The sequence below is a fragment of the Mus caroli genome, unplaced genomic scaffold, assembly GCF_978045245.1.
Source record: "Mus caroli unplaced genomic scaffold, Mus_caroli_1 scaffold_6, whole genome shotgun sequence".
NCBI classification, from domain to species: Eukaryota; Metazoa; Chordata; class Mammalia; order Rodentia; family Muridae; genus Mus; species Mus caroli.
This window is the reverse complement of record NW_028227261.1, coordinates 95,449,949-95,691,210: the sequence shown is the minus strand read 5'-3', so window position 1 is coordinate 95,691,210 and position 241,262 is coordinate 95,449,949. Positions and strand designations below refer to the sequence as shown.

Here is a 241,262-nt window from a genome sequence, read left to right as displayed (position 1 = left end):
ATACATAAGGCCCTGGCTTCAAGCTCTAGCATCCCATACACCCAGCATGGTGGTACCTGCCTGCAGTCTTAGCACTCAGGAGGTAGAGGCCTGAGGGTCAGAAGTTTATGATTATCACCCTTGGCTATACATTAAAGGCCAGCATGGACCACAAAAGCAAGCAGAGGCTGGAGAGGTGGCTCAGTTGTTATGAGCACTAGCTACTCTTGCAAAGGACCTGGATTCTGTTCCTAGCTCCTACCTGTCAGCTCACAGCCACCTGCAACTCCAGTCCCAGGAGATCAGGAACCTTTTCCTGGCCTGCTTTCAAAGGCACCAAAAGTGCAGGCAAAATACCCATAAACATAAAATGAAAATAAGCACTTTTTTTTTTTTAAAGCAAGCCAACAAATAAAACTCACCTGTCCAATACTATCGACTAAGATCCAGTCTTGTCCTTTTTTTTCTAAGTATGGATGAGGATTCCTCTCCCCAAAGACTTTTTTCTGCACAGAGCTGATTGGCTGCCACTTTGTTGCTGTCTAAGTGACCCTGGGCATGCCTCTTTTCTGAACTGTCTTTGAGAGGCCAAACCCACTCTATCTTGGGACCAGCCTCCATCTAAAAGAAAAGAAAAAAAAAAAAATCCTGCGAACTTGACCTACAACAGAACCCAAGCTGACCCACGTACCAGGAAGGGCCTCATGGCTTGTCCTTGGCCAGAGTTACTCCCTAACTACTTCCTAGTAACAGTTAATCAAAGATTAGTCTGGTTGTTTCAGATGCACTTTAAGACCGTTTGTGAATGTATACAGTCTTGCTTCAGAGCACCCACCTGTCGGCTTATAGTCATTTTATTAGATGCTTGCCAGACTGGACACCCCTCCCTCACCCCCTTACTTGCTCCTATTTTCCTATAAAGCCTTGTCCTGCTGAGGGTTCGAGGCTGCTCCACCTTCCTTTCCCATCCTGCTATGTCAGGATTAGGTTGGAGGAGAGCCCAAGCCCAAGCTTGTAATAAAGAGACCCTAATACGATTACATCAGAAATGGCTCCTTGATGGTCTTTGGGGTTCACGAACGATTCCTGGAACAACATCTTTTTTTTTCCTGTAACATAGGTGGGAGGAGTAGGCAGGCCCTTGGCTTTTCAGTTTCAGGTTGATCTAGCTCAGTGGTCCTCAACCGTCCTAACACTGCCACCCTTTAGTACAGTTCCTCATGTTGTGCTGACCCACAACCATAAATTCATTTTCATTGCTACTTCATAACTGTAATTTTGTTACTGTTATGAATAATAATATAAATATCTGTGTTTTCTGGTGGTTTTAGGCAACCCCTATGAAATGGTTGTTCAACCCTAAAGGGTTCTTGACCCACAGGCTGGGAACCACTGTTCTAGAAGGGTTTTAGAAACCAGCCAGCCCTTTACAAAGACACACATAAGCACACATATGTACTTCCTTCCCTATCCATGTAGCAGAACAGGTGCTGAGTTATGAGCTGTATAAACAGGAAACTGATGTAAATAACTAACCACAGGGGAATGCCATGCAGCAATGAAATCAGCTAGTTCATAGCCATAAGCAACAATTTTTTTTTTTTGAAGTTTGTGGATTTTATTTTATTTTATTTTTTTATATATTTTTATTAGGTATTTTCCTCATTTACATTTCCAATGTTATCCCAAAAGTCCCCCATACTCTCACCCCCACTCCCCTACCCACCCACTCCCACTTTTTGGCCCTGGTGTTCCCCTGTACTGGGGCATATAAAGTTGGCAAGTCCAATGGTCCTCTCTTTCCAGTGATGGCCAACTAGACCATCTTTTGATACATATGCAGCTAGAGACAAGAGCTCCGGGGTACTGGTTAGTTCATAATGCTGTTCCACCTATAGGGTTGCAGATCCCTTTAGCTCCTTGGGTACTTTCTCTAGCTCCTCCATTGGGGGCCCTGAGATCCATCCAATAGCTGACTGTGAGCATCCACTTCTGTGTTTGCTAGGCCCCGGCATAGTCTCACAAGAGAGAGCTCTATCTAGGTCCTTTCAGCAAAATCTTGCTAGTGTGTGCAATGGTGTCAGCGTTTGGAAGCTGATTATGGGATGGATCCCCGGATATGGCAGTTTCTAGATGGTCCATCCTTTTGTCACAGCTCCAAACTTTATCTCTGTAACTCCTTCCATGGGTGTTTTGTTCCCAATTCTAAGAAGGGGCACAGTGTCCACATTTTGGTCTTCATTCTTCTTAAGTTTCATGTGTTTAGCAAATTGTATCTTTTTTTTTTAATATTTTTATTACATATTTTCCTCAATTACGTTTCCAATGCTATCCCAAAAGTCCCCCATAGCGCCCCCCACTTCCCTACCCACCCATTCCCATTCTTTTGGCCCTGGCATTCCCCTATATTGGGGCATATAAAGTTTGCAAGTCCAATGGGCCTCTCTTTCCATTGATGGCTGACTAGGCCATCTTTCCATACATATGCAGCTAGAGACAAGAGCTCCGGGGTTCTGGTTAGTACATCATGTTGTTCCAACAATAGGGTTGCAGATCCCTTTAGCTCCTTGGGTACTTTCTCTAGCTTCTCCATTGGGAGCCCTGTGATACATCCAATAGCTGACTGTGAACATTCACTCCTGTGTTTGCTAGGCCCCAGCATCGTCTCACAAGAGACAGCTATATTTGGGTCCTTTCAGCAAAATCTTGCTAGTGTATGCAATGGTGTCAGCGTTTAGAAGTTGATTACGGGATGGATCCCTGGATACGGCAGTCTCTAAATGGTCCATCCTTTCATCACCGCTACGAACTTTGTCTCTGTAACTCCTTCCCTGGGTGTTTTGTTCCCAATTCTAAGAAGGTGTACAGTGTCCACACTTTGGTCTTCATTCTTCTTGAGTTTCATGCGTTTAGCAAATTGTATCTTAAATCTTGGGTATCCTAAGTTTTGGGCTAATATCCACTTATCAGTGAATACATATTGTGTGAGTTCTTTTGTGATTGTGTTACTTCACTCAAGATGATGCCCTCCAGGTCCATCCATTTGGCTAGGAATTTCATAAATTCATTCTTTTTAATAGCTGAGTAGTACTCCATTGTGTAAATGTACCATAATTTCTGTATCCATTCCTCTGTTGAGGGACATCTGGGTTCTTTCCAGCTTCTGGCTATTATAAATAGGGCTGCTATGAACATAGTGGAACATGTGTCCTTTTTACCGGTTGGGACATCTTCTGGATATATGCCCAGGAGAGGTATTGCTGGATCCTCCGGTAGTACTATGTCCAATTTTCTGAGGAACCGCCAGACTGATTTCCAGAGTGGTTGTACAAGCTTGCAATCCCACCAACAATGGAGGAGTGTTCCTCTTTCTCCACATCCTCGCCAGCAACTGCTGTCACCTGAATTTTTGATCTTAGCCATTCTGACTGGTGTGAGGTGGAATCTCAGGGTTGTTTTGATTTGCATTTCCCTGATGATTAAGGATGTTGAACATTTTTTCAGGTGTTTCTCTGCCATTCGGTATTCCTCAGGTGAGAATTCTTTGTTCAGTTCTGAGCCCCATTTTTTAATGGGGTTATTTGACTTTCTGGAGTCCACCTTCTTGAGTTCTTTATATATATTGGATATTAGTCCCTTATCTGATTTAGGATAGGTGAAGATCCTTTCCCAATCTGTTGGTGGTTTTTTTGTCTTATTGATGGTGTCTTTAGCCTTGCAGAAGCTTTGTAGTTTCATGAGGTCCCACTTGTCAATTCTCGATCTTACAGCACAAGCCATTACTGTTCTATTCAGGAATTTTTCCCCTGTGCCCATATCTTCAAGGCTTTTCCCCACTTTCTCCTCTATAAGTTTCAGTGTCTCTGGTTTTATGTGAAGTTCCTTGATCCACTTAGACTTGACCTTAGTACAAGGAGATAGGAATGGATCGATTCGCATTCTTCTACATGTTAACAACCAGTTGTGCCAGCACCATTTGTTGAAAATGCTGTCTTTCTTCCAAAGGATGTTTTTAGCTCCCTTGTCGAAGATCAAGTGACCATAGGTGTGTGGGTTCATTTCTGGGTCTTCAATTCTATTCCATTGGTCTATTTGTCTGTCACTATACCAGTACCATGCAGTTTTTATCACAATTGCTCTGTAGTAGAGCTTTAGGTCCGGCATGGTGATTCCACCAGAGGTTCTTTTATCCTTGAGAAGAGTTTTTGCTATCCTAGGTTTTTTGTTATTCCAGATGAATTTGCAGATTGCACTTTCTAATTCGTTGAAGAATTCATTTGGAATTTTGATGGGGATTGCATTGAATCTGTAGATTGCTTTTGGCAAGATAGCCATTTTTACAATGTTGATCCTGCCAATCCATGAGCATGGGAGATCTTTCCATCTTCTGAGATCTTCTATAATTTCTTTCTTCAGAGACTTGAAGTTTTTATCATACAGATCTTTCACTTCCTTAGTTAGAGTCACGCCAAGATATTTTATATTATTTGTGACTATTGAGAAGGGTGTTGTTTCCCTAATTTCTTTCTCAGCCTGTTTATTCTTTGTGTAGAGAAAGGCCATTGATTTGTTTGAGTTAATTTTATATCCAGCTACTTCACCGAAGCTGTTTATCAGGCTTAGGAGTTCTCTGGTGGAATTTTTAGGGTCACTTATATATACTATCATATCATCTGCAAAAAGTGATATTTTGACTTCATCTTTTCCAATTTGTATCCCTTTGATCTCCTTTTGTTGTCGAATTGCTCTGGCTAGGACTTCAAGTACAATGTTGAATAGGTATGGAGAAAGTGGACAGCCTTGTCTAGTCCCTGATTTTAGAGGGATTGCTTCAAGCTTCTCACCATTTACTTTGATGTTGGCTACTGGTTTGCTGTAGATTGCTTTTATCATGTTTAGGTATGGGCCTTGAATTCCTGATCTTTCCAAGACTTTTATCATGAATGGGTGTTGGATCTTGTCAAATGCTTTTTCCGCATCTAACGAGATGACCATGTGGTTTTTGTCTTTGAGTTTGTTTATATACTGGATTACGTTGATGGATTTCCGTATATTGAACCATCCCTGCATCCCTGGGATGAAACATAAGCAACAATTTTGACAGCTGTCATAGGCATAATAGTGAATGAAAGAAGCCATCTTTATATAAAGAGTAAATACTATCTGTTCTAGTTAGGAGAATTTAAAATCCAGGGTATGGAGATAATAACAATTCCACTTTGTTATAAGTTAAAAACAAGGGCTGGAGAGATGGCTCAGTGGTTAAGAGCACTGACTGCTCTTCCAGAGGTCCTGAGTTCAATTCCCAGCAACCACATGGTGGTTCAAAACCATCTGCAATGGGATCCAATGCCCTCTTCTGGTGTGTCTGAAGACAGCTACAGTGTACTCACCATATATATATATATATATATATATATATATATATATATATGTAAGAAAATAAATAAATAAAATCTTTTAAAAATAATAAAAACAAACAAAACAAAACAAAAAAACTTGGGTTGTATGATGGATGGATCCTGCTTTTAAACATTCAAATGGACACCCCACCCTCCATCTGAAGCAAACGCAGGGCCGCACTTCATGCTCTTTGGCAGCTGCAGTACCATTAAACTGCACCCTCTGCCCATTTCTGGACTTTATGAGCTAAGAGCGGTCACCCTAATTTCAAAAATCTAGAAACCGCTTTCAATGGAGTTACATCAGCAGTATACTTGTAGGACGAACTTCTAGAGTAGATATAGATGCTGATGTGGTCATCTTTACTAAATGTGATCTGCCTCACTTGTGTTAACTTGTTCCTGCCCATCAATGGCTGCTGTATGTCTCCACATCGCAGTACTACTATCATCTCTGGGATACTGGGATGCCACGGCTCTATCTTCCATTATCAGTTAAACCACCTCTAGAATCACTTGGTAGACCTGCCTATGGGCATGCCTATGTGGGATTATCTTGATTGCCTGCTGTGGGTGGCACCATTTCCCGGGCAGGAAATCCTAGATTGTATAAATAGAGAAAGGGACATGAGCACCAGCATGCATCCACAGCTCATTGCTTCATGGTTGTGGATGCCACGTGACCAGCTACCTCAGGCTCCTGCTGCTTGACTTCCCTGCCATGAGGACCGTACCTTGAGCCGGGAGCTGAAATAAATCCCTTTCCCCCTTGGTTGCCTTTGTCAGGGTATTTTATCACAGTAAAAGAGCAAGTAACTAAGATACTAGAGTTTTGAGCAGTCCTTCCTTGGGAGGGACATAATCTGCCTAGACATGGTATAAGTGATGGACATGGGGGGGAAACCAAGAAGCTATTGCAACAGTGCAGGCAACGCTTTGTGTAGGGTGCTTGCCCTTGGACCATGGTGGCAGGTGTGGAAGCCAGAGGATGACATTTGTATAGTGTTTTTGCTGTGTTACTTATGGTTTACATTAAAGGCATCCCTAATGTTTCCTGAGTGGATTTTTTTGCAACTTTGCATTCTAGTGAACAGTGGTGATGGGAGAAACTGAGGAAGATTAAGGTTACTGTGGATGCCGGACTGCATAGACCTAAAAAAAACCTAAGTGTGTTCTAGGCCTCTAAGCCTCTGGCGCAGCAATAATTTAGCAGCCGAGCCCCCCAGCCGCTTTTCTGTGACCATGCGCAACAGGCCAGATAATAGCCTATGGAAAGCACTGGAGTTTCTGAAATCCAGGCCAGCGGACCCCGGGAATCGTAGTTCCTAGCCTTTGCGCAGGCGCAGTGGGTCCCGAAGTCTTGCGCGCGCAGCTGCTGCGGGACAAGGTTCTGAACGCTTATTGCGGTGCAGCTGGCTGCGGATGCTGGTGCAGGTATTGGTGCTTTCCGCCGGTCGGTTCGGGGCTGCGCGGGTTGTGGGCTCCAAGCGCACGCCTTGGGCGGATTGGGACCCAGAGCGTCCCTCGCACCAGGCGCGCTGCGCTGCTGCAGCTGCTTTTGCGGGGGCGTGCACTTCAGCAGCACCGCGCCTTCCCGTCCTTCCATAACTCCCTGTGCTCAGGTCTTGAAAACTTCACCACCATTGGTATTTTGAACCAGATAATTCCTTGGTGTGTCTGCTCGCGTGAATGTATGTGTATGTGTGTGATCCTTTTATTAGATGTTGAGCAGCGTCTCTGGCTGTATCTATCAGAAACCTGGATCGTCCTTCCTCCGCGTTCCTAATAAGCTGGAGGTCTCCAGGCTTTGCCAGCTGACACCTGTGGGGTAAATTGCCGCTGATTTTCTCCTACGCGTTGGGAACCTGTACCTGCGTCACATTTTCACAGAGCCTCTGTTGAAGCAGCTGCGCATGTCTCAGTCACTGCGGAGTCCCAGGTACCCAAAGGGGTGCCAGGTAACATGGTGGGCGCCTGATGGTTAGCAAAGAAATAAATGACATCTCGCGTGCTGGGTGTCGGGTCCTGAGGTGGATGGTTAATGCTATGCGAATTGCAATAAGAGGCTAGTATATCCTGGCGAATAGTGGTACATCTCGGGTCCTATTTCCGAGATGTAAGTGATCTCTACAGGCCTGTCCCCACGGTGCCCATTCCCATCGTTGTAGATCCCAGTCATTTATGGTATGAATGAATGCATGCAGCACAGGCTAGGTTGTGTGCAAAAGATCATTTAGAGATCAAAAGGAATTTCACACGATGGTGGTGGCCTGTCAACAGAGAAGAGTCGGAGCTTTTGTTTTTGATATGGTTCCTGTGAGGTTCCCCCAACCGCTGGTGGGGTGGGTGTGGGGGGTTAATGAGGGTTGAAACCACATGCTAGGCAAGTGTTCTATCACTGAGCAGTATCCAGCCCTGGTTTTATTTTGTGTTTATGAGTGTTTTGCCTGCATGTATATCTGCACTGTGCGATTGTCAGAGAAGAGAGTGTTTGATTCCCTGAAACTGGAGTTACAGATGGTTGTGGGCTGCTATGTAGGTGACAGGAATAGAATCAGTCAGAGGTTCCTCTGCTAAAGCCGCAATGCTCTTCACCCCTGAGACCCGGGAGCCCTGTTTGGAAGAATGAGCACAGGATTGTTAGGAGTAGGAAGGCATCATTCCAAGTGATGAGGGGGCGGGAATCTCTCTGGTGTAAAAGACAGGGAGAGTTTGTGTGTGGTATTTCTCTATGGCTGCAGTGTCAGTCTATGAGGTATCCAGGCAAATCTTAAGATTATTCTTTGTGCCCTCTGCTTTGAACTTGGTCTTGGTGAACCCTGTTAAGGGCTTCCAGGCAGGGAAATGACAGGATGGGCTTCTGAGAATTAGAAGAAATCCTTTGGCTACAGCTCAAGAGTGGATTGAAGACAACTAGACTTACAAGAGAAGCTCTAAGGTTCAGAGCACCTGTTGCTCTTCCAGAGGACTCAGATCCAGTTCCGATCTCAGACATGGCAGCTCACCGCCTTCTGTAACTTCAGCTCCAGGGATCCAATGCCACCTCCTGACCTCCATGGGCACCAGAAACACTTGTGGTACACATACATACAGGCAGGCAAAACACTCATACACATAAAATAAATTTTAAGGTAGAGAGAGTCTAGCATGTTATTTATTATATGAAAAGTAAGACTAGGGGGGAGAAATTTGGTAGTAGAATATATGAAATCAGGTTTCAGAGTTGAGTGACTGGTAGGAAATGTGTTTGTTGAAAGAGGACAGGACCTGTTACATAGGTTTGTGCCTGAATCACTTGGAACCAGGGAGATCTTCCATTCATTTTGTATGTGAGTAGTATTAATTCTGAAGTAACTGTCTGCTTGCAGAATATATTTATTTGTTTTGTTTTGTTTTGTTTTTCTGAGACAGGGTTTCTCTGTCTAGCCCTGGGTGTTCTGGAACTCACTCTGTAGACCAGGCTGGCCTGGAACTCAGAAATTCACCTGCCTCTGCCTCCCAAGTGCTGGGATTAAAGGTGTGTGCCACCACTACCCGGCCAGAGTATATTTAATTATCTTTATTTAACTCTTCAGCTTTTACTCCAAAAAGAGTCTTCTTTTAGTAGAATAGTTGGTTGGGCAGAGCTTTTCTGAACCTCTAAATATATGGGTATAGGTGGAAGGGGGGTTCGTGTGTAATAAAAAAAAAATCAATGTTTTCAGAATTAACGATCCCTTTACTCATTTAATGTCTTCTGTTTCTTCTTGACAGTTCCTTCACGACTGTAATTTGGATTCCTGGAGCCTTTGGTAGTTTGCCGTGCATAGATAGTACCTGTTGGCAGATCACACTGATACTCAGATAGTCTAAAGAGGACTGGATTCCTGCTGGTGATACAATGCAAGCTTTAGTGCCCTCAAACATGACGACAGGCCCCTCAGCTTTGGCTTTGAGTGAACAGAGCAGGGTCCCCAGAGTGGATACTCTGAGGGTCCAGGAGAGTATGTTAAGAGGATATGCTGATGACCTGGAGTCTTTCAGGCAGAAGTTCAGGTGGTTTTGTTACTCACAGGAAGAGGGACCCAGAAAAACCCTGAATCAACTCTGGGAACTCTGCAAGCAGTGGCTGAGACCAGACGTTCACACCAAAGAGCAGATCTTAGAGCTGTTAGTGTTTGAGCAGTTCCTGAGGGTTCTGCCTGGAGAGATGAGGATTTGGGTAAATTCTCAGCATCCTGGGAGTAGTGTGGAGGTGGTGACCCTGGTAGAAGACTTGAACCAAACACTTGAAGAAAAGGAAGGTGAGAGTTACAGGTGGAGTGTGGGGGTGGGGGTGGGGGTGAGAGGGGCCCCCTAAGATATGAAGTAAACCTCTCAAAGGAAGCAATACTGCTAAGATTGAAAGTAACGATTACAATTATATATTTAAAAATAAAGGATAATTTAAGGCAGCGGTTCTCAACCTGTCGGTCAAGACCTCTTAGGGGGTCATATATCAGATATCCTGCATATCAGATATTTACATTATGATTCATAACAGTAGCAAAACTACAGTTATGAAGTAGCAACAAAATAATTTTATGGTTGGGGTCACCACAACATGAGGAGCTCTATTAAAGAGTCATGGCACTAGGAACATTGGGGACCACTGATTTAAGGGAAACATTCTATTTTACAGCTTACTTCTGATCAGTTCTACATTGTGGGGTCTCTTGTTAGAGACCCTAATTTTAGAAGGTGATCATGTTGCAGTGATACACAAATCAGAGAGGAGTCAGGCAACCCACATGTTAGGTATGTAAGTTATCTGTGTGACCACAAATCAAATGGGTGGCAGCAAACAGTACTTCCTCCTAGCCATCTTAGAGCTTGTGGTAGAACCCAGTCTGCCCATCGCTGCCCCTGTGTGAAGATTCCTACAATGAAGAAGCCATTGCTAACAGCCATCTGTAAGGAAGAACAAGTTTCTTAAATTAATCCTCTTACATCTTTATATACCTCTTTCTTTATATAATTTCCCCCTAGCTATCTGGTCAATAAAAAATGCCAACAGTTCTTGTTATAAGATGGTAGAGAATGATTTGAAAAATTATTTCCCCTTACTTGAAAAAGAATTGTCATCTGAAGATGTTCAGTATGTTCAGTCACTGTGAGTTGGAGCTCCCAGACCTCACCCTCTGCTGTTCCCCCTCAAACTCACACTGGAGTTCTCTCTCTCTCTCTCTCTCTCTCTCTCTCTCTCTCTCTCTCTCTCTCTCTCTTTTTTAAGAAACATTTTATGTAAGTACACTGTATCTGTCCTCAGACACCCCGGAAGAGGACATCAGATCTCCTTATGGATGGTTGTGAGCCACCATGTGGTTGCTGGGAATTGAACTCAGGATCTCTGGAAGAGCAATCAGTGCTCTTAACCACTGAGCCATCTCTCCAGCCCCTGAAGTCCTCTTGCTTTTTAGCTATTATCTGTAGAAATCAGCTAGCAATCCCAGGGGCACATTTTTTTGGGGGGTGGGGGTGGTTAGCATAGTGTTCAGTCAGCAGCTATAAATAATATTTGAGCAGAGCTGGTTTACCTTGGTAGATCTTATAAATTAAAAATACTAGCCAGGCGTGGTGGTGCACGCCTTTAATCCCAGCACTCGGGAGGCAGAGGCAGGCGGATTTTGAGTTCAAGGCCAGCCTGGTCTACAAAGTGAGTTCCAGGACAGCCAGAGCTACACAGAGAAACCCTGTCTCGAAAAACCAAAAAAAAAAAAATTTTTCCTAAACTCTTTATTGTACAGAGTGCTATATAGCTAACGATATATCAAAGGAAGGAATTCAGTTTTGTAGACTCAACAGAAAAGGTCTTTTGAGAAAATAGTGGGGGAAAGCCTATATAAAATGATCTCTGTGGCAGTTCTGCATCCTAAAGAGAAGGAAAACTTGATTTCTTTACTCTGCTCCAGAGAACCATGAAACACTGTGGTATTATAAAATAAGTATTTAGGTTTTCACACATCCCCCAGGCCTGCAGCCCCTGTAACCCTTGTCATGTCCCAAGTGACTAGAGCAATAAATGCCTTTCCTCTTTGGTTCCTGAAACCTGTTCCAGAACCCTCAATAGATGGTAACGTGAAAGACAGTTGTCTTGTCATTTATCATAAGCCCCTTGTAGCCATGCCTGAATTTAATGAGGTCATATTTGAAATATCCATAAATAATCACCCATGAAGGCTGATTTCCAGTGCAGCTATAGAAGGATAGAACTCACAGCTCCCACTTCCAGAGAGGGGAGGGGCTGAAAGTAAAGAGGATCACCAATGATGTTGTTGATCGTGCCTACATGATGCAGTTGTCTTCAAGAAAGCTAGGCACATGAGGATTCCAGGAGGGTGGTTACCCATGGGGAGGGCATGGAAGGAGTTTCTGTCTGGATGTGTCCAGGCTGTAGCTACATTCAGAAGCAGGCTTTGTCCTATGTAGCCTTATCTGGCTGTTTGTAGCCTTTCTACTATCCTTTATATTAAACAAGCAAATAAGCGTTTCCTCTGAGCCATCCTAGGGAATGAATCCAGCTTGAGTGGGTTGTGGTGAGTGCTGACTTAGTACAAAGAGTGGAGCTGATTTTTCCTTTCCCCAGATCTTAGCACTCAGACTTCCGCAGTTTGCAAAGAGGAGGATTTGGGAGAAGATGCAGTGGAGGTGGTGGTGACGGCGGCTCCAGATCCTGAGCCACGTGTAAGTCTACTTTCACTGGTTTTCATTCTTCAATGGAAACTGAGATATTAGTGAGGAGCATAAAGATACAAAATCAACCAAGGCAACTTGTGCTTCACTGTTTACTTGCTGTTTATTTGGATTCACAGACTAATATAATTCTAATGCTATGGTGTATTTGGAAGACCTTGGGTTCAACTGAAAGCATTTAAGGCCAGTGAGGTGATGGGGTGGGTGAAGGCTCCAGCAGATGAGTCTGATTTCAGCCCCCCCTCCCACCGCACATCTATATAGTAGAAGGAGGGAGGCAACTCCAGTGGGTTGACCTCTGACCTCCATGTTGTAACATACTTAATGCACCACCCCCATCCCCAAAATGTTTGAGGCCAGAAGCATTTACTAAATCCCAAAAGTTCATCTTGACAGAAATGAGTCAGGTGGATATAGAATTATAGTTTCCTGATATGGTAAAGAACATCACCACATAGGTAGACTCAGGAGATTAAAAAAAGAAGAAAGAAAGCAGGGCTCACAATGAAAGAAAAATGTCAATATTTCCTGAACATATTAGTCAACCAAGTGAAGTAAGAGAGAAATGAGATGTGTTGAAGTGTGAGAAACAAAGGCATATTATTTACAGACAATGCTATGGTGTATTTGGAAGACCTTGGGTTCAACTGAGTAGGTCTAGAACTCATACAGTAGCTGGGAAAAGCAACTGGCTATGAAGCGGCAAGTTTCCAGTACTCATAATTACCAGTTGGGGGTGGGGGAAATCACAGTTACACGGAATACTTCTATACAAGAACAATAATGAGCTCTAGGAGTATGTCTACTTCCCAGTCCCTGGCACTTGTAAATATTATTTGCTTGAAGAAAAATTATTTGTTACAGGTGTAGTTAAGTTATGGGTTTTAAGATGAAGAACTGATGTTACTAAAATTGGAAAGATGGCTGGGCATTGGTGACAAACATCTTTAATCCCAACACTGGGAAGCAGAGGCAGGTGAATCCCTGAGTTTAAGGCCAGCCTGGTCTACAGAGTGAGCTCCAGAACAGCAAGGGCTACACAGAGAAACCCTGTTTTGAACAATGCTAATAAAATGAAATAGAATTGAAAAGATGAGGAGTTGGTTCTGGGTTATGGGAGTAGGCCTTGAGTGTCTTCATTCAAGAAGCATAGAGAGATTGAACACAGAGTGAAGGTGGTGGTGATGCAGAGAGCGAGGCAGCTGAAGGTACTGGACCACAATCCCGGAATGTCAAGGGATGCTGGCAGCTGCTGGGAGAGGCAAAGAGTGGATTCTCCCCCAGAAACAGGCTCAAGAGAGTACACACCTGCCAGCTCCTTGATCTCCTATCCTGGCCTCTGGAATTGTGAGAGAATATAGTTCTCTTGTTTGAAGTCTCAGGGTCCTGGTATATTTTAGATGGTATAACATTGACAGGATGCTATTCCAAGCTCTTGAAGACACCATTGTCCTGCCTCCCTGACACGGGGGATGCTTTAGATTCTATCGTAGAGAAAACGAAGTTTTAAGCCACACATGATAACATGCACCTGTATAACATCAGAACGCAGGAAACTGAGTCAAGATGGCTGGTTTGAAGCCAGTGTGGGTTCCAAGCAAGTTACAAAGGAGAAAGAAACTTGGAAATGTGATTTTAATGAGTTGGTATGTTTGTGATTGTGAGTATATTACCAAACTGGATTCTCTTTGGTTGCATATTTTAAAGCATTGCTGTAGCTAGGTGTGGTGGTACACACCTACAGTCCAGTATTAGAAGCACGAAAGGAGATCCTGTGAGTTTGAAGTTAGCCTGGACCAAAGAGAGAAACATTCTCTCTGTAATAACAAGCATCACTATGTTACTTCACATGATTAAAGTTCACAACAGCTGCTAGTGTGTATTTAACTTATCTGTAGTTAGCTTATAGTCTACAAATTTGAGGATGGAGAATGTCAGTCATATCCTCATGTATGGTTTTCCTCTTAATCTTAGAAATTAATGTGTTAAGCTTAACTTGAACAGAGAAGCCTTCTACGGCCAATATTTGATGTCAGATTCTTAAGTGGGACAGGTTGGAATTGTACAGTAGTTTGTTCTGTGTTTCATGTAATAGTTATATGTACTCCAAAACTTGCTTTGAATCTTTAAAATAAATCTACAAGTCTAGACTAGAGAGATGGTATAGTGGCTAAGAACACTTGCTGGCTGTTCTTGCAAGGGACCTCAATTCAGTTCCCAGCAACCACGTGACAGGTCCCAACTGTCCTCCACTCTAATTCCAGGAGATCCAATGCTCTCTCCTACCCTCTAGAATCACAAGTCACACATGCAGAATACATACATATATGGAACAGAACATTTATGTACATAAAAATAATAAATCCTTTTAAAAATAAAAAATTTTCCAGGCCTGGCTGGACATGGTCCTATAATCCCAGCTACTGGGAAGCTGAAGCAGGAGGAACTCAAGTTCAGAACCTGCTTAAGCAACTTAGTAAGAACTACCTAACGGCAAAAAGTAAGAAGGCTGAGGTACAGAGAACACTTAGTAGCATTTACCAGTCCCTGAGTTCAGTTTCCAACTAACACACACACACACACACACACACACACACACACACACACATACACACACACACAGCTCCTAATTGCTTCTCTGAATCCTTAAGGTCTATTGGAACCAGTACCACTCACAGATGCTATGCTTCATCTTCTAGGAATCTGTAACATTTGAGGATGTGTCTGTGGACTTCTCCAGAGGAGAGTGGAAGCTACTGGAACCATCTCAAAGAGAGCTATATAAGGAAGTGCTGCTGGAAAACTTAGGGACCCTAGAGTTTTTGGGTAAAGACATCTCTTCATGATCTAGCACCTAGGAAGGTAGCCTCTTTATCCTCTGTTGTCTTTATCTGAAAGATAAGTGCCATGTGACTATTTTAACTGTATCTTCTGGGCATCTGGAGCCTGACATGGCTGTTCCTAAAAATGGACCCTAAAATGTACTTTCTGTGTGATACTTCTTCCTCAGGAAGTTTTTGCTTCACTTCAGGGGACATTTGGGGCATCACTTCCTTGTCCCCAGTGTTATGCCTTCCTGTTTTTCCTCCTCCTCTATGTTTGACAGAATCTTTATCCTTCTTAGAGAAGCAGGCTAAATATGAATATTGAGTCACCTTTTTTTTCTATATGTAAACAACCATTTTCTATCTCTTCTCTGAGCAGGCTCTCCGGTTTCCAAACTTGACTTGATTTCCCATCTGAAGTGGGTTAAATTGCCAAGGGTACTGGAAAAAGAAATCTCAAAAGACCCCAGACCAGGAGAGTTGGTAAAAGGTAAGAAGGAAATGAAAACTGACTGGCTGGGTGAGCCTAATGCTAGACCATAAGGTTGATGGATTAGGAAAGAGCCTTGCCTTCCTAGGGTGTTCATGTTAATGGGGGCACCACTGGTTTGGGTCCTCCAAAAAGTGGATGCCAAGACGTGTATCTCCAAGATAGAGATTTGTTGGGAGAAATTTCAAGTGAAGACAAATGTAGTTGGGATTGCTGCTGCGAGAGCGTAGTGCAGGTGTAACCTCTGAGTGAGGGAGAAGGAGAGGAGGCTGAGGAGGAAGGCTCTTAAGCTGAAGATAGTTTGTAAAATTCAGGTAAGGTTTCATAGACCTGGGGCAACAAGTCACCTGAGAGGCCTCCACATCTCACAGAAATGGTCCTGGATCTGTGTACTTCACCGGCGACAATGGGAAGGTGTGTGACAGTGGCCGGATGTGGACACAGCCCCAGGGGCAGCAGGCAGTCTCCCCACAGATCTGAAAAACACATTATTATCGACATTTAAAAGACCAAATACCAAACAAGTATATCAGTAAGGTAATGACCACCGTTAAGAATGGCACGTGAATGGAGCTATGGACGTATGCGGGAGTATAGAGGAGACTCACAGTCGCTTGTCTTAGGATTATGTTTTTACATTGATGACATTTAGTAGAGACTGTACTTGACCAGCAGTGTGTGATCTGATATGCCTTGCAGGGCTGGCCACTGGCATCACTCAACACGCTCATGTGCATGGAACCTCATACTTAAACGCTCCAGGGTGTGCTGGGAATTCTGAATACCTTTTCATTTAGGGTGTTTTCAACTTACAGTGGGTTTACCAAGATGTAACTCCTTTGTAAATCAAGGAGTATCTGTATAAAGGAATATAATTTAATTAGTACTCGGACTTAATCTCCAAAGGTAGGTGGGAATTCCACCAGTAAATGCATATAATAATTCCATTTGTGTGTGTGAGTAAAATGTATGTCTAAATGTATAAGTTAAATACTTATGGATGTTTAACATCTGGAAAACATCTATGTTCGGTTTTAGTATGCTAACCTTCCAGGGATTATCTTGTTTTCCATTATGTTTCTCTATATCTTCCTAAAATTTAAAAATAACTATTTAATATGCATTTTAATAATGAAAATGCAATTACATATATTAGTACCTTTAAAAAACTTGAAACTGGCCTTTTCTGATCTACTTTCTAAAGCATTCATATTAGTCAACCTCTCAACTGTTTCTATTATAATTACATAAATAAAAACCAATTGTTTTATTATGCTTAAGCAACGGTTTAGAGATTTATCCCCAGAATGGGTTTTGCATTGTTTTGCAGTACTATACATCTTAAATATATTATTTATATTAAGGGAAAAGCAGACTTAGTAGTGATAATTATTTAACGTATACCAGTTAGTAATGAGCCAGCAGTACATAATTTAGAAATAAGAAGCAAACAATTTGAACAGATAACTGATAAAATTGAAAACACGAATGGCTCATGAACATGAAAAATGGCTCATAAACATACATTTAAAGTAGCAGTACTGTTATGAATTGAATCTGTAGCTACTTAAGGATCATTGATCTGAGGTAAGTATTGAAGCATTTTTATTCATTAGGTATTATGTAAAGTTACACACACACACACACACACACACAGTACAGAACCTGGGTCCAGTGTCTCATGCATGTTAAACATACATTCTTCCACTAAGCTATACTCCTAACTATAGGGACATAATTTGATAAACATTCAATAAGGAAATCAATAAATTAGAAAGGATGGATTATTATGTAACTGATTAAAAATACCATTTTCAAAAATTATCAATGATCCTGGAAATCTAAAAGAAAAATAACAGAACTTGGGCTGGCTTAGTGGTTAAGAACACTGGCTGTTCTAAAAAAAAAAACCTGGGTTCATTTCCAGCACCCACATGTCAGCTCATAACTGCCTGTAACTCTAGTGTCAGAGAATCTGATACCTTCACACAGACATGTATGCAGGCAAAACACCAATGCACACAAAATAAAAATAAATAAATAAAATTTTAAATAAGAAAAATAACAATACATCTTAATTTTTCTATTCTACAGGAAACAATTCACATAACTTGTGAATAATAGGATTTTGAGTTTTGGGGGGCTTTGGAGTGGTTGGTTGGTTGGTTGGTTGGTTTTGTTTGTTTGTTTTTTATTTTTCTTTATTTTTATTAGATATTTTCTTTATATACATTTAAAATGCTATCCCGAAAGTTCCTTATACCCTCCCTTCGCCCTGCTCTCCTACCCACCCACTCCACGCCCCCATGCCTGGCTTGTTTTTTATTTTTCAAGACAGGATTTCTCTGTGTAACCCTGGCTGTCCTGGAACTTGTTCTATAGATCAGGCTGGCCTTGAACTCATAGAGATCTGCCTGCCTCTGTCTTTCAGGCACCAGGGTTAAAGGCATGTGTGCTGCCATAATTATCTGTTAAAATAATAAGAAAAAAAAAAGAATAAGGAAGATGATGTACACTCTTATGATTAAAGACTGGGGTTGAAGCTGGGGAGATGTCTCAGTGCAATGCTTAGTGCTCTACAAGCATGAAGGCCCAGATGATTAGAATCTCCAGGACCCTACAAGCATGAAGGCCCAGATTAGAATCTCCAGGACCCTACAAGCATGAAGGCCCAGATTAGAATCTCCAGGACCCATAGAAAAACCAAGCATGGTCTTCTGTGCCTGTAATCCCAGCCTTGCAGCAGACATGGGTAGACTGAGCAATTGTTGGCCAGCTAGGCTAGCTGAGACATCCAGCCCCTGACTCAGCCAAAGACTGTATTTTTTTTAAAAAGTGGAGAGTGGCAAAAGATACCCAGCATCCTCCTCTGACCTCTGCATGCATGAACAATGGGCATGTGCATTCCCACATTCAGCCACACGCACACTCAAACACACACACACACACACACACACACACACACACACACACACACACACACTACAAGGGAGAAACCAGAGTGAATAATAATACAGTTAATTAAATGAATTCAGAGTTCTAAGACAAACACAAGGAATATATGGCTTTGGAGAAAGTTCCATTTTGATTATGGGACTTTGAGCCTTTGATCCTGTCAGATTTATTAAAATGTGCTGGGGCACTGCATGCTAGGTTATAGGTTTTCAGACCCAAAGAATAGGATTAAGAGTGTTGTGATCTGGGTGGAACAATAAATGGATACCTGGTTATAATGGATTCAGGATTGGCAGGGCCAGACAGTGGTAGCGGTGAAGGCTTATTATAGGTGGTACTGCATGTTGGTGAAGTGATTGGGATTTTATATAAAAATCCATGCATTTGTCTGTTTTGAGGAATGGCTATATAATATAGGGATCAAAAGGATAGACTGTGGCATCAAATTAAAATATGGCTTTAGGGTCCAAAGAGATGACCCAGAAGTTAAGATGGCTGGCTGTTCTTCCAGAGGACCTGGATTCCCAGCACACACGTGGCAGCTCCCGACCATCTATAACTCGTTTTCTGGTCCCCATGCACACTACACACACGTAGTCCACAGACAGACATATAGGTAAAACACTCATACAAAATTAAAATCAAAGAATCTTAAATCTAGCTTTCACCACTTCCAATACATATGACTTTGGACAAGCTTCCAGTTCTCTGTATGTCCAACTGTGACATCCATAAAACAAGTGACAAGATGTACTTCATTGGTTGTTGTGAGGATTAAGGAAAACAGTGCAAATACAGTGCTCATTTGGGACCAGCCATTTGGTAAGCATACAAAGATAAGGTCTGAGTATAGAGAGATTAAGCAGGTTTGAACCTGGTGTAGAAATTGGAAAGAAGAGTGAAGACTTGCACCTTTCCTCACATAAACCACAAGCTTTTCATTGTCCACACTGTTTTTCCTAGCCTCTGTGTTGATCTTGCTTTTCTATATCACTTTTTCTCTTGTCTGTTTTCTGCAGCGGTAACTGATAACTATCTAAACCATATTTCTTAAATCATTACTGTGTTCCTATGTCTGTCCCAACTACAGCGGTTTCCTTTGTTGCAAATGGGAAATACTTGCTCTGTTATCTCTTCTAGAGAGTGAGTCTAGAAGTGAATTGGATGCTTTTATGGAAGACTTGACTTTAGAGAAAACAGTGGAGTACTGCTTCAGTGATGGTGGTTATGGCTTAAAGACAGAATTCCAGAGGCGACATGGCAAACCCAAGAAAGATCATGGCAAGCGGAGTGGCCGTGAGAATCGAGAGTCTGAGACAAAAGGGACCTCCCCTGGGAAGAGTGTGAAGCAGACTTCTGACACACTCAAACATCGGAAAGCCTACTTATCAAAGATGTCTCAGAGGTCCAGGGAAGGCAAGAAGCCCTTCAGCTTTCATTCAGCTCTCGTAAACCGCAGAGAGCTCAGTGGGGAAAAGTTGAGAAAATGCAGTAAACCCGAGAAGGACCCACGTCGCCATTTATCTCCTGCTGAACGTAAGAGACATCCCAAAATTGGTTCCTTGAGTAAGACCGAGACCTGTAGTAAGTGTGGGGTAGCCTTTACTCAAATCTTAGAGAATTGCATTGAGAGCTCTCAGTGTGAAAAATGCCGGAAGAATTTGTTTCAAGATGAGGCCCCAAATCAAGACAAGGAGCCTGATCCTGAAGAACCCAGTAAGTGCAGGAAGTGTGGCAAGGCCTTTGAGCCTGGTACGAAACGCTCCGTGTGTCTCGAGTGTAGAAATGCCCCCAAAGCTAGCTCCTCACCCAAGCCACATAAAAAAGCTGACCGAAAAGAAAAGCGTTACAAGTGCAATGAATGTGGGAAGCATTTTGCCGAGTTATACTTTCTCAACCACCATCAAAGAACCCACACTGGAGAGAAGCCTTACGTGTGTAAACACTGCGGGAGACCTTTCAACGACTACTCGTCATTTTATCAACACCAGAGGATTCACACTGGAGAGAAACCATATACATGTAAGGAGTGTGGGAAATCCTTCACTCACAGCTCTTCTCTTTCAAAACATCAGAGGATACACACTGGAGAGAAGCCCTATAAGTGTAACGAGTGCGGAAAAGCCTTTAGACAAAATTCTTGCCTTACTCGACATCAGAAGATCCACACTGGCGAAAAACCATTTTTGTGTAAGGACTGTGGACTGTCTTTCCGCCTCTTTAGTAGTATCATGTATCATCAAAGACTCCATGCGGGAGAGAAGCCCTACAAATGTACCCACTGTGAGAAAGGTTTCCCCTCTCATTCCCGCCTCAGTCGGCATTTGAGGTGTCACACTGGTGCGAAACCATACAAGTGCAAAGAATGTGGGAAAACTTTCAGACAGAGTTCGTCGCTTAATTTACATATCCGAACTCATACAGGAGAGAAGCCCTACAAGTGCGATTACTGTGGAGCGGCCTTTACCCGGAGCACAATCCTCATTGAACACGTCAAAACTCACACTAACGTACAATACGAATGTAAGAAGTGTGGTAAGACATTTAAAAGCCGTACGACCAGTCTTAAACATCAATGTTCACAGTAATCCTGGGGATAGAGGATGGGGAGGGGTGGTTAATTCAGACCGGGCACTTATTTAAAAGCTCGAATGATAAACTACCCACTGCATTGATTAGAAGCTTCAGCCTTAATGGGTTCCCAACCAGGAATAGACTTCTTCCCCTTTGGCCCTCTCCTTGAGGGTGGTCAGTTTTGATTAAACCTGCTAAAGTCATATTGACGTGAGGAAAGCTGTGATGTGAAACGATTCTGAGAAGCCAAACTTTAAGTTTCCTTCAAGGAATTCTCCTTTGGGTCTCCCTTTCACTGCCATACTGGAAAAGACCATACCTGGACTCTCATAATCTGGGTTCTAACCCAGTTTGCCAGCCAACCACTGTGTCACCTTAAACAAGTCATTTGGACCCTCTGAATATTATTTTCTTTACCAGTGGAGTTGAAGAGATGAAGACTTCTAAGTTTCCTTTTTATTTGATACATTGATACTGCAGAAATAGTTTGAGCATTTTTAACTCTTTGGAATTGTTGCATCCAGTAGATAAGTCCCTTCTTACAGGTTAGTGAACTTCTAGATTAGTGAGAATGTGGAATGCTTGGTGTGGGATCCTAGAATGTGATGAACAGAACATACCAAGGAAGTTCCATGAAGTGTGCTTTCAGAGAATGTTCTAATTTGCACAAGTCACCTCAGCTCTCCATCTTTTGAGTTTTGCCTCGGTGGGTTGAAAATCCAGAGAGCTTGTACCTGAGCTAGCTCAGTCCTAATGGTAATGGACCTAGGAGAGAAACCAAAAACTTACTGTTTAGGGTGGATTACCTCCCCGCAGTGAGCCCAGCCTCCTGCACCTCTGTAAGAATTCTGTATGACGAAAGTCACAGGATGTCAGATTGAATCAGATTGGGGCCTTAGACTGTTTTTTAGTTGTGGAGTGGAATATGTTTATACACACAAAGCTTTCACTACTTAGAAATATGGAATCTCATGTGTTGAAGAAAGTAGAGTTTGTCTTTTCAAATGTACAGGAGCTGACTCCATTAGTCTGTTATTTCCATGAGTGCTCAGCTGGTCCTGGGTCGTGGTTGCCACTTTAGATGCCATGTTTCTCTTATAACTGGCTTTCTTATGGCAGGCATGTGATATTTTTTTTTCTTTTTGTTACCATGCCCTTTGGATGATATATACACTAAAATCTCAAGGGACTCTATTGATAAGAAGTGAAAGTCAGGAAAAGAACACTTAAATAAGTTGTGGTTGATAGATTCTTTTGTGATGTGAATCTTCAGTGGAATACGGGTATTGATGGGTATTCCTAAAATTTGTCGCCGATGGAATCTTAATTTCTAACTAGAAAAGGAATTAAAGACTCTGAATGAGGCTATTTTGGGTCTCACATCATTAGATTCCAGAAGGGCCTGATTGTGGTAAAGAAGTTCCTGAAGTTGAAATTGGAGGCAATTGCTCATGAAGAGAGCTAAAGCAAGACTCTGGCCTTATGGGCATGGCGGGTCTATAGCGTTGATCTGACGTTCAGGAATATCAGGAATATTTGCTAATGTAATGTGCTTAGGTCTGAAATGCTACTTCTGGATATAAGGGTGGGTCCTTCTGGGTGGTCCTTCCTAAAGCCCAAAAGAATCAGACATTGCTTCATGATAAATTGATCAGTATAGCTGTTGCCAAACAGACCAAGTAAACACATTCCTGACACCAAAGGACCATGGCTTATATGAATCTTTCACATGGGCTTAAGGATTTCCTGAAACAGTATATTTTATTGAAATAGTTAATGAAGTACATACAACCACTCTTGAGAGTTGTTCCAGAATGTTCTAGGGGATTTTACAAGAGAATGTTTTTATCCCAATCTAAGTTGGGGATTAGAATCAACACCTCATTTAAATTTTATTAAAATATAGAATACATATGCTCAAAACCAAGGTTTGCTATTTGTATGAGTTTTCATCAGTTTTACTGAAGTACACATTCACTACCATAATCCGTTTTTCAGAACATCACCCTAATAAGAGTAGCCACTGGATACACCCATTTATACATAATTCTTGGTCTCATCTCTGACCCCAGGTAACCACTAACCTTGTATTAACAGAATAGCCTTTTCTAGTCATTTTATATTGGCCTTTATTTCCTTATTACCATCATGGTTTTAGGTTTATGCATGTTCTAGCCTATGTGATTTCTTACTATTAAGATGTTGTATGTCAGTATTGATTGTTGTTAAATAATATTCTATTATATGATACTTCCGCCCATGTACCTATGAGAGGACATTCCCTTCCTTCTCCTTAGGTGGTTGGCTGTTAGGAACAACACTGTGAATGTAATGTGTAAGTCTGTGTAGACAATAATTTTAATTGTTTTGCTCAGTAGACATCTATGGGTAAAGTTTCTGAGTCATGTAAATTTTTGTTTAGCTATGTAGGAAACTGCCACATTGCTTTCCAGTGTGACTACATCCTTTTAAATTCTGGCCAGCAGCATGTGAAGGTTCCATTTTCTTTACACCTGGGCCAATCTTTAAAAAAATGTTAGTCACTCTGATGAGGGGCATTTTTATTTGCTTTTAATTTGCATCTCCCTGATGACTGACCTCATCATCTGCCTTTCATATATCTCCTTGGAGTTTTTTCAGATTCCTTATCCACTTAAAAGTCAGGCTAGTTGAGTTATAATAAGTTCTTTATGTACATACAATCCCTCATCCAATATGAACTTTCTATCACTGTGTACTAGAGGGAAACTTTAAACCCTACTGCAAAATATTTATCAATAGCAAATAAATTGCACAAAAGCTATTCAGTCTGACCCAGCACCCATGTACTTAAGTCAATTTTGAGATTGTCAGTGCATCTAAGGATTTTTAATTTATGGTTTGTGACTCCTCATAGAATTTCTCCTTAAAGCTTCATTTAGCATTTTTGTCTGTTTATAATGATAAGTATTTTAATCGTCTATAGTTTTAAACGAAGTCCTCGCTCTTTAGAATGTTTCGAAATGAGTTTCCATATAGAGATTTCTTTTCCATCATGGGACAACAAAGCATCTGCCAGTGAGTTAACTTTTATTCTTTTTACTTTAGACATAAAACATGTGTGCTATAAAATGAGCCGTCTCTGTTGCTTTTAGGTTGTTCTGTTCTGTGGTGTCCATGTGTGAAGTTATCGCTCATCTCCAGCCCTTGTCCGTCCTCCCACACTCACCTCATTGGAGATTGACTCTCTGGCCTCATCTCTCCCAGTCATCACAGTTCCACGTCCTCCCCTCACCTGGCTCTTGTCCATTCATTCGTCACACATATAGAAGACAATACGTGGCTTATCTCACTTGGGTAGAACATTGGAGGCATTCAAGGACATCTTCAGGTGGACTTCCTAGTGTAGAGTACATGTCCCCTGTGTCGTTGGTCCCACAAACTATTCACCTGCTCATTCACACTGAAGAACCTGAGACTCTGTACCTGACTCCTCTTAGGAGTCTGCTTTAGCAAACTGAGTGAGAGCGCTTTCAGCATGAATCACACACTGTAACCAAGTAATGAGAAAAAAACAAACAAAAAAAAAGCCCTACTATCACTTACTTTAAAAGGACAACCCATCTGGTCTTTAAACTCAGCTACAATTCTGTCTTCTTGAAAGAAACGAATCTTTCTGCCTAGCTGGAATTCCTTAACAGACAAAAAACTTTTCTAATAAATCAGATGTTTGAGACTTGAGGCAATGAATTGGTGTCTCGTTGTAAATTTAGGTGTTCTTTGAGACAATATCATCAAGAGTTTTCCTTGGGCCATGTCTTACACAGATCATCTAAAACTAAAAAAGGAATTGAAATTTTTCAAATTTGAGTCAACTGATGTTCAATAATAGAAATAAATGTATATATTCCGTGAGAAATATGTCGTTTGCTCGTGTTGACCCTGAGCAGAATTGTTCGGTGGTGTGGTGTTTCCTGCTCCCGGGGGTATCTTTCAGACTATCATTTCTCCAGTGTTTTGAGTAGAGTGTAATACTTGGGTTTACTTTCATCTGATCTGTGGTTCTCTTTGCGCGTGTGTGCATGTGCAAGGGTCAAGCTGCCGTATAACTGGCACACTTAGAATCCGAAACCTGTTAAAAAGTCGCTTAAGGTATTTTGGTTAGAAATTTAGATTTCATTTTGCTGGGTTTTTGTGGAATTTTCTTTTGACTAAGTTGCTGAAGAGAGATGTAGATCTGAAATACCGTCTTCAGTGTTGCCTACTGTGTTATCTTTAATACTTGAACTCTGTGTCTGCTGCTACTGCTGCTGCTGCTGCTGCTACTGTAAATTGCAACTGGCATTCATCAGTGAATGTGCATTGGACCCGCTTCCAGTCCCTTCTTTCCCTACGGGGACACCTACAGTATGAGCTTCTGTGTCTGCACTGAATCCTGCCTTAGAAATACGCCTTTGACGAAACTTTAAATATTTTTTCATGTATTTTTACCTATAGAATAATCATGACTCCAGTAAGAAGCACTTTGATTTATGGTTATGAACTGTACAGGTAACGCCTCACTGTGCTATCTGCCTAACGTGTTGATGTAATCCTTTATGATATCCCATCTGTGCAGAGATAAATGTCATTTGTCGGTTTGTCAATGCTGACTAGATTGGTGACGTATTTGTGCATCACTGAAGAGCGCACCTCTTCTGCAGTGTTAAGAGCACCCTGTATGGTGCGGTAGTTAAAATGAATCACAGCTAAACAATAAAGTTGTATTTAATGAAGAATACCTCTTGCTTTGGGTTTCCACCTCTTGCTTTGTTTTGTTTTGTTTTTTTTTAACTTTTTAAATTTTGTTTCTTTGTTTGTATGTATGCATGTGTGAACACGCCTGTCATGTCATGTGTGTGGAAGCCAGAAGACAGTTGTGAGAGTTGATTTTCTTCCTCTATATGTGCCTTCCAGGGATCAAATGTAGGTTGTCAGCCTTGGTGGCAGACCCCTTGCTTGCTAAGACATTAGCCATAGCTATTTTTTTAAAAGACGTGCCACTCATATCTTCAGTTCTCAATAGCCTCCACTGGTTACCAGATTAGACAGTAGGGTTGGGGAAAGAAATGTTAGCCAGAGAAGGCAGTGAGCTGCAGCAGCTCGGTTCAGTAAAGGATGGTTCCCCAGACTGATCTCCAGTACCTTGCTACTCTGCAAAATCTTGCAGCTATTTCATCTACATCATGTGACCTTCAAGTTCCAAGAGGCAAACAAAGGAGAGATGCAGTGTCCAAAGCCTTTAAACTGTGGCCTAGTGCTCTGCCCTGCACACATTAATCCTGGAAACCGGTCTGGGAAGGTGAGGGAATGACGGAGTAGATGCGGACAGAAGATCAGGTGGCCATGCTCACTCCGCTGGCGCACCACCAACTACCACAAGACCTCAGAACCTTTGCATGTTTATTATGTACAGCACAGAGTAGAGGGGAGCTAGACTCTGCAGGTCTCTCCAGGCCACCAGGCTCAGGTTGTCCTCACCCAGGAGGAGGAAGCAGTAGTTGCCAGTGTCTGCAATACACTGCTCAATAGTTCATAAGCACTCGTACTTCCATGGACTGTCAACATTCGCACTTGGACTAGAGAAAGACTTTGCCATACCTCTGAACCTCACCAGGAAAGCTTTGGCACTCTTGTGGGTCTGGGGCACTGGGGTTCCTTGGCTTGGCTGTGCCACATTCAAGACTTCGTCTGCACCTCTACATTCAATCAGCTCTCACCACCCCACAGCCCAGAAACAGCTTAGAGCCATTGGTCATATGTAGGTGACAAGGTGCTCCAGGGCACTACAGGGTGTCCCCAGGATAGTGTCCTAGGGTCCTTTTAACATTTGGGGGAACTTTTAAAGTCAAAAGTCTATTTTTGTTTCAATTTTTCATGCAATCTTTAAATCTTTCATGCATTTTAACTAAAACAGAATGTTATCACTTTTCCCCTGCCTTGGGGAGCAGCCAGCCCCTCCCAGTTGTCTTCCTTGATCTTTCTCTACCTTATGCCTTGAGACAGGGCTGTCACCGAATCTAGAGCTCACTGACATTGCTAGTCTGGCTAACCAGCTTGCTCTGGGGAGTCCATGCCTCCCCCTCCTCCATACTGGGATCACACTAGGGCCAACATATGCACCTGGCTTTTCAGTAGGTCCTGAGGATCCAAATTCAAGTCCTCATGATTACACTGCGAGCATCTTAACCACTGTGAGCATCACCCCAGCTTATTACACCCTTACTTGACAGTAAGAGACTCCAGGTTCTATTGTCCTTATTGGATCAAACCTTCATGGAACCATCTTGTGTCCTACCACTCTCTCATCAGGTGCTCCTTGCTCCTCTCCAGCTAAGACTTCCGGGACCTGTCCCTCCCTTTAGGTTGCTGTGTTCCTTGACAAATATCTCCAACACCCCCACCAGGCCCCACAGCCACACAGTAGCTCTACTCTTGCTCTGACCTCCACATGTGCATGATCCTGCCTGGGCTCCAGCTGCCTGTACCAGATCCTTCATTTCCCTGTGAAAACCTGCCCCATCCACCTTGGGACCACATAGCTCCCTCTGAGACGTCCTATGGGTGACACTGCATAGGCTACCTGAACTTCTTTACTAGGTTGTCCTTGTGTATGGTGTCCCCTTGTTCTGCTGTCTTTGAGTCCACCCTCCTGTTCAAACACCACCCTCACTCTTCTTGGATGCTGCCTCCTCCAATCAGGCCATGTTCCCCCACCCACACTGACTGCTTTCTCACTCTCTTGTAGGCTCTCAAAGGCCCACTGAGATGAGAAACCCTCTTTAGCTGGGCAGTGGTGGTGTACACCTTTAATCCCAGCACTCAGGAGATCCCAGCACAAGCAGATCTTTCAGTTTGAGGCCAACCTGGTCAACAGAGTGAGTTCCAGGATAGCCAGGGATACAGTAAAACCCTGACTCAGAAAACCAAAACCAACAACAAAAGCCCTCTGCACTGTGTTCAATCACATTGCTTTAGTGTTCCGGGCCTCTTCATCATTCACTCCCAACCTGACCCCACCCCACTCTTGGACTCTGTATGCCTGGCAGCCAGCCTCCATCAGTGAGCTCTGCTCTGAGCCATGGCAGCTTCCCCAGTCCAAATCTCAGCTGGCAAGCACCTGCCGTTCCAATTCATGTCTTTAGGACTAAATGGCTTGATAAGAGAAGACACAGCCAGCAGTGGTAATGCACACTTTTAATGCTAGCACGTGGAAGGCAGAGGCAGTCAGGTCTCTGTGAATTTGAGGCCAGCCTGGTCTACAGAGTGAGTTCCAGGACAGCCATGGCTACATAGTGACACCCTGTCTTGAAAAAGAACGGGCTTAGGGAATGGACCCAAAGCTTTAAAAGGTTTAATTTTCAGTGGCGGGGGGGGGGGGAGGGGGGAGGGGGAAAGGGGGAAGGGGGGAGGGCAAGACAGGGCTCCTCTATGTAACAGCTCTGACTGGCCTGTAGAGTATTAGTTTTTAATTGTATTTGTCAGCAAAATGTTTCCAGAATGTTCAGGACTCAGAAGGTACCAGTGTACAGAACAGTTTGTCTCTTCCCCTAACACTCCTCAGCCCCAGCTGTTGTAAGTGACAGATTCCTCCCTTGATCTGTTAGCGTCACTACACAGCACACCAGTGCGGGCTGGCCCTGAGAACTGCATAGATCAGCAATGTGGCTTTTTTTCCCCCCTCCTAGTATCTATAAACAGTTGGAAAAGAAATCTTTTGCCTTCAAATTATACCAAGTTCACTGTCTTAGTTAGATTTAACTCTGCCTTGGCATGTCTCACAAGTCACCTGAGTGGTGAGTCTTAACTGAAGACCCGCTTCAATTGGGCTAGCCTGTGGACAGGCCTGTGGAGGACTGTCTCATTACTAATCAGTGGAGGAGGTTAAGCCCCCTGTGGCAGGTGACTGCGCCCAGGAAATGCTACCTCCCACAGTGGGCTTAGCCAGCCTCATAGAGTGGGTACCATTTCCTCTATGTATATGAGAACGTTGGCGGAACACCAGCCTGCACGAGCCCGCTGGCAGACAGTGCTCCACCATGGTTTCTGCTGTATGTCCTTGGTTACTGAGTTCCCAGGTTAGAGGCAATGTTAACAGAATACAAAGCAGGCCTTCCTTCAAGTTCCTGCCCTCATTTCTCTTGGTGACACCCTGTGACCTGAAAGTGTAAGTCAAGAAAACCCTTTCCTCCTCTAAATTGCTTTCATTACAATAACAGAAGTGAAATTAGAACAGACACCAAAGGCAGTATTTGTCACGGTCACCCAGGAGGAGCTGAGGTAGGCAGAGACATGCCTGCTCATTGGTTGTCATGATTTCATACTCTATCACAGATGGGAAAAAAACACACATGTTTTATTAGCTAGATCAAACGCATTGCTGTTACATCTTACATAGGACAGTATACACTTGCACTGAATGGTAAAAAGCTAACCCTCCAGGGACAATCCGTGGGCCATTTTTATTTTCATGCTTTCACTATGGTCTTCCCCAGATTTTCTCCTTTCAACATTCCCATAAATGCTGCAGGCATTTTCTCAAATCCTTCAGTGATGTATTCATGATACTGGATTTTACCCTGCGTTGAAACAACAAATATTATGGGTTGACGTCATCTTCCAAATGGCATTTTCTTCCCATCCTAGCAACAAACTGATTAGATACACCGTAAGAACCCTGGAAGTCTGAGGTGTAGGCCCTCTCATCCGTGGATAACAAGATCTATGGACAGAGTGTGCACGACCCATCCCAGTGGAATAGTAGGCAAAGTGGTCCTCTGCACCAGTCCAACAGCTCGGGGATCTCAGAAGAGAGGCACACCCTCAGGAGAGGCTGTTTACGTCATAGCCAGATGATAGGAAACACTACACCTCGACTAAGACTGGAAGAGGTACAACCCGTTCAGGAAATAAAAATACCACAGAGCAGCACACCCTGCTCTCCCTTCTAACCAAGGTCCCCTCATGTTACTTCGGAGACTGGGAGACAAGGGTTCACATCAGAGGAGACTTCTTCAATGTACTTCACATGTTCAAGGATGTTCGGTTCTACTGAGACATGGTTTAGCTACTATAGTCCAGTTTGGCCTAGAATTCTTGTCCTCTCACCTCTGTGGATTACAGGCATGCACCACAGCACCCAACTCTAGGGTTTTTGTTTTCAAAGGGGTTTTATGTAGAAACCCAGGCTATCTGATAACTCTTACATAATATATTCCAGTGATGGCCGAATACTCCTTATAGACTTATGGCCATGCCACATGCTTGAGGGGCCTCAGAAAGTACAAAAGTAGAATCTGAACCCCCGACCTGAAAGCCCTAGTTCATTCCTGCCCTTGACAGGACAGAGACATGCATAAGATAGAAATCTAAAATGTAATGTAATAAATAAAATACGGAATGGCTATTGCTGCTGTGGGCTGAACTGTGCCCTACCTGCCCCCAGATTCCTCTGCTGAATTCTGAAGTTTCCTATTACCTCAGAATGCATTTTCTAAGTCAAGGCCTTTACAGACATAATTAAAATATAATGAGGTCACATGAGTAGGCCATAATCAAATATGACCGGGGTCCCTTTTAGGGAGTAAACCAGGCACACCCAGAGAAGACCATGAGAAAATGCAGGAGGAATACCCGCTGAAGAAGCAAGCAAGTTCAGAGTAGCCTCTAGCACTTCAAGAAAATCAATTCCTGTTGTTTAAGGCACCCATCTGGTGGTGCTTTGTGACAGTAGCCCTAGAAAACTAATGCAAATACTAGTAGAGATTTTAATAACAGAGAAAAGGAAGGTATAACATGAGGATATATGGAAACTTCCTGTACTGTCTTCTCAATTTTTTTCTTGTCAATCTGCGATTGTATTAAAATAAAAACTATTAAAGAAAAAAAAAAAAAGGTAGGGCTTTCAGTGAGGAAAATGTTTGCTGAGCCTCTGGACTCAGTGCCAGTACCAGGCTGGGGAGTAGGCGGTAGGGGCAGGGAACAAGGAAGTGGATTAGAATGAATGAAGACAGCTCAACTTCATTTAGCAAGAAGTCCAAGCAGTGAGGAAATGGGACTGAGGAGTCCACTCCCAGAGCCAAGTGGTTCCAAGAGCGAGAGACACATGGTACCCTTGACAAAGGTTGGTGGGATGGGGTTGGTGTAAAAGCCTGAGGTACACATCTGAAAAAGAATGGAAAGAAAGACACTATACATGGAAATATAGATAAGGCCACCTCCAGGCATCCTGTTATAAAATGGATGGATCTGAATAGCAATGGGATGTAGAGCAGCCATGGGCATGGTGGCGCATGTCTCTAACTCCAGCATTCAGGGTGCTGAGATAAGACTGTCATGATACACAGAGACACAATGACTTCATCCCTGTCTTTTCCCCTAAGTTTGTTTTGTTTTTGTAAGATGAGAAGAGACTGTTTGTATTTGAAAACACTGATCCAACTGGCTTAGAGAAACAGCAGAGCAAGGAAATGAAGGACTGAAGGACAGGGGGTCAGGTTGTGAGTTGCAGAAGCCTTTGGGGGCTAGCGAGGAGATGGAGTGCCTTGGTCCCCTTACCTCTGAGACCCAATTCATCAAGTCTGTCAGAGCCTTCTCTCGGACTTCTCCTTGCCACCGAGTCACGATGAACCCCTCCATGCGGAGTTGCTGATAGATAACCACCTCTGGGGGTGGGCCTGGAAAAGTAGGGTGCATTTGTGGGACAGAGTCCAGGGATGTGTCCACAGTGAAGCACAAGTAATACAGATCACTGCCACGGTTCTCTAAGCACTCCCCCTCGCCCCCACGTTTTCCTCCACTCCCTTCTGATCCATGGGACTGCTGACCACTGCCACTAACTGTGTAGCAGGGAGAATAATGGCACCAAAGACATTCACAGCCCAAACCCCACAGCCTATGAGTATATTACATTCTGTAGAGAAAAAGAGAACAGTGAGAGAAAAGGCCTCACTGTTGCCTGGCGGCCGGCATCTGAGAGTATGACGCTCTATTAGTCTCACACTCTCCATGGGTCAGCTGTAGACGCTACTGGAATGGAAGGGTTGGGAGAGCTGAACAATGTGTCCCTGGCATCTGGAGTAACTGCAGTCCAATCACTACCTTGTAGAAAGTACCATTTGTAGTCAGGAAAATGGAACCTTGTCTCGAACCGATGGAAACTGGCGCATGATGCGTGGCATATGTAAATGCAGAATGAATGCATCACCACTTCTGCAGCATGGCACTTCTTCAAAGGCTCATAGCAAGCTCATTTCATTAACCTTCTGTCACTGAGTTAAAGGTTCAGCTTTGGCTAGGGAGATGGCTCAGTCAGTCAAGTGCTTGCCATGCGGGCATGAGCACATGAGTTCAGATCACTAGCACCCATGTGCAAGCCAAGCGTGGTGATTCAAACCTGTACTCCAGACAGAAGGATCCCTTGAACTCATTAGCCAGGCATCAGGATGAATTGATGGGCCCCAGCTTCAGGGAGAGACAACAGTCTCAAAAACTAAGATGGAAAGCAAGAGGATTCCCCAGAGTTGACCTTTGACCCCCACACACACACACACTGACACACCTACATACATCACACCTCACACGTGCACAAAGGTTGAAACTCAAAATACTTTTGCTGAGCTATTCATCCTAACAAGAACATTGACTTCTTTTTTGAGTACCACAAAGCAAATATGGGTAGACATGGGTGGAAATCATGACTTGTCTCCAAGGTCTAATGAAACTGGACTGTGCTAGAACTTCTGGGCCTCAGAAGCAAGGCAGAACTCCATCTGATTAAAATAGACAAGGTCAGTTGCCATCTCTAAGATCTGTCTGAGTCACTAAAATTATAAAAACTAATTGCTAAAAATACTAGGTTAAATTACTATGTCTAGAAATCTTTGGTTATACTTATTTGAACTACACTTAAGAAAATGTACCCTGGAGCTCTCTTTGGGTGGCAAACAGATGATTTCCCATGATTCCGCCTTAGCATCAATTGCAAAAGAAGATGGATGAGGGGTTTGAGTGAGATTGCCAATTACTCTGGGATGTCTGCTGAGTTCTCTGTGCTGACAGGAGCGCTGATCTCTATTTTGAGTGCAACAAAGCAAATATGGGTATAAATTGGTGGAAATCATGACTTGTCTCCAAGGTCTAATGAAACTGGTTGATTCTCCACAACCCAAGAGGGATTCTGTGGCCAGTCAAGCACCCATCTCCAGGCAGTTCTGCTGTCAATCTGTGCTGTGAGATTTTATTCACACTAGTCAAGCCCAGAACAGTAGTAACCAGTTGTTCTGTGATCGCCCATAGACTGATGATAGACACAGATCCCTTTGTCTTCTTCTTTCTTGGTGATCTCAGATAAATCTGTCACCCTGATAACAGAGCAGGGACCCAAGGGGAGGAGCAACAGCACTGGGTGTGGTTTTGTGTCAGTCACTCATCTTGTAAGATGTTCCAACCAGTAAGAAAGACACATGCTCCACTATGTTCATAGCAGCCTTATTTATAATAGCCAGAAGCTGGAAAGAACCCAGATGCCCCTCAACAGAGGAATGAATACAGAAAATGTGGTACATTTATACAATGGAGTACTACTCAGCTATTAAAAAGAATGAATTTATGAAATTCCTAGGCAAATGGTTGGACCTGGAGGGCATCATCCTGAGTGAGGTAACACAATCACAAAAGAACTCAAATGATATGTACTCACTGATAAGTGAGTATTAGCCCAGAAACTTAAAATACCCAAGATATAAGATACAATTTGTGAAACACATGAAACTCAAGAAGAACAAAGACCAAAGTGTGGACACTGTGCCCCTTCTTAGAATTGGGAACAAAACACCCAGGGAAGGAGTTACAGAGACAAAGTTTGGAGCTGAGACAAAAGGATGGACCATCTAGAGACTGCCATATCCAGGGATCCATCCCATAATCAGCCTCCAAACGCTGACACCATTGCATACACTAGCAAGATTTTGCTGAAAGGACCCAGATATAGCTGTCTCTTGTGAGGCTATGCCAGGGCCTAGCAAACACAAAAGTGGATGCTCACAGTCAGCTATTGGATGGATCACAGGACCCCCAATGGAGGAGCTAGAGAAAGTACCCAAGGAGCTAAAGGGATCTGCAACCCTATAGGTGGAACAAGAATATGAACTAACCAGTACCCTGGAGCTCTTGTCTCTAGCTGCATATGAATCAGAAAATGGCCTAGTCAGCCATCAGTGGAAAGAGAGGCCCATTGGTTATGCAAACTTTATATGCCCCAGTACAGGGGAACGCCAGGGCCAAAAAGTGGGAGTGGGTGGGTAGGGGAGTGGTGGGGGAGGGTATGGGGGACTTTTGGGATAGCATTGGAAATGTAAATGAGGGAAATCCTAATAAAAATATTTTAAAAAGAAAAATAAATAAATAAATAAAATTACTGAAGAAGATTTTAATTACCCTCCCCCCCACCCAAAAAAAAAAAGAGGCTTGCATAGGATCCCTCATAGACCAGAAGCAAGGCAGGTAGGGCTCTTGATTGATTGATACTGCTTTTGGACCTCTGGGAGTGTAAAGGGGAGGTGGGGAATGACTTCAGTGTAGGAGAGAGAAGGAGAGAGAGCACAAGAGAAATAAAAGCCGCCAATCAAAGAGTGTGCGAAGCGGGAGGTGGGGTCAGCCACGCCTCTTTCTGTCAGGCCATATCAAACACAAATGGCTTGCTGCTTTAGAAAGTCAGCCCATGGCTGTGAAGATATGGCAGCCAGCCCATCCCTTCCCCATATCTGTGAATTTCCCCTTTGTCCAGCCCTCCGACATCGGCAGGAGCAAGGTACCTTGGGAACATGGGCCAGTACGGTTGTATTGAGAGATGGCACCACAGATAGCAATTCTTCCAAATGTCTTCATCTGGAGTATAACAGCGTTTGAAAACTCTCCACCTACCTAAGGAGAGAGCCAAAAAAAAAAAATGTAAGGACTTTCAAGAATCCATTTAGGAGAATCGACAAAATTGGTCCAATCAGGACAACAGTTGTAATTATTACAGCTAAAATATATCAGAAATGGATATTACCAGGAGGTGGAGACAGGAGGATCAGAACTTTAAGGTCATTCTCACTTACATAGTGAGTCTGAGGCCAGCCTGGGTTGCATAAAATAGATTGCAAAAAAGGAACATTTTCATTTAGCCTCAGGAACATACTTTGTATAGCATAAAGTTAGTGTGTTAAATATTAGAGACTTCTACATAGCCCTATGGTCTCATTATCCTATAATCTAAAAGGTATGTAAGACTACACAAAAGGTATTTGAGGAACAAAGCTACAGGACTCACTCTTTCAAATTTCAAAATACACTGTGAAGCTCAATTAAAGCGACATGGGCAGTGGAACCAGACAGAGACCAAAGGCAGCCATTACATTTGCTATCAATTGGTTTCCACATAAATGAATGTCAAGACAGTTCCTAAGGGTAGAAGCCTTAACAGCTGGTGCAGAACTGCAGAGTCACACATGCTGTTGGTGCATAGTCACATGGAAAAGCCAGTGGCTCTCCCAAATTGTAGCACAAATGTGTTTATAATACTGACAGGAGTGTCAGGGCTAACCCTTAAACTCTCAGTAGAAGCAAAGAGGGGCACATTAGTGACCCTGAGAAGGCAGCATCCTTAGACAGCACAGCAAATGCCCAACCAACTACAGAAGGAGTCGAGACATCTGTGTTTCTGAGGATTCTATCCAGAGAATGACGATAGCTCATGGAGCTGGAGAAAACCCCTGAAAACCATGTCCAGTCAACCTTCATTCTCACAAGATTCCATATCTGTGAGCTGTATTACTTTTGCTAAGATTCATCTGTGCCTTCAGAATGGGACCCAGGTCATTTGCAGACATAGGTGTTCCCAGCAGAGACTGAACAAGCAAGGCGATGCTCTCCCTTGCTGTAATACCGTGGAGACAAAGGATGGGGACAGTGGAGCCCGGGCTTTGGGCAGAGTGCAGTGGAGAATGGATGTCAAGTTTGTGAGTTTAAGGGCCAGTTACATAACACTTCATCTTAATGTAATTCGCCTGAGCCTAATTTCTCTTTTGTAAATAAACAAGTTGGGGGAGGGGGGGGACACACAACTACTGCAAATAAAGAAAGTTAACTGCAACGAAGAGGTATGTACTCAAATCTAAAGAACTCAGGTGACCTAGATGAACACTACACTGTGCACATTTCGCCAAACATGATACACGTATGTCCATGAGTGATCTTCAGTGTTATTTGTCCCAAGGAAATATAATTCAAAACCACCTTGAGATATCACTTCAAAAAGACTGAGACAGCCAGCAACTGCAGGTGGGGTTAAGGCTATGGAATGATTCTAACCCTTCAAGGCCGCTGGTAGGGATGTAAGACAGTGCAGTCACTTTGCAAAAATACTCTGGCAGTTCCTCAAAATGTAAACATGAAGTTTCCATGTGACCTAGCAATTCTACTCATGGGTGAATGCCCAAGAGAAATGAAAACAAATTCAAACAAAAATTTGTACATGAACATTTATAGTTGCCTTATACAGTGGTAAAAAAAAAAAAGTGTAAAGAACTTGATGCCTAAGACCTGATGAATAGATAGAAAATGTGGTATATCCATCCATATGATGAAAGCGCACTCACTCATTCAATAGATGAATGACTGATACCTATGACGACATAGATGGACATGGAATCACTCTGCTAAGTGAAAGAATCCAGGCACAAAGGAACACATTTTTGGGAGGAAGAAAACGGGAGGGGGTGACTGATGAGCAATGTTTCTTTGGGGAGTGATAAACATTCTAAAACCACAGTCACATAGACAGACTGATACTAAAAGTGGTTAAGATCTGAGCTGTAACTTCCTTTCTTTTACAGTGCTGGGACTGAATGCAGGCCTGTGTACCTGGCTCTATTACTGAGTTATATCTTCAGTCTAAACTTCTACAGTTGGTTGGTTATTTATTTATTTACTTATTCATTGCTTGATAATGGAAGACGTGGTCTCACTAAGAAGCCCAGGCTTGCCCTGAGCCTGCTATCCTCCTGCCTCAGCATTGTGAGCACTGGGATTAGAGGCTTAGCTACTATGTCTGGCTATGCAGTTTAAATGAATAAATCCCTTGGTCTGTGCAATTGTAGCTTAACAGATCTCCCCACCCCCGAAGAACGTGCTTCATTCGTATGTTCTAGCTGGAAACTTTAGAAACCTGTTCCTTTATGTAACACTTTATTGGTAAAATCAGATAAGCTGGGTTTGTACTTACATTATCAAAGTAGCAGTCATAACCATCCGGAGAGGCTGTCCTCAACGCTTCTTCCAGCGACTTTACTGTCTTGTAGTTAAAGGCCACGTCGAATCCAAGCTTCTTAAGATAGGCAACCTTTTCATCAGACCCTGCTGTACCAACAACTTTGCAGCCCTAAATGGGAGGGGGAAATGCCGCCCATTACAAGAAGCAGAGGCATGGTCCAAATCCACTTTCCCAGGCTTACACCATCAGGTTGCCCAAGAACACACCTTGTGCTAGTCAACTTTCCCATGCTATGGAAACCACCTGAGAAAACACGTTAAAGGAGGGTAGATTTAATTGGCTAACAGCCTCAGATGCTTTATCCCATAGTCACTTGGCCCCATGTGTCTGGAGTATATTATGTATTTCACAACAGAAGGGCATGGCATTAGAAAGCCACTCAACTATGGCAGAAGAACGAGAAGGGACAGAGACAGATAAGGAGAATCTAGAACAACCTTCAAAGACATGAGTCCAGTGACTTACTTCTTCCAGGTAAGCTCTTGCATTCTAGTTTGTCCTACCTACCGACAGTGCCACCAGACTATGAATCTATCGGTAGTTGATCCACGGGCGAAGTCAGACCCTGCCCCCTCCCCCATAACCCAATCACTACATCAAAGCCCCACTTGTGAATTAGGGCCGAGCCTTCATTGTATGGGAACAAATCTTCTACCCAAACCATTGTACACCGCACACATGAGGAACTCCATAGTAACTCAACAGAACCCAAGGGTGAAACTGGTCCCTAAGCCAGACTAGAAACCAGCTACAGCTGGCCTGACCGCTTAGCAGATATCATCTCTGTCTGCTATGTTTGCCCTTCAACCCGCTGCTTTAATAACCTAGTCACCAGGCTGTCTGGGTTTTTCACTCCGGGGCGCCTCTTCTTTTCTCCCAAAGACATATCCTATCCCAGTGCTGTGGTCTTTGTTGTTGCTGTGTTTGGGGGGTGTGTGTGTGTGTATGCAGGTGCCTAGGAAGGCCAGAAGAGGGCATCAGGTCTCCTAGAGCTGGACACACAGGTGATTGTGAGCCACTGAGTGGATGCTGAGAACTGAACTGGGGAAAGAAGTGTTAATTACTGAGCCATCTCTTCAGCATGGTGCAGTGGTCCTTAGAACACCATTTGACACCACCACCACCACCACCACCACCACCACCCCACCACCCCACCACCACCACCACCACCACCACCACCACCACCACCCCACCACCACCACCACCCCACCACCACCACCCCACCACCACCACCACCACCACCACCACCACCCCACCACCACCACCACCACCACCACCCCACCACCACCACCACCACCACCACCCCACCACCACCACCACCCCACCACCACCACCCCACCACCACCACCACCACCACCACCACCACCACCCCACCACCACCACCACCACCACCACCCCACCACCACCACCACCCCACCACCACCACCACCACCACCCCACCACCACCACCACCACCACCACCACCACCCCACCACCACCACCACCACCACCACCACCACCACCACCACCACCCCACCACCACCACCACCACCACCACCACCACCACCCCACCACCACCACCACCACCCCACCACCCCACCACCCCACCACCACCACCACCACCACCACCACCCCACCACCACCACCACCACCCCACCACCCCACCACCCCACCACCTCACCACCACCACCACCACCACCCCACCACCCCACCACCCCACCACCACCACCACACCACCACCACCACCACCACCACCACCACCACCACCACCACCCCGCAAGGATTTTTAAAACTTTATACTTATTATTGGGCATGTGTGTGTGTGCTCATGACACATGAGTATGGATGCATGCATGCATAGCAGCACACATATGGAGGTCAGGAGACAACTCAGTGGAGCCAGCTCTCTCCTTCCCCTTGCACCTTTATATCAGGTCCAGTGCCTGAACTCAGGTCGTCAGGCAGATACAGCTTGCTCCTTTACCATGTAGTCATCTCCCCAGCTCTCCATAGTTTTAATAAAGCATTTGCAATCTATATATCGGAAATACTTCTAATTCATTTTATAAATCTAGCCTATCCTGAATATAGTTAGACATTCGGAGTTCAGAAAAAGAAAAACAAAAACCTCCTAATCAAACTCAGGTATAAAAGACAGAGGCAAAATTCTCTCTAAATGTTATCAAATCAGGGACTGGGGTATAGCTCAGTGGTCGAGCCTGTGCCAAGCATGTACTAGACCCTGGGTTCAATTACCAGCCTTACCCCCAAAACTACTAAATCAGTCCCAAGGGTGTATGGAATGCTAAAATGGCTCCGGAAAACAAATGCCATTCATTGTCTGTAAAGTCAGCACAACAAAAGCTGGAGGAAGATTCAAGATCCAGCTGCTTTCTCACCTATGTATTTACGTACGTAAATCTTTCCTACAACCTCACTCAAGTTCAAGCTCCTCTTAGTAATAAAGACCAACCCTTGGCTATTGGATATAGCCCAAGATTCAACTCTATTCCCCTTCCTTTGTCCCTCTAAATTGAGCAAGAGAATACTTAGTAAAAATACCACTACTGCTACTATTACTGCTACTACTACTAGTAGTAATCATAATAGTAGCAGCAACAATAACAACAACAATAGAAAAATAGTGCTAGTACTCAGCAGTCTAGCTGGCCCACTCCCGACCTGTCCTGTAGTTATCAGTCAACACTGGTCAGCTCATCTTTACTATTCTCTTCTCCTCATTGTGCCCTCCCAGCCTCTAACTTCTAAGCTAGTCGCAGTAAGCTGACTGCACACCCCTTGAGTCCAGAGAACCCTCTGCAGGCGCTGCTGTTCTCAGCGCACACTGAGTCTTGCAGAGGCATGACTAGAGGGAGACACTTACCTTGAGCTTAGCTATCTGGCCCACAACAGAGCCCACTGCTCCTGCTGCTGCGCTGACCATCACGGTTTCTCCACCCTTCAAGCCACAGATGTCAAGCAGGCCAAAGTAGGCAGTGAGGCTAAGGAAAGAACATAAGGATGTGTGAGAGTGCTCTCCCTCTCTCTCCCTAGTCCCCTCCTTCTCCCCCTCCCTGTCCTTTCTTTTCCCACAACCCCTCCCCCCCTGCCCTCTCCCTCCCCCTTCCCATTTCCCCCCTCCCTCTCCTCCTCTTTTGCTATGTAGCCCAACCTTTTAAATTACAACCTTCCTTCCATTTCACAAGTGCTGGGAAAACATATATTACATACCAACACAATTTCACAGATACACACACACACACACACAACCTCTCTCTACAACCTAAGTGTCACATTTTCTGGCTCTGTTATACCAGTGTCAACCAGCATCTCCTTTCACAATCTACCTCCATGGGATCTTTAGAGTCAGCTTTCACAAGACACACTGACCTAAGGAACAAAACCTCGCTTCCTCTTAGAAACAAAACAGAGGTAAGATAGAAAGGTCCACAACAACAACAACAAAAGAAGTCCTAGGCAGAATTTATTAAGCTGCTTTAGCCTAAGGGGAACTTAAAGAACCAACAATTTAGAAAAGAAAATATTAATTTGGACTCCCTACCCCCTTCCTCTTTTTTTTCTGGTACAGATTTCACTGTGTAGCCCATGTTGGCTTGGCCTGGAACATGCTATGTAGACCAGGCTGGCCTCAAACTCAGAGATCTATTGGCAAAGTGATTAAATCATGAGGGCTCTGCTGTAATCAAAGCATTAATTGCATGGATTCATAATATGATGGCATTGGTAGGAGGCAGGGACCAGTTGGAGGAAGCGGATCACTGTCAGCAATGCCCTAGAAAGATGCATCTCATCTCTGGCTCCTTGCTGTGTTTCTCTTCTTCCTGAATGCCAAAGGATAGGCAAGTCTGCCCCATCACGACCCTGGCACCATGACCATCCCCCTTGCCGTCCATCAAAGCAACAGTATGAACTGAAGCCTCTGGAAACCACGACCAAGCAGAAATCTTCCCTCCATTAACATTTCTGCTCCTGGGCACTTCTCCCAGAAAGAAGCAGCTGACACAGGATGACAGTGAGATCATGTGGTGTCTATCTTTCTGTACCTGACTTACTACACTTATGTCTTCCAGGTTCATCTACAATATCATAAATGCCAAGACTTCCTTCCTTTTAAGGGTTATACAGTATTCTTTTATATATAACGTTTTCTGTATTTATCCACTAACTCAGTTTGAGCTCCTTCCTTTCTTCATTCTACCATTTCCCTCTCATCAGTCTTTGCCTCACATCTCTCCTTGTTGGACATTCTGACAAACAAAACCCACCCAGGACACTTACCCTGGCATGCCAACTGTCCCCAAAGCCAAAGACAGTGGTAACTTGTCCGGCCACTCTGCAGGCAGCTTTGTCAGTCCATTCCCATCAGAAATGGAATGTGATGTCCAACCTAATAAAGCCGTTACAATCGTTCCTTTTGGGAAGGCTGAGTTTTTACTTTCCACGACTCTGAAAGATAAAAGTACAATAAGACATGTGATACCTTTTCCCATTCCTGGGAGTCAGGAGTCTGTGTGGGGAATGCTCACAAGAGGGTGCTGAGGTTAAGAGTCCATGACTGAGATCCTGGGGTATCTCCCCTTAATTCTTAGCCATTGTGAGAGCCTTCAGAGGAGAACGTTAACAACGGGTCCAGCATCTATCCCCGTCCCTGCTCACATCCCTTCTTTTGAGCAAGGGTCCTTTATCCTTTGGATCCAGGTGCCTCTGTCCCCTATCCTCTGCCAACACAAGTATGTGTTCATTTCCTTGATTAGCATGAAACATAAAACTTTACAGAAGAAAGGCTGCTGATAGGTAAAGCAGGTAGGAAGGACACTTTGCAGTGGAAAAGAAAAATTAACATAAAAGTTAAGCCACTGAGAATTTTTAATTAAAAAAAAAACTATAAAGGTGACAGAAGCCATCTAGGAAAGGCTATGGCAAGCAAGTGAGTTTCCTGGATAGCCCACTATTTTGCATGGCTACCATGGGTACACTCTGGACAGACATAGCCTCAGAAACTTCATCCCAGGATTGCTTCTTGCTGCTGATAGGCCTTTCCTGCCACTATTACATAGCCTAATGATTCTTGGACATCAGCCCACCCTATTGTGTAAATTTCCTGAAGATCAACATGAAGATGAACTTTCACAAATTAATGCTGTTTAAATAAATTAATGGCTTTATCGCATTCCTAATTTGATTCAAATAATTTTAGAAAGAAAATTTTGGGAGACAGTTTTAGTTGTTTGAAAGATGTAATAAAATTAGAATCAAGAAAAGAATAGTAAGTAAGGCTGCGTAATAAGGAATACAATGAGCTTTATCAATTGCACTAAGAAGGAAAATAGGCTTGGGACAAATTTGTGATCAAGGAAAGACATTCATTCTAAGTCAGGTTCAAAAATGAGGCCACAGATGATCAAGGAAAAACATTAATTCTAAGTCAAGCCCGAGGATGGGACCACAGGTGTGCACTATGCTAAAGCAAGGCCATGTGAAACTGTTGCTTTGAACTTAAAATGAGCTTACAAAATGAAGCACTGCTTTGAACTTACTATCAACATCCTTCGGTAACTCCCTTTTGTGTAACATTTTATCTATGAGACAATTTTATAAAGAACTTTTGTCTAAGAAGGTAAAAAATGGGCTGAGAGAAAAAATAAAGTGTGGCTATTTGGGTTCTATGTGTCTGTCTGTCTCTATATATGTGCATACATACATATGTATGTATATGTGTATAAGTATGCATGTACACTTGTGAAATTGATGAAACAGGAGGTTGGTTCCGATCAGTGTGTGTGTGCGTGTGTGTGTGTGTGTGAGAGAGAGAGAGAGAGAGAGAGAGAGAGAGAGAGAGAGAGACTTTCTTCATTTCGTTTCTTTTCTCTCTGCCTCATGAAGAGTTAGTGAACACCAAGCCTCTCACTTGGCCAATGAGGGGCCCTTGAGCCACAGAGAAAAGCCCAAGTAACTAAGCCCCCCCCCCCTTTAATCCCCTGCTGCTATCAGCAGATGTTAAATCCCCAGAGCCAACAGCTTTTGGTCCCGATCCTGACTCTATACCCCTTTCACTGCCTTCCTCTGGAAACTGGATGCCGGGCTTGCTTTCAGCATAAAAGAAAATTCAATACCTCTTTTTCATCATTTTGGAAGATTTCTTAAGCAAATGAGAGGATACCTGAAAGCCACAATTACAAATGTCTTTAATTTTAAGCTGTGATTAGACACCAGAGAAAGGCAAAGAACCGAATATTTGTCACACTAACAGCCCTGGCACAGAAGCAGTCTCTGCAAACCAGTCAAGCAGAGGGAAAGTACTACAGACATTTCTGTGCAAAGGACACACGCGTAACTCATAAGATAAAGTGGACAAAGAACTCACAAGAAAACTAACATCGCAAGTAACAAAAGCAAGGCCAACTAAACTAAGCTGAAGGTTCCCCGCCCCCCATCCCTATCCCGTTCATCTCAGATCACCAAGTCCAATGGCCAAGGAGGGGCACAAGGATCAAGCAAACAGATTCCTTGATACTGCTCAAGGAAGCAAATACCCATGCCATTTTTTTTTGAAGAGTAATTTGTCAACATCTTTTCAGCATAAAAATATCTATCTCAGGCCAGTAAGACTGCACAGCGGATAAAAGGGCTTGCTCCACAAGCCAGGGAACCTGACTTGAATCCCAGATCCCAGTTAGAAAGAGAGAAAGAACTGACTCCTGGAAGCTGTCCTGATCTCAATTTGTGCACCATGGTCCTTGCATGCCTGCACCCCACCAGCACACAGTAATAAATAAGGTAGCTCACAATTAAAAACATACATACAATCTTTGTGTAGAATTTGTATGTTGGGGAATACAATATAAAGCATTCTTGTCTAAGGGGCCAAATAACACACACACACACACACACACACACACACACACACAGACAGAGAGAGACAGAGTCAGAGACAGAGACAGAGACAGAGAGAAAGAGACAGAGAGAGATGCAAGCTTCATTAGGAATTACTAGTAGTAGAAAACTTTGAATATAGCTGTTATCAGTAGTAGGTTTAGTTAAATGAAGAATGTAATGGAGTAATCTCTAGCTTTTAACAAATACAGATGGCATATTTATGCACTGACAACAAACAATGTATGACTTACTGAGAGGAAAAGCCAGTTTGCTGGCAAGCATATCAAAAATACATAAATGTCTGTACTTAACAGGGTTTGAAATAATGCATTAACAACTGACTCAGAGGGAAACCTTTCCATTCCCAAATTTCAATGTATTTGATTTTCACAATAATCATGAATAAATATATAGGACTTTATTTATATCACTAAAAGTAAGGATGGCAGAGAGGCTGAAAGGACAGTTCTACATCTACCATAGTTTGTGTTGTCAACTCGTCTGGTTGAGAGCCACCTAGGAGATGAGTAGGTGCGCACCTCGGGATATGTCCTATAAGGGGGGTTAACTAATATGGGAACTTCCTTGAATATAGGCAGCATAGGCTGCCACAGGCTGTGAGCTTAGAATAAAAAAGCAGAGAATGAAAGCAAGTTAGCATGGTGCTCTCACTCTGTCTTCTATATATACATATCCATATCTACCATCTATATATCATCTCTACCTAACATCCATATCTATCACCTGTGGTCTCCCTTCCCCCACCCTGGAACCTGCTTGCTCAAGGGTGGAGTTTCCTGCTCATTCATTCTGCCACGCCCACTGCTGGACCCTGTCGCTTTGCTGCTTGGAGGCACACACGTGTTCGTCCTGCTACTGGACCCCGAGTTACTTGGCGGGAAATTGGGTTCCCTCCCCCTTCCTTTATAACTGAATGTTGGAATTAGTAAAGGGGGGCCTTGAACATGAAATCGTCTTGGCCTCATTCTTTCTCCCGCCCCGTCTAGCTTCCTCTCTTTTCAGCTCGAACTGCCATCCTCAGTTGAACCGTTCGCGTTGAGGACTGCGGGTCGGGCCGCAACAATCACCTATATCTATATCCATCTACATCTTTCATCTATTTCCATATCCATATCTATCATATCCTTCTTTGTCTTCCTGTCTGCCTGGAGCCAGGAAGACTCTGCGACAGGCTCCTGCTGCCATGATCCTTCTCAGTTCAGGCTCAGAATCAACAAGGCAAGAGCCACATACTGAGTCCTAGGAAACTATGAGCCCAACAAGCTATTCCTCCCTTAGGTCATTTCGCTTGGAGTCCTTGGTCAGGGCCACATCACTCTTCGTTCTCGCCCAGTGAACCACACAGCCACAAAGGTTGGGGAGGGAGCAGCATCGAGCAGCAGGTAGACAGAGGCAGGCAGGCCCAGCAGGCAGGAACCAGAGGCGCTGCTTATCCACACAGCAGGACTTGTGTAAATACCAATTACACAATTGCACAAATTACCTGGCCACTTGCTCGCCCATCATCCTGTCGCCCTCCTTCAGTTTTTTGGCTGCAACTCTGAAAAAAACAAAAACAAAAACAAAAACAAAATCCATCCTTAGTGTTCGAGACCAGCTGGAAGAAAACAACTTGAGTATCAAGCCAGTGGCAAACGGTTGGGACACTGTGTACAGAAACAGCACCCAAGCTGCCTGGGTGGCACAACCGTGTGAGAGACGGTGGGAAGTGTTTCTGCCTCGGACCCAAAAGTACACATTCTACGAATGAATGTGAGAGTCCCACCACTGTGTTTGCTTGGAGGTGAGTGTCTGTCAATGGCATACAGCACAAACTAGTGCTACCCCAACATCAACCAACCCCAAAAGGATGGTAATTACCATTTGGTTTCATTCAGTGGAGTCTCCGGATGACTAGTCTTAACTCGTGGTCTTTCTGCCTCAGCTTCTCAAGGTTCTAGCCACCCCGCCCATTTGCTAGTTAACACGGTTAAATGGTATTTTTTCAACCAAGAGTTGAATCTTTGCCAACAAGCTATGAGGGAAAAAAAAAAAACTATATGATCGATTGATTGACTGATTGATTGATTGGCTGTATGACTCACTTAGGTTAAAAAAAATTGCTGAAGCACCATTGAAGGGCATTTATTCCCTTCCTGACCTTCAGTGTTTTCTGAATCATGAGTTTGAGTCAACTCTGGACCACATAATTAAAAAAAAAAAAAACCCAAAAAACAAAAACAAAAAAATACTGGTAAATAGAAGACGAGAAGAGCTGGTTTTAGTCTTAGTAACTTCTGCTCAATGATTGCAGTGGTAAATGGCAGGGGTGGGGGTTGGCTCCCCCCACTTCCCCCACATCAATTATGGAAGCAACTTCTCTGTGCAGAGCTGACCTTGCCTACAGAAGATAAGCAGCCATGAGTCTCATCAACTGATACAGTACGGGGGAAAAACAGGGAAGCCTGGTGTTTTACTCAAGGCCAGTCTTAAAAGATGAGCTGCGGTGCTTCAAAACATGGACTGACATACAACCTAAGAAGCTGGGGAGGGGACAGTACCTCATGTAAGGATCCACAGAGAGGAACAGGGCTTCCAGCAGGACCTCTACAAAACAAAGCATTCCAGACGTAGTTACAGACCTGGTGGCTACAATATTCTGGCATTCTGAATAACCGGGCCTACTCTTTCTGCTTAGGGGCAGAAGGTACCATTCGTAATTAAACCTACCATGCTGCCAATGGATTCCAGAGCCTTGTGCATGTGAGAGAAAGGCTCTTACCATGAGCTTCACGTCCAGCTCCCCACCCGTGCTTTCTACTGACGATAAGAAGGGCTTTCCCATTCGGCTCAGCCCAGATGATGATGGTGACAATGATAACGCTACTTGTATTATTTTAGATGGAGCCATTTGTTTGCTGTTTTCAACTATTGGCCCATCCTATTTAAGGTCAAGGTGAGTAACTTACCCAAGGCCACACTAGTAACCACCTTAGGACAGTGTTCATGTAGTATCTTAATTGGCTTTCTACTGCTATGATAAAGACCATGATCAAAACTAACTTGGGAAAGGAAGGGTTTGTGTCCCCTTACACACCACATTATAAAGGGACATCAGGCTAGGGACTCCAGGAAGGAACCTGCTTCAACAGGAGTTGAAGCAGAGGCCATAAAGGAACTCTTACTGGCTTACTTTCATGACTTACTCAGTCCTCTCCAGGGATGGCACTGCCTATAGTGAGCTGAGCCCTCCTCTATGATCCATTCTTCAAGAATGTTCTGGAGAAATGTCTAAGACTTGCCTACAGGCAATTTGACAAAGCTGTTTTCCTTGGCTGAGGTTCCCCTTCCCAGATAACTCTAGCTCATGTTAACGTGACAAAAAAATTAACCAGGACACATAGTATTTTATTACCTACCTCAAGGAATACCAAAGAAGATGGGCCTTTGTTAGAGTGACTTTCAACTGTGTATTTTCTGAAACTCTGGATCCAAGTTTTGGCCACTGCACCTTAAACTTGGACAGTGACTCTGGCATGAACAGCACCTGCATCCTGTTCTCAAAGGCTTGCTTACTGTGGCACCCCACAGACAGCCCTCATAGTCTGGGCTCTGGCCAGGCACAACTCGCTGTCACCATCAGACTCTCGGGGACACAGGAGACTTCCTCCTCTGTCAAAGCCATGAAGGATAAAGTACCTTCATCAAAGAAACTTCCTACCTGGGGACGGGGCACGATGACATTAAAGCTTCAAAGAAAGAAAAAAAAACCTAAAAAGGTTTATGTGGCAGATTGCAAAATGGACACGGATACCTCCCACCACTGTGTTCTGGCCTTCCAGTCAAGAAATCTTCTGTGGGTTGTGGATGTAGCCCAGTGGTTACCTCAGATCATGAAGAGGAGGAGGTAGCATAAATAAATAAATAAACAAGCAAACAAACAAATAAATAAATAAAAACAAAAAAGAAAGAAAAAGAAAAAAGGAATTTGCCAGCCTTTGAATCTGGACAACTTACTTAGACCTATGGGATTTTTAAGAAACGTACTATAAGTAGAAGCTTGAAAAGTTCTCAAACTTTTGAGTTTGCCAACCCCAGGCTGTTCTAGATCTACCATAGGACCACACTACAGGGAAAGAACCCAATTTGGCTGAGCCTCCCAGGAACTGCAGCCTGAGCCCAGCAGGAAGCCTGCTATCCTTAGAATGACAATGAGACTTTTATACTAGCCAAACTGCTAACACAGAGAACTGTAAACTAATTTAAAAAAACTGTTGTCTGAAGTCAAATGGCGGGACGCTCTTCTGCAGCAGATGCAAACTGTTGCAGCCCCTGCTAAGATCTCCCTTACCTCCATTATTTAAGGGTGGGAGCTCAGCCGTCTTCAACTCGAAGTTACCGTCCGTAGGGAAGCCTTCGAAGTGCTTCTTCAGGGTCCAGCTCTTGGCCTGCACCATCCTGGTATACCTAGAACATGGTAAACGTGGACTCAATGACCATCTTAGAGCCCCTGGGCATAGCACTGAAGCTGGGAAACACAGCCCTATTATCATTTAGCATATTATCATTCTACTACATTCATTTAGAACTTTCTGGCATTATGCTAAGCACTTCACGTGTCTGATCTCATTTTATTCCCATGATTTTCCTGTCAAGACTCAGGTGTATAGATGCGGAAACAGGCTAAAACAAACACTCAAAGCAAAGAAAAATGTAACCTGGAAAATTCTGTCCGGGCCATGCTGGAATTTCTCTAGAACATTAAACAACTAATGGACGTGCAAAGTCCTGCAGTTCCTCACCTCTCCTGCTGTGAATCTTCAGGAAAGCCTCAAATACAGAGAACCAAAGACAGGTTTGTTTTGTCCTTTTCCTACAGAAGCATGGACTTCATAGCCACTAGGGGGCGCAGCGGCTCCATCTAATTTTCTCTGGTTTTGGCTCCAAGGCAGAAATCAATTACTTGGTTTCATCTTGCCTCCAGGCAAAACCAACAGATAAACAAAGGTGCCGGTGCTTTCAAGGGTTAGAAACTCAGAGCAACCCATCATCACGTGGGACTCCAGTGAATCCTTCAGATAAGCAATCAAGGCTAACCAGTTAGTTCACCCTGGACATAGGGTGGGGAGCCAATCCAAAGCCCTGCCCTTCCTATTGGCTTGTAGCTGTTTGCAACGTGGGTTCTCGAAACCCAGCCTGGCCTTAGTGATCTTACAATCCGAGCTTCATGAGAACCATTATGTGGTCCTGATAATCGGAACCGAACCCTATACAAGTGATCTTAACGTCTGAGTCATCTCTCCAGCCTCCATGTCACCTGTCCTGCAAAGTAAGATTTTTTAAATTGACAAATTAAAACTTACCTTGATAGGACACAGTGTCTGCAATGTAGAGTGCCTAACACACCCATCGTCTTCTTTAGCTTCTATTTTTATGAGAAATAATCTGCTTGGTTTGAACTATCATTATTATTATTATTGTTATATATCATTATTGTTTAAAGAGCCACACTCATGTTTCTGTATCCTTTCACAAATACTTTAAGCCCTCTCAGCCTCTAATAACTATCACTTCACCCCATATTCATGAGTTCAACTTGTTTTTCTTTTTCTTAGATTTTTGTTTTGTTTTCTTTTTGGTTTGGTTTAGTTTTTCTGAGACAGGGTTTTTCTGTATAGCCCTGGCTGCCCTGGAACTCACTCTGTAGACCAGGCTGGCCGCGAACTCAGAAATCCGCCTGCCTCTGCCTCCCAAGTGCTGGGATTAAAGGATGTGCCACCACTGCCCGGCTCAACTTGTTTTTCTGATTACAGCTCCTGTCTGTGTAGCCAAGGCTAGCCTTGAACTCACTATAGCAGAAGCTGTCTTGGAACCTTCCATCCTCTTGCTTCTACATGCCAAGATAACAGGCATGCTCGCTCAGGTTTAATCTAGTTTACTGTTATTACTAGTTCGTGTGTACATGATGCAGGTGTGTGGGTGAGGGCGCTTGCGTGTCACTAAGAGCCTGAAGCGACTTCAGGAGTGGGTTCCCGCCTTCCACCCGTGGTTTCACGGATCGAACTCAAGTCATAGGACTTGTGTGATAAGCACTTTCACACGCGGAGACATCTATTTCACAGGCGGGTTTCCCTTTTGTTTTAACAATACATAATTTCGTCTCTTTTTCCAAAACGGCAGCGCCTGGTCCTTCTGAACTCGCCACAAGTCTAGTAGGCCCCCCTTGCAAAGGGTCTTCTCGGTACGTGGCCTGCTTTGCAAGTGTAGCTCTTACTGCGCATGCGCAAATCCCCACCCCTGTCTTCTCATTTGAATCAGTTTAGCAATCATGCAAACTCCGTGGTCCAGGCCTTCCTGGATGCAGGCAGTCGCGCTGCATGCACCCACAACGGGACAGGCAGGCCGACTTTGCCCTATTCCTAGTGTGGGTCTCAATCTCTCCAAGGACGGGCAGGACCGCGAGACGACCCCGGCCTCCCTAACTTCCTAAGTGCAGAACCCAGGGGTCGCCGAGTACCGGTGGGGTGAGGTGTGGCGGGGTCGGGGTGCCTGCCGCGCTCACTTGCTCAACCCGGCTCTAGATGCTCTGCGGGGAGAAAGAGGGGTTGGAGGAGGGAAGAGAGAAAAGGAGAGGACTCAAATATAGTAGTGTAGAGTCTACTTACACAAGCTCACAGAAACTCCTTCCCGGGAGACCGCTCTGAATGCTTCGCAAAGCGCCCAGGACTTGACTTATACTGGGCGGTCGGTGAGGGCGGGGCTTCTCCAGGGAGGGGCAACTTCTGGAAGCTTTGGAGCTTCTGCCCACACACAGCAGGGAAGGGACATTGGGAGGTGTGTGTGTGTGTGTGTGTGTGTGTGTGTGTGTGTGTGTGTTTAAATATTTTTTTTCTTTTTTGCTTAAGTACACAATTTATGTTCGCATCAGAAGCAAAGAAAACAAGAAACTACCACCCAGTTAATTCAGGAAAAATCCTACCACCTCTGGCCAGCATTAGTTAAGCCAACTGCTGCTGCTGGATACTTCCTGTCACCAGGCCGGTGCTAGGTTCTCTGAAACCTTAACAAAAAAGGTGTGCAGTCATGGCATCTAAAACTATATTTCGTAAAGAATAAGGTGAATTAAAATGTAGTTGTGGCAGTGGTGAGATGGAGTCTGCATTGCTTGCTTCCAGCAGCCTGGTGTCCCCAGATCAAGAATCCCCTTCAGGCTAAGTCCCAAAGACAGCTAGTTTATTAATGGTGAGGGATAACACTTGCTTTCCACGTAAGGATGTAAGGAGAACGTTTAGAAATCGATGCCCACAGGCAATGCCTAAGTCACAGCACTCAAAGAATATAATTTGCACCTAAACTTAACTATGGGAGGGGGTGGGGTGCAAGCTGGTTTACTCTGTCCTAAAGACCGCCCTTCAGTAAAGGAAACGTGGGGCGGCTTCCTGAGGCTCAAGGCAGAGAGAGCACTCAGACAGTTCATTAAAAAACAAAACAAAAACTCTTAAGTCACAAACATTCGTTGAACAATCTTGCTTGAGGTGATGGGCTCAGAAAACCCCCCAACCTTCTCCATAGGTGACTTTGACCTTTTATCTTGGAGTTTCTGATCCCCATAGGGAACCTACCCAGGTTTTTGAGCGATCAGCTTCTCTCCCTTCCTGTCCCTCTTATTTTCCATCTTTGTGTCTCACCTTAGGACCAGCCTGTGGGACAATGGGTGCTGGATCTCAGTGACTTGTTCATTGATGTGTCACCAAGATTTAGGCTAACTCCATAAGCCATGCCATAGTGCAAAAATGTTTTAACTCTTTAGTCCCCATCACCCCTTCTTTAGTCTATGTCTTCTTTTAGTCTTCTTTGAATCCACGGTTTTTACTGTCACTGATTGCTTTTCATTCCTTTTCTCTGATCATTCAGGAATACATATAAAGGACTTTTCTGGTTTTTAACCAAATTTGAGTCCTTCTATTTCTTTATTTACTTATGTGTTCATTTGTTTGAACCCCAGGCCTCACAGATGTCCAGTCTGTACTCTGCCACTGAGCTGTGTCCCCAGCCTCGAGCTTTTTTGAAAGGGGTGGGAGAAGTCTGATTTAATGTCACAGACATCTTCCAAATAGACAGATATAGTTTATTATTTGTTTATTCTATTGTATGGTATTATTCCCTAATTGAGGTATACAACCACTAATTCCTCAAGGCTGGAGTTGCTTCTTCTGGTGTTCTGCTCCATGACTACAATCTATAATGCACCCTTGTATGAAGAACTACATTATTCTAACACCTTTATCTCCATAGGCATCGAGTACAGAATGTCTTTTGATTGCTAGGTTATAACCCACAATCTAAAATCCACATTTTATGAAAATTCTCTGATAAGGACTGAATTCTACCCCCATCCATCCTATCCCATCCCATCCCATCCCATCCCAGCTCAGGCTATAAATATATTTGGAGAAAGGATCATTAAAAGAAAAAAATTAAATGACTTCATATAAGTGCGCTGTATCAGGGACTTAGGTAAGAGTCTCCTGCTGCCTCGGTTTGAGAAGGCTCTGGAGAGGGAGGGGCTTAAACACAGGTGTCAGATAGGACTCAAATTCATCGTGACTCTGTGACCGTGTCTTCACGGGGCCTCGGGCATGTACAGTTACCAAAGGAGCAACACCCAAGCCCTGCCTGCTCTTATGTAACATGAACTCTGTCCAAAAGAAAGAGAGAAACAGAGATAGAGACAGACAGAGAGAGACACAGAGACAGAGAAATGGGAGTAAACAAAGAAATAAATAACAAAGAAACAGAGAAAAAATGAAGATTGAAAAAAGGAACAAACAAAAGAGAAAAAAAGAAGATGAGAAAAAAGAAAAAGAACAAAAAAAACAACTACACACACACACATGTGCACACCATGCATGCACACATACACACACACAGGTGCACACACATGTACCACACATACACACACCTGGAACATGTCAGAATAGGTACCTGTGGTAAGAGTAAGAATTGATATTTTTTCAAACACATAAATTGAGAAAAAAGGAAGAGAGAGAAACGGGCAGCTGAGCTAGGGTAATGTGCTGTAAACGCCAATGGGTACGAAAAACTCCACCCTTTGGCCCCAAGGTCCACAGTCACACATGAGCAGTTTAGAAACCACAACACACCCTGTCTCATCTTCTTAACAGAAGACAAGGAAAGATTCCCACGGACACCATCAGACTGTTGCTTTGTTTCTCTGATAGTTGGTCCACGGGGTGACATCTGATTACAACATGTCTTTCTCATTTAGGACAAGGACGGTTATGGCTTCCTCTATTCTCTGGCAAAAACAATTGGAGCAGCAGACGGTATGAGCACAGAGTCTGACATGAGTGCTCTCCAGCCATTCCTTCTTGCTAAGTCCAGTGGCAGACTTGTGGGCTGCCAGCCCATCACGATCTCTTCTCTCTCTTTTCTGGACCGCATGCATACCCTAGTCTTGTTAGTGCAGCAAGGAGCCCAGGCAAATAACTGTCTCACTCTTGATGGCTGGGGTTGGGTTCCAGTTCTAAACAGTATGCAGAAGCCTAATGAGGATAGAGCTTTTAAGAAAATTGCTGTTTACTGGTAAAACAAAAAGAAACCTATTCAACAGGCATGTTTCTTTTTCTCTTTGTCCTTCCTGCCCGAAGTGTGGAGAAGCCACCAAGTATTCCAATATCCTCTTGTGACCACATGAAGGGAAGCCATTCACTGTATACATCCATAGAGGGGATGAAAGGCATGTGCATCACTGAGCATTGGGCCAGCTCTGAGATTCCTACTTTGGAGTCCTCTATGGGGGCTGAGGGATGGGCTTTTTAAGACTTTGTGGGCTTGGTTTCTTGAACTATAGAATGCAGACTTGACCTGGGGAAGCACAAGGCTAAGTCTGTTATCTTAGTTACCGATCTGTTCGTGTGAAAAGACACCATGACCAAGACAACTTTTAAAAGAAAGCATTTAATTGGGGGCTTGCTTACAGTTTCAGAGGGTTAGTCCATGATCATCATGGCGGGGGAGTGTGGCAGCAGGCAGGCAGGAATGGCACCAGAACAGTAGCTAAGAGCTCACATCCTGATCTTGAGAGAGCAAGCAGACAGAGCCTGGGCCTAGTGTGGGCTTTTGAAAGTTCAACAAGACTACTAACAAACACTTTTAATGACATAGTTTTAAAACACTATGGTTGGGGTATTGAAAGAGAATAAAGCAGCCAGTGAGAAAAATCTCAGAAACAAAGTGCCCATAACACATGGTAGCTCAGTACTCACTAGCTGGAAATAGCACATGGGGATTCGACATAGCCGGGGTGGAGCTCAGTGCTGGAAGGAATTAATTATTGTGCATGAGAGCCTGGTTTAATCTATAGCCACAGAATGAACCATGGACTGTGCCAAGTCAAAACCATAGCTTTGGCAATCACTTTGACTTAACCAGTCTGCATGACTGCAGATAAGTCATCGAGATTGTGCTAAGTCATGGTGAAGTACTAAGTCATGGTGAATACATAATTCTCGGAGTTAGGATATGGAACAAAGGCTAGAGGAGAAAGATTTCCTTTACTTTGCTCTGAAAAGATTCAGGCATCCGCCCTTAGGTTTTCAATAAGCCCTGGTCTAGTGACCTGAGAGAACAAGTAACTTAAACCATTAAAATAGCCCGAGTAATAATAGACAGCTTCCCATCGAGTAACCCAGGTAAGACAATATGTGGAGCCCACGTGATAAAGCCATTATCAACGTGGTAGGAATTCCTTGTGAATGTTCTATTTAGAAACTTTACAGGTGTGTCTCCCTTTCTTCATGACAACCTCTGTATTTCACTAGTCTGGTGAGATGTTGTGAAACCAGATAGAGTCGATTCGTAGGGCTGGAGATGTGACTCAGCAGTTAAGAGCATGCATTGCTTTTCCAGAGGACCAGCGTCGGCTTCAACTCACAGCCATCTGAAATCCAGCTCCAGGGGAAGCAAGCGATAGGAGACAACCTCTTCTGGCCCCTTGGGCATTTGACCTTGAGCACTCTCGAGCACTTACTCTCTCTCTGTCTCTCTGTCTCTGTCTCTGCCTCTGTCTCTCTCTCTCTCACATACACACACTTAAATCTTTAAAAACCAATGTGTGAAGTTATTTTTATAATTGCGGGGAAACCTTAGTGCACGAGGGATCCCACATCTGGAGAGCCTCTTGCAATGTCTGAGTGTATGAGAAGCTGGCGGTGTCACCTCAGCTGTGAATCTTGCACCAGAGTAGCCCTTGGTGTCCAGTATTTCTTGTCCTCAGAACTGTTATCCTCCCCAGAGCCCCAGGAAAGCAAAAGGCAAAGCAGCACAGACCAGAGACTGCGTAGCAAGTCGGTAGCAGGGCTGTGACTGGAGTGTCAACTTGACACAGCTGGAGTTATCACAGAGAAAGGAGCTTCAGTTGAGGAAATGCCTCCATGAGATCCAACTGTAAGGCATTTTCTCAATTAGTGATCAAGAGGGAAAGGCCCCTTGTGGGTGGGACCATCTCTGGGCTGGTAGTCTTGGTTCTATAAGAGAGCAGGCTAAGCAAGCCAGGGGAGGCAAGCCAGTAAAGAACATCCCTCCATGGCTTCTGCATCAGCTCCTGATTCCTGACCTGCTTGAGTTCCAGTCCTGACTTCTTTCAGTGATGAACAGCAGTGTGGAAGAGTAAGCTGAATAAACCCTTTCCTCCCCAACTTGCTTCTTGGTCATGATGTTTGTGCAGGAATAGAAACCCTGATTAAGACACCTGGTTAGTCTTTTCTGGGCTGACACTTTCCCCTGGGCATCCAACCTCCCTCCCAACCCCATGGTAAAGTAGACTCCTCTCATAGGAAAGAGCAAACTGAAGGAAGGTCGTACTTGCAGGATTTCTGGAAGTTTCTGTGAGCAACCTGCTGAGGGTTGGAGGAGTGTCTCTCTGGTTTTCCCTTCTGAGCTCTTCTCCCACCCTTCTATCCCTTGCCTAGAGTTTTTGTAACTCGGCAGCAGGCCCTCTTACAGCCCCACTTGGGCTGGGGCCCCTTTATCAGTAAGGAGGCGTATGGCCAGTTAAGTGTGTGAAAGAGAAGAAAAGGAGCGGTGTCTGTCAGGGGGACACAGCTGCTTTCTGGGAGCTTCCACTGACCAAATAAAAGATAGCTTGAACATCGGAGCAGGCAGTCAGTACCCATATAACCCAACAATAAAGACACGCTGATCCATAAATTACAATTTCACTAATCCCGATGTAAGGAAATGATCTCCCTAAAGCACAGTGTCCGCCACTGATGGCAGCCAGGAGGATAGAATGGAAATGGCACAATTCTGAGACTATTATAGTAATAATTGATTCAGGTGGTTTGACGGTAGTGGCTCACACCTTTAATCCCAGCATTTGGGAGGTATAGGCGGCAGATCTCTGTGAGTCCAAGGTCGACTGGTCTACAGAGCGAGTTCCAGGACAGCCAGGGCTGTTACACAGAGAAACTATGTCTTAGGAAAAAAATCAGAGAAAAATAAAAATAGACCTTGAGCTGGAGCATATAGGTGAAAGGCTGATGAGAGAGATGTATTTGTGCATTGCATATTGACACATACCTTCGCAGATTGTTTATTAAGGGGACAAAGGTAACTTTACAGTGGGAAAGTCTTGGCAGAGAAATGACCCAAGTCCACCTGGTAATATGAGTCAAACAGGTGTGTTATCTTGTGCTTTCTGATAGTCGGTCTTGAGAGAGTGCATGGGCCAACAATTCACGGTATCCTGACAGAAATGCATAGCTTGGGGTTGGAACTTGAGGAGAAAGCAGACAAACTCGTGTTCAAAACCCTGTAAAACAAAGAGTGTGTTTTAATCTTTCCAAGCGTAAAGGTCATGGGAGACAGAGAAAGACTTAGAGACTGTTCTAGAACAAGAGAACAAAAGAAACATGACAACAGATGACCCTGCGTTACTGTGGAGAGGAGTGTGGGGTTAGCTACAACAGACAAGGCTGAAAGAGCTGCTGGGGTCTGAACACAGACTGTGGATTCAGGGATCTGTCAAACTACAAATGGCCTCAGAGCCAACTACTGGATAGATTTTTGGGTGTTCTCAACAGAAAAGGATGAGTGTGTGAGGTGAAAGGAAACAGAAACCTACTTCGGTTCTCTGAGGGTCAAAAGTTAAACTAACAGGGTGGCTCACGATTAGGTTACTCCAGTTCCCGGGGATTTGATGTCTTCTGCAGGCAAATCACTCATACACACTGAAAACCAAAAAACAAGTAACACTGTGAGTTCCAGGCCAGCCTGATCTACATAGCAGTTCCAGGGACGCTGCCTGTGTGTCTTCACTTACCAGAGAGGGGAGAAAGTCTTTCAGGCTTCTTCTGTTAAGGGCACTAATCCCAGTCATGAGGGCTCCACCCTCAGGACCTATCACCTCAGAAATGTCTCCACAATTCAGTGTTAGGCCTTCAGTGTATTTGAGGATATGCAGACTCTTAGACCACAGAAGGGAGAGACAGGGAAATGAATTGGACACATAAGGGTTCTTTGGAAAGTCAGTTGTGTCAGATGGTGTCTTTGCTGGGGGAAAACATGTGAAGGACTGTTTTCCTGAAGCAGACACAGTGAAAGGATGTTCTGCTAAAGCAAGCACATGAAAGGATGTGTGATGAAGGATCCTTTGCTAATGACACACATGTATTGGTTCGCCTTACAATGTGTAGCCAAGCTCTGTTTTTCGTGTCTCCATAGAGAAAAACGCACCAAAAACCTTCTGGTGGTGCTCTGGAGGCTTCTTGCCGCTTCCAAGGACTCAGGCCGATTGGCAGAGTGATGTCAGATGATGCAGACTCAAGTGTCGTTTTGCTGACAGACTCACATGCTGAGGCAAGACCTGTGGACATGTAATGTTTGGAAGGAGAATAAATAGGACCCAATGGACAGTGATAGGGGACTTGCTTGCATAGCTAGCTTTGTAACACTTCTTGGTCTCCTGTCTTCACTGATCTTTGCTTCGTTCAGAGAGGCATGACAGAGAACTTCTGGTGTCCCTGATGGTCCTAATTACTCCTGATGACTCCTGCCAATTCAGCGGAGGCCTGGCTGTTTCTGCTGGGCTGTGCCACTGCTGCTGATTGGTGTTTGCTACCCGACACTACTGAACTGGACTGCTGGCATATTTGTGAAGTATTTGTGAGCCGACCAAGCTGCTGCTGCTGAATCCTGGGAATGAACTGCTGGCTTCTGGCAACGCAGAGGGATTTGCCCCAAAGAACAATTTCTAAACAGGTCCACTCCCCATCCCCCACCCCTGTATCCTAAGAACCTTTCTTTTCCACTACCTCTGGTGGGTGGTGGGCTAGAAGGGAGGGTAAAGCAATTGAGAACCCATATTAAAAGTAGGTTTTGAAAAAATTAAAGCTTACAGGTAAATGTTGATCCTGCTTTGTTACTAGTGAGTGACCTGGGTGTGAGGTATATGTGTATATAAGTTAAATGGCCCGTGTGCCCTTATCTTTCCTGTCACATGTCTTTGAATATGGATCTTTTAGGTACAAAGTATCTTCAGGGTCCACTCCCTGGGTGGCCTTCTGAACCCACATCAGGGGGCTGTGCTTGCCATTGAAAGAACCTAGTGGGGAAACCCCCACCCAACTCCCGATTCAGCGTGCACCCAAGAATCACGAATAGAACACAACACCTTGATGTAACAACACGAGGTATTTTAATGGCGGAGCTCTGGGTCGAAACGTATCTCACACAGGAGACAGTGGATTCGACCACGAGGCTTGGAAGCTAGGGGTTTTTATAGAAAAGGAGTGGGGCTGGGGGAGGAATTGGCGCGGTTTTACATGATTGGTCCATTTAAACATCAGCAGCCTGAGGTCAGAGGGGTGGGAGATAGGGAAGCGATGGGCCTGCCCGGGCATGTCCTGGTCTGTTCTGCTATGTTCTCAGCCCCAGGTTTCAAAGCTCACAAACAACTCTTTGGGCTATTTGACATACATTACATGAATCACAGGTCTCAAGTTTTATTTCCTTTCACCATCAGTGTCATCTTCTGGTCCATCTCTGATGGCAAACTTCACCACAAACTCCAGCCTTTGCATCCTCTCACCTTCTCTAGTCAAGGTCAGTTCTGTGCCTCATACACCCTACCCTGTTGGCCCCCGCCATGTTCTGTTTCTAAGAGTTAGAAGTGAGATTTTTTTTTTATTCTGATAATGAAACCTGCTAAAAGCTTTGCTTAGGATGGAGAATTGTCAAATGAATCTAATGTTCTTTGATCTGTCTGGAAGGCTTTAAAGGAGAAATGGTTCCTAGATGAGTCCTCCTGTCCGAGACTGGGTTTTGCTGGAGCTGGAACTTCAAGGTTGGTGACGCTAATTGCCTCCCTTCCCCTGCCAGGCAGTGGGGACAAGCAGCCGCTGTTGGGAGTTGGCCTCTCAGACTGTTACAACGTATGAGGTGTTTTCCTTTCTGTCTGCTGATTAGCACGGTAAGAGTGGGGGAGCTGTGCATTTGGTTTAGTTCAGATGTCAGTACTCCCAGGGAGGTGATTTTAGCTTCTATGCTTTTCTCCCCTCTCTGCTCCCCCACTTACCCCCAACCTCATCAGCCATCCTGACAGCCTAGCAGAAATGAAGCAGCCTCTACCTTTGCCACACCTTCCCTCCTCCACACCTTCCCTCCTCCACACCTCCCCTCCTCCACACCTCCCCTCCTCCACACCTCCCCTCCTCCACACCTCCCCTCCTCCACACCTCCCCTCCTCCACACCTCCCCTCCTCCACACCTCCCCTCCTCCACACCTCCCCTCCTCCACACCTCCCCTCCTCCACACCTCCCCTCCTCCACACCTCCCCTCCTCCACACCTCCCCTCCTCCACACCTCCCCTCCTCCACACCTCCCCTCCTCCACACCTCCCCTCCTCCACACCTCCCCTCCTCCACACCTCCCCTCCTCCACACCTCCCCTCCTCCACACTGTGCGCAGATGAATAGTTCTAGAGTAAACCACACAGCCTAGACTGACCGGTGTTCCTCTAATCATGAACAACATAGGGGCACGCAAGAATTCCACATGCTTTCTCCCACCTGGGTTCTGCTTCTGCTCTCAGCAGCTGATCTCTGGACCTTGTGCTTCATGAACACATCAAAATCATGGATCAAAAATCTCAGCTTTTAGTGATCGAGCTCACAAACTTCTTTGCACCTGTGTCCATCTTTCTGCTACTGATAACAGGAGGCTGCTCTCCTGAAAGGATTTCGTCTTAATCTTCTAATTTCACTGGGCTACTTCCAGTATTCCTTCTCTCTTGCAAAGCAAGAATTGGTTTTGATTCTGTATGAAGCTAAGAGGCTCTACACAAGAAAATGGAATATTTCCCACTTCTAAAACTATGGGCCACACTTCGTATTAAGAGGAGTCATCTTTGTCAAGGAAAAGTTTGCTAAAACCGACATATAGAGTCAAAGCTGAAGTTTCCTTAGAAATGAATATTGGCAGATCCAAGGCATCAAAGAAGGAAGTGAACTACTTTGAGAGAATATGGATGGAGTTCCCTAGTTCACCCAAAAGGAAAGAAGGGAACTGCTGGGGTGGCTCAGTGGGTAAAGGTGCTTGCTGCCAAGCCTGTCATCCTGGCTTGGACCCCGGTGACCCATGGGTGTAGGAAAAGAACTGACTCCTGCAGGTTGTCCTCTGACCTTAACACACAAAATAAATAAGGGTAACCATTCTTTTAAAGAGAAGAGACTATAATTCCTTGATAATTAGAAAAATCATTTAAAATTATTTCTAAATATTGGGATGATTCAGCTGTCCGTGGAAACTGGTGAAGGGTCTAAACTCATCACAGTGTTACCTCAGGACAAATCAGAACCCCACAGATAAAACAGCTAGAGGAATGGAGGAGTGTTATTACCTGGTTTAGGGATGCACACCTTTTATCCCAGCCCTCAGGAGACAGAGGCAGGAAGAACTCTGAGTTCAAGGCTAGCCTGGTCTACAGAGTGACTACATATAGAAACTCCATTGCATGATTTGAAAGAAACAGATGGGGTTATAGAACTATAACTGTGGGCCAGTGCAAAGTTTCAGGTCAGATATTTCAGGCAAAAAACTGAATGGTTCTAAATCTATGGAGTCCTTTCCCTAGGGAAATTGCAGGGGGAAAAAATCAATCAAAGATACATGAAGAAGGTATCCCATAACCTAATTCCTAACTCGAATTTTATTATTCCTCTTTTTAAGCTTGTTTCCAGAAAAAGCAGCCCCAGTGGATGGGAGGAAGAGGAGGATGTGGGGGATGCAGGGCTAATACACTGATGATGGCAGCCTGGGCTCTAAGCTGGGAATCTACAGTAGATCCTAGGATAGAAAGAACCTGATGTACCGGTACAGGGCCGGGTGATAACCAGAATGAGAATGAGTGAGGAATGCACAGGGCAGGGTTCATGGGCCGGGCTGTGGGGGATGGGAGCTCCAGCGTGCCCATACTTGTCATCATGCTTCCTCCAAGCCAAGTTTCAGCAGGGTGCTCAAGAACTGTGGAAGAAACTTCTGTTGAACTTAGCTCCCTCTTACCCTAAATGGGAGCCAGGGCTTTAGAAAGAATTGTTACCGACATGTTTCCTTTTCGGTTACACAATGCCTGGAAAACCTGACGTTCACTTTGTAAGTGTAACAGTATGTTTTAGAATTTTCTTTTCACACCACTTAAAGAAGACAAATTTAGCTGGGTGTGATGACACCTGCCTTTAATCCCAGCACTGGGGCGGTAGGTAGAGGCAGGAAGATTTTTGTGAGCTCAAGGCCAGCCTGGTCTATATAGCAAGTTCCAGTCTAACCAGGGCAACAAAGAAAAACCTTATCTCAAGACAGCAACAGCAAACCACAAGACTAATTTAATTTACTCTCTTATGTAGAAAACAAACAAGGACTTTTGTACTACCTCCAAATGCTTACTCCATGAACACAGTTTGATTTGTCTACCCTTCAAGCAGGAAGTCCCGCACAGGGGCTGGCTGTTACTGTAGAATTAGTGACTTTCAGGGAGTTAGGTCACCTTGATTTGCTTTTCATGTTATTTGTGGTTTTGCCTTGGGACTTGCACTCCAAGAGTTAGGTCATTTTTTTAAGTTTAACTTTTTTAAATGAATTGTTCATCAATTAAGATGATGGCACGGAAGTGCCTGCCACTTCAGCTTCATTGAGATTTGGTGCCCTCTTCTGAGCCTCCTCTCACACACAGGGCGCGCGCGCGCACACACACACACACACACACACACACACACACACACAAGGGGAGGGGGGAGGGGGAAGGGGAAGGGGGAGGGGGAAGGGGAAGGGGAGAGATGCATTTCTTTTTTTTTTAAAGATTTATTTATTTATATGTAAGTACACTGTAGCTGTCTTCAGACACTCCAGAAGAGGGAGTCAGATCTCATTACGGATGGTTGTGAGCCACCATGTGGTTGCTGGGATTTGAACTCTGGACCTTCGGAAAAGCAATCGGGTGCTCTTACCCACTGAGTCATTTCTCCATCCCCCGAGAGATGCATTTCTTTACTAAACTGGGTGCTGGGTGTCTGGGCACAAGGATCCATCCCGATCTTCCCACTTACCGGCTCGGCCTTTAACTGTTCCTAACCCTGGGTCTCTCCATTCAGTGTTTTTCAGGCATATGATCCTTTTAAATATCTTCACCTCAGATGGTGATGTTTTATTTTGTGCTGGTATTTAAATGGCCATTTCTGGTGGTTCCCACTTTACCCTTGCTTTTGTTTTGCTTTGATTAGTCACACAGTGCGCTAGGAGGTTCCCGTGGCACTTCTTTTTCAGCTTAAGCCATGTGGCACCGAGTCCTGATGGCACAGCCTCCTCCTCACATCCTCATCCTTGAAAATACCCTTTGTCTGTCTCACTGAAACTTTTATTTTGACAGTGGTGACAGTTTATACTTCATGTGGTCTAGGTTGCTTACATTCAATTAGACATGGGATCAGAGCCAAAGACTTTGAGGGCACAGGGTCTTTCAGGAGAAAAAAAAATCATATTGTGTGTGTGTGTATGTGCAAGCATGCACATGTGTATTCCACAGCATTCTTGTAGAAGTCTTTCCTTCCCTGACTGGGTCTCAGGGATCAAAGAAGTTGTCAGGCTTGGTAGCAAGCACCAGTACTCACTGAGCCTTCTCTCTCACCAGCCAATAAAATTTTCTTGATAAGCAAGGGATCTGGCAACGACACAGACATGGCTGAAAAGCAGAATCATTTGCTGTTCAGTGATGTGGATATCCTCTTGGTATATCTTTTTTTTTTTATCTCTTTTTAAGAATTCATATCTCTTTTCATGTTCCAGGCTTGTTTTGTTTCAGAAGGATACAGTGTTTAACAGCCAGGGCAGATTTCAGGAAACTGTCACCAAATCTGATTTAATTGAAATTAGGAGATCTTTCGAATATCTTTTCTCTATTAAACCTGCCAGAGTTTAAATAGTATAGTTAGCTAAAACTGTAAGACTCCCGAAGCTGGGCCTCTGCTCAAGTCCCGGGATGAGCTGGCCAGCACCCCAATGACTCGAGAGAAAACCATACCTGATACAAACTGCAAGAGGACGAACTCCTTCCGCTGTGCAGGGCAGGGGAGTTTGACCCTGAACGGTGACAGTAGGGGGCTTTTAACAGCTAGCTGAGGAATTGGGAGGAGTTGGGAGAAGTTGGGAGGAGCTGGGAAAAGCTGGGCAGAGTTCTTTCAGGTGTCCTTGGTGAAATTTATGAGGCAGGAGGAGAGGGGAGTGAGTTCTTTCTGAATTTTTATCTCCGTGTACTCGGCACAGGAAGCCAGGCAAGTGCCTGGCTGGGTCTTTTACAATTATCGCACCTCTGGTTGTAAAATATAGAAACAAAAAGGCTTTTTGCTAGCTATAAAGAACAAAGAGCTTCTTTCTGGCTGTATTTTTAGAGATCAGGGAAAACAAGCTTGGGGAGCGTCCAGAGGCTTTACCTTCCAGGGAGAAACACTCTAAGTCAGGGTCTCACAAAATAAACAAACAAACAAACAAAAATCAATGCTTTCAGCTTGATAGAAGATTTTCCAGGAGTAGGCATTGGGTTGATTTTAAATTTAAATTTCTCCTTTAATTCATTTGACTCTCTTGGAATTAGAAAAGTAGTTCATTCATAGATTCCGAGTAAGGTTAGGCAAACATTAAAACTATGGAGGATTTTTGGCAGAAGACATGTGCAAAATTGTGCAGGAATGATAGCACCCTCTGGTGGACAGTTTGGGAACCAGCATGCTGTCTGTTGGGTGCATGGGAACAAGCTGCGGGGAAATAGGACCAGGAACACTCCTCTTCAAAATCTCTGCCTAGCTCTATTTTTCTGTGGCTTTCTAGTGGCAACAAGCAAGAAGCCATAGTCCAGTGGATACAGTATATAGATGCACAATAGGGATGGGCTGTGTGGACTAGTATTGTTCTGCTCATTCCAAATATGAATGCCAGAAGAATGGGGGAGTCAGAAAGACCACTTGCTTCCTGTGGTGCTTAGTGAGTGAAGTGGTGCCAAATGCTGGATATGAGGAGAACTGCAGTGAATTTTCTCCTCCTTAGGGGGATGGATTTCAGAAACAATAGGGGAAAATACAAATTAACCTCTTCCTTTCTCTCTCTCTCTCTCTCTTTCTTTCTTTCTTTCTTTCAAAAAGATTGTACCAGGTAGCCCAGGCTAGACTCAATATCTCGATCCTCTATCTTTATATCTTGAGTGCTAGGATTACAGGGATGCACATCACTTACAACTCTTCCCTCTTCACAAAAAGTGGGCATGTGTTGAGAAGGCCAAAGAGAGATTATGTTCATACAAGTCTGGCTAAATTAAAAATAGTGCTAGCTATGAAATTGATATTGTTTCCACACTACTAACCATGTCTCTCACATCATTAGGACAGTTATTAGTCTACTTGCGGTGAGGTACACATGATAATTATCACCAGGAAGAAGTTCAAAGCAGTGTTCAAACCAGCTTTTTTATTTTTAATTTATTTTTTTACTAGGTATTTTCCTCGTTTACATTTTCAATGCTATCCCAAAAGTCCCCCATACCCACCCCCCCCCAATCCCCTACCCACCCACTCCCATTTTTTGGCCCTGGGGTTCCCCTGTACTGGGGCATATAAAGTTTGCAAGTCCAATGGGCCTCTCTTTGCAGTGATGGCCGACTAGGCCATCTTTTGATACATATGCAGCTAGAGACACGAGCTCCGGGGTACTGGTTAGTTCATATTGTTGTTCCACCTATAGGGTTGCAGTTCCCTTTAGCTCCTTGGGTACTTTCTCTAGCTCCTCCATTGGGGGCCGTGTGATCCATCCAATAGCTGACTGTGATCATCCACTTCTGTGCTTGCTAGGCCCGGCATAGTCTCACAAGAGACAGCTATATCTGGGTCCTTTCAGCAAAATCTTGCTAGTGTATGCAATGGTGTCAGCGTTTGGAAGCTGATTATGGGATGGATCCCTGCATATGGCAATCACTAGATGGTCCATCCTTTCGTCACAGCTCCAAATTTTGTCTCTGTAACTCCTTCCCTGGGTGTTTTGTTCCCATTTCTAAGAAGGGGCAAAGTGTCCACACTTTGGTCTTCGTTCTTCTTGAATTTCATGCGTTTAGCAAATTGTATCTTATATCTTGGGTATCCTAAGTTTCTGGGCTAATATCCACTTATCAGTGAGTACATATTGTGTGAGTTCCTTTGTGATTGGGTTACCTCACTCAGGATGATGCCCTCCAGGTCCATCCATTTGCCTAGGAATTTCATAAATTCATTCTTTTTAATAGCTGAGTAGTACTCCATTGTGTAAATGTACCACATTTTCTGTATCCATTCCTCTGTTGAGGGGCATCTGGGTTCTTTCCAGCTTCTGGCTATTATAAATAAGGCTATTATAAATAAGAACATAGTGGAGCATGTGTCCTTCTTACCAGTTGGGACATCTTCTGGATATATGCCCAGGAGAGGTATTGCGGGATCCTCCGGTAGTACCATGTCCAATTTTCTGAGGAACCGCCAGACTGATTTCCAGAGTGGTTGTACAAGCTTGCAATCCCACCAACAATGGAGTGTTCCTATTTCTCCACATCCTCGCCAGCATCTGCTGTCACCTGAATTTTTGATCTTAGCCATTCTGACTGGAGTGAAGTGGAATCTCAGGGTTGTTTTGATTTGCATTTCCCTGATGATTAAGGATGTTGAACATTTTTTCAGGTGCTTCTCAGCCATTCGGTATTCCTCAGGTGAGAATTCTTTGTTCAGCTCTGAGCCCCATTTTTTAATGGGGTTATTTGATTTTCTGGAGTCCACCTTCTTGAGTTCTTTATATATATTGGATATTAGTCCCCTATCCGATTAGGGATAGGTAAAGATCCTTTCCCAATTTGTTGGTGGCCTTTTTGTCTTATTGACGGTGTCTTTTACTTTGCAGAAGCTTTGCAGTTTTATAAGGTCCCATTTATCGATTCTCGATCTTACAGCACAAGCCATTGCTATTCTATTCAGGAATTTTCCCCCTGTACCCATATCTTCGAGGCTCAAACCAGCTTCTAAAAAATATTGTTAAAAATAATAACAATAAGGGCTGGAGAGATGGCTCAGCGGTTAAGAGCACCAACTGCTCCTCCAGAAGTCCTGAGTTCACTTCCCTGCAACCACATGGTGGCTCACAACCATCTGTAAGGGGATCTGATGCCTTCTTCTGGTGTATCTGAAGATAGCTACAGTGTACTCACAAGAAAAGACAGGCAGGGTAGCTCATGCTTTAACCTTAGCACTCAGGAGGCAGAGGTGGTAAGATTGCCAGAAATTTAAGGCTAGCTTGGTGTGCACACCCAAACAGTAAGTTATATATATATATATATATATATATACATATATATATATATATATATATATTGAAACTTTTTTATTTTACTTTTTTTTTTTTTTGAGACAGGGTTTCTCTGTGTAGCCCTGTCAGTCCTGAAAGTCACTCTGTAGATCACTCTATGGTCAAACTCATAGAGATCTGTCTACCTCTGCCTCCTTGAGTCCTGAAATTAAAGGTATGGTGCGTATCACTGTCTGGTTACACTTTGAAAAATTTTAATTCTGAGACATCCTGCAGTGGTCCGAATTAGCTGTATGTCTTAGTCACTGTTCTATTGCTGTGAACAGACACCATGACCAAGACAGCTCTTGTAAATGAAGGCATTAATTGAGTCTTGCTTAGAGTTTCACAGGTTCCTCTCTCTCTGTGTCTCTCTCTCTGTGTCTCTCTCTCTGTCTCTCTGTCTCTCTGTGTGTGTGTGTGTGTATGAGAGAGAGAGAGAGAGAGAGAGAGAGAGAGAGAGAGAGAGAGAGAGAGAGCGGGGTGAGGGGGGAGCAGGTGTGGGCTTTTGAAAAACCCAAAAGCCTACCTCCAACAAGATCATCTCTCTCACGTCTTAACAAGAATCCCCTCACTCCCTGGCAACTAAACATTCAAATATCCGAGCCTGTGGCAACCATTCTTCTTCAGACCACCACAGTGTGAGTACTCTTCAAACTTGCAAATGTGACTATTAATAGAAACTCCCCATCTTGAAAGAGGTATTGGTATTTTGGCTCACTTTGAATTTATTTGAAATGAAATAATTGAGGTTTATAGAGGGCTAAAGTCCATGTTGAGACTAGAAAAATTTAATTGTATTCTTTCTGAATATCTAACATTGTCTATCAAATCTTCACTTGGTGTACAGACCAATCCCAACTGATAGATCCCTAATACAGTTGTTAGCCAGTTGCCAATCATAGACCCGGGAAACTATAAAGTCAGTCATGTGGGATATACTGGCCATTCATTATCAACCCGACTGGATTTAGAATCACCATGGAAATACATCTCTGAATGTGTGTGAGGCTGTTTTCCAGAAGGGTGTAACTGAGGTAAGAAGAACATGGACACATCACCATCATACGTAGTGAGGCGTTGGATCAAATAAAAAGGAGAAAATAAATTGGGCACACTTTTCATTCCTTTATTCTAATTTCTGATAATGTATAACTAGCAACTTTGTTGCCAGGCCTTCTGGATGGTGAGGGCAGTATTTTCTAGAACCCTAAACCCAAATAAATCCTTCATCTTTGATGTTGCTGCTTGCAAGTATTTGGTCACAGCAACAAATAAATTACACATTTAGAAACTGTGGTTTATCTGAAATTCAAACTTTGTGGAGCATGTCCTCTCCCCACCCCACCTCCTCATTTCCCTGGAGGCATTTGCAAGATCTTAAGCTGTATTTTGATTGTCACAATTAGGGATAATGGTGTTACAGGCACTTTTGTGGACCGTACGGGGGTACTACTAAACGTTTTACATCCTCCGGGCAAATAATTGCTTGCTCTAAAATATAAATAAGCAGAGAAACAGAGAACTAAAAGGCCACGGTCTTTCAGGGTTCCTGGGAGAGAGACAGTGCAATTGTCTAAATTCATCTTCAGTTTGGGTTGGTTAGAGGGGGGACGATGTCCAGGCCTGGCGACAGGATGCCAGTGCCCAGACTTCCTACGGCAGCGGATGAAGTAGCGAGGTCGAGAAGGTGGCGTGTGGCTAGTCCTGCGTGTGGACTGTGCCGCACTGGGCGGCTAGGAGCGCTTCAGACAGACAGACACCTACCTCTGCCTCAGAATAGACTGCTGAGCTACTAAGACTACCCGGCTCCGCAACTCACAGGAAGCCGCCCGAGGCTAAGGCGTCCTTCTCTCCTAGCAACGCGCGGGGACGGAAGTGGCTGCGGCGCCACGCCCCCCCCTGCGCCTGCGCACAGGCGCGGCCTGCTGACGTGGACCGGGCTGCGGGGCCGAGCCCGGCGCCGAGGAGAGCCGCGGCCGCTGTGCTGGCAGAGCGGCGAGCGAGGCGGGGATGGCGGCGCGGCTAGCATTGCGCGGGGGACCCGGGGCTGCCGGCCAGCGCCCATGGCTGCTGCTGGCGCCGCTGCTGCTGGTTCCGCTGCTGGCGCGGCCCGCCGAGGCCCTGGTGGAAGGGCTGTACTGCGGCACGCGCGACTGCTACGAGGTGCTGGGCGTGAGCCGCTCGGCCAGCAAGGCGGAGATCGCGCGGGCCTACCGTCAGCTGGCCCGGCGCTACCACCCAGATCGCTACCGGCCCGAGCCCGGGGACGGCCCCGGGGGCGCGCCGCCGAGCGCCGAGGCTTTCCTGCTAGTGGCGACCGCCTACGAGACGCTCAAGGTGAGGCTCGCGGGCGCAGATGGGTGGCTGGGGATTTGGGTCTCCTAGCCGGGTGATCAGGTCCTCTACGACCCCAGCACACTGCTGCCGCCTGGACTTTTAGGAGGTCCACGTTTCCCACGTGGCCGTGGAATGAGCCACCTCGGCCCGTTAGCCAGCATGGCCACCTCCTCGAGGACAGTTTTGGAGGACAGACAGTTCTGTTTTTGGACAGTTGTTATGCAAAGCTTTGCACTTATTTTATTTTTGGTGTAAAAAGCATTCTGATAACTTGAGGTGCATGCTCGGAAAGCAGGGTGATTGTCAGTGCTAGAATCTGAGATAGGACAAAGAACAGAAAAGTCTGAAATACTGAGTATTAACAACTGATCATGCCAATTTGATAGGACAGAAGTTTGGCCTCTGGGATAGTGTCAATGATGGCATTTATCTAGAACTAGAAACACACACACAAACAGCGAACTATCTATCAGTCCGAAGACTGGACTATGACTTTTGGTTCTGACAACTCCCGAGTGACCTTGGATAGTTGTTTCTGACTTGGGGGGGGGGGGAGATTGAGAATTACTAGTAGGAAAAAAATTTTGGACGTGTGTAGTGATCTGACAAAGGTTTTATTGCCTGCTGTACATGTAGGAAGATTTAGCCTGACACCCTTTTCTTTGTTTACTGTAGTATATGTAAAAAAACCAAAAAACACCTGTTATGTCATGCTTGAGGGAGGTATTTCTGTTTCAAAGAGCCCCATCTGAAGACTGTAGCATCAGTCATAGCTGTGTTTCCATCATAGGTGTCTCTTTCCTAGGTTTTTGTTGTTGTTTTGTTTTCCAGCCTCCTTGTAATGGCTACTTTGGATAGCTGTATTATCATTAACGGTGGAATAGTCTTCCAGAATAGCTTTATAGAGTTGACAATTCGGAGTCAAATTCCCTTTCTTTCAGGCTTAGAGCAGTTTGCTGTTTGGAGCTATTAAGAGTGTGCTTCACTGACTAAATTCCCACCAGCTAGTGAGAATACAGTTTTTGTTGGCACTCGGTTGAGGTATGGGCGAGCAGTTAGAAAGAAATTTGAAGGCTTAGTCCCCGTTATTAGAGGGATGAGTGACTGAGAGAACAGGCTTAAAAAAAAAAAAAACAGAAAGAACTTGTTCCCCCTGGACCGCGCAGCACGTGAACCCCAAACTGTTTGCTGAGGAACGCGTGGTTCTATGCTGCCCGACCTTTCAAGGGCCTCGAGGTGCACTGGGGGCTCTGCTGAGAGAGCATCTGGGACAGATAGGAGCAGAAGCGCTGGCAACTGTCGCCTTCGCCTAGGTTTTGTGGGGCAAGAGATGGGTGGGTAGGTTTGGCGGGGGAATGGTAAGGGTTTGGCTGGTGGATGGTAAGGGTGTTCATAAGAACTTTGAGAACAAGTGCCAGGACTAAAGTGTAGTGACAGCAGATGACATTCTCAATGAAGTACTCCTAGGACTCAAAATAGTTATGCCATTTTCTTAGGGATACTGTTTCCCAAGCCCAATCTGGTTGTTTTGGATAGTTGCTTCTAAAGGTTTCTACTCTAAAGTTTAGAACTTATTTATCAGAAAATAAAAAAGCTAGGTAAAACAATGTGTCCACTCCAGACCAAGGGGCTTCTAGGCAGTTATAAAGTGTGTTGTCTGGCATGGTGGTGCACACCTTTAATCCCAGCATTTGGGACCCAGGGGCAGGTGGATCTCTGAGTTTGAGGCCAGCCTGTTCTACAAAGCAAGTTCCTGGATAACTGGGCTACACAGAGAAACCCTGTCTCCAAATACATACATACCACCACCAACCTTCCCCCTCTCCTCCCAAATGCCTAGAGTTTCTAGAGAAAGTAACATTTTACTTGACTCTGACAAGGTGTTTGTGGTAGCTCAGACTACTTCCCAGCAGGGAACTAGAAACTTGTGGAGAAGGCCCTGGGGAGCATTCTAGCCCCAGCTCCCAAGCCGAACCTACCGTCAAGACACAGCAGAACTCTGAAAATACCTGTTTGAAATTTAGATCTGAACATAGCTTCAGCTTCTCAATGGAGTACTGATAAGCTCGTCTCTGCTCATTATATTGCCTTCACCTGGAAAGGGACGTTAAAAGCTGTGGTGTCAAAGACAAATAGGTTGCCTGATGTGTGTTTCTGTCGTAATGGAGAACTGAGAAAGTTGCCTAAGAATGACACTTCTGAGTAATGCAAGGACTTAATAAAGATGCCATCCAGCTTGTAGGACGGGCTGATCTTCCAGTTATTCTACGGAGACCATGCAGATGTAATCACTGTTTGTTTGTAGCATATCTTTGGTGAGGAAGAAGGGTTTGTGGGGGAGAAGAAATGTAGATGAACTTTGCTAGGAACTGGTCAGGTAGACTGGTAGGGGAAATTGAGGTCCAGGGGCTCTGGACTCTAGGATAAAAAATGGCACCTGGAAGCCTGTCCCTAAATGTTGAGCATAAGTACATCTTCCACATGGGAACTGCATTTATGTTTGACGTCAGTGGACTTGTGGTTCTGGGGTTGTGTGCTCATATTGAGAGCAAGGGGAGCAAGGTGGGCTTTGTTTTTGTTTTGTTTTGTTTTTTGTTTTTGTATTAAAAATAAGTACAGCAACAGGACTTAAGTACAATTAATGAGACAAGAAGGTAAGACACGTGGTCATTACTAATTTAGGAACGAGTGATTCCGCCTGTGCACGAGGAGGGAAACCCAGAGAAGGGGTGGATGATGGAGGGCAAAGGCCGTCCACGTGCAGGTGCTATGCAAGGTTACACTTGGCTCCTGTTAGCAAGTCCGTTCTGGGTCACGACATGACTCCAGACAGTTGTGATCTCACACAGGGCTGTGTGAGTTAAGCCAGTGTGATGTGGTATGCTTTTATGGCTGTTGGGAATTGAGAGAAATCCTAGACTTTGGAAGAAAGTGGACTCACTGGCTCAGTCAGCGCCGAGTCTCCTGAGGTGGGACACTCTAGTCTGGCCATGGGAACTGCTGTGGCTATAGCACTTATCACACTGAGTGTAAATTTCAGGGACCCTTCTCTTGCACTAAACATGCCCCTTTGTCATGTGTATCCACGGGACCTAGCACAATGTCTGGCACATCAGATAGTGAATATTAGTTAAACTCTCATTTGGAGACAGTTGGGACAGGATGGAAATTAGATCTGTTCCCGCTGTTTGACACGGGTATGTGCAGCCTTCTTTGCTATTTGACTCAAACTGTGATTTTAGAGTAGTACAAATAATATGAACTGGACGGCTGGGAGTGAAGCAGCCTGCATGAGAGGAGACCTGTGCTTTCCACTTTCATTGTTTTTAGGGCTTTAAAATGAGAGCAAAAATAACTGTGAATGTAGGTAAAATTGGATTAAAAAACCAAAACCAGGAAATAGCACAGAGTAAGCAGATGCAGGAACAGCCAGAAAAGATTCAGTTAAAACAGTTATGGTCGGTAAGAGATGAAAACGTAGACGTGGACAACGTTTCACAACACGACAAGAACATAGGAAAGGTCACAGCAATATTCTGGTGTGAAGGTTATCTGATTAAAAGTTAGAGCGTGTAAAGAGATTAGATCTGTCTTGGAATGGAGGCTTCACCAGAACAATGCTTATTTTTCTTTTTATCAGTGGCTGAGGTGGCAGAACTCCTAGCACTTAGAGAGAATTTGGCAAAAGGAGGATCTTGCGCTCCCTGCCCTGTGCTCTGACTTACTGCAGGTTTCTTACTGAGATTTCTGACGGTCCTTTCCTGAGCTGACACACAAGGTGCTAGGGAGGAGGCAAGTGGAGGTACAGCTCTCTCTCCCTGTTTTTTGGTTTTGTTTTTAAACCAAGAATTGAATTTTGTATATGAGCTATATACCCATAACTTTTTCTTTTCTTTTCTTTCTTTCTTTTTCTTTTTCTTTTTTCTTTTTTTCCGAGATAAGGTCTTACTATGTAACTTTGGCTATCCTGGAACTCTATGCAGACCAGATTGGCCTTGAACTCACACAGATTCTACTACCTCTACCTCTTCATTAAAGGCTATGCCACTCTGCTGGTCTAGATTATTTATTTATTTTGGTTTGGCTTGGTTTAGGGTCAGGGCTTTCTATAGCTTAGGCTGGCTAACCTCAGACTCTCTTTGTAGCTGAGGATGACCTTGAACTCCTTATGCCTTGGCCTCCCAAGGGTTGGGTTTACAGGCTGTTCCATGACACATACCCATCTCTGTTTTTCAATTTTAATTTTTAAAAAATATTTAATTTTCAGCACTTGTGAGGCAGAGGTAGGTGGATCTCTGAGTTCCAGGACAGCCTGGTCTACAAAGTGAGTTCCAGGACAGCCAGGGCTACACAGAGAAACCCTGTCTCGAAAAACAAACAAACAAACAAAAACAAAAAACAAAAAAATTAATTTTGATGCAACATCCATCTAAGTTACTCAGGCCTTGAACTCACTGCATAGCCGAAAGATCTTTAACCTTATAATCAATCTTTCTTAGTCTTCCAAGTAGCTGAGATTACAGGTTTGAGGCCCCAGGGTCAGCTTGACTTTAAGCTTTTATTAAGAATAGACAGATACTTATTGTGTGGTCATGCTTTCCTACAGGTCGTATTTCAGTATGAGAAGGAAGCAGTAAATAAGCATGCCCTGTTAGCTAGGTCGGAAAGAAAGCCCCCACCGTTGACAGCAGAGGGCATTCCTGACAGAAGGAAAATGTAAGCAGCCCAAGTGCAGAATCACTTGAGTGTTCAAGGCTCCGGGACTGAAGTACCCCCCCTCCCCTCGCCCCCAGAGACTGTTTTAGGGAGGAAAAATTGGCTACACATTTTAACATTCCAAATCTTTACAGTCATGAAGATTTTAATCAGCAATTCATGGGAATTGGTAGAATTAGCTGGCTGTGCCTATGGGTTCTTCATTCAGGGATTCAGCCAAACTTAGATGCAAAATATCTGGAGGGGTGGAGAAATGTCTGGGGTTCTAGATGTAGCTCAGTCGGTAGACAGCCTGCATGCATGCATGAGGCCTTGGGTTTGATCTCTAGCACAGTAAGAACTTGGTGTAGTAGCACACACCTGGGAAGTTAAAAGACAGGAAGATCAGCAGTTCAAGGCCATCCTTCATTACACAAGAACTTTTAGGCTAGCCTGTGCTGCCTGAGACCCTGCCTCAAAATAAGTGTACTGCACATGCGCATGCTTAGCATTTCCATTGTATTAGGTATTGTTAAATGAGGACATAGGTTATATATAAACGTGTTGTTTTATATATGGGATTTTAGTATTTACTGAGACCATGGACTCAAAATGCCCCCTCCCCATTCACAACTGAAGCATGACTATCATGAAAATATGAAAATATCTACTGTAGTTATGATGGTAATAGACAGCCACATTAAGTAACCCTTACAGAGCAGTGTTTCCCAACCTTCCTACGCTTCGACCCTTTAATACAGTTCTTCATTTTGTGGTGACCCCAACCATAAAATTATTTCTTTACTACTTCATAACTGTAACTTTGCTACTGTTATGAATTGTAATGTAAATATCTGATACACAAGGTATCTGATATGTGACCAGCAGGGTCAAGACCCACAGGTTGAGAACTACTGCTATAGATCATAGCCTGAAGGTGGTTTTAATTTCCCATGTCTGCTTGGATGGAGCATGAGTACCCGCAACACTTGTAAGGACTGTGAGGCCCTGCCTGTGGTTAGTCGCAAGGTGTGATGTGGTTGGTGACTTCCCATGGGGTGGGAAAGGCGTGATAGCATTTGTACTACATTTACTTTCAGTTCTGAAACTAGAACAGAACTTCTCTTACTTCCCTTAACTCGGGTCATTGTTGCCCACTCTGTCTGAGGCTGATGTGTATACCAGATGCTTAATTCTGATGTGTCCGAGTGCGACCTTGTCAGCTGCTAATCAAAGCACTTGATCAACCCTAACATGATATAATTTTAGTCAAGAACTGACTACTTGACAAACTAACCCCAGTTGCTCAGGCTGAATCCCGGACCTCATGTATACTAGCAAGTATCCCTCCACTGATCTCTGTTCCTGGCCCCAGTAGTTGGCATTGAGGGAGTGCTGGGATAGAAAGAAGAGTGCAAAGGCCTTTACTGAGGTTTTTGTAACCTTCTTTTCATAGATCTATTTCTTGATTCTATATTCTAGACCTGTAGAAGATTCAGACTTAGTTTGGGGTTAGATGATGAACAGCCTGCTCCCCTCTTCCCCTTTTGAGATAGTCATTATGGAGCTGAAGAGGTGTCCTCGAGCTTCTTTCTGAGCCTTCTGCTTCCTCCTCAGAAGTACTAGCACTATAGTGCTGCACCACTGAGCCTGCTTCTTCTTAGATCCGTTATTGTTGTTGTTGTTGTATAGTGTTTGTGGTCTTCCCTTTACCCACTGAGAGCCAGCTCCCCAGGCCGGGTTTTGTGCAATGCTAGGAGTCAAATGCCATATTTTGAGCAGCACTGCCAACTGAACTGGGCCCTCAGCTCAACTCTTTAAGCTTTGTTCAAAAGTTTGAACTTGATAGTTTGAGTAGTTACAATAGGTTTTAAGATGGAAAAATAACACAGTCTTACATTCATTTCAGAGAGCAGCTCAAGGAAAGTGCTGAGATGTGTTAGGGGATATGGGCCTGCAGGCATAGGTAGGCGTTGCTTTGTGGCCAAGCCATTTCTTATGGAAGCAGCTCTCCTGAGCAGTGACTGACTTAGCAGCCTGGAGCCAGCAGCATAGCGCACTGTGGGGTCAAAGCACTGGGATTAACTGTCCAGCTTCACTGTAGCTACTGCACAGGGCTCCAATCTTCTGATCCTTGGTTTGTGACTTGGTTGTCAGGGAAAATGTTCTCCAGGAGTTGAGCATCATTGTGTATCTCTTTGTGTGTTAAGGAAATTAGAAAGTATATTTACAGCAGAGGCTGAGCAGAGTCCTCAGCCCCTAATTTCTTGCAATGCTCAATAAATCTATTCCACTTCAGTGTCCTTTTTAAAGAGTTTTGCAAAAAAAAAAAAAAAAAAAAAAACCAAAAAACAAAAAAAACCTGTGGCAGGCTTCGTATCTGTAATCCCCCTGTCTCAGTCTTCAGTCACCGGAATTTCAGATGCTGCTGCTCCTCTGCTCTTTCTAGCCATGGTTTCCAATGATTACTTAGTTTTTTCCAGTTGTTGTTTTTATTATTAATTATTTTTTGGTGCTGGTGATTAAACTGAAGGCTTTGAGTATGCTCAGCAAGGACTCTACTATGGAACTACACACTGAACCTTCTTAATAAAATTTTAAGTCTTTTCATCCCTATGCTCTGGGCTTTACTTTTTCTTAGGCTTCTGTCTTTGTGTATTCTTTTCTATTTTTAAGCCCTTTGGGTTTTGGGGTGTGTGTGTATGTGAACAGATGCATGAGTAACGTGTATGGATGCACACGTGTGGTACGTGTACACACATGTCTGAGTGATGTGGAAGCCGAGGGTTTTACGTTAATGTTAGGTTCCTTCCTTCCTTAATCACTTTGCAATTTTTTGTTGTCTTTTCTTCGAGACAGGGTTTCTCTGTGTGGCCCTGGCTGTCCTAGAACTCACTCTGTAGAATAAGCTGGTCTTGAACTCACAGAGATCTACTTCTTTTGCTTCCTGCTTGCTGAGTGGTGGGATTAAAGGAGTGTGCCACCACCATCTGGTATGCTCTTTACCTTATTTTCTGAGACAAGGCCTCTTCCTGAACCTGAAGCAAGTTGATTTAAATCCAGCCAGCTTGCTGGAGCTTCCCTGCTCTGGCTCCACATCCTGTGCATCAGGACTACAGAGCCCTGCGTGCTCACCCACTCCTCTTGTGGTTGTGGTCCTCATGTTTGTACAGCACAGGCCCTGCTCACTGAGCCGTCTCCCCGGGCCTTCTGAGCTCCTTCAACTACATCGCTCTTTTGACTTTTAAGTGTTGGCTCCCACTCCTGCCTGTTTTGCCAGCTTAGTGTTTCAACAGCCTCTTATCTGTAGCACAAGTAGTTTTACTATCTCTGTTAAAGACTAAACTTTAAAAGAGAATGCTGTTTTTCACACAGGTACCAAAGGAGTATATGTCAGAGATTGTGGTCTTATTAATTGATGAGAAAACCTATGAGATACTGACATCATTCAACAGAGAAAAACTGTGGCACATTTTAAGTCTGATAGGGATTGCTGATGTGCTGTTAAGGTAGTACTCAGTTGCCTCTCACTGGACACAGTTTTCCTTACTGAGAACACAGATTATTAGCATTATTACCAGGTTTTCACAAGTTACTACTGTCTTGGAATTTTAAAGAGGCTACTCGTAAACAAAGCACATCTCTCCAAAGTAGTAAATAAACGAGCCCTGGGGGCTCCAGAGAGTACAAGTATACCCAGTCATTTTCTCCTTCCCATTTCCCCTAATCTCCAGGCCTGCTCCCTAGTCCTTCATTCTTACGTGGGTCACATATTATATATAATTAGAAGCATCAACATCATGTTCAGTATCTCCTTAGATTTGTTTGTTTGCTTGTTTGTTTCGATTGGTTTTTATTTTTATTTTTATTTTAGACAGGTTCTCTCTACACAGCCTTGGCTGTCCTGGAACTCACTGTGTAGTCCAGGCTGGCCTCGAGCTCACAGACATCCACCTGCCTCTGCCTCTTGAGTGCTGGGATTACACTGGGCTCCTTTGATTGTTTTATATCCTTTTAACTACAAGCCCTCCATATTCTACGTAATCACTAAAAGCTATTCCTTATTGGGGTTTTTTTTTGCATTTTTTTCAGACTATTGCAGCAGAAATGTCTTGAAAATAACCAGCTATACTTCTTGCAGTTGTCCTCATACTGTGAAACATTTCACTTTTGAGCATCAGAGACAATAACTAACTCTAGTCTTGCTTTCTAGTTCTTTGCTACTGCTTCCTAAATATCCCCATTGCTCCCCTGTTCAGAGCTTCCGTACCTTAGCTCTTGGTTCTGATGCTTGCAACAGGTTCCAACACTTCTTACCCACTTTAAAGACCCAGTTCTTACCTCGCTTCATCTCTCTGTGAACCTCACTGCCTGTAGACCCGGGCAGAGTTCCTCAGTTCTTTGGTAGCATAAAATTGTGCTTTTTGTTTGCTAGATTCGTCTAAAAGGAGAACTCTTGAGGCTAAGGCTGTATCTTGCTTGTGTTTTCATCTCCCCTGTGTCTAACTCAGGGCTAATCCCTTGTGTTTTGATTTGCAGAAGAGGAAGATTAAAAGCTCAGGTGGAGTACACACCTATACCATTAGCTGAAACAGAAAGAACAGGCTTGGGTTTGAGCTTGTCGAGCTGTGGCTGTTTATGTCACATTTAGAATATGCTCAAGACTGTTGAGAGTAGGAGAAGCCAGGGAAAGTAGATGTGTCACTTACACATCGACTGTTGGATCATGGACTCTGTAGAGACATTAGAATGAGGTAAGACAGGTCAGATAGTTGCCCTTGTGACTGACTAGGGGACAGGGAACAAGAAAGAACATAAAACTGATAGCAGTTAAGTTTTTTAATCCTTAGCAGATGTAATGACCTGGAAAAAAATGTAAGGGAACAAGTTTAATTTTTGAAGCATCATCGTGTATGTGTGTGTGTGTGTGTGTGTGTTAGTGAGCTCACATGAGTGTGTGTTAATAAGATTACTATGTATTTTGAAGAATGAACAAAATCTAATTACATTTACATATATTCTCAATTCCTGTCCTTTACCATCAGAAAATGCTTTCCCCATTCTGTATAGTAGAACATTTTGATGTAAAACTGTCTGTAGTATCTTACATTGCAATTCATGTTGATTGAAAGAAAGCAGTGCATACCTCATTTTAAGCTGAGGATGTCACGGTTTGCTCGGGGCGGGGGCGGTCATTTTCGAGAGAGGAGGAAGGCTTGGTGCTGCTCGGCTTGTGGGTTGCCTTTGCTCGCTTTTGATCTAGATATTGGTGGTTGTATTCCAGTCCTCCTGCATATGCCCAAGAGGATTGGGGATGGATGGACACCAGCAGACGCACCACTTACCTCTGTAGACATTAGAAGCCAGGAATGTATTGCCCTGCTTGTCGAGGCTCAGGACAGGAAGAAACAAGTATAAGTTTTGATTTTGGAAAGAAGTTGGAATCTCCTGACCCTGGGACCTTAAGATCCACAATATTGCTGAAAGAAAAAGTACTACCTTATTGAAAGGTAAGATATTAAACTGTTCGACATGTTTTAGCCACATTAGTGTACTTTCATAAACTGTAAAGTCAAGCAGTCACTTCTGTCAAGCTGACATTTTTGTGATGTAACACTCATCCAGCCTTGCTGGTGAGCTGCAGACCTGTGTGGCTGGAGAAAGATGTAGAAGGAGGAGACCTTAAAACACCTCTCTCGGCTTTGAAATGACACACTGACTGCCAGGCACTGAGCTAGGCCCTGGCTCTATAGAGATTAATGAACACCCTACCACTTCCCTCCTAAGAAATTCCCACTCAAGGATAAGAAACCCTAATGACTACAATGTGATAAGTGCTATAATAAATAGGAACTCGGTGTAATGGAGTGTTCCCGGGGTGAGGCAGGGTAACTCAGCAGTGGAGCACCTGCCTAGCGTGCTCAACTGTCTAGCGTGCTCAACAGCCTGGCTTCCGTCCTCATCACCACAGAAAGCTGTTTGAGGTAGCAGCACTCATGACTTTCAGTAGCTCATAAGGCTAACAAAAGGAATAAGCTTTAATTTAGAGAGTGTTAAATGTTCAGACATGAGAAAACACATGGCATTGGAAGAGTGTACCAAAACCAGAAATTGCTGTCTGTCTGCTGTGGTAAGAGCTGGGTAGGTGAGTTGGGACTGGTGTGGAGCCTTGTTGCATGCCAGGGAAATTTAAATCTGATCGTGAGGAAACGTTCATATGAGAAACCTAGGAACCTCATTTCTAAGATGTTTTATCGGGAAAGCTATTGCATTAATAATGGACCTTAGTTCTCTAGTATGGTCCCCTAAAAGAAAGCTAAGCCTTCTTGTTCTGTCTTTGCCTATTTGTTCTTGTTAGCTGTGTGTCTTAAACGTTGTAGGTTACTGAAAAATAGGATTTTTACCCCTGTCTATTGAGAGAACTTTGTACCAACTTTCAATATTTTTTAAATTGCATGAATGCTTTTGCTCAAAGATTATTTTCATTTTGTAGAAGAACAAAAAGGCTTTGTAGCGAGAGTTAAGTAAGATGAATAAATGATACAGAGATGAATAAATGATACAGCTCAGAGGTGGCCAGCGCTTGGCTCTCTAAAACCAGACAGGCACATGCAGTTGTGGTGCCCCTTAGAGAAAGACACCATCCTAAGACAAGTTAGTTTTGGCCCTGTGACCTTTTCTAGTGTTGTGTAGTGTCAGGCCTTAGGAAGCTCAGAATAGACCTGGGGAGAGGTGGACACTAGGTGAGCATGGTCACTGCTGGAACTTTGGCCACTACGCTCTCAGGAGTCCAGTACCTGGAGTCATAAGAAGATGGTGACCCTGGGGAAGGTCTGGATGTAATGCCTTAGCAAGAGTGGCATATGTGTTCCATGGAATGTGAACGTCACTTAGAGAGGAGGAGAAAGAAGAGTGACTAGCCACACACATTGGTGTCCATATACCAGGTTTCAAAGACCTTGCTCTATGCTTCAACTAGGAGTGCAACAACCCAACAGCTGGACAGAGGGCTCTGGAGAATGTTGGCAGAGGGTGGCTGGAATCTGATTTCAGTGTAGTTGGAGCACAAAGATTCTTGCTTGGATGCAGTGCAGAAAGTATGTCAGGATTGAAAACTTGGGTTAAAATCAAGTTTCAGGCCTAATGGGGACATTTCTATAAAATTAGCCACCAGAACCAAAAACATGGTGGGAGAAGAGGGAAATTCTATAAAGATATCTTAAAGTATCAAGTGAGACACCTCAAGAGATGTGCTCAGAGCTGCCTGTGTGACTGCTGTAGAGATGGCCCCTTCCTAGGTTAGGAGTTGCTGACTCGGTAAGGAATAGTGCCTTGATGGCAGAGCCTGCAATGAGAAAACCCTTTGACATGAGAATGTACATGCGTGAATTTGAAGACTTCATCAGCCCGATCCCACTCTTGCTTATACGTAACAGACAGTTCTTATCCTGGCCCTCCACATGGTGTCAGACAGCACTTAAAGGTACCTGTGACTACTCAACACTAGCGTTCCTACACTAGCGAGACTTAAAATATTTTAAGTATGATAAATGTGGGATAACTTTTATTGAGCACTCTTACTAAAGTTCAGAGGTTAAAAAAAAAAGATTTATTTAATATATTTGAGTGCTCTATATGCATGCCAGAAGAGGGCACCAGACCCTATTATAGTTACAACCCATGATGGTTGTAAGCCACCATGTAGTTGCTGGGAATTGAACTCAGGACCCCTGGAAGAGCAGGCAGTGTTCTTAACCACTGAGCCATCTCTCCAGCCTTAAGTTCAGAGGGTTTTTTTGTTTGTTTGTTTTTATAGAAAATAACACATGATGATTTTAGTAAACACAGGGAAGATTTTATCATTAGCCAACTTGTTATTTTAATTATAAGAAGATAGATATTGCAGGACTCAAAAGGAGACAAGCCCTAAACAGACCCAGGGCATGTGCCCATAGTGACAAGGCACTCAGTACCGCTTGATGGATGAGCAGTTTAAACTAGAAGGGCACCTCTCAGGTTATTATCGTTATTTTGCAATGATTTCTATTACACACCATATAGAAAACTTTGAAAAGACTTTGACTTTGTCTTAGTCTTTACCATTTTTGTAAAATAGGACAAGTTGAAAATTAGGTTTCTTTTGAGATAAAACTGAATCTTACCCAAGGTAGCTCAATAAAATGTTTATCTGTTAGATACTGACTACATAAGAAAATTTTAAGAGGTGTTTACTGTGATGGGAGATGCTGAGGGAATTGGAAGTGCTTGCTCTGTGTAAGCATGAGGCCCTGAGGTAAGATGCCCAGAGCCCACGTAAGCAGGCTGTGGTGCTGTGTGCCTGTAAACCCAGGCTTCAGGCTTCTCCCACTGTAGAAGGAAGTGAGATGGAAGGGAGAGATGGAAGAATCCTGCAAGCATGCAGGTCATCGAGCTTGGTGAACACAGCAGTGAACAGGAAGAGTCTGTCTCAAACAAGGTGGCAAGTACGGACTGCCACTGGATGCTGTCCTCTGACGGCCACACCTGCTGTGGCACTCACATGCCTGTACTCACACACACAAACCTGTGTCCATGCAAACCCACACACATCATAAACAAAGAAAAAGAAGTACATGCATCCCTAAAACATCTCAGAATTCTTTATCTATATGAATAAGAGAGATAGGTTACCTTATCTGTGAGGTGGCTCTGTCACTGTTTTATGAGAGTAAGGACTGCACAGCTTCAAGGGGACTGTGCAGTGTCTTCTGATATCAGAGCAGCCATGGGGAAGATTAGGCAGGCGGTATCTTTTTTACAAAGAAAGAATGAAGCTCAGAGAAAGGCCACAAATCTAGACTTTGACCTTTGTGTTATCTCAGAGATGTCTCAGTGTTCTAGAGATGGTTAGGTACAGACTGGCTTTACCTGGTTTTTCTCTTTATCATTGCTTTCAGCAGAAAACTTTCTAGGCAAAGCTGGAACCTGATTGTGAATATAAATAGTAGATGAGCCATATTTTCTTTCTGTGGTTTATGAGCAAGTGTCAGAATGTCCTGAAGTTACAGGAACTTTGTATTGTATTATAGCATTAGCTGAAGGCTATTTGTTGTTAAAATGTTAGGGTTTCCAAGAATACTAATAATTCTAAAGAATTTGGGGAATGCTTTTATTCTGTCTTTATATCTAACATAAAGTTGGTATACATGCCTCTAAGAGTATTGGAAAGTTTTTTGACTTGATATTTTATTAAAGTTAACAGATTACAGACTGAGGCTCTTAATGCAATGCCATGTAACGTCGCATCTCCTTCACTTCCCAGGATGAAGAAACACGGAAGGATTATGACTACATGCTGGATCATCCAGAAGAATACTATAGCCATTACTACCACTACTACAGCAGGCGCCTGGCCCCAAAAGTGGACGTTAGGGTGGTGATTTTGGTCAGTGTGTGTGCCATTTCAATGTTTCAGGTGTGTATTCGTGAATATATATAGTTCTGTGTATAAATATATTTTTGTTGCCTAGTGCCATAAATCTGTATTATAAATATACTTTGTAAATTGGTTTCCAGTTGAGATTTGGGGTTTTTTTTGGATTTTTTCATTGTACATATTCATTATGCATTGTGCTGTACCACATGATGCATCTCTTCACACACGTGTGTTACGTATGCACACACGTGTGTTATGCATGCGCACACCCTCTTCCAGGCCCCTAGCAGGAGAGGCTTTGTCATCAGGGAGTCTAAGGAACTAGTGGTGACTAGTCTACCAGTTGTTTTTCTATTGCTGTGATAAAATACCAGGACAAAAATAACTTGGAGAAGGAAGAATTAACTGTGGCCTACAGTTCCAGAGGGAGTCCCTCACAGTGAGGAGGCATGGTAGCAGGTGGCCCGAGGAGGAAGCCGGCTGCTGACTTTCACCACAGTTCATCATGGCAAAGTGGAGCGAGGCTACACACTCTCAAAGCCCACCCCCAGGCTTGCACTTCTCTAGTACAGCTCCACACCTAGATGTGTCAGACGCTCCCAAACAGGGCCACCAGACACTTGAAGTTACAGGGACAGTTTCCATTCAGACCGCCTCAAATATTGCATACTGTAAAACAAACAAACAAGAAACATTTTTTCTCTTCTCCCTCCTAAGAGTATTTGGCTACCACTTAACAGCCAGATCATATCATCGCCTTTATAGGACTTTTCAGTGATTTCTCTTAAACTTGGGAAAAGTTAAGAACACCTTGACCTTGGCCTAATAAGGCTGGCTTCCCATTGGCTGATGCTAGCGCACTCCCAAACATCGCACACAGTCCTGCATCCCCGGAGGAGCCGCTACTCACATTCAAGGAGATAGAGGAACTCTCGGTGTGGTTCTAAACTACCACAGAGTCCGAGTCCAGCCTGGAGTGATGTCTTAAGCTAACCACGCCTATCGTGCGCTCGTCTGGAGGGAGAGGGTTCCTCAGGAAGAAAACAGTCAGCAACTTTGAGAACTACTTTGAGTTTTGAAAAGGCTTTATTCTTATGTGTATCTGTGTTTGCCTGCACGTATGCAGGCGTGTGAAACCACCAGTATGCCTAGTGTCTGTGGAGGCCAGGAGAGGGTGTCAGATTTCCTGCAATTGGAGTTACAGGCGGTTGTATGTATCCGTTTGGGCTTCTTATATGTCTGCCTCAGTTCCCGAATCATGACACGGAGACTTATGAATTATTAGTGCCCAGGCTTGCTCCCTAACAGGCTCCTAAGTGAGTTAACCCATTTATACAATCGCATGTCTGCAGCATGGCTGCTTCCCTCTCTCTCCTCAGGTTCATACGTCCAACTTTCTCTGAGTGTTGAATCTTCCGATTCTGACTATCTCCCAGAGTTCCAATCTCTCTCTCGGAACTCCCACTTTCTGCTTCCTGCCTTTTGCTAATAGGCTATCAGCTTTTTATTGACAGGTGTTACTTCCACTCAGTACACGAGACATTCTCCTTATAGTTGTGCGAGCTGGAAAACAAACGGAGGTGTTCTGCAAGGAGATAATGTGTTCTTAATCTTTGAGCTTTCTCTCTAGCCCTGGAGATTGCTTCTCTAGGTTAACTGCTAGAAACAATATTCGGTTTATATACAAAAAATTCTTATTAAACACCGAGGTGGTATATTTCAACTACTAGCATTTGTAGAAGTATTGCCCTCCTCTTCTTCCTGCTGTTTCTGGTAGATCCCAGGGTGTTACTCGTGTGGGAACTGAACCATGTGTGTGCTGTATGAGAGCCAAATGCGTAGAGTTCAAATATACTTGAGTCTTTGTTTTAGAATATGGTAAGCATTCCTGTCAGACGTGTAGATGGTTTAAGAAAGAGAAAAAGTAATAGTTTCCTGAGATCACACCCTGTCCAGTTTTAAACCAATGTCTTACTAGCTATTATGCAGTTTAATCTTCCTCTGGTAGGCCAAGGGAAGGGAGGTGTTTTACTAATGAAGATCTTCCAGGTCACTGTTGTTTCTGGTTTTCCGAGATAGGTTGTTTCTACTTTGCCCTGGTTGGTCTCCAGCTCCTGATCCACCTGCCCCCCTGCCAAGGGCTGGGGCTAGAGCAGGAGACAGCACACCTGACTGAGGTTCCCGCTTTCTGTCAGCTGGGTTTCTTGGGGCATTCACAGGGATTTCTGTTGTGGCTTTCTTTTGATGAGTTTTGCTAGTAAAGTGACTTATTTTTATATATTTTATGTTCTAGTATTTCAGCTGGTGGAATAGTTACAATAAAGCAATCAGCTACCTAGCCACAGTGCCCAAGTACCGCATCCAGGCAACAGAAATCGCCAAGGAGCAGGGACTGCTCAGAAAAGCCAAAGAAAAAGGGAAAAACAAGAAGTCCAAAGAAGAAATCCGTGATGAGGAGGAGAACATCATAAAGAACATTATAAAAAGTAAAATAGACATAAAGGGGGGCTACCAGAAACCCCAAGTTCGGGACCTCCTCTTGTTTCAGGTCATCCTCGCCCCTGTTCACCTGTGCTCTTATATAGCCTGGTATTGTAGGTGGATCTATAACTTTAACATCAAAGGCAAAGAGTATGGGGAGGAAGAGAGACTATACATTATCCGTAAGTCTATGAAGATGTCCCAGTCTCAGTTTGACAGCCTGGAGGACCATCAGAAAGAAATGTTTCTCAAGCGGGAGCTCTGGATAAAGGAGAATTACGAGGTGAGTGCCAGTGGCTGCCCCCAGCACGTGGTCTCTGTCACTTCAGAAGTCCCAGAGTTCAAAGATGACTGCAGCTCCTACTTTTATTGAAAAAGTGGCTGTGTTTTATAGTGGGACAATGGGTATTTAACGTAAATTTGGTTTTTTGCTTTTTCTTTTTTAAAGCAGTACTTAAAACATACTAATCAGGTAATCCTGGTGAAAAACTAAGAGTAATCTAGCTGTCAGATTGCAGTGCAGTGCCTGTGCACGGGATCTAGCTGTCAGATTGCAGTGCAGAGGTGTGTCCATGGGATCTAGCTGTCAGATTGCAGTGCAGTGCCTGTGCACAGGATCTAGCTGTCAGATTGCAGTGCAGAGGTGTGTCCATGGGATCTAGCTGTCAGATTGCAGTGCAGTGCCTGTGCACGGGATCTAGCTGTCAGATTGCAGTGCAGTGGTGTGTCCATGGGATCTAGCTGTCAGATTGCAGTGCAGTGACCTGTGAACGGGATCTAGCTGTCAGATCGCAGTGCAGTGCCTGTGCACAGGATCTAGCTGTCAGATTGCAGTGCAGTACCTGTGCACGGGATCTAACTGTCAGATTGCAGTGCAGTGGTGTGTCGATGGGATCTAGCTGTCAGATTGCAGTGCAGTGGTGTGTCGGTGGGATCTAGCTGTCAGATTGCAGTGCAGTGGCCTGTGCACAGGATCTAACTGTCAGATTGCAGTGCAATGGCTTGTGCACGGGATCTGTCAGATTGCAGTGCAGTGGCCTGTGCACGGGCGGTTTTGGTAATTTCTGTTCTTTGCACTAATTAAATTTTTCCTTTCCAAAAAGGAAAACAGAAAAAGAAGGAAAAAAAAAAAAGAAATTTTGTTAAAATAGATCTTCTGAATAGTACTGCCGCATTTTGGAATGTTATTTGCTTTCAATTCAAATCAAGTTATTGTAATGCCTTTAAACCTGGGCCATTTTATCATTAAAAATTATTTTTCACTATTATCAGCTACAGAAGTTATTCAGAGGAGCTCAGCTATCTAGCCACAGTGCTGAAGGCTCCAGCAATTGCAGTGGCCTGTATTATGGAGACAGTGGTTGGCTAATGTAAGAATATAAGCATTGAGCACACGAAAGATTCTCCAGCAATTTAAGAAACATTAGGTGTTGCATTCTTTGGTGGTCAGCTTCATTTTGTATGTAATGTTCAAGGTAGATTTTTATTGATAACAAAATTAGTAGAAGTTGTCAGATGTTTAGCAAGTAAATATATTCCTGTATATAAATTACCTAAAAATAGGAGGTAATGTACAACAATTTAGCTCTTAACACTATTTGAAGGGACGGGAAGCTCTTGGTCAGGTCCCTGCCTCACAGACATGACGGCTTCAGCTTGGGCTCTCAGAAACCGCATGAATTTGGTGAAGGCAAGTAGATCCTGGGTGCTCATTGGCCAGCCAGCCAGCCAAATCCGTGAGCTCTGGGCTCAGTGAGAGAGCCTGTTTTAAAGGCTGATGATGGCTGAAGGGCTGATGGAAAAACGTCCCATCAACTCTGCTTGCTCCACGTGCTCATAGCACACACACGCTCACCACCATCCACACGTGCACACACAACCACAGTACTTTGAGAGATTTTTGCTATAAACCCTGACTTTTCAGATCATTGTATTGGGCTGAATTATTATATTATGAGGTTTTATTGTTCATTGCTTACAATATTTGAAAACAATAATTTTTTAAAATGTGGCTATAAAACTGGCTGTAAGAAGTTTTTTGGTTGACTAAAGCTTTAATAAATAATTGATTCTTAACCTATGAGATTTATACAACCTTTTTTTGATAACTTTAGAGAAAAAAATACCTAATAATTATCTTTGAAAAGTAGATTTAAATTCAGTTTGGAGGCAAATGTATATATAAGGCCAATTTGTTCCTTGGTTAGGGAAAAAAAATGTTAATTCAGGCCAGGTCCAAGGATGGTATTTGCCTGTGTATAATCCTAGACATTAGAAGGGCTGAGACAGAGGATTATTAATTCAAAGCTAGTCTGAATTACTCAGCAAGCTCCAGGCCAGCCTGGGCTACATCGCAAGACCCCATCACAAAAAAAAAAACAAAAACAAACCGGAGAAATGGTAGCTCTGGTTTTTCTCACTGTGGATATTCAAGTACTTACTTTAGTGTTTGAGTCAGTCTCCAGGAAGCAGATCAACACGCTCACCTCCAGGTTTCCCTCTGTATCATAAAGTCATTTCGTGTTGTGTATGCTCACAGGTCTACAAGCAGGAACAAGAGGAAGAATTAAAGAAAAAATTGGCAAATGACCCTCGGTGGAAGCGCTACCGCAGGTGGATGAAGAATGAAGGGCCTGGACGGCTGACCTTTGTGGATGACTGAAGATGCTGAGGTGCTGCTGTGCCACACTCTAATTGTGACGTCACTTGCATAGCAGTTACTTGGGAAACACGCCTGCTGCTCTCAGCAGTAGCTAACGTTCAAAACATATGATTAAACAGAATAATGTAGAAATTTCTACTTTCCCTTAAAACTTTATACAGAAGACATTTATGATGGTTCAATTTTTATAATCTATTTGTGGATTTTGTTTAAAAAGATTTGACATGGGGACTTATTAGTTGCCATTTAAAATTTTTATATGTTTAGTTAAATTTGACATGAAATTTATTAGATACCATTTAAAACTTCTGTGTGAAGTGTTTCTTCTTCAAGAGTGTTTGCTTATGTTCTCATAATGCTAATTTTCCTCCTTTCCTGGTCTCTAGTTTTACAAAACAACAACAGAATAACGACAACAGCACTTGATCAGATTATTGTGTCTTTCTGGACACAGTTTCTCCAGGAGAACCATTCAGTAACATATTGTCCTTACTGTAGTCCTTACAGGTTTGAGCCTATTCAACGTATTCTCTAGGAGAGTATTCTAGAACCTCTGCACTTCCTGCCCAGTGATTCTACTCTTGATAAGATCAGAAACTCTCCAGGAGAGTGGGTTACATCATGTCCTTGTGGGATGTTTTCAATTACAGTCTCATTATAGGACTAACTGTTTTCTCAAACATTTCTGCAGAGGGGACCTTGTGAAAAGGTCTTTTATACCACCAACTTGCTGCTTCCCTCCTTCCCTCCCTCCCTCCCTCCCTCCCTCCCTTCCTCCCTCCAACCCTCCTTCCCTCCCTCCCTGCATTACTTCTGTGGTTAAACTGTAATGCACATGAGGGTCTTATGTGCATTTGCTCTAGAAAGAAGACAGGCAATGCTATGCTGCTGTCATCCTCTAGGGGATAAGTGTGTCTTTATACTTATGGAAGTGAACGTAAATGGCAGAATGGCTGAGTCAAACCTGATACTCTACCAAAGTACCATATATACTCATATACAGTGCTCTGTTCAAGATCTACCCTCCTGCTTCATATTAATAAAATGGTTGTGATGCATCATGCTGCCTGGTAGGCTATGTAAAGATTAACATATTGCTTTTGTGGCATATACTTTTAAAAGATTAGTGTAGCATAATAGCTATGAAGGATTTCTTTCTTTTTTTTCTTTTTCTTTTTTTCTTTTTTTTTGTTTTTTTTTTTTTGTTTGTTTGTTTGTTTGTTTTTAAAGCAGGGTTTCTCTGTGTAGCCCTGGCTGTCCTGGAACTCACTCTGTAGACCAGGCTGGCCTCGAAGTCAGAAATTCACCTGCCTCTGCCTCCCAAGTGCTGGGATTTATTTCTAAGTGAAGTACATTGATCCTTTTAAAAGCTCAGCCCAGGGACTGGGTAGCTTGGTTGATGAAGTGCTTCCTTGCAAACAGTGGGGACTGACTTTGCAGCCCTCCCCACACACATACCATCTCATGTAAAATATGCCAGGCAATGGTGGCCTGCTCATACTGAACCTGTCTTAGAAATCAAGGTGGAGAGCACCTGAAAATGACAATCAAGCCTGCCTTGTATGGTCCCCACATACACCCACACCCTTGTGTATCTGCACACACACACACACACAGGCACACAAAGCTCAGTCTAGATTACATGCATGAGTCTACCCTTGCCAATTAGCCAAAAGACTTAAGGTCAGTTATTCTAATGTGATTGAATAATTTCAATTGATAATTACAATAGAAGTTGACCAGGCTGTCAGTAGGACTCTTTGTAGCTCTGCACTTCTGAAATACTATAATTTTTAGAGTTCTGTAAACTGTAGTTGGAAATGTTTGTGTGTTCATTATTCTTTTTTTTTTTTTTTTTTTTCTTTTTTTGAGGCAGGGTTTCTCTTTGTAGCCCTGGCTGTTCTGGAACTCACTTTGTAGACCAGGCTGGCCTTGGTGTTCATTATTCTTTAGGGTTGTGGAGAATCAGTGTTAGCACCTGTCGCTCATTATTATCTAAGAACAAATTTATGTCATAAGGAACAGAAAGAGATGCCAGTACTAGTGTATCTCACCATTTTCCAAACATCTCTGATTGCCTGTATTTTTCTGGTACTCTGACAAACACCATGTCAGGAAGCAGTAGATAGAGGAAAGGACTTCTGTGGCTTACAGTGGCAGGTTACAGTCCATGACTCTGATGAAAGGCTAAAGCTCAAACACCTCGTAAAATCATAGCCACAAGAGTAAGGAAAGAATATATGGATCTTTGCCTCTCGTGTTGTTCAGCATTTCCTTGCTAGGGAATGGTGCTGCTGGCTGGGGCTTCCTACATCACTTATCAAGGTGATCCCCCAGACACACCCGCAGGCCAGCCTCAGTGAGGTTCTGTTCATGGTTAGTTTGAGGTCACCAGCTTGACAGTAAAGGCTGACTAGCACACCTCTTCATAAGGAGAAGAGAAATGTGTTCAGCCAGCGAAGACTCAGTCTATCTTTGGATAGTTTTTTGTCTGTCTGCTTTTATTTCTGTATTCTACTTCTAGAATTGTCCACTGAGGGCTGCTTATATGAGAGCTGGGGCACAGTCATTGCATGAGTCAAGGTGGACTCTACAGAAAGATGGAGGGTTTACCCCTTCCCTCTGTTCACTGTGCTTCAAATTCCCAGGATGAAGGAAAGAAAGGCCATTGCTTGCAATAATCACTGTACTTCACTGCACTCTTCCACCAAAATGAAATCTCTTCATTTTAGAGACACCCAAGAAGACTTGAGGCCCTTACAGCCCTGTTAGTGCAGGGAGGAGGGGGTGGGGCTGTCTGAGCATGGCTGTGGAGGGGTGGGGCTGTCAGAGCATGGCTGTTCATTGCTGCCTGTTTTTCATCGATTCATGTAATTGAAGTCTTTAAAATACCTTGTGGGTTTTATTCATATAAATGCCTTCCTTACAGTTTGCTATTAGTCCTTTCTTCATTGGTGTGTAATGAATTCTCCAGTTTCTATAAGTTGCATTCCTTCATGGATCAGTAAGATCAACATAGTAAAACTGGCTATCCCACCAAAAGCAATCCACGGATTCAAGGCAATCCTCATCAAAATTCTAACACAATTCTTTATAGACCTTGAAAGACAATACTCAGTTTCATATGGAAAACAAAGAACCCAGGATAGCTAAAACAATCCTAAGCAGTAACAGAACTTGTTGAGGTATCACCATGCCTGATTTCAGGCACCAGTACAGAGCTATAGTAATAAAAACCGCATGGTACTGGCATAAAATAGACATTGATTCACGGACACGTTAATCAATGGAATTGAACTGAAGACCTAGGCATAAATCCATACCTATGGACACCTCGTTTTTGGTAAAGAAGCCAGAAAGAGACAGTGGGGGTGGGGGGACGGCACCTTTAACAAATGGTGCTGGTTCAACTGGGTGTTTGCATGTAGAAAAATGCAAATAGGTCCCTATTTTCCCCCTGCACTGAAGTGCAAGTGGGTCAAAGATAACATAAAACCAGATACATTGAACTGATCGACGAGAAAGTGCGGATTACATATTCTTACAGGAGACAACTTCATTAACAGAACATTGATAGCACAAGCACCAAGGTCAACAATTAATAAATGGGACCTTATGGAACCGAAAAGCTTTTGTAAGGCAAAGGACACTGTCAATAGGACAAAACAGCAGCCTACAAAATGGGAAAAGATCTTCACCAACCCTATATCTTAAAGAGGAGTAATATCCAAACTATATTAAGAAGTCAAGAAACCAGACATTAACAAACCAAATAATCAAATTAAAAATGAGGTACAGATCTAAACAGAATCCTCAACAGGATTCTCAAATGGCTGAGAAACATTCAGCATCCTTAGGCATCAGGGAAATGCAAATCAAAACCACTCAGATTCCATCTTAAATCTGTCAGAAGGCTAAGATCAAAACCACAAAGTGGCAGCTCATGTTGGAAGGATGTGGAACAAGGGCAACACTTCCATCGAGGGTGGGAGTGCAAATTTACACAGCCGCTGTGTAAATCAATATGGCGGTTCTTCAGAATATTGGGAATTGTGCTACCTCAAGATCCAGTACCCACTTTTGGGCGTATACCCAAAGAACGTTCTATGTCACTACAAAGAGACTTGCTCAACTCTGTTCATGGCAGCTTTATTCGTAACAGCCAGAAGTAGAAACAACTTAGATGTCCCTCATCCAAAGAATGGGTAGAGAAAATGTGGCACATTAACACAATGGAGTATTACTCAGTTGTTTAAAATACAAAAACAAAAACAAAAAAACAGGACTGGGAAATTTGTAGGCAAATGGATGGAGCTAGAAAGAAAAAAAAAGTCATCTTGAGTGAGGTAACCCAGACCTCAAAAGACAGAACTCAAAAGACAAACATAGCATGTCCTTCAACATGGATGTTCGCTGTTAAGTAAACAATATGCTACAGTCCACGGACCCAGAAAGACTAGGTAACAAGTAGGGCTCAAGGGAGAATGTGTGAATCTCCCTGGGAAAGGGAACTAGGATAGAGTTTCCAGGTGGGAATGGTGACAGGAGGGGTCGTGATGGGAAGAGACAACTGGAGTCGGAGGGCATTTGGGCAGTGGTGGGGTGCGATATGGAAACAGTGCAGTGGAAATTCCCAGCATTCTACAAGGGTGGCCAACTTTTGTAACCAGGGAACTTCCCGTTGTGAGAATGGAACACCCAGCTACAAAGCCTGCAACCTACAATCCTATACTTGATTGCAAGATGTGTGGGGGCACAGAACTGTAGGAGTGGCCGACCAATGACTGGTCTAATTTCAGGCCCGTGCCTGACACTGCTGGATGGCCAGAAACTGAAGCTGGATAACCCAGAGACCTAGGATAGAAAACAAAATCAATAAAATGATTTTAATGATATTTTTCTATATTTATTGATCAGTGCCTCGCCCAGCTGTCACCAGAGAGGTTTCTTCCAGCAGCTGATGGGAACACATGAAGAACCCCCCCCCCAAAAAAAAAATTGGAGATGTCCATTAGGTTTCTCCCCTTGGAGCATAGGAAACCCTGCAGAAGATGTCAGGGAAAGAATTATAGGAGCTAGAGGGGACAAGGACACCTGGAGAACAGGGCCCACAGAATCAACTAAGCAGGGCTCATAGGGGCTCACAGAGACTGAAGTAGAGTCACAGAGCCTGCATGGGTCTGTGCTAGGTCCTCTGCATGTATGTTATGGTTGTTAGCTTGGTTTGTAGAACTCTTGACAGAATCACAGTGACTCTGACTATTTTGCCTACTTTGGTATTTTTTCTTCCTACTGGGTTGCTTCATCCAGCCTTGACATGAGGGTTTGTGCCTAGGCTCATGGTAACTTGTTAAGCTGTGTTTGGTCAATATCCCTGGGAGACTGAAGGGAAGCGGAGGAGCAGCTGATCTGGGGGAGAAGGGAGGTGGGGAGGTAAGTGGGGGAAGAGTGGATGGAGAGACAACTGTGGTTGGGATGTAATGTATAATAAAATAATGAAGTAATAATAATAAGTTGCAGCCTTATAACATCCATCAGACCTCCTGCCTGGAGTCTAAACACTCTGGTTGGCACAAAGGATTCTTTACAATTACATGGGGGAAAAAAAAAGCTTAGAGAGCTAACTAGTTGAGTCCTGTTGCATTTATGTTTCCTTTGGGTTTATTTTGGGGCGATGTGGGAGAGGCTATCGGTGAAACCTAGCTGCAGTGGAAGACCACAGTGTATTGGAGATGCCAGTACCATGGACTGATCATCAAGAACAGCAGCAGCAGTGGAGTGGATCAGCTAGAGCTTAGAGTGCTACAGAGGGCAGAGAAGTGAAGCAAGCCCTTTGGAGGAGCCCAGAAGATCATGTGTGGATCCCAGACACTGAAACAAGAGGCTGGAACATTGAAGACCTCAAGATGTTTGAGATGCCAGAGCCATGGGCTATCTCCTGAGGAAAACGGCTAACAGGGAGTGGAACCAGTCCTGGAAAAGAAGCTTGTTGTAGTTAACATGAAAGGGGAGTTGGAGATCTTAGACCTCTTTGACATCAGACACAGAGATGCAGAGTTTGGAGTTTGCCCAGCTGGTTTCCTGTCTTGCTTTGGGGAGTTACAGTTGGTTGATTGGATGAATCTCAGAAGAGACCTTGCACTTTGGACTTTTATCATTGTTAAGACTGTTATAGACTATGGGGGCTTTGGAAGTTGGTCTAAATGTATTTTGTATTATGCTATATTTAGGTATGGCCCCCATAGACTCATGTTTGAACAAACCTGTGGGGGCTAGGGAGTGGAATGTGACGGTTTGTATGTGATTGGCCCAGGGAATGGCACTATTAGAATGTGTGACCCTGTTGAAGTAGGTGTGCCCTTGTTGGAGTAGGAGTGTCACTGGGCTTTAAGACCCTCATCCTAGCTGCCTAGAAGCCAGTATTCTGCTAGCAGCTTTCAGATGGAGACGTAGAACTCTCATCTTTTCCTGCACTGTACCTGCCTGGATGCTGCCATGCTTTCACCTTGATGATAATGGACTGAACCTCTGAACCTGTAAGCCAGCCCCAATTAAATGTTGTCCTTTATAAGACTTGCCTTGGTCATGATGTCTGTTCACAGTAGTAAAACCCTAACTAAGACACACTCCAACCTTGGAAATAACTGTTTGAATGGAAGCCTACTTTGCTAAAAAGCAGCTGACATTGTGAATAGGACTGCTGGGGTGAGGTGTGGTGGCACGATAGGCAGAGGCAGGTAGATCTCTGAGTTTGAGGTCAGCCTAGTCCAAATATCAAGTTCCAGGGTAGCCAGAGCTACATAGACCCTTGTCAAAAACAAACCAACCCGGACTGTTGAAATAGGGTAAACTGCACACATGAAAGTTCTGTGGAAATCACATGTGAACCTCAGATCTAGTGACCGTAGAACATTGAATTAAACATGGTCTCCACGAGACTGAGGCACTGGGACAAGCCATGTCTGGATGAATTATAGTTAGTCTGATTGGCAAAATGTGACAGCTTTCTGTTATGTGTATGTGACAATGCCAAACTAGAACCTTGTTACTAATGCCCTTTTCTGGCTTCAAGCACTCATACACACAAGGAGGAGCACAGGAAAACATAGTTTTTAAAAAAAAACTATGACGAGAATATAGGAAATTTCAATATCAAGGTATTTAAAACATGCAAGATACCGTTTTTTGTCATTTAGATCAGAGGTTCTCAACCTATGGGTCATGACCCCTTTGGTGGTCAAGTGAACTTTTCCTAAGGGTCACCTAAGATCATCAGAAAACAGAAATATTTACACTGATTCATAACAGTAGCAAAATTACAGTTATGAAATAGCAATGAAAATAACTTTATGGTTGGTGGTCACCACAACTTGAAGAACTGTATTAAAAGACCGCAGCATTAGGAAGGCTGAGAACCATTGCCTTAGATAAAGAACAGCAATGCAGGTTGTAGAATAATTGTAGTATAAAAACAGACACCCATCATTCAGTGAGAAAATTGTTACTACACATCATGAAACACAATAGGAAAAGTTTAAAATGTTTACATTCTTTTGATCTTTTTTTAAATGAAAGATTATTGCTGGCCTTAATTCTAGCAAGGCAGACAGATCCCTGTGTTTGGGGTCAGCCTGGTCTACAGAGTGAGAAAGAGAGAGACAGAGACTTCTAAAATCCACATTATCTTTGTACTCAGTCACTCCTGCCTCAGCCTCTGAAGTCACTGAAGTCATGGGATCTCAGGCATGTGCTACCATGTTTGGCATAAATATTGGTACTCTTTGACCCATTCTTTCTATTTTTAGCATGCTGCCTAGGAAGTAGAGCAGAAAGCACAAGTTGTAGAGTTACTGTTGTATTAAGTAATAGGACAGTTGATTAATTATGATGCAGTTGTGCAATGCTATAGCTAAGAATAATTGCTTTAGAGCCTCTATGTTTTAATAGTTTATAGTCTCTTCTGTTGCTTTTTATAATATCTCAGATGTTTTTCCTTTATAAAAATCATTTTTCTCTCTGTTATTTGACTGGGTGTCTTAGTTTTGGGTTCTTCAGGAAAACAGACGCTGAGATGAAGGTTTTCATGCTGGAAGTTCATTGGGGCCAGCCCTCCTAATTAGTACTTGTTACAGAATGCTGTAAACAAGGATTGGGCAGAAGGAGAAGCTGACCTGTGATGTAGGGCCACGAAGAGGCCCTCAGATGACCCCAGAAGGAACTCTAGAGTTAGAATGATCAATCCAACTGCCTAAATTTGAGGGGGTTGAGGGTGGGGGAAAATCTCACTGAATGGAGACTGGCTGTGGGTGTGGTTTTTTGGTTTGGGTTTTTTTTTTTTTTTATGGTTTTTCGAGACAGGGTTTCTCTGTATAGCCCTGGCTGTCTTGGAACTCACTCTGTAGACCAGGCTGGCTTCGAACTCAGAAATTCGCCTGCCTCTGCCTCCCAAGTGCTGGGATTAAAGGCGTGCGCCACCATGCCCGGCTGTGGGTGTGTTTTGTGGGTGACTTTGCCCTGGATGGTTCTTAAGTCCAGAGAAAACTCAGCAGACAGGAAATTGGGTACTTCAGCAGCAAATTCTTTTTAAGTAGCAATTGGTTTAAGGGAAGGCTGGTATTCAATACAAGCCAGGGAGAACCATTTGAAATTCTACTCCCTCTCCCATATGTTTAGACAGGGCTAAAAGAAAGCATGGATTTGTTTTCCCCCACAGCACTACTGAGTCTATCCACCTTGAAGATGAGGCCAACCCTCAGAGTTGAATCAGGAGATGAGAATTTAGCCTTGAAACTATTCCTAATTTTTAAAAATTATTATTCTTTATTTTTTTTTACAGTCCAGTTGTTATCCCCTTCTTGGTCTGCCCTCTGACTGTTCCTCATTCCATTCCTCTCCCTACCCCCACCCCCACCCCCCACCCCCATTTCCAAGAGGATGTCCCCACCCTGCCACCACCACCCCACCAGATCTCCGCACTCCCTGAGGCCTCAAGGCTCTCAAGGGTTAGGCGCATCTTCTCCCACTGAGGTCAGACCAGGCAGTCCTCTGCTGTACCTGTGTATGCTGTGTAGCTGGCAGGTGGCCCAGTGTCTGAGAGAGATCTCGGGGCCCAGGTCAGTTGAGATTGCTGGTCTTCCCATGAGGTCAGCTTCCTCCAGTCCCTCCCCAATTCAACCGGGACCCCCGTGGTTGGATTGGGAGGGGCCTTGAAGCTTTTTTAAAGTAATTAAACCAATGCTTTAAAGTCTCTGGACTTTGAAGTTTAGCAAGCTCACCCATATTGCCTTTATGCACTACCCAGTTTAGTAAGTGCGGACAGATACGATGGTTTATAAGATGGCGATATAGTTATTACATAGTAAGTGTAAAAAAACAAAAGCAAACAAGAAAACTAAAAAACCTCAAGTTTTAACGTAATGGTCTCAGTTTTGTAAAACCAATGTGCACACTTAAAAAACTCGGGAGAAGACTAGAAACAATGGCCACAGATAGTGGGTGAGAGGGCTGGTGTAATTTCATTCTATATCAGACCAAGGAGCAGGATTTCCTTGAAGGTTCGATTAGCTCTTCGGTGAAGTCCTACAGTGTCCTTCCCTTTGCAGCACAGGCGCCACCTAGGTTTGTTCCGAGGCAGCGGCGACCCGGGCCGGGCAGCTCGCGACCCCAGCGCGGGGACAGCGGGGCGGGCGCGGCGGCTACCCCGCCCCGGGGCGGCACCCCGCTCGGCGGCCGTTCCTCCCAGCCGAGCCCGCCTCGCGCAGCCTTAGCCGCCATGTCTTCCGGGGCCAGCGTGAGCGCCCTGCAGCGCCTGGTGGAGCAGCTGAAGCTGGAGGCTGGCGTGGAGAGGATCAAGGTGAGCGTCCGTCCAGCCGGACCCCGGCGCCAGCCCCGCGGGCGACCGAGCGGCCCGCAGGAGACCGCGGCCCGGCGGGAGTGGGAGCTACGGGGCCGGAAGTGCGCCGGGGCCTCGGGTGCTCGCGAGCCGCGCGTGGGTACGGGGTGGTTTCAGGCCGAATCCCGGGTGCTTCCGGTGACACAGCCTGTCCCAGGGACCAGGTCCGATGGCTCCGTGGGCGGGTCCACAACAGGCTGGCGACACGCTGGCGACCTGGACTCTGCCCCCCCAGCTGCGGGAGGATGACGCTTAGAGATGGGGAGGGAGGCCACCGAATGAACAGATGCGAGCGAGATGGATGCTGGAGAAAGATGCTCGGCCTTCCTCATCTGCCCCATGGGGGATCCTTGAGAGTTGAGGAAGTGAGCTCCGTTTAGGATCTGTGGATTTTACAGAGATATCCAGGAGAGATTTCGTTGTGTGGACAGATGGCCACAGAAAAAGGCCGAAAGAGGCCTTTAATGAAAATATATGAGCGCGAAATAGACAAAGAGCAGAACTTGTAGCGTGCTGCCAGGGACAGTTCAAAGGAGGAAGGTGAGAGGATTGACAGAAGAGGGATGGGGAGGCTAGAGAGATGGCTCAGCTCACTGGCTGCTGTTCTGGACTCCCGGTTCAATTCCCAGCACACGCCCAAGGTTGCTCACAACACAACGTCTGTAACGTCAGTTTCAGGGGACCTGATGCCCTCCTCTGGCTTCCTCCTCTGGCTTCCTCAAGCACCAGGCATGCACATGGTGTGCACAGACATGCAGCCAAACGCCCGTGAGATAAAATTAAAATGAAGGCCCGCAAACACAGCCAGGATTTACTCTGTTGGCTGAATGTGTGATTGGCAGCTGGTGTGATTCCAAGTGTGTGGCTAGGCATGGACACACCATCATTCTAGTCAGTTCCCTCTGTCTTAGCCCTCGACCTGGTGCTATTCCAGGGAATAGGGGATTCAGGTGGATACGGTAAACTAATACACAAAATGATTTCAGATAACCAGATTTACAAGGTAAAGGGACAAGAGGCACGCAGTACAGAGACGTGCCAGTAAGTTGTAGGGGAGGCCTGACAGGTTAAAAAAAATAGTTTTAAAGAAATAACTTCCTTTTTTCTTCGAAAATAAAAAGGGTTTTGGGTTGATAGGAAAGATTTATTTTGTCAAGGAAAATGGAGGCAAGGTGACTGTAGAAGAAACAAAGATTTGGGGTGACATCTTCGGGGACAGGAAAAAAGGATATGTGTATAAAGTGCCTCTGATTATGGATTACAGCTCTTGGCGATGGCTGTCTTGTGAAACAGGAAGCTGTGTTTTCTTGTGGGACAGTGAACCAGGAGTTAGCAAAGGGCGAAGGAAGTGCTTACTGTCCACGGTGGAGCTCACCAGCCTGGGCAGTCACAGCCTTGACACCCAGATAGGAGGCCTGTACCGCTTGTGGTTCCTTTTTCCTCGCTAGTATCTGACCACCAAGGATTTTGAGGGCGGAAAACTAAAGAAGTTTGATCCAGACGGTGGATGAGCAGGAAGTATGCCAGAAAGTAGGGGTGGGGTCAGAGGCCAAGGTCTGGCTGGAAAAGGCTGAATTTTGAACCCAGACTAGAAAGAGAACGATCAAAGCCATACAGGGGGCAGCGACACCTAGTGGTCATTGTGAGCTCAGGGTAAGAGAGATTGAAGCTGTGGTCCCTTACTTTCCAAAGGGAGCAGTTACTGGTGACTGGCTGGAGCTCCCAGCAGAGAACAAGGCTGTGTGAGGAGAGAAAATGGGGAACTAAAAGTAGAGTTGTTGAAAGTGTACGGTATCACTGAGCATCAGACCTGGAAGGAAAACTGAATCAAATGACTGCTCACCCTGTGGACACGAGGAAAGAGATTCTTACCTGCACTTGACAGGGGATTGTGGAGGTAACACAGACACACACGCGCGCGCGCGCGCGCGCACACACACACACACACACACACACACACACACACACACACACACACACACACGAGAGAGAGAGAGAGAGAGAGAGAGAGAGAGAGAGAGAGAGGAGAGGGAGAGGGAGAGGGAGGAGAGGGAGAGGGAGGGGGAGGCGAGGGGGAGGGGAGGGGGAGGGGGAGAAAACAGTCAGGTGAATGTGGGCAGCCCTTCAAGGGAGTCGCATCCCAGAATCTAGTCAGCTTCATTTCAGGGCTCAGCCTTGGATGTTCTTGGCACACTGAGACACATACGCCAGGCACAGGTTTTCTAGCGTCCCTTCCCAGGGACTGCAAAGCTTGCTGTCCTGAGGAATCCTCTGGAGTTGAGTCAGATAACCCAGGAGGGACAGACAACCCCAACCTCATGGCAGGGGACAGCTTGCAGGGTTTGAGGTTTTCTCCCTCACAGAGTGTCTCCCTCGCCCCTGCTGAGGGTCCTGACCGACCTTAGTTTGTTTCTCTGAGCATCCCCACTCTACCTTTATCACCATGACCTTTATGCAGGGTCCGGCTGGCCTCCTTTCCCCAGGGGTCCTGAGAGAGGCTCGTACTCCCCACAAGTGGAGTTTACCCAGATCCCTGATACACAGTCTCTGCACAGGATTGGTTCTGCATTTCTTTGAAAATCAATAACTTACATAAGATCATTAGCTGTAATTATAATTAATGTGAAAACATTAAGTTTCAATTGATGGAAAATTTGGCTTAAATGTTAGTCTGGTTATATTGTATTTTATATACTACCAATTAAAAGTTCTAGCTCTAAAAGCAAATTCCTAAGGTTTTTCAGAAACTTGGTGGCAACTGGAAACATATGGTAAGCAGCTGTAACATACATGTAATATACACGTAACATGTATTAGTCAGTTTTCTGTTGCCAATAGCCAAGTGCCTCAGACAGAGTAACTTTTTTTTTTTTTTTTTTTTTTTTTGGTTTTTCAAGACAGGGTTTCTTTCTCTGTGTAGCCCTGGATGTCCTGGAGCTCACTTTGTAGATCAGGCTGGCCTCGAACTCAGAAATCCTCCTGCCTCTGCCTCCCAAGTGCTGGGATTAAAGGCGTGTGCCACCACTGCCCAGCTCAGAGTAACACTTTTAAAAAGTTTACTTTAGCTTATGGTTCGGGAGGGTCCAAGGTCTACCCTCTTGGAGCTGGAGAGATGGCTCAGGGATTAAGAGCACTGGCTATTCCTGCTGAGGTCCTGAGTTTAATTCCCAGCACCCACACAGTGGCTCACAACAGTCTATAATGTAGTCTCATAGAACCCAATGTCCTCTTCTGGGGTGCAGTTGTACATGCAGATAAAACACCCATATATAAAAAATACATAAGCAAGTTTCCACTCTTCATAGTGGAGATTAAATTCCAACATATAAGCCTTTGAAGGATGAACTCAAACCGTGGCTAAAACGCAATATCCCTGATTTATTGATGGTGATGATTAGTACTGTTGTGTTTGTGTTTTGTCCTAGGGACTGACTCCAGGGTCTCCCTTGTGCTAGGCAAGCATCCTGTCACTGAGCCCCACCTCAGCCCCAGAGACCACATTCTTAACCAGCAAACTGCACTTTCTGAATAGCATAGAAGAGTAATTCTGTCACTTGTTTGGCACAGACTGGACAAAGCCCCAGCCTTGTTCACATGGCAAATTTAGGTTATCAGTACGTTTTACATATTTGTACTGGGAACTTGAGAATGAGCCATTTCCTTACCAATTCGGTCTTAAAACTAGAATTCTAAATGGATTAAAGTTGCATTTCCTTTGTCAAAGAAGTCCAAAAGTATCCTACCCTCAGTCGTAGAGAGTTTCGTCTTCCGTGGTGGGACTGAGTGGCTGGAGTGAGCAGACAGCCTTGGATGATGGCAGTGGTGTCCCACCTCAGGCTGGCTCACACTGTGCTGTGTCTCAGGTCTCCCAGGCAGCTGCAGAGCTTCAGCAGTACTGCCTACAGAATGCATGCAAGGACGCCCTGCTGCTCGGTGTTCCGGCTGGAAGCAACCCCTTCAGGGAGCCCCGGTCCTGTGCTCTACTTTGAAGACTGGTGAGTTGGGGTTCGCTGTGTCATCTTGGGGCCATAGTGTCTTCAGGGCGCTGCCCAAGGGATATAGGTGACAGAGGTTAAGAAAGACTCAGAATGCTGCCCTGCCCGATGGGTACTTCTGGGCTGTAGCTACCCTGTCTGTGATACGTTGTCGCCTTATGCACACAAGCTCTTTAACTGAGCTGGCCAGCCATATTTCCTGGCCTTAATTCCCTCTGCCCCTACAGCATCCCAGAGTTGTGATCTACTCACTGGTGTTACCCACTGACTTGCATGTCTTGGGACTAAGGACTTGACAGAGGAACTAGCTGACTTGAGTCTACTTTGGGCTATAGTTCTCTAGCAGCTCCCTAAATAGCTCTGGTTTGGTTGGTTTGGTTTGGTTTGGTTTTTCTGAGACAGGGTTTCTCTGTGCAACCCTGGATGTCCTAGAACTTGCTCTGTAGTTCTCTTGAAACCACAGAGATCTCCTGTTGCTGCCTGTACTGGGATTAAAGACATGTGCCACCACTGCTTGGGACATATCTCTGTTTTAATGGAAGATAGAATGTAGCTACTGGTCTATTGGTGTGTGTGTGTGTGTGTGTGTGTGTGTGTGTGTGTGTGTGTGAGAGAGAGAGAGAGAGAGAGAGAGAGAGAGAGAGAAAGAGAAAAAATAAGGCTAAAGCAGTTTTAACAGTTGATAACTGAAGACGCATTTCTGGTGCTTTATTAATTAGAATGACATAAGTTTGAATGTTTTGCATTGAGGTTTTACATTTCTATGTTTAAAAAAGTTTTTAATGATTTATAGTAAATAAGAATGAAGTTTTAATCCACTAGGTAAAAATGAAAATTACAAGCATTTCTATAGAAAGAAGTACAACCTAGGAGTTAAAAAACTTAACAAGTCAGCATTTAGAGCATTAATAAATAGTAATAGTAGAGAAAAGGAAGAGAGTCAGAGAGAGGGCCCAAGGCAAGAAATGAAACGGGAACAGGAACCATCAAAGGCATTTTTAGAACCGAGAATTCACAGCAAGGAACAGACACAAAGCTGACCATGAATGAGACCCAGGATGTCCAGAAGCAACTCAGAGTCAGAATAAAGACACCAGAACAAACAGGCGTCAGACATGAGAACTACCACCCACATTCCAAGATTTTAAATGGCTTAATCCAGGTGGTACCCCAGCCCCAACGGATTCAGAGGGGAGCGGAGTTACACTGGCAGGCACTGATGCGGACTTTTAGAATTACTCACCCTGGAATGCCAGCGTCAGGAAAATATTTTGTTCACGTACCCATTGACAAAAAAAAGTAGTATGTCAAAGGAGGACTTACGGAAGGTGTATTTTCAAGTGATGAGCAGAACCTCAGGCTTTCTCGGCAAGTGGATCTTGAAATGATTAGCCTCATGGCCTCCTGGTGTTCTGAGTAAGGGTAATTCTACCCAATGGCTGTCAAGATGCCCTCATGACAACAATCAGCAGCTCCTTCGACTATAAACACTTCAATTTCTGGGAAGGTTTATCAAAGAATCCTCTTCATTAAAACTATTGTAAGAGATAGATCCTGTCCATTCCCAGTGAGACTGCAGGATAGGTGGGAAAGCAGCTAGTGCGTACGCCCGGGTTGTGGAATCTCTGCCTTGTCCCCCCTAGCTGCTCTGGTGTGGAGAGGAAGCAGCCCTTCTCACCCAGACCTCCTCACTTCCTGCTTGGCCCTGCCTGGTGTAGGATATGGTGAAAACAGTATGAATCCAGCAGTCTCCAACTTTTGCCTACCCACCAACCTAAAAACTGTAGGACATAGGTTATTAGAACTGGGACCAGCGTATTCCAATTTTGTTTACACAGTAAGTGATCATCTTTTTCACATGTTTGTAAAAGGAAACTGTTCACATTGAAATGGGGGCTGGTTCTGCTATCAGATATAAGTTGAACTGGGTTGCCAAGATAACTGCCTTCCGTGACACAGTTCTCCTTTACAAAGCACAGCTGTGAGTGCAGTCTGACCAGGACGGGCTTACATATTCTCTTACGTTCATTCATGTTTTCTACATTGTGCATTTTTGGTGTTCTGTGAAATGATAAGGTTTCTTTACAAGTAACTCTCACTAAAGCAACAATAACCAATGGAACTCTCTTCAACAGGGAAGCAGCTCACTGAGGAAGCCTTGTGTGCACATGGTGATGGATGACTGCCGTCAAGTCCCAAGAAAACAGCTTTCAAGAGCCAAGTCATTTTCTCTGTCCTAGAAAATGGCCTGGTCCTAGGTCAAAATCCTACAATGTTTTCCTTGTAACCTCACTACCAAACTTGCTGGATGCGCCTCTTTCACCATGGAGCCTGTGTAGCCCTGCGTGGGATAGAGGCATGTTTGATTTACTGGATGTTTGCATTTCAGGACAGAAAGGTTGTATTTCCAAAAACTGAGTATTTGTAATTTTCCTAACATTTTTGTACTCTAATAAAAATTTTTTCATAAAAATTTACAATAACTAAATGAAACAAAGTGTACGATTGGGGGAATGACTGATACCTTGACTTTGTAAAGGAAAGCTTTTTCATTTCCCAATGAGCAAATCGTCTGCCATGAACAGTAAGGTTGGGCACTGCTCCTTGGCAAATGGAAAGACTGATGTATTGTTAGGTTGCCCATCCTGTGTGAAGCCAGTTAGATCTTTCTTTAGTTCCTATACTTTACAACTTATAATTGTGATTGTAGCTTTTAAAAATGTGCCCATGCCTTTAAAAATGTTTAAATGTGGCCTACATTTAATTACATTTAATTACATTGCAATTGGTTAAAAACAAAGCATGAAGATATTATAACTTAAAAGAATTCATGTCACACGTATTTTATTGGGGTGATGTGCCTTTGATTTAATTGGGGACACTTTTAGAAGGAAAGTTTGTCTTTGTAATAATCTTTGAAGAGCTTGGAAATAAACTTTTTGCTTAATTCATCATTTTCCATGACAACAGTAGTTTGTGTTTGGTGTTGTCTTAGGGCCCCATGGATTTCTGTTTGCTGATGTGTGTGAGTGCAGAAGGTGGGATTGGGGCTGGAATCCCTGAATTCTGTTATTATCTTCAAATGTAGATGTAAGTATAACATGAAAACCAACCCTCAGTCCCCAGCCACAGCGCTCTCTGACCTAGCCCCGCATGGCATTCACTACTGAGACGTTCTCAGGAATACAAAAGTGGAGAAAATGAAGCTATCAGAGGGGCCTCCCTAATTCCAAGCATCATTCAGATGTCAGTAAATGGGATTCCGAAGTAATCATGATCTAGGTGTCCTTTTCGTGTTTCTGTTACCTGTTTAACCTAGCCATGTAGCCAAGGATCACCACGTTTGACTTTGGCAGGCCCAGGTTATGATCTGCTGGGAACCAAACCCAGACCTCTGTGTGGGCAGTCACCACCCCTGAGCTACTTCCTAGCTCCACTCCAACGAATGCCCATGCATCACAAAGTGTGGAACTCACGCTTGCTCAGAGATCCCCGTATGTACTAAACCATTTTGAACAAATTGGAACTGTCTATTTTCACTATGGTTATTTTTCATAAAGTTTCATGGTATACTCTAAATGTTTACTTTGTCCTGGTAGCAAGTGTCTATAAATTTTACCTATTACACACAAGCTGTACTTAAAATAGGTTTCATGTTACAGTTAATATTTACTTAAGATAAATTCTTAGTAATATAACCCCCGAGTCAGACTATCTAGTCATCTTACATTTTGTTAGCTGTCACCTGGACTGGGGTCTAAAAGGGTGTACAGACAATACAGGAAAATACTCTTCTCTGACATGCTGACCCTAGGAATCTGAATTTTCAACCTTTTGTCAATGTGATAGGTGAAAAACAGTGATTTATTTAGTAGACAGTACCTCTGTAACAAACAACGAAGTGGCTTATCCTAAATATTTACAAGTTTGTCTTGTTCTGAGACTATCTGTTTAGATACTTGACTTATTCTATTATGTTTCCTTTTTCCCTCCAGTTTGAAAGGGTGTTTTGTATATTAAGAATGGGAACTCTTGCTGGGTAGTGGTGGTGACGGCCCACACCTTTAGTCCCAGCACTCGGGAGGCAGAAGCAGGTGGATCTCTGTGAGTTTGAGGCCAGCCTGGTCTACAGAGTGAGACTCTGTTTCAAAACAGACAGACAGACAGACAAACAACAGAATGTGAACTCCTCCCGCAGTCTAGGGTGCAAGCATTTCTCGGCACTCTTTCTAATTGGTTTGGGGGAATGTGCAGAGCTCTTTTGGCTTCAGTTCTCCCCTTGTGGGGTGCTCCTCACTGCTTGACTCAAACTGTCAGACTGTGAGGGGTGGGGAGCTCAAGAGATGGCTCAGTGGTTAGGAGTGCTTGCTGCTCCAGCAGAGGACTGCACTGTGGTTCCTCGCACATAGCTCCCACGGCCCACAGACACCAGTAACCAAGGCTCCGGGGGCTCAGGTGCCCTCTTTTGGATTCCACAGGCACTGCACTCAATATGCACATTCCAACATGCAGATACACAATTTAATAATAAAAAATTAAACCTTAAAAAAAAAACAAGACTCTGATGGGGACTTGGGATCCTCTGGCCTCCCAGGGCATCTCTACTTAAGTGCACACACTCCACATGCATATACATAAGTGAAAGGACAGGTCTTTAAAAAGACAATAGTCCTGCGAAGCACACAGGAATCTGAATACTGTTGGGGGGTTTTATGCTTATTATGCTAATTGATAAGGCAGACAAGCAGACTTAGATATAAACACTGAGGACATGTAAAAACAATGGCATTTTCTTTGATGTAGAGTCAAGCCTAAATACTTTGGTTACTGGATTGGCATAATGAAGTAGAATCTAGCAGGTGACACTGTCCCTTCTGTTTTTTCATAAAAACTTCAGCCGGGTTTGCCCATCCACTCTTCCAGGGACTTTCTCATACATTAGACGTCGTTTCTTGGGTTGTGGTACTTGTGAGTACATTAAGTCTGTCAAAAGGAGAAAAGAAAACCATTTTATTGGGATAAGTAAATACGAAAAAATTGTTTAACATGAACAACGCACCTGTCCCCAATGGCTGTTTAAGATCAGTGCGCACATAGACTGTGTGAGCCATTCATTATCTCCTGACTCCATTTTCCTCTTCTGTAAGGTTCTATGATCTCTAAAGTCTCTCCTGGCTCTAATGTGTTTAAGTAAAACCATTGCAAATAAGCAACTCAGACAGGCTTCCTAATCCCTGAAGGTTTCCCACACATCTTCACAGACTGGAATAAGTTCAGTGCCCGGTCTGACTGACTTTTCACACATGCTTTGTTCCTTGGCTCTGCATACCACAGAGACTGTTCCTAGTGTGTTCAGTATGTTTACATTTATTAGCTCTTCAGCTTCCACTCCATCATCTTTACTTAAAAATTTTAATTAGTTTATGCATGTGAATTGTGTGTGAGCATGTGTGCACATATGTGTCTATGTGTATACATGTGTGTGCACGCACATGTGCACAGCTCCAGACAGCAGCTTCCACACACGTGCAGACACATGTGCACATGCATCAGTAAACGTGCACCCACACATGAACATTTATACACACATGCACACATGCCACACACATACACATGCAAAATAAAATTATTCAAAACTAAATGAATTTAAAAACATAGATATTTGAGTATTCCACCTATATGTCCAAAAGCTTAAGTGTCAGAATTAGAAACTTCCTGGAATTTTCTCATTGAGAAAATGGGAGAATTATATAGAGAAGCGGTCCATGTTCAAAAGTCTATAGAGTTCACATGGGTAATTATTCTAGAGTCCAAGGATGGGGTTTGATGTGGGTCATTTAGGAAACAGCTGTACAATAAAGCACAAGCAACACCATCATGACTCCTGTTATGAAAATCAGAACTAAACATCAGGAGCCAAACTAACAGCATCCTTGTATATATAAACAGTGGGAGTTTACTCAGCACAAAAACAAAAATGAAGTAACTTTTGCAGAACAGTGGATAGAACTGAAAGTACTTTAAGTGAACAGCCAGGCAATGAAAGACAGGCATGAAGAGTTTTCTTTCACTAGGTACTTGGATTGTCATTTGTATATGTGTGGGGGGTTACTATGGATTGTAATTTGTATATGTGTGTGGGGGGGTTACTATAGGTCATCAAATTATGAAAGGGACTGGGAGGCCTTCCTGGGGCAGATATAAAATGACACCTGTGACATGAAAGCAGAAGGAAATCTACTGGACAGAGACAGGAAAGCAGAAGGAAATCTACTGAACAGGGGACAACAGACAGAGCCGTTAGGAGGGGTGAGGGCAGGCAGGGACGAGGGGAGGGTGGAAACAGGATTAGGAGGCCCTATTTTAATAAAATATGGAATGTTAGGGTTTTTTTTTTTCTGGGCCCTTCTCTGATCTTAGGAAGAAGACTATGAGAAGAGAAGGTCTGAAACTTAAATTTCTCTTCTCCCACTGCCTTTCATGACAACACTACATTCATATGCCTTATGAGATCTTAACATTTTGTTCTAGGTGTTCAATGCAATAAAAAGTTATATAGAAATAAAGATATAATGAGTAGAAATGAGAAAACAGAATTGTCCTTTTTAAAAGGCGATATGATAAAACATTCAGTCAAGTCAAAAACACCCATCAAAGAGAAGATAATAGGGGTTTTTACCCAATAAAGGCAAGCAGCTCATAGAAAAGGTTTAAGTGTGTATGTGTGTGTGTGAGACACATGTGTGTTACCAAAGAAGCTGGGCTGGATAACATCGAGCCCCACAAATCCACCTGTTTCTGCCTCCCAAGTGCTGGGATTACGAGCCATGGCCACAATGCCAGGCTTTTGCACATGGTTTCTTGGTATCAAACTTAGGTCCTTACGCTTGCACAGTAAGTACCACAGTGACTGAGCCATCACCAGCCTTAATAGCTTAACAAATGTTAGCCAAATAAATATGTATACTTAGTCTGATTCTTCTGTTTAATCATATCATCATCTGCTTTACTTAAGTTTGCTATTTTTATTTTAAATTTCTTCTTTTTCTTATTTGTTTGTTTATTTTGCAACTGGTTTTCTCTGTGTAATCCTGGTTGTCTTGGAACTCACTATGTAGATCAGGCTGGCCTTGAACTCATAGAGATCCTCCTGCCTCTGCCTCCTGAGAGCTATTTTAAACTTAAGTTGACTGTATGGTTCATTTGATACTATAAGAATTTGAAATATTTTGTTATGCCCTAAGTTTGATTTTCCTTTCAAACCAAAGTTAATGGAGAACATTAAGAGTATCAATTAAAACAAACCATTCATTGAAGTTTGAGTATAGAGCTATCATTTTTAAATATTTTTATTATTTGTAGTTATGTATATGTGTTTGAATCTGCATGTGGATATGTCCAAGGAGGTCAGAGGTGTCGGATCCCCAGGAGCTGAAGTTACAGGTAGTGTGAGCTACCCAAAGTGGGTGCTGGGAACCAATGTGGGTCCTCTGCAAGAGCTATTAACCACTGTGCCATCTGTCCAGCTCCTAGCTTTAGCTCTTAAAAATCATAACTGGAAGTAGTTGTATTAACTACTAATGTTACCTGTTGGTGTTTTGTAATCTCCCCAATTAGATGAAGATACAGGGAGCCTTCTCTGTCCTAAGTAGTTTCCAGCTCTTTGGCAGAAATTAAGGCCCTTGAACCCTCTTTGATTTGCATTAGAATCAGAAGCACAGAGTGAATCCCAACTTGGAACAGCTGGCAGTTCTCTCCAAAAAGTCTCCTGGGTCCCAGCAGTTGCATTTCTGTATGTGACATCTTCCAACTCACCCCACAGACACTCTGGCTGATTACTGGAGAAGTCATCTTTTTGAGAGTACCATTTGTTGTAAGTAGTCTGTTCTGTTTCACAGCTTGGATTGAACGAGTAAATCTGTTTTCTACAACTGTTTTTCTTAAAGTCCCAGTAAAGGTGGGACTGGGAGTTCTCTGGTAAAAAGACAGGGGTGGACACTTGCATGTTACTGTGTCCTTTTGCTTCAGGACAATTTACAAAACCATGAGTGCGCCTCCTTTGAGAATCAGTTAGTGGCATTATGGGTTCACAGCATACTTGTGTTCGGCCCAGAGAAAAGACATCTGATTCTGAATCACTCCAGCTGGGAAAGGAGGGCCAGGTGATTCTCTTTGATTCTGCATTCATTAGGGAAGGGTTATTCTGCACTGGGTCAGGGCCACAGCCGGGGTCCTCCCAGCAGCCCCTCTGACTGTGCGGTGCTGCAGATGGCAGCATGCATGGAGTTGCTCTTAGCTCCACAGGAGAAGAGCTTGTGCCTTCCGAGTCTTCATAGGGATAATATTCTTCCTGTTCTTGAATGATAGGAGCTGAACTCTGAGAAATAAAGAGATCAGTTTGATTCATATCTTCCTGAAGTGATGAAATCTGAGAAGACGTTGTCATGGAGGGAGAACTAATCTTGAACAAGGAAGTGATGCTACAAAAATGCTGGAAAATTAAAAAAAAAATGTAATAGGGCTAGAAAACAAAGATGATACCTAGCTAAATCCATAGAGACTACACCGAGCTGAGTACTAATGTAAGAAATAATTAAATGCCATTAAAAGAGAACATTGTAATTTACATCTATTTTTTAGCAGCTTGATTAATTTTATTTAAGTTATTCAAATTATACATGAATACTATTCCTTGTTAAGACTTTTAAAATATCACCAATAACTCTAAAGCTCTCTTCCCTACTATGGTAGAAGTTCTTTTTTTTTTTTTTAGAGAAGTATTTATGTATGAGAGTGTACTTTCACTGTCTTTAAACACACCAGAAAAGGGCATCAGATCTCATTACAGATGGTTGTGAACCACCATGTGATTGCTGGGATTTGAACTCAGGACCTCTGGAAGAGCAGTCGGTGCTCTTAACCACTGAGCCATTTCTCCAGCTCCAGTAGAAGTTCTTGGAAGGGAAAATATAAATGTGTTAATTGAATATTTATGAACACAATGAATTTCAAATTGCCTTAAAACGTGCTAAACTGTGCTGAATTTTCTCTGTGGTTTTAAAACATATATTGTACTTGGCAGCTAATGACAATTCTGTATGAAAGTTTAAGTAAATTATTTCTTTCCTGTGTGAGATCCAAAACAAAGGCAGAGACCATCCTTCAGAAGTGCATGTGGTGCAATAGGAAGCTGGAATGGGAAGGGGAGCCACAGGAGTCTATGGCACTCACTCACCTTCAGTACTTTGCCTGGGACCTGGGGCAGGAGTTCCTGGAGCTCAGCAGGAGTTGCTATCAGGAGCCAGTGCAGTGAAGGCGCCCTGTGTAACATGAGCTGAGCCACCAGTGGATTAATACAGGGAAAATCAAGTAGGCTCATTTCCTCCTAGAAAACAGTGTGGTGTCTCCTCAGTCAGGGGTCTTCTGAGACTGACCTACTTTAGTCTACAGATTAAAACATTCGTCATTGGCTTTATAACTCAATTTGAGGAGTGTGGAAAAATAAGCTATCAGTAAGGGATTTAGGTATTCATATCTGTCTACTTCACAAATGTTTAAATTATACATTTAGAAAAAGTAACCTTAGAAGGTGAAACTTCCACCCAGGATTTATCCAACCATTCATGGGGATCTCTCGTCGACGTCATTAAATTGTGGTCTGCAATTTGTCGAATTATTAAAGCAGTCTCTTCTACTCCGGGGGCAATTATAAGCTAAAAAATAATTTCCATATGTTAGATTGCAGGGGACTATTAGGAAGCAAGATGTAGCTGCCCCTTACCCCCCCCTGCCCCCCCGCACCTGGCTGACTTCAGATCAAGATGTAGAACTCTTAGCTCCTCCAGCACCATGTCTGCCTGTACACTGCTATGCTTCCTGCTATGATAATGGTCTGAACCTCTGAAACTGTAACCTGGCCCCAGTTAAATGGTTGCCTTGATCATGGTGTCTCTTCAGAGCAATAAAACCCTAACTAAGACAGGAGCTACTGATAACTGATGCTCCTCAGGAAGGGGGAATCAGTTTTCTATAAGAATGTAGTCCCCACTAGGTCAACCATGCTCCCATAAATATAAGCAGCACAAATAAGACTTAGGGAGCTATAAAAATAAATTAAAACAACAAACAAACAAACAAACAAACAAACCAAAAGAGGACATGAAGTTGGGAGGGTGAGGAGGGGTTCTAAGAACTTAGTAGGAAGAACTGGGATGAATATGATCAAAATACATTCTTTGCTTGTATAAAATTCTCAAAAACCAGTGACTAAAATAAAATTTTAAATGTTTTGATTTTGAGTGTTCATTTTAGTTGGTAACTTTTCATTTAACCTTAGCTTACTTAGCTTAAGATACTCTTGTCAAAATTGTGTGTGTGTGTGTGTGTGTGTGTGTGTGTGTGTGTGTGTGTGTGTGTGAAAGAGAGAGAGAGAGCGCCAATGCGTGCTGGAGGGATGACTGACTCAGTTGCTTGGAGCACTTATTCTTGCAGAGGACCAGGCACGGTCCCAGCATGCACATATCAGCTCATAACCAACTGAAATGCAGTACCTGCATCTGTTATCCCTGTAGTAGCCTAGCAAAAGAGCCAGAGCCTAAGGGGGAAATAAAATAAAAATCTCGTGCTATAATGGTGATTCAAGAGGCAGCACAAGGACTGGAGATACAGCTTAGGTGAAGAGCCTTGTGCCTGGCACTTTAAGTTTGAGTCTTATACACAATAAAAGGGCGCAATTTTCACAAAATAAATATCAGCTAGTTTCTTTCAGAATACTAAACACAAAATTGTCAGTAGATACTAGTTTTTGGAGTGCATATATTGTAAAAGAGAACTTTCCTAAGTTTATAGAAAACATATATACAGTGTATAGACATATACTGTTTAAGCAGACATTTATTTCATTATTAGTTTTAGATGCTCTCAGGATGATATAATAGCTTCAATTAAATAGAACTTTATTTTAACAGGCAAACTTTTATGGTGGTGGCTATGAGTACTGCAGAATAGGAATATCAGAATAAGAATTCTGCAGTCCATGCCTAGACTAAGAGTTCAAGAACCTATTTCTGAAGTTGTAGATGAATATATTTATGTATCATCTACAAAGGGAGTTCAGAGAGCTTTTTTAAAATTAGAGAGTTAAGACTATAACTAAATGCTTTATGCTTGCTTTCCTACCACACACACAGGGTTTGAATTTGGTTATCAGTACCACACACACAAAGATTAACAAATGAAAACAAGAATAACATTTAGATAACACCAACAGCACCTTCTTTTATTTTAAGAGAATGTCCTTAGACTTTCTGGTACTTCTTTTATGGCTAAGATGCCTGGGAACAAAAAGGTACTAATAATTTATACTGATGTTCTCTAAGAGACAAAAGCCATGGTAACTAAATAAAGTGACAAGACATTCTAACACATACATACTTCCTATGGGCTTAGGAGTCCCTGATTGTTTTTGGTTGTGAGTCAGGGTCTCATGTAGTCCAAACTATCTTTGAACTCCATATGTAGCCAAAAGTAACCTTGAACTTCTGATCCTCCTGCCCCCACCTCCCAAGTGCAGCATTATCGGTATGCACCGCTCTGTTTCCTGTGGTACTGGAGGCTGAGCCCATGGCCTTGTGCATGCTGGGCAAGCACTCTACCCACCACGCTGCATTCCCAGCTCTCTCAAATTTATTTTAATAATGACATCAAGTCAGAACAGTGAGATGCCTAAGCATGTTAATGACATACTAACAAAGTAATAACAAATTGGCCATGATCACATCTTAAAGTTTATAAAAAACAAATGAACAAACAAAATGGATCACTCTTAGGATGAACCTGAAAAGCCTTTGGAGAAGTTTTTATCTGGGCAGAAGCTACCTACCCAGATGTTTGGAATGGATCACCTGCGTAGTACTTCTATTTTACCCTCAAGTGCTTTCTTTGGGTGACACCTTCCTTCTCTGTATTGTGTTCCTGTATCTGAACACAGTGCCATACATATAATTATTTACCACATGCTGGGAGAAGGCTAACCAAGCAGAGGATCCTTGTTTGAATATTTATTTAATTATATGTATTTATTTTATTTTATTTGAATCCTTATTTATTTATTTATTTATTTTTGCTAGGCCCTGGCATAGCCTCATCATTTATTTATTATAAAGATAACTTTTCTATGAATTGTACTTTTGTATGTAGTATCCATCATGAAATTGAAAATTTCAAAAAGATCTTTCTTTAATTCTCTTAACAGGTTATGATTTGACTTAACTCTGTTTAGTAGATGCTTGTTAAATATTTTTCTTTGTATCACTGCACAAGATGCCACAGGTTTACAAATAACTTAGTTTATACCTTTCAAAGTTGTGCATACTTTTAATCCCAGCACTTGAGAAGTAGGTTGTGGAGAGCTTTTGGGGCCACCTTCTAGGAATTTGGCAGGAATTTGACTTTGGGCTAGGACTTGGAAGTAGGCTCAAGAAGAATATAGCTGAGGAATGTGCTCTTTGTATCTTGATGGGTCTTGTTTTGTTTTGCTTTTTTAAAGACTGAATTTTCCTTTAGGATTTCTTGATTTATTTATGCATATGAGTACACTGTTGCTCTCTTCAGACATACCAGAAGAAGGCATCGGATCCCATTACAGATGATTGTGAGCCACCATGTGGGTTGCTGGGAACTGAACTCAGGACCCCTGGGAAAGCAGTCAATATTCTTAAGTGCTGAGCTATCTCTCCAGCCCTTGATGGGTCTTGTTAAGACCCTGAATATAGTAATCATGGGACCCTCCCTCTATGCTTTGTTTGTTCCTTGACTGCTTTGCTTGTTTGTTTGTTTGTTTGTTTGACGAGGAATGACCATATTCTTTGTATGTACCTAGAATGATATAAAAGCAGACTGGAAAAAAATAAGCCAGCTTCAGCCTCAGCACTCAGTCATGTCATACTGTTGTCTAATTGACTTTTTCTTTTCAATCCTCGCTCCCTCCCTTGAGACCCAGTTGACTGACTGAGCTGGCTTGGACAGTAGGTGAATCTTTGAGTGCAAGGCCAGCCAGGACTACACAATAACACTGTCTCAAAAACAAAAGCAGAACAAAAGAAAACACCAGCAACAAACACATCACACCCCAATAAAAGTCTAAGGGGTAATGGGGGAGGGCCTTGAGATTATGGAGGGTATGACTGGGGCAGGTTCCTCACCGAGGCAGTGTTTGAAACCTAGCTCTAAGAGATAGACAGCAGTATTCCTGGGGAAGAAAGGCCAGATGACACCTCTTCACTGGCTGAGTATGACTGAGTGGAGGTTTATGGAGCAAATGGATACCTGGGACTAAATTTTGAATCCACTTAAATTTGATTCTATTCTGAGTGAAGCAAGGAGACATGGAAGGTATGTGAGCAAGAGAACTTACCTGTGTGTACTTATCGATAGCCTTCTACCTGGCCTTTGCTGGGATGGAGAAGTGCCCAGGGTATAGGAGTAAACAGACAAGCTTCTCACACTCAGAACCTACTGTCTAGGGGATGCATTCCTACACCTGCATCTTAGCAATGGAATTGATGTCCACATATGATGGAGTAAGAAGGTAGAAAGGTGATCATTTAGGAAGGCATTTTAAAACTCTGCATGAGAGTGATGGATGCCTGAATGTAGAGAAGCAGAGATGGGTATGGAAGACTCAAGAGATATCACAGCCACACAAAGAGGGCTGTGCCACACAACGTGTGGAGATTTCCAACTGGTTGACAGAATACAGGTGCAGACCTTAATTGTCAGGATTTCAAGATCTGTACTCATAAACTACAGCAAGGCTGTGAGAACATCTGAGTGCTTAAATGAAGGAAATGGAAATGACAATAGAAAAGTAGTGAGCCCTAAACTCAGGCAAATGCCTACCTTTAGAGTGGGACACTAAGAAAAGGCCAGACAAGGAGCTCACCAGGGCACACGACCCTATCAGAATGTCTGGGGACTTGCATCTGTAGCCGATAAAAACTTGGTATAGCTTTCATAAGTAGCTTGTCTTGATCAAAAGACATTTATTTTTCTTTATATCCTGACTTTTTTTTTTAAGTTCTAACTATGGCTTGATTTTAAGTGAACTGAAACCATCACTATTGTTTTGGTTTTGAGACAGTCTCACTACAGAGCTCTCTGGTTGGCTCTGAGCTCACCATCTTTCTGCCTTAACCTTCTGAGTGCTGAGATCACAGGCACAGGAAGCATACCAGGCTTAAAGTTTCTGTCACTTATGTGTTTGCTTTGTGTGTATTTACGTGTGTATATAAACAAACACATATAGACACTTTTAAAACAGCCTCAAATTATATATTTCATAATTTGCCCCTGCTCTTTATTGGCTCTTAAGGAACTGTGTCTGTTTAATATTTCTTTTCACTGGACACTGTGTCCAGTGTAACTTTAGTTTATGAACCAGACTATAAATGTATAGGAAAGCGATACCTTTACATCCAGTTCTTCAGACTTCAGGCCTGAGGAAACCAAAGCTGCATAAATCTGTGCGAGGTGACGAAGTGTCTTTTCTGTAAGATGGTATCTAAGAAGAATGTTATTATTATATGTTTATTCATTGGACATTTTACTGCAAGCATATCCACCTCTATTTGCACTCACTCTACCCTCTCTGGAAAAGATAGTTCCACTTCCTGTCTTTAACCACGCTATTAAACCTAGGGATGTGAGGCTGTGTGTGGAGGGAGATGAGGGGTGAGGAGAGAAACCCGACCCATCCCATTCTTGTCTCCAGGGGTGAACTAAAGTTAGATACGTAGAGTACTCCATCTCATGGTCAAAGAGCAGCTTTCCCCTTCAACAGTTACCACCCAGAGCCAAGGTGACTGCTGACCCGTGAGAGCACGGGTCTCTACCTTTACCCACTCACTGTGAATATTTTAAGCAGCAGTGAGGAGATTGCCAGCTTATCACGAAGAACTCCAAGGCAAATACTCTCATGTAGGCCTCCTTCCTTGTGTTGCCAAACAATATTCCTGGGGAGATGTGAGCAAATGTGTATCCATCCCAAATAGGGAGTCGGTGACAGACCAAAGTGAGGAGACCACTAGACTCCAATGCAGCAAACCTCGTGCTTTATTGTGGTTACATACAGGACTATGGGTGTGGGGTTACATACAGGAGCAGAAATGATTCAAAGACAGCCATGTCACCAAAACCCACCCCATCATGGTTAACAGCTCAGAAAAGCTGGGAACCTAGAGCTCACTGCACAGTCTGTGCACTGCACAGCTCAATATGGTTGGAGCATGTTTTCTCCAGTCAGTTTGGTTGGTCTGAGCCTCTTCAGGCAGCTCAGCTGGTCTCTGCTTTTTTTCAGACAGCTTGGCTGATTTGCCTCTTCCAGGCAGCTCAGGTGGTCTGAGCCTCTTCCAACTGGGCTGCCAGGAAAAGACACTCTGCAACTTTCGTCTCCTCACTTTGGTCTGTCACCGACTCCCTATTTGGGATGGATACACATTTGCTCACATCTCCCCAGGAATATTGTTTGGCAACACAAGGAAGGAGGCCTACACTCTGTCAAGCTGCCTGCGAGCTGTGCAGTGCGTTACAAAGCTGTGCAGCTTTGGTGAACCATCCCCCACACTGGGGTGGGCTTTTGGTGATGTAGATTCATCGAATCATTTCTGCCCCTACAGTTAACCCTTCACCCACACTCCTGCAAATAACCCAATAAACTCTGATCCACCAGGTTGGGCTGTGGTGGTAGCCTTACTTTGTCACTGGCTCCCTACCTAGGGGAAGTAGACATGTTTGCATATCTCCATGAATGGTGCCACACTACACCCGGACAAAGTTTTTCCACAGAGTAATAGGTTGACAGAGTAACTTACTTTGCCCAAGCTGCCTATACAAATCATACGAATTCGGTTGAACACTTCTAAACATTGCAAACTCCAATTTGTGTTAAGCCTGTAACTCTGGTCATGTGTCTCTATTAAGCTTCCTGGCTGGACAAAGGTTTGTAAGTGCTATCACAACTTGTTGCTGAGAAAATTAAACACTCTGAGTAAACTAGGAAAAGACTCTTGGAGGCTTCCTTCGTCCCGGCTTTGTCCAGTGAGCTTCTTCTCTTGTTAATTTTGCTTTATGGGTTGTTTACCTAGGACTATAATAAATCATAGCCTGGAGTACAACTATATGATGCCTGTTTCCAGCAAACGTCAAACCAAGGGGGATTTTCAAAGGCCGCTGAGCTCTTCCCTGTGCAGAAACTATCGGCCTGAACAACTTAAGATAGTTCAAATCATTTCTTCTGCATTTTCAATTTCTCTCATTTGGTCAGCTTATTGAGATTCTACTTAAAGGATACAATTATCTAATGATATAAAACTATGAAACTTAAAATTCTGAAAGTAATTATATTTTATATCATAAATAAATTATCATATTGCATATTCGGATAAAAATAAAGCTATCTAAGAATATTTACATGATAACTAAAAACAGGTTGGGGTCTTCTGCTATTTTCCCTGTATTTCAATTGAACCACAAAACTATATATAAGCAGCTATCTAAAAACAACCTTAGAAAACTTCCAAATAAGTAATTTATCTAAAAAATTGCCAAGCTTTGGATGAAGCTTAAAAATGATTTATAAGTAGCACTAAGCATAAAGTGCCTCACAGGCCTTATTAACTTTCCAAGTGACAGAGCTAAAGCACAGACCACAGCCTTTACCTTGTAGTGCAGAAAGGGATGAATGCCTTGCGGGGGCTGTATGTTAACAGAGAAGGAGTTAAAAGCCAGGGTGTTCAGATTCTTAGACTCCAGGATGTGTTTGTTCTCAGGAGGTAACAATGACACAGAAAGTTTGGTAAACTAGGAAATAAGAATAGCATCAAGAAAAAAAGTGGTGGTGGCATATGCCTTTAATCCCAGCACTTGGGAGGCAGAGGCAGGTGGATTTCTGAGTTCGAGGCCAGCCTGGTCTACAGAGTGAGTTCCAGGACAGCTAGGGCTATACAGAGAAACCCTGTCTCAAAAAACAAAAAACAAAAACAAACAAACAAACAAACAAACAAACAAAAAGAGTGAGTCCTAGGACAGCCAGAGCTACAGAGAGAAACCCAGTCTTGAAAACAAACAAATAACAATAAAAAATAGCATCAAGAAAGTGAGGAAAGGGCTGGAGAGATGGCTCAGCAGATAAGAGCACTGACTACTCTTCCAGAGGTCCTGGGTTCAATTCCCAGCAACCACATGGTGGCTCACAACCATCTGTAATGGGATGTGTTTCCCTCTTCTAGTGTGTCTGAAGACAAATAAATAAATAAATAAATCTTTTTAAAAAAAGTGAGAAAAAAGTCACAGGCAATTTCAAATATATTGGTACCTTCTTTACCAACCAACTTAAAGGACTTCTAAAGCCTTCTGTGAGTTAGGTAGGATGTGGTACTATAGGGATAAGAGTGAGGAAAACTGGGAAGCAACTTGGTAGGAAAGACGATTCACTCAATGAACAACTTATGAGCATCTAACAGACAAAAGCAGTGAGCTTCAGAACAAGTACTCCAAGGAACCAACAGAGGAGAAGAAACTGAGAGCTAAGCAACTCACAGGATGGAAAGAGTCCATGAGGGAGTTCTGAGGAGATGGAGGAGAAAACACAGTAAGTGCTTGGGAACAGGTCCTAAGGGCCTGAGAACAGTTTCTCTCTAGGAAACAGTTGAAGAAGTAGAGAGCACCTGGCTAGTGGAAGGCAGTACCTCCAGGACCTCACACATGGGCTACAGTGTGTATTGTAGTCAGTAGGTATCTAGGAGCTCAGTAAAAGTCTCTCTCTTTCTCTCTCTCTCTCTCTCTCTCTCTCTCTCATTCTGTGTGTGTGTGTGTGTGTAAAATACTTGTGTGTGTATGTACATGCATATGGAGCCATAAGTTAATGACCTTTTCCTGTCCTCCTCCCTCCTTCTTCATTTTATTTTATTTTATTTTATTTTATTTTATTTTATTTTATTTTATTTTATTTTGGAGACAAGGTCTCATATGTAGCCCTGACTGGGCTGACTTTCTATGTAGATTAGGCTGGCCTTGAATTCACAGAGATCTGCCTGCTTCTGCCTGGGATTAAGTGTTCTCAACTGTGCCACAGAGCCAGAGTCTCCAGTGTCACTTCTCAGGTGCCAACTCTATTGCTTTGAGATTACAGGCTCTGTAAATGTCCTGGAACTTGTCAACCAGGCTAGGCTGGTGGCCAGGGAGCAACAGGGACTCACCTGCTTTTGCCTTTCTAACATTGGGATTAAAATGCAGACCACCATGCCCGACTTTCCTCTTCAACATAGGTTCTGGGATTTAAACCTAGGTCCTTGGATTTGTACCAAGCACTTTGCTGACTCAGCTGTCTTCCCAGCCCCGCAGGAAAGGCTTTTGTAAGAGCAGAGCAATCAGATCTTGGCTTTAGGGACATTAACTGAGTATATGACACACGCTTAAAGGAACACTGAGATTATGCGGAGACAGAAAAACATCTGGTAGTGTAACAACATGAAATAAAATCTAAGCTAAGGTACTGGTGCTATAAATATAGGACAATTGGATAGGAGGCAATGCTAAAAATTGCTAAAGGACAGACAAGAAGAAATCTAGGTTTGAAGGGGACAGAGAATATGCAGTCAGTTCATATCTGAACATGCTAACTTTGAGAGTTTATGGAATATGAAGATCGAAATATTTAATAAAGATTTGAACTGGAGAGATGGCTCAGTGGTTAAGAGCACTGACTGTTCTTCTAGAGGTCCTGAGTTCAATTCCCAGCAACCACATGGTGGCTCACAATCATCTGTAATGAGATATGATGCCCTCTTCTGGTGTGTCTGAAGATAGCTACAGTGTACTCATATAAATAAAATAAATAAAAACCTTAAAAAAAAAAGGAATTAGAGATTTAGTGGGGCATGGTGGCACATGGCTTTAATCCCAGCTCTTGTGAGGCAGAGGTAGGCAGATCTAGCCTGTTCTACAGAGTAAGTTCCAGGACAGCCAGAACTACACAGTGAAACCCTGCCTTGAAAAAAAAAAAATAGAGATTTATGCCAGGAATTCCCCAGAAAGACTACAGATACCAACATATACTGATGAAAGCTGTAGTAGATAAGATGTATAATGAATAAAACAGAAGAGAAAGAACTCACAACAAACACATTTAGAGGCTGATTCAAAGAAGATATAAAGCCAGGGGAAAGATCTTAGAAAGGTGGACATCCAAAGGAGAGTTTGGAGTGACACACATCTGACCCAGACAAATGCTTCAGAGCAGTGAAAGGTAAGAATAATGACGTTCATGAGACAGCGGCCTCCACAAGCAAAGACTGGCACAGAGGCGGTGGGGCGGGGGCAGTGGGCAGGCGTGGGGAAAGCCAGCTGGCACAGGAGAAAGGAGAAACAATTATTCTGCTTATCAGTAAAGGAGAGAAAGCACAATAATACCTCATGCCATTGTCTGGACATGGCATTTTCTAATGTTTTGGTTACCAAAGTACAGGAAGGAGTTATGTGTTCAATCTATTAACATGATTTTAGATGAGGTTTAAAAGTGATTTATCATTTAGCAAAGAAGCCCAAGATTACAAAGAAATAAAACACTTAAACAATAATGCTTATAATAATGAGATGGGACAGGAGAGGATGATCTGAACAGAATGCCCAAGACAGCGTGTGTCATGTGCCTCCACCCCCACAGCCCCTCAGTTAAAGCACACTATATGAATAGCGTGGCGTGCCATGAGCATCTGTGTGCAGAGAGGACTAAGAAGACTCTAACTATGACTATGGATAGAGAAATGTTTGCCTACTGTGAATTTAGTGTTTCCTTGGAATACAGTATTATCCAGCAACAGCTGTACTGGAACGACAGTGCCATTAATCTCATAATGATGTTGTCTGATGCCTTCTCATGATGTAACTCTTCTAGGTCCTATAAAAGTAAGGAGATGAAGATACATTAGGTCGACTACTGCTTAAAATCTGCAACAGTCTGCCATATCAACGACAGCTTAAGAGGCATAGGTATGGTTTCCTATTTTGTGTAAAAATTTAAATTCCATGGAAATGGGGGAGAGCTGCAGTAGACATAAAACAAGAGACAGAATCAACAGGGAGCCTTGTGGGTCTTCCAGAGCCCAGGATATGATGCAAAGGCAGAATCAGTGCTCCTGTGATGGTCAAGGCTTTTGTGGGCTGGGACATGGCTACTCTGGGGCAGCAGAAAGCACATTTGAAAGCCTATGGAATAACCTGTTGGTGGTGCAGTGGGAAAGAGCACTTGCCCTGGAAGGATGGTGGCCTAAGCCAAGCCCTGGAGCCTGCCTTGCACAGTTAAAAGGGTGGGCTCAAAAGACTTCCCGGGTTTCTCCACGTCTGGACCTTCTTTTCTTTTACTAAGACATTTTGATAAAGTGTGTAATTCATGACATGTCCTTCTTCTAACAGTAAGTTCTATAATTATGGATTAAGACATTTTTTCTAAGTCAACCAATAATTAGGAACTTTAAATATTCACGACACATGGACTTGAACTTTCCCATTATATCTTTCTTATATTGTAACATTTGCTCCTCAAATCAGAGTGTACTTCACCACACTTACCAATAATTTATAGTCTCCGTATCATCAAACCTGATTTCTAATCTCCATTTCCTTGCATCTGGTACTTTAATCGGGCAAATGTATGAAAAAGATTCTTTCAAGAATTTATATACATCTTAAGTACCCACATAGTTGTATTAATTATTTACATCCCAAATGCTGCTCCCTCTCCACACAGTCCCTCCCCTACCCCCTCCCACTTCCCTCTGAGAGGGTGGAGCCCACCCAGGTGTCCCCCCACTGTGGCACATCAAGTCTCTGACAGATTAGGTGCATCCTCGCCCACTGATTTGTATGTGTTTTAATATGTGTGGTTTTCTATTTTTAAATATATTTTAATGTGATAAGTTCCTACCTTTGAATGTATTCCTTCCCCATCCTTGCGCTAAGGATTGTATGTGGGATCCACTTTCCACCTGGGCTTCTATTTTTTATTAGTTTTACCTGCACAACTATAGCAGTATGCTCGTCGACTGTCACCACCACATAGCACTCTGTACTTCCGAAGAGTTTCAGTGACCCACAGCAGCATCTCTCCACTAGTGTGATATTATAGCTGCAACAGACAACAGTCTTCAGTGAAGAGCATGCCATAGCCAAGAACGCTCTTCTGAGTATTAAATTAGGTGAGGCACTGTTTTTCTTTCATAATTCAGCGTATTTTTTGTATTTCAGAAAGAAACTTGTGATTTCTTCAGCATATAAAAGAAACTAGAAACCTTTCCCCTCTAACCTATACCTGTTCACCTGGAAAGCCTCTGGTGCGTTTTCTATTGGCTTTACCTTGAGTTGTGTTCATCTCTTTTTACATTTTTATTTATTCATTTTATTTATTCCAATTTGTACTTTTAAATTTTATGTACATTTATGCATGCATGTATGTACGTGTGTGTGTGTGTGTGTGTGTGAGAATGCATGTGCATTCCAGTGCCCATGGAGGCCGGAACAGGGCATCAGACTCCCTGTATCACCTTGAGCTGGAGTTACAGGTATTTATGAGCTTGCCCAGCCTGGGTGCTGGAACCAAACTCTGCCCCTCTGCAGGTAGTGTTCTTAGTTAGCTGAGTCATCTCAACAGGTCAAGTTGCTACTGGGGGTTAAATTCAGGGCCTCACAAATCCTAAGTGGTCTTGTACACACTACTAAGCACACTCTACAGCTGAGCTACAAGCCAACTCCCTGTCTACACGTAGCTAACAGTTTTTTGATGAATGCCTGGTAACCTTTGAAATGAAAACAAAAGCACGGACTGTTGATTTGGATTTTATCTGAAGTAATAATCCAATTCTCCTTCATAGACATGCATGTCAGTATTCCTGTGTGCTATGGTACAGTTTTTTTTTTTTAATTTAAAGCATTCAATGTTGGTATTACCTTAAAACTAATGACCTGAAAACCCAGCCATCCATTCAGCACTTCACAATCCTGTTTTCCATGCTGTTTTTAAGCAAAAATTCTCATTCTCAATTTTGTAAATGGCTCAAATCTTTGAACATGTAATTTATAGAAAAATAACACATAAGATGTCTGTATGTGCTGGTAACAAGAAAAATGTAAGTAAAGTGCAAATTTAAAGAAAAGTTAAGTTTTATTTTGCTCACAAAGTTAATAAATATCATAAAAAAATGTTCAATAGAATTTAGGGATTAGAAATATAAATTGATATACTCTTTGGAAAGCAGTTCTTATATATTCTAGTCTTGGGTCAGAAAGACTATAATATTCAAGAATATAATAAATTAGACTACCACATGCAAGGCATAAAATTTAGCTTATTAGACCACACACACACAATACCAACAACTAAAATGCAGTCCTTACTTGGACTCCAGCAGCCGGAGTATCTCTGGAGTATTGAGAAGTCCTTCAGATGCAAAAAATACATATGGAATGGGAATTTTCAAGAGAAACCCACCAAATCGATCCAGCAAGGCATCTCCTAAGTAAGACAATGAAATGCTTACTTTTTCTTTTGCCACACCTTTCTCTTTTTTATTAAACAGCAGTAATGGGGGTGCACTTTAAAGAAGTTATACAAACACAATACTCTATGAATAGCAACCGGAACAAAGAAAAGTCTGTGAAAAGGACAGTCTGCTCTAGTGGAGCAGGACGCTGGCTTGTCTCCTTACTCTGTAGACCTGTGTCTGGAACAGCGACTTTAAAGGCCAGGAAAGGTATATCCAACAGTTGGCAGTGCTCAGCCCAGCAAGAGTGCCCCACATGGTTGTACTCCACCACGAGCGAGAAGCTGCTCCAGGGGAAATCCGCTCCGATACTGTGGTTGTGCACAACCACGCAGGCATGTGTACTAGAGACAAAACAGGCCAAGACGGGAATTACACTCGTGCCACTCCTTAGCTGGGGCAGTCAAGATGGCTCCTGTGCTAGCCTGACCTCTGCGGCCTCAGCTGGAAAACATCGGTACACTTGCTGCTCATTTCTTTTGACTGCATTTATCTCATTTTATCTTTCTTTTGTTGTTATTGTTTAGTTTTGGATTTTTAGACAAGGTCTCCCTACATAGCCCTGGCTATCTGGAACTTGCTATGTAGACCAGGCTGGCCTCAAACTCACAGATCTGCCAGCTGCTGCCTCCAGAGTCCTGGGATTAAAGACGTACACCACCATTTTATCTCTTTCTTACTTAAAAACAAAACAAAACAAAACAAAACAAAACAGAACATACAATATTTCCTATGCTCATATCCCAAAAGTAACTGACTTTTTTTTTAACCCGAGTACTATCAATAATAGGTGTCAACATGAAAATTTTGCCTTACCTCATTAATGTTAAGTCTTAGTGTTAAAAATCTTCATACTAGCATATGAAAATCTCCAACTGCCAGGTGAAACTGTTTCTTGCCCCCCCCCCCCCCCCCGCCTCGTGAGTGTTTAACAAAGACAAAGGCGATGGACACAGCAGTGTAAGCATTGCCTTCTCATCGTCTTCACATGAGACAGCACGATTGTAACTCAACCCTCTACTACTTTCTATCCAGATCAATCTACAAGTCAAAAGTGTGTGTGTTGGGGCTGGAGAGATGGCTCAGCGGTTAAGAGTATTGGATGCTCTTCCAGAGGTCCTTAGTTCAACTCCCAGCACCCACGTGGTGGCTCACAACCTTCTGTAATGGGATCTGATGCTGTCCTTTGGCATGTACCATATATACACAAAGAATATTCATACGTACATAAATAAAAATTAAAAGTATTTATGCCTAGTTTTTGTGGGCTTCTATTTTATTTATATTTCTTTTCATTATTTGGATCTCAATACTAGAAATAATTTCTATGTGAAATAAGGCAAGATAAAGACATTTAAAAACACAATACTAGGCCTATTATTAATTAGCAGGTCCTTTGGAGGACATAGGGAGCTATGACAAGCCACGCCAAGATACTTTAGAACAACTAGGCTGTTTTAAAAGTTTTTTTTTCTTCTTCTCCCTCCCCTCCCTTTCCCCTTCCCCTTCTTCCCCCTCTTCTCCCTCTTCCCCTTCCCTTCCTTCCCCTTCTTCCTCTTCCTTCCCCTTCCCTTCCCCTTCCCTTCCCGTTCCCTTCCCCTTCCCTCCCCTGCAGAGCCCCTGTCTGACCCCCTTGCCTCTGTCTCTTGAGTACTGAGCACCCAGTTTTGTTTCTATTCTAGCAATGATGATAATAATTTGGGGATATTAAAATAAGATTGAACTAAATCCCTGGATGCTTACTTTATTAAATATACAAGGCTATGTTGAGAGTTAAAATGTTCAGTGTAAGGAATTTTTCATGAAGAGAGTAAAGCTGCAGATTTCAGATTTCTTTAACCTGAACTCTGGAGCCATCATCACCTTCCTGGGTGTTAAGGAGTAAACCGCAGTCTGGCTCCTGGCCTGTGAGCACTCTACCACTGAGCTACAGCCACAGCCACAGCCACAGCCACAGCCACAGCCACAGCCACAGCCACAGCCTCAGCCTCAGCCACAGCCACAGCACAGCCACAGCCACAGCCACAGCCACAGCCACAGCCACAGCCACAGCCAGAGCCTCAGCCACAGCCAGAGCCTCAGCCACAGCCACAGCCACAACCTCAGGTACAGCCACAGCCACAGCCACAGCCACAGTCACAGCCACAGCCACAGCCACAGCCACAGCCACAGCTACAGCCACAGCTACAGCTACAGCTATAGTCTGGACTCCAGGAGGAATTTTCCCTTTCCTGTAGAACTATGCCATACATTAAAAAAAAAAAAAATACTTTACCCTTTTAAAATACTGGTAGTTTCCAGAAATTTTTTTCTGTCATTTGAACGTAAAACAGTCATTGTTATACCTGTTTGGAAAAAAAGAGAGTTTTCTTTCAACAAGATTCTCCTTTTTCAGTTTTGTTGACTTGAGAAAACCGGGTTAAATTCCATCTCCTCAATCACTACTTATAAGACCTATTATGCTGTCTTTATGAATTTTTTCTTTGTTTATAAAACTGAGTTGTAAGCAGGCAGTACTAATGTAGCAACTAGGGAGTAATCTAAAAAAGTCTTAATAAAATTACATTCTTGGGCTGGAGAGATGGCTCAGCAGTTAAGAGCACTCACTGCTCTTCCAGAGGTCCTGAGTTCAATTCCCAGCAACCACATAGTGGCTCACAACCATCTGTAATGAGATCTGATGGTTGTGATGCCCTCTTCTGGTGTGACTGAAGACAGCAACAGTGTACTCATACACATAAAATAACTAAAATCTCTTTAAAAAACCAAAAATTACATTTAACAAAAATACATATAAGTACATTATAGATGTATTATAGACTTATAGTCTACATTGATTTAAAAATTGTCAGTTAAATCCTAATGAACATTTGAGCAACTGGAGAATCAAACCATTAGAGAAACCGCACTGAGTCCTAGGTTTTGAGAAGACAAATTTGTAGTATTTGAATGTGAATGTCAGTTAGACGAATACAATTTTATAACTTAAAACATTTACTAAATGAAGGACAAGACAAATGCCCCTACCTTCTATTTTCTTAAGTGTTTTAATGAGCAAATGCTTTTCTCCATCTGAGTCCATTCTTATTATAATCAGTACCTAGTCAAAAATAAGAATTCCACATGATTGCTGAACGATCATTCTTCTCTTCTGTATTGTTGTGGTGCTGAAGATTAAAGCTAGGGCTTCACACATACAGGCAAGTGCTCTAGACTGAGGTCTGCCCCCAGCTGGATTATTCTTTCCCACAGTTTTGCCACAGTGATAAAACTAGCACATTTAACTGATCAGATAAAAGTAACATCAAGGAGACTAGAGTTGCCGGGTGTGGTAGCCTGTAATCCTAGCAATCAGGCGGCCTGTGCAGGAGGAGGACCTGAAGGTCAAGGCCAGCTTCTGCTGCACAGAGAACCAACCCAGTCTTAAAAACAAAAAGGGAGCACACAGGTTACACAGTAAAGAATCCTGTTCTCAATTCTGGTAACACCAAATATCAACAAGGGACGCAGACTCTGGGGCAGAGTCTTAGCATCTGTCTATAACAGCTATACACAAATTGTCTTGGTCTGCTTCATTACTGTTAACTTCAACCCCATGTCTGACATCACTGGACAAAGGAGCAACTTGTATTCTCCTACTTATCATGCAGTTTCTTTCTGGGGGGGCAGGGAGGGGAGACAGTGAGTTAGATTTAATGGTAAACTTGTCACTTCCTGATTTAACTTAACAACTTTAAAAGCCATTCAAGAGACTTAAAATTGAGGATAGAGGACCGACAGAGTGGGAAAGGAAAAACATTCATATAGATTTATATTCAGAGTCAGTATAACCTCGTGTAATGTTTTCCTGCTAGATTAGGTTTGAAGAGGCATTTTGCCTTAAAAGTTCATTCATTCAGCTTTCATATAATGGATAGAGGATGGGTGGGAAAATAATTTCTAATATAAGCCAAGACATAAAGAGTTTTTTTTACAGTATCATGTCAGATAAGATTCTGGCTCACTACACAAAAGTAAATTATGACAGTTAAATTGTGGTGTACATCTCTACAATCTAAGACAACAGTTTACAACAGAAATTAAAGCACTTAAATTTGAAGGCAGTGAATAATGCCCCCTTTTTCTGGGTCTGAGACTACTGTTATCTTTCTTAAGGAGAAAACTGTCAAGGGCCAAACATAGCCTATTTTATAACCTCAAAGTTAAATACATCAAATCACGTCACACCCCATTCTTTATACTAAATACTTTATCTGCTTCAACCCAATACTCAACCTTCATTTGTTGTTGATTCTGTAGCCTACTTAGTATTTGACATTGCAATTCTTGGATCTTATAGTTGGTTTTAGGCCTTTTTTCCTTAATAAACTGTAAAATTTTTAGCTGTCTCCAAATGTTATCCAAACGGGAGTCTAACACACTTTTGTAGATATCTTTTGCATTTGACAAATATCCTGTTTAAAAAAATTAGGGAAAATGTTAAGTCTTTTAATGTTTCTGATCCATGGCAAAAATCACTACAAAAACAAATCAAAACAAAATGAAACTTTTGTATTCTGTTTTTTGAGACAGGTTCTCACTCACTATGTAGCTCTGGCTGCTCTGGAACTCCCTATAGAGACCAAGCTAGCCTGGAACTCACAGAGATCCTCCTGCCTTTGTCTCTGCCAGCTGAGCGCTGGGATTAAACACATGTGCCACCATTCCTGGCTAGAAATAAATCTTAAATGACAGTTAATAGGTCTGGAGAGATAGGTCAGTGGTGAGCAGCACTGGCTGTTTTTCCGGAGGACTGGGATTCAGTTTCCAACACCCACACGATTGATAACAATTGCCTGTAACTTTAGTTCCAGGGATCTGATGCCCTCCTCTGCTCTCTACAGGCATGCAAAATACCCAAACATAGAAAATAAGAATAAACAACTTGAAAAAAGACCCAGTTAACATTTCACTTAGTCCTGTTCTGATTTTAATAAAATAGTTGATACTTTAATTTAAATTTATATCTAATACACATTCTTATAGAATACTATGTGACATTTTGATATATGTACATGCTGAGCAATATTTCTCTTTCTTTCTTTCTTTCTTTCTTTCTTTCTTTCTTTCTTTCTTTCTTTCTTTCTTTCTTTCTTTCGTCAGGGTCTTATTGTATAGCCTTGGCTGACTTGAAATTTGTAGACCAGGCTGGCCTTGAGTTTATAAAGATTCACCTGCCTTTGCCTCCCAAGTGCTCAGATTGACTGGTAAAATGTCTAAATCAGGTTAAACATATCTTCCTCTTCAAACATATAATGTCTTTAAAATTAGGTGAAGCTAAAAAAATCAATATCACATGTGTAGTTTTAGCTATATAACATTAGTTTATTTGTACATATCTTTATACTTCTACATATCCTATTCTTTCCTGCTTCCTGAATATTAATTCACTCTTCCTGTAAGTCTCAGGATCTACACTTACATGAAAGTTCTTTTGAAACATTGTTCACTGGAATTTTCCTAATACTTAATTTACATAACTTTGTACCTGATTTTTTTTTATATAATGTATGTGACAACCTCATTAGACTATAAGCTCAGGGTAAAAGTAGGATTTACTCTTAATTAATATTTGCATCTGTTCAAACATTGGGATCTAAGACATGCACATAAGATAGGATCTTCCCGTGTTCTGCAGGACAGTCTCAAATTCCAGGGGCCCTGTTAGCCTCCCCAAAAGCTGGCACTATAAGCCTACCCAACCATACCTGACCACTAAGGGCAACTTAAACATGAAAGATTCCAAATCTTGTCCTTGAAGGGTCATATTTAGTAAATCTAGATTTTTATCCCAATAATTCCTTTCTGATAAGCTCTCCGTGGGATTTTGGGGCCCAGTGAGTTTGGTGAATTTTTGCAGCAGAGCACATGGTAGCTTCTGCAGATGAGGCATTGAACATATTTGGGTAGTGAGTGTTGACTTAGGATATTTAGTTCACTCCATATGTTCTCCATGCACGTGCATGTTAAGTCTCACATCAGTGTTGCTAGGCTGACAGGAAACTTAGAGACTGACTTACATTTTACCTCCTAAGGTTTTCAGACCTGATTCTCAATACTGTTGTTGGACTTTTAACTTTTTAAAAAAGATTTATTGTAGGCCAGACACGGGAGCACACACCTTTAATCCTATCACTGCAGAGGCAGGCAGAACTCTATGTTTAAGGCCAGCCTGGTCTACACAGTGAGTTCCAGGATGGCCAGGGGTACACAGAGAAACTCTGACCCCATCCCCCCCAAATTATTGTATTTCTACTTATCTCTCTCTCTCTCTGTGTGTGTGTGTGTGTGTGTGTGTGTATGTGTGTGTGTGTTGGGGGTAAATTCCCATGAGAGCAAGTGCTGTGGAGGTCAGAGGCAACAATCCCATGGAGCAGCAGCTCAGCCTGGGTGCTGGGAACTGAGCTGGGGCCCACCGCAAGAGCATATCTACTCTTAAGCACTGAGCCATCTCTTTAGCCCCAGAATTTACTTTAAAAGCAAGTCTTATCTTCTCAATGGCTCCCTATCCCTGTGCAATAAATGCTAAACTATTTTGTGTAACAATAGCTAGTCCTTACTTTTTAAGGCAAAGTTCCAAACATGCACTAAGGGTCTAAAATGTATATGGAAAAATGTCAAATCTCACATTAAAAACCAGTGCATAATAATGATTATACATTTAAATCTGTATAAGGGCATCAGAACTCAGCAATTCAGACCAGGAACAAACAGCATAATCAGAATATATGTAGCTCCATTCTGTGCTGAGTGCAGCTCAGTGATAGACTGCTTATTTGGTGGTAAAATATTAAGAGGTCTTGAATTTGATCCCTAGTGCTGAAATATGTATCATATACACTATTTATGTATATATTCCATTAATAGTTATGACAAAATGTATATTGATCAGTGTAATAGGAGAGAAGGCTACATAATTTTTCAAGAAGTGATACCTTTTTCAGAACATTAAATTATTTCAGATGAAACATTCAACAAGAAGAAAACAAGAAATAAAAATTTCTCCACCAACCTAATGCAGTATCCAAGTTGCATGTTAAAAGGACATCTCTAATTGTTACCAGGAGATGTAAGAGAGCAGCATGCCTGAATGTCATTTTTCTGTCATCATTTTTATCTATATAAACAAAAAGATAGTTAATAAATACATTAGAGTTTTAGAATATGTATCAGATCTGATTAACAGTGACAGCTAATGTCTGTTAGCAAGTGCTTACGATTGCTAGGCTGTGTATAAGCAGGTTAGCTCATGGACTCTATAATTCTCTCAGGATGACTGTAATCCTCATTTACAGATGAGGAGTCAGCCTCAGTGAGGATAAGTGATGCTCAAGATAGCCCTAAACGCTGCCAATGAACTGCAGAGTGCATCCCCTAGTGGTAAAGACATTATGTTTACTTTTGTTGGGAAAAAAAGCCACTCTAACTAAGAAGAAAATTAACTTTGTAATTTGTCTGTTGTTTAAGATAGATGTAGAGACTTGTGAATGAAGGAATACTTTGAAATGCAGATAGACATCTGAAAGTGTTAGCTCAGAGATAAACTCGAAATTGCCAATTGCCTCCTGGATGTGCGGTACACACTTCCTGGAGATGAATGCTTGGATTCCTCTGCATGTGAAAACATGAGGTGAGGCATGGGGGGGCATGCATGTGCCACCCATGTGTGTAAGGTCAGGAGACAACCTGCAAGACTCTGTCCCCTTCCTCCATGTGGTTTCTAGGAATCAACTCAGGTCATCAGCCTTGGCAGCAAGTGCCTTTATCTGCAAAGCCATCTTGCTGGCCCTATTTTACTTTACTTTATTTTATTTTTCTTGCTGTTGTTTTGTTGCAGTGTCTCACTATGTGGCTCTGGATGACCTCAAATTCCTGAGTTATATGATTCAAAGCATGAACCATCATGTCCAGCAAAGATTTATTTATCTTTTATTTAAGTGTGTGAATGTGTCTACATAAGTTCATGTATACCATGTACAGGAAGAGGCCAGAAGAAGGTTAAAGATCACCTAGAAACTAAAGTTACAGGTAATATGAACCATCATGCGATAACTAAATCTAGGTCCTTGGTAAGAAAAGCAAACAGTCTTTAAAAAACTGAGCTATCTCTCCAGCCCACCTATAATATCTTTTAAAGAATATGCAAATTTGTTACTATATGTGTAATTTAATGAATTTAGAAAATTAACCTTACTAATAAACTAGGTCTAGATAACATATAATAAGCACAGTGCACTGTGTCTCTTGCACTGGTTCAACAATAAGCACAAGACAGAGTACATGGATCACTACTTAGAACTTAAAGTGAAGGGTAGCGGGCAGACTGGCCAAGGGGGTAAGATTTCAAAATGTCATTCAACAAATGAATGGTAAGTGCCCTATTTTTTTCTATTAGTATGTCCTGGCCTATACTATAGGTGACTACAAACCCCAAAGGGGATGCCACAGCAAGGACAGAAATAACTCTAAGAGAAGGCCTCAATCCATGGTCTGAGCAGTAGGGAAAGGGCTCATATGGGTAAGAAAGTGTAGAAAGCCACTGTTCTGTTTTAAAACCTTTTTTCTGTTCTTTCCTTCCCCAGAACCACAATGTTAGAGGTCAGCAATGACAGCAGTAATTACTGGATAGGACTCTATGCCAAGGTGCCTGAAACCCCTCTGCTTATGCAGAAAATGTTTTAGCAAGCCTAGCAACTTGTGATAACTCGTGCACCTTTGACTTAGGCTTGTTTCAATAGATTATTCTCATTATGGGTTGCAGTTCCTGTATCTTTTTTGTGTTTGGTGATGTGACTTTACATTAGACATTGTCAGTTTTATGTTGTTGGGAGCTGGGTATTTTGTGTTTATATAGATCTTATATTTCATTATAAGGTGCAGTTAAATTCACTAGAAATTATCCTTTGGATCCTTTCATGATTTTGTTTGGGCAGAGCAAGGCCAAGTACTGGTTCCCCTGAGAATGGGTATAGCATTAACTTTGGTTTTGCAATGCAGATCTATTAAATAATACATGTTAGTTAGGAGATTCACTGAGTATCTTCTGGGCTTGGCCAGATGTGAGTACTACATGCTAAATTACAGTCAAGGTTTCTTCCAGATCTGAGGGCTGCTTGCTACAATTGTCTAAAAATGTGTCCTTTGTGTATTATGGATTTGATTCGTACTCACCGTGGTGAATAGCATCATTTATTTTTTTTTCTTGTTCCTTTAAGAAGAATCTTGTTTGGTCAAAATTGACAGTGGCGAATTTCCAATTGGCTGCAGGGTAAGTACAGAGGCAAACAAGCTTCTTTAAGATAGGAATCGCTGTGGCTTCTAGGAGACAGTATGCTTGGCACTGGGTGTCTGAAAAATAACAGCACTGAAATCGGTGTGTGTGAAAAGGGTAGTGTGCTGTGTCTGACACCCAACTCACCTCACCGTGCCTGTGGGTGAGGGATGGAGTGACCACTGATAACACATTTTTCAACCATGGAAACCATGGATGAAGACTAGGGGCTCCTGCAGTCCCTTCTTCTCACAGGGATGTAGGAAAGTGGCTTCAGTTTTAATGAAGGAAGATAACAACTGGTGGCCTTGAGTGAGGCACCGGGAGAAAGACAGAAGCAGGGTGTAGGGCTCTGGGTCTGGAAATAACTTGAAAACAGAAATAGAATTAAGAAATGTCTGTATCCCAGCACTTGGGAGGCAGAGGCAAGCAGATCTCTGAGTTCAAAGCCAGCCTGGTGTATGTACTGAGTTCTAGAGCTACACAGAGAAACCCTGTCTAGAAAAACCAACAACAACAAAAAAGTTTCTGAAACAGGTAAAGACAACTACATGGAAAATAAGGTATGTTCTAGAAATCTGGGAGAGGGCTTCCCACCATGTGGTTGCTGGGATTTGAACTCTGGACCTTTGGAAGAGCAGTCGGGTGCTCTTACCCACTGAGCCATCTCACCAGCCCGGGGAGAGGGCTTCCCAATGATCTTGAAAGTGCATTGCCCACCTGATGCGGGGATCTCGATGACGTCATCTGTCCTTTCTTGACATCTCTCCTCTGGAGCTTTACTACTAGAAATAACAGGACTTTCTTCTTGAAGAGGCAAAGAATATTTTTCTTTATCTTGAAATTCTAGCAAAAACATTAAATTGTTCAGGAGAAATGAGGCTGCTTTATTTTAACACTGTGTTTAAAATCACTGCTGTTAAATCTTTTCATGGAAGTACATTGAGACTGAGTAAAATGAATTATACAGATCAGTGGACCTAACGCTGTGCTGAGAAGCAAGGCGGATGATGGGAATGGGGTAAACTCTGGTGTCCGCTCTGAATTCTACCTCGGCCCTGCAGCAACCCCAGGTTCCTCATAGGCAGAATATGACCTAGGATGCCTACCTGAACTCCAGGGTCCAAACTCCAGTCCTTAATATGTGAAAGACAACGACATTGTATATCACCTCTCTGTGGCTTTCCCGAGTTTCCCTTCTGTTTCCAACCTTCCACTCTACTGTCTCGGGCATCCCAGTTTTATTATTCAGTCTTCAGTTCAGCCATTTTCTACATGAAATTTTAGGAAACTGCCTTCCTTACTTCCTTTACTATGCAGTGTGATACCTGATATAGTGTTCAATACATGTTAGGTTTCTTATTTTCTAAATATTATAGAAAATTATTCTATAGAATATTATAGAAAATATGTGCAGGTACAGCTATTTTAACTAAATACTCATGTCATCCACCAATAATCTGACTATAAGATTCTTTTAAAACTGTGATACTAGCCTGCGATACTTTTATGTAGAGTTAAAAGTCTGGTAACAGAATGGGATATGGGAGTCTGTGCCTATAATCCCAGCATTTGGGAGGCTAAGGTGGGAAGATCACAGATCAAGGCCAGCCTACACAGAAAGATCCCACCTTAAATAAAAGAAAAGAATTACAAGTATAATGATGGAAAATATACAAAACCAGATTATGTTACAAGTAATACTGCCAATTAATTTTAAGTCCTCTGAATAGGTTCACTCAAGCTATATTAATTATTGAGATTTTTGAGAGGACTAAAGTCATAACATTTCTCATCCCCAATTAACTGTAAAATAAGGCAAGAAGTAAAACATTACCTTTGTTGCTAATAAAGCTAAGGTGGAGAATAAGGCTTGATTTGCGAGACAAGTGGGCTTAGTAACTAAATATCTGAAGGAGGCGCCTCCCCACTCAGTCCTCGCCTAAGCTGGCCAGGGAGACTCTCACCAGGAAAGAGTCACAACATAGGACAGACTGACAATACTTCTTTCTTTGGGGATGCTCATTCCCTTAAGTGCACACCCATTTAACCCCCAAATATACAACTGAGACACTTGTTTCTACACCCAACCAGGGAGAAATATATGCAGGAGCAAAGAGGCCAGGAGCGCCACAATGGTCGAGCAAATGTCAGGGGCACAGAGGCCCTCCCTCCTTCTTCATATCAGCACTCCTTTAAAGGGTTAGGAAGCTAGCTCATTTTTTTTTAACATGAAAATATTCTCTTCATCTCTTTCAACATTTTTTGCTGTGGCTCCTTATTTATGATGCTAATAAGTCCCTTTATAAGCTATTCTCTTAAGTAGAACAAGCAGAAAGGATGCCAGTGTTCATATGGGATTCTTTCTCAATCCAAATAGGAGTAGAATCTGGAAACAAATCTAAAAATGACAAATTCTCTTTTCCTCATTTGTGTGTGTGTGTGATGTGTGTGTGTGTGATGTGTGTACGTGCTGTGCTGTATGTGTATGTTTGTGTGTATGCAAGTGCATGTATTTGTGAGTGTGCATGTGTGTGTAGGTGTGTATGTGTAGAGGACAATCTCTGTTGGCGTCTTTGGTTGCTATTTACTTTGTTTCTCTTTTGAGACTGTCCTGGAGCTTGCCAAGCTGGATAGGCTGGCTGGCCAGCAATCCCAAGCACACCCCTGTCCCCACCTTCCCAGTACTGGAATTACAAGTGCATGCCACCACATCCAGCTTTCTTTGAACATGGTTCTGGGGGGGCCTTGTGCTTTTAAGGCAAGTATTTTACTGACTGACTCATCTTCCCAACCCCTTCTTCATTCCTTTATGCAGAGGGTGTGACTGGATTGTGAGGAAAGCGTTCGTTAGAGTGATCCCAGAGACATACAGAATTGTTATCAGTGCCAGGCAGTGGTGCACGCCTTTAATCCCAGCACTTGGGAGGCAGAGGCAGGCGGATTTCTGAGTTCGAGGCCAGCCTGGTCTACAGAGTGAGTTCCAGGACAGCTATGGGGCTATACAGAGAAACCCTGTCCCGAAAAATAAACAAACAAACAAACATATAAAAAAAGAATTGTCATCAGCAAGGTGATTTATTACATGGCTAAACTATCATAGAACCAGAAACCATGGTGAATATATAAATGCATAAACAAGCACAGAGCTCTAAAATCTCTGAATCCTACTCTGAATTTTCACCAGGATTGTCACTGTGGAAACTGTCGTGCAGTAGTAATGCATTTCAGCACATCTGTAAATGGCTGTCACACCATAACTACCTGTACTGGCTATTTTTGTGTCAACTTGACACAGCTGGAGTTATCACAGAGAAAGGAGCTTCAGTTGAGGAAATGCCTCCATGAGATCCAACTGTAAGGCATTTTCTCAATTAGTGATCAAGGGGGAAAGGCCCCTTGTGGGTGGGACCATCCCTGGGCTGGTAGTCTTGGGTTCTATAAGAGAGTAGGCTGAGCAAGCCAGAGGAGGCAAGCCAGTAAAGAACATCCCTCCATGGCCTCTGCATCAGCTCCTGCTTCCTGACCTGCTTGAGTTCCAGTCCTGACTTCCTTGGGTGATGAACAGCAGTATGGAAGTGTAAGCTGAATAAACCCTTTCCTCCCCAACTTGCTTCTTGGTCATGATGTTTGTGCAGGAATAGAAACCCTGACTAAGACACTACCTTAACACTGAGAACCAAGTTTTGTCTCCACAGATAGACGTGGGACTGAAAGACCCAATTATGCTATAAGTAACATAAACACTTCTATCAATTTCACCAAGGTAAAGTCTGTCAAAATTATTCCAGAATGTAGTGGCACACACCTTTCTTTAATCTAAGCACTTGGGAGGCCTGAGAATCTCTGAATCTGAAGCCAACCTGGCCTACATAGTGAGTTCCTGGACATCCAAAACTACATAGTGAGAACTGTCTGAAATTTAAAAATTATTCTAAAATTCAATTTTTAAAAAACCAGACATAAAGTGATATGGCATACTGTACTACTTTTGATGTGGTTAGATGAGGGAAAATATAAGAATTACAGCACAAATGGAAACTCTTTGATAATATTATAAAGATTAATAAGCAATTAAATGAGAAAATGTCTAAGTACATATTAAGTATGCTTAAATACTAAGATAAACCCCTAGCTAAGGAACTATTGATGACTGACAGTTGCTGGGAAAGGGACTGTTAGTTGTTTCCTCTAAGGGCACAGCCCCTGGTAGGTCTAACATGCTCCAATGGTTGGCTACAACTTAGAGTACGTAGGTAGCACTAATGAGATTTGATGGGTTAAAGGGGCAGGGGGAGTGGATCTGAAGAGATGGCCCAGAGATTAAGAGCAGTTACTGCTCTTTCAGTTGCCAGCACTCAAATGGCAGCTCAAAACCATCTGTAACTTCAGTTCCAGGGGTTCCAACATCCTCTTCTAGCTTCTATGGGCACCAGGCACACACACAGTGCACATGCGTACACACAAGCAAAATACCCGTGCATATAAAATAAAATAATCTTTTAAAGAATAAGGTCATGAAGTTGGATAAATATGAATTGGAGGGTGGATATGGGAGGAAGTGGGGGAAGGGAAATGATTAATGTTAAAAAGACAATGTTTGAAATTCTTGAAGAATAAAACTATTTTTTAAAAATACTGAGTGAGATAGGATTGTAAGTGAATAAGAAAAATGCATAAAAGAATGATCAAGTTTGGAATACTAAGTTTATATATCCAAATTATAGAAATCAAGTTTTATAAGTAATAGCTTTGTTACAAATGAAATTGTATCTTTTAATCTTTGAAAGCATATTTCTATATGCTTTTCCATATCTAAATATATATCTCCACATCTATCTCTATCTATAATAAGCATCAATGGCGTTTTCCTTGACTATGAGAAACTATACAGTTTCTCTAAAATTGCCTTTATTTTCTTGCATTGTGTGACAGACAGTGCCCAGTCCTAGAGGCTACATCCTATGCCAAATCTTACAGAGTTACCCACCATTGTTTTGGTCATGGTCATGGCTTTTGACATCAGCTTCTGAAGGGAAAGTCTGGTGTTTACTTCTCAGAATAATAAACTCGCTCAGAAGGTCCAAATCATCTTGTTTTTTATCATAAGATGCCTTGATCTGGGAAGAGGAAGCTGATTCAGCAGATGGCACTTGACTTGAACAGCCAAGTCCAACACAGCTGTCCTCGGGCTTCTGCGTTATTCTAGCCTCTGGTTCTTGATCATTCTTTGGATTTGCTTCTACTTTGGATTTTTTAACAGAGATACTTTCACGGGACAAACAAAGGTATGGTACTTCCTTTTCTGAAGAGGGTATGGGTCTCTTCTGTGGATGTAACTGGTGAACATCTGTAGATTTCTCACTGATTGGCACAATGGGCAAGGGACGACTCTTAAGTTCTAGCCAGGCTGGAAATAAGAAGATAAGATTCCAAAATGACTTCTGTACCTCAATGAATACCTTTAGTTGTAATTTCCTGTTAACATAATTTGATCTTTAGGGGTATTGTGTTTAGTGTTTGGAAAATCCACTTTTGCTTCTAAATAGAATAAGCTTTAAAAAATAAAGTTTACCATCTCTTTCCTTCCTCCCCTCCCCTCCCCTCCCCTCCCCTCCCCTCCCCTCCCCTCCCCTCCCCTCCCCTCCCCTCCCCTCCCCTCCCCTCCCCTCCCCTCCCCTCCCCTCCCCTCCCCTCCCCTCCCCTCCCCTCCCCTCCCCTCCCCTCCCCTCCCCTCCCCTCCCCTCCCCTCCCCTCCCCTCCCCTCCCCTCCCCTCCCCTCCCCTCCCCTCCCCTCCCCTCCCCTCCCCTCCCCTCCCCTCCCCTCCCCTCCCCTCCCCTCCCCTCCCCTCCCCTCCCCTCCCCTCCCCTCCCCTCCCCTCCCCTCCCCTCCCCTCCCCTCCCCTCCCCTCCCCTCCCCTCCCCTCCCCTCCCCTCCCCTCCCCTCCCCTCCCCTCCCCTCCTCTCCTCTCCTCTCCTCTCCCTCCCGGCCTCCCTCTCTTTCTCTCATTTTTGTTTGTTTTGTTTTGTTTTGTTTTTGAGACAGGGTTTCTCTGTGTAACAGTCCTGGAATTCGTTTTTAGACCAGGCTGGCTTCTGCCTTCTAAGATCAGCCTGTCCCTGCCTCCTAAGTGCTGGGATTAAAGGCATGCATGACCACCACCCAGCAAACATTTTTCTCCCCTACCCCCACTACCCCTGAAATAGGGCTTCACTGTGTAGCCCTGGCTGTCCTGGCATTCACTCTGTAGACGTGGCTGGTCTTAAACTCAAAGATCCAGTGCCTCTGCCTCCTGAGTGCTGGGATTAAAGGTGCACACTACCACCACCTGTCTGTCTGTCTCTCTCTGTCTCTCTCTCTCTTCCTTTAAAAAATTACTTTTTTGTTTTAAATTTTGTTTAGATTATTTTATCTAAAAGATATTTTATAATAGTTGACCCATACTTTATATACATACATCACAGATAATTCTGCAATGACTTTGAAATCTAGTTCAACTGAATTATGCAGTTTCATCCTTCAGTATATATATATATATATATATATATATATATATATATATATATATATATTTTTTTTTTTTTTTTTTTGGTAAGGACACTGTAGCTGTCCTCAGATACTCCAGAAGAGGGCATCAGATTTCGATACGGATGGTTGTGAGCCACCATGTGGTTGCTGGGATTTGAACTCGGGACCTTCGGAAGAGCAGTCGGAGCTCTTAACCACTGAGCCATCTCACCGGCCCTCAGTATGTCTTCTTAAGTAAGCTTATTTATAGCATATAAAAGTTAAGTAATTTACGTTTTGTACAAAATTACAAAAGGTGTCTTGTGCCATGAATGATGTTCCCATCTCCTTAATGAGAAAGTTTTCTAGGTTGTGGATGATGTTCAGTGATAGAACGGTTAAATATACTGCTTTATGCTCTAGCGTAAATTCAATCTCCACTTTGATATATATATATATATATATATATATATATATACTATGGGAGTGTGGAAAATATATAAGTACTGTTATTTTATTTTGATTAGATTAATTCAATTCCTTTTTTAGTAGTCATGATGCTGTGTATGTAGCTGGCAGAGGAGGGAAGAAGAATAATAGACAGAGCACTGACTAGACCCAATATCAGTGCCAGCACTGGGAAGCGGTCCTTTCTTTGAGCTGCTGACAGTGGTAATTCCCTGCTTGTCCCTTCTGTCAGTCTATTTGATCCCCAAATGAAATGCTTCTGATGACGGCTATATAATGCAGAACAGATCCGACAGGCCTTCTTAAATGACACTCCTTGCTTTCATCTCCCAGTTGGTTCAGAAAGCAGATAGACTTGGGAGACGTTTTTATGCAATGTTTTATCTTGCCTGTTTGAGGCAGCATTTATTTAGCCCTAAATTCTTCCCAAGCCTTTTTGTAAGGAGAAATGTTTGAACACAAGATATTTGTGAGGCTTCTCTTTTGTTTTAAATCAAAACTACACGTTTTCTTTTTTTAAAATTATTTATTTTTATTTCATGTGCATTGGTGTTTTGCCTTAAGTATGTCTGTGTGAGGGTGTCAGATCCCCTGCAACTGGAGTTACTGTTTTGAGCGGCCATATAGGTGCTGGGAATTGAACCCAGGTCCTCTGGAAGAGTGACTAGCACTCTTAACCACTGAACCATCTCTCCAGCCCCACATCTCTTTTTCTTAATACTAGAAGTTTAGTTGCCAGGCAATGAAGGAATTCCAGTAAAGCACTGTTGCTAATAGGTTATAATGAGTCATAGCCTTGGAGAAAGAGCTAAATACATAAATATATTTAAACATTCTTATAAATTAATATTTTAAAAGAAACCTACTTAAAAAGTTGGCAAAAGATTTGAACATCACACACACACACACACACACACACACACACACACACACCCTACAATATAGATGAATCATGATGGTAAATAAAATCAGTCAGTCACCACAGACCAATATTTGACAATTTTCATTTATATAGTATATTTAAGAGAGGCAATTTCATAGAGACAGAGTACAAATTATTCTATAGCTGGCCAAAACAGAAAGTGACTATGAAATTTGAGCTATGGAATTTGAGAGGAGTTAGTAAGTGTTGGGAAATTGTGTGTGTGTACAACCTTGATTTTATCAAGGCCTATCAACTGATACTTTAAATTGCATTATAAATTCTATTACAATAAGTCTTGTCCTCCAAGTATGTAAAGATATTCATGACTATTAGGCATTGGGGAAATATAGAATAAAGCCATAGTGGGCATTGCACATGCCCATAGAATAGCTGCTACCAAGTTTATAAGGATACAGAGTAACTGAAATTCACACATGGCTGGTAGGTATGTAAAATGACGAATTTTGGGAAAAAATTAATAATTTATTACAAAATCAAATATATACCTAAAACACAAATAATAACAATAAACAATTTTACTTCTGTATATTCTCTCAAGAAAAATCTTACCATGGTCCATAAGAAGACTTGCACAAAAACACTCATAAATGTTTTGCTCGCAATACTAAATAATTGGAGAATAAATCCTGGGAAGACGATCCCACTTTGGTTAAGTACTTAAAACAAACAAAAAGATTTATCAGTAAAATAAATGAATTAGTGTTTCACATAGCATGGATAAATCTCACAAATGGTATGCTGGGTTGAAGAATCCAGACACTAAAGAGTCCACGCTACATGAGTCTACAAATGAACAGGGGAACTAACCTCACTGCTTGCCAGGGATTGAGGGAAAAGCTGCAGAAAGGAGTAATGGAGAGGGAGAATGACTGAAAGAGAACTTTCTGTGATGGATATATTTTCTTAGCTGTGGTGGTCATATAGGTATATACATTTGTCATGATGCATCCAGCTATACAATTATAGCTAAATTTCTCCCTGACTCCTGAAGGAGACATAAAGCGATGTCTACCCCTCCTCCTGAGCTCCCAATAGAGGCACGATTATACAGATGTTCAGTTGAAGGAGCCACTTGTTGTATTTCTTTACAGAGCCTAGGTGAGTGTTGCTTAGAGAGGTGTAGGCACTCCTCCCCCAACCATCTAACACCACTGAAGGCTTCCCTGCAGATACATGGAGGGACGGGTACAGTGAACTGTACATAAATTATATGTCATAAGGTTGATTTGAAAAAAAAATGGCTACAAGAGCAACTAAATACTCTAACCACATGAAGTATATATATGGCTACTGTTTAACAATAATCTTTAAAGAGAAAAATGTGCATTCTTCCTTCAAAATTTGGTCTCTGAGAGTTTTGGTGGTTGTTTGAGACAGAGTTTCATGTAGCCCAAGGTGGCCTCAAATTTGCTATATAATTGAGGATATAGTCTTGTACTTTTGCTCTATCGACCTCTACTTCCTAAATCTATGATCATAAGAATGAGCTGGCATTCCCAGTTTTATGAAGTCTGGAGATCCACTTCAGGCCTTCGTAAAATACAGGCAAATACTGTTCAACTGAGCTATGTCCTCAGCCCTCTAGTCTTTACCTTTGCTTTTCTTAGACATACTGAAACAAGAAACATCTTTCTTTTCCCTCGGTATACCACATTTAAGAGACAAGTGTGAGAGTAATGCTTGAGGACAGCTAACCCCTGTCCTTGGCTGTGAGCACTAAGTCCTGAGTAAGCTCTGAGTGCAGGATCTGTTTAAAGTGGGAACTAATGAGAGTCCCAGCTAGTTACTGCCATATGAAAATGTGAGGCCAGTCTGTGGAATAGCAACCATAGGCAGCACACAGATGAGTATCTAAGTCTCCCACATTTTAGGCATTGTTAAGAAAGAATCTGAAGCTCTTCTCAAGTCAAGAACGAATAGAGGCTGAACAGGGCTGCTTCAGTGGTGATAACTTGCTAACCCTGAAGCTTTTTTGGAGATAGTCTTGTTCTCAAATAATTAGAACCTGCTAAATTATTTTACGTTCCTGACTATTCTCATTTATATTCATTTTTCTAGACACCCATACTCTGATAGCTTGGCTATGGGGTCTATAAACAGTTATTGCTTTTTTTTGTTGTTATTGTTGCTGTTTTGAGACAGGGTTTCTCTGTGTAGCCTTGGCTGTCCTGGAACTTGCTCTGTAGTCCAGACTGGCCTCAGACTCATACAGATCCACCTGCCTCTGCCTCCTGTGTGCTCGGATTAAAGGCACTCACCACCACTGCCTGACTAGTTATTGCTTCTTAAATTTCACAATTAAACTACTGTAATAATTCTAGTGGAGTAAGACTGGTTTCTTTTAACCTCAAATTTGTTGCTTCTGATACTTCATACAGCCTTAGATATGATATGTATGATATCTGAAGATCCCATAGATATTTGAAGACCCCATAGAAGTTTTCTTCTGTTTATTTTTCTTACAATATGTCTTAAACTCTTCTATTATTTTTATTTTTGAAATAAAGATACAATTACATCATTACCCCCCCCCAAGTACATAGACACAACATGCTCAGTCCATATAACTTTACATCTGTGTATATGATTGCATGGCTGACCACTTGGTACTGTAGAACCAGCTTGAGGAGGAAGATCTTCCCTCTTCTCTGAACTCCAGCACGCCTTAGTTCCTGAGTTCTGTGCAGGGTTGAAGCTTCAGGAGATTGCCCCTTCCATGTTAGCATGCTACTGCTGTCATTCTTTTCCAGGTCTTGTTTAAGAATCCATGTTGGTAAGACTTCATGGACAGTTTCTTGGAGACACAGTCTCACAGCAAACTTGCTCCTCTGTTTCTTATATGATCTCTGTCAAGTCCCAAGCCCTCCCATTTTGATCCCCGAGGCTCAGGCATCTTGGGTAAGTCAGTTAGGACTGAACACCTACCATGTAAGTCACCTGTCCTTTTGGCTCAGCAGTGGGGTTCTGTAATGGTCAAGGAGACTTCCTTTGATGAGGGCTGACCCTTCAATGCCCTTACTGCACCGTGAGTCCTTCAGGGCTGGGATGGACTCCCGTGTGTTTGCTGTACTCTATCCTTCCTTCCAACAGAACTCTGAGCCTTCATTCTCCCAGAACACTGTGCTGATCCAAGTCTCAATTCCTTATCTCCTTAGGCCAGTTTCCAAATGAAAAAACCTAAAGCTCACTTACATTTAGGTAATACCTGAAGGTCACTTTTATTTACTTTCTATAACAAACTGCTTTTCTCAAACTATGCTTCTCAAATCCTTTATAACAGAAGCTTACTACTTACTGGAGAAACTAAGTTTCAAGAGTATGCACATATAGTTATTACTAAAATGGCTAGAAAAATTTAAAGTAAGTGTAAACGGGTATTGGACATCTCATATGAGTGGTCACACAAGCTCCACTTACACTCCAGCTGAAACACTTTTGTAGGCAGAAAGATCTCCAGCTTAGTCTCCTGAGAAGACAGACCATTATGGCACAAATACGCCTTCAGATGCGCCAGCGTTTCAGCCATTATTGGATGTAGTCGTACTTGTCTCCACCCCTTTGCTTTTGCAGGGTTAATCACAAGGCTGTCTCCTTTGATAGAAAAGATGTTCCTCATATCTGCAAGTGAATATTGACTGCTGGGTTCTTGAAATCTTGGAACTTGAAAACAAACAAACACAAGGAAAATTAATGAAAACCAATAAACAGAGTCATATTGAACTTTCTTAATGAAATGTATTTTACACAGTAGGAAATGGTGAAAATCCAAGTTATATTGTTCTCAGAGTTTTAATATTTGTACAAATCCACATTAGTTTAACAGTTTAACAATAAAAATCACACACATAATTTTTTTCTTCTTCTCTTTGAGGCAAAGTTTCCTACAGCACAGGCGATCCTGAACTTTCAGTGTGGCTGAGAATGACTGAGCCCTGACCCTCCACCTCCACCTCCAGAGCTCTGGTATCTACAGGTGTGTGGCAACTTACCCAGTGTCTGCTGGGGACTGGACCTAGTTCTATTAACTAAAGTACTTCCCCAGTCCTCAGAGAATTTATTAAATCTTTGGGACTATCAAGAAGTCAATCCCTCCAAATTTAGTAGTAGAAGAAACTGCATTTTAATTGTTTAAAAATTACTAACCTAATATACTTGATAAGACTTGGAAGAGCAGATGATTTATTAAATCACGAATTCTAACTCATTATAGCAAGCCTAAACAAGACATAATTGCCCAGATTTTAGGTGATGTCATCTTAGGAATCATGGTACAAATACTATTATGTCAGCACTTTTAGCCTAAATAAGTGAAATTACAACATACGGAAGAAATGGAGTGGCACAATTACTTAACATTACTGTCTACTTTATAAGCACCCATGCAAAATTAATACTATAAATTTTAAAATTATAAGTTTGGAATGGTACTTTATTTTATAACACTAATATTAACTAAAACAGATAAGTACCAGTATGAATATTAGCAATTACCAAAGCATGACATTGTACTAACTATTTTCTGTGCATCATTTCTAAGTAATCCATGGAAGAATCCTATGAAGTAGATATTATTTTAGTAGTTTTATTGACTTATGAATAGGAAGCAAAGAACTGGATATATTTAGAAAAAAACTTAATCATTGATTCATTATCACAGACAAAAAAATGAGTATCTGCGCCTGGAGGCAGGAGGATTAACAGCTCAAGATCATTTTGAGCTACATAGCCTAGGCTATATGAGTCATAGTCTTAAAAAAAAAAAAAAAAAGAACCATCAGTGTGATTTCACTTTTATGGTTAACATGAACTTTGACATTACTACAACTTCTTTTTTGAGACAGGATCTTTCTACATAGCCCCAGCTGTCTGTCCAGGAACTTGCTCTGTAGATCAGGCTGGCCTGAAACTCACAGAGATCTGCCTGCTTCTACCTCCCAAGTGCTGGGATTAAAGGCATGTGTCACTGCCACCACCTGGCTTGTATGTGTCTTTGTATAGATACACTTTTTAGAAAATATACATCATAATCATTATTCTCATTGTATAAAAAGAGAGTCTTGGAGGTGTTTATTAAACTCAAAATTGTTTTATTAAATTACAAGCGGATTTTGCTAAAGGTTTTAAACTATCCTTCTTGGAAAGCTTAAAAAATGGAAAACTTTAACATTACTTTTCACATTAGCTGTTTCTAAAAGACTAAGAAATACAAAGTACTACATGTATACATTTTAAGTATATTGTTAGATTGTCTGTTTTCTCTTTCATAGATAAGAACTACAGAAAATCAGCAAGACAGACCTTGTTTATACAATGAGCCTCTAAAAGACAGCTGGACTTGGTGTGATGTTACACATTCCATGTAATGAAATGGTCACATCTGTACTCTTTTCATTCTATGTGCCATTCAGTAGTAAGAATTCTGTACCTGTAAGCAAGAATGAGACCCAAGAGTTTCTGCAGCCTCCCAGTTGCCACAGCATACAATATTTATTAGCTGATTCTCCAGCACTAAGCAAATTACTGTAAAAAAAAAAAAAAGAATCAAAGTTTAATTCATTAATAGTATTGCCCACAGATGTATCATGGTTTTGAAGTCCTATAAGAGTCTTTGAAGTAGACACTCAGCATTACAGAGAAAGAGACTGAGGCACAGAGCAATTAAGAGCAAGTGATGGAGCCTGGTAACTTTAATGCAGAGCTTTAAATCACTTATTCTAGGGTTTACTATGACTTTCCAAATTCATATCTTGAAATCTTAATTCCAGAATACCAGACAATGACTGTGTTTGGAGAGAAGATCTTTTAATCAAGAGCTAATTAGGTAAAGGAAGTCATTAGAGTTCTTTTTAGTCCTACACAATCAAAACCAACACAGCAAATACTTTACTCAGAGGCTTCTGGGACTATGAGAAAATAAGGCTATTGTTCATGCCATCCAGTCTGTGGTATTTGTTATGGAACTAATCCACACAATGTGTCTTACATGGCAGTGAGTGCCATTGGCAGCTCTTCAGAGTCAATTTCCTAATCATTTTATTTCTGTGTCAGGACATTAAAACTTTCCATTTATTTACTTTTAATAAGCAATATTAATACTAACATAGTAATATCACATTCAAAATTCTAAAAGTTCTATTGTGAAAAAAATTTACCATATTAATGTATTAACTAGTTCCCTTCTAGGCAAAGTCAGTCTTATGTTTGTTTCTTGCATCACTATCTAACAATAGTTTATGAAAAGCCACAGATGTGTGCCTATATATTCATATCCTTTCTCCAGCTGCTTAAAATACACACTATATAGTCTCATATTTTTTCATAAGAATTTTTTGAAAGTTGCCTTTAAATGGAGATATTTCATTAAAAACTGTTTGTCTTGAACTTGGGTTCTAGTTATAATCTTTACTTACATTTTACATGTAGCAGAAAACGGAAATGTCTGAAATCCCGAGTATAATGAACTCACTGCAGAATGCTGCCATGGTGAGCTTAGATGGGTTGGTGGCATTTCTAGGTCTCCTGAGATAGTTGGAAATTAAAGTTATATAATACTGTACAAGACAAGACAAGATTTACAGCTCTTGCAAATAATTATTTGGTTTGGTCAATTTATTGCAACAAAATTTTTGTATTACCTTTTTAAGAATTTAGTATTTTATATCATATTCTCCCTTTTCCCCAGCTCCACTCAGATCCACACCTCCATCCCAACTTTGTGTCCCCTCCCCCTTTTTGTCACCAAATTCAATTTGTGCTGCTTAGATAGCTTTTGATGTGGCAACAAAATATGTCAGTAAGAAGAGAAAACATGTCAGTAGGACCTGAGGGTGGGGCTAGGGAGACAGCTCAGTTGGTAAGGCATCAGAACCTTAGCTCAATCCCAGTGCCCATATACAAAGCTGGGCATGAGGGCATGTCCTCAAAATCCCAGCCTACCCTTTCTCCATGGGTCCAGAGTTGCAGGGAGAGATCCTATCTCAGACAACAAAGTGGAAGGCTCCTGAGGAACAACGCCTGAGGTTGACCTCTGGCTTCTCACATATATGGGTGCACATACACACAACACAAGAAATTTAGACTTCTTGAGATACAAAATAGCAGTCCTAAATTTACATCTATATAAAGAATTACAATTTTATCACTTGGTATTTCAATGCAACAGTGGTGACTTTAAAACCTACTGTGATGGCTGAGCTTTACTGAGCTTGCGATGTAAGATAAATCCTAAGAGCTTTGTGTGGAAGGAGCATGTTAATCCCGCAGGCTCTCGTTGTCGGCATTTAGGAGACAGCACTATTTTATTTCCATAGTAAATGTTGGTGATGTTAGGGAAATGAAAGGGTAATTCTACCTCAGTGAGTCAGGACTCTAGATGTCCTTGTCAGAATTATAAATTAATAGAATGGGCCTGAAATATAGTCAGCTATGATTTAAGATTATGTGTGGGTAAGGGTGTATATGCATGCACACCAGGGTGGGTGCCTTACACCCCTACTCCGCCATATATTTTGGTGCCACATCTGTCACTGGGGACAGCACTTAGGTACTCATGCTTCTGTGGCAAACACCTTACTGACCAACCAATCTCCCAAGCCCCCAAATTTGCATTTCAATTTTAGCATTATTTCCTCCACTCATCCTTTCAAATATGACTCTGTGTATATATGCTCACCTTTGTTGCTGACAAGGTTCTGATAGAGCAAATATAAAGGGGCAGAAAGGGAAATATGAGGATAAGGAGGATCGTAAGGACCAAGTTTTGAACGCAAAAACTGATTCACAGTAGACTATAAATGCAAATGTAGCGTGCTTCTACCTCCCATTGGTACCCTAAGAAGTCAGTGACAGGCGAAATCTCTACCTGGCTCACTGCACTCTGGTTCACAAAGGCTTGCAAAAGTTAAGTTCTCTGTGGAGTTGCATTTTATGTCCTCAGTATCAAATTCATGCTTGGAAGTAATGTCTGAAAGGAAATGGAAAAAACTCTATCAACAAAGTACCATTAAAGTCATGTATATTCTGAAAAAAATTTTGACATATAGGTAATACCTATTCTCCAATGCATACTCCCTTCAATTCCTCATATATTAAAATCACCAAAATATATAAAAATGCAAAAATCAGCAAAATGATTGAAAGCTAAGATGGGGTTATTTCCTTTTCCAGTTGCCTGGCATATTGTGCCTTTGACTTTATTATTGTTGCTATTATGTGCACGTTTCTGGATATGAATGTGCATGTGCCTGCACATATGTGCACGTAGAAGCTAGCGGGCAATGTTGGGGAGCTTCCTTATAGTCGCTCACTGAACCCCCCAGCTCACTGATTTGACTTAGGCAGATGGGCTAGCGAGCCCAGACACCCTCCTATGCCAGTCCTCTCAGCACTAGAGTCAGGCGTGCACAGGCATGCTTGGCTTTCAGTGAGTGCTGAGGGTCAAACTCAGGTCTCCCTGCTTGTGCTGCTGAGCTCCTTACTGACCTGGCCCTCTCCCAGCCTTACTTACTATTCATCTTTAACTTCATCCTTTGTAACACACACGACTCTTATAGACAACTCTCATATACACATTCATTCCTTGGGTGTAACACGGATTTTTCTATTTTGCTTATAAAATTATTATTTATCTTAGAATCAGTATGTACATTTAGAAGGCTTCTTCCCCTATATATTTTCATTAGCTTGACAATGAGTCCTATAGTTGGTGGGTTTTTAGTCTGTCAGAAGGAGAAAGCACCCAGAACTGACCCTGAGGCCCTTTCCCATTTACAGTTCTTTATTAGAACTTGGATAAAAATATGAGTCTCGTCATCACAAAATTTTTGAAGACAATTCTATTTTTATTAGAGTCCAGGATTAACAAAGCAGTTGGAAAGTGAATTCAAGAAAGGAGAGAGCAACAGAGAAGCCCCAAACTGTCTATGAATATGCTCTGTCTAAATCTTTAACTCCTCAACTACATGCTGTGTGTCCGTGAAGAACGCTTAAGACTAAAAACACTTAACAGAGACTTCAACTTATTCCTGATAGGCTAACAACTTAGGCTGACAGCTTACTGTGAAATAAAAAAAAAAAAAAATCAACTCTCATTAGTAGGATATAGCAGAGTTTAAACAACAGCCGCAGAAGGAAAAGACAGCTAGTTGATCCCCAAATGTGAAGGCTTCTTTAGACAAGAAAAAAGAGCAGGATGTCCACTCTCACCATTAATGTCCACCACAGCACTAGAAGTCTCGAGAGCACAGTGAGGCAATGAAGAGAAATAAAAGGTATGCAAACTGGAAAGGAAGCAGTCAAATTACGTCTTGTTTGCAGATATTGTGATATTGTACATAAATCCAAGGCTCTGAAAAAAATAAAGTCTGGAATAAAGAAATTCAATAAATTTTCAGGATAAAAAAATCATTAACAGGGACTGGAGAGCTGGCTCAGTGGTTAAGAGCATCCACTGCTCTTCCAGAGGTTCTTAGTTCAATTCCCAGGAACCACAAGGTAGCTCACAACCATCCGTAATGGGATCTGATGACCTCTTCTGGTGTGTCTGAAGACAGCAATGGTGTACTCATATACATAAAATATATAAATATTTAAAAAATATCATAACAGTCTGCTGTGTTTCAATATGCTATGGATGAACTGTCTGTCAGGTCCAAAAGAAACAGGACAAATGGCTAACTGTGGTGCCTATTAGCATACTGAGAATGCATGCTGGCCTCTAGCTCTCTGAGCACCATGCACACCTGTTACAGAGTCCCTGCTGCCATTCTGGCTCTTCTCACCCTGCCCCTACTCTGAACTTCACTCAAGGGCTTCCTTTTCCCCAGTTTCTCATTCCTATATAACCTGCCATTTTGGCCTCTTGGTCCTCTCTGTCTTTGTCCACTCTCCTCTCTCTTCCTCCTTCCCTCTCCTTCCTTCCCTCCATCACCCCCCCCTCCTCTTTCTCCTTCTCCATCTCCCACTCCCCTCATGGCCCAGTTCAGTCTGCTGGCCATGTTTAGTCTACTACTTTCTTTTTCTACTCTGGATTCTTCCAGATGCCTCTGGCTGTTCTCTCTTTCACATCTACAATAAAAACCTTCTCCTCAACCATACCTTGGAGCAGTCATGTCCTCACTTTATATATGATCCAAAAATCTTCATATACTGTAACTAGAAATGTGAATTAGTACAATCAAAAATGGATCTAGTATATACATAGTCTGGCAAGCCTGCTGTTGGAATATTCATCCAAAACCAACATAAACATTATCTCAGAGCAACAACTGCATATCCATCATTGGATATACCCTGCGGCATCATTCACTAAAAATAACAACGTGGAAACACCTTGGGTCATACACAGGAAAACAACCAAATCAAAAGTGAACAAAGTATCCAAACCAAGGAGCCAAGGACAATACATAAATGGCCATTAAGTACATGAAAAGCTACCTAAGAAAGTCAAATCCCACTAACCACAAGTTACCACTTCACCCCTACTAGGCCAGCTATTTTAAACGCCTGCTAACAAGTGTTAAAGAGGAGGCTAGTATTCAGAGCCCTGAAAACCCTGAAAGCACTCAGGAGCACACTATGGCAGCGCCTCGGGAAGCAAAGCACGGAGCTCCTAGGATGCAGCAGCTTGCCCTCACACACATCCTGAGAGGAAAGGAAATGCATGTGTGTGAACATGTCAGACAGCAGAAGAGACAGGGACTAGAAATAAACCCACACAGCTACAACCACCTCATTATTTGACAAACACATTGAAACATACATTAAAAAACAAAACAAAAACCCTAGCCTCTTTAAAATCGGTGCTGGGAAATGTGGATATCCATAAACACAAAAATGAAACAGGGCCTATCTCTCTCATTCAGTATACACGTCAACCTGAAGTGCACCAAATCCTGTAATATAAAACTGTAGCCAATTTTCTCTCCTTTCCTTTAGGCAAGCAGGATGCCCAAAGGAAAGAAGACTGAAGAGAAGCCAAAAAGTGAACCCAGTTTGAGAAAAGGCCTAAGAACTTTGGCATTTGACAGGTCTTCCAGCTCCAAAGAGGTCTCACCCATTTCATAAAATGGCCCTGGTAACAGCAGGCTTCAAGAGTAAAGCACCATCCTCTATAAGTTGCTCAAAGCACCTCCTGGCATTAACCAGATCAACTAGGCCCTGGACCAGCAAACAGCTACCCAGCTGCTTAAGCTGGCCCACATGTACAGAGACAAAGCAAGAGAAGCAAAGGCTGCTGCTGGTCTGTGTTGAGAAGAAAGCTGCTAACAAAGAGGATGTTCTAACTAAGAGACTGCCTGTCCTCTGAGTAGCGGTCAATACCTTGGGGGAGAACAAGAAGGCTCAGCTGGTGGTGATTGCCCGTGATGTAGACACCATTCAGTTAGTGGTTTTCCTGCCTGTCTTGTATTGAAGGATGGGGGTGCCTTACTGCATTATCAAGGGAAAGGCCAGACAGGGGTGCCTGATCCACAGGAAGACACGCACCACTGTTGCCTTCACACAGGTTAACTCAGAAGACAAGGGTGTTCTGGCTAAGCTGGTAAAAGCTATTAGGACCAATTATAACGACAGATATGATGAGATCCACCGCCACTGGGGAGGCAACGTCCTGGGTCCTAAGTCTGTGGCTTGCATTGCCAAGCTGGAAAAGGCAAAGGCTAAAGAACTTGCCACTAAACTGGGTTAAATGTACACTAAGTTTTCTACACATAAACATAATTACAAAATTTTAAAAAAGAATTATTAAAGTAGGGGCTGGTGAGATGGCTCAGTGGGTAAGAGCACCCGACTGCTCTTCCGAAGGTCCAGAGTTCAAATCCCAGCAACCACATGGTGGCTCACAACCATCCGCAACAAGATCTGGCGCCCTCTTCTGGAGTGTCTGAAGACAGCTACAGTGTACTTACATATAATAAATAAATCTTTAAAAAAAAAAAAAGAATTATTAAAGTACAGTTAGAGGGAGGGAATTTTTTCTAGCTCCCCAATGAAGGAGCTAGAGAAAGTACCCAAGGAGCTGAAGGGGTTTGCAGCCTCATAGGAGGAATAACAATATGAACTAACCAGTACCCTCCAGAGCTCCCTGGGACTAAACCACCAACCAAAGAAAACACATGGTGGGACTCATAGCTCTAGCTGCATATGTAGCAGAGTTTGTCATCAATGGAAGGAGAGGCCCTTGGTCCTGTGAAGGTTCTATACTCCAGTATAGGGGACTGCCAGGGCCAGGAAGCAGGAGTGGATGGGTTGGGGAGCAGGGGGAGGAGGGAGGAGATAAGGGGTTTTCAGAGAGGAAACAAGGAAAAGGGGGTAACATTTGAAATGTAAATAAAGAAAATATCAAAAATTTAAAAAAGACAAACAAACAAACAAAAAGTAAAAGGTAAGAGAATCATGTGACATGACATGGAAAGGGAAGGAAGGGGACTAGCAGGAGAAAGGCAGGGCATTGGAGGCGACGAGGGAGGATCAACCAAAGTATAGAAGTAGGAAAATCATAGGACGAAACCCATTAATAAGTTAAATCAAAAGTGATAACACAAAAACTTCTAAACAAATATTTAGCAAGTTTATAACACTAAAGTATATAAATAATTCAAATGTCTGTCAACAGATGCACCATGGGTAAATAAAATGTGAGAAAATATCTCTACAATGGGATATTATTTGGCTATAAAAGTCAATGAAGCACTGATATAAATATAAATAAGCTTGAAAATTATGGTATATGAAAGAGACCAGCCACAGGAAGATCACATGTTGTATGGTTACATTTTATTGAATTCCAGAATAATCAAATCTAAGTTGGATCTCAGGAATGTAACTTAGTGGCAGAATATCTGTCTAGCACACAAAGGCCCTGACTCAAAATCCAACTCCAGAAAAAAAGTGATAATGGGAAAAGAGTCTAATGGCAATGAGCCTTCATCAGGTAACTCAAAACATCTCTGTAAAGTATCTTAGTAAATAAGAACTCCAATAACAAGGTTTTTGTTTTGTTTTGTTATTTTTTTGAGACAGGGTTTCTCTGTACAACTAACTACCCTGGCTATCCTGGAACTCATTTTGTAGACTAGGCTGGACTTGAACTCACAGAGACATTTTCTGGGACTAAAGATGTGTATCATCGTGCCCAACATAAGTAGTTTTTACAAGGAACACATTTCTAAGTGAACTCTCACCTCCTTTGAAACATTCACTTTCATCTACAGAGTCCATTATTTTCGGTATCGAGTTTAATGGTTTCTTCAGTTTTGATGGTGGTAGAATGAGAATTTCTTGTTTGGGGTTTGTAGATATCAAGGATTTAAACCCAGAAGGAAAAACTGATGGCTGAAACAATATAACATTTAAAAACTTTACAGAATATTTCCAGGTAGATATATTTAATTCCTAAATGGAGTTTGTTTAAATGGCACACTAAAATTTAAACTTAAGTCATATTCTGTCTTAAATGCTATACACAGTTTCAAAAAATAGAAGTTTAGTAGTCAAAAATAGGTTTCTTTTATAAGCAATGCCTTTCTTGAGTAATCTTTTTTATAATTTCTATCACCTTGGTGACATATAGTATCTCTAAAAGTGTTTGTGAGCTCTCAGGGACTAAACCACCAACCAAAGACTACACAAGGATGGACCCATGGCTCCAGCTGCATATGTAGCAGAGGATGTCATTGTCTGGCATCAGTAGGAGGAAAGACCCCTGGTCCTGTGAAGGCTCGATGCCCCAGTGTAGGGGAATGCCAGGGTGGGGAAGTGGGAGTGGGTGTTGGGAGGGGGAGCATTCTTATAGCAGCAGGGAGAGGGGTGATGGGAAAGGGGGGTTCCGGAGAGGAAACCAGAAAAGGGGATAACATTTGAAATGTAAATACATAAAATATCCAATAAAGAAAGAAAGTGAGAGAAAAAGAAAGAAAAGAAGGCACCAAAAAATGTGTTTCTATATTCTTTTTGGCTAATAAATTTTAGAAATTATAAATTAAAAAGAATTACCACAGAAAATGAGAGATAGAAAAGTAGCAAAAGCTGACTAGATATGACAGAATAGAGTTCATCTCTACTGCACCCTGTGTGCTGTATTTTTTTCTCACCCTCACAGACAATATTCCTCAACATGTGAGACTGCACCACTCAGAATTAACAAGAGAGGTGAGAGTGGATGGAGTCAGAAATTCAATAAGCAAATTAATATCTTTACCAAGTTGTTCACATTTTATCTGTAAAAAAAATTCTTGAAGTGCCTTTACTGCCTCGTGTTTATACCCTCTGAAAGTATTAAGAAAAGCCCCAATATATAAAATGTTTCACTTGTCCACAATACATTATATGTGTATTTAAATTAGAATTCTAATAGGATTTAGCTTATAATTTTTAAACTTAACTACTTAAAGTTCTATACCAAGTATAGTGATTAAAATTTTTAAAGGGGGTCTGAAAATTCTCTGTACATGGACTGCCCACTAGACCAATTAAGTCAGGATATAACTGGGTAGGATTAAACTTCAACCTCAGCCATGGCTGAAACTCATTAGTGAGAATGAGTTCACATGATAGTTGTAAACGGTTAAAGTAAATTACTAAAACTTATAAAGGTATGCTCCCTTGCTTCTATAAATACATCACTCAAAGTAAAGTGTATGATTTTATTGAAACATACTAGTTTCTTCTTACAAAAGGTCTCCTCAGCAATACGGAAATCTCTCACAAAAGGTTCCGAATGTTCTTGAACAGAGAAATACTCCCTTAAATAAAAAAATCAAACAAGATTAATTAATACTTACTAAAAACACTTAATAAGCATTGCCAATCAAAACACACAAAGACTCTCATGTAAGTTGAGGTGAAGCATTGAAACCCTTACCAACAGCATCTAAACCTGTAGCCATACAAAGAATGGTTTCTGGTATCAAAGCAATTACAGCACTGGGAATTACATACGTGAAATTATCCTTTCCAGAGAGCTCTTCTTTGAAATCTAAAAATGGATCCTTCACCAGATAGAGCTTTAGTCTGCTCAGGAGACCATTCACAGTTGGTAGATGGTTGTCCATTGCATTATTCATAAAAATCATTTCCTCATCAATAAGCAATACTGAAAAGAAATAAATAAAAAATCTAATAGTTATACCAGAGATATAGATGTTAAATATTAACAGGTTTTTCAAACACACTGAAATCATTAAGTTCCCTATTATACTATGTATATAAAACACAGAATGTGGTACCCAGACAAAAGGAAAATCTCAATAAAATGTAGTATTATTTAGCATATGGAAACAAAGACAAATGTTCTGAAACAGTTGCATAATAGTGACATATACTTTATCAACAAAGACTGACTTAATCAATCAAGGGAAGTATTCTCTTCTTCAAAATAGTACCAAAAGTTTAAAGAAATAAAAATACTGGACTCTGACTGAGTCTGGTTTTCTGTTCTCTGCATCATTTAATCTGTAAGGACATACAGTAAATAGATATGATCTAAAAAGCATACATATGAAATCACTGACTCCATCATTATAAAGCTACCAATACAATGCTGATCCACAGTTAGTTATAGTGAAAACTGTATACTGGAATATCTACTTGGGAAGTATGATATACTTTACATAATAAAAACACCATGGTAATATTAACCAGAGATGTACAATTTCCTTTCTATTCTAACCTCCAATGTTTGGGTTACTTTAGAATCTTGGTTACTTGTATGAGCTTCTAAGTTCTGGATAGGAACACTAAACTGGCCTCCTTCTTCAGTCAATTTCTCAGTGAAAAGAGAAAGGAAGGAAAATGTATGCTTAGAGAAAGAAGCACTCAGAAAGCCAGCGTCTCCATCATGAAAGCCTCCTTGAGTGTGGAGAATGGACAAGTCTCTCAGTTTCAGGAGGGAACAGTATGTAGTTTTCAGGCAGTGATATCTCTCATGGCATGAGTGATATGCATGTGCCTCATCAATATCCGACAGAACACAAGCAGCTGGAAGCATCCCTTGCCTGTGCCAAATACATGTGTCAAAGAACTTTTGAAATAAACCAGCCTCTTAAGTGACCATCAAGTCATTTCAGTTCCTGTCAATCTCAGGGCTTATTCGAAAAATTAAGGGTGGTTTATTTGTGTCATCCACCCATTCTGCAAATACCAACGAAGTCATGTTAAGAGTGAAATGGCATTGGTTTATATCCCATCTCCTTGTTACTAACAAGCTCTGAGCTTGTCACTCCAAATAAAGCCACATTCAGATATATGTGCTGCATGGGGACATCTTATGTCACTTGGCATCCCTATACCCTTTCAGTCCCTTCAATTAAAACCACCATTTTTGATGCAGCCACTAGAGGTCAGAAAATCTCTACAACCAATGCTGTTAGACGAAAGCTGTTTTCATGGGAATGGTGGCCTCCTTACACAAGTACAGTGGTAGTGTATCACATGGAGTTCTTACTCTACAGCAAGCATGTGTGCTCACAGTGTATTACTCTATTGTAGACAAATGATAAGCAGCAAATGCAAGGTGGCTAGTTATGAAAGAAGCAGAAAAAAGAGGCTTGGTAACAGGAAACTTTACTAGAGTCACCCCTGCCCACTTAAGAAACCCAAGTTAAGCAGACAAAACCAGAGTGAGTTCCTTAACATGTGTGTATATGACAGTAATCATTTCTTAGTGGAAACTGGTGAGTATCTTAAACAATAATAACAACAACCCATATTAAATATTAAATAAAAGGCAAGACAAACCATTCCTCGTCCCCTAGCCAGGAAAACTAACCAGAACATTTTTCAAGGATCTAACACTGATTTCCCAACAGTTGTTATTTAGAACTTTTGGGGAAAGTGACTACAAACTAAATCTAGACAAATATACGAAGTCAGGGGAAAACCCAAGAGACAGATGGCATATGTCACAGGTATATAAGAGCTGATTAGGTGACACTAACACAATAGACAAAACCATAGACAACCCAGAATTCAACTGGAGTGGGTCAGAACTTAGCGTTTAATAGAAGCATCATCTCTAAAAGTGGGAAGGACTCTTAGCTAAATGATACTGGAACAAATACCAAAGTGCTTAAACATTAAAATATGTCCCCAGTCCTAAACATAAAAAAACCGTGAAATACAATTACATAATACATTAAAAAATTAGTAGGGTGCCATGGCACACACTTAAAATCCCAATACCCAGGAGTCAAGTAGATTTCTGTGAGTTTAAAGTCAGCCTGCTCTACAAAGTGAGTTCTAGATCAGTCATGGCTACATAGAGAGACCCTGTCTCAAAACAAACAAATCCTTAAACAATGGAAAAATTATATAATAAAAGAACATTTTTCTAAGCACAAATTCAGTGCTAGAATCAATAAAGGAAAACATCAGTAGAACTAATCAGATTAAAGTTAAATGCTTTTGGAATTATTGGTGTCTTTACATATTTTTATATGCCAGTAGAAAATAAAATCACTTTACAAAAGAAAAATATACAAATAGCCAATATACATTAATAGCTTTTAAGGATGTAAAACATACATTTTCCTCATCACACTGGTTTATGTGTACCCAGTGACGACAAGGCTGGCATGAATAAGTTATTCTCACACTATGCCAGCAGTGCTAAAGCTAAGAACAAAATCAGTGAAATATTTCTGTCTCCAAGATCAGTGAAATAACTAGAAATGCTCTGCCCAGTGTAGAAGAGACCCTCCTACTGGATGCCTGCAGAAGACAGCTTCTTGCTGCTGCTTTCGGATCAAGATGTAGAACTCTGGCTCCTCCAGCACCATGTCTGTCTGCATGCTACCATGCTTCCTGCCATGATGATAACAGACTGAATCTCTGAACCTGTAAGCCAGGCCCAATTAAACAGTTTCCTTTATAAGAGTTCCTCTTTTTAGGAATAGAAACCCAAACTAAGACAATAGATAACTACAAAAAATAGATTACAAAGATAATAAAGTGAAATCTATGATACAGGACACAAATGAAAATAAGTTAAGTATTATTTTCTCCTAGTTAATTGCTTTTATCCAACAATGGCTTGTAGTTGCCATGAAATAATAACAGCTCCATGTGTGTAGCCTGTTGGGTTTTTTTAAATATCCCCATATACATATGTAATGTAATCTAAGTATATCTTTCATCTCCACAAAATTTTACAAGAAGTTTTGATAATAGATCAAGAAAAACAAATTATAAAGGAAAGCTAAAACCATAATCTACCCTCAAGCCTCAATGACAACTTTCCCCAAACTACATCACATAACATAAAACAGCAATAAAGTAACCCAGCTATAGGTTTTGTTTTGTTTTGTTTTGAGTTATGGTTTCTCTATGTAGCCCTGGCTATCCTAGAACTCACTATGTAGACCAGACTGGCCTTGAACTCACAGAGATCCACCTGTCTCTGGAATTAAAGGTGCTAGATTTAAGGATTTACAGCACTCCTGGATATAGCATTTCTTAAATAGCAGGAATGATTATATAACAGACTTTCAAGTTTTGATATTAAACACAGAATAGTCATCATAATACAAGACAGTTCTCAGCAATGTTTGAAGAGCGCGGCCAGCTAGAGAGGAAATTTGGAAAGTAGTTTGGATAAGACATAATTTTAGATAATACTGACAATAACTTTTTAAAACCCGGTGTACTTCTTGGCATAGTATGACCAACTCCATCTCACACATATTAGGTAAGACCGAGTATCTTTTAGGATGTTTTGAGAAACAACATACAGACATAACTTTACAACACTTCTGTTATCACAAGATCTGGACCCAGAGCCAATGCCATTACAGGAACATGCTGGAACACACCAGGATCAAATCTGTATAGGTTACCTTGAGTTTAAGCAAACTTAAACTAAAATACAACTGAGCAAAAGCTCACAGACATGAAGTTCTGTATACTAGTAGGATTAGTAGGAAACACTAATATTCCTACCTTGGTGCTCCACTTTCACTCCGGGGTAGTACAAGGAACACTTGACAGGAATAAAGTCGTCTACGTAGTCCTTACTGGGGAACAGTTTGTCGTTCTCTATTCCAGGTGGAGAGTTTGGATTGGAACTTGGAACAATTTCCTCAAATGTGCCATTAATCATCACTCCTGTAACTGTCTTTCTGTGATATAAAAGTATTGATTTTATCTGTATCTATCCTAAAACATTTTTATTACTAAACAATATATGCTTATCCTGGAAAATTTGCCAAATTCCAGTGGACACTAAGAAAAATGATCTGTAGCCCTACCACTTTAAAGTAATGCAAAAATTATTCAAATTTATCAAGAATTTTAAACAGAATTACACAATATTCATATACATAGTATTCCATAATGTGTTTTTTTTTTCTACTGAGCTGTGGATAATGGGCCTATTCACATGTTCATCATTGACTTTATATTTGAGTGGAAAGCACCAGAATTCCATATATCGGTGTTGTATTTTGGATCTTATATAACTTCCCACAGGCCTGTGTTAAAGGCTTGGTTCACTGAGTGACACTAGCGGGAGGAGGCAGCACAGCTCGGAAAGGACGGGATTGGTTGAGGCGTGTTTGGAACACTGGGAAAGTGGGACTCTGGCTCTTTCTTTCCCTCTTCTATTTGTGGTTCATGAGTTGAGCACTGTTGCTCCACCATGAGCCCTTGCCATTGTGTGCTGGTTCACCACAGGCCCAAATCAATTGATTATGCCCACAAACTCCAAAACTGTGCAGACAAAAATAAATCTTTTTTAACTCAATTACTTCAAGTACCCTGTTAAACTGATTGAAAGCTATTATATTTAATAAACTGTCATTTAATCAGCTTTCCCTTACTGAAAGTTTATATTTTTTTACTATGAACAATAATGTAACCATTTATATATGCTTACTTAATCATTTTCTAAAAATACATTTCCTAAAAACAGAAGTTTTGGAGAAGTTAGACAGATGTTTATTTGCAACTTTTGCCACTCATTGGCAGACTTCTATTGTGTTTTATAGTCAATGCCTGTTCTTCAATATCACACAGATCTTCCCCTCCTAATTTGCTTTATCCCAGCCCCCACGCCCAAGCAGGAACCCTCTGGGAACCCACAGACCACTCCAAAACTCCCTATCTTTACCTCTCCCTCAGTTCCCCCAAATCCAGTGCCCCAGTTTTATCCCCAGCCCTGTAGCACATCACCTGCTGAACCCAGCCTCCAACTCCAGCAGGTACCTCCCTGAGAACCCTCAAGCTACTTGGGCCAGGGGAGCAAGCAACTGCAGATCTTCAGCTCTTCCTCCATTCCTCCAAGTCCAATCCCTCAGTCTCATCCCTAGATCTGCAGACCACCTGCTGTGGCTCCTGTCCCCATTCCCAGAGGAGTAAGTAGATCCTGTGGAACACTCTGATTTCCTCCCTCCTGCAGACCCCTCAGCCCTACTCTCTCCTATCTCATCCATGCTCCTAAGTGTCACCTCTCGATACCTTCTAACATATTTGACCACAGCTATCAGGATCCCAGAACAATTTCCTACCAGGCAACACACAGACACCGGCCACACTTTCCTAAGTACCAGAGATGACAATAGAAACCCAGGAACAAAACACCAACCCAATATAGACAAGGCCAGATATCAGCACCTAGAATTAAGATCTTCCCCAAATTATAAAGCCTAAACACCAGCACAAAAACATAATCGATAAAAGCCAAGATACTGTGTCTCCACTAGAGCCCAGCAACCCAACCAGCATGCCCTGAGTACTGCAATATACCTGAAGCACCAGAAAAAAAGACCTTAAAAGCGCCCTTATGAATATGATAGAGTTCCTTTAAGAGGAACTGAATAGATCCCTTAGAGAAATTTATAGAAACATAAACAATAGAAAGAAATGAACAAAACAGTTCAAGACCTGAAAGTGGAAACAGAATCAATAAAGAAAACCCAATCTGAGGGAAATCTGGAAATGAAAAATTTGGACCTCAGACAGGAAACTAAAGAGGTAAGCCTCACCAATAGAATACAAGATAAGGGAGAGAGAATCTCAGGTATGGAAGATACACTAAAAGAAACAGATACCTAGTTAAAGAAAATATTAAATCTAAAAGAAAGAAAAAATTCTGTCACAAGGCATCCAGGAAATCTGGGGCACTATGAAAAAAAAAAAATCTAAGAATAATAGGAACAGAAGGAGAAGAAACCTGGGTCAAAGGCACTGAAAATATTTTTAGCAAAATCATAGAAGAAAAATTTTCTAACCTATAGAAGGAGAATGTCTATCAAAGCAGAAGAAATATAAAGACCACCAAATAAACAGGACCAGAAAAGAAAGTCCCCTTGGTACATAATAATCAAAACCCTAAATATACAGAAAAGAAAGAAGCCGGGCGTGGTGGCGCACGCCTTTAATCCCAGCACTCGGGAGGCAGAGGCAGGTGGATTTCTGAGTTCGAGGCCAGCCTGGTCTACAAAGTGAGTTCCAGGAAAGAAAGAGAGAGAGAGAGAGAGAGAGAGAGAGAGAGAGAGAGAGAGAGAGAGAGAGAAAGGAAGAAAGGAAGAAAATATTAAAAGCTGCAAAGGAAAAAGACCAGGTAATACATAAAGGCAGATGTATTAGAACAGCTGACTTCTTAATAGAGACTCTAAAAGCCAGAAAGGCCTAGACAGATGTGCTACAGACTCTAAAAGACCACAGATGCCAGCCTAGACTACTATACCCAGCAAAAATCTCAATCACAATAGATGGTGATAATAAGACATTCCTTGATAAAAACAAATCTAAGCAACAAATCCAGCCCCATAGAAGGTGCTAGAAAGCAAACTCCAACCTAAAGAGGTTAACTACACCTAAGAAAACACAAGGAATAAGTAATCCCAGACCAGCAAATCGAAAGTGGGGAAACACACACACACACACACACACACACACAAGCAAAGTGACAGGAATCAGCAAGCACTGCTTATTGATATATCTCAATACAAATGGTCTCAGTTTCCCAACAGACTAACTGTATGGATGAAAAAAACAGGATATATCCCTCTGTTGCACCAAGAAACACACCTTCATATCAAGGATAGTCATCACCTAAGGGTAAAAGAGTAGAAAAGATATTTCAAGGAAATAGACTTACGAAGCAAGCTGGTGTAGCCATCTTAGTATCTGACAAAACAGACTTCAAAACTAATCAGCAGAGATGGGAAAGGACACTACATACTCATCAAAAGAAAAAATCCACCAACAGAACATTTTAGTGAGTTGGCCTGATGCTGCTTATATTATAATGGGCCCTTAAGACCTGGTTGCCCCAGAGACAGTCTGCAGGTAGACCCAAGTGACACTGAGTGACCTTGCCCCCAAGTTATTTTTGATTGGTGAAAAAAAAATGCCAACAGCCAATAGCTGGGCAGACAAGACATAGGTGGGGTTTAGGGATTCTGGGCTTGGGGGTTGAGGAGAACTACAAGTGAGGGAGCAGAAGGTGAGGAGGAAAGAGAAGCTGCTATGGGTTAGGTGAGTCATGAAAATATGGCTCTGAGGGCTGGCCAATTGGAGTTAAGAGCAACCCAGATAAAACATAGAAAGTAATAATTCAGGGTTATTCTAATAGCATAGAGAGTAGATATCTGCCCAGCTCTTGTGCTGCTTAAGGCTTATTGTAAATATAAAGGTTGTATGTATGTGTTTTTTTTTTTTTTTTCTGGGAACTAAATAGTCAGAGACAGGGTAGAAACCCTGAGTTGGGATTACAATTTTCTATGACAGGACATTGTAATTCTTAACACCTATGCCACAAACACAAGGGTATCCAGTTTCATATAAAAAACACTACTATAGTTTAAATCACATACTGACCCCTCCCTCACACACTGGTAGTGAGAGACTTCAATACTCCATTCTCACCTATTAGTAGAAAGGTCATCCAGACAAAAACTAAACAGAGAAATGCTAGAGCTAAAGGATGTTATAAACCAAATAAGCCTGAGATACTTACAGAGCATTTCACCCAAACACAAAAGAATACATCTTTCTTCTCGACACCTTGTGAAACTTCCTCCAAAATTGAACACACATACTGAATATCAAGCTGGACAGAGACAACAAAAAGCTTTCAGACCCACTACTGAATGAACAAAAATTACGGACCTGAGTGTGGTGGGTGGTGCATGCCTTTAATCTCAGCATTTGGGAGGCAGAGAGACAGGCCGAGCTCTGTAAATTTGAAGCCAGCCTGGTCTACAGAGTGAGTTCCTGAACAGCCAGGGTTACACAGAGAAACCCTGCCTTGAAAAACAAAACAAACAATAAAAAACAAAAACAAAAAAATAAAGAAAAGAAAAATAGGTCAAGACAGAAATTGAGAAATTAAATGCTTTCTAGGGTTGAATGAAAATGAATACTCAATATACCAAAATATATAGGTCACAACAAAGGCAGATTTAAGAGGAAAGAGCTAAGTGCATATATATATATATATATATATATATATATATATATGAAGAGATCTCATACCAGTATCTTAACATCACACTTAGAAGAACTAGGACAAAAAGAAATCACATCCAAAAGGAGTAGGCAATGAGAAATTATCAAACTCAGGACCTAAATCAATAAACTATAAACAAACAAAAAACAATACAAAGAATCAATGAAACAAAAATTGGTTCTTTGAGAAATTCACTAATATTAGCAAACCTGAATCCAAATTAATAAAAGGAGGATAGAGAATATCCAAATTAACAAAATTAGAAATGAAAAGGGAGGCCTAACAACTGACACTGAGGAGATCCAGAGGATCATAACAACACACATGCAATTTAAACCAAAACTACTTGGAGATTTCATTTTACACCATCAGAATAGCTAAGCTTAATAAACAAGTGACAGCTCATGTTGGTGAGGATGTGGTCTAAGGAAAACACTCATCCATTATTGGTAAGAGTATAAACTTGTACAGCCACTATGGAAATCAGTGTGGCCGTTCCTCAGGCAGGTGATCTACCTCAAGATCCAGCTATACCCTGCTTGGGCATATACCCAAAGGATACTGTCCTACCACAGAAACACTTGTTCAACCATGTTTACTGCTGCTCTATTGATAATAGCCAGAAATTGGAAACAAGCTAGATGTCCATCAGCAGATGAATGGATAAATAGAATGCGGTACCATTACACAATGGAGTATTACTCAGTTGTTTGAAAAAGTAAAATTCACAGAGAAGTGAATGGAACTAGAGGAAAAAAAATCCTGAGTGAGGTAACTCAGATCCAGTAATACAGTATGTTATATGTATGCGCTTACAGGTGAATACTAGCTAAGTCAATGATAACTAAGCTACAATCTACAGTACCATAGAGAGTGGTTATAAAGGGATTAGGAGAGGTACAGATAGGTCTCCTTAGGAAAAGGAAATAGATATTATGTATGGATGCGGCTGGAGCTGGAAAGGGAGGATCAAATGGGAAAGGGGAGGTGAGAGAGGGAAGAGGGAGGGAAAATGAGGAGTAACTGCTAAATTTAAGGGCTATTTGAGGGATAGTATGGAAACTTAAAGACAGTAAAAGCTTCCTAAAACATTTACATATATTAAGGTGGTCTAAATGGAATTGCCAAATAATAGGGGAAACAGAGCCCCAACTGGTCATCTCTTGTCACCAAATGAAGCTTCTAGTCCCAAGATTGGGTTACATATAATTGAGTTGTTGGCCAAAGGGATCCCGTGGGAATCCCCAAACAACACAAGCTATTTCCAGGACTATAGGTTGCTCTCTGCAAACTGACAACAAGGCCCCATTTCTGAAGACAACGCCTACACAACCCATTGACCATGGAGAAGTTGGCCTGGTGCCTACATATAGCCTTCAAGTCTTTGGTACAGGAAGGTGTTCTGTACACTACCAAAGGAGAAATGTAAACACCAACCTAGCCATGAGCTCTTCAATCTACAATGCTGTCCTGCCTGTAATATATACCAGTACAATAGTGGCACAAAGCTTGATGGAATAACCAACCAATATCTTTTTGACTTATGTCCCACTCCATATGATGGAACTCAAACCTGATACTGCTTAGGTAATCAAGAACCTGAGCCTAGACAGCCTAGGGACCAAGGATAAACCCAACTACTACTATTCTTAAAACAAAAACATAGCAATAGGGTGATTCCTAATGACATTCTGCTATACTCATAGACCAGTGCTTTGCTCAGCCATCATCAGAGAAACTTCCTTCTGTAACAGATGGGAACAAATATAGAGAGCCACAGCTAGATGGTATGTAGAGACTGAGAGACTTACTAAACAGAATGTCTGCATCAAATCCCTCCCCTCAGGGCTCAAGGAACCCTGTGGAAGGAGAAAGGTAGAAAGAGGGTAAGAGTCAGAGAGTGTGAAGGACACCAAGATAACAAGGCCCTTTAAATCAACACGATTCATGCACAGATGAATGCAGAGACTGAGGCAGCATGCACAGGGCCTGCATGGGTCTGCAACAGATGGGTCCTAGAGCTGAAAAGAGGTGAACACATGCCTCCATTATTAATCCACACGCAATCTCCAATTTTTTCCAAGGGAGTGTCACTGGGGAAACAAACTCCTCTTAAGGGTAGGCTGCTGCCCAGCAATAGATGCCAACATAAAACAAACTCAATGGAATCTTTGGAGGTTCCTTGTCTTGCTTGCTTGTTTTCTAATGAAAGAGAGAAACAGGTGGATCTGGGTGGGACAGGAGGGCAAGAGGAATTGGGAAGAGTAGAGGGAAGGGAAACCATAGTTAGGATATATTATGTAAAGAAAAAAATCCATTTTCAATAAAAGGGTACATCAAAAAAAAAAAACACTTTAAAATTTCTCCCTTACTCTTGAAGAAATACAAGATACACGAAGAAAGAGCTTAAAACCCCCATATCTGTATTACTCATTTAAGAAAATACAAGATATAAAATGAAATGGCTTAAGGGTTTGTCTTAGTCAGGGTTTCTATTCCTGCACAACATCATGACCAAGAAGCAAGTTGGGGAGGAAAGGGTTTATTCGGCTTACACTTCCATGCTGCTGTTCATCACCAAAGGAAGTCAGGACTGGAACTCAAACAGGTCAGGGAGCAGGAGCTGATACAGAGGCCATGGAGGGATGTTCTTTACTAGCTTGCCTCCCCTGGCTTGCTCAGCCTACTCTCTTATAGAACCCAAGACTACCAGCCCAGGGATGGTCCCACCCACAAGGGGCCTTTCCCCCTTGATCACTAATTGAGAAAATGCCTTACAGTTGGATCTCATGGAGGCATTTCCTCAACTGAAGCTCCTTTCTCTGTGATAACTCCAGCTGTGTCAAGTTGACACAAAAATAGCCAGTACAGGGTTTATCTGTATTACTCATTGAGAGCATTAGTTTATATATGGACCTTCATAGACTTCTGAATCTAGTTCTTTAGTTAATTTAAAAAAAAAAAAAAGCCGTGACACATTAGTACTTGGTAAAACACAGAGTCAACTCTCGTTCCCATGACACACTGAAATGAAGATAAGTACTTCCTGGTCTTCTCGTTTCTCCTCTCCCAGTTTTACTTGTCCTCTTCCCACTGGAGCCCCCTCTTGCTCGACTTGTGAATACTGGTGTTTGTGAGATGTCCCATCTGCATGTGTTTTGCTTCCCTTGGCTAGCATTCGTTTTGGGTCATTTTACCCACTGCCATTTATTAACTCCTTTAGACAGTTGGTTGAATATCTACAATGTGCTAACTCTATTCTTGGGACTAGGAGTACACTAGGAAACAAAATCTTGTTCCAACAAAGTTTGTCTATTAAAGGGAAGATGAACAACTAAATAAGCAACGTCAATGGAAAAAACTGAAATGTATTTAATATAACAAGGTATGCAGACATCAGGTAACAGCCATAATGTTGGTATGTTTAGAGAATGCAGCTAGTGAAAGCCCACTGAAGAGCTATTTTGGTAGCTACCTGAATAATGATGGGAACTGAGCCATAAGGGTTTAAAGGTGGAAACAAACTTAGTAGATTCCAGGTAAAAGAGTAAGATCAGAGTAGCTGGAACAGAGGAACATTAGACAGGCAGAGACTGAATCACTCTAGACTTTACAAGACATGGTAGGTACTGAGGCCTGTATTGTTTGCTGGGGCACCATTTGCGGGTTATAGTTAGAGATATTTCATGATCTAATTTATGTTCTTTTAAAAATGCTTTCAGTTAAAACAGAATTATAACACTCCTTCCCTCCAGCACCTCCCATGTCCCCAACTTGAGAGCTGATATCCTCCTTCTCTTTGAATTTCTTTATTTTCTTCTTATTAGGAGAAATAAACTAAAAGAAAATAAAGGAGCAAATTCTTATGACGTTAGAGTATGTAAATTTTTCTTACATAAATAAAATAGTAAACAAACTGGTGAGAGCAGAAGCTACACAAGTTGAACTTTCAAAGTTTAAGATGTGCTTCAAAGGACACCATCAGGAAAGTGAGAAGACAAACCACAGGACAAAGGCATTTGCAAGCCACACATCCGATCTAGGATTTGTATCTGGAATATACACAAAACACTTAGAAGCAGGCTTTTGCCTTCTGATTTCTAGCTGGGATCAGCCATCAGGAAGCCTTGGCAGAAAATCAAAGGTGTGAGAGGGCCAGGTCTGACAATTACTCCTCTGGGGTCCATCTCTGTTGAATCAGTTTGGAAGTGATAATACACATCCACCAAAGGTGGCGTGTTAGCTGGGCGTGGTGGCGCACGCCTTTAATCCCAGCACTTGGGAGGCAGAGGCAGGCGGAATACGACTATTAACAGCAGAATTACTCACAATTGCAAAAAGGAAAAACAACCTTAAAGTCTGTCCTAATGAACAAGTAAGTAAAATGTGGTATACCCATATAGCAGACTATGATCTAGAATAAAAATAAATGAAATCTGGATATAATCCACACAAGTAAATGTGGTAGGAGTTTTGTCATTTATTTTCATTGCAGTTAAGAAATATTTAAAAGGGGAAGACAGGAAGACAAACAGAGTCAACTAACCTGGACTCTTGGAACTCTCAGAATCTGAACCAGCAACCAAAGAACATACACGGGCTGGACCTAGGCCTCCCTGCTCATATGTAGCAGATGTGCAGCTTGACCTTCATGTGAATCCCAAACAGTGGGAATGGGGGGGGGGGGCTATCCCAAAAGCTGTTGCCTGTACATGGGATAAAATCTTCTAGCTGGGCTGCCTGTCTGGCCTCAGTAGGAGAGGATGTGCCTCACAGAGACTGGAAGTGCCAGGGTGGGGGCATACCCAGGGAAGCCCCCACCTACTCAGAGGAGAAGGGGAGGAGAGGATAGGGGAAGGATTGTGGGAGGGGGTGACTAGAAGGGGCAGTGAGCAGGATTTAAACTGAATAAGTAAAAATTAAAATAAAAAAAGAAATATTTAAAATTATAAAGTTTGAAAATATGAATAACAACAAAAACCTCTCCTGTGCCTGATACACATTGTGAGTGAAGTGAAGCAGTTAAGTGTTTGGATCAGTGCTGAGAACTGCAGCTTCTGGACTCAATGCGCAGGAGGACACTCATCTTCTTTTCTCACTGCTCCACGCTCCTCCCTCTGCCAGTGTGCTTTGCTCAGTGACTGTGGTGCTTTGTTTTTAAGCTTTGTTTCTTGAATGCATAGCTATACCTTCACTTACTTTCTAGCTTGTATATACATATAAATATGCAAATATCTGAAGGGTGACTGAACTGATAATAAATAATATTGATAGATACATTAGAAAATGGTCTTGTCTGTATTTTTACTAACGGTGGTTTTAATATTAATACATATTAGTGAACTTTGTTCAGAAGACTGACATATTAACTAAAAGTATGATGCCACCGGTTAGTTCTGAGTATCTTTTGTAACTTCAATGAAGAGGGCAATAATTAAACTGGTAAATAAGGGAAGGATAAAAGAGACTATAAATAACTTCAAATTAGCCTCTTCTTTGTGCTTGAAAGCAGAGCTTTCTTTAGACTACAGAAGAAATGTGTGGGAAGCAAAGGGGTTTCCAGGTGTCCGGGGAGTTTACTGTTTGTCTTCTACAGAGAAAGAGAATTTGAGATTCAGGATACATACTTCTCAGGAACATCCTCCACACAGAATCTTGTTCTCCACTGCTCCAAGACTGAATTATCTTCCATTTCCTGAACTGGAATAGCTGAGGCCAAAAAGGGAACAGTCAACATTAGCTTCTAAAATATCCTTTTACACTTAACAGAAGAAAGCCAGACATCCATCATTTTTCTTATGAAGTTATCTTTACTTATTCACAAATATAATTACTTTTTCAAAGTGCTATCTGATTGTGATCACTATAATCTGCTTGCCCTAAACTCACAGTCAAGAAAATGTCATCTGAATGTATCAACAATTCCCTCCTTTTCACAGCTTCTGTTTGCTTAGATACTACCATGGTCCCAGATAATCCTGTTCAACAGTTGATGCTCTACCTCACAGGCCTTCACTAAGCTCCCAGTTCATTCTGGTGTGCTCTCCTCAAAGGTCCCTAACATGGCTAGTAGAACTCTGGTACTAATTATATATAGCTTTTATATTAAAATTTTATGCATCTATAGATTACTTTTCAAATTATATCCTTGATTCCTTAAGAAGAGGGGCATTATATTCTTATGTCAGAATATGCAACTGCATAGTCTACCATATGTAGTAGTAGTATCCTAGTCAGAGTTTCACTCAATGTTGCTTCTGGCTAGGTTTGTTACTTTGATATTACATCTTTATCCAAGCCTCATGGAAAAACATGGTAATGGCAAAAAACACATCAGCCTAGATTTAAGTGCTGCCAAAACCCACTGTGTTCATTTCCCATTCTCTTCTCACTATATTCCAAGGCTACAATGTGTGTATGGAGAGCAGAGTCAGTTCTTACCTCCAGTCCAATAGGTTCCAAGGTTCAAATTCATGCTGTCAGGTTTGGCAGCAAGCAGCCTTACCCACTGAGCTGTCTTGCTAGTCTCCATGTCTCTACTTTTGACTCCCAACCTCTACCCTTCCCTTTCTTTAGACAACCAGAGGGATTCTCTCATTCTTTTTCTTCAAACTGCCCAATGGTTTCCCATATTTGCAGCTTTATTAGCCAGTTTGAGCTGCTATACCCCAGATACTACAGAGTGGGTGACTCAACTAAGAACATTGCCTTTTCATGGTACTATAGATTAGAAAGTCCAATGACAAGACTCAGACAGCTCTGGTGTCTGCTGGAGATTCTCTTCTACTTCCTCCTGGGACAGGAAGGAAAAGGGGGTTCTTTAGGATCTCTTGTACAAGAGCGCTAACCTCCAGTCTCATGACCTCTCTTCTGAATATGATCACAATGGGGGTTAAATTTGAACATATGATTTCAAGGGCACATAAACATTCAGCCTATTGTTTTTATTTTAAAAAATATAGACAAAAGAAAGTTCATGTTACATTCTACAAAGCCTTAGATGACAAAAAATCTATTCATATCTCAGATCTCCTTTTCCTTACCGAATTCTATGGCCTAAAGTTTCTTAATTTACCATACTGAACTCAAAAATAGCTTTCAATAAATTAAAAAAAAAATACCTCTTGTCCATGGACTCCTATATTCATCATCAATAATGCTTTTATCTTGATTTAAACATGAAGGAATCTGAAGCAATAAAGCATCTCTGTAAAGCCTCTCTTTAATTTTGTCCTGTATGAAAAGGTAAAATAATTTTAACTTATACTATTCACCAATATTCATATCATCATCATAAGTTGATATAATTTTTAAAGTGATAGGTTTGTTATAAAAATGTCAAATTAAAGAACCACATAGGGGCTGGAGAGATGGCTCAGCAGTTAAGAGCACTGACTGCTCTTGCAGAGGTCCTGAGTTCAAATCACGGCAACCACTTGGTGGCTCACAACCATCAGTAATAAAATCTGCCACACTCTTCTGGTGCATCTGAAGACAACTATAGTGTACTTAGATATAATTATAAATATATCCTTAAAAAAGAACCACATAATAAAGAATATCACCAAGTTGTCTTACAAACATTTTTTCCTATGACAGGCTAAAAAATATGCATGCTTAACTACAAAAGAGGATTATATCACTTAGCAATGTGATTTTTCTTCCATTAGCAAAATTTTGTTTGTTTGTTTTTCAAGAAAGGGTTTCTCTGTGTAGCCCTGGCTGTCCTGGAATTCACTCTGTAGACCAGGCTGGCCTCAAACTCAAGAAATTCACCTGCCTCTGCCTCCCGAGTGCTGGGATTAAAGGCGTGTGCCACCATGCTGGCCCTCCATTAGCAAATATTATGCCACTATCATAACTTTAGTTTCCTACGCTAAAACCTGAAAATAAGTTTCGAATTTCAAAAGTAAACCTAAGGAATAAAACTCTTACTTCAAGTGGACATTAAGGTAGCCATCGTGGTGCTAATTCTAATCTGGCCCTTGAGAGGCTGAGAAAGGAGGACTATTAGTTTGAAGCCAGTTTGGGCTACACACTGATTATCAGGCCAGCCAGGATTACAAGGCCAGATCCTGTCTCAAACAAACAGCACAAAAAGGATGCTGTCAGTTGAATAAACCTGAAGATTAGCTCAAGTTCTACCCTGGTTCTGCCTTGACTTCCAACTTTACTTCCATTACTTTGTGGCAATGGACAGGCCCCTCCCCTAGCCATGCTGCCTTCCACATTCACTCTGTGGGCACATTGTGGTCACACAGTACTGAAGTCTACTCTGTGACAAAAGCACTGCTGTTCTATAGCTATGTCTGTCAGCTGAAGCATTATCTCTATTCAGTTAATTCCAGGGACTGTGACTTCCCATGGAATTCATTATTCCACATAAAGGCAAAAATGATTGTGTTTTTCTTTATGTTTTATGTTGCACACATATACACACATGCTCACACACACAAATGAATGTTTTGACTACAGTAAAAAAAAAAAACTAAGGTAATTTTAATGAGTCTGAAAACAACTAAAGATTAACCTATGGATTACTGACAACTATCATATACTGAATACACCTAACATGTTTTTAAGAATAATTCATGGACTAGAGAGATAGCTCAGTGGTTAAGAACACTGACTGAAGCCAGGCGTGGTGGCACACGCCTTTAATCCCAGCACTCGGGAGGCAGAGGCAGGCGGATTTCTGAGTTCGAGGCCAGCCTGGTCTACAAAGTGAGTTCCAGGACAGCCAGGGCTATACAAAGAAACCCTGTCTCAAAAAAAACCAAAAAAAAAAAAAACAAACAAACAAAAAAAAAAACCACTGACTGAGCTTCCAGAGGTCTTGAGTTCAATTCCCAGCAACCTCATGATGGCTCACAATCATCTGTAATGGGATCTGATGCCTTCTTCTGGTGGGTCTGAAGACATCTACAGTGTACTCATATATATAAAATAAATAAATAATTCTTTAAAAAAAGATTATAATATGTACATCCTGCCTGGAAAACAGTACCATACAACAGGCTAGTCCTTTAAAAAAAAAAAAAGAAAGAAAGAGAGAAATATAATTCATAGTAAATGGATAGCAAGCCAGTAATATCATACCTCTTGTAAATAGTCTATTGCATAATATTTGAAGGCTGGAAACATAGTTCTTCCGTTCAATGCCATACAAAGTCCAATATCTAGAAACATAAAAGTTAAATATTTATAAAATAGCAAAGCCAAGAGGAGAAAAAAAACTCTCTGGTTTTTTTTTTTTTTTTTTTTTGGAAAAACTCTCTTAACCACAAACTTTTCATTTAGTTCTTTTTCAAGGTGTCCTAAATGATAAAAAGTATAAAGCAACATTTATTTTTGTGATAGAAAATCTAATGTGGAAAATAATGTACATTGTTATTAATTTGTATATTTTTATCTTGACTTTAATCCATGCAAGTTGGTGACTGAAAATATGTTTAACATGATGATTTTGTTGAAAAGAGGCTGGAGTGGCCAAAACAGACACTGTTTTATCCATGGTAATTGTGTTTCTCCAGTGATTTCAAAATTAAATAATCAATGCCAAAAACTCTATAATAAAGAAATTAAGGGCTGGAGAGATAGTTCAGTGCTTAAGAACATTGGCTGCAGTTGTGAAGGACCCAGGTTCAAGTACCAGGACCCACATGTTACAATTGTCTGTATGTCCACTTCCAAGAGCTTTAAAGACCTCTTTTAACCTCCGAGTGTACTGCACCATATGTGGCACACAGAGAGGCATGCAGGTAAAACATCTATATGCATAAAATAAAAATAAATCTTTAAAAAGTGATAATATGGTGTTTTGGCATTAAAAGTTCTTAAACCCTATTTTTTAAAAGAAATAGTTGGATTTTAGAAATTATATCCATTCTTTTACTTAGAAAATCAAGGGCCTGGAATTTTCTAATAGCTAACTCAATTGGAGTAAAATGATTATGGTATGATACAGCAACAAGGTCAACAGACTACTGGAAAAATCAACAGAGCTACTTAATAAAACAATTAATTAAGTAATTAATTAAGTAATTAGAACAATGAACTAGGCCAGGATGATTCTCACATTGAAACCAGAGATCTATAGCTTAGAAGTTATTAAGTTTATCAAGTAGTTCTTAGTGTTTTTGCCATTTAAAATGTCTGGAAAGAGTGGGATGCTGTGATGCATACTTTCAATCCAAGCACTAAGAATGAGGAGGTAGGTAGATTTAGATTTCAAGGCCAGTAGGTATTCTCTAAATAAAGTCTGTGGGATGCTGAGAAGGCTCACTGGTAAAGGACTTGACCAGCATGCTCAAGGCTGTGGGATCAATCCCTACTCCTGTAAAAACAACCAAAATGTCTCAACAAATTCAGATGTCAGATGTTTTTACATAAAGTGTATTAATAATGTCTTATTAAATTAAATAAATATTTTAATAGAAATGATCTTTGCCTAGTGCTATTATCACTTCATTTTTTTGTGGCTTACCCTTGTGACTTATATAATGTGGTATACTGAAGTCTGAAGACCTGAAGATATAGCCTGGGTGGTGGTGGCACAGGCCTTTAATCCAAGCACTCAGGAGGCAGTAGCAGGTGGATCCCTGAGTTTAAGGCTAGCCTGGTCTACAGAGTGAGTTCCAGGACAATCAGGGCTATGGAGAGAAACCCTGTCCTCAAAAATAAAACAAAACACAACAAAAAAGATCTGAAAATATTACCCACAGGAGAGGGCTATAACCTACCCGTTTTCAGTTATCAGGTAAATATTCTTTTTATAAAACTTTTATTGCATCTTTATTTAATCTCTCTCTCTCTCTCTCTCTCTCTCTCTCTCTCTCTCTGTGTGTGTGTGTGTGTGTGTGTGTGTGTGTGTGTGAAGGAACAACTTGTGGAATTCTGTTAATTCTGTTCTTTCCTTCTACTCTGAAGGTCCTAGGGCTCAAACTCAGCCCCTCAGGCCTACTGGCAGGTACTCAAAGTGAACAACCTTAATTATTCAACTTGATGAAGTTTTAAAAGCAAATAAACTCCTAAAATAATCCATAACACAATTATTTTGATAGTAACAAAGTTTTAGATATTATAGTAAGTATTTCAATTAAGCTGAGCAAATGTTCATTTCGAATTAGTTTTGATATTGTAGCTGTCTTCAGACACACCGGAAGAGGGCTTCAGATCCCATTACAGATGGTTGTGAGCCACCATGTGGTTGCTGGGAATTGAACTCAGGACCTTTGAAAGAGCAATCGGTGCTCTTAACTGCTGAGCTATCTCTCCAACCCAATATTGACAGTCTTAAGTACCAATAAGTATGGTGCCAGCTGTGTACTGTACCCACTGTTAATGTCAACATGGCATTCTTTTAATGACTATCTAAGAATATTTATAATCATTACACCTCTGTGCCTTTCCACACATTGTATTGCAGTCTTTGAAGCAAACGGATTCTAGAATTTTCATATCTTTTTCAAAAATGTATTTGTATAGCCGGGCGTGGTGGCGCATGCCTTTAATCCCAGCACTCGGGAGGCAGAGGCAGGCGGATTTCTGAGTTCGAGGCCAGCCTGGTCTACAAAGTGAGTTCCAGGACAGCCAGAGCTATACAGAGAAACCCTGTCTCGAAAAACCAAAAAAAAAAAAAAAAAAATGTATTTGTATGTATAAGTGCTCTGTCTGTGTGTGCCTGCAGACCATGTGTGTGCCTGGTGTCCTTGGATCTCCTGGGGTTACTGATGTTGAGAACTGCTATTTAGGTCCTGGCAATCAGACCTGGATCCTCTGGAAGGGCAGGCAGTGCTTTAACCACTGAGCCATAGCTCTAGCCCCCAATGTAATGTAAAGTTCCATTTTCTCAGAAAATTATGGCTGTCTGTCATCCTAGAAGTAGGTTTACAGACTAAAAGCAGGCACAATTCTACTCAGTCTACAACTCAATTTATGGTTAGCATTTATTTTCAATTTTCCATCCTTACATGTAAAGCCTAGTATTTCTATCAGCTTTAGAGTTGTCGCTCCCATCAAACTACTTTGAAGGAAGCTCTTTTTTTTGGGTATTGGCTTCAATTGACATTCATGCTATGAACTACTTAAGATCCCATACATTACATTCCCTATCCGAATTTCATCTGCTAACTCTATTGTATTGAATAACAGGTATCCGAACCCATCTTAGTTTGGTGGGTAGATGGGATGAAAAGATAAATTTGCTTTATATTTAAAGGCCAAACACATAGACAAGTATATTCACGGTCAAGATCAGTTTTTTGCTTGTTTGTTGATTTCTGAGACAAAGTCGCACTATGGTAGGCCTCTAACTCAGAGACAATCTGCCTCTTGAGAGCTGGGATTAAAGGCATGGGACACCACACTGGCCAGAGGCATTTTTTTAAAAGATTAACTTTTAAATTGTAGCAATTTCCCAGGTTTATTTTTATAGCTACTTCTAAAAGATTTTATACTTTCTCTCTACTCCCTCCTACTGGAAAAATGGGTCAAAATACATAATAATTAGGTCAGGCTCTTGGGCACAAAGTTGGGGAAGTTAGTTTTACCAATATTAACACCCAAGGTGAGCGTGAATCTCTGAGTTTAAGTTGCACTGTCTCCCATTACACCAAGGCATTCTGGAATTTTTCCCTTCCATGCTTCCTCACAGAAACCTTTTTTTTTCCCCTTACGGAGGTGGGGTGGAGTGGGGTGGGGTGGTGCGGGGAGGCGCGGAGGGGGAGCATATAAAATCGTGGAGGCGCGGTTTTGGTTACTTTCCCATAGTGTAGGCAGCTAGGTGGGTGGAAAACCCTCCGGTCCCTGTCAGGCCGTTCGTTCGTAATCCCCGCTCCTACTTAATTAGCAGTGGGCCGAAGCTGGGTTCGAGATCTCATCCCTCCTCCGCTACATAAACCACGCCTCAGAAATCTGCTTTCTAGAGAATTCGGAGCGCCTATACGCTAGCGTCCTCAAATCTCTCCTTACCCTCAGCTAGACAGGCCTTCCTTCCCTCTGGCGGCTTCTCCTGTGGTGAGGTAAAGAAAAAAAAAAGGTCTCCGCCCTTGGATTTAATAGGAGGCAATTTCCCCGCCCACTGAACACGTGACCTCAGAAGGCTGTGAAACTCAACGCTCCCATTGGTCAGGACAGACTCCGCCCTCCGGTTCTTCAGTTGCCCGGATGTGACCGGATGTGACCATCTAGGGCAGGCAGCCTGTTCGGCCCAGAGTTCCTGCCTTTTCCCCACCGTAGGAAACTGGACTGGGTGAGGTGTGAGGTATGACGCAAGGGGTGAGATGTGACTCTGGGTCAGGAATGACGGAGGCCTAGTCAACCAGAAGTCAGTAGGAGCGGAGGCTGGGTTTATTTGTATTTGGCTACTATGTTATTTAGCTAATGTCCCCAGAAGCAATGCATGGCGGGTAGCTTTTTGCGGGTAACTTTGAGAGGGTTTAGCAAGCAAGTGGCTTCAGAGAACGACCGACCAGGCAAAAGGGAGGAGGCGGATGTAGGTGTGTGGCCAGGTGGCTGTACAGTACTGGAGAAAGAACATTTGAGGTGTGTCGGAAAGGACATTTGAGGCCGAGCTTTGAATGGGAATGTGTGGATTTTAGATCTGGATTGATGGGCACTCCCTCACACATTCCAATTTAGAATAACTCCACCTCCCTTGATAAAGAACAGCTTATTCCTTTGTGTTTCTAGCTTCTGCTTCCTTTTTCCTGGTACAGCTTGGCGCTGAGCTGCTTCCTAGGAGATTGTAGGAAGTAATGTGTATTTATTTTATTAATTCATATCTCTTTCCAGCTAATATTGAAATGCTTGTTGTGAAACAGTGGAATAAGCCACTTCATTGCCTTAAGTCCCTTACTTCATTCCATTTTCCTCAGGTTTATGCAATATGTTTTAGTAATATGGATTATCATGTAGCAACAAATTTGTGACCCACTTGCCAATGGGGTACATTACTTTGCATTCTTCCACATATTTTATTAAAATTATATAATTTTGCTAATTAGAAAAGTAATCCAGACTCACTAGAACCAGTAAAATTACCCAAAGATACATGCAGAAGTAAGCTTCACTTCTGTCCTGACTCCAAGATAAGGTAATCACTATTTGTAATTCTGGGTCCCAGGGCCAGTGAGATGGTTAGCAAATTAAGGTGCTTGCCTTAACTGATGACCCAAGTTCAAACCCTGGCACCCACAAAGTGGAAGGAGAGACCTAATTCTCACAAGTTGTCCTTTGACCCCTACATACTGGCTGGCGCATACATGCCCCTCCCCATATGCACAAAATAACTTTTACAAAAAAAATCTAGGTTCTGTGTTTTGGTACTTTTGCATGTCATTACAAACCTATCAGGTAGATCAATACAAAGTCGATTGGTCAGAAATATAAAATGAATACTTCACTTTCATCTGTAAACAGTAATTCATGATCGACCTTCCAGGTCAGCATCCATCCATCTAACACATCTCTTTAATACAAAAACAGTTGAGGCAGTGGCGGCGCATGCATTTAATCCCAACACTCAGGAGACAGAGGCAGGCCAGTCTCTGTGAGTTCAAGGCCAGTCTAGTCTACAGAGTGAGTTCCAGGACAGCCAGGGCTACACAGAGAAACCCTGTCTTGGAAAAATAAACAAAACAAAAGCCCCAGCTGAATAATAGGGTATTCATGGTAACTATCTGCCATAATTCATTCAATATGCCACACTGATTGCTTCCAGGGTTTCAACTGAATGCCACAGTGAGATTCTTGGATATTTGCTCTTGAATAATTTCTATGGAATTTTTTTTTTTTATTTTCTGTCTCAAGTCATGAGAGCATTTAAGCTGACAGATATGTCTTTTTTAAAAAAAAGATTTATTTATTATATGTATGTACACTGTAACTGTCTTCAGACACACCAGAAGAAGGCATCAGATCTCATTACAGATGGTTGTGAGCCACCATGTGGTTGCTAGGATTCGAACTCAGGACCTTGGGAAGAGCAGTCAGTGTTCTTAACCGCTGAGCCATCTCTCCAGCCCCTAGATGTCTTTTTTACCTTTTAAAAAATTATAGCAATTTATATTAACAATGTCAAGAGGGATCATTTTTCTGAATATGCAGCAGTATAAAACACAGCAGTACAGAATATATTGCTCTTTAGAAAAATGTGCCTGGCCGGGCAGTGGTGGCGCACGCCTTTAATCCCAGCACTTGGGAGGCAGAGGCAGGCGGATTTCTGAGTTTGAGGCCAGCCTGGTCTACAGAGTGAGTTCCAGGATAGCCAGGGCTATACAGAGAAACCCTGTCTCAAAAACAACAACAACAACAAAAAAGTGCCAAAATAACATATCAAGTACTTTATTTGATAATTAAACCCTTTTTAGGTGTTTTTAGTCCTTTGGGGTTTTTCTTACATGAGTTGTCTATTTGTGTGTTTGTATGTATTAGATCAGACAATTTTTTCTGTTGGGTAAGTTGTCTGTCTTTTTAAAAAATCTTGGTCCTGTAGTGAGGCAGAATATCACATCAGGGAGCATGTGATTAGGATAAAGTTCTTCATTTCACCACTGGAAGAGAAGGGTAGACTAGAGTCCCCCCATCCCTACTAAGTTCATGCCTAGATAGGTAGATCAGTTAAAGTAAAATCTAGCTGTAGAAATAAAGGACATTTCAAAATAATATAAGAAGCCCAAAGGTAAGTTCAGGATTGATAGAACAATTCTGTCTGTCTGTCTGTCCATTCCGCCCCCCCCCCCCCCCAGCCTTCCTACCAAGTCCTCTGGTGACTTACTTTTCTTCTATCTCACTACCCCGATAGAACTGTTGTGGTCTCTATTCTCATGGGCTTAGAGAGCCAGTATTTAGGAGGTCGCTTGGTAGAGGAAAGAATGAACTACGGGCAAAAAGATCCATGTTTCTTTGTGTGTGTGCAGTTGAAATTGCAAAATATAATATCGATATACAAAAATATATAAGACAATGTATAATTTTAAAAATGTGTTAAGAAACATCGATGAGACCTCTGCTTCACTTAAGGAACAGAACATTGTCAGAAGTTCAGAAGCCCTGAATTTCCCTTTGGAATTACAGCTCTTCCCTAGGGGAAGTCAGTCTCTCTCTCTCTCTCTCTCTCTCTCCCTAGAAATTACTATAATCCTGACTGATACTAATCATCGTCCTGCTTTTCTTCAAATATATTCTTCCAAATCATGGTAGTTTGCCTATTTTTAAATCTTTATGTTTTGTGTTGCTTTAGCCCTTAATTCTCCTATGCGGTGGATATTATTGAATATACTTAATGGTGATTTATTTTTCACTACTGAATAATTTCTATAAATATACCTCATTTTATTTTTCCACGGATACTATAGCGTGATCTAAAATGTCCTTCGAAAGCCCATGTGTTAAAGGCTTGGTTCCCCAAGCACTTGGTGGTACTGGAAGGTGATAGACAAGATCTCTTAGACATGGGGACTAATGGAACACAATTAGATAATTGGACTCATGACCTCAGGAGGGATGTTGGAACCTAATCCAGCCCCTTCTTTTTCCAGCAGTGAAAGGGAAAACGTTACTCACACATCCCCCTGCTGTGAAATCCTGCTCAGTACAGGCCTAAGACAACTGGCCTTGGACAGAAACATTAAAGACAAAAGCCAAAACTGACCAACCAACCCACCTTCTTCTCTTCCTCTCCCCTATCCCTTCCTCCTTTCTCTCCCCTCCCCCGCCCCACCTTCCACCTTCCCTCTTTCTTTCTGCTACTGCTCTCACCTTTAGGGTGAAGCTTTACTATGTAGCCCAGGCTGGCCTCAACCTATGACTCTCCTGCCTCAGTCGTCTACATTTATTGTAATTCAGGGCTATTATCGATTATGCTCCTATTGATATTCTTGAATGTGTAGCCTAGTATACTTGTACATTTCTCTAAACTATAAATTTAGAGAATTTTTCTGAACTTGCTCATAAATGTCAACATGTTTTGAGAAGTGACAGTTCTTGTTACTCTATATCCGCACTAACTTTTAATTTCATACTTATAAATTTTGAGAAGTTTGTAGACGTCCAGTTGTCTTTTGAGGAAGGTTTTCCACAGCTACCACATGGCACTAATAGTTACATGTCACTGATTGGACCTTAGGCACATGGTTACATGTGGTTGTAATAAAAACTAGAATATATAGTGTTCCTGCCAGACAGTTACCTACCCAGTTACAATTGGGAGATTCTGTTAATATAAGGAAGAGACCAGGTGTTGGAAAATACATAGCAATCTCTGCCATGCTAATGACCTTTAAGTGCTGAGTTTTATTTAGAACTTGGTTTATCCTAAACACTTGGCAACACTTGAGTCCTATGCTGAGCACTGGTTTGTAAACGGGCATTGGATGCTTAAGTATCTTGCCCAAGTTTAGCTAGAAAGTATGATACTGAATTTTAAACCCAGGCAGTCTGACTTTACTATCCATCTTAATCAGGCCACACGTCATCCAAAAAGAGTGTTTGCTTCCAGTCTGCCATGTGTCTGCTATGTATACTTTCTCTATACATTTCATCAGTTACTACAGGGGATTTTCCTTATCTAGCTCCAGGAAAATTTACCTTCCCTGAATCACCTTCTCCCCTCCTGTAATCGATGTAACTCAATCATTATTTTAAATGCTTGAAACGTATTAGCAATTTCTTTTATTTCTTTTACTTTTAAATGTGTTTGTAGCCAGGCATGGTGGCACACGCCTTTAATCCCAGCACTCGGGAGGCAGAGGCAGGCAGATTTCTGAGTTCGAGGCCAGCCTGGTCTACAAAGTGAGTTCCAGGACAGCCAGGGCTACACAGAGAAACCCTGTCTTGAAAAACCAAAAAAAAAAAAAAAAGTGTGTTTGTAGGCATGTGTGTGAGTGTGTGTGTGTGTGTGTGTGTGTGTGTATGCAGGCATGCACGTGAGTGCAGGTGCCTCTAGAGGTTAGAGATCGATCGTATGATCTCCTCTAGTTAGAGTCACAGGCAGTTGTAAGCTGTCTGATGTGGGGGCTGAGTCAGTTCAACCCCAGCACCATATCTCTAGCCTAAACAATTACATTTCTCTGTAAATTCTATTTCATCATTCTTACACCATTGTTTTTGTAAATCTAAATGTAAATAAAACCTGTTCAGACACATTCTTAAATATAAAGTAAGCCCAAGAATCGTCGTGGGGGGGGGGGGGAGGAGAAACTCCATTGTAATCGCTGTTTTCATTCACATTCCATGTGGCTGTGAGGAAGTTTCTCTGGTTTTGCTTTTTGCTTTTTGTTTTTTTGCTTTTTGTTTTGTGGGGTTTTTTTGTTTTGTTTTGTTTTGTTTTTTTACATTCATACAGAAAAGTCTAAGCATTGCTGCCAGGATGCTATTTTTAGTATAACTAATGGAGGTCTCACCTCTGTGCTGAAGCTCTCCGGAGCTCATCACCTACAGCATAGTCTGACATCCTTAGCATACAGCAGCCCTAGTCACTATGGAACTCTCAACCACTGGCCACTCTCTGAACACTTCTCACATTTTCCTTCTCTCAAGGCTGTTGGACAGTGCTTTATTTAAAAAAGAAAAGGACACAGTAATAATTATTTTGCTCATGTCTGCCTTACCCGTCAGACCACAGTCTTCCTGAGGTCATGGTTCATGTGCCATGCCTTCATTATCTTTATGCTTTTCCCAAGGTAATCACTGAGAGAAAAAGTTAATGCATTTCTTCTAAAAAAAAGCCTTTTCAAGTAACGATTTATTTTTGCATTTCTGTTAAATGTAGGTTTTCAGTGTTCTTCCCTGGATATTAATGTGTATAAAATGTTCCACAGGCACGAGCACACACTTGCTACATGAGCATGGCATGAATACGGCAAATAGTCTTCTTGAGACTGAATTGCATATCAGCTCAACCAGATGGTGCAGAAAATCTGGATCTATGGAATGAGAAGTACATTGCATAAATGTGTTACACAAGTGATTTACTGCCTCAGAAAACTAATGTATAGGTGTGGCTTCTTATACTATCTTTTGATCATCCTGAAGGAACTATTTTATATCAGTAAACCAAGAAGAAGTATTTTACCACAACATATTCAGCATTTTTTTTAAAGATTTATTTACTTTATGTATATGAGTACACTGTCCCTGACTTCAGACACACCAGAAGAGGACACTGGATCCCATTACAAATGGAATTGAACTCAGGACATCTGGAAGAGCAGTCAGTGCTCTTAACTGCTGAGCCATCTTTTCAGCCCTATATAGTCCATTTCTATATATCAAGTTCCAGGACAGCCAAGCTACATAGAGAGAGAACCTGTATAAATAAGTAAGGAAGCAAGTAAATAAGTAAATAAACAAATAATAGTATAAGTCTAGCAATTCGTTTTCTTTACTTTTTAAGCTGACTCACTTTTTAAAAAAAGATTTATTTATTCATTATTTATAGATATATGTGAGCACACTATTGCTCTCTTCAGACACACCAGAAGATCACATCAGATCCCATTACAGATGGTTTTGAGCCATGTAGTTGCTGGGAATTGAATTCAGGACCTCTGGAAGGGCAGTTAGTGTTCTTATCTGCTGAACCATCTCTCCAGTCCACTGACTCACTTTTTATTAGGTATACAGTGGTACTGTGATTTGTGTGTGTGTGTGTGTGTTCTAAATGGCTAGATTTCCCAAAGGCGTTTTTAATCTCATGCAATATTAGTTATCTAATCAATTATTCTTTTGTATCTCTACAACTTATCTGTTGAAATCATGTCATCATTTCCTTGTTATACTTTCCATAGTTTTCTGACACTAACTTCCTCAAGGCATGTAAAGGTGCTAGCTCCCTGGTCACTTGACAGCTCTCACCAATTAGCATAGTTCCTGCATATAATATGTGCTTAAAAGAATTTCTGAGGGCCAGGCAGACTCAGTGAGTAAAGACACTTGCTGCCAACCTGATGACCTGAGTTCAATACTTAGGACCCAGAGAATAGAAGGAAAGAAAAGACTCCCTCCAGGTTGTCTGCTTGTCTTCACACAAGTGCCCCCACACTCATATATACCACACCCTAGATAAATAAATAATAGATAAATGCAATCAAAATAGTTGATGAATGAATCTGTGAGTGAATGATGATACCTTACTGGATATAAGGCTTACATACTATCTCTATGTAATTTTGGGAAAATCATTTCACTGGGCAATAAAATGGTAGTCATTTTAGGGGAATATTACTCAAGGAAATGTTAAGCTGTAGTCTGATTTTCCATTTGTCACAAGGAAATAGTGATCCAATTATTTTATTTAATCCAGCAAATATGCTCCTGAGTTATACTCTCAAGTCAAATGTATGGGTAAAGTTTCTAACCTGGTCAGAATCTAAGCTTACATGAATTCTTCGATGCACATAAAAGGAACAGCATCATGTGAGATGGCTCATAGTCCAAAAACTGAGGAATTCACCAAGTGAGAGAGGTCACCATGCCTACAAAGTTGAATGCCGAAAAAACAATGAAAGAAAAACTAGGCTTACATACTTGATTTCTTGCATTTGATGGAAAGATAAGTACACCAATATGAAACATTAAGTTTCTCTTCTGCACCTGCAGAGGTTTTTTCATGCTAATGTGACTGTAGCCACAGCTCTCTTTCAGTAGTAATTATCTACTTTAATAATGCTGAATATGGGAATGGAGAGATAACTCAGTGGTTAAGAGCACTGCCTGCTCTTCCAGATGTTCAATTCCTAGCAACCACATGTGGCTCAAACCATCTGTAGTGGGATCCAGTACCCTTTTCTGGTATATCTGAAGAGATCAACAATGTACTCACATATATGAAATAAATAATTTAAAAAATCTTTAAAAAATAAAGAAAGAAATGGACTGTATAGCTTGCCTCTGCCTGCCTCTGTGTGCACCAGCAGCAGCTAGACTTGTAAATTTACCCGTAATGCCAGCGTTCAGGAAGCTGAGGGAGGAAGATTACAAATTCAAGGTCAGCCTGGGCTGTGCTGCAAAGACCCTGTCTCAAAGATAAACAAGGGGCTAGAGACATGGCTCAGTGGTTAAGAACATCTGTTGTTCTTGCAGAGGACCTGAGTTCTGTCCCCAGCAGCCACATGGTGACTCACAATCCTCTGTAACTCCACTTCTAGGGAATCCAACAGGCAATAAGCATGAAGATCTTCTGACCTCCACAGGTAACAAGTGTGCATGGAGTGTGCATAGTTAGACGTGTGCAAAACACTCATACACATTAAAAATAATAAATCTAAAAATATTTTTGAGAAATAGAAAGAATCATCTCCAGTGAAACTTGGAATTTTTAGAACATTACTGATGTTTATGTGTTTTGAGTATTTTGCTCACAGGTATATCTGTGTATCCTATACATGCAAAGGAGGCCAGATAAAGTTATCTAATTCCCCAGAACTGGAATTACAGTTGTGAGATGCCATGTAGGTACTGGGAACTGAATCCCAACCCTATTCAAGAGTAGCAAGTGCTGAGCCATCTCTCAAGTTTGTAAGCTTGGAATCTCAAGCTAGAGTAGGTTATAACAAATGCCTCAGATATCCAGAGTATCCTATATCATATCTGTCCAATGTGGAAGACCTATATATTTCTTTTTCTCTCCTTCCTAGACCGTAGTGTTTTTTGAGGTATCCTTGACTGCTCTATTATGTTTAAGGATGGAGGTGATGAGGCCCTGTGCCACATTTGGAAAGATGACATTACATTAATAATTCCATATCCAGGAGAAATAATTTTATGAAAAGCTGAGTGCAGTCCCCTTCAGTAAAAATGTAAAGAATGTATAAAGCAGTTTCTTATCCCTTCACATACTTGATTGTTTTGTGACAATGTCTTGCACTGGAGCCCAGGCTGGCCTAGAAATCATGATGAAGCCTGATTTGGCTCCAAATTCACAGTAAACTGTCTGCCTCGGCCACATGAATGCTGGGATTACAAACGTAAGTCACCAAGCTTGGCTTTCATCCCATCATATTTTTAATATAGGAGCAACCTTATATTTAAGAATATAAATTAACAAGTTGGGCAGTGATGACACATGCCTTTAATCCCAGCACTCGGGAGGCAGAGGCAGGCGGGTTTCTGAGTTCGAGGCCAGCCTGGTCTACAGAGTGAGTTCCAGGACAGCCAGGGCTAAACAGAGAAACCCTGTCTCAAAAACAAAAACAAAAAATAAAAGTAAAAAGAATATAATTTAATAAATAATTGTTGAGCACTCGTTATATATTCCTCATGTAAAAGCTTAATGGAAGTTAGGCAGCTAGTCCTGACAGGAAGTAGGAAGAAGCAGTAAAGCCATAAAATCAGGCTCGTTTGCTTCACTACAAAAGGCAGGGTCTTCAATGTCAAGTGTCAGTGATCATCAGCTCATTCAATATAGAAGAACAACTGGTGCTAGTGTGCGGCAGCATTGCTGTGCGTGAGAGATGCTTTCAGAGGACTGCACATCTGTACATCAAATGTCTCCCTTACATACCAAATATTGACTCCTGTGTTTCTCAATGGGAGGCTATTTTGTTCACTTAGAAAACATTTGGAGATATTATTTTCTTGTCAAATTTGGGACTATGACTGGCAGCTAATATGCAGATAACAGAAATGCTGCTAAATATCATATAATGAGCGGTTCTTATCCTCACTGCTCAAACAAAACATTATTTGTCTCAAAATATCAATAGTGCCAGTACTGATAAACTTGGGTCTGAATTTCTCCCCAACTCTTCTACTCGTGTGTGTGTGTGTGCGTGTGTGTGTGTGTGTGTGTATGTGTGTGCGTGTGTGTGTATGTGTGTGTGTGTGTGCGTGTGTGTGTGTGTGTGTTCGTGTGTGTGTGTGTGTGTGTGTGTGCGTGTGTGTGTGTGTACGTGTGTGTGTATGTGTGTGCGTGTGTGCGTGTGTGTGTGTACGTAGGTGGGGGGGTGTGGGTGGGAGGGGGAGAGCGGAGAGGGGAGAGACTAGGAGAGGATTTACTTGTCTTAGAATGTATGTCTAGGCCCATCACTCTTGACTTGTTTCTCTTACCTTTATCTTTCTGTAGCTGAGTATCTCTTTCTCTCTTTTAAGTCAATTCTCCTTTTATATATATTCTACTTTGTTCCTCAAATTATGTGTACCATACACACAAATGCCTTCTATATCATAGGATGAAGATTAAAAATCAGGCAAAGAGTACATTATTCCCCTTGGTTTGTTATCATCCCCTTCCAACTCCCCTAGAATTGTCTCACAGGTCTCTCCTTGGATATACATTTCATTTTTTCCCATATACAGTAATGACTTTTTTGTGTCTAAAAGTGCTTCATTGTATTTTACCCTAAAATTCTGTCTGAAACTCTTTGGTTCTTTAAAAAATTTCTAGCATTCCCTATGGACTCACCACCTGTTTTCGAGACCAATTTACCTGAGTTCTTCCAGGCTTTCCTCTGCATAGTGCTATAGAAGTTGGATTATATCCACTATTACTATCAAAATCTTACAGTAGTTAGCCAGTGCATACACATAATGACTATGATAGTTAAGTAGTCCCTGGACTACTCACTGCCTGACCCTACCTGCCCTTTGAGGTTGGAGGTTAGGTGGCATGGAGCCAATGACACAGACTCTTGGAGCAGCTGAGAAATGCAGTACCAAGCTCATCTGAACACTGCTGCAAGCTCTTTTAATACCCTCTACCCATGCCCCATTGGTACCAAGAAAGCATCTCTTCTAAATAGCAGTTCCAGGTTATCTGGCATTGTCTGCACCAGCAATCCTCAATTAGGTCCTCCTGCAGGAGATGCTTTTGCAGCTGAGCAGCCCCCTATGTTTACATAGAGGTGACTCCGCCATTCCTGCTACAGTTAAGTGCCGTGGATTTACCAGGTACTAAGCTTAGTATATGATATAAGTAAGTTAGGATGGAGAAACACTGAAGTTAAAGGTGGTAAGTGATGGGTTCAGAACTCTGCATCTATGAAGTGAGGAGTCAGAATTCGAATCCAAGTTTGTCACATGCTAACATCTATACATTTTTTCTTTTTTTGTTTTGTTTTTTTGTTTTTCTTTTTTGTTGTTTTTTGTTTCTTTCTTTTTTTTCATCTATACATTTTTTGCACTCTTCATTCCTTCGTGAGTCAGTCTGCCTCCTTATTTGGCCTTCAGAACTCTTTGTGTTCCATTCTAAACTTTTTCCAACATTTTCTGATGACCTTCATCAAAAATCACACTCTTGCCAAGTTACTGTTCATCACTATATTCCATCCTTGCTTTCATTTCTCTGTCAGTGCCTCCTATTATAACTTTGTCTACATGAGCCTTCCCATACATCTCTGTAGATTCAAATACCTACTGACTCCTAAAGCCCAACTTGACTTTCTCGGCTTTCTTTGCTTTCCTCCGATCCCTCTTCCCCGACTCCAGACTTTGTCCTTTCCAAACATAGGTTTGCTTTGTTATTCTTTCTCTACTCCTACTGTTTGAGAGCAGCATATTTGTCACCCAGTACTAATGTGTATTTGGAACTCTTTGCAAATACTCTTTGACATATTGCGGAGGCCAGTGCTGGAGTGATGGCTCAGCAGTTAAGGACCCTGGCTGCTCCTCCAGAGGACCTGAGTTCAATGTCCAGGACCCACGTGCAAGCTCACAACCATCTGTGAGTCCCAGAGTGGGTGATGTCATCTCTTGGCCTCTGCAAACACCATACACATACATATGGAGTGTACAGGCATACATGCAGAAAACACATACATAATCAAGAGTAGAAGCTCAATAAATATTTGGTTGCTCCTAATATTCACAGCAGTTTTCTAAGATATTAACATACCTTATTAACACAGAAACTAAGGCTCATAGAAATTAAATGGCCTGCCCAGTTGTTTAGGTGCTCCAAGATGACTCAAGCTTAATCCTGCCTGTGACTTCAGAGTGAGGCTCCTCCTACACCATATGTCCTAGCACACACCTTTCTTTCAGTAGCTTCTGAGTAAGTGTTGAGCCAAGAGTAAATATGTGTTAAGAACATATTATTGAAGATAGAGAGTCATGAGAGATTCATTGGTCATAAAAAGAAGAGTACTCTTAAGCTGTGACTCATCTTCATGTGTATCATTTATCATCCATTTAAACAGAAAGAAAACCAACACTCCCATTCTGATAAAATGTCTCAGGCAGCAAGGTGTTGAAATCTTTATTATACACTAGAGAATACACCTTTAACAAATGTTTTGTCATGTTATTTAAAGTCAGTAAGTAGTTAGAGAACTAGGGATTAATTTTTCATTTTCTATCAATTTCATGAAGAAACTATTCTCTTCTTTGCTGTTCCTCCTTTAAGAGCTAAAAGGTTTAGAAAAGCCATTGTAATCCAAAAGAGTGATCAAACCTTCAGCATATATTCTTTTGTTTTCACTCTGCTGTCTTTTTACATTTAGAAACTCTCGGTTGTATTTGCACATGTGTGTATGATATGAAAGATATTTATAAAGTAATGTTTTTATACATAATTTACTCTTCTGACAGTTGAATACCATATTAAGTTATTAAACTATTACATTACCCTTTTTTTACTTTTAAATTATGTCTGTATTATATAATTAAATATGCTAAACTCATGGACATATAAATGTCTCTAATATAAGAAGTGTTTTGTTGTTGGCATGATGACAAATGCCTCTGTATTCCCCATGTTCTAGTAGCACAGCCTTCCAGAGGCTGAAGCAGGAAGATCATTAGTACACACACAAACACATAATATACACACAAACACATAATACACAAACACACACATAACAGCAAGTTTTGAAGTCAGAGTAATTGTTATAGTTTTGGTTTTCTTTTCTCAAAATCAATTATGTTAAGCCCTTTGCATTTTGTATAAATATTAAAGTCAGCATGTCAAACTTACACTAAAACAAAAGGCCCACACTAATAAAACTGGAGAACTTTTGGTAAATGAATAAATACATGTTTTTACTCATATATGGAAGTTTTAAAACTTGATCTCACAAAAGTAAAGAGTAGAATGCAAGAGCTTGCATATTGAGCAAGCTCCAGAGCTTGCATGGAGATGAAAAGAAACATTGTTGGTAAAAAAAAAAAAGTTAGATAGAATAAGTTATAATAGATAGCACAGTAGAGATAGCACAGTAATAATTATTGTAGATCTTAAAATAGCTAAGAGAAAGCATTTTGAATATTTACAACATAAAAAGTGATAAATAGTTGAGATATTTTAGTTGCCATGACTTAGCTATTAAACATGGAATACTTGTATCAAAATGACTTGGTGTAACCCATAAACATTCATGATGATTGGGCCAGTTTTGTTTGTTTTGTTTTGTTTTATTTTTAATTCATTTCTTTACACTCCATATTCCATTCCCCACCCCCTATCCACCCTCCAACTGCTCCACATCCCATACCTCCTCCCCACCCCTGTGTCTCCACTTGGATGCCCCCACACCCCTACTAAACCTGACCTCTAAACTCCCTGGGGCCTCCAGTCTCTTGAGGGTTAGGTGCATCATCTCTGAATGAACACAGACCCAAAAGTCCTCCACTATATGTGTGTTGGGGGCCTCATATCAGCTGGTGTGTGCTGTCTGTTTGGTGGTCCAGTGTTTGAAAGATTTCAGGGGTCCAGATTAATTGAGACTGCTGGTCCTCCTACAGGATCTCCTTTCTCCACAGCTTCTTTCAGCCTTCCCTAATTCAACAACAGGGGTCAGCTGCTTCTGTCCATTGGTTGGGTACAAATATCTGCATCTGACTCTTTCAGCTGCTTGTTGGGTCTTTCTGAGGGCAGTCATGATAGATCCCTTTTTGTGAGTGCTCTATAGCCTCAGGCCTTGGGACCTCCCCTTGAGCTGGATCCCACTTTGGGCCTGTCACTGGACCTTCTTTTTCTCAGGCTCCTCTCCATTTCCATCCCTGTAATTCTTTTTTTTTTTTTTTTGGTTTTTCAAGACAGGGTTTCTCTATATAGCCCTGGCTGTCCTGGAACTCACTTTGTAGACCAGGCTGGCCTTGAACTCAGAAATCCTCCTACCTCTGCCTCCTGAGTGCTTTAAATCCTCTGCTCTCAGGATTAAAGGTGTGTGCCACCATGCCCGGCTTCTGTAATTCTTTCAGACAGAAACAATTATGGGTCAGAGATGTGACTGTGGGATGGCAACCTCATCTCTCACTTGATGTACTGTCTTCCTGCTTGAGGTGGGCTCTAGAAGTTCCCTCTCTTGACTGTTGGGCATTTCATCTAAGGCCCCTCCCTGTGAGTTCTGGGAGTCTCTCACCTCCCAGATCTCTGGTGCATTCTGGGGGAGGGGGGGTTCCCCCCCAACCTCCAATTTCCTGAAGTTGCCTGTTTACATTCTTTCTGCTGGCCCTCAGGGCTTCATTCAGTCCTTTTCCCTCACCCACTACCAGATCAGGTTTCCCTCTCCCTCCCACTGCCCCTCCATCCCATCCACTTTCCCTCCAGACTTGTGATGCCAGTTGTGGTGGCACATGTCAGTAGGATTTGCTGAAGGAGGCAGAGGCAGGAAGTTCGAGGCCAGCTTGATTGTGCCATTTTTTGAAGCCAGTAGAATCTTAATTGAGGTTGTATTGAATCTATAGATCAATGGAGGATAATTTTCACATAATAATTTTGAATCTTCTAATCTATAAATATTCAAATAATACCTTCAAACTTAAAATTGCTTCTTTGTGATAGTAGAATAGCTGTCCATTCTTCTGATTGTTATTTGCTTTCTCAATCATTTCCTTTCAACTCATCTGTGTTATATCTAAAGTGCCTCTTTTATATGGAGCATATAAGAGTGGGGTCTTGCTGTGTGTGTGTGTGTGTGTGTGTGTGTGTGTGTGTGTGTGTGAACATGTAGATGCATGGGCCTATGTGCACATGTGTCAGAGAAGAATGGTCAGTGTCCTCCTCCTTCATTCTTGGCCCTCCTGACTTGAAGCAGTTTCTCACTGAATCAGAAGCACATCGTTTCAGGTGGGCTGGTTGGCCAGCCAGCTTCTGCCTCTCAGTGGTAGGGTCACAGACACCGATAGCATTTTGTGTGGGTGCTGGGGATTCAGACTCAGTTCCTCACCCTTGCAAAGCAAGCACTTTTATGTAGACCCATGCCACGATCAGGGAGGTTGAGTCTCCGAAGTTAAGAATATTCCAGAGACCTGCATGGGAGAAGCCATTTTCTAGGCATCTGAGCTCAAGGGTAGTACAAAGAAAGCACTTTTCATTTTTATCATCAAAACAAGCAAAACAGGGGCTGGAGTGATGGCTCAGCGGTTAAGAGCACTGGCTACTTGCTCTTCCAGAGGTCCTGAATTCAATTCCTAGCAACCACATGGTGGCTCACAGCCATCTGTAAGAGGATCCTATGCCCTCTTCTGGCGTGTCTGAAGACAGCGATAGTAACCGCATATAAATGAAATAAATAAATCTTTAAAAAATAAAACGATGGTCTGGTGAGATGGCTCAGTGGGTAAGAGCACCCGACTGCTCTTCCGAAGGTCCAGAGTTCAAATCCCAGCAACCACATGGTGGCTCACAACCATCTGTAACAAGATCTGACTCCCTCTTCTGGAGTGTCTGAAGACAGCTACAGTGTACTTACATATAATAAATAAATCTTTAAAAAAAAAAAAACGAAAAAAAACAAAAAACAAGCAAAACAGGATGACGTTTACTGTTAGCTCAAGTAAATACGAGTACAGTGCGGGAATATGCCTTGGTCATGCGAGAAGAGCCAAAAGCATTCCTTCCAGGCCTTTGCCTGTCCTACAGAGACTATGTGGCCATGCCAGGCCATTCCCTTCAGGTCCTTGCTTTCAAGTCATCATAGTTTATGCAGTTGTGCTTTAGGCCGCCGTGTGGGAAGAACAGTCTGCACTCTGCCCTATCCATAGTTTACCGTTAAGTTCACAGCCTTCTTGCACAGGCTCCCGCATCTTACCCACAGTCCGCAGCTCCCGCCTGCTTTTTCTTTAAATCTATTTTGTCAACCTTGTCTTTTAATTAGAAAGATTAGGGTATTGACATATATCATAATTATTGATAAGGTTAAATTTAAGTCCTTTACTTGATTATTGAGCTTTCATTTTTTTTTCTCCTCCTTGCTCCGTTCTTATTATGTCCTGCCTTCTTTGGGACTATTTTTAATGTTTTAATTGGCTTGAGCTATTTCTTTTTACAATTAGTTTTTTAGTGGTGTGACTATGATATATATAAATCTAACTTTTCACAACCTACTTAGAATTAATATGAATTCAAGCAAAATGTAGACTATAACAACTTTATGACTCTATTTACCATCTCCTTAATTAGTATAACTAATATATAGTAAATATATAATTAATAGTTGTTAATTAATAAATTATATGTATATTACATTCTTTGGGAATTTCACCAGGCAATATTATAATTTTACTTAAAACACTGTATAGAGATTTTAAGAAAGAAGGGGGAATGATGTATGTAGATTCATCCAATTCTACCATTTCTTTTGTTGTTGTTTGGATTTTTGTTGTTGTTGTGTTATTTTGTTTTTCAAGATGGAGTCTCATATAGCCCAGGCTGACCTCAAAGTCACTGGTTAGCCCAAACTGGGTTTGAACTCCTGATACTCTTGCTTCTGCCTCTCAAAACCTTGACTATTTCTCTTGCTCTTCCCTCATTCCTAAAAGTTCTCTCCCATGTTGGCTGTTTCTCTTTTCCTTTTAGAGAGGTAATTAATATTTCTTATAGAGGGCAAATCTGTTCATAGAAAATCCTTTTCATTTTGCTTTGAAGTGCCTTTGTTTGCCTTTCCCTGAAGATATTTTTCCCTGGGCATAGTTTCTGTTTGATAGTTATGACTGCGCTTCTTTAAAGCTGCTCATCTACCTTGTAGCCCACACAGTTTCAGTCGAGAATATAGGATCAACTTTACTCATTGGGTAATAAAAGGTAGCACATGATTTTCTATTTGTGATTGTTATTAAGTACAGTCCTATATCTAACATTCACATGGCTCGAGATACCAGTGGAGGCCCAAAAATCAAAATCACAAGTTATGCTTACAGACTATTAAATATAATGTGTTCTGGCTTTCGACCTTTATAATATACCTCTGTCAGAATAATGAAAAGCTTGTGAAACTGTGGATTCTGTTTCATTGACAAACAATAGCAAGATGACTGATTTTAATTAGTTTAAGTGTCTGTTCTGATGATGGACCAGCGATGTTTTTGTGATCTCTCTCTCTCTCTCTCTCTCACACACACACACACACACACACACACACACACGAGTCACATATATGAGTCATATATATATCACATGTTCTCACATCCTTTTTTCTATGAGAAAAAAATGATCATTATGAGCCAGGCAGTGGTGGTGCACGGCTTTAACCCCAGCATTTAGGAGGCAGAAGCAGGCAGATTTCTGAGTTCGAGGCCAGTCTGGTCTACAAAGTGAGTTCCAGGACAGCCAGGGCTATACGGAGAAACCCTATCTTGAAAAACAAAACAAAACAAAAAAATCATTATTATGGTCAAATCACCTATGTTATGTTTTGATCTATAGCAGGGGCCTATGGACCAAATCTGTTGTAAAGTGGAAATTTTATTGGGACACAGCCACAGACCATTATGTATTGTCTTTGGCTACTTTTGTGATACACTGGCATATTTGAATGGGTGCAAAAGATCATTTTTCTCATAAAAATGTTTATTATCAAACATGTAACAAAATTTGTCAATCATCTGTCCAAGCTACTTTTTTTTTTTTTTTTTTTTTTTTGGTTTTTCGAGACAGGGTTTCTCTGTGTAGCCCTGGCTGTCCTGGAACTTACTTTGTAGACCAGGCTGGCCTTGAACTCAGAAATCCACCTGCCTCTGCCTCCCAAGTGCTGGGATTAAAGGCGTGCGCCACCACGCCCGGCCCAAGCTACTTTTAAAAACTACTATCCCACTTCCTGACCACCAATGTGAATTGGTTCATGTCCCTACTCTCCAAGGGTACCGAAAACATCTAAATACTATTTTTAGCTCAGCTGTTGTTAAGTATCTGGAAATTGTGCTAAGAACACTAGAAAGTAAAGAAATACCTATTTATGAAAATCTACTAACTTTTTTTTTTTTTTACAAAAACCAGGAAAGGGGATCAGGAGTCTGTAATATATGAGGCGTGATGTGCTTCCTACCATCTCTCTTTTTCCAGTGTCTAAAACAAGACCTCCACTCTTGATGGATGTGGCCAAGAACATGGGGCTGCTTCTCCCCTCCCAGTCAGGAGATCCTGTCATGAGCAGAAGGCAACCAGCATTTGTCAGCCCACAATGCAGCTTTGAATTACAGATGGCTACATCTGGCAGGCGTTGCTGCTCTGCTCACCTCTCCCTTCTTCTTACAGACTACCCCAAGCATGGTAAGACCACTGGGACCCTGGTCACTCTTGCTCCGTTTGTCATTGGACAAAAGTTCCATCTGGGAAGATGAGAGCAGAGAAGGCCAAAAGCTGCTGCTGCTGCTGCTACTGCCTCACAGTATCCTGCCCATCAAGTGAAGGGGAGCACCCCCACTACTCTTTGTATCTAGGCTGTGGCTCAGACATTTTGCCTGAGCAGAGAATAAAGAAAGAGCTGCTGAGCTCCCAGTCTTTACAGGCTAGGGTCACAACCAAAGAAACTCATTTTGAGATAGTGTGTGGGAAGTGCAAGATTAAGGGTGCTCTTGGCAGAGGGGCCATGGGGGGGACAGATTTTTATAAAAGAATTTCAAAAGCTAGAGCTGGGCCCGATGCCCATGTCACAATCCCAGCACTCCATGCAGAGGCAGGTGGATCTCTGTAAGCTCAAGGTCAGCTGGACTTACTTAGGGAATTCTAGGAAAGCTAGAACTTCATAGTGAGACATTGTCTCAGACAACCCAAAAGAGTCTGATAGCTCCACTGATAAAAGTAAATAATCAAATGTAGAAGGTTCTGCTGTTATTTATTATTTATGTATTTATTTTTGAGACAAGGTCTCTCTGTGGCCCTGGCTGTCCTGGTAATCACTATGTAAACGAGGCCAGCCTCAAACTCACAGATCTGCCTGCTTCTGCCTCCCAAGTACTGAGATTAAAGGCATTTGCCAAAATGCCTGACTAATGCTGCTGTTATAGTGGTGGCATATAAATCACCTTTAATTTTGGGATAAAGTTTAAAGGCATAGACACTACAAATAACTATAGCAAATAATATAACAGCAATTTCTCAATAACTACACAGCATAAAAAGATGGAAAGAGTAATATCAAGAACCTACAAGAAAAGAGAAGCAAATTGAAAACTTTGTATGGTGGAAGTTTTAATGTTACTGGGCTAAAATAGCCTATTATATTCATACAATGTTATATGTAAGCCCTTGATAACCACAAATTCAAAGTCTCAAGAAGGACCAGGAGGTGGTGGTACATGCCTTAATCCCAGTGCTTGAGAGGTAGAGGTGGCAGATGTCTGAATTCAAGGACAGCCTGGTCTACAGAGTGAGTTCCAGGACAGCCAGGGCTACATAGAGAAACCCTGTCTCGAAAAAAGAAAACAAAAATCTCCAGAAGCTGTACAAAAGATAAGGGAATTAAAGCATACAACTACAGAAATTAACAAGTCATCAAGGATGATAGCTGCAAGTGATAACCAAACAAAAACAGGGTGACTATTCTATCAGGGAAAAAAAAAAAAAAAGCAAAACCTGTCACTCAAAATCTGACAGGTGAACCGGGCTTGGTGGCGCACGCCTTTAATCCCAGCACTCGGGAGGCAGAGGCAGGCGGATTTCTGAGTTCGAGGCCAGCCTGCTCTACAAAGTGAGTGCCAGGACAGCCAGGGCTACACAGAGAAACCCTGTCTCGAAAAAACCAAAAAAAAAAAAAAAAAAAAAAAAATCTGACAGGTGAGAGGACGGTAAATATAATAATAGTAAATGTCTATCTGCCCAACACTGAGGTACAGAATTACTTAAGTATTCACAGAGCTAAAGGGAGGGATAAAGAGCACCAATAATAAGATACAGTCACAGTAGGGGCCTCAGTACCCTACTTTAACAATGGTCAGTCTATTCAGACAGAAGAATCAGTAAGAAAACTGCAGTCTTTAATGACATAATATCCCAAATGTACCAAGCAGATATAAACACATACATACACACACAAAGCAGTCTATCAGCAGCAGAATATGTCTTATGATATGAAAGTCAAATGTCTCCCACAGGCTTGTATATTTAAATATTTAGCGCCCAGATGGTCTTGCTGTCTGTGGAAGCTATGGAACCTTTGGGACTGTGGCCTAGTTAGAAGAGGTGGGTCACTGGGTCACCCTAAAGGCCATACCTGCTTCTGATTTTGGCCCTCTTTTTTCTGATCTGCCAAGGTGTGAACAAGCTACAATGCAAGCTCTCACCACCACAGTCCAAGCTATTCCAGTCTCCACCATGATGGACAGTCCCCTCTGTAACCGAGAGCCAAACTAAATCTCCTGTGAGTTGCTTTAGTCGGGTATTTTGCCGCAGCAATGGGAAGAGTCGCTGTAAAAGCAATGAACTAATGTTATTAAGTTTGGGATTCGTGAAGAGTCACCAAGTCCAAAGGCGCAGACTAGAATTGGTTTTCCAAAAGCTGCATAATGCATGCCAGCTTTAAAAACCTGCCCTCACATGGGGTAGTGTCTATGCCTCATCCTTGTTTGTTGTTGTTACTGTTCTTGAGTCAGGTTTTCACTATCTAGCCCAGGCAGGATTCGAACTCACAACCCTGTTGCCTCCATTTCCTGAGTGCTGGGATTATAAGTGTACACCACCAAAGTCTCTTCTTTATGGATGCAGGCAAGTTGTACTATTGCTCTCACCAACAAGAGTATCCTTAAAAACAGTGATGCTGTGGAGTGTCATGAGGCACGCTGCAAGCTCTGAGCCACACGCTAAGTCTGACTATCTCAAAACCACAGGCCATGAGAAGGCAAGTCTTGTGATTCAGGTGCTCTGGCTCCTCGGGTCAACATTGCTCAACTATCTGATGTTAATGAAAAAAGCCTTTGATACTTCCCAAAGGAGTCAGTTTGTGCCGTGTGGGGTCTCTTAGGTTGAGTCTTTCCTTTTAATAGTAATGTAGTCAAGCCGGCAGTCAGCTGTGATTTATACGCTACAGCTATTTGCCACATTTCAAATTTTTTTTATTTTGTTTGTTTATTTTTGATGTCTCCCACAAGTTAAGAATGGACGGACTTGACATTTTAAAAATAGTTCCACTTTAAAAGGTTATCATGTCTAGCCATTATAGTGTAACCTAAGAGCAACATAAAAACAAAACACTGTGGCTCAGTGGTTAAGAGTGCTGACTGCTCTTCCAAAGTTCCCAAGTTCAAATCCCAGCAACCACATGGTGGCTTACAACCATCCGTAACGAAATCTGATTCCCTCTTCTGGAGTATCTGAGGACAGCTACAGTGTACTTACATATAATAAACAAACAAACAAATAAACAAACAAACAAATAAATAAGACATTAAAAAAAACAAAACAAAACACTGAAAATGAGTTTCACATATACTTAAGCCTCAGCTGATTCCTATGCATAGGAGCCAAACAAGGGTAACATGTCCATGAGGTGTGGGTTCCTAAGTGATTCAGAGTGTGGCGGATAGGTCTTCAGCGTGGATGGTTAAAAAGATCTGTTCTTTCCTCCTTCTGATATGGTTCGTTGAAAATTGAGTGGGGTTTGATGTAGAGAGGCTTGAAAGCAAGCCAGCTTGTTCTTATTCTGCCTCTATCATAGTCACATGGCTTCTTGTATTTGCCCCCAGGAAATGGGAGAGCAAGTTTGCCTAATTCATAAGTTAGTGTATCTGTGCTGAATGCCAGAGATGTAGGCACCATGCATGTCACAAGATATAATCATATCTTCCTAAGGTTAAAGAAAGAAGTACTCTCTTATATTGATGGCTCAGCGCCATCATAGATTAAAAAAAAGAAAGAAAAGAAAAGAAAAAGAAAAAGTAAAGAGAAAAAAGTCTTTTAAGGCAGAAATGTCAGTGAAGGGGCAAGTAGAGGGAGAAAGATGTAACTTCAAATAACATTGAAGAGTGCCTTTCACAGTGAGGTAGAGTGTGTCTTTATCTACAGTTTGACACATGCTTGTTCCCCAGCTTCCGTGGAAGGGGTACCTGGGAACCAAGTCACCCTTAAGTAGTTCTGCCACATTTGTTTAAGTCACAGAGGAATCACTGTCAGGAGAAAAACACAAGGGAATAATAATGATTAAAGACAAGACACTATGGGAATCCCTGAGGATTTATAGGCTGCTCTGAGATGGTTTCTATGCCAGCTCCTATAGGCCGGAATCAGTAATGGCTCCGTCACTTTTTGACTTTGTAGTCACATGGAAGAAGCAACTTAAATCTCTTAAAATTCCTTCAGATGAAAAATACTTTTAAAGCTTTTGTAGAAACAAATCTGACCACGTATACACAGATACCAGTAGGCTACAGGCCCAGAATTGTCTTTTCCTCTTGTGTTGGACATTACCAGGTACTTGATAGAGGTTGTCTGAAGGTCATTATGTAGTCATTCTGACATTAAAGGATATGAGACATTCCCATGAATGTGCACTTGCTTTAAGAAGACCTTGAGATGCTGGGCAGTGGTGGCGCACGCCTTTAATCCCAGGACTTAGGAGGCAGAGGCAGGCAGATTTCTGAGTTTGAGGCCAGCCTGGTCTATACAGTTTGTTCCAGGACAGCCAGGGCTATACAGAAAAACCCTGTCTCGAAAGACCAAAAAAGGGCTGGTGAGATGGCTCAGTGGGTAAGAGCACCCGACTGCTCTTCCGAAGGTCCAGAGTTCAAATCCCAGCAACCACATGGTGGCTCACAACCATCCGCAACGAGATCTGGCGCCCTCTTCTGGAGTGTCTGAAGACAGCTACAGTGTACTTACATATAATAAATAAATAAATCTTTAAAAAAAAAAAACGAAAAAAAAAGAAAGACCAAAAAACCAAACCAAAACCAAAACAAACAAAAAAAGAAGACTGTGAGACTGGGTGAGGTGATGTACCCCTTTAATCCCAGAGCTGGGGAGACAGAAATGGGAGCATTACTCTTGAGTTTGAGGCCAACTGGCTCTACATAGTGAGCTTCAAGATAGCCAAGGCGACATAGTAAGTGCCCATCTCAAGAAGGAGAAGGAAGTGGAGAAGGGAAGGGGAGGAGGAGAGAGAGATGCTTATGTATCTCCGGCCATTGGGATGGCTTGGTGGAATAGGGGCACTTGCCACTGATGGCCAGTGTTTCATCTCTAGAACCCACATAGTGGAAGGAGAAAATGACTGCTGCTGCGTCACATTCACATGTATGCACACACAATAAAATAAATCTAAAACAATATTTTAAAGAAGACTGTGGCCAAGCATAGTGGTGTGTACCTTTAATCCCAACACTCAGAGGTAGAAGAAGAAGGTGGATCTCTGAGTTTGAGGCTAGATTGGTCTGTTCCAGGATAGCTGGGACCACACAGAGAAACCCTGTCCTGAAAAACAAAACAAAGTAGGGGAGGAGAAAAGGAAGAGAAGGAGGAGGAGGAGGAAAAGGAGGGGAAGGTGGTGGTATAGTACTTCTGTTTGCTTGGAAGAAAATGATTCCTACTTCTAGACTCATTTTCTAAAAACATTGGGAAATTTAGGCTCAATAGGATTCTTCAAAATCAAAGGAAACATAATAAGCAAGACAGTGAGTTGGTGCTGGTAGAGCACCTTTAGCCCCAGAACTTGGGAGGCAGTGACAATCAGATCTCTGTGACTTTGAGGCCAGCCTAGTCTAAGAGGACAGCCAAGGCTACACAGTGAAACCCTGTCTCAAAAAAACCAAACTAATTAATAAAAATAACAATGATGATGACAAAGACTTAAATAATATGAAAACCCCAGAAAGAGCTAATATACCTTTCACTCATGGGTCCTGGGAATTACGATTTCGTTAATTAAGAAGGGCATTCATACAGAGGAATCTAATGCCTGTGCTGCACCGTCAGACGCCTTCATTTCTTATGAAATAGGACTGATTAATGTTCTCCTTTCGCCAAAGCCTTTAAATACGCAGTGTATGTAGGTCGACCCATCACAAATAGAGTACAGGTGGTTTATGTTGAAAAGTCTCATTAAGCAAATTAGTGAACAACCAGGAAACTGATTTGAATATGAAAATGGTCCTTGTAAATCTGATTTTGCTAGTGAAGAAAAAAAGCTCATGACCCTGTCCAAGCCACAGCTAGTTAAAAGACAGAGATAACAAATGGATTAGTAAACCCTGAATTTCAAACCACAGTCATTGCTCAATAAGTTTTTGTCAGTCTCTAGTAATTGTAGGATTCTTTTCTGTGGTTGGGTTTGTGGGGTTCAGAAGTGGGTTTTTGTTATTGTTTTTCCTAAGTATTATATGATTAATAAAAGCAAATCAAATTGTATTTTAAAATTCTACACATTCTCATGCACATACACACACACACACACACCCCTATTGAGAAATTCTATTTTAAAAGTGATCTACCAATGGATGGGCCTGGAGGGTATCATCCTGAGTGAAGTAACCCAATCACAAAAGAACTGATATGTACTCACTGATAAGTGGATATTAGCCCAGAAACTTAGAATACCCAAGATACAAGATACAAGTTGCAAAACACATGAAACTCAAGAAGAACGAAGACCAAAGTGAGGACACTTTGCCCCTTCTTAGAATTGGGAACAAAACACCCATGGAAGGAGTTACAGAGACAAAGTTTGGAGCTGAGACGAAAGGATGGACCATCTAGAGACTGCCGCACCTGGGAATCCATCCCATAATCAGCCTCCAAATGCTGACACCATTGCATATGCCAGCAAGATTTTGCTGAAAGGACACTGATATAGCTGTGTCTTGTGAGTATATGCCAGTGCCTGACAAACACAGAAGTGGATGCTCACAGTCTCAGCTATTGGATAGAACACAGAGCTAGCTCCTCCCAATGGAGGAGCTAGAGAAAGTACCAAGGAGCTAAAGGGGTCTGCAACCCTATAGGTGGAACAACAATATGAACTAACCAGTACCCCCAGAGCTCATGTCTCTAGCTGCATATGTAGCAGAAGATGGTCTAGTCGGCCATCATTGGGAAGAGAAACCCCTTGGTCTTGCAAACTTTATATGCCTCAGTACAGGGGAACACCAGGGCCAAGAAGTGGGAGTGGGTAGGTAGGGGAGTGGGGGGGGAGGGGGGTTATGGGTGACTTTTAGGATAGCATTTTAAATGTAAATAAAGAAAATACCTAATAAAAATAATTAAAAATTAAAATAAAATTTAAAAAAATGATCTACTATAGCCGGGCGTGGTGGCACACACCTTTAATCCCAGCACTCGCACCCGTGAGGCAGAGACAGGCAGATTTCTGAGTTCGAGGCCAGCCTGGTCTACAAAGTGAGTTCCAGGACAGCCAGGGCTATACAGAGAAACCCTGTCTCAAAGAACAAAACAAAAAAAAAAGTGATCTACCGTGAACATAAAATGCATAAAATGAAAACTGCAGTTAAGGCAACATTTAAAGTCTGAGCTAGACTTACAATTTCAACTGTCATCTAGAAATGTGAACCTTGGTTGGCACAGCCCTTTTGACTTAGGACATGTGACACAACCAGAACATGGACAATAGGAATATATGCAGAAACTCAAGGTGCATGTAAGAGGTCTCAGACTCTCGGCTGATGGGGTTTTGATTCTGCTTGTATATCCTTTTATCTTTTAGCAGCCCTGTAGCCCTTGTTCTTTTTTTGACTATAGTTCACATAAACATTCATTTTTCCTACTGCCCTCAGTATATTGACTTAGTTATGTCTCTATTAGTCTTGTCTGAGTCTGAGGTAATGGAGCTCAGCAGGTATTCTCTGTGGAGTCCACAGTGATGTCTACTTCTTGTGCTGTTGTGGATCAAACAGAACATGTTTACGTGCCATCTTCTCCCCAACATTTGAGGGTAGAGATAGCGTCCGTTTCTAACCTTCTTGTCCTTTGGATTTGAATTTTAAACCTTTGCTCAAACACCCTTTGCCAGCTAGCTGCATAGAAGACCTCCTCGCTTATATGAGTACTCAAGTTTTTGGAACAGCAACTTTCATTTTGAACACATGTAATTTTGGAGAGTTCTTTCTCTACAAATGAGATTGGCAGGCAACACAAGTCTGCCTTTTCTTATGGTTAAAATCTATAGTCCCTCTTGTAAATCTCTGTCATGCTGGATTGAAAATACTAATAATTTGGAACAATGTAAGTCCATTTGAATCGCTCCTGGGATTTTAAAACTGGCTTTTTGCATGTTTGATTATAGAAAAAGCTCACAAAATTAAACTCAACTGAGAAGCATACTTTAAATTGGTTTGTTAGGCAGCCGAGTGTACAAAGTCCATTGTTATGGGAAACTCAGTCATCCAGGACATTTCCACACTGTAGCAGTGAAGTCTTAAAGATCTTTTCTTCATCACTTGCTATTTCTTACTCATTCCCACTGTGTTCTCCTTATCTGTTTCTTTCTTTATAATACTAAAATTCAGCGTCCCCCAAAACCTGATTGCAGTACCCTGTTCAGTGTTAATGGCCCCTTTAAGACAAATTCTAATGAGGACAATGTTAAAACGTACCCATGTTCTTGGACAAAGACTAAATTGTGTGCTACTTCTAAAGTGTTAAAATACTTAAATTTACCCAACAATCCCTGCTTCTTTTTCCTCTCCCCATCACTTTTTTACTTTCTCTCCTGCCTCACCTCCCACATAGTAAGATTGCAGTAGGATCACACCCAACTAAGCAATTTGATCTCTCTCTTTTTAAAAAAGATTATTTATTTTATGTATATGAGTACATGGTAGCTGTCTTCAGACACACCAGAAGAGGCCATCAGATCTCATTACAGAGGATTGTGAGCCACCATGTGGTTGCTGGGAATTGAACTTAGGACCTCTGGAAGAGCAGTAGGTGATCTTAACCACTGAGCCTTCTCTCCAGACCTGCAATTTGATCTCTTAATTAAAGCCCATCAGCCTAGCTTTTCAGATTAGTAGAAATTAATCTATCTGTTGGAGATGTTTTGGGCACAGAATGGATCATAGACCCTATTTCTAAGATACACAACAAAAATTACTCCAAAGTTTATAAGCAAGACCTTATTATATTTCCTAAATGCTTTGACTAGCACTTTATTGAACACTACACTCAACGACTAGATGAATAAATGTCTTTACCACAACTATGCCTGACTTGAGATAACTTCCACACTTCTAATATGTGAAGTTGATAACCTATTCCATTCCAGCTTCTGAGCATTGTTTAAACATTTTCCCTGAACTTGTCTGATAAAGGCCTCCCTGTTCTCTGGCAACTGACTCAGGCTTCTCAAAAACTGGAATAAAAGTTACAGACTATCAAAACTAGGCTTCTTAACCCATGAACCTTCTTTAGCAAGTAATTACCTGTTGGCTAAATTCCTCAAAAGTACTTGCAATTATAACAACAGCAGCAACAACAAAAAACTACTGGGCATTTTTATAAGGACTCTATGAAGTAAGTCTATTAGTGGCAATAGTAGGGAGAGCTTTAAAATAACACTCCTCATTTACATTTTTAAGGTCAACTTTCAGTATACCTATTTGAGATACTATAGGGGACTTTCCCAATCATTATAACAAATTCTCTAAGGAAGACAGGTTTAATAATAGGGGGAAAAAAAGCTACTAGAATCCTGATTAATGTAAAAGCAACCTTATGGGGTTTCTTAGGTTTTTTGGTTGGTAGGTTGGTTGATTGGTTGGTTGGTTGGTTGGTTGGTTGGTTCTTTTGAAACAGGTTCTTTCAAAAGTACTGGTTGTCCTGGAACTCACTATGTAGACCAGGCCATCTTTAAACACACAGAGATTTGCCTGTCTCTACCTCCTAAATGCTGTGTGTTACCAAGACTAGCAACCATATTGTTCTTAACTCGACTAGGACTGAACAGAGCCCCACACATGACTTTCCCATTGCTCAGAAGAAGCTATTTCCAAGTGCCAGGGTGGACTTTGTTCAGTAAATTAAAGCTCCCTTGTGTTGGAAACAGTGTAATTACACTAAAATGAATTAACCAAGCAACACAACCTTGTGTTGGCCATCCCTGTCTCACCTTTATAACTTTAAAAGCTCTCTCTGATTGTTTTGAAACTAATTGAGAGCAATGACCTAACATTTACTATGCAACATGTAATGAAACTCAATGAAATTGGAGAGAATTTTGTACTTAGGTTTTCCCTAAGTATAGGTTCATATTCAATGCACTTTTAGCATGATCTCTTTTTTGCTGCTTTGTTTAAACCATCATTTAACCATTTCTCCTTCCAAAATAATGGCTGCACAGAATGCTGTCCACAGTCATCCTTATAAGGTGCCCTCCAAGGGAAGTATATCAAGCCATTGCTCACAACCTTCTCCTGTCTCTGACTGCTTTTTAAAATATTTTTATTTCCTATGTATAAGTGTTTTGCCCACATCTATGTCTGTGCAATGCCCACAGATAGTTGTGGGTGCTGGGATCCAAAGAGGGTCCTCTAGAATCACAGCTAGTGCTCTTAACCACTGAACCATTTTACCCAGCCCTCTGATCTTCCTCTCACTCAAATGTGAAACTCTCCATCCACAGTCATTCCTTCTCTCTGAAGGACATGAATGACTTCCTACATATTACTTTTCTAGTGTAAAGGAACCAGACCTGTAAGAATCAACATACAATCCAAGGAGTGACTCCTGATGCTTTTCTTCGAAAGAGATCACAACCAAAGGTGGCTGGATGTGTAGAAATAAAGGAGAAACACTGATGAAAACACAGTTAAAAAGCCATTATAACAGCGAGGCTGATGCAAGATTCCAGCTTCCCTCCAGAGTTCTGGGCTTCGCTACCCTTGTACTTCAGTCTCAGGTAGGTAGAATGACTAGAACAGTCAGACAACTACAGTGTTCCCAGAGGTTCAAGATGCATAACAAGATGTCATTCATTGTTTCATGAATATTTCTATTGTTTATAGATTTATTCAATCATATAATTCCTTTTCCTTTCCAATAGTCTATGGTTCATAAAATTTCCCACCTTCTATGCCTGCAACACTTTCATAATACCTGAAGTACAATGCTTAATCTGTCAAATAAAATTATTCTCACTTTTTCAGCTTGAATTTGGATTTGAAACTACCAATAACTACATTTAGATAATCAAGGGATGACTATGTCACAGTGTATGGTCCTTTATCCATCCCTTTGGAGCAATTTTAAAGCTTAGCTGTTTTTTTCGTAAGGGCACTAAAACCACCAAGAGATACGGTATTTCATATTCATACTATGTGTTTTCCTACTGTCGACCCTTTCCATTTAGCCAGCCCAAGAACCCACATTAAAGTCGGCCCCCAGGACCAGCTCTTACTACAATGTGACCACATTGTAGGCATTTGTTTATGGTCCCTTGTCCTACCTGCATTTTAAGAGCCTATTGCCTTCTCATCTACCAGAGCTCTCTGATGGCCTCGGATATACTGTGCCTTTTATTTTTGTTTTATTTGTATGGGTATTTTGCTTGTATGTGTGTCTGTATACCACAGAGGCCAGAAGAGGGCATTGGATTTACTGGGATAGTTGTGAGCTACCATGGGGTTGCTGGAAATTGAACCCAGAAACTCTGGAAGAGCAGCCAGGGCTGTCAACCACTGAGCCCTCTCTACAGACCCTATATTGTGGTTTTGAGAAACTTTTTGATGTGCATCTCATACTCTGAGTAATACTAAGTAAGAGACTTGCTATCCATGATCAGTGACAATATATACAAGTTAACAACTATAAGATATCCTAAAATGCCTTATGAACCTTATGGTGGCGCACGCCTTTAATCCCAGCACTCGGGAGGCAAAGGCAGGCAGATTTCTGAGTTCGAGGCCAAACTACAAAGTGAGTTCCAGGACAGCCAGGGCTATACAGAGAAACCCTGTTTCAAAAAAACAAATAAAAAAAAAGCCTTATGATTGTTGGGCCTTCTTGAACAAACTACCCTTTATATTAAAATAGCATCCAAAGGCCTCCAGAGGTGCTGCCTACACACCCCAGAACAAAAACTCAAATCCATGGCTTGGAATTCTAAAGTAGGCTCTTGAAATTTACCGCACAGACAATAGACTTTCAAGCAGAAACTTGTAGACCGTAATCATTCAGTTGTGTCAACGAGAATGGATTTTTAAGGTCAGAAGCTTGGCTTTAAAAATCCTAAGGCTAACTCCTGACTATAGAGCATAGAACAGTTATCTGACTCTAGAAGGATACAGAATGAGGCTACCATGATTTTGTGTAGCCAAGAGGAAGTAGAATTTCTACCTCTTGGCAGGAAAAGACATGAAGGATCTTGGCCTCACAGTGTGTACTGTGGTGTTTATCCTCTGCATTCTTCCAGTTAAGTTCCCAAGAAGAATGTGGAAGAGCTGCCTCTGCTCAGCCCTGTGAGGCAGAGCAGAGCAGGAAACCCATCAGCAGGCTTCCCCCAGGGTTGGTGGAGGGATGGTGCAGTTTGTGCAGCCCAGTCTCCAGCGGGGCTGACTCTCACAGTCTGACTCAGGCTTGCCTCACGTCAAGCTTCGGGGCTGCAGCTTCCCAAGTGCTGCAGGCAGCGCTGTCAGATGATGAGCAGCTTCTTTTTGAAGCATCGTTGGGGTTCAGAAAAGAATAAAATGGAGGTGTCCAAAACAAAATTCTCCTCTGACCCCTAACTCAGGAACCTCTTAAACTATGCATACAAAAATTTCTCTTCTCCAAGACAGGCCATGGGAACTTACTTGTTTTCCCCAAAGCAAGTAATGAAGTCTAAAAATATTGCCCCAACTCCAAGCGCCTTTCTATCTCAAAGTGTCCAATAAATTCTCTGACATACATGATATAATAAAAATCATAGGACCACTATTTCAGAGGCCCCTTCATATACCTACAATGAAGGAATGCTACACAGAGAGGCTAGAAAGAATCTAAACGTTTCTTAACTCCACCCATTAGCATTACACATTACTCTTCTTATCCAGTTATATTGCTACATGAATGCTCATACTTCATTGAACCTGTGCACAAAATGACCTACAAAATGCACGAACCTATAAAATGAAACTTATAAAATTATATGAGCTAAATGCAAAAGGATTCATACTATAGATTCTAGTAGTATGACATATTTAAAATAATCAAATTTATAGAGACAGAAAATTCATAGTGGTTACCAGGAGCTGTAGGGGAAGGAAAATGGAGAGATATTGTTTAATAGGTAATATATGGGAATTTCAGTTTGGGATGATCAAAGTTTGTGGAGGTAGATGGTAGTGATGGTTATATAGCAATATAAATATGATCACTGTTATGAATTATATAGCAATGATATACTTACGAATGGTTTAAAGGGAAGTTTTTGCTTAATTTTATGGCAATTTTTAAGAATCAAGTTTTTAAAAGTTCTGTGTCCACCAAAAAGTAGACAAAAATAAGGCTGGGGAGATAGTTGGTTAAAAAATTATAAAATATGGATGAAAGCATTCAGAATAGTTGGGGCTCGTTTTGCTTTGTTTTGTTTTTATTTTTATTGAGGCAGGTTCTCTCTGTGTAGCCTTAGCTGTTCAGAAGCTCATTATATAGATCAAGGTGGCCTCAAACTTAGGGAATCCACCTGCCTCAGCCTCCCAAATGCTGTGCTTAGGGATGTGCATCACCATGCCCAGCCCCATTCCATATATTGTGGAAGTTACTCGTCTATGAGCAGTTCATCTGGTTCTGTCTAAGCCACCTCATAAAGATGAAAAGGATGTTACTCCATATGATAGCTTCAAAATATGTAAAACTCCTATTACCCAAGCCCTTCCCATTGGAAGCTTTGTCAGTCACCTGGTCTAGGGAATGCCCTCTTCATAATGCCAGGTAACTGTGACTGCCACATTATTTTGTGTAGGAGTCAAAGTTAGGCTTTAAAGATCAGTTTATAAGCTTGAAGTCAGGTGATAATAAAACAACTGAGATCAACCTAGAAACTTCCCTCTCATGATGTAAGATTGCCTAGCTCCCTTGTCTCTGTCCTTTAAGTGCTGAGCAGGCAATTAGCTGATGCCTCCTTTACAAACAAGGGAGACAAAAGTAGAAATAGTTTTTACTCCCCATTGTCCTACCGGAAAGGTATCTCAGCAGTCCTGCCCCAAGCGAAGCACACTGGTTCTGTCTGGGACACTGGTTCTGTCTGGGACAGATATTCTGAACCTGAGCTCCATAATGGCCTCAATCGTTTGACCATGGCTCAAGGGAATGCAAAATTCAGGAACAGCTAATTAAATCTACACTAGAAACAAACGAGTGATATTCAGATGTTTCTTATTCTACCGAAAATGAACTTATCTTCTCCTGCAGATTTTATGCAAAATCTTGACCACTTCCTGTAGGGAAGTATGTTTCCCTTCAGTGTCTCCTTCTGCTGCATATACTGATGACTTTTGAACCAGACATAAAGCTTGGTAACCCCCTCCCGCAAGGCCTAAAGTATTGTTAACTCTTTCTGATCCTAAATGTCTCTGGGATATCTTCCAGAATATGTCTTTCAATATAAAGTCTGAAAACTTGGGAGATTTTGAGGAAAAGGCAAATGGTTTTCCAAATAAAACCAACTGTTAGAAGTCCTGGAATCTATATTAAGAAATACTTAGGAAAGTCACAACCCACGTATGAGACAGATTTCAAATGAAGATGGCAGATGGAGCAATTTCACCATGACAGACCATTGCTGTCCCTACACCTCTATTCATTGAGAGGTTAATGACCTAAAAGCCTCAGGCAAGCTGAGAAACTCCAAACAGAGAAGTTGACACACTAGGCAGTTAGAAGCTGGCAACCTTCTGGCAGGAAAGTCAACATATCAGAACCTCCATTGGTGTTTACCTGAGGTATTGGGAGAAGAGCTGCATATGGTGTTCTATACCCCCAAAGTTCCCTTTTCTGCCATTTAACACCCCCCCCCCAAAAAAAACAGGCACACCCTTGCCATGCAGTTTCCTCTCCCAAGGGAAGATTGCTGCCCTTCGTTGTCCTAAAAGGGACAATCTGCTTCTCTTGAGCTTGATTTCCTCTTTTAGTCTCACAATCCTCATCAACCGTTTAAATATTTATAAATATTAAATATCATTTATATACAGTACAAATGGAGAATACCAAAAGATATAATAACACTCAAACACCAGATACATAAAATCCCATAAAGGAATGGGAACACAAACCAGTGACAAGCACTGAAGTTGGAAGTTGGGTTTTGAGAGAGGTTGTAAATGTTATGTGTGAGATAGACAACGAGAGCCAAACACACACCCTTGAGCTCTGTGACAAATGATGGAAGTATGCTCCTAACTGCTGCTTGGAATCAAAAGTTCTAATGAGCTGTAGGCATAAAGTGCATTGGGTCCAGGCCCAGGTTATAGCCTTCCAACCAGGAAATGAGCCAGCACACCATATGCTGGCTGTAACTAGACCTTCCCTATTCGTGGTTTGGTTTGGTTTTGGTTTTGGTCTTTTTGAGACATGGTTTCTCTGTGTAGCTCTGGATACCCTGGCACTTGCTCTATAGACCAGGCTGGCCTTGAATTCACAAAAAATCTGCCTGTTTCTGCCTTAAGAGTACTGGGATTAAAGGCGTGCCCCACCACTGCCCAGCAAGTTTCCCTGTCTTTAATGTCATCTGCACCCTACTTCTGTGAGATGGAGCTCTGAAGAAGGGCCTCAGGGTGCATAGTGAATAAATAAAAAAGCAAATAGGGAAGGAAGAGTGAGGAGGGCCAGATAGTGTAATAAGTTCTCACTTAAATTCCAAACCATGAACTTACCATGAATTAATATAGGTGACAACAACCAGAATAGCAGTTCACCTAGAGTAGTTTCCTATAGACAATCAAACCAAGGTGAGGATACTTAAATACATCAAGTTGGACATAACTTCCTTTTAAAATATAAGATTATAAAACAGCATAGGTATAAATGGATCCAGAACAGGTGCATATCTAAAAGAGACAACTCAAAAATCTGGGAATAAGAAAAATATAAAGTAGATATGCTGGCAGTTGCCTCCAACACAAGGACTCAGAAAGTTGAGGCAGGAGGATCACAACTGTAGGCCTGGACCACATAGCCAGACTCTTGTCAAAAGAATAAGAAGTGGTAAAGCACTTAAATCCCAGCACACAGGAGACAGACTCAGGTAGATCTCTGTGAGTTGCAGGCTGGACAGAGCTATGGAAAGAGGCCCTATCTCAAAGCCAAACAAAATAAATACTTAAAAATATAATAACGCAAAGCGCCACCCTCCCAAATATCATCTGAGAAAGCAATGATCACCTTATACAGCATGGCTGAATGCAAACATCGGATTCAATAAAACAGACCACACACTGTAAAGTTAACAGTAAAAGCTTATAGACTTATTGTAAGTAAGAACGTATTGTTTATTTATATGAGATATCTAAAAAAGAAAATCTAGAGACATACAAATTAGTGATTTCATGAACCTGAGGAATTGAACCAGTACTGACTAAATTAAACATGTTATCTTTTGGGAATATAGAGACACTCTAAACCTGGATTGTGGGAGTGAATCACAATTTTATAAACTTACTAAAAATGTTCCAATTATAAATCTAAATTAAGTAAACGTGTGGAAGTGCTATATAAATTAAGTGTAGGGGCTGGAGAGATGGCTCAGTGATTAAGGGTACTAGTGTTTCTTCCAGTAATTCTGAGTTCTTTTCCCAGCAACTACATGGTAGCTCACAAGATGGTCTCATGCCTCCTGATGTGCATGAAGACAGAGCATTCATATACATAAAATACACGAGTAAATACATTTAAAAAAATTAACACTAAATGATGTTAAAATTGTATCATTGGAATACAAAGGTGTTATATTTTGGATACTCACTAAATTGCACACAATCAAAATTAGAAACTAAAGACATTCCAGGGAACTTGATGCAGAAAGGCAATGATTAAATATCAAAGAGCATTAAAATACATGAAAAATAGGATTAGGGAGCTGGCACAATGGAAAAAATACTTGCTGGGTGAGTAGAATTCAGATCCCCAGAACCCATGTAAGAGCCAGGCATGTGCAGCAAGCATCCTGTAATCCCAATGGTCTGGAGACAGAAGACGAGGACCTTAGGCTAACCTCGCCAGAATTGGTGAGCTCTGGGCAGAGCAAGAGGTCCTAATCAATCAGTAGCTACGAAGAAGAGCACACTATTAATTTCATACTGCCTAATACATGAACACATGCTTGTGTATCTGGCCACACACATGCACTCACATCACATACACGTCGGTACTCAAAAAATAAATAAATACATAAAAGATAGATCATGAGGAGATGGCTCAGGAAAGTGCTTGCTGTTACAGGATATTTGAGTCTGTTACAGTTAGGGTGTGTTGAGCCATTGGCACACACCTTTAATCCTACTGCAGGAATTACTATGAATACAAATGAAAAGCAGTAGACTTGTTTAAAACTGATAAGGAAAAAAAAGAGGCATGATCATGTGTATTCGGCCTGATAGAGAGCTCGGTAGAAATACTGAACTGTTACACAGGCTTCCTTGAAGGACCAAACCAGGATGAAGTAGGGAAGTAGTGGAGCTCACCGTATGCAGAATGGATTAATTAGCATACTCATTATGACATCAAGGAAACAAAAATTAACATAAAATTTAAATAAAGCAGCAGGCCACAAGGACTCTCACTCTTTGGGCTTGGACTGCTTTTCATTTTCCCATTAGAAAGATCACATGCAGCCTAAAGAAACTGCTGTTGGCATCAGGTGGGACCACTGGATGTGTATAGTTTGAAGTAACTACATCTTCATGGGATTTCTGTAACAAAAACAAAAAAAACAAAAAACAAAACTTTGACACTGGAATGTTAGCCATAACTTCTCACAACTAAGAGGTGACTGGATTGGGGAACCTTCTCCTCCTGCTTGGTGCATCTGCATTTCAGTTTCCCTGCTAGGAGGCAGCAGTATGCAGCCATTAGGATGCTTGAAAATGGATAAGAAGATGACCAGCAAATATTTTAAGAGGTGTTTTCATTGGTCAGCCAGAACCCTGCTTTTCCTTCAGATAAGGTTTCCCAGAAAGATTAAAGAGCACTCGGGAGGTAGTTGGAAGAGGGTGACAGAATTATCAGGAGAGTTACTTATCTCTATGTACTTTGATATTTGCAAATTTGAGACAGAGAAACCCTGTCCACAGGGCTGGAGAGATAGCTCATTGGTTAAGAGCACTGCTCTTCGAAAGGTCTTGAGTTCAAATCCCAGCAACCACATGGTGACTCACAACCATCACAATGGGATCTGATGCCCTCTTCTGGTGTGTCTGAAAACAGCTAAAGTGTACTTATTTATAATAATAAATAAAATCTTTGGGCCAAAGTGAGTGGGGTTGACTGGAGCAAGCAGAGGCTGGCCAAAGCGAGCAGAGGTCAATTCAATTCCCAGCAACCACATGAAGGCTCACAACCACCTGTACAGCTACAGTGTACTCATATACATAAAATAAATAAATAAATAAATAAATAAACCTTTAAAAAAAAACAAAAACAAGTCCATGGAGAACTACCTGGCTTAGCTCCTGAGTCAGAAATTGATGGACCACTTAGTGTTTAAGGTTCTTTCTTTAAGGATTTGTTTTAATTGGAAAAAAGTTTTCATATAATATATTTGAGCACACTTCCCCTCTCCCAATTCCTCCCGTGCTCTCTCTCTCTCTCTCTCTCAAACAAGCCAGAATGAAGGAAAAAACCAAAACACAAGAAAAACACACACAAACACACAAACAACAGTACCTATAAAATACAAAATTGGAAACCATAATATATAAGCAAAGTATCATAAGCAAGCAAAGTAAGATAAAAAATGCCCAAACAAAGCAATATGAGATCAAAAAAATCTACAAAAATATCATTGAGTTCATTTTGTATTGGTCATCTGCTGCTGGGGGGTCTAACCTTACATGTGGTCAGTATACCCAGTGAGATGCTGTTGGAGAAAACTAATTTTTCCTTTGTAAGTAGAAGTCAATTACAGATAGGGAGGGTATGATGCCTATTCCTGTTGTCAGCTTGACTACATCTTGAATGAACTACAATCCAGAAATGGAGGGCACATCTTTGATCCAGATCTTAAGGCTGGAAAACACAGGTTTCTGACCCTGATCTTGTCTTCGGATGGCACTCACTTTTGATCTAGATCTTGAGGCATAGTGGCCATGAAAAGCTTAGGCCCAGGCAAGGTAGTACCCACCTTTAATCTCAAGAAACTGAGGCAAGCAGATCTCTGTGAGTTCAAGGCTAGTCTGGGACAGAGCAAGTTCCAAATCCAGGTGTGGTGGTACACACCTCTAATCTGGGCCATACCGTCTGTTGGAGCCCTCCGTAAGGACAATGGAAACAGGAAGGCTCACTCTTCTTCGCCTGCTTGGACTTGCCAGCACATCTGTTGGATCCTACTTCTTCAGGATTCCAGCTTAACAGAAGAGCAGCTGAAACCACTAGCCTCACAGGACTGAGCAGCTACTAGATTCTTGGACTTCCCATTCACAGATGTTGGATTGGTTGGACTGCAGACTGCACATCATTCTAGTAAATCCCCATAATATTCAGAGACATTCTGTAAATCCTGTGGCTCTAGAGAACCCTGACTAATACAGAACAATTTTAAAGAGGGGTAGGCTTTTCATTGTTTAATTCAGATCTCATTGAAGTTATTTAGGAAGGGATTCCAATGATTATTTGCTAGTGGTGGTGATGGTGATGATAATGCTGATCGCAATGATGAGATAAGTAGCAGTCAACGTATTCCATCACGTTCCCAAAATTTCAGGAGAATCTGTGTGTAAGATGCTGAGGGTACCTGCCCCCAGTTGGTTCTGATTGGTAAATAAAGTTGCTGGGGGTCAATGGTTGGGCAGGGAGATAGAGGTGGAATTTTAGGATTGCTAAAGGAGTAAGGTCCAGGCCTGAGAGGTGCAGAAGACAGAGCATACCAATCACATAAGAGCTCAGGAGTACCCGGAGGGGCGGTGTTTAGCCATGGGGAGGTTTGGAAGGGGTCCAGCCATTGAGCTGTTTAAAGCACATTAATATATAAGGCTGCGCGCGCGCGCGCGCGCGCGCGTGTGTGTGTGTGTGTGTGTGTGTGGTATGTGTGTGTGGTGTGTGTGTGTGGTGTGTGTGTGTGTGTGTGTGTGTGTATGTGGTGTGTGTGTGTGGTGTGTGTGTGTGTGTGGGTGTGGTATGTGTGTGTGTGTGGTGTGTGTGTGTGTGGGTGTGTGTGTGTGGTATGTGTGTGTATGTGTGTGTGTGTGTGTGTGTTTTATTCAGGAACTCAGAACAATGAGGTGGGTAGCAAGGAATGTCCGTGCTGCTGCTGGGGCAGTTTGAGCAGGATTAATTGGCCCACTGAAACAGTATTGTGCCAATGTCCTGATTTCTGCAGGATGGCTTGTGAACAAACAGTGCCACTGTCATCTTCCATGAAGGCTAAAGTACCATCCTTGAGATGACTTTTCCTTGTCAGCCTCTGCCAGTCTCCAAAGAGACTGAACTCAGACCCTATCTTCAGGTTTGGTAGCCCCAATAGAGTTCTCCCCACTTGGTAGTGGGTGCTGTGGTTGAATGAACGTGTGTTTGGGAGGAGCCTCCGTCTCTGGAAGCTGTAAATGCTCACCAGTCAAGCAAAGCAAAATACACAGGAAACCTATGATTCAGTGATATGCTCCTATCTCTCAGATGCCAAACACATCCACGGAAGCATTTTCTGGTGATTGCACAACTGCTGAAGAGGACTGACACATAGGAAGCAATGGCACTGAGACCTACCATTTAGCTAATTGTGTGTCACCCTACTTCATTACAGAGACATAGCCTTTGTCACAAAGGCTCTCTGTCTCTGTTCCACCTTCCTTTCTTTCTCTTTCTTCTTCCATTTATCTCCCTTCATTTGTCAGAGACGCTTTAAGCTCTGTGTGCCAGACACTGTTCCAACAAGAAGCCAAAGATCTTGTGCCAATTTTAAACTTAGGAAAGACACTGATAAAAGGAGATAAGGTGAGTTTTTATCAGACTCTGCCAAAGGAGCAAGTGGAGCAAATACTCATTAGGACCGAATAATGCTTATCAGAGTTGCATTTGCTTGAGTAAGGATATCTCCTGCCCTTGAAGTGGTTGGTAGGCTTCTGTGGGGAATTACAGCCTGGCAAATGGAAAGGTCCCCTCTGGCTGATGTGTGCATTTTGGCAGAAAAGCAATAAGGATTCACTGCTTAGTATAATTGTACAGGTGAGCCACACAAAGGGATGAGCCAGGGCAAAAATCTAGAACATATTTGCTCCCAGGAGGCTAGGGTCTCAGGAGACAGGAACCATTTTCTCATTCCCTCAAAGGTATTTTCTATTCCAGGACCCATAACCCTGTTCTCTAATAATAGTACTTTAGGGAGCAGGTCAGGGAATTACTAAGCATAGTGGGAATGCTGGGAAGAGTCGAAGAGAGGAAGAGGGTTTACATGGCCGTGAGTGCTGTCTCTTCTCCTGGTAAACAAACCATTTGCGGGTTTTCCTGATGTGGTCCCTGACTTTTGAAGACCCCACAACATTTCTAATAAAAATGCAGACTTCATAATGAGTCTTCTATGTTTTTTTTTTGTCTTATAGTCACCTTTTATGTTTGATTTCTGTCCTCCAAACATCAAATATCTCCCATATGTTCTTCATGTAGAAAATTTAGAGAATATCTGTAAAAACACAGCTGGAGCAATACACTAACGACTTAAAGAAAGGAGGCACAGACATGGTGATTCCTCGCTCACCCCTGTCATCTGAAAAACCTCTTGGGGAAAAAAAGGCCCAGATGCTGGGCTTGGTTTTGGCGTTGATTTGAGCTGCTCTAGGTAAGGGCTCACGCAGCCCCAGGCTCTGTTCTCTTGACTGTACAGCTACAGTGCTGATCTATCAGGGCAGTGTTACATGTGCTTGCTTTTCAGAGCTTGGAAGCATTTCATCTGCATCTAGAAGGAAGTTCAGGTTGGAAAGATTGCGGCTGAGCCAACTGGGACTATGAGTTCTAAGAGTCACTCCCTGTGTAGTTATTGTTGAGGTTATCAAGGGTATTGTTGGCTTGTCATACCAAACATTATTATACTTAGCTATAGCCTCTCCTCTTTGTTCTCCAGGCCTTTATGGAAGTTGCCAGCCCTCCCACTTCAACCTGAGTATGCAGGGTGCCACGGTAAAACAAAACAAAACAGGAGTTTTGAAGTTCTACTTACACCCCCTTAATAATAAGGTTGTTCTCAGTTTCCTAATCTGTAAAGAGGAGATCCCCACGCTTATAATAACACATATGTCATCGAGTTGATGATTAATTGAGATTCTGTTTGACAGGCACATAGTGGCAGACCTGGAGAATCACATTGATTCCCTTTCTTTCCTCTCAGCCCCTGCCTTGCCTGCTCATAGTTTGTCAGTGTGTGCATATGGCAGGAGGAACGGTCATAAGTTTGCACACTGGAATGGATGAACTGGCTTAGGAATGAACAAGCTTAGGAATGAGGCAAGTGTGAATCCAGCTGACTGTAGCTGGAAACATCCAACACTTTTCATTATGCGTCTCATCGGAATGAAAATATTCCTCCCCTCTCAAGTATATCTGGGAGACCCCAGAAACACTGGATTTGAAAATCCTCCATGTATGTGCAGGGAAGAGATCCAGTGTGCCCACTCAAAGCACTCTAGGAAGCTCCCTTCAGTTTCAACCTCAGTACTCTCTGACACTCCGAACTGACTGTTTCCCAAATCCCAGCTGCATTGTCCCATCTGTGGCAGGTTTTCATTCACTGAAGTATAATCTGCAGCAAGCATAAACAGCCCTATCTATATAAAGCAAAGGTGTCAGTGTAGTATACTCTAAGAACAAGTCCTATGAACTCAGGCTGGCTCAGTTGTTTCCTAGCTTTGTGATATTAAATAAACTACTGTCACAGTTTTCTCATTTTGAAAAATGGCACCAGCTTGGTGGGCTTGTGAAGATTAAATAACTATATGTAACTAAATATCCTGTAGAACAGGATAGATAGAGAAGAGCCAGTACCTAGAACAAGAATAGCTCATCTCAGAGGTATGTCTAGCTATTGATCCTAAAAAAAATCTTGGCATCCATTATAAGTGGGAGGAAACTATGATGAGCAGGTAGAAGATAGACTAGTCAGTGTTGATGGGTAGCATTCTTCCTACTAACCTGCCTCATCCCGACATAGGCTCAGTCTTCTCATCCTGCCAGATGGGTACCAGGAAAAGACCAGAAAGGGAGTCAATTCCTCATTGTCAGCCATGTTTGCCCTGTTGGCTTGATGGACATGATTTAACCTTCCCCTCTAACCACTAAACCACAGCCTTTTACCTCAGCCTGCTGATGTAAGCAGTGTAGACAAGTTGAATCACTGGCAAATGAGCTCTTCTGGGATTTGGGCTGCCTAGCTGAGAGAATGTCTTAGAGGAAGATACAAAAGAGCTGCTGTAGCCCTGGCCCCATGCACAGATCCTAAGCCCTAACCTTAGAGTGCAAGTGGCCTCAGCTTCGATTCACTTTATAGTGAAGGAAAGTGAAAACATGTTTGTATATTGACTTTGCACATAGTGGTAGTGACTTATTGCTCCTTAATATTAGATATCTGCTCAGTGAGATGTTAGATGAAAGCATTCTGCAGACGGAGAGAAGAAGAGAAAGCGGGGTGGCTGGGGGGTGGGGGGAAGAAGAGGAAGAGGAAGAAGGCTAAGAAGAAAGGAGGAGAAGAGGAGAAAAGTTAGAGCACAAAACAAATGTAAGTCTGGACATGACTGCCTAGGAAACAGGAGATAGACATGGACTGTACCTTTTTAGCACGCACATGTTTTTTAAGACGTCCCAAGAATACACTCACTTTTGGTATTGAATGCTTGAGTCCTCAAAGAGGACAACGGAGAATCTGTTGATAAGGATTCTTCTTGATCTTGGGTTCTCCTGTCATGCTCAAAAGCAAAATAAAGGAGGGAAGCAAGAACCAGGGTGAGTTAGGATCAATGAAGCTTCATGGCCATCAGAGCAGACAACCACTGCCCGCTTCTGTTCTTTTCTGACTTGCTGGACCAGCTGAGGTCAGGGAATTATGTAACCTTTTCTGAACCTAGGAAGATCTCTGAAGGGCACAATAGGACAGTGACTCAGACCATGTGAATACCAAGGGATACCATTCAGTTTGTGCACTTGAAGATGTTAATTTTTAGAATAGTAAGAGAATGAAGGGTTAAAGAAAGACCAGATGGAGTAGGGAAAGCAAACTCCTACACCCAAGGCCAGCCTCCTACTTTCCCTTTACTCTTTCCTCTGAGCTCCTCAGACCGTGATAACTAGGACCCTTGACAGCTTCAGCCTTTTCCTCCTGCATATCTGACATACCATCTTTCCCAGGGGCCTTTTCCCCCTATTAATCCTTCCATATTCCATCTACTACAGATGCATATAAAAAAGTATCTGTTCTTGCAATATCCCAGTTCCTTCTGTAGACCACTGATCCTGTGTGTTTACTGTTAAAGTTCTGCCCTAGCAGGCCACTAGGTTATATCCCAGGCTACTGCCCGCTTCCTTGATGGTGACTACCCTCTTACTGGCCTCTCCCCTGTGTCCCTCCAATCCCTGACTCACTTCTGATTTTGCAGTCACCAGGAGCTATGACAAGGCCCGTGTGGATGACGTGTCTGGTGACTCCCAGACCTTCTCAACCCCGAGGACTTCCAGAAGCTTAAATCGTGGTCTCCGACTCTCTGCCTTCAACCTCCTGTGCCTCTCAGGCCTTCCTCCTTCTAGACCTGATTGTCCCTCTGAACATTTATCAGCCTTTGGGTTTTGTTTTTGTTTTTTTCATTTTCTTCCACTTATCTCTTCCTGACCCAACATGAACTCCTAGCTGTTCACACCAGTTAGAGCACTGGGAAAACACTATCCTTTCTTTTTATCACCTTAGTATTTCATCTAATTCATTTGGAAACACATCTGGGCCTTCATAAAATACATCACTGGCCGTTCTTTCTCTTAATGCCTCCATGGCAGTTAGTAAAAGCCTTTCTTACCTACTCCAATCTCCTCCATCAGTGGCTTATCCTAATTCCTACTACAAAATAGCTTCACTTAGTAACTTACAGAGAAATTAAAAAAAACAAACAAAAAACAGTATTAAAGATCTTGAGTCTCAGCCGGGCGTGGTGGCGCACGCCTTTAGTCCCAGCACTCGGGAGGCAGAGGCAGGCGGATTTCTGAGTTCGAGGCCAGCCTGGTCTACAAAGTGAGTGCCAGGACAGCCAGGGCTACACAGAGAAACCCTGTCTCGAAAAAAACCAAAAAAAAAAAAAAAAAAAGATCTTGAGTCTCTACCCTGCGTCTAGAGTGATTACAAAATTATCTCAATACATTTAAATCCTTTCCCCCTTCTTGGTCAAACACTTATCTAAAGTCTCCATCCTCTGAATTTTGTCCCTGCCTAGGGCCTTCCTCATGGGTCAATGGCATTAACCAACTTATTTTATTGTTGACCTATCTTTTCCTTCCTTCCTTCCTTCCTTCCTTCCTTCCTTCCTTCCTTCCTTCCTTCCTTCCTTCCTTCCTTCCTTCCTTCCTTTCTCTTCTTTCTCTTCTTTCTTCCTTTCTCTTCTTTCTTTCTTTCTTTCTTTCTTTCTTTCTTTCTTTCTTTCTTTCTTTTTTTTCCCAGCTTTTCGGAACTTTATTTTTCTCACACCTTTTTTCCCTTTGCTCAGGCATCTGCACAGCAGCTTAGCACCACTCAGTGGTGGGTCCAACCCACTCAGTGGCCTGCACTGTGGGAGCTGCTGACCAGTCCTCAGTAGCTGGCTGTGTACTCCAGTCTTCCGTGGGGAACTGCTGGATGGGCACAGAGGGAACCTGCACACCCTCAGACCAGTCGGCCACCTCAGGCTGAGCAGCAGTGAACTCAGGAGCTGGTGCGGTCCATTCACCCTGGAATTCCTCCTTGGTCACAGCCTTCTCGGCAGCAGCCTGCTCCTCCTTCTCAATCTCCTCTGGGTCTCTGTAGAAGTAAAGATCAGGTATGACCTCCCAGGGGTGCTCACGGGAGATAGTACCTCGCATGCAGAGTACTTCCCTGGCCAGCATCCACCACACCAGACCCACTGAGTGAACTCCCTTGTTGTTGCATGGGATGGCAATGTCCACATAGCGCAGGAGAGAATCTGTGTTACACAGAGCAGTGGTGGGCAGGTTGACATAAGAGGCCTCTGTGAGGGGCTGGCTCCCTGAAGGCTGCCTGGATCTGGTTAGTGAAGGTCCCAGGTGTGAAGCGGCCAGCGATTGGAGTGGCTCCTATGGCCGCAGCAAACTTCAGCCACAGCTCGCTGGCCAGTGTTCCTGGAGGAGATGACGCTGACGTCAGCAGGATTCTCGATGGCAACCATAGCTCGAGCTTCAAGCAGCAGCTTCTCCCAGGTCCTCTTCAGGTTTATGATGTAGATACCGTCACTTTTCCTTCTGTAGATGCACTGCTCCATCTGAAAGTCAAGGTTGGTGCCACCTAAGTGGGTTCCTGCAGCAAGGAATATGAGGACATCCTCCTCCTTCATCTGCAAGATGTCAAGGGCTCCGGACGTTGTGTAAATTTCCCTTTAAGTTACTATGGGAATCAAGAACAATGCCGTATGGACCCGTTCCTGGGTAGTGCGGAAAGCTGATTTTTCTTTCTTGATTTATGTCTCAGAAGCTTCTGTGCAGGGTAAATCCATCCTCACGAGGCCTCCCCATACCTTTCCCTTCCTAAGTGCCCACATTCTATCACCAGGCCCTGTAAAAAGTAACAAGAACTAATTTGAGCCTTTGAGTCTGCCTACTACAGAAATATATAGGCATTCAGGAACCAGGTACACCCCCTATGCTCTTCCACGAGCTGTAAGTGGGCACTGGGGAAATAGTTTTACAGAGGAGATTCTCGAACTTACTCTTTCAACCATGAGTAATTAGCCAAGCAGGGGAGGGCAAATGAGCATCTAAACAGTAGGTTCAGCCCACAGGACCTTGTATGCAATGGAGAGCCCTGCTAAGACTTCATGAACTGCACAGTGGGAAGACATTGTATGAAAACAGACGCAGAGAGCAATGGTCACTCAATCTGAAAACATTTGAGTAAAATCAAAGTATTCCTTAATTTTAAACATCTAAGAATCCTTTCAAAAGCTGAGAAGACTAAAATCTGAATCTGTGTCATTTAGTCATAAGCATATTAATACCAAATTCAGGGAAGGAAAAGAAAACACCAAGAAAATTGTTTATCCATAGGGGCTTGTTTTAGTAGTTACTTTTGTGATTTGCTGGGGGAAATTATTATTAATTGAACAATCAAGAAAATTATTTCTTGATTATTCCCAGCTGATTTTCTTGGGAGTATTTCACTCAAATCTGAAGTAATTTCTTTCCTCTGACCCTCATGAGATAGGGAGTATGACCAGTTGTGCCAAGTAGACAACCAAGCCTCACAGAACCAGCCTGGGAAGCCTGGTTTCTATCTGATGTGGCCCCTCAGTCCATTCAGGCTTGTCACAAGGAAGTCCTGCCTGTTAGCTTCATTTTGTATTCCAAGACAGGAAGTGATAAATCTTAAAAGAATGTCACATGACTTTCAAAACGGATGCTAATGCTGGTCTTTCTCCATCTCTCTTGACCTCAGAACTTCCTTTTTGTCTTCCTCCCTCTGCCCATCCTTACTAAGTCTTAAGTCTCCCAGTCACTCCTAAAGCATTTACATGATTCCGAGAGTCATATTCGGGTTTCTAACATAAACCCTAAAAACAAATTCAAATAATTCTCCAGGCTTTTCACCTCATAAGAAACGTGAGACTTCCTTTTCTGACCTCTCACCTTTTCTTACACTCGCCAGAGCCATACCTGGGATGATGGAATTACTATGTCATCAGGCTGCAAGTCTCCTGTGGAGATTCCAGTCTGTCACTGGCCCTGCCCTGTTTTGTTTTGTTTTTTTTTTTAAATAGGAATATATATATGAAGACACAGGTAGTAGAATTACCAAGTCTACAGGTGACTCAAAGCCAGGAAAAATACCTAACATGACAGAATCAGTTTTGAAGATGATTTCAACTGGGTGGAGTGCAGCTATGAAGCTAACACTCCTGATTAGAGAAGTGCGTCTCACTTAGAGAGAACCTGAGGATATTCAGCTTCTATGTGGACTAGGATGGTTGCTTTTTAATCAGGTATTAGCTTAGTATAAGCCGCCGAACAAGCAGCTGCTGAGGATGCTTGTAGTGGACTTCTGGTTTCTTCATGGATTCTGGGGTGCTCACACTTGAATAGCAAGCACCTTCAACCACCTGAGCCATCTCCCCAGCCCTGATGATCATTTTTAGCCTCTCAAAGTACTAAATTATGATATATACACAAAGGATAAGAAGATGGATGAGGGTGCTGGCAAGATGGCTCAGTGGGTAAGAGCACTGACTGCTCTTCTGAAGGTCCTGAGTTCAAATCCCAGCAACCACATGGTGGCTCACAACCACCCGTATGATGCCACCCTCTCTGGTGCATCTGAAGACAGCTACAGTGTACTTATTTATAATAATAAGTCTTTGGGCATGAGGGAGCCCTTTGGGCCGAGACCGGAGCAAGCAGAGGTCCAATTCCCAACAACCACATGAAGGCTCACAACTACAGTGTACTCATATACATAAAATAAATAATAATAATAATAATAAAGAAGATGGATCAGTGGGGAAAAGTGCTTGCCATGGCACAAGTGTTAGTCCCTGAGTTGAGTCGCCAGCATCCAGAGCTGTGGTGACACATGTTTATGACCCCAGTGCTGCAGAGGTAGAGTTAGGCATAATCCCTGGGATTACTGGCCAAAGAGTTTATCCTATTTGGTGAGCTACAGGCCAGTGAGAAACCTTTTTTTTTTTTTTCTTCCAGAAAACAAGTTGGATAACTCTTAAAGAATTGACATTCGAGGTTGTTTTCTGGCATGTACATGTAACACACACACACACACACACACACACACACACACACACACACACACACCATAACTAAATCAAAATGGTTTTACACAGTACTTGAGATGGATTTTGGTTTGGACATAGTTTCTTTTTTTTTTTTCCTTTTTTTTAAAATTTTTAATATTTTTTATTACATATTTTCCTCAATTACATTTCCAATGCTATCCCAAAAGTCCCCCATAGCGCTCCCCACTTCCCTACCCACCCATTCCCATTCTTTTGGCCCTGGCATTCCCCTATATTGGGGCATATAAAGTTTGCAAGTCCAATGGGCCTCTCTTTCCAGTGATGGCCGACTAGGCCATCTTTCGAAACATATGCAGCTAGAGACAAGAGCTCCGGGGTACTGGTTAGTTCATCATGTTGTTCCAACTATAGGGTTGTAGATCCCTTTAGCTCCTTGGGTACTTTCTCTAGCTTCTCCATTGGGAGCCCTGTGATCCATCCAATAGCTGACTGTGAGCATCCACTCCTGTGTTTGCTAGGCCCCGGCATCGTCTCACAAGAGACAGCTATATTTGGGTCCTTTCAGCAAAATCTTGCTAGTGTATGCAATGGTGTCAGCGTTTAGAAGCTGATTATGGGATGGATCCCTGGATACGGCAGTCTCTAGATGGTCCATCCTTTCATCACAGCTCCAAACTTTGTCTCTGTAACTCCTTCCATGGGTGTTTTGTTCCCAATTCTAAGAAGGGGCACAGTTGGACATAGTTTCTACAGCATGGGATTCATGCAAGGAATGGGCCATGGCCATTTAGTGGTTCTAGATATGTCAGCTCTTATCAGTTTCCTAAGTCTGGCCTCTTTCAGCTTCTCTTTACTCAGTGGGAGGCAGAGGCAGGCGGATTTCTGAGTTTGTGGCTAGCCTGGTCTACAGAGTGAGTTCCAGGACAGCCAGAGCTATACAGAGAAACCCTGACTCGAAAAACCAAAATAAATAAAATAAAATAAAAACAAAATAAATTAAAAAAAATGGGTTACTTTCTTTCTAATCTTTCTCTCTCTCTTTCTTTCTTTCTCTCCATATTCCATTCCCTGCCCCCATCTATCCTCCAACTGCTCCACATCCCATACCTCCTTCCCACCCCACTGTCTCCACGTGGATACCCCCACACTCCCACCAAACCTGACCTCTAAACTCCCTGGGGCCTCCAGTCTCTTGAAGATTAGGTGCATCATCTCTGAAATGAACACAGACTCTGCAGTCCTCTACTGTATGTGTGTTGGGGGCCTCATATCAGCTGGTATATGCTGTCTGTTTGGTGGTCCAGTGTTTGAGAGATCTCGGGGGTCCAGATTAATTGAGACTGCTGGTCCTCCTACAGGATCTCCCTTCTCCACAGCTTCTTTCAGCCTTCCCTAATTCAACAACAGGGGTCAGCTGCTTCTTTCCATTGGTTGGGTACAAATATCTGCATCTGACTCTTTCAGCTGCTTGTTGGGTCTTTCTGAGGGCAGTCATGATAGATCCCTTTTGTGAGTGCTCTATAGCCTCAGGCCTTGGGACCTCCTCTTGAGCTGGATCCCACTTTGGGCCTGTCGCTGGACCTTCTTTTCCTCAGGCTCCTCTTCATTTCAGCCCCTGTAATTCTTTCAGACAGAAACAGTTATGGGTCAGAGATGTGCCTGTGGAATGGCAACCCCAACCCTCACATGATGAAAAAAGATTAGATAATGTTTTTTTATCTTAGTTAGGATTTTCCTGCTGTGAACAGACACCATGACCAATGCAAGTCTTATAAAGGACATTTAATTGGGGCTGGCTTACAGGTTCAGAGGTTCAGTCCATTATCATCAAGGAGTACACATGGCAGCATCCAGGCAGGCATGGTGCAGGAGGAGCTAAGAGTTCTACATCTTCATCTGAAGGCTGCTAGCAGAATACTGACTTCCTGGAGGCTAGGGTAAGGTTCTTAAGCACATGCCCACAGTGACACACCTACTCCAACAAGGTCACACCCCAGGGCCAAGCATATACAAACCATCATGCCCCACTCCCTGGTCCCCGTAGGCTTGTCCAAACACATGAGACTATGGGGGCCATACCTAAACATACCATAATGCAAAATACATTTAGTCAATTTCCAAAGTCCCCATAGTCTACTGCAGTCTCAACAATATTAAAAGCCCAAAGTTCAAGATCTCGCCTGAGATTCATCTAAGCACTTAACTGTCATCCCCAAAGCAAGACAAAGTTCAAAGGAAACCAGCTGGACAAAGTTCAAACTCTGCATCTGATCTCAAAGTAGTCTTCAGGTCTCCAACTCCTTTCTGTCTTTGCTGACTGCAACAAACTTCTTTCTGCTGGGCTGGTTCCACTCCCTGATAGCAGCTTTCCTCAGCATGTATCCCATGGTTCTGGCATCTCCAACATCTTGGGGTCTCCAAGGTACCTTCAATGTTATAACTTCTTGTTTCACTGTCTGGGATCCACACATGATCTTCTGGGCTCCTCCAAAGGATTGTCATCACTTCTCTACCTCTGTCTTCTATAGTACTCTAGGCTCAGGTTAATCCACTCCACCTGCTGCTGCTGTTCCTGGTGATCATCCCATGGTACTGGCATCTACAATGCACTGGAGTCTTCTGCTGCAGCTAGGCTTAACAGTAGCCTCTCATAGGCTCTCTTCATGGTGCCAAGCCTCTGTTCCTTTGCATGACCCCTTCAGTCCTGGTCCATCAACTACAACTGAGGCTGCACCTTCACCAATGGCCTTCCATGGCCTCTCACAGTGCTGAGCCTCAGCTGTTCTTCATAATCCCTTCATGTCTTCAAAGCCAGTACCACCTGGGTGACTCTCACACATTACCAAGTCCTGCTACAGCATGAGGTACAACCTTGGCTATCTCTAGAACACAAGATAGCTGTTTTGTGCTCTCAGAAAACACTTCCCAAAAGATTTCACCTCCATGATGCTGGTCTTTTCTTAATCACCCCTAATTTCTGAGCTCCAGCTAACTAGCATCAATTGTCCCAGTAGTCTCCTTTTCCTCTTGACTATAAAGTCAGAGCCAAATGACCAAAGATGCTGAGTTCTGCTGGGGCTGGAACATGGACCCATTGTTCTATTACATTATCACCAGCTTTCTGTTTTCCAACTCCTTCACTGCCTAAGCTTGGCTATCCTGGAACTTGTTCCATAAACTGAATTTGAACTCAGAGATCTGCATACCTAAACACTGGGATTAAAGGTGTGGTCCACCAAGCCTATATTTAATTTTTTCTTTACCAAGAATTTACTCTGTTCTAGGCTGGCCTTGAACTCAGAGATCTGCTTGTCTTTAGGTCGTGGAATTAAAGGCTTGTTCTACCATGCCTGGTACTAAATTTAGCTGGGTGGGATCTCGCCCCAAGGTCACTACAACTCCTTAATTCAATTTAATATCTTTAAACAGGAGAGTCAGCTCCATTTCACTTCCTGGTGCTCCTTTAATACTCGAACCATATATTTTATGTTTTTCCTTTCTCAGCTTGCTATACTTATTTAAAAGGTCACACCTCGTATAGTAGTGCCACTCCCTGGGCCAAGCATATACAAAACTTCACAGTTTTAAAACATATGTTACAAATGTTCTGTGGTGCATATTTATACTAAAACTTATTTATCTAGTTAAAAATTCAGGCTCACTCTTGAACGCTTGTGTTTTATCTTGGAAAGTCAGCATTATAGGGACCTCCAAACACCCAAGAGATACCTGCCTTATAACCTTATTGGGCATCTTTTCTGTTTTCTCTGAATGAGACCAAACTCCTCTTAGCTTCACCTAATATCCAAGCCTGCACTCTTACTGTTACTCACACCTATCTGGTTTCTCGTCTAACAAGATAGCAGAATGACTGGCAGATCCTGAGTTTATTGAACAACTACTGTCTCTCCCCAAGTTCATGTCCCATTTACTCAAGTCCTTTCTCATAACCCTAATCCTAAGTTTGACAACTGTGGTGTCATGGTTGCTTTATTTCCCAAGAGTGTATCTCTTTCTCTCCCATTATATCCAAAGTAGCCCCCACAGCGGATGGAATTCAGCAGCGCTCAATACCTAGTTGTTGAATTGTTGAATGAGTAATCAAAGAATAAATACCCTGTCTGTTGGTATAAATCAAAGAATAAATAGGCTGTCTGTTGGGACTGATAGATCAGAAAGTTCTATCTGTTTCCACAGGAAAGGGATGAAATATCTAGGGCCATTAACATCAACACTCTAGGAAATTGATTTTTATGTGTATGCGTGTGAATGTGTAGGGGATAGGTTTCATGTGTGTGCAGATATATGGAGGTAGATGACAACCTAGGTGCCATCCTTGGGAAGCCATCCACCTCCTTTGAAGCAGGGTCTCTCCTTAGAGTTGAGCTTACTGACAGACTGGCTGATAAATGAGCCCCAGGAAGGCTCTTGCCTCTGCCCTCCCAGCACTATAACTGTGGCACATACTACTCTGACATTTTCCTGTGGCTTCTTGGCATCAAAACCAGTTCCTTACTAACTAAGCTATCCCTTCAGATCCCTGATGTTTTCTTTTCTTTCCCCCCTTTTTTTAAAAGGAAAATTATTTTGAATGCATAGACTAGGGCAGTGAGACTTCACTGTAAGATTGTTCCTAGTCCTAGGAGTCAAGGACATCTGTGACTGTTACTTCCTTCTGCTCAACACTGCATGTGTCAGACCTACTCTCCTGAAGCCTGCAATGTGTGACCAACCAGTGATGTGCCAGCTGTCTTGGTTTCAGACTGACAGAGCTCAAAAGCAAGGAAATGGTTCCTGTTTGTGTAAAGCAAAAGGTCTCAGTTTTCCAGTTTTGCTTTGGTTGATATGTTTCTCTGCCTGCGTGTGGCCAAGCTTTCCTTGACCTTTTCAGAAGGAACACGATATAACAATTTAAAATGTGTGGTGACCTGGAGGGAAATGCTATGTGTTGCGTAAAGGAAGCAGTTACAGTGGAGCCCAAGCTAGTCCCTTAACACAGAAAGAAAGACTTGTAGATGTGATGAGATGGCTTCTTGGCCTTTTTGGCTGAGATCAAGTGTAGGTGTGATGAGCATTCTCATCCCCTCAGATAACCCTGGGATTCTCACATACACACCAGTCTTCTAATACTGCTTTGTATGAAAGGAAGTGACATCTATAGTTTTTGTGCATATTATAGCAGTGCATGTGGTGGGCAGAAATAAAAAAGTCAAAGGGAGTGGGGGGGGGCAACACATGTGTTACCTTAGAGGTAACATGGATGATATTCACAGGATCAGCATGGGAATTTATGGTAGCCCAGTATGTCATATGTCAGCTATGGACTGTCTGTCTGGTGTGTGTGTATGTGTGTGTATGTGTGTGTGTGTGTGTGTGTGTTGTACTTGTATAAGAGCATATGCATATATGGATTTACAAGAATAAGAATGGCTGGTAGAAACTCCACATTGGTTATGGACACAATGATGTATCTTATCTGAGCTTACAAGTGTGGAGATAAGTGTGGTGTCTAATAGAGAAGAGAAGTAGGTCTGCGTAAATGGATTGACTATCGGTGTGCTTGTGCTTTTGTGTAATCAACAATATGCAGCAGCTAAGTGTGAGATATGAATAAAGCATAGGATAGCTATGTAAATAAATGTGACAGGGATGTGACCATTGGCTATAATGTGTACATGGACATAGAATAGTGAACAACTAGGGGCCTAGCATCGAGACATGTATGTCTGTTTATAGGAAAGCTCTGTAGAACATTAACTGTGTCCAGTTATATGATCATATCTGGAAAAGATGAGAGATTTATTTATTTATTTTATGTATACGATACACTGTAGGGGTTGGGGATTTAGCTCAGTGGTAGAGTGCTTGCCTAGCAAGCGCAAGGCCCTGGGTTCGGTCCTCAGCTCTGGGGAAAAAAAAAAAAGAGTACACTGTAGCTGTCTTCGGTCACACCAGAAGAGGGCATTGGATCTCATTACAGACAGTTGTGAGCCACCATGTAGATGCTGGGCATTGAGTTCAGGACCTCTGGAAGAGCAGTCAGTGCTCTTAACTGCTGAGCTAGAGAGTGGGAGGCAGGGTGCATGCAGACTCATGCACACCTGGGGCAGCGTGGAGTATAGGTATGGTAGATAGAGCCCTGCTGTATTGGTGACAGTAGACCAGCATGCACATGCTTAAGACAAGTGCATTTGTTTGATAACTGTATGTGTTGTGTGGGCCCCACAGTAATGGTGACAGTAAGAGCCTACAAGAAGGATAAGCAAGTCACCCTTCTACAGATCTCCTTTCTGACCTTCTTATCCTCGGTGTATGGTCTTTTAGGGACTAGGACGGTATACTCCATGGTGGTCTTCTATAAAAGAAGACCTCTAGCTCCCACTGTACAGCTCGGCAGACCTGAAAGGCAAATGGTGAGATTCTAAGGCAGGGCCCTGGGTTTTGTGCTGGATGTGGCTTTCTTTGTGCAGAGAGCCAGGTGAAAGGATGATTCACGACATTACCAACATACAGTTTTATGCCAACGTCGTGGTATCCGAGCCTGAACTACAGGACACAGAATTCTCAATGGCAACATACAGTGTTATTTCATTCACTTGTTGAGTTCCAGTAACTGAGAGATGCTGAGATGGTATGGCTAGTAGTTCTCAATGAAGATTATGGCAGAAGGGACAGTTATTATAATGGTCTGAGATTTTAATTAGGAGTAGGCACAGGAGGGTGACTGAGGTTGCAGAAATGGTTTTTGGTTGGCTGGTTGGTGGGTTGGGTTGGGTTGGGGTTTGTTTTTTGTTTTTGTTTGTTTGTTTGTTTGTTTTGTCTTTGGTTGTTTGTTTTGGAGTTTTATTTGGTTTTGTGGGTTTTTTGAGACAGGGTCTCACTATGTAGACTAGGCTGACCTAGAATTCACCTGCTTCTGCCACTGCCCCCAGAGAGCTGGGATTCGAGGCATGTACCACCACCACAGCTGGTTCATTACAGTGAATCTTATCACTCCTCTGAGAAACAGTGCTTATCTAGCAATAGAAAGCTAAGACCCAGAATGGGTGCATGTCCTATTCATGATGAATGACATCATGAACAGTAAGTGACGTTGTCTTTGATTTTTCTTTTTTGTTTGACTTATTGTTGTTGTTTTGTTTTGTTGGGTTTTTGGTTGGTTTGTTTGTTTGTTTTACCAATTTAAGGTTTTCTGAAGTCGCCCTATGCAGTAGTCTTCTCTTATTTAACCTTTTTTTTCAGCTTACTTTGTTCAACTCTAAAAATAGCATCTGAGTTGAGTAATCGTTCTTTCTAAGGTTAATCAGACAATGACCTCTCCCAGCATGATGGAGAGAAGGGCAAGTCCTTCACACAACAATGGAGGAAAGGACAGAAGCCTTGATTGACAGTGGGGGTGGAACCTGTTTCACTGAAAACCAAAGGATGCTCAGTCTGGGTTTTGGCACCCATGCGTAATGGGCAAGAATGTCAAGTGCTCAGCAAAAAGGGTTTCCATGCAGTCCATGCAGTCTAGAAAACGGCTCTGGTCATCCAAAACCAGGAAGCCCAGGCCCAAGAAGAAATAGGAAAATAGGATTTCTCACATTTTCTAAATTGAGCTTCCCCGCCTTTCAGATAACTCTAATTTGTATGTCAGGTTGACATAAGACTAGCCAGCACAGCCTCTTTGCCTCTCTCATTTGCCCTCACTTTAAAAAGGGCACAGGGGAGTACATGGGGGCTCATGCCTTTAATCTCAGCACTCAGGAGGCAGAGGCCAGTCTGGTCTACAGAGTGAACTCCAGGACAGCCAGGGCTACACAGAGAAACCCTGTCTCAACAACAACAACATAATAATAATAAAGAGAAAAACAACCCCATGTAGCTCAAACTGATCTCAAACTACTCTCTATGCAGCCAAGGATAACCTTGAAGTTCTGGTCCTCCCACTCACAGGAGCTGGCCTCAGGCCTTGCCTGGCCTTCACTTAGAGTTTAGAGATAATTTTCTGAGCCTTTTAAATGTTTCTATCATTTCCTTTCTGCTTTCTTTGATCCCAAGGTTATTTCTTTTACAGCTCAAAAAGTCAAACAATGAAAACAAACACATAGTTTAAGAAATAGGCAAATTACACTAGATCCCAAAGTGACTGGTTGTTTAATTGTGTGCATTGAACACAATGCACACAACAGAGTGCAGGCAAAGAGTATGTTGGAATTGTCCGGCTGCACAATGCTATTGAAGGGGGTACTCAGCTTTCTAGGGCCCTAGAAACTCTGACAGGTACCCTGTTTCAGCAACCCCCACTTATTGCTGCAGTAAAGAGGCAGCTTTGAGTGAGGACTATCTACGAGAGCAAAATGATAGAATATGATCCTGAAAGAAGATTAGGAATCTTTTGGGTAAGCTGTGAAGCTGGCACCTACATTCGGACACTATGCGTACACCTTGGCTTGTTACTCGGAGTTGGTGGTCAGATGCAGGAACTTCGGAGGGTGCGTTCTGGAGCCATGAGTGAAAAGGACCATATGGTGACAATGCATGATGTACTCGATGCTCAGTGGCTGTATGATAACCATAAGGATGAGAGTTACTGCGGCGTGTTGTTTACCCTTTGGAAAAGCTGTTGACATCTCATAAACGTCTGGTTATGAAAGATAGTGCAGTGAATGCAATTTGCTATGGGGCCAAGATCATGCTTCCTGGTGTTCTTCGATATGAAGATGGCATTGAGGTCAACCAGGAGATTGTGGTCATTACTACTAAGGGGGAAGCTATCTGCATGGCAATTGCATTGATGACTACAGCAGTGATTTCTACCTGTGACCATGGTATAGTAGCCAAAATAAAGAGGGTGATTATGGAAAGAGACACTTATCCTCGCAAGTGGGGTTTAGGTCCAAAGGCAAGTCAGAAGAAGATGATGATCAAGCAGGGCCTTCTGGACAAGCATGGCAAACCCACAGACAATACCCCTGCCACATGGAAACAGGATTACATTGACTATAGTGATTCTGGCAAGAACACACTGGTTACCGAAGCAGTACAAGCCCCTCAGTTAGCTGCTGAAGCAGTAAACATAAAAAGGAAGCGGGATAGTGAGAGTGAAAGCGATGAGACCCCTCCAACAGTTCCCCTGTAGAAGGAAAAGAAGAGTAAGAAGGATAAAAAGCCCAAAACTGTGCTAGAAAGTGGGGGTGAAACTGGAGATGGGGACAGTGACACCACCAAAAAGAAGAAGAAGAAAGTAAAAGTGGTAGAAGAGATGTCTGAATAGTTTAAGCCACTTCTGGAAGCATTATGTCCAGCTGGGAAGAGAAATAAAAGCCTTATTGAAAGCCTTTGTTGAGGGAGTAGAACAGAGGTCCCAGAGTAGAAAGTTCTGGTACACTTTTAGCTGCCACTTGTGACCTCAGTGGTTAGCTGGTGTGGCCATCTCATCCCATCCTGTCCTGTCTTAAGGATATGAGAGAGAAAATCAGGCCTTTGCCACCAACCCCTCTGCTTGCTTGAGGAAGCCACACCTTTAGACATGGCATGGCCTAGTAACTATCTGCAGCTATTTACTAATGAGCATTTTCAACAATGCCATAGATAGTCCTCTCCTACTTTGCTTTTTAAAAAAGTTTGTAAAAATTAAATCTGCTAAATAATCTGTGAGAAAAAAATGAAAAAAAAAAGAAGAAGAACTATATTCACCAGGGAACTCTTATCTCCGGTGTTCTATGAGGACTGCTCTATTCAGGTATTAACCTTGCCTGGTGGGATCTATGGTGTTTAGGCTAGTACTCTGTATTTTTGTGTACAACAGGATTTCTCCAACTCTATATGGCTACTTATGTTTCTTATGGGAGCCAAAGCATTCCTGTACCTTCCTATTTGTTTTCTTTTAAAGAATGGAATTATTCATTGCTGGGAGAATGTAATTTGTAGGTTTTTTTTTTTAAAGTATTCCTGTTAGATTTACTATGATAATCTTGGACTGGCAGCAAAAGTGAGAATATTTTTTATTAAAAGTCTGGGGTTTATGTCCTAAAAAAAGAAAAGAAACAGGCAAATTGCCTAAATGGTGGCTCTTGCTTCTGCATTTACAAAATGTAAAATGCTGACTACTGTACAAAGCTATAAAGAAGTAAATGGTATGTATACACCAGACCTGTTGTTCAGGGGAAACACAAAGCCAAGTTCTCCTTTTATCTTCAGATACTTTTATCTCTCACTTCCTGAGCTAACTGCCATCTGTCCAGTCCAGTCAGTGGCAGAAACCCCCAACCTCACCTGCCCTGGGAGCCCAGTAGGGCCAAGTCTAGGGTGAAATGAGGGAGGGGCTTTCCTAAGAAATAAAATTAAAAAAAAATTTAAACACCACACCCCCTAGGATTGAAGTGAGGAGACAGTGGTTAAGAGCACTATTGCAGAAGACCTGAGTTCAATTCCCAGCACCCACATCTGGCAGCTCACAACTGTAACTCCAGCTCCTAGGAATCTGATATCCCTCTGTCTTCCTCAGTCATATGGAGACAAAAACATATCCACAATCTTAGTAATCAACTTTTTTTTTTGAGACAGTCTCACTGTATAGCTCTGACTGGCCTATAACTTACTATGTACACCAGGGGCTAGAGAGAAGGATCAGTGGTCAAGAACAGTGGCTGCTCTTCTAGAGGACCCTGGTTCAATTCTGAGCACCCTCGTGGCAGCTCATTCCTGTCTGTCTGTAACTCCAGTGTAAGAGGATCCCACACCCTCACACAGATGTACATGCAGGGAAATGTCAGTGAACATAAAAACAATTAATATTATTATTATTATTTAAAAAAAGAAGGGAATGAATAGAATATGAATCTACTATATGTATCCATGTATGTTAATTTTTAAAGTAGGCAAATCTAATCTATGTTGACAGAAGTCAGAAAAGATAGTTACCTCATGGGTTCAGATGATTCAAATGGGGCATGGGGAGGATTTCTGAGGTGCTGGGGATATTCTAGGTACATTTTTGGAAACATATCAAGCCATGTGGGCACTTTTCTATATGTAAATTTTACATCAATAAACATGAGAAGGGACACTCTTGCAATTGGCACACTGTCTGCCAATGCTTTTGGGCCCAGCAGGTCTTCCCTGGATGTTGGGGCTCGTCAGCTCAATGAGAGAATGGTAGGTGCCCGAAACAGGAGATGGAGAGAGGCAAATTTTCATAGAAAATGTTGGGAAAGAGAGGCTTGGAGCCTCCTTCATGTGGTAGATGATGGAAGAGGTATTTGGAGTCAGAGTGTCCCAGTTTGGGCAGCAGGGTAGATATTGACTGCATTCATTGAGACAGAGGATGAAGGAGGTGGAACAGGCTTGAAGTCTTCTGACCAAACAAGAAAAACTCTGGGAAGAAGAAAAACTGGGTGTAGCCAAGACAGGCCAGCCACTCTCTCCTCCTATCTGGCAATTGGTTTATAATCTCAGTTTGAATCACCTGCATTTTACTGGCACTGGAAAAGCAGGCTCAAGCCAGTCAGAGCAGTTGAGAAAAGACTTAAGGAGTCAGTGTCACCCTTTGAATGGGATCCTGTAGTTTGACAACAAGAATTGTAGGAGAAATTGACTTAAATCAAGTTAATTCCCAAGTGCCAGGAAACAAACAGGTCGGGACAAGCCGGGACAAAGGGAGTACTGCGGGGACTACTATCTTTAGCCTTGTGGTGAGAACACAGCTCTGGAGGCCTTTGAGTATGTACTTGGCGGCTGTGAGAGATTAGGGCTACACAGGGAGGAGGAGGAGGACTCCAGAGCCAAACAGGTTTAAATCTTGTCTCTACTTCTTGCTTGGCCTGTTGCCTGAGAGCAAGCCAGCTAGATAGTAGCAGCCTTGTTTTTTGGTTTGCCTTTGTTTTCTTTTGTAGAATTTCTCAATACCCACATATCCAAATGTGATATCGAAATGAATTCATGTATGTGGGATAAGTTTATCAATCAAAGTTGTTCAATTTACATAGTTTTCTTATTTTCTTGTTATGAACATGATATGTGATCCATGTTTAAGTACTGAGGGGTAAAGGTAGTCTCTTCAGACTCACTTCACCAAATGCAATGACATTTTGGATATACTGGGCTTCAAATATCCCCTCTTTTTTTCTTTCAGTAGTGAGGGTTGAACCCAGGGTCTCATGTATACAAGGCAAGTGTTCCACCATTGAGCTACATCCTCAGTCCACAGAATGCTTTCCTGTTTCAGTGTGCCAAGTCGTATTCCCCTCTTAACCATGGTCTGAAAAGAATAATTCCTAGTTCTCAGGGGAAACCCTTTTTATTCCTGTCCATTCATTTCTGTTCACCCACCTTTCACTAAAATCCTATTGATGATTGTTTTAGAGTCTCAGAGATGGAGTAGTTGGCTTTATATGGCTACACTTTCACGGCTTAAATTTGAAATGCATCGGTTGGATTACTTGGACAGCATTTGAGCAGAAGTCTGAAAACAACAATGATTCTGATTACAGACTCATCCACAGTCTAGAAGGAAAAGCTCTCGGATTGGCCTGGTAGCTCTCTGGGGACAAAGGCTTCACTCTACTATATGTCTGTCTCCCATCTCCGTGCCTGTTTACTAACCAGCAGGCTTCTTGTGCTGCAAGGTGACAGCTCCAGAGTCAGGCCAGAAAGCAGAGAAAAGGAGAGGGCACTTTTAGCCATGGCCTTTATGAAAGTCCCATGAACATTTCAGTTCAGGTTTCAGTGGCCAAACTAGCTGTAAGGAAGCCAAAAGTCAATACTGGTGGTAAGAATTTAGATTCTGTTACTAGGGAAATAAAAAAGGCTCCATGTTGAGAGAACAGCTAGCATTATGTCGTCAAGGAGCTCATATGTTCAATGTTTATTATACGATCTTTGTTAGGCACTATTGCTAACAACAAGGGAAAAGAAAAGAAAAACTTCCGTCTTCATAGAAATTTACAGAAGCAATACTATATGGTAGGCATGTTCTTCCTCCTCCTCCTCTTCCTCCTCCTCCCCCTCCTCCCCCTCCTCCCACAAGGTCTCTTTATAGTCTTAGTTGGAGCTCACTATGTAGACCAGCTGGCCTGAAACTCACAGAGATCCACCATCCTCTGCCTCCCAAGTATTGGGATTAAGATCGACTCTCTTATAGTTTATTGTTGTGTAACCAGGCTAACTGGCCCGAAGCATTCAGAGATTCTACCTCTCTGTAGGAGTACTGGGATTAGAGATGATCACTACTGCTCCTGGCTCTTTGTAGGTTCTGGGGTTTCAAACTCAGGTCCTCACACTTGTGAAGTGAGCTTTTTAAACCATCTCACCAGTAAAAAAAAAAAAAAAAAAAAAAATGAGCAAGAGATACCAGGCCAAGCTGATGTCTGGTGTCTGCTTGTTTTAAAACTCTGAGAATTGGAATATTACCATCCATCAGCTTCATGACTGACCCCACTACCAGAAAAGGGGACAGTACCAAGTTATCCATCAGACAAGGCTTTTAATTCTAGACGAATAAGATGAGGCATTTGGAAAGAGGGCTTTGCTAGATTGGAAGTCTCTAAAGGCCCAGCCTATGCTGCTTCAAAAAAGGACAGAAATTTCTCCTGGGCAGAGATTTAAAAACTACTGTTTTACGCCTTTTCTCTATGCTAATGTCCCTTTCTGCAGATAGGTGTATTAAAACTGCTTTATGTGCTGGCTGGGCAGTGGTGGCTCTTGCCTTTAATTCTGGTACTCACTCGGGAGGCAGAGACAGTGGGTTTGAGGTCAGCCTGGTCTACAGAGCTAGTTCCAGGACAGCCAGGGTACACAAAAAAACTCTGTTTCCAAACAAACAAGCAAGAAAACAAAACTGCCTTGTGTCTCTTTGAGAGTGAGGGTCTTATTTTCCATACCAGTAAGGGAAGCAAAATTTGAGCATAGACCAACTCTATCCAACATACATGCCTTTTAACCTCTGTACCATAATGTTCCTTCTCAATTCCTTCATGCATTTGGTAACTCTATTTTATGTGCATAAGCAGTTGTGTGCATGTGTTAGAGGCCTTGGCAGTTGGGCTTAGTTCTCACACTTTTCTCTGGTGGTGAGGAGGTAGTTGAACTGGAGAGGAAGAGGCTGGCTATGTACATCCAATGGGGAGTGAGCAGGAGAACATTGTTACAGACAAGTTCTAGAAATTGCCCAGATGCCCTCACAAATAGGAAGTATCCTCTTTCTCTTTTAGGAACTGTAGCTTTGATTGGAGACAGTGATGACATCACTAGTTGCTCAATACAGAAACCAGATGTCATCTCCTACTCTTCTGTCACTCCCATATGATCAACGTGTGCTTTTGACTAAGCACCCTAAAGTGCATTTAGATTTTGTCATCTCATATTCACCTCTGCCATGGCATTCCCAACTCCATGGCACTACCCAATCTTGGCTACTACTCAGTATGTAGTTATGAGTTTGGTTATATTAAAAAAAATTCTCTGGGAGAGAGGTCAAGCTACTAAATTGAATCAATCTATACCTATCTTAGGGTTTCTATTCCTGCACAATCATCATGACCAAGAAGCAAGTTGGGAAGGAAAGCATTTATTCAGCTTACAATTCCATACTGCTGTTTATCACCAAAGGAAGTCAGGACTAGAATTCAAGCAGGTCAGGAAGCAGGAGCCGATGCAGAGGCCATGGAGGGATGTTACTTAGTGGCTTGCTCAGCTTGCTTTCTTATAGAACCCAAGACTACCAGCCCAGGGATGGTACCACCCACAATGGGCTCTCCCACCCTTGATCGATAATTGAGAAAATGCCTTACAGATGGATCTCATGGAGGCATTTCCTCAACTGAAGCTCCTTTCTCTGTGATAACTCTAGCTTGTGTCAAGTTGACACACAAAACCAGCCATTACAATTGACCTCTTGTCAACTTGACACATAAACACCTTACTATTAAGCCTCAACCCTTACTTTCTTATTAATCCCCAAGATCTAAATACTTTTAAAAGTCCTACAATCTTTGCAAATTCTTACATATTAAAAATTCAATCTCTTTAAAATATCCATTCTCTTTTAAAATTCAAAGTCTTTTTTACAATTCAGAGTTTCTTAACTGTGGGCTCCACCAAAATAGTTTCTTCCTTCAGGAGGGAAAGATATCAGGGCACAGTCACAATCAAAATCAAAATCAAACTCTCACAGTACAATATCTGGGATCTATTCATGATCTTCTGGGCTTCTCCAAGAGCTTGTGTCACTTCTCCAGCTGTTGCTGCTGTTCTTGGTGCTC

At 42.1% G+C, this 241,262-nt stretch overlaps 5 protein-coding genes, 2 long non-coding RNA genes and 2 pseudogenes across 12 annotated transcripts; 5 read left to right on the top strand and 4 right to left on the bottom strand.

Moving 5' to 3' along the window:
• The first annotated feature begins 6,745 nt into the window (after positions 1-6,745).
• Znf483 (zinc finger protein 483) lies at positions 6,746-24,171 on the top strand. Of its 5 annotated transcripts, none has more exons than XM_029476731.2 (7): positions 6,746-6,815; positions 7,103-7,320; positions 9,135-9,664; positions 11,986-12,083; positions 14,792-14,918; positions 15,297-15,407; positions 19,503-24,171. In XM_029476731.2, the coding sequence occupies exons 3-7, from the start codon at positions 9,262-9,264 to the stop codon at positions 20,948-20,950; spliced, it is 2,187 nt and encodes a 728-aa protein (XP_029332591.1). In that variant the 5' UTR covers positions 6,746-6,815; positions 7,103-7,320; positions 9,135-9,261; the 3' UTR covers positions 20,951-24,171. The 5 variants fall into 5 exon arrangements, with proteins under 5 accessions (XP_029332591.1, XP_021017245.1, XP_029332593.1 ...); XM_029476733.2 differs by having other exon boundaries at positions 6,770-6,815; positions 7,136-7,320; XM_021161586.3 differs by lacking the exon at positions 7,103-7,320 and having other exon boundaries at positions 6,749-6,815.
• Positions 24,172-29,224: 5,053 nt separating this feature from the next.
• On the bottom strand, positions 29,225-50,905 carry Ptgr1 (prostaglandin reductase 1). The gene is made up of 10 exons (XM_021161028.3): positions 50,811-50,905; positions 48,497-48,612; positions 46,707-46,752; positions 45,650-45,706; positions 41,548-41,715; positions 40,133-40,250; positions 37,222-37,377; positions 34,769-34,877; positions 31,512-31,630; positions 29,225-29,533 (listed from the first exon to the last, which is right to left on the bottom strand). Exons 2-10 carry the CDS (start codon positions 48,600-48,602, stop codon positions 29,423-29,425), a joined length of 990 nt encoding a protein of 329 aa, XP_021016687.1. The 5' UTR covers positions 48,603-48,612; positions 50,811-50,905; the 3' UTR covers positions 29,225-29,422.
• A 5,872-nt stretch (positions 50,906-56,777) lies between these two features.
• On the bottom strand, positions 56,778-58,009 carry LOC110293801 (uncharacterized). 2 transcript variants are annotated; one of them, XR_002377851.2, is made up of 3 exons: positions 57,904-58,009; positions 57,326-57,398; positions 56,778-56,980 (listed from the first exon to the last, which is right to left on the bottom strand). It is a non-coding gene; the product is annotated as an uncharacterized LOC110293801 (long non-coding RNA). The 2 variants fall into 2 exon arrangements; XR_002377852.2 differs by having other exon boundaries at positions 57,338-57,398.
• A 10,990-nt stretch (positions 58,010-68,999) lies between these two features.
• On the top strand, positions 69,000-91,593 carry Dnajc25 (DnaJ heat shock protein family (Hsp40) member C25). The gene is made up of 4 exons (XM_021160302.2): positions 69,000-69,409; positions 83,406-83,558; positions 85,813-86,283; positions 88,540-91,593. Exons 1-4 carry the CDS (start codon positions 69,083-69,085, stop codon positions 88,660-88,662), a joined length of 1,074 nt encoding a protein of 357 aa, XP_021015961.1. The 5' UTR covers positions 69,000-69,082; the 3' UTR covers positions 88,663-91,593.
• Positions 91,594-98,381: 6,788 nt separating this feature from the next.
• On the top strand, positions 98,382-105,516 carry Gng10 (G protein subunit gamma 10). Its single transcript, XM_021160304.2, has 3 exons — positions 98,382-98,515; positions 102,418-102,549; positions 104,685-105,516. Exons 1-2 carry the CDS (start codon positions 98,435-98,437, stop codon positions 102,541-102,543), a joined length of 207 nt encoding a protein of 68 aa, XP_021015963.1. The 5' UTR covers positions 98,382-98,434; the 3' UTR covers positions 102,544-102,549; positions 104,685-105,516.
• A 1,574-nt stretch (positions 105,517-107,090) lies between these two features.
• Positions 107,091-178,817, bottom strand: Shoc1 (shortage in chiasmata 1). Its single transcript, XM_021160305.3, has 28 exons — positions 178,792-178,817; positions 174,919-174,998; positions 172,941-173,052; positions 171,447-171,528; positions 161,307-161,485; positions 157,311-157,464; positions 157,030-157,114; positions 155,555-155,705; positions 150,235-150,336; positions 148,784-148,892; positions 147,799-147,893; positions 145,791-146,033; positions 139,442-139,861; positions 135,172-135,297; positions 134,352-134,528; positions 132,193-132,297; positions 129,417-129,595; positions 128,169-128,241; positions 127,417-127,486; positions 125,307-125,485; positions 124,996-125,113; positions 123,619-123,730; positions 122,382-122,503; positions 117,016-117,109; positions 112,131-112,262; positions 111,785-111,934; positions 110,137-111,040; positions 107,091-107,532 (listed from the first exon to the last, which is right to left on the bottom strand). Exons 2-28 carry the CDS (start codon positions 174,982-174,984, stop codon positions 107,432-107,434), a joined length of 4,440 nt encoding a protein of 1,479 aa, XP_021015964.2. The 5' UTR covers positions 174,985-174,998; positions 178,792-178,817; the 3' UTR covers positions 107,091-107,431.
• A 167-nt stretch (positions 178,818-178,984) lies between these two features.
• On the top strand, positions 178,985-207,924 carry LOC147004305 (uncharacterized). Its single transcript, XR_015047244.1, has 3 exons — positions 178,985-179,083; positions 197,039-197,245; positions 207,593-207,924. It is a non-coding gene; the product is annotated as an uncharacterized LOC147004305 (long non-coding RNA).
• A 14,863-nt stretch (positions 207,925-222,787) lies between these two features.
• LOC110293322 (small ribosomal subunit protein uS2 pseudogene) lies at positions 222,788-225,378 on the bottom strand (annotated as a pseudogene).
• Positions 225,379-234,321: 8,943 nt separating this feature from the next.
• LOC110293323 (H/ACA ribonucleoprotein complex subunit DKC1 pseudogene) lies at positions 234,322-235,276 on the top strand (annotated as a pseudogene).
• Positions 235,277-241,262: the final 5,986 nt, after the last annotated feature.

Excerpts from the sequence above, each read along its gene's own strand:
- Znf483 (XM_029476731.2), top strand. The coding sequence starts at position 9,262 with ATGCAAGCTTTAGTGCCCTCAAACATGACGACAGGCCCCTCAGCTTTG. Across the intron at positions 14,919-15,296 it reads AGGGACCCTAGAGTTTTTGG|GCTCTCCGGTTTCCAAACTT; the intron begins GTAAAGACATCT and ends TTCTCTGAGCAG. Across the intron at positions 15,408-19,502 it reads ACCAGGAGAGTTGGTAAAAG|AGAGTGAGTCTAGAAGTGAA; the intron begins GTAAGAAGGAAA and ends TATCTCTTCTAG.
- Ptgr1 (XM_021161028.3), bottom strand. The coding sequence starts at position 48,602 with ATGGTGCAGGCCAAGAGCTGGACCCTGAAGAAGCACTTCGAAGGCTTC. Across the intron at positions 40,251-41,547 it reads GGGACAGTTGGCATGCCAGG|CCTCACTGCCTACTTTGGCC; the intron begins GTAAGTGTCCTG and ends TTCTTTCCTTAG. Across the intron at positions 29,534-31,511 it reads TGATGAATTGGGTCTCAGAG|GGTAAAATCCAGTATCATGA; the intron begins GTAAGGGGACCA and ends GTTTCAACGCAG.
- Dnajc25 (XM_021160302.2), top strand. The coding sequence starts at position 69,083 with ATGGCGGCGCGGCTAGCATTGCGCGGGGGACCCGGGGCTGCCGGCCAG. Across the intron at positions 69,410-83,405 it reads CCGCCTACGAGACGCTCAAG|GATGAAGAAACACGGAAGGA; the intron begins GTGAGGCTCGCG and ends TTCACTTCCCAG. Across the intron at positions 86,284-88,539 it reads GGATAAAGGAGAATTACGAG|GTCTACAAGCAGGAACAAGA; the intron begins GTGAGTGCCAGT and ends GTATGCTCACAG.
- Gng10 (XM_021160304.2), top strand. The coding sequence starts at position 98,435 with ATGTCTTCCGGGGCCAGCGTGAGCGCCCTGCAGCGCCTGGTGGAGCAG. Across the intron at positions 98,516-102,417 it reads CTGGCGTGGAGAGGATCAAG|GTCTCCCAGGCAGCTGCAGA; the intron begins GTGAGCGTCCGT and ends GCTGTGTCTCAG.
- Shoc1 (XM_021160305.3), bottom strand. The coding sequence starts at position 174,984 with ATGGCATTGAACGGAAGAACTATGTTTCCAGCCTTCAAATATTATGCA. Across the intron at positions 150,337-155,554 it reads AAGTGAATGTTTCAAAGGAG|ACATTACTTCCAAGCATGAA; the intron begins GTGAGAGTTCAC and ends ATTTCCTTTCAG. Across the intron at positions 111,935-112,130 it reads TGGAAGTTTCACCTTCTAAG|GAGGAAATGAGCCTACTTGA; the intron begins GTTACTTTTTCT and ends ACTGTTTTCTAG.